The sequence below is a fragment of the Oncorhynchus mykiss genome, chromosome 12 (assembly GCF_057628025.1).
Source record: "Oncorhynchus mykiss isolate SJ-2025 chromosome 12, ASM5762802v1, whole genome shotgun sequence".
In the NCBI taxonomy this organism is placed as follows: domain Eukaryota; kingdom Metazoa; phylum Chordata; class Actinopteri; order Salmoniformes; family Salmonidae; genus Oncorhynchus; species Oncorhynchus mykiss.
In genome coordinates, this window is record NC_143033.1 from 16,483,278 (window position 1) to 16,771,635 (window position 288,358).

Consider the following 288,358-nt stretch of genomic DNA (forward strand, 5'->3'; position numbering starts at 1 on the left):
AAGTGTCAACTATAAGCAAAATAAAGAGCTCTCATCCTTCTCTCAAAGTCTGAGCCGGTTACCATGGAGACAGATATCATTCCGTACTTGACGTTTCTCATAGAAAAGCCTGCTTTCACATTTTCATCTGCATCCATAGCGACACTTGATATTGTCCATGCTATTTGGAAAGCCCTAAGTATCCATAGCGACACCATCCAGGTTGTGTATGTGTGTGTGTGGATCAGAGTGATGAGTTTAGGCACAGAATACCTCAGATCATGTCCAACAGTGTCTGGTCAAGAGGTTAAGCACTAAAGCACCTCACATTCACTCATTCCATCACGTCCCCCCCAGAGCCATATATTTAGATGTAAATACATGACTCTGGGTCCTCTACTGATTGTTCAGTGAGTAAACCATTCAAACTAATCTGATCCTAATGAACAAATGTGAACAAAACATGACCTCATAGAATCACTCTATAGTACCAATCCCACACTACTCTGTTCTATCTTATACATTGGGTAAATCACAACTGGATACCTGTATCTATTTCTATTCTTCATAAGTGCCATGTGATTAAGCTAAGGTACAGGGTCAGAAAACTTATGCACATGGTTGCAATGTTTTATCCAGCTGACTTTATTGTTGGTCTCAGTTCATTAACCATTGATGTCTGAAATGTCCTTCACTTGCACATTGTGCTATTTCTGTGATCACTAAAAGACCTTGTCAAAATGATAGCCATTATCCCACAGAGATTCAATGGTCACACAACATCACATCAGCTGTGTGTGTTGTTGACCACCCAGAATGAGAAGAACTGTGTCAAGTGACACTACCATGGGTAGTTGATTTACTTTTGCTCAAGTGGAAAAGTTCCCAGATTTAAAAAGTTGAACTGAGCATATTACATATTTTTTAATAATCTATATCACTCTGTTGTATTTCACTGGCTATTCAATATGCTTCAATATGCTTCAATATGCTAACTTCACAATCACTCTTTTTTTAAATGCATAGATAGCAGACATATTTCATCTCATGACCCCCAAATAACATGTGTCCACCAACATTTCATTTTAAAACCATATGCTAGGTTAGGCTATTTTTGCTTTGACAAATTACAAGGAATATTTCGCTAGTAGCTATTTCTCCACTGTCTTTCTTCCTCGACTGGGATGGAAGACTCGGGCCAACTCTTTTCTCTGTATATATCAATGATGTCGCTCTTGCTGCGTGCGATTCCCTGATCCACCTCTACACAGACGTCACCATTCTGTATACCTCTGGCCCTTCCTTGGACACTGTGCTATCTAACCTCCAAACGAGCTTCAATGCCATACAACACTCCGTCCGTGGCCTCCAATTGCTCTTAAACGCTAGTAAAACCAAATGCATGCTTTTCAACCGTTCGCTGCCTGCACCCGCACGCCCGACTAGCATCACCACCCTGGATGGTTCCGACCTAGAATATGTGGACATCTATAAGTACCTAGGTGTCTGGCTACACTGTAAACTCTCCTATCAAACATCTCCAATCCAAAATCAAATCTAGAATCGGCTTTCTATTTCGCAACAAAGCCTCCTTCACTCACGTCGCCAAACTTACCCTAGTAAAATCGACTTTGGCGATGTCATCTACAAAATGGCTTCCAATACTCTACTCAGCAAACTGGATGCAGTTTATCACAGTGCCATCCGCTTTGTTACTAAAGCACCTTATACCACCCACCACTGCGACCTGTATGCTCTAGTTGGCTGGCCCTCGCTACATATTCGTCGCCAGACCCACTGGCTCCAGGTCATCTACAAGTCCATGCTAGGTAAAGCTCCGCCTTATCTTAGTTCACTGGTCACGATGGCAACACCCACCTGTAGCACGCGCTCCAGCAGGTGTATCTCACTGATCATCCCTAAAGCCAACACCTCATTTGTCCGCCTTTCCATCCAGTTCTCTACTGCCTGTGACTGGAACAAATTGCAAAAATCGTTGAAGTTGGAGACTTTTATCTCCCTCACCAACTTTAAACATCTGCTATCTGAGCAGCTAACTCAATCGCTGCAGCTGTACATAGTCCATCGGTAAATAGCCCACCCAATTTACCTACCTCATCCCCATACTGTTTTTATTTATTTACTTTTCTGCTCTTTTGCACACCAGTATCTCTACCTGCACATGACCATCTGATCATTTATCACTACAGTGTTAATCTGCTAAATTGTAATTATTCGCCTACCTCCTCATGCCTTTTGCACACAATGTATATAGACTCTTTTTTTCTTTTTTTTCTTTTTTTCTACTGTGTTATTGACTTGTTTATTGTTTACTCCATGTGTAACTCTGTGTTGTCTGTTCACACTGCTATGCTTTATCTTGGCCAGGTCGCAGTTGTAAATGAGAACTTGTTCTCAACAGCCTACCTGGTTAAATAAAGGTTAAATAAAAAAATAAAAAATAAAACATTTGAAGCAAACACAGTCATATTTAGTTTTTTTCAAAGATGCAGCCCTACTTGTGCGTCAAACGGCACGTCACACTGATAATGGCCATCCATGGAACTGTGGTATTGTTGTGGAAGATGCACTGTCTAGGCCTATGGAACGAGTTTGTGGGTATTCAGAATAAAATTGGCACATCAAATATAGGTAATGTAATTACATTTTATTCAAATATTCAACCCCTTATTATAACTTAAATATGATGGTGATGTAGGGCTATAGTGAGTAGCCTATTCCCACCTATTTTTCCGAATATGTGTACATGATAAGCATGCAAATTGAAAGCTGTTGAATTAAATAGTCCAAAAACTGATAAATGTTGATAAACTGTCAGCCATACATATCACTGTCTCGAGCGTCTTAACCATCTCCCTTTAAAAGCAATTCCAGTGATGGCTGGCAGAGATGCGCTCGTACACAGCCATAATCGATAGACGAATGCAGGTACCCTGCCTCCATGCACAAGCACTCTGTCGCGCAACTTGGTCTCAGAGAACGTTGTATTATTCTGTACGTAAATCCGAAGTTTATTAATTTGTGGATGTCCACCATCCATTTCGTATATGTTAAGAATTAAAATTGGTATGGTATGTTACGATTTGAAATTTGTCTGATATGTTACGAATTTGCAATACATATGTTCTGTTGTGAATTTCAATTTGAAATGGCTAATGTTAGCTAGGCTAGGGGTTAGGGTTAGGTTAAGGTTCGGGTTAGGAGAAAGGTTAAAGGGTTAAGGTTATGGGAAGGATTAACTAACATGCTAAGTAGTTGCAAAGTAGCAAACAAGTAGTAAGTAGGTGCAACATTTCTAATTAGTAAAACATCTAAAGTTGTTCATGATGAAATTCGAAGGCGTAACCTTTGGGTTGCTAGACGTTTGCATTATATGACCACCCAGCCACCCCAACCAACTACCCTCCTTTCGTTTGAAGTAAATGTCTTATTTAAACACACCAAACATAACATATCATATTTATTCGATTGTCCCGGATTTACATTCACTATGTTACGTCTAGTCTATGAGAACAGGCTGTGTCGCTACATCGCCACGCATTCTGACTCCACGGTGCTGTCTCTCTTATTTCGATCTCCATCAGTACTACGTATGAAGAAGAATCACCACGACAACGGTTTGCTCCTCAAAACATCTGGAGCACAACGTTTGACCATGCAGAGACAGTCGCTCTGCCCCTAAGAAAGAGACGAGAGAGGCAGCACCAGGACCGAGCACTTGACACCTTGCTTCACGGCATCGATATGCAGTAGTGTGATACCAATTCTGCGGAGACAGGGATTGCGCATTCGTGATCAACTGTAGTCTCATTCGTGGTGCCAAACTGATTCATTTGGCTATAGGGTGGGGGTGGGGGGTGGGAGGCGGGGGGATTCATAATATCCAGATTTGATCAATAGCCTACGGTACTGTGTGATATCGTTGGACCTGCGATGGGCTACAACGTATGGGGATATGGAATGGCTCGCTCGGGAATCTTTATCGTGTTGATGGGGTTGTGGAGGTTTAGCTCTGCTTGCCCTGCATCCTGCACTTGCAGCATCTCAAGGCTTGTTTGTATCGATCCTGACCCAGGGATCGAGGATTTCCCTATCCTTACGTTAGATGACATGGAAATGGACATCAACATCACCGATATGTAAGTAAAATGAATGGCTACACCATTGTAGACATGGTGAAGCCTACAATGAACTGCACAATAGTATAAATGTTAACGTTTTTAAGCACACCAATGTCAGATTGCTAAAACAAATACATAATAAAAGGGGTGTCTACTATGCCATGCAGGCTGTTAAACTCTCATGTTTCTCAGTTTTGTATGGGAACAACAAGCAACAACAAGCAAATATAATAGTGTGGGATAATTATCATGCAAAGGAGAGTTTTGTGCTTGTGACTGAGTGTGTGTGACTGTGTGTGTGAGCTTGCGTGTCGGGTGGTGTGGGTGCGCGCTGTTTGGAATATTTGAATTCGGGTATTTTCCTCTAGAAACCAGGCCCATGCAGTGATAGTGGAAATTATATTATGGAGGATTATGGCACGATGTCTGCCGTGGCCCCAAAATACAGGGACTGTGGGAAGAACGAAAAAAAACACGACGGAAAAATGTCAGATAATATTATGGACTCGAATCTATGTCGCCCCAACAAAATACCCAACGTAGCAATGGACTATGGAGTGGTTCTTGTCAATATCAAACAGGTACAGTGCCTTCAGAAAGTATTCAGACCCCTTGACTTTTTCCAAATTTTGTTACGTTACAGCCTTATTTGAAAATGAATTAAATATATGTTTTTCTTCAGAAATCTACACACAATACCCCATAATGACAAAGCAAAAACAGGTTTTTAGAAATGTATACACATTTATTAAAACGTATAATAGAAAGAAATACCTTATATGTATTCCGTCCCATTTCTATGAGACTTGAAATTGAGCTCAGGTGCATCCTGTTTCCATTGATAATTCTTTAGATGTTTCTACAACTTGATTGGAGCCCACCTGTAGTAAATGCAATTGATTGGGCATGATTTGGAAAGGCACACACCTGTCTATATAAGGTCCCACATTTGGCAGTGCATGTCAGAGCAAAAACCAAGCCATGAGGTCGAAGGAATTGTCCGCAGAGCGCTGAGACAGGATTGTGTCAAGGCACAGATCTGGGGAAGGGTACCAAACAATGTCTGCAGTATTGAAGGCCCCCAAGAACAGTGGCTTCATCATTCTCAAATGAAAGAAATTTGGAACCACCAAGACTCTTCCTAGAGCTAGCTGGCTGTCTGGCCAAACTGAGCAATTGGGGGAGAAGGGCCTTGGTCAGGGAGGTGACCAAGAACCCAATGGTCACTCTGACAGAGCTACAGAGTTCCTCTGTGGAGATGGGAGAACCTTCCAGAAGGTCAACCATCTCTGCAGCACTCCACCAATCAGGCCTTTATGGAAGAGTGGCCAGACAGAAGCCACTCATCAGTAAAAGGCACATGACAGCCTGCTTGGAGTTTGCCAAAAGGCACCTAAAGACTTTCAGGCCATGAGAAACAAGATTCTCAGCTCTAAGGAAACCAAGATTGAACTCTTTGGCCTGAATGCCAAGCATCACATCTGGAGGAAACCTGGTACCATTCCTACGTGATGCATGGTGGTGGCAGCATCATGCTGTGGGATGTTTTTCAGCAGCAGGAACTGGGAGATTAGTCAGGATCGAAGCAAAGATGAACGGAGCAAAGTACAGAGAGACCCTTGATGTAAACCTGCTCCAGAGTGCTCAGGACCTCAGACTGGGGCAAAGATTCACCTTCCAACAGGACAACGACCCAATGCACACAGCCAAGACAACCCAGGACGGGCTTCGGGACAATTCTCTGAATGTCCTTGAGTGGCCCAGCAATAGCCCGGCATTGAACCTGATCGAACATCTCTGGAGAGACCTGAAAATAGCTGTGCAGCGAGGCTCCCCATCCAACCTGACAGAGCTTGATAGGATCTGCAGATAAGAATGGGAGAAACTCCCCTAATACAGGTGTGCCAAGCTTGTAGTGTCATACCCAAGAAGACTCAAGGCTGTAATCACTGCCAACGATGCTTCAACAAAGTACAGAGTAAATGGTCTGAATACTTAAGTCATTTTTTTTTTTTTACATTACATTTATAAAAACATGTTTTTGCGTTTTCATTATGGGGTATTGTGTGTAGATGGACGAGGAAAAATGTCAAGGGGTCTGAATACTTTCCGATGGCAGTGTATGTAGCTCAAGGTCACAGTAGTATGTGTATAAGACAGTTTGCTTGCCATTTATTAAGCTTAGGCCACAATTTTTTTAATTGCCAGAGGTGCACGGGGTGAGGTCTGTGTAGAGAAGATAGTCTATAGTCCTTACCACTGAAAGTTGTTGGTGATAGTGAATTGTATCAGGCTTGTTATTGCAGCATATGTAGGCCTGTAGATTTGCCATATTTCAGTACAGTATGTCTAAACAATACATGTATATTCATGCTCATATCATTCTCAGAGTAAGATGTAGCCTAGTGTAGAGTACTGTAGATTAGTGTGCCTGTCACGTACATGGCTCCTAAACAAATCCAGATAGTGAGCAAACTATCGACACCAGCGTGCAGGTGCCAAACATCTAGACAGGGTGGTGTTTTATTTAACTGTCTTGTCCGAGACCCTGTCCACCTTCCTTACTTTAATCAAAGGAAAACCTTCATTGATGACGGTCTACTGGCATGTCACCTTGGCATACAAGGCATTCTCATTAAAGATTGAAAATGTAACATCTAGTTCATTCTAAACCACCATCACCCATCCAGGAGTTGTGTACTCTAGCATAAAGATGTATATATCATCTTAGCTGTTCTAGTCAGTAGATAAAGTATTTGGAGGAGTGTCTGAAGAGACACCAGTTTCTACCACTATCAAAACAGTTCAGAATCCTGTAAAACTGCCCAACGTGGGCATGATGGCCAAATACTCAGATATTTCCATATGTTTGAAAATACTATCCATCTATTGTCCCTGTATATCATCAGACACTAAATGCCTAAATATGGCTTGAGAAGTACTTGTTAAACCTTGGTGAAGGTCTATTGACCAACACGTTGGTTTACCATACATTGTGGACCATACAAGAATGTCAGTGTGTTGGAGTTTCTTTATGAAGAATTTTGAAAGGGAGTGCTATTTAAAATACTAATTTAGGGACAAGAACATGTGAATGTACTTTATTTGTAATAATACTAATTTGTTGTATTTCAATTTTACAGATACATTGCAAATCAAAATCGACTATTTGACATTAATGATAACAGCTTGAAGTACTACTCGAATCTCAGAAATCTGTAAGTATTAGTACTACTCAAATGTTAATGTCATTACCCAGACTATTAGCATGTTATGGAATATGTCATGGCCAAAAGTTTTGAGAATGACACAAATATGAATTTCCACAAAGTTTGCTGCTTCATACTATGGAATACTGAAGTATAATTACAAGCATGTCATAAGTGTCAAAGGCAAGGTGCTCCATCATGCTGGAAAAGGCATTGTCCGTCACCATGGTTGGGAGAAGTTGCTCTCGGGGGATGTATTGCTACCATTCTTTATTCATGGCTGTGTTCTTAGGCAAAATAGTGAGTGAGCCCACTCCCTTGGCTGAGAAGCAACCCCACACATGAATGGTCTCAGGATGCTTTACTGTTGGCTACTGATGGTAGCGCCCACCTTGTCTTCTCCGGACAAGCTTTTTTCCGGATGCCCCAAACAATCGAAAAGGAGATTCATCAGAGGAAATTACTTTACCTCAGTCCTCAACAGTCCAATCCCTGTACCTTTTGCAGAATATCAGTCTGTCCCTGATGTTTTTCCTGGAGAGAAGTGGCTTCTTTGCTGCCCTTCTTGACACCAGGCCATCCTCCAAAAGTCTACGCCTCACTGTGCGTGCAGATGCACTCACACCTGCCTGCTGCCATTCCTGAGCAAGCTCTGTACTGGTGGTGCCCCGATCCCACAGCTGAATCAACTTTAGGAGACAGTCCTGGCACTTGCTGGACTTTCTTGGGCGCCCTGAAGCCTTCTTCACAACAATTGAACCGCTCTCCTTGAAGTTCTTGATGATCCAATAAATGGTTGATTTAGGTGCAATCTTACTGGCAGCAATATCCTTGCCCATGAAGCCCTTTTTGTGCAAAGCAATGATGACGGCACGTGTTTCCTTGCAGGTAACCATGGCTGACAGAGGAAGAACAATGATTCCAAGCACCACCCTGTTTTTGAAGCTTCCAGTCTGTTATTCGAATTCAATCAGCATGACAGAGTGATCTCCAGCCTTGTCCTCATCAACTCTCACACCTGTGTTAACGAGAGAATCACTGGCATGATGTCAGCTGGTCCTTTTGTGGCAGGGCTGAAATGCAGTGGAAATGTTTTTTGGGGATTCAGTTAATTTTCATGGCAAAAGGGGACTTTGCAAATAATTGCAATTCATCTGATCACTCTTCATAACATTCTGGAGGATATGCAAATTGCCATCATACAAACGGAGGAGGTGGACTTTGTAAATTAATATTTGTGTCATTCTCAAACCTTTTAGCCACAAATGTAGAGTAGGTTATGCTGAACTTTGTTAATGTGTAACTGACTTTTAAAAAGTTCTCTCTTTCTAAATCTCCCTCTCTGAACCAGAACTGTGACAAATACGGGACTGACTTCTATCTCATCAGAAGCCTTTTTCAACAATACAAGACTTCAATATCTGTAAGTACTGTAGTCTTTGATTGATCCTCTGTTTGGTGTTTTTCTTCTCATCCTTCTCCTCACAGATATAGTTCATGTACTCTCAAAAAGAAAATCTAGGGGCCACAAGCCAGTCAAAAACAATTAAGCCAAGTTCATATTATAGGGAAGTAGATTTGTACTATTTACCTCACACTGAAGTCATGGCTTCTAGTTGTATGGTAATTTTGGTCCAAATCTGCATGGATTGGCATGATGATGTATAGTCGAAGGAGTTGGCTCAAGCACATAGCGATCTGGGACCAGGGCATGGTAAGGCTCATGGCTGGGTAACAGGACAACACGCTCAGCAAACAGTGAGGAACATTGTGTTTAACTGAGCTGTGTGATCACTGCCAATAGAGATCCTATTAAATTACTAGAGGAGCTACTGTATGTCATTAAACCAAAAAAGTTCCAGAATAGGGTGAAAATGGCAGCCATATTGGTCAGGAAGAAATCCAAACCAGTCTATTTGGAATGAATGGCAGTAGAGGCATAATCCTGATTTTACTTATGCAGGAAAGGAAAATAAAAGTAAGACATGATATATAAGAAATGGTGTAATATAATTATTGTCAACCTAAAAGTGTAATGTAATTATAAATGCAGTTTATATGGGTTATATACCAATTTTCTATATAGATAGCCTCTAAAAATATGTAAACAGGCCATAAATGTCTACATTTTTGTTTTCTTGGAAAGCTGAGTGCGATTATATGATGCAATGTCAGTACTTGTTGCATTTACAACTTGTCTAAATCAGATTTCAGCCTGTGTATGACTGTGGATTGACTGCATTGTTTGATTGGAATGTTGGCGTATTGGCAGTTAATTCATTAAAATGTATGGAATCGGCCTCCCGGGTGGCGCAATGGTTAAGGGCGCTGTACTGCAGCGCCAGCTGTGCCACCAGAGACTCTGGGTTCGCGCCCAGGCTCTGTCATAACCGGCCGCAACCGGGAGGTCCGTGGGGCGACGCACAATTGGCCTAGCGTGGTTAGGGAGGGTTTGGCCGGTAGGGAAATCCTTGTCTCATTGAGCACCAGCGACTCCTGTGGCGGGCCGGGCGCAGTGCGCGCTAACCAAGGTTGCCAGGTGCACGGTGCACCTCTGACACATTGGTGCAGCTGGCTTCCGGGTTGGATGGCGCTGTGTTAAAACCTGTTAGATCTACCCCCCCCTTTTTTGAAAATTCTGTTAAAAATCGCGCAACTTTTCAGCGTCCTGCTACTCATGCCAGGAATATAGTATATGCATATGATTAGTATGTGTGGATAGAAAACACTCTGAAGTTTATAAAACTGGTTAAATCACGGCTGTGACTATAACAGAGCGTGTGTTTCATTGAAAAACGCAAGAAAAACTGCTCTCTGAAAGCAAAAAATAATTTCCATAAGTCACTTCCACCAGTTGTTAAAGGACAACAGAATTTAATGGGAATTTGCCTGCACCGTCTACAAATTCCGCACGATGGCGCCATTGTACTAATTTTCAATCGAATTAATTGTTGGAAAATCCATCTGTCTGACCCCAAGTTCTCCAGTCTTCACCCGGATGCAGTTCAGAGAGAGATCAGATTGCATTGTTTTTGAAGTGAGGACCTATTGAAGAGACATCGCCCTGTAATCGTTTTGATAGATTATAAACGTTTACTAATACCTAAAGTTGGATTACAAAAGGATTTCGAAGTGTTTTGTGAAAGTTTATCGTCGACTTTTTTAATTTTAAAAAATTACGCAGCGTTTAAAAACGATGAATTTTTCTGAATGACACTACTTCTATACAAAGCTATTTTGGGTATATATGGACCGATTTAAACGAAAAAAAGACCCAATAGTGATGTTTATGGGGCATATAGGAGTGCCAAGAAAGAAGCTCGTCTAAGGTAATGAATGTTTTATATTTTATTTCTGCGTTTTGGGTAGCGCCGTCTATCGCAAAATCTGTTGTTTACGTGTCGAGCTGGCATTTTGGGGGGTGCATGCTATCAGATAATAGCTTCTGATGCTTTCGCCGAAAAGCATTTTAAAAATCTGACTTGCTGGCTAGGTTCACAACGAGTGTAGCTTTAATTTAATACCCTGCTTGTGAATTTTGATCAAGGTTTGAGTTTTAACGAGTACATTTAGCATTTAGCGTAGCGCATTTGCATTTCCAGGTGCCTACTTGGGACATGTGCGTCTCAAGTAGATTCAAGAAGTTAAGAAGCAGTGTGGCTTGGTTGGGTTGTGTATCGGAGGACGCATGACTTTCAACCTTCGTCTCTCCCGAGCCCGTACGGGAGTTGTAGCGATGAGACAACATACTACAACAATTGGGGAGAAAAAAAGGGGTAAAATAAAAAGAATAAAAAATGCATGGAATCATTGGGAACCCGAGTGGTGCGGTCTATGGCACTGTATCTCAGTGCAAGAGGCATCACCACAGTCCTTGGTTTGAATCCAGGCTGTATCACATCCGGCCGTGAGTCTCATAGGGCGGCGCACAATTGGCCCAGCGTTTTCCGGGTTTGACCGGGGTAGGCCGTCATTGTAAATAAGAATTTGTTTTTAACTGACTTGCCTGGTTAAATATATGTATCTTTTTTAATTCCTCTAAAAGGATCTGGCTACAGTGTGGATAAATTCTTAAAATTCATTATTTTACACAGGGGTTGGGGAACAGAAGCAAAAACCTGAAAATAAAGGAAGGAACAGAATCAGAAAAGGGAACGAAAGTGCTCTATACTGTTCCCGGAACAGAACCGTCATTTGAAAAGCATGGGAACCAGTTAATAACTTTATTTTATGTTCTGGGCATTTTTTTTCTTCAGTCCCACAAATAATGCAACAAGGCGCCCATGCCAAAGCCCTCATTCCGTCACACATAAACGTATTCCAGTATCTGCCTGCCAGCTGTACATCTTTGCATATATGTGTGTGTGTAGGCAACGTGCCCCTCTCCCTCTGAAGTATAGGCTACTGTAGCCTACTGATGGCATTACAAGCGTGATTAAGAAATTAGAGAGGGATTTTTAATTGGAGAAGAATGGATGAACCTTTTCAGTGCTAGTTGCGTATACTATAGTATTCACATTTCACATTGGATTAATTAACTACAAAAAGGTAAGACTTTAGAAGCTTTTAATTTAGAAGGTTTTTAATTCTGATGCCGCTCTACACACACAAGCATGTTCGCTAGCTAGCTAGCACTGGTCCAACTCTCAGAGGTTCAAAGGCATTCAATGTTCCTCCAAAGAAGCCACTCTTTCGTAGGTATAATACTGTGGCCCTCAATTCAGATAATGCATGTCATACCAAGATGGCCAGTATTTCAAGCCCCCCACCCCCCTGGAACAGTGGAATGGAACAAAAAAATAATGGTTCTGTTCAGAATGAAACTAATGGTAAATAGTTTTGGTTACAACCCCTTACACTATATCTTATCAAATCACTGGCAAACCACGGTTGACCAACTCCCTGACCAAAATGGCTGACCTTTATCCCATCATTAGAAGGTTCAAGTCCATTCTAGTATTCTAATTACTAAATCTATGTTACTGCCAATCAAGGGAATAATTCTAATCAGTAGGAGAGGCGTAAGAGAGGAAGGAGTCCTGTCCGCACAATGCAAAGATAATGGCTGGACCGTACTTTTTCCATGCATAGTTAAACTGTACAAGGTGCAACATTTGAAAGGTGATAGAGCAAATAAAGCAAGCGTTCCAACATCACATACTGTTTTGTTGTAACGACACACTGGTTATATAAATTGATTGTATTACAGTATTTATGTTTGACCTACATGAGTTGTTTCATTGTAACCTTTATGATGTATTACTTTGACTTGTAGGAATCTGAGAGACAATAACTTGTCAACACTGTCCTGGAGGACATTCATAAACTTAAACATGACATCTTTGTAAGTACCTATCTCTATTTACTATGTTATGGGACTTATGTTATAGATAAAATGCCAATAAATATGTGATAGGAAGTATTTGAGCGTACTGTGTGTGTGTGTGTGTGTTAATGCTCAGTTTTTCCCCCTCTAGTCCTCTCCTGTCTGGTAACCCTCTGGAGTGTGTATGTGAGAACATGTGGATCAAACTGAGGCTGCAAGAGGACATTGACAGTTCAGAAAGTCAACAGCTGAAATGCATAGACGACCTTGGAGTGAGGAGGGCCATCTCCAGATTAATTCTCCCTGAATGTGGTAATGCCAGAGAGAGAGAGAGAGAGAGAGAGAGAGAGAGAGAGAGAGAGAGAGAGAGAGAGAGAGAGAGAGAGAGAGAGAGAGAGAGAGAGAGAGAGAGAGAGAGAGAGAGAGAGAGAGAGAGAGAGAGAGAGAGAGAGAGAGAGAGAGAGAGAGAGAGAGAGAGAGAGAGAGAGAGAGAGAGAGAGAGAGAGAGAGAGAGAGAGAGAGAGAGAGAGAGAGAGAGAGAGAGAGAGAGAGAGAGAGAGAGAGAGAGAGAGAGAGAGAGAGAGAGAGAGAGAGAGAGAGAGAGAGAGAGAGAGAACTCTGGACCACCTATACTCCACACATGGAGACACATACAAAGCTCTCCCTCACCCTCCATTTGGCAAATCTGACCATAATTATATCCTCCTGATTCCTGCTTACATGCAAGATATAAATCAGGAAGCACCAGTGACTATGCTTGAGGCAAATAACACTGAAACATGCATGAGAGCACCAACTGTTCCAGAAGACTTTGTGATCACGTTCTGCGCAGCCGATGTGAGTAAGACATTTCAACAGGTCAACATTCACAAGGCCGCAGTGCCAGACGGATTACTAGGATGTGTACCGCGAGCATGCGCTGACCAACTGGCACGTGTCTTCACTGACATTTTCAACCTCTCCCTGGCCGAGTCTGTAATACCAACCTGTTTTAAGCAGACCAGCATAGTCCCTGTGCTCAAGAAGACTAAGGTAACCTGCCTAAATGACTACCAACCTGTAGTCTGTAGCCATGAAGTGCCTTGAAAGGCTGGTCATGGCTCACATCAACACCATCATCCTGGAAACCCTAGACCCACTCCAATTTGCATATCACCCCAACAGATCCACAGATGATGCAATCTCCATTGCACTCCACACTGCCCTTTCCCACCTGGACAAAAGGAATACCTACGTGAGAATGCTATTCATTGACTACAGCTCAGCGTTCAACACCATAGTGCCCTCAAAGCACATCAATAAGCTAATGACCCTGGGACTAAACACCTCCCTCTGCAACTGGATCCTGGACTTCCTAACGGGCCGCCCCCAGGTGGTAAGGGTAGGTAACAACCCATCCGCCACACTGATCCTCAACACGGGTGCCACTCAGGGGTGCGTGCTCAGTCGCCTCCTGTACTCCCTATTCACACATGACTGCACGGCCAGGCACGACTCCAACACCATCATTACATTTGCCGATGACACAACAGTGGTAGGCCTGATCACCAACAATGACGAGACAGCCTATAGGGAGGATGTCAGAGAGCTGGCCGGGTGATGCCAGGACAACAACCTCTCCCTCAACGTGATCAAGACAAAGGAGATGATTGTGGACTACAGGAAAAAGAGGACCGAGCATGCCCCCATTCTCATTGACGGGGCTGCATTGGAGCAGGTTGAGAGCTTCAAGTTCCTTGGTGTCCACATCGCCAACAAACTAACATGGTCCAAGCACACCAAGACAGTCGTGAAGAGGGCATGATGAAACCTCTTTCCCCTCAGGAGACTGAAAAGATTTGGCATGGGTCCTCAGATCCTCAAAAGGTTCTACAGCTGCACCATCGAGAGCATCCTGACTGGTTGCATCACTGCCTGGTATGGCAACTGCTCGGCCTCTGACCACAAGGCACTACAGAAGGTAGTGCTTACGGCCCAGTACATCACTGGGGCCAAGCTTCCTGCCATCCAGGACCTTTATACCAGGCGGTGTCAGAGGATGGCCCAAAAAATTGTCAAAGACTCCAGCCACCCTAGTCATAGACTGTCCTCTCTGCTGCCGCATGGAAAGCGGTACCGGAGCACCAAGTCTAGGTCCAAGAGGCTTCTAAACAGCTTCTACCCACAGGCCATAAGACTCCTGAACATCTAATCAAATGGCTACCCAGACTATTTGCAGTGCCACCCCCTCTTTACACCACTGCTACTCTCTGTTGTCATCTATGCGTAGTCACCTTAATAACTCTACCTATATGTACATACTACCTCAAATAACCGGTGCCCCCACACATTGACTCTGTATCGGTACCCACCTGTGTATAGTCTTGCTTTTGTTATTTCACTGCTGCTCTTTAATTACTTGTTACTTTAATTTCTTATTCTTATCTGTATTTTTTAAAACTGCATTGGTTAGGGGCTTGTAAGTAAGCATTTCACCTGTTGTATTCGGGCATGGGACTAATACATTTTGATTTGATTTGTACAGTAAAACAACGTTGTTAAAAGTACTGTTTACGTTTGTCTCACAGAGGCTCCCGCAGTGGAGGTCAGTCCCTCTATCGTCACAAAGACGGAGGGAAGTGATGTCACAGCAGTGTGCAGTGCAACAGGGTCTCCTGCCCCTGAGATCTCGTGGAATTTGGACACCATCTTCACCAGCTATGAGGTGAGATGATGTTCTTTGTTTTAGTATATTATGAAGGCACAATCCTCTGACTATTACTAGAGCTAGGATGATGAGGCCATGTTGGCATAGAATAACTCCACTCCTGGCTTTATATGTAACTGAACCACATAGCACTACATTTTATTCATTATTTTAAATGGAACTTGTCACAAGTTTTTACATTTCAATACATATATTATGAAAAGCAATATCTAATTGTTTTATAATAATAGCAGTACATTATTCCATACTTTTAGGTGTTTTAGAACTTACAGCATTTAAGATTTGAACTCCAGATTTTTCACTATGATCACAATGATATGTTAACTGTATTTACCATGTATTATATGTAACTATTAATAATACCACTAATTCTTGCGCTAATAATGATAAATGTATTTACAGGTCAATATCTTGGAGCTGGAAAGCAATCTGACACTGTCAGGTCTCTCGCCTTCGGACAACGGCAGAGTGATCACTTGCAATGTGGAGAACGTAGTCGGCCAAACCGAGGCTTACCTACAACTCAACATCCTCTGTAAGGACGTGTTCTGTTGTGTTGAGTACATGTGCCTTTTTCATTTACATTTTATTCTGGCACTGTGGTTGCAAAATGTTAAATGTCATTTTCACGGATGATTCTCCAGTGTTTTTTCCTGGATCGTCTGGTGACTCTGTGTCCTTACTGAAAATAATGTTTCTCACTTCTCCTTTAGTACTGTCCACTATCCCTCAACAATCTGATTGACTCTACATGTCTTCCTGTCACCTTGCCATACTCTTCTCCTCCTGTTCAGCTCCTGGTTGCCCTCAATGCCTTACCATACCATACCCTCCCTCCATCCCTCCCACGGCACTCCTCCAGACCTCCTTCCTCGTGTCTAGCACCCACTCCCAGTATCCTGTGACTATTCTTCCTTTCCTGTTCCTGTTGTCTCTGTCAGTTTGCCCCACTATCCTGGAGCTGCTGGAGCCATTGAGACTCCACCACTGGTGTATCCCTTTCAGTGTGACTGGGAACCCCAAGCCCGAGCTGCAATGGTACCACCAGGACCAGGAGCTCCATGAACAAGAGTATATCAAGACTGAGATCCACAAGAGCCTTGGAAGTGTTCACCACGGCTGCCTGCAGCTTGCCAACCCGACTCACATCCACAACGGGCAGTATACGCTGGTGGCCAGGAACGAGTTCGGGGAGGACCAGAAAGTAATTGATGCCCACTTCCTGCTCCCGCCAGACGAGGGCGACTATCCCTCAGGTCTCACTCCTGTTTCATTTATAGTTACTGCAATTCTATATAAGATGTTATATAATCGATATAAGCGGTTTTATACACTCTCAGAAAAAAAGAGCGCTATGTAGAACGATCTGTCCCCGTAGGACCTGAAAACGTTTTTCAGATAGAACAGATCAGTTTCCAGTCAGATAAAACCCTTTTTGGTTACAAATAGCATCCTTTCAAGGGTTTTATTTGGAACCGGATATTCTATGTGGAACCAAAATAGTTCTATACGACCTGAAGTCTCCTACGGGGACAAATGGTTCTACATGGCACTCTGTTTTTCTGAGAATATACTGTTTTCTGTATAGCATAGTATATGTAACGGATGTGTGTGAATAACACAGCAACTCTCCTTTTCACTTTTTTCAGAACAGCCATATTACCCTTGTAAGTATTTCTTTAGATGTTGAATTTTGCTAAGAATTATCATTCTAAAATTTGCTGTTACAGAGACATGTATGTATGCGTTTTTCTCTTGACATGACATTAAGTTTAAGAGTTTAGGGATAATGACAGATTGACGATTCCTGCCTTGTCATCATTTCAATGTCCTCTGTCCACTGCTCGTCCTGTGCTGTGGGATATCGTCACCATGCTGGTCCTTAGACACCACTGGTAGGTGCTTTAACTTTAAAATCCTGTGGTCAACATTACATGACGTAGCTAACACATCTTTAATACTGTACATACCCCAACCAGACAGTATTTTCAGCGTTTGAGAGGAAATTAGATTAGATTATGTACTTCAATGTAAATGTTTGTATGCTTAATGCTATTTTCATTCTGTATTAAATATGTATTTTTCTCTCAGACTCACCACTACCCCCAATAGACGACAGTGTTGCAGTAAGTTAACATACACGCCATAATTTGTCATGCATGGTTATTTATATACAGGACTATAATGTAGTGCACTGATATTGGCAGGTATTTTATGTTGTCGAATGGTGTTTTCCCAGGTGTACGTAGTGGTGGGAATCGCTGGTGTGGCATTAATTGTATGTGTTCTGATGGTGATCATTCTGAAATACGGAAGAAACTCTAATAAGTTTGGGATGAAGGGTAAGCTTTTCTCTTTAATCTCAGTTGAGTCGTTTTCCAGACCTGTATTAAGACTTGCAGGACTCAGTTGGATTCCCATTTAAATGATAATGAACATTGTGCACATTTCTACAGTATATTTAGTCCCACCACATTGCAGCTTAAGTTTTGCCACATAACAACATACATACATACAAACATTAAAAATACCTCTCACTCCTGTCATTATATTTCCTCCCACTGGGCTCCTCCACCTCCTCCTCAGGCTCCTCCTCCTCGGTCATCAGTAACGATGATGACTCTGCCAGTCCTCTTCATCACGTCTCAAACGGCAACAACACCCCGTCGTCCTCGGAGATGAGCCACGATGCGGTGATCATTGGAATGACAAAGATCCCTGTCATCGAGAACCCGCAGTATTTCCGCCAATCTGGCAGCATGCTGAAATCGGACACATGTGAGTTACCGTGCCGCCAAGGCCTGCTGGTGGCGTAACCTAGTCTTTTTCTGATAAATCCATGACAGGGACACTGTGACTGGACTGTCTTCTCCATCCACTTCCTGTCTGATGTTACCATGGCGATGACTTTGGTTGACCTCTTGCCGTGTGACCTGCAGTTAATGCTGTAGTATCAGACTGTACCGTAGAGAGGCTATCACTCAGTGGAGGCTGCTGAGGGGAGGACGGCTCATAATAATGGCTGGAATGGAGTCAATGGAATGGCATCAACCGTGATACCATTCCATTGACTCCATTGACATTCCAGCCATTATTATGAGCCTCCCCTGCTATCACTGGACATACATTCTGACCATAGATAGCTTTGGTAAACCCAGACAAACACATCTGACTTTTGCACTTGTTGTCCTGTGAGAAATGTAGTTCTGTTAATGGCTACCATAACGCCTACCATAATGGCTACCAAACTGGTCTGACAAGCGAACAGTACATCATTCTATTTTCGTCTGTGGATATCCTCTATACAGCAGTAGACTAGGGCTGTTGCTATAGCTTCAGTGTATGTAATGAGTAGGGCCAGGAGGTTTTCTTCACCTCTTGACCTGACTAATTATAACTAGGGCCAGGAGGTTTTCCTGGTCAGTTCACCCTTCTTAATAGGCCTTGTATGGGCCTTGGGCAGCAGATAGCCTAGAGCATTGGGCTAGTAACCGAGCCGACAAGAAGAAAGATATTTCAATGTGCTCTTGAGCAAGGCACCTTAACCCTTCTTTGCTCTAGGGGCGTCGAAATACTATGGCTTACCCTGTAAAACAAAACATTTCACTGCACCTATCCGGTGTATTTGACAAAACATCCTTTTTTTCATAGCCTAACTGTGTCTCTCTTTACATCCCAGTTGTCCAGCACATCAAGAGACACAACATTGTGCTGAAGCGTGAGCTGGGAGAGGGGGCCTTTGGGAAGGTGTTTCTGGCTGAGTGCTACAACCTGACTCCAGATCAGGACAAGATCCTGGTGGCTGTCAAGGTAAAGTACGGTCCTCCACGCAGTTATTTCAAACTATCAACATACACTTTACAAAAGTCAAATAATGAAACAATGGGTCTTTTGTTCTGGCTTTGATATAAAAATTGCAGTTTGTGCTTTTCATTGTGCATTGTTTTGGATAATAGTACCACAAACTAATATCTCTTTGGATTTAATTGAACTTTGTAGGAAGGAGACTTTGAAAAAAATCAACAATCGCAGCAATCAATTATGATAATTATGTGTCCATGCGTACCCATGCACGCACATCCCTGTCTTCATCAGACGTTGAAAGAGGCCAGCGAGAGCGGCCGTGCTGACTTCCACCGGGAGGCGGAGCTGCTGACCAACCTGCAGCACGAGCACATCGTCACCTTCTACGGCGTGTGTGTGGACAGCGACCCGCTCATCATGGTGTTCGAGTACATGAAGCACGGCGACCTCAACAAGTTCCTCAGGTACCGTCCTGTGTCCCGGTGTCTATTCTTCCTGTGTCTGTATTGAATAGAAAGAAATAAGACGTGTGCCAGTCAAAAGTTGGGACACACCTACTCATTCAAGGATTTTTCTTTATTTGGACTATTTTCTACATTGAAGAATAATGGTGAAGACATCAAAACTGTTAAATAACACATACGGAATCATGTAGTAACCAAAAAAAGAGTAAAATAAATCAAAATATATTTGAGATAAAGTAGCCACCCTTTGGCTTTTTTTATTTATTTTTTTATTTGACCTTTATTTAACCAGGTAGGCTAGTTGAGAACAAGTTCTCATTTAACACTGCGACCTGGCCAAGATAAAACAAAGCAGTGTGACACAGACAACAGAGTTACACATGGAATAAACAAACATACAGTCAATAATACAATAGAAAAACAGTCTATATACAGTATGTGCAAATGAGGTAGCATAAGGGAGGTAAGGCAATAAGGCACTATAGGCCATAGTGGCGAAATAATTACAATATCGCAATTAAACACTGAAGTGATAGATGTGCAGAAGATGAGTGTTCAAGTAGAGATACTGGGGTGCAAAGGAGCAAAATAAATAAAATAAATAACAGTATGAGGTAGTTGGATGGTCTATTTACAGATGGGCTATGTACGGCACAGTGATCTGGGAGCTGCTCTGACAGCTGGTGCTGAAAACTAGTGAGGGAGATATGAGTCTCCAAATTCAGTGATTTTTGCAGTTCGTTCCAGTCATTGGCAGCAGAGAACTGGAAGGAAAGGCGGCCCGAAGGAGGAATTCGCTTTGCGTGGACCAGTGAATTATACCTGGTGGAGTGCTTGCTACAGGTGGGTGCTGCTATGGTGACCAGTGAGCTGAGATTTGGCGGGGCTTTACCTAGCAACGACTTACAGATGACCTGGAGCCAGTGGGTTTGGCAACAAATATTTTATTTATTTACCTTTATTTAACTAGGCAAGTCAGTTAAGAACAAATTCTTATTTTCAATGACGGCCTAGGAACAGTGGGTTAACTGCCTGTTCAGGGGCAGAACGACAGATTTGTACCTTGTCAGCTCAGGGGTTTGAACTTGCAACCTTCCGGTTACTAGTCCAACGCTCTAACCACTAGCCTACTAGCTACCCTGCCGCCCCAGCGAGGGCGAGGGCCAGCCAACGAGAGCATACAGGTTGCAGTGGTGGGTAGTATATGGGGCTTTGGTGACAAAACGGATGGCACTGTGATAGACTGCATCCAATTTGCTGAGTAGAGTGTTGGAAGCTATTTTGTAAATAACATCGCCGATGTCAAGGATCGGTAGGATGGTCAGTTTTACAAGGGTATGTTTGGCAGCATGAGTGAAGGATGCTTTGTTGCGAAAGAGGAAGCCAATTCTAGATTTAACTTTGGATTGGAGATGCTTAATGTGAGTGTGGAAGGAGAGTTTACAGTCTAAACATACACCTAGGTATTTGTAGTTGTCCACGTATTCTAAGTCAGAACCGTCCAGAGTAGTGGTGCTGGACGGGCGGGCACGTGTGGGCCGTGATCGGTTGAAGAGCATGCATTTAGTTTTACTTGCATTTAAGAGCAGTTTGAGGCCACGGAAGGAGAGTTCTATGGCATTGAAGCCCGTCTGGAGGTTAGATAACAGTGTCCAAAGAAGGGCCAGAAGTATACAGAATGGTGTTGTCTGCGTAGAGGTGGATCAGAGAATCACCAGCAGCAAGAGCGACATCATTGATGTATACAGAGAAAAGTGTCGGCCTGAGGATTGAACCCTGTGGCACCCCCATAGAGACTGCAAGAGGCCCAGACAACAGGCCCTCTGATTTGACACACTGAGCTCAGTCTGAGAAGTAGTTGGTGAACCAGGCGAGGCAGTCATTTGAGAAACCAAGGCTGTTGAGTCTGCCGATAAGAATGTGGTGACTGACAGAGTCGAAAGCCTTGGCCAGGTCGATGAATACAGCTGCACATTATAGTCTCTTATCAATTGCGGTTATGATATTGTATACAGTATGTCGTGTCTTTGGCATCATTAAAGTGAAGACTGTTATTTTATCAACTCAATTCTCTGTAATTATTATTACGTGGTTAAACTAATCATGTAAATGTAATTAAAACTTCTTAGGGCTAGGGGGCAGTATTTTGACGTCCGGATGAAAAGCTTGCCCAAAGTAAACTGCCTGTTACTCAGGCCCAGAAGCTAGGATATGCGTATAATTGGTTGATATGGATAGAAAACACTCTAAAGTTTTGGAACTGTTAACCTCTCTGATCTCCCCATCCCGGATCCGGTATCAGGAATACAGACTCAAGCTCATTACCATAACGCAACGTTAACTATTCATGAAAATCGCAAATGAAATGAAATAAATATGCCATCTCTCAAGCTTAGCCTTTTGTAAACAACACTGTCATCTCAGATTTTCAAAATATGCTTCTCAACCATAGGAAAACAATAATTTGTGTAAAAGTAGCTAGCTAGCGTAGCATTTAGCGTTAGCATTAGCGTTAGCATCCAGCACGCAACATTTCAACAAAAACATAAAAGCCTTCAAATAAAATCATTTACCTTTGAAGAACTTCTGATGTTTTCAATGAGGATACTCTCAGTTAGATAGCAGATGCTCAGTTTTTCCAAAAAGATTCTTTGTGTATTAGAAATAGCTCCGTTTTATACATCACATTTGGCTACCAAAAAAACCCGAAAATTCAGTCCTCAAAACGCGAACTTTTTTCCAAATTAACTCCATAATATTGACTGAAAACATGGCAAACGTTGTTTAGAATCAATCCTCAAGGTGTTTTTCACATATCTCTTCATTGATATATCGTTCTTGGAAGCATGGTTTCTCCCCTCAATCAAATGGAAAAGTACAAGCAGCTGGCAATTGCGCACCGAATTCCACGCAGGACACCAGGCAGACACTTGGAAAATGTAGTCTCTTATGGTCAATCTTCCAATGATATGCCTACAAATACGTCACAATGCTGCTAACACCTTGGGGGAACGACAGAAAGTGTAGGCTCATTCCTTGCGCAATCACAGCCATATAAGGAGACAATGGAAAACAGAGCTTCAGAAATTCTGCTCATTTCCTGGTTGACGCATCATCTTGGTTTCGCCTGTAGAATGAGTTCTGGGGCACTTACAGACAATATCTTTGCAGATTCTGAAACGTCAGAGTGTTTTCTTTCAAAAACTGTCAAGAATATGCATAGTCGAGCATCTTTTCGTGACAAAATATCGCGCTTAAAACGGGAACGTTTTTTATCCAAAAATGAAATAGCGCCCCTAGAGATCAAAGAGGTTAATATAATGTCTATGAGTATAACAGAACTGATTTGTCAGGCGAAACCCAGAGGACAAACCATCCATGGGGGAAAAAATTTGAGGTCATAGGATTTCCCAATGGTTTTCTATGGGAAGCCCTATTTATGAGGAACCTGGTTGCAGTTCCTATGGCTTCCACTAGATGTCAACCGTCTTCAGAAATTGTTCAATGTTTTTCTTTTGAGAAATGAAGAAGTAGGGCTATTCATTCCATGTGTCACTCTGAAGGTCCCTACTATTTTGGTGCACATGAACAGGAACGTGCTTCACGTTGTTTTTAACCAGTATTAGAAACAGTTTATTCCATCTTAAGTTTTATCGATTATTTACATTTTCGGATACCTGAGGTTGGATTAGGAACGTTGTTTGAAATGTTTGGACCAAGTTTACAGGTAACTTATTAGATACTTTGTAGTCATGTTGGGCGAGTTGGAACCGGTGTATTTCTGAATGAAACGCGCCAAATAAATTGACATTTTGGGGATATAAAGAAGGAATTTATCTAACAAAACGACCATTCATTGTGTCACTGAGAGATTTGAGATTGCAAAAAGAAGATCTTCAAAGGTAAGGAATTTATTATATGGCTATTTCTGACATTTGTGTCTCACCTGCCTGGTTGAAAAATGATTTTCATGTGTTTGTATGCGGGGCGCTGTCCTCAGATAATCGCATGGTCTGCTTTTGCCGTAAAGCCTTTTTTTAAATCTGACACAGCGGCTGGATTAACAAGGAGTTAAGCTTTATTTTGATGTGTTACACATATATTTTCGTGAATGTTGAACATTGATATTCCTGTAGTTTGATATTCCTGTAGTTTCCTTGGGCACCAAGGAAAATCTTCAGATTACAACATTATAATTTCCTAATATAACTTTTCAGATATTTTAATATCTGATCAATTAGTCTTCTATCTAATGAATGAATTATTCTTTACCACACGTTAGTCTCATTCCAAATGTCGTAAGTTGTTGGTTATCTGCACGAATCCAGCCTTCAATATGAATCATCCATACATCAATTGTCTTAATCATTTATTTACTAACTAACTAAATCACAGAAATGCATAACAAACAACAATATATATGGTTACAAGGAAATGATAAGGGGAAGTGGGTATGGACTGAGAAGGCCGGGAAAGACAAGTGACACTACACAGTTGATAATTATAATAATTGAAACGCTAATCCTTTGCACATGAATGCTCTCTTATTCGGGAATAATTGCAATCAATATATATATTTACTCTCCGTGTGTTATCATGATCTCTGGAGGAATCGTCCGTCTTTCTGTTGGAAAGTTAATCTGAACTTCTCTTTGCATCCCTGGAGTCTTTCATGGTTAGAATGGATACTTCAGAGTCCCATTCAGAAATCTTCTTATAGAATAGATGTTTCGGCGGTTGTCAGTCTTCACGTTCAGTCAACATAAATTCTAGCTGCAGACTAGTAATTAGTATCGAAGATTTGCTTTTATTCTGTCGGTATCGATAGTCTCAGAGTTGAACCATTTCCACCAGTGTAGCCAATGCTCCACGTGGTTTGGTCAGGAATTCAACAACCAAGGAATGCATGGTCTCTACTCAAACCTTAGCCCTCTCGGTAATCGCGGTACGCTTGGTCTGAAGTAGGCTTCTCCAGGTGGGGTTTATATTTGGAACAGTAGAAGAGGGCTATCCCATGACGCCAGATCAATGTCTGTGCTCATGGGGCGGGCCATTGACTTAGTTAAATTTGAAAGGGAATTGGATTCTCTTTCATTAAACAGTTTAAAATCACATTACATCATTTCACAAATAGTTTCATCTTTACTCATTCATTTTATATAATAATTAGATGCAAATGTCATAACAGAGACTCTTGTATAAACATAATTATGGTAATGTGGCAGTATTGTCTCTCATGAGGTCACAAACATTAGACAAAATGGACCGGTCAAAGCTGGATTCTCCACTGACTGTTTACACATTCTCTAAAACATGGATATTGTTCAGTTCTCAAGTTCTGTGAGATAGAAGTTCCTTTGTTCTACTGTGAACCCTCTCTCTATACTGCATGGCCGAGGGGGAAGAGAGTCTCCTACAGGAATTTACGACCTGAGATAACAGAGCCTGGGTGTAGGGGGAAGAGAGAGGTGGTGAGAGAGAGAGAAAGAGTTGGTGCTTGCTATATCCAAAGAGGGCCACGTCATGACAGTTAGGACCGTGAGCGTGGCTGAGGTGCACCCATGACCAGCTCGGAAACCAGATTGCATAGCGGAGAAGGTACGGTGGGATTCAAAATCGTCTGTGATCTGTTTCTTAACTTGGCTTTCGAAGACCTTAGAAAGGCAGGGTAGGATAGATATAGCTCTGTAGCAGTTTAGTAGTAGTTTCTTTGCAGCAATACAACCATGAAGGCCTGAATCACGCAGTCCTCTCTGAATAGTTGATGTTGAGATGTGTCTGTTACTTGCACTCTGGAGCATTTATTTGGGCTGACATTTCTGAGGCTAGTAACTGTAATGAACTTGTCCTCTGCAGCAGTGGTAATTCTGGGTCTTTCTTTCCCATGGCGGTCCTCATGAGAGCCAATTTCATCATAGCTCTTGATGGTTTTTGCGACTGCTATCTTCTGTATACCATTTGTTTAACACTTTTCTTGGTTACTACATGATTCCATATGTGTTATTTCATACATTCATGTCTTTCCTTGTTATTTTACAATGTAGAAAATAGTAAAAGTAAAGAAATATCCTTGAATGAGTAGGTGTGTCCAAACATTTGACTGGTACTGCATGTTAGTTTGATGGTGATACTGTATTTGAATTAAAACTGGAGAACTCCATTTCAATGCAAGCGTATGAGTTTGCACTTATCCTTCGCTGTAGTCAGCTGTAGGTAACTATAGTTTGCATTGTGTCTGACCCACCTGTGTTGTGGTGCAGGTCCCATGGTCCTGACATGGTGCTGATGGCTGATGGGCAGCACAGCCTGATGGTGGAGCTGACCCAGTCCCAGATGCTGCACATCGCCCAGCAGATTGCTGCAGGCATGGTCTACCTGGCCTCCCAGCACTTTGTCCACAGAGACCTGGCCACACGCAACTGTCTAGTGGGAGAGAACCTGCTGGTCAAGATTGGGGACTTTGGAATGTCCAGGGACGTGTACAGTACCGACTACTACAGAGTGAGTCTCATACATACATACATACATGCATGCATGCATGCATACATACATACATACATACAAGCAGGACAGGAATACTCTCACATGTATAATTTAAATTTTGTTCTGGTTTTGGTTTGTAACAGCCATGCAGTTTCAACAATAGTTATTTTAACAAAAAAAATATATCTATTTTTAATGCCATTTAAATGCAAATTCTATAATCTGCATAAACATGCTGTTTCCATGGTTATAGGGGGCAACAGTGCAAATTGCACTGGCAGTTTTTTCCCTGAGCAAGGAGTTCATGGTTGACTTTGCGTTAACACTGCAATGCAAATTTAGCCGTGAATTCTACCTACACTATTTTAAGGCAAGTCTGTTTTTTTACTGTTCTTAAAATACCAAGATTTCATGAAAGCTCCTCCAGTATCTAACCCATTTCACATATTGTGAGGAAAAAATAATCTACCATAGCGGCTAGCCCAATCTGTTTCTGCTTTACCCAACTTTATTGTTGTTGTAATGCTGCACTGGGATTGGCTAGTTAAAGCACAAACCGATTGGGTGACCAGGCTAGCTGTTACTATCTAGTCTACACTAGAATAGTATAAACAGCCACTAGAGATTCTGGGTTTGAGTCCAGAATCTGTCGCAGCCGGCCGCGACAGGGAGACCCATGCCATGGGGCGGCGCACAATTGGCCCAGCGTCATCCGGGTTAGGGGAGTGTTTGGCCGGCAGGGTTGTCCTTGTCCCATCGCGCACTAGCAACTCCTGTGGCGGGCCGGGCGCAGTGCACGCTGACACGGTCAGAAGGTGCACAGTGTTTCCTCCGACATATTGGTACAGCTGGCTACCGGGTTAAGTGGGCATTGTGTCAAGAAGCAGTGCGGCTTGGTTGGGTTGTGGTTTGGAGGACACACGGCTCTCGACCTTCGCCTCTTCCGTGTCCATACTGGAGTTGCAGTGATGAGACACGACTGTAACTATCAATTGGATACCACGAAATTGTGGCGAAAAATGGGTAAAAGTAACAACAACAAAAAATTATAATAAAAAATTATAGTATGGACAACGCTACAGACCTTACAGACAGTAATGTTAAGCCAGTAATATGATTTGTTAGTTGCAGACATGTTCTGTCTCCCAGTCCTAGGGTCTATGTAGACAACAGTACCCTCTGCTGCTGACTAGCCCTCTCTGGGGAGAATCATTACAAAATGTAACTGAGACCCATCATCCCCCAACCAGATAGCAGCATATGAATAGGCCCACTCACTAATACACATATAGGAAGACCAAGAATGCAGCTGAACAGCACTTGGCTCAACACATGTAATAATTAGCCAGTTATTGTAAACCGACACATGTGATGTCAATATTAGCCATGGCAGAAGATTGTTAATACCATTACAGGCAAAAAATGAATTGTGCGAGTTGGGTTTAAATACATTTATTTTATTTTTATATATCACATCATGACATTGCATTCCACGAGAACTCTAGGCTCACACACAATATACATTTGTGTACATGTCATGTTAACCAAAGGCCTTATCGTGTAGGTTGGTTACTGACCTGACTGACTCAGTCCTTTCAGCTTCTTGTGGAGCTAAGTGACTCAACACCTATCCATTTAACCCTTTCTCGGGGGGGTAGCTTATTTTCTTCACTACAGTTTGTTCTAACCTTCATCTCCTTCCTTTGACCTTCTCTGTGGTTTTCCTGGATGGTTCCTGATGGATCCTTTGTATGTTTCCAGGTGGGGGGTCACACCATGCTGCCCATCCGGTGGATGCCTCCTGAGAGCATCATGTACCGGCGGTTCACCACGGAGAGCGACGTCTGGAGTCTGGGCGTGGTCCTCTGGGAGATCTTCACCTATGGGAAGCAGCCCTGGTACCAGCTCTCCAACAATGAGGTCAGTAGTCTCTTATGACAGACAGCAGCACTCAATGGGATTTGGTTCTGGGTTCTGAGATGACAAGGTCAGAGACAGAAGCTCAAACCTTTCCTAAAGTAGATTGACTACACTGGTAACATAGTTAGGGACTTGTGTTTTGGACAGTCATGTCACATGACCTGGATTTTAAACTCTTATTTAAAGCTTTTTCAACAAACTGTCCCCTTTTATTTTTTATGTCAGATCGTCCGGCACCATCCTCAGACAATTGCTTTAATTTGTGGTGTAATTTTTGGAAAATACTTAAAATAAAGGTTCAAATTGAGGTCATGTGACATGATAGCCCAAAACACAATACATCACTCTGCTGTTGTCTCTTTTTCTAATCTTAGTTACAGTAGGTCACATTTGTATTGTCCACATAGATTTGAAATGTATTATGAATATACAGTACCAGTCAAAAGTTTGGACGCAACTACTCATTCCAGGGTTTGTCTTTTATGTTTTACATTGTAGAATAATAACGAAGACATCAAAACTATAAAATAACATTTATGGAATCATGTAGTAACCCAAAAAATGTAAAACAAATCAAAATATATTTTATATTTGAGATTCTTCAAAGTAGCCACCCTTTGCCTTGATGACAGCTTTGCACACTCTTGGCATTCTCTCAACCAGCTTCATTAGGTAGTCAACTGGAATGCATTTCAATTAACAGGTGTGCCTTGTTAAAAGTTTAATTGTGGAAGTTCTTTCCTTAATGCGTTTAAGCCAATCAGTTGTGTTGTGACAAAGTAGGGGTGGTATACAGAAGATAGCCCTATTTGATAGAATACCATGTCCATATTTTGGCAAGAACAGCTCAAATAATCAAAGAGAAATTACAGTCCATCATTACTTTAAGACATGAAGGTCTGTCAATCCGGAACATTTCAAGAACTTTGAAAGTTTCTTCAAGTGCAGTCTGAAAAACCATCAAGCGCTATGATGAAACTGGCTTATGAGGACCGCCACAGGAAAGGAAGACCCAGAGTTACCTCTGCTGCAGAGGATAAGTTCATTAGTTAACAGTCTCTGAAATTGCAACCCAAATAAATGCTTCACAGAGTTCAAGTAACAGACACATCTCAACATCAACTGTTCAGAGAAGACCGCATGAATCAGGCCTTCATGGTCAAATTGCTTCAAAGAAACCACTACTAAAGGACACCAAAAATAAGAGACTTGCTTGGGCCAAGAAACATGGCCAATGGACATTAGACCATTGTAAATCTGTCCTTTGGTCTGAATTTGAGATTTTTATTTCCAACCACCTTGTCTTTGTGAGACGCAGAGTAGGTGAACAGATGATCTGCGCATGTGTAGTTCCCACCATGAAGCATGGAGGCGGAGGTGTGATGGTGTGGGTGTGCTTTGCTGGTGACACTGTCTGTGATTTATTTAGAATTCAAGGCACACTTAACCAGCATGGCTACCACAGCATTCTGCAGTGATACGCCATCCCATCTGGTTTGTGTCTAGTGGGACTATGATTAGTTTTTCAACAGGACAATGGCCCAAAACACACCTCCAGACTGTGTAAGGGCTATTTCACCAAGAAGGAGTGTGGTGGAGTGCTGCATCAGATGACCTGGCCTCCACAATCACCTGACCTCAACCTAATTGAGATGGTTTGGGATGAATTGGACCGCAGAGTGAAGGAAAAGCAGCCAACAAATGCTCAGCATATGTGGGAACCCCTTCAAGACTGTTGGAAAAGCATTCCTCTTGAAACTGGTTGAGAGAATGCCAAGATTGGGCAAAGCTGTCATCAAGGCGAAGGGTAGCTACTTTAGGACTTTATTGGTTACTACATGATTCCATATGTTAATTCATAGTTTTGATATATTCACTATTATTCTACAGTGTAGAAAATAGTAAAAATAAAGAAAAACCCTTGAATTAATAGGTGTGTTGAAACCTTTGACGGGTACATAGGGGTACATATCCCCTGTGGGGATAAATGCATTTCATTTGAATTAAATTGAAAAAGTACTGAGCAGTGGTAGTGACCCGTGGTGCTCCCCCTACAGGTGATTGAGTGCATCACCCAGGGGCGCGTGCTGCAGCGGCCGCGTTCTTGTCCAAAGGAGGTGTACGACCTGATGCTGGGCTGCTGGCAGAGAGAACCCTACATGAGACTGAACATCAAAGAGATCCACAGCCTGCTCCAGAATCTGTCCAAGGCCTCGCCTGTCTACCTGGATATTCTGGGCTGAGTGAGTCTGATCGGCTGTGTTTGTGTATGGGAGGGAATGAGGATGGAGTTGTGTGCGTACGAGCGAGCATACTGTTTGTATGGGTGCGAATAAGGGTGGAGTTTGTGTGTGTGAGCATACTGTGTGTGTGTGTATGGGTAGGATGTGTGTGTGTGTGTGTGTGTGTGTGTGTGTGTGAGACCATACTGTATGTGTGTATCTGGGTAGGATGAGTGTAGAGGTGTGTGTGTGAGCATACTGTATGTGTTTCTGTGTGCTGACTGTGCTTCTGCCTGCTCATCACATAGACAAAAGCCTTACATTTGATTGCCATTTCCTTTCCTTGTCCATTTGAAAATACTCTTAGGAACCGTTTCTCAAACCCAGATTAAAATATTCCTGGAGTAGGCCCAATTCTGGTTTAGTTAATCAAGAGCAAAAAATAGTATTTCATAAACATCAGTTAACCTTGAATTACATAGTCTTGGACTTTGACGGGGACTTTTTGAATAATAGTCAAAGAATAACTTAATAATGTCCATGAAACCAAATGATCAGTAATCTTTATTAAATTGTAATTTAGTCAAGGAGTAGGCCAAGGCCTCCCGGGTGGCGCAGTGGTTAAGGTCGCGCCAGCTGTGCCACCAGAGACTCTGGGTTTGCGCCCAGGCTCTGTCGCAACCGGCCGCGACCGGGAGGTCTGTGGGGCGACGCACAATTGGCCCAGCGTCGTCCAGGTTAGGGAGGGTTTGGCCGGTAGGGATATCCTTGACTCATCGCGCACCAGCGACTCCTGTGGCGGGCCAGGCGCAGTGCACGCTAACCAAGGTTGCCAGATGCACGGTGTTTCCTCCGACACATTGGTGCGGCTGGCTTCTGGGTTGGATGCGCGCTGTGTTAAGAAGCAGTGCGGCTTGGTTGGGTTATGTATCGGAGGACGCATGACTTTCAACCTTCGTCTCTCCCAAGCCCGTACGGGAGTTGTAGCGATGAGACAAGATAGTAGCTACTAATGTCACGGTCGTTCTCCTCTTCATCTGAAGAGGAGAGGCGAAAAGGATCTGAGGACCAATCCGCGGCGTGGTAAGTGTCCATGGTCAATATTTAATAAAGAAAGTAGTGAACACTGAAAACTATACAAAACCAGTAAACAAAATAACAACCGTGAAGCTAATCATATGGACTGTGCTGAAACAAGCCATCAACATAGACAATCACCCACAAACAAACAGTGCAACCCAGGCTACCTAAGTATGATTCTCAATCAGAGACAACTAATGACACCTGCCTCTGATTGAGAACCATACTAGGCCGAAAACATAGAAAAACAAACATAGACTGCCCACCCAACTCACGCCCTGACCATACTAAATAAATACAAAACAACGGAAATAAAGGTCAGAACGTGACAACTAAACAATTGGATACCACGAAATTCGGGAGAAAAGGGGGTCAAATTCCCCCCCCCCCCAAAAAAAGGAGTAGGCCAAATCTGGGTCAGCGAAACAGATCCTTAATGTACATTTTTTTATTGTACTGTGTTTGCTGTTGATAAACCAAGGGAAAATGACTGCATCTCAAAATCATCATGGACACGTGCCAACATGGATACAGCATTTCCTTGTTATTCCTAACATGAGGAACATCTCGTGTGGAGCGACATATAAAGTTGAGACGTGCAAAGAAAACTAAACCCATTGCAATGAAGTACCGCTTATATAGATGTCATGGACTATTTTTATGATGTGAGAACTTTCTAATTGATGTCAAGGGCTCTTGACTCTATTGTTTCCATGTTAAGTCATGTCTTTACATTTTGATTTGTGACTGGACTGTTGTCGTCATGGCCAACCAGAGCTGGCCATGAAGGGTACCTCTTAGGACTTATAATGACTTCATAACACATTCATAAGCAGTATGTAAGCATGTCATGAATGTTTTTCTCCATGTATTTATGAAATGTTAATGTACTGCAGCATGTAGGGTTATGAATGTTATGTTAAGTCTCTATGTATGTACCCTCAGTCCAGAGAGAATGAGAGCCATTCATCCACACAACCAACACTGTTAATCCCCTGAATGTTGATATCCATATGTGCATATTACGAAAACACATTAATCTTATTAAAATAAGCGTTTACCTTTTAAAAGACAATGGCATCTCTATGCCATATTTATGAATCTTTTTTTAATTTGTATTATTTTCTTTGTTTTTATTAATGTTTTCTGCTTGTGGTTCATTATCAGTGGTATTTTCTATCTGAATATATTTTGCTAGCTTCTTACATTGTCCATTGTCCATGTAGAAGGTGTTGGTGTTTTGAATGTGTTTAGAATGCACTACACATGTCAGTCTTAACTGCATAACTAAAGCACAGTGAAAAATATCCTAGTATAAAGTTGGAAGAGGGAGGAACTTTGAGTTGCCTCAACTCAAATCACAGCAGTATGGAAGTTGAGCATAGCATAACATTGTCCTTTTGTTTTGTCATTTGTGAAGAGCACATTCACCAGCAATGGCTGGTGATAGAGCATCCCCTTTAGAAAGAGCATCCCCTTTAGATAGAGCATCCCCTTTAGATAGAGCATCCCCTTTAGATAGAGCATCTCCTTTAGATAGAGCATCCCCTTTAGAAAGAGCATCCCCTTTAGATAGAGCATCCCCTTTAGATAGAGCATCCCCTTTAGATAGAGCATCCCCTTTAGAAAGAGCATCCCCTTTAGAAAGAGCATCCCCTTTAGATAGAGCATCCCCTTTAGATAGAGCATCCCCTTTAGATAGAGCATCCCCTTTAGAAAGAGCATCCCCTTTAGAAAGAGCATCCCCTTTAGATAGAGCATCCCCTTTAGATAGAGCATCCCCTTTAGAAAGAGCATCCCCTTTAGATAGAGCATCCCCTTTAGATAGAGCATCCCCTTTAGAAAGAGCATCCCCTTTAGATAGAGCATCCCCTTTAGATAGAGCATCCCCTTTAGATAGAGCATCCCCTTTAGATAGAGGATCCCCTTTAGATAGAGGATCCCCTTTAGATAGAGCATCCCCTTTAGATAGAGGATCCCCTTTAGATAGAGCATCCCCTTTAGATAGAGCATCCCCTTTAGATAGAGCATCCCCTTTAGATAGAGCATCCCCTTTAGATAGAGCATCCCCTTTAGATAGAGGATCCCCTTTAGATAGAGCATCCCCTTTAGAAAGAGCATCCCCTTTAGATAGAGCATCCCCTTTAGATAGAGCATCCCCTTTAGATAGAGCATCCCCTTTATCTTCCAACATATGATTCTTTTGGTGGCCCATAACTCTACTCCACTGTTTGTTTTGCATTTTCAGAGGCAACTTTACAAATGTTGTTGAGGTTGTTGTCGACATTGATAAAATGTTATAGTATATTGAAGCCGATAGGAAATGATGGATTTTGCCTTTTGAGGATATTTTATCTATGTCAGCTGTATTTGTGGGGAATTGACAGAGTATGGGCGCTGCTCTTAGTATGAGCCTTGAGTTAGAAAAGGTTTTCTGGTAGAATGCCCCTATTCAGCTATTTATGCACTTAAATTACTAATTTACTTGTTTCTATTTTGTATAGCATATTATTGCAACCAGGGTGTGATTCTGTGATCTTACATTGATTGATATACAGTATATCTCATATCCTATAACAGGATTTCCCACCTGTTGGCCAAATTCGGTCCGTGGGTGATTTTATTTGCCCCCCAAGTTTTTTGATAAAAAAATCATATACTTTTATTTTTGGACATAAAAATATAAAAACACCAGAAAAGCAGCCCCAATTGATTTTAATTTTGGAAATATGTTCCAAAGTATTACCACGCATAATAGAGATACATTTGATGTCGGAAGTTTCCATACACCTTAGCCAAATACATTTAAACTCAGTTTTTCACAATTCCTGACATTTAATCCTAGTAAAAATTCCCTGCCTTAGGTTAGTTAGTATCACCACTTTATTTTAAGAATGTGAAATGTCAGAATAGTAGTAGAGAGAATCATTTATTTCAGCTTTGATTTCTTTCATCACATTCCCAGTGGGTCAGAAGTTTACATACACTCAATTAGTATTTAGTAGCATTGCCTTTAAATTGTTTAACTTGGGTCAAACATCTCAGGTAGCCTTCCACAAGCTTCCCACAATATGTTGGGTGAATTTTGGCCAATTCCTCCTGACAGAGCTGGTGTAACTGAGTCAGGTTTGTAGGCCTCCTTGCTCGCACACGTCTTTTCAGTTCTGCCCACAATTTTCTATAGGATTGAGGTCAGGGCTTTGTGATGGCCACTCCAATACCTTGACTTTGTTGTCCTTAAGCCATTTTGCCACAACTTTGGAAATATGCTTGGCGTCATTGTCCATTTGGAAGACCCATTTGTGACCAAGCTTTAACTTCATGACTGATGTTGCCTCAATATATCCACATAATTTTCCTGCCTCATGATGCCATCTATTTTTTGAAGTGCACCAGTCCCTCCTTGACATGCCCTGACCTTAGAGATCCCTGTTTATTCTCTATATTTTAGTTAGGTGTGACTAGGGTGGGTACTCTAGTTTTTGTATATCTATGGGGTTTTTTCTTTGTTGGCCTAGTATGGTTCCCAATCAGAGGCAGCTGTCTATCGTTGTCTCTGATTGGGGATCATACCCTTTTTCCCACCTTCAGTTGTGGCATCTTTGTTTGGTTGCATGTATTTTTGCACGATTTTTTCGTTCGGTGTATTGTTTATTGTTTTTTTGCTGGTTCACATTTTAATAAAATATGATGAACTCAAATCACGCTGCGCCTTGGTCTACCCTTAACGACGAACGTTACAATCCCACATCAAAGCACCCCCACAACATGATGCTGCCACCCCCGTGCTTCATGGTTGGGATGGTGTTCTTCGGCTTGCTAGCCTCCCCCTTTTTCCTCCAAACATAACGATGGTCATTTTGGCCATACAGTTATATTTTTGTTTCATCAGACCAGAGGACATTTCTCCAAAAAGTATGATCTTTGTCCCCATGTGCAGTTGCCAACCGTAGTCTGACTTTTTTATGGCGGTTTTGGAGCAGTGGCTTCTTCTTTGCTGAGTGGCCTTTCAGGTTATGTTGATATAGGACTTGTTTTACCGTGGAATTAGATACTTTTGTACCTGTTTCCTCCAGCATCTTCGCAAGGTCCTTTGCTGTTGTTCTGGGATTGATTTGCACTTTTTGCACCAATCTCTAGGAGACAGAACGCGTCTCCTTCCTGAGCGGTATGACGGCTGCGTGGTCCCATGGTGTTTATACTTGCGTACTATTGTTTGTACAGATTAACATGGTACCTTCAGGCATTTGGAAATTGATCCCAAGGATGAACCAGACTTGTGGAGGTCTACAATTTTTTTCTTAGGTCTAGGCTGATTTCTTTTGATTTTCCCATGATGTCAAACAAAGAGGGACTGAGTTTGAAGGTTGGCCTTGAAATACATCCACAGGTACATCTACAATTGACTCAAATGATGTCAATTAGCCTATAGGAAGCGTCTAAAGCCATTACATAATTTTCTGGAATTTTCCACGCTGTTTAAAGGCACAGTCAACTTAGTGTACATTATGTAAACTTCTGACCCACTGGAATTGTGATACAGTGAATTATACGTGAAATAATCTGTTTGTCAACAATTGTTGGAAAAATTATTATTAAAATCACGCACAAAGTAGATGTTCTAACCAACTTGCCAAAACTATAGTTTGTTAACAAGAAATTTGTAGAATGGATGAAAACTATTTTTAAATGACTCCAACCTAAGTCAAATCAAATCAAAGTTTATTTGTCACGTGCACTGAATACAACAGGTTTAGTAGACCTTACAGTGAAATGCTTACTTACAGGCTCTAACCAATAGTGCAAAAAAGGTATTAGATGAACAATAGGTAGGTAAAGAAATAAAACAACAGTAAAAAGACAGGCTATATACAGTAGCCAGGCTATAAAAGTAGTGAGGCTACATACAGACACCGGTTAGTCAGGCTGATTGAGGTAGTATGTACATGTAGATATGGTTAAAGTGACTATGCATATATGATGAACAGAGAGTAGCAGTAGCGTAAAAGAGGGGGTGGTGGGTGGGACACAATGCAGATAGCCCGGTTAGCCAATGTGCGGGAGCACTGGTTGGTCGGCCCAATTGAGGTAGTATGTTCATGAATGTATCGTTAAAGTGACTATGCATATACGTATATATAAACTACCGACTTCAACTGTATGTGACCGTATACAAACGTAAGCAAGGTCTGGAGTTCATGCGGTCTATTTGTAGTCTACAAATTACTTATAACTATGTTCCGGGCCCCTGAGCATCCGCTCAAGGAAGACATCGGCCACAGCTGAATCTATACTGAACAAAAATATAGACGCAACATGCAACAATTTCAATGATTTTATTGAGTTACAGTTTATATAAGGAAATCAGTCAATTGAAATAAATAAATTAGGACCTAATCTATGAATTTCACATGACTGGGCAGGGGCACAGCCATGGATGGGCCCACCAATTTGGGAGCCAGGCCCACCCACTGGGGAGCCAGGCCCAGCCAACAAAAATAACATAATTCCAAACAGTCGATTTCTGAGTGGATAGACTATTGTAAGTATCTAAAGCCAGCTATATCTGAATCAGCCGTCTGAGTTCTCCAGAAAAGGGATTTATTACCAATAGAAATACTCCTCAGTTTCATCAGCTGTCTGGGTGGCTGGTCTCAGACGATCCCACAGGTGAAGAAGCCGGATGTGGAGGTTCTGGGCTGGCGTGGTTACACGTGGTGTGCGGTTGTGAGGCCGGTTGGATGTACTGCCAAATTCTCTAAAATTATGTTGGAGGTGGCTTACGGTAGAAATTAACATTAAATTATCTGGCAACAACTCTGGTGGACATTCCTGCAGTCAGCATACCAATTGCACACTCCCTCAAAACTTGAGACATCTGAGACAACTGCACATTTTAGAGTAGCCTTTTGTTGTCCTCAGCACAAGGTTCACCTGTGTAATGATCATGTCACACCTGCCAGGTTGATGGATTATCTTGACAAAGGATAAATGCTCACTAACAGGTATGTAAACAAATTTATGCACAAAATTTGAGCAAAATAAGCTTTGTGTGTGTATGGAAAATTTCTGGGATCTTTTATTTCAGCTCATGAAACATGGGACCAACACTTTACATGTTGCGTTTATATTTTTGTTCAGTGTAGTTGATGATCTTTGTCCTATAAGCTATTGCAGTGGTTAGGATCAGTTGTGAGAGTAGCTTAAGTCTGATCCCCCATGTTGTACAGTAGAGCTGTGAGGCCTCCTGAACAGGTCCTATCAAGGATGTGATGACTTGGTAACTCTGAGGCAGTATCTACCAATATATGATTACCTAAACAACTTCCTATTAACCAACATCTCCCCTGCTTTTGACTGAATCTTCATGTTGATCATGCATTCCCTATTATGACTGGTCAATATGGAAAAGGACCATTAATGTCACAGGGATCTGTGGTGTTTCAAATCAGATTTTTTCTGCAGTGATATCAATATCAATGTAAAATCTTTCCACTTTCTCTATCTCTATGCTGTCTTTACTGGAGTAGGCTAAGGCCAGGATTCAATCTGGACTGCGGAAGATCCACGTTGTAGCACAGTTTGCATTTAACGGTCATTTCCAATTGAGCCAACATCTGCAGTGTTTACTTTGAACGCGATCTCCATGGCGACACTAACATGTATTGCCGAAAAGGGGCTATCGGATAGAATCTCGGGCCGAACTCTTACTCATAAACGTGATCTCTACACTACTGTTTTATCAGTGATACTACATAAGATCCCAGTTCCCATAACCTTTGGCTTTTGATATGGAGATTATCCAGTGCATTAATGTTTGCTGTGGCAATAATGCTCTTTAGTGAGTCAGAAGTGCACACCCAAACTCCTGTGCGTTGAGCCACTGTCAATTCAATTGCTGTATTATCACCATCATCCCTGTTGCATTCTTTGCTTAACACCACAAAAACCTGCCTTCAGCTATGTTGGACTGTCTGCAACATAACACTGAAAAAGCGTACATATTTGTTTGGCGACCATGATCTGTCAATGGTCGGTTCTTTCTTGACCAGTTCCAGCTTTTTAGGCCATTCTCTATTATAGTCATGTGTGTCTGCTCTGAATATTCTGAATCGCCTGTAATCTGCATTCCATTTTGTACAGTTCGTATATTTGTCTAAATGAATAGTATGTTCTATAGTATATTCTGTTTCAAACAGGTACTTCATCAAAAAACGTGTGACAAAAATGTGTTATGGGCCACTGGCAATATGTAAATACAAATGTATTAGTGCTAAAAAAACAAATATAATTTATTTGTGCTTGTTCATATCAGTGAGAATACTATCACATTTTTTGGTGGAACTTTCGAACTCGAGAAGAGATTCCTTTAAAATGGTATTTTCTCTATGAAGAAGGAACTGATTCAGTCCTATATCCCAGCTCACCCTTCTTTCCTATCTGGTGGAAGGACCATAGAGGTTATGACTGACTGAGTGCCGCCTGTCTGTGAGAAGGCCATAACTTCTTGGTCACCTGGAACATCGAAGGACCAAATCCAGCGACCAGGTGAACCAATGGGGACCATCATCATTTCACCACCCAACCACTCGTCTATTTCTGGCCTATTGGTCTTCTTTCAGATGAATAACTGTGACTGCATCATGAATAATAGTATGTTATTTTGAATGTAATCTAGAAGGGATGGGACCTTTTTTTTGAATGTAATCTCTCGGGATGGGGGGGATTGCCACTGGTTATTTTGTAAATATGAAAAAGCATTTTTTTTTATCCCTGTGCAGATATGTTTTACTTGCTGGCTGAATGATGTCGAGTGAGAGTCAGAGTGTACACGGTCATACGTTTGTGAGTATGATGCCCCTGAACTGCGGTGTGTGTGTGTGTGTTTTTTTTTTCTCCCAGCAGATTGTGTCACTGCTTACGTAACATTCAATTCTATCAATCAAATCTTTGTGCATCATGCGAGTAACTTCTCTGCAGTTAATGGAATTGTTCCTTGTAACACTGTGCATTTAATAAAGGTGGTATGTCTTACAATAAGTTGTCTCCTTTCATAATGTCAGTTATAATTTACAATACCAATCTCATGCGTTATGATCCGTGAGGTTGTGTACATCTAAATAATTTATAGAACACCAAGCTGATTGAATTATCTGAGATATGGGTGTCTTTGTGCAGCTGTTCAATTGTTAGCAAGTTATGTGAAATTGTAAACCGGATATGCCAATAATATCTCATCAAATCAATTCACATGATATATTGCAAGTAGGCTACCGACCTGCAGCAGAATTCCATAGCACGCTCCCAATCTTGTACCCCAGTAGCCTCACCAGATCCATGCATCTCATAAATCACATTGATTTACTGCTCCTGCTCCACCATCAGGGCACACCATAGCAAAATGTTTTGGCAACAGAAAATGAGTTACTTGTTCAGATAGCTGTTATTTCCAGGGAGGTACTTTCTTACATTTTGTGCCTACTGAATATGACCCAACTCTCTATTCTGTCTGATAGACAGGCAGAGTATCTAAGCAGTGTTGATTGATACTTGATATGTGCACCCACCACTGCGTCTGGTGGCTATTTTAAAAGAGCCAGCCCTCGCAGTTTTATGAAAGGAATTCCAAGGTCAAAGTTGGGATCTAACAAACACAGTTAAGTGACAACGGCAGCTGGCCCGTAGCAAAGGTCCTGATACACAGTCAAATCAAAACTAGCAGTGTGAAGTGGTCCGTAGGACAATTCTTACATTTCCTCCCCAACTGGTTATTTGGTATTTTATTAGGATTTCTGGGGTCCACACAAAACATGAAACATAATACAGAATGACATAATACAGAACATCATTAGACAAGAATAGAACTACATACATTTTTAAAAGGCACATGTAGCCTGCATATACACACAAACTATCTAGGTCAAATAGAGGAGCATCGTTGTGCCGGTTTGCTTTCTGGTTTTGAAAAAAGGTTTGCTGTTTATTTGAGCAATATGAGATGGAAGGAAGCTCCATGCAATAATATAACACTGTACGCTTTCTTGAATTTGTTCTGGATTTGGGGACTATGAAAAGAGCCCTGGTGGCATAAGTGTGTGTCAGAGCTGTGTGTAAATTGACTATGTAAACAATTTGGGATTTTCAACACATTTCTTATAAAAAGAAGTGATGCAGTCAGTCTCTCCTCAACTCTTAGCCAAGAGAGACTGCCATGCATAGTTTTTATATCAGCCCTCTGATTACAATTAAGAGCAAAACACGCCGCTTTGTTCTAGGTTAAGATTTGGGGACCACAAATTCTTCTCTTAGTGCTTGGTCGATTTTATTAGGCACAAAATGGAGTGGTTCTCTATCTGAATTTACCCAATATAAAAAATGTAAAACCAAATTTTCCGTTGCAAAACATTTTGCTACAGTGTGCCCTAATGAGCATAACCTTTGTTGCAGTCATTTAGGCCAGGATTCGATCAGCAGTAACCTGTGTAAACTGACAAATAGTTTTTCATTGCTTTTTTAAAAAATCTTTAAAGCGTGTAGGAGGGTGAACTGTGATAGAGCTGTCAAATCAACACGCGGCTCCTGCATCGGATGCACGAGTAAAAATCCCATGCAGCAGTGTTACAAGTTTTTACACTGATTTTAATCTATTACTTCCTTAAAATGAATTACAATGTGTCATTTCCATATAGCTTACAATTCCTGTGGTTTGTGACAATGACCACCAGAGCTCACAGATTTGACAGCTCTAACACGGTTACACCACCAACACAACCCCACAGAAAAAGCTTATTGGTGGTTCCAAACTTCTTCCATTTAAGGATGGAGACCACTGTGTTCTTGGGGACCTTCAATGCTGCAGACATGTTTTTGTACCCTTCCCCAGAACTGTGCACAATCCTGCCTTGGCATTCTACAGTTAATTCCTTCAACCTCCTGACTTGGTTATTACTCTGACATGCACTGTCAACTGTGGCACCTTTATATAGACCGGTGTGTGCCTTTCCAAATAATTTTAGTTTATAGACACTAGGGCCTACTTGTTTCCATAGTGAGTGCAGTGTGTTGCTCACTGCTCAGTCATACTAGTAGTAAAAAGGTGCAGGCATTGATGTGCAGTGAGAGGTCAAAGTACACAGGGTCCATTGGTCTTTACAACCAGGGAAGTTGGTGCTGCACAATAGTATTTTGTTGAGCCTTGCTTTTGTAACCTTGTTTGGTACACACCCAGTTAAATAAAATAACTCCTTAAAAGGGATACTGCGAGATTCTGGAAATTAAGCAATTTTTCTACTTACCCAGAGTCAGGTGAAATTGTAAATACAATTGTAGGTACTGTTGAGTATGCTAATGTACCTGTAGACATCCAGTCATTGCTTAACTCTAGTTAGCATTGGCTCACAAAACTGCCTCTAACTTTCTTCATACTGCACGCAAAGACAAAAATGGTATCCACAAGTTCGCCTGACACGGGGGAACTAGAAAATGGCTTTATTCCCAGAATCTCACACTATCCCTTTATAGCCTAGCACATTGTGATACATATAACCTTTTACACTAGCAGATCCAAACCAAAACTGTACTGGATAAGGGTTGGATATTTTCTTCTCACATTGTCCTTTCCAGCAACTATGGTGGATGAGTAACCAGGCCAGCTCAGTTCAGCTCGGCTCAGTAGTGTGAAGAGCCCTATACAGTAGCCAAATAAGACACCACAAAGATCAAGAGGGAGGGGCTTGGTTTCATCAAAAGCTGTGCGCAGTTTATTGTATTCTAAATTTACATTAAAAATAAAAAAAAGTCTGCCCATATCCTAGAACCATTATGAAAGTTAACGCACAAATTCAATATACATCTCATTGTATTTTACAGAGGATAAGAGTATAGGCATGGAGGTGGTATGATTCATTACAAGGCTTAAAAGAATCAGAGAAACTCAAATAATAAATAGAAGGTGCTATCCTTAGCTGAGAAAAAATTATCATTCTTCAGTCGAACAAAAAACAATGCCTGCAATGTGGAAAGTCTCGCGCTCCCCTTCCTCAAAGAAAGTAATACAAATGAACTTAGGGAATCTGGGCCTACAGAAGCAGAGAGATGGAGAAGAGTAGAGTGCGATCGATGAGAATGGGAGACTAGTTCTTCTGTACAGGTGCATAAATTAGAAACTACATCTGGTGGTTACACACAGCTTCTCACTAGAACAATCAACAGCTAGGAAAAATGTCAGAGACAAGATCTTGTTTTTCTGCTCCTAGTATTGTATTATTTTATCTGCTAAGTGAATGCAGATGTCTCGAGTTTCTCTTGAGTTTTGCTGTTAGTGCAGCAAGTTGATGTTATAGTCAGACGATGTCACAAAGGAGGGAAGGACCAACCGGAGCTGAGAGATAAACACATTGCATTGTTTTCTTTTTAAAGCTACTGCAGATTCCAATATGTTGTTTTTCTATTTCAAACAAAAAAGTTTTAAAAAAGTTCCTAAATTATTCAGCATGTCAGTTTTTTTTGCAATATCACATTTTTCGGAAAAACTCAAATCATGTTTCAAGTAACCGTTTAAAATGGTTGGCGAGAGAAAGCGTCGGGATATTTTCTCTCTCCCTTTTTAATGATGAGGTCATTAAAAGTCATGCACGATGCAAAGAACCTCATGCAGTAGTTTATGGTTAACCATCCAAGCACTTTTTATTTGTTAAGTCATAAATACACACAGCAGCTTCACCATAGGGTGTCTGGTTCCTCTTCAGGTTTTGAATGTGGGGTATTTATAAGGAGATCATTTTGCATGAGAACAGGAAGAGAGATCTGCCACATCTACCTAATGCTTACCTGCTAAAGGAAAAAATTAGTTGTGTAGAACTGATTATCAACATTTGAGATATATATATATATATAATCTCTCGCTCACTTAGCGCTGTGCACTCATCCACTTGCACTTTCCCCAATCGCTCCCGCTCTCCTTTTTTATGGTTGTACACAAATGTAACAAAGGTGACAGACCTGAAATTACAATCACCAAAAAACAAACCCCAAAAGATCCTGCTGCCCGCCCGTCACTGGCAGTGGCAGCACAGAGGACAAAGTCTGCGTGGTGCTGGGATATCATCAAAGAGGAGGTGGTGGAGGCTCCTTAGAGCTCCTAGAGCTGCTGTTGTAACCGCCAGTACCGCTCTCCCTGAGGTTGAGGTTCTCCAGGGCCACGTCTAAAGGCATGATATCCACGCAGCCCATGGCCCCAAAGCTGGCAAAGTCTCGCCGCTCGTCCTCGTCCGAAGAGGAGCTCTCCTCGCGCATCAGCGTGCTCAACAGCAGCTCCTGGACAAACAGGCTGCGGTCGGCGCGCTCACCCTCCAGCGCCTGCCGCTCCGCCTCCGACATCTTGGGCTCATTCAAACTGTAGGAGGACAGAGAGGAGGATACCTGGTTAACACAGACCAGAGGGACTACATGAAGGAAATGGGAGAGACGGTTCAAGGTAGTGGGAGAAAAGACCTGGGTAGGCCTGTGGATGCTGAGAACAGATTGAGGTGGGAGACACCATGTAAAGGGGGTTGGGAGACACCATGTAAAGGGGGTTGGGAGACACCATGTAAAGGGGGTTGGGAGACACCATGTAAAGGGGGTTGGGAGTAGAGGCTGATTAATTAGGGCCGATTTCAAGTTTTCATAAATTCGGTAATCTGTATTTTTGGACACCGATTATGGCCGATTACATTGCATTCCGCGAGGAAAATGCGTGGCAGGCTTGACCACCTGTTACACGAGTGCAGCAAGGAGCCAAGGTAAGTTGCTAGCTGGCATTAAACGTATCTTATAAAAAACAATCAATCTTCACATAATCACTAGTTAACTACACATGGTTGATGATATTACCAGGTTGACTAGCTTGTCCTGCGTTGCATATAATCAATGCGGTGCCTGTTACTTTATTATGGAATCACAACCTATTTCGCCAAACGGGGGATGATTTAACGAAAGCGCATTCGCAAAAAAAAAATCACAATCGTTGCACAAATGTACCTAACCATAAGCATCAACACCTTTCTTAAAATCAATACACACAAGTATTACTTTTTTTAAACCTGCATATTTAGTTAAAATAAATTCATGTTAGCAGGCAATATTAACTAGAGAAATCACTTCTCTTGCGTTCATTGCACAGTCAGGGTATATGCAACAGTTTGGGCAGCCTGGCTCGTTTCGAACTAATTTGCCAGAATTTTACATAATTATGACATAACATTGAAGGTTGGGCAATGTAACAGCAATAACTTAGACTTAGGGTTGCCACCCGTTCAATAAAATATGGAACGGTTCCGTATTTCACTGAAAGAATAAACTTATTGTTTTCAAAATTATACTTTCCAGATTTGACCATATTAATGACCAATGGCTCGTATTTCTGTGTTTATTATAATTAAGTCTATGATTTGATAGAGCAGTCTGACAGAGGTGGTAGGCAGCAGCAGGATCGTAAGCATTCATTCAAACTTGACTGCGTTTGCCAGCAGCTCTTAGCAATGTTTGCTTCACAGCGTGATGCCTATCAACTCAAGCTTAACAACTCCTGAGATTAGGCTGGCAATACTAAAGTGCCTATTAGAACATCCAATAGTCAAAGGTATATGAAATAAAAATGGTAGAGAGAGAAATAGTTGACGCGTCATAATAACTACAACTTAAAACTTCTTAACGGGGAATATTGAACCACCAGCTTTCATATGTTCTCATGAGCAAGGAACTTAATTTTTTTTACATGGCACATATTGCACTTCTACTTTCTTCTCCAACACTGTGTTTTTGCATTATTTAAACCAAATTAAGCATGTTTTATTATTTATTTGAGACAAAATAGATTTTATTTATGTATTATATTAAGTTAAAATAAGTGTTCATTGATGTATTGTTGTAATTGTCATTATTACACAAACACACAGTCCGATTAAAATCGGTATCACCTTTTGGTCCTCCAATAATTGGTATCGGCGGTGAAAAATCATAATCAGTGGACCTCTAGTTGAGGTAAGGGTGTTGGGAGACGACACCGCGTAAGGGGGCTTGGGAGACGACACCGCTGTCATGACGTTCTGTTGGTGAGGTTTATGACCCCCATAAATACCTTTCCCCCTTTTCTCTCTCTATAGATTTGACTCTTGGAAAGACTTTGTTAACATAGAGAGAGTATAGTAACATCAAAAGGTTGGGAACGGAACAATATTTCTGTAATCCAACCAGTTGAAAGTATCTGTTGGTACTTAAATAATATGATGTCAGATCAGTTGTTGTCTGAAGCATTATTACTGACGATAGGACGACATAAACTGTATCTTGGAAAGTCTACACATTCTAGTTATCGGATTCACATGGAATTGTTGTGCAATTTAAATGTTTAAATATGAAACTCTTTGTGAAAATATTAAATGTAATTTTAGCTTCTAAAAGTAAAGTCTGCTCACTCAGTGGCCCCCGCCCAATTGAACAGACATTGGTTGTGAACTAGGAAACACGCCCTTCTCTCCACCACTACAAAAGCCCATTGACGAGAGTCAACCTGGTGTTCCCGATGACGTGAGGACTGCGGTCCATACATTTAAAAGGGCTAATATCAACTACAGAACTAAGCCAACCTCAGCGTGAGCTCTGGTTGCGAATAGTTGAAAGACTACAACCTAACGAAATTATCATTGTGTTCCCGATGACGTGAGGACTGATGTCCATACGTTTAGAAGAGCGAATTTCAACGTGGAAGTGACGATCGACACGCTGGAAGGATGAATTTTGACTACACCAGCCAGAATATAGCATGAGTTGAGTATGGCAACTTGGTATGAACATTGAACTCTTATTCACTAAAGAAGTGATACATCCTAGACGTTGAGTTATCAGCAGCAGCTGTAAACGTGGGCTAGGAAAGGACGGACAATCTCTTCAGAATGACAGGGTACTACAACAGATCCATTCTACCACACAACGATGTTACTACAACGTATCCGTTCTACCACAATACATATTCTTCCAAGGACAAGGGATATCTCAGCTGGGCAACCCAGCCTTCCATCTACCACTAATCTATCGAAGCGCAGCGCAGAGTAAATATTTAGTTTATTTTCCTTTTCCAAATGGGCAGCAATTTAGAATGCATTAGATTCTGTATTTACGATAGCATAGCTTCATGAGGTCCTATAGAGACCCAATCCGTTTCTCAGTCTTCTCGCGCTTTCATTCAAACTTAAGCCCCTTTCTTTGTGTAACCAGCCGTCATATCGGCTCCGTCCGCTAGGGACGTTTTCTTGTATGACATAATTAGTAATCAATGTATGATCCATCCTGTGTATATGTAATTCTGTGTGATTATTTAGGTATTTAGTAAATAAATAATTAAACCAAATTTTCTACTGCCTATTCAACTTGTTAGCCACGGTTTGTGACGATAACCAAGAATTTTACGATGTTCAGATGTGACTGCTATTGATATAAAAGATTCCCAGGTCTTTTAAGAGTTTATTCGGGAGACAACAGCTCTATAAATATTATTCCGTGGTGCCCAGATTTCCTAGTTAATTACATTTACATGATTAGTTTAAATCAGGTAATATTAATTACAGAGAAATTATTTTATAAAATATCATGTCATATCACTTAATCTGGCATAGCAAAGACACGACACCGAGTAGGTGTCGACCCACGACACTGCGGGGGGGTGGGAGATGACCCCCTACGACACCACGTAGGGGGGAGAAACAGGAGGATAAGGGAGGCCATGCCACAGGGAGTTGATAGGAACAACTTGGGTCCTGGGAGCTGTAACAATGTGGTAGAAGTCCAGAAGTCTGCAGAACATTGATCCATTTTTAAAAACACTAAGTAGAAGGCTCTGTCCACGAGTAGACAACTCACCGTGTGAGCAGGAACTGGGAGCTGTGGGAGGCCATGGGATTGCTCTCGGCCACGCCAACCGAGTTGGCGCTGGGAGGTGGGATGGTGGCACTGATGTTGCCGCCGGGGTTAGAGCGTCGTGTGGCGTTCCTGGCCGTCTCCAGCTGCTGGCGGGCCGCCTGGGCCTGCTGGCGCTCCAGCTGCAGCTGCATCTGTAGCTGCTGCAGCTGAGACGCAGACGGGCCCGACGAGTTGAGCTGGCCACCCGCCGAGCGCCGCACGCCCGACAGTTGAGACAATAGCTCTGTGGGGAGGGGAGATTAATGATTTTGAGATCATTTTGGTGACAGTCAAATGAACATTCTCCAGTATAGACACGCTGTTGGGAGACACCACACTACTGTAGGGGTGTCACAGTGCTTTGGACAAGAGACATTACACAGTGGTTATACTTCATTGGAGACAGGAGCCATTCAGTCTCATGGAGAGAGAATTTTACTTATTTTATGTCAAATGACTCCATGAGTAACCAAGTACATAGGAGCCACAAGAGGGGAGAAACTATAGAATCTCTAACCATTTCTATGAGGAAGACCCTGTTTGCAGTTATACTGACAGACAGACTGGTCAGACCAGGTGTACTGCTCACCTGCTATAGGGTCCATGGCTTCCCTGTTACTGGGGGAGTAAGAGGAACTCTGTGAGGAAGAGAGCCCCCCAGTGGAGCTGCTAGTAAAGTGCATGTTGGTCCTGCGTGCCCTAGGACCGCCCAGCCCACGACCGTGGTGGAACATCCGACGCACGTGCCGGACGCCACTGGACTCATCGTAAAACACAGTGGGTTAAGGAGTACAGACCAAGGGGCTCGCAAGTAACTGGAATAGTCACATCCACAGACGTGTATAGTTGTCGCATCCACAAAGGTAGGTAGGCACACACAAGCAGACCAAACACACACACACACACACGAGCTGCGTAAAAGGATATTAAGTCTCTAGGTGCTCTGTGTTCAAGTGTGAGATGAGCAGCAAAGTCGTCAGTCACGTGATTGGGGTCCCCGCCCGGCAACGCAGCACATATTGGACAGATCTGAAATGAAGCAGTAAGCACCCTCTGGATATATTCAACTGACCATTCACAAGGATCAGTTGTCAAATAATTATTTGAGAATTGCGTTAATGCTTCCATGAGCCCTGGAATCAAATTTGGATGTATGAGATGTCATTGGATGCAATGTTTCCCCTAGATTTTTAGAGGTGGTAAACACCAAAACATTGTATTGAAAGAAATGGAGGCCACATTTTTTCAGGCAGAATAGCAACAGAGCTAGACTGAGGGACCAGTCTGTCCTGTCTTAGTGATGCTAGATAAAACACTAGGATGATATCCCCCACTTACCACCTCTGTGGAAGTCTCTGCATGGTCTGAGGTGACATGCTCCTGTAGGGATGTCTCTGTGTAGCCCATTTTACCACAGTAAGGACAGGAAAAGCTCTGGGGCTGCTCTACTGAGAACGCCTCGCCGCCGTAATACAGGTCTGCAAAGCAAAACCATCCATCTTTAGAGTCACATTAATAATAATCGCCATAATACAACAAACCTCATATCGAATAATAATCACATTGAATTTGTTGAGCACATTTCACATGCTCAAAGCGCATAAGGTAGAAAACAAAAATACATTTCAAATTAATCATGCAAATACACTGAAAGCAAAAGGATCAACAAAAATCTAATTAATAATAACATTAAGTGCGAAGAGTTTTGCGGACCACATGACCTGACCAGGAAGAACAACAAGATAGCCCTGCTGGGCCACCTGACCAGGAAGAACTACAAGATAGCCCTGCTGGGCCACCTGACCAGGAAGAACTACAAGATAGCCCTGCTGGGTCACGTGGGCAGGAAAAAAAACTCCTGTCCCTTCTCATAATGTAACATGTTTAATCTACACTGCAGATGTCCTTACCAAAGTCTACCCTGGTTAATCTACACTGCAGATGTCCTTACCAAAGTCTACCCTGGTTAATCTACACTGCAGATGTCCTTACCAAAGTCTACCCTGGTTAATATACACTGCATGGCGTGCTCCGACGTGTGTCTCGTTGTGGTAGCTCCGCTCTCGTAGCACGATGCGCACAGGTCGTAGTCGTAGCAAATTAAACACTTGTACCGGCGCCCTCTGAAGTTCCCTTTTAAACACGCGTCACAGCTCACACCTGCAAAACAAGGGGGAGGATTCAATGTCAAAATGTACAGGCTAATAGCCCATTAAGGTAGTGCAGTAGGACACTGTGTGCAGACAGTCAGAAAGAGAGGCTGGATGACATTGGCACTAACCCACAAATGTGAATAGAGAGGAATTTTTCAAATCCACCGAACATCAATAGCAGGTCATTAATGAATGTCAGTGTGTGTGTGTGTGTGTGTGTGTGTGTGTGTGTGTGTGTGTGTGTGTGTGTGTGTGTGTGTACCTGGCTAGAACAGAATAATAGGGTCCCATCTTGTCCAGTTCTCATGCATTTGTACGTAATCATTTGCATTTGTTGTTGCAAATGCAAAACAGGCCTTTATATCACAGTGCAGTAAATTAAGCAGGCCTAAACAGCAGATGGACAGACGAGATGATCAGGAGAAAAGAAACAGAGTGTATAGACAGTGAAAATGAAAAGAAACACAAAACTGTCATCTAGCTGTCCCTTGGTGGTTTTTCTCGATCATATCACGTGGTGATTGCAGTGATACTGTACTGATACACATACTGTAGTTTCCTCCTTCCAAAAGGCACTATGTAAACTGCTATAACCAGCAGTTCAACTTTGTTAGTGCTGCTGAAATGAGACCATTTCACCGCTGTCATAAAGCCAAGGCATTTGACACGTCCCTCCTTAGGTAACAGACAAAGCAAGAATCAAAATTGTGAAACTGAAAAAGGTTAGGCTATGCTGCTTGCTGTTCATTGCTCACATTTAGGGTACGTTCGTAAATTCACTCTGGAGTGCCAGAGTAAACTCTGGGCATTCTTAAATTCAGAGAGTTGTCATATTGTCCAGTTTGTAAATTCAGAGCGGTTCGCTCTTGGAGTGCACAATGGATGCTCTGGCTGAGGAATAGGGTTGATCCGAGTGTTCCGACCTAACAATGGCAGTCAAGCACCCAAGCTAACTTGCTAAAGTTGGCTAGCTTGCCAGCTACTTCCAGACACAAATGAGAGAACACCTCACTGACAATTTTACTCGGCCTAGTTAGGCTGTTTTCATGTCATCTAGAGCAAGGGTTCCTCCAGACGAGAGCGCTCTGAAATCGGAGTAGGGCTCCCGAGTGGCGCAGCGGTCTAAGGCACTGCATCTCAGTGCTAGAGGCGTTACAACCTGGAATCGAACCAGGGTCTGTAGTATCACAACCGGCCGTGATTGGGACTCCCATAGGGCGGCGCACAATTGGCCCAGCATCGTCCTGGTTAGGCCGTCAATGTAAATAAGAATTTGTTCTTAACTGACTTGCCTATTTAAATAAAGGTTCAATAAAATAAAACATAGCCAGAATTAATTTACGAACGCACCCACAGTCAGACATTTCTGAGAACTTCTGTACTGATCTATCATTAAATTGTCTGGATTCTCCAAATTGAGAATTTGCCCTTGCTCTGTGATGACAACAGCCCTTGACTTCCCATTCTTGATGCCAATAAAGCACTAATGGAAAAAAATGACACCAAATCATTTAGTTACACCCCTTGCTACACTACTCAAATGGTTTTCAGATGCCTGGTGTCTGTCACACCTATGGGTGTCTATGCAATGCTTGTCTGGACTCTGGATAAAGGTGTGCTGCTTAGGCAAACATCCTATTTGGAACTGTATGTCATTTTGACATAGCTATGGAGGGACAGTGACTGAGAACACTGAGAACACCATACACTGACAGGCCTTCCTTCATAAGTGCACAAATCCTTAGTTAGCTAACGTTATAGGAGAAAAAATCCAGACCTGGCTATTCATCCAGACCTAATATGACGTAGTCCAACAAGTGAGTCCAGCAAGCCAGACAGATGTCGAAGTAGCTATCAAGTAGGTTGATGCCGGGTGTTCTCCAAAACCGTGCTCTAACAGGGTCAACTTAACTAGCTAGCTAACTTATACTAGTTAGTCGATTCACTCTGTTTGCAGTTAGCTAGCATACTCTACTGATCCAATGAGTTAGCTAATTAGCTAAAGAATGTAACCATAACACCGGTAGCTAGATAACGTTAATTAAGTGAAGGTAGAAGACGGGCGAACTAGTTAGTAAACTAGGTAGCAGCTAGCTAGCTGCCTGGTTAAGTTTGGGCCACTGTGATTGAGGCCTCAAACTACCTTGATGACAGTGCATTCAGTGACCAAACCCTTCTTGGGTGGCATGGAGTATTTCAGCACTTAGTCCAGTTAAATAACTTGTTAACTAAACTACCTACGAAAACAATGTGGCCATACCAACACACACCACGCATTCACCCTTCCTAAAAAAGGCCAGTCTGGAAACTTAACTACTAGGCTAACGACGTTGTCATTGAAGAAAGCTAGCTAGCCAACGTCCTAGCTATAGCAACTGGCAGTCGGACCATCACTTTAGCTAGCTACGTTAGATAGCAAGCTACCTAGCATTAGCTAACTCGCTAGAATAAGAAACGACCGCTCACTAGAAGTATTACTTCTTTGAAACATGACTGTTCATAAATACGGAGACTGTCGTTATCAAGAATCAGCCTGGTTCTACTCAGCAATCAGGAGGTTGAGAAAATTCATGGTGGCCGCCATCATGAGCCCTGTCCAATGCATTGCAATACAAAACATGGCAACCCACTGACCAACCCCAGGAAGCTAATGTTAGCTATGGACGTCTATTTTTCACTTACCCTCATGTCGGGACATCCTACAGACGATGACACAGCCCCCTCCTCGGCCTCCCTAGCACGGATCACGCAGAAAATATACAGCTTTTAAGAGATAAACCTGGGACGCGATTTCTATTTCGTATTTTCTCTTTAAGATGGATCCTGAGCTTACAGTTCTGTGCTTCCCCCTCCCTGGCTGTCACGAAGAAGTACTGAGACAGAGAATTCGCAGTCTGCTGAAGAAACACTAGGGGGTGCCCTTCACAATAATGTGGTTGTTCAACTGAAGAGAAGAGGGTAAAAAAAAAATCTGCCTATAGAATCCATTTTATGATTCAGCCACCTTTTGTATTCAAAAGGTGAGACAAGAAAACTATTTTCCCAATGCAATCCCTGACTAGTTTGATGTAAAAAAAAATATATATACATACAGTACCAGTAAAAAGTTTGGACACACCTACTCATTCAAGGGTTTTTCTTTATTTGTTTTAACTATTTTCTACATTGTAGAATAATAGTGAAGACATCAAAGTAGCCACCCTTTGCCTTGATGACAGCTTTGCACATTCTTGGCATTCTCTAAACCAGCTTTGCCTGGAATGCTTTTCCAACAGTCTTGAAGGAGTTCCCACATATACTGAGCACTTGTTGGCTGCTTTTCCCTCAATCTGCTGTCCAACTCATCCCAAACCATCTCAATTGGGTTGTCAGGTGATTGTGGAGGCCAGGTCATCTGATGCAGCACTCCATCACTCTCCTTCTTGGTCAAATAGCCCATACACAGCCTGAAGGTGTGTTTTGGGTCATTATCCTATTGAAAAACAAATGACAGTCCCACTTGGCGCAAACCAGATGGGATGGCATATCTCTGCAGAATGCTATGGTAGCCATACTGGTGAAGTGTGCCTTGAATTGTAAATAAATTACAGACAATGTCACCAGCAAAGCACCCCCACACCATCACATCTGACATCTCCTCCTCCATGCTTCACGGTGGGAACCACGTGTGCATAGATCATCCTTACTCCTACTTTTGGTTGGAACCAAAAATCTCAAATTTGGACTCATCAGACCAAAGGACAGATTTCCACCGGTCTAATGTCCATTGGTCGTGTTTCTTGGCCAAAACAAGTCTCTTCTTCTTATTGGTGTCCTTTAGTAGTGGTTCTTTGCAGAAATTCGACCTTGAGGCCATGATTGGGAGTCCCATAGGGCGGTGCACAATTGGCCCAGCGTCGTCCGGGTTTGGCCGATGTTTGGCCAGGGTAGGCCATTATTGTAAATAAGAATTTGTTCTGAACTGACTTGCCTAGTTAAATAAAGGTTCAATTTAAAAAAGGTCTGATTCACGCAGTCTCCTCTGAACAGTTGATATTGAGATCTGTCTGTTACTTGTATTTGTGTTAAATGTATTTGGGCTGGAATCTGAGGTGCAGTTAACTCTAATGAACTTATCCTGTGCAGCAGAGGTAACTCTGGGTCTTCCTTTCCTGTGGCGGTCCTCATGGGAGCAAGTTTCTTCATAGCGCTTGATGGTTTTTGCGACTGCACTTGAAGAAACTGTCAAAGTTCATGAAAAGTTCTGGATTGACTGAACTTCATGTCTTAAAGTAATGACGGACTGTCGCTTCTCTTTGCTTATTTCAAATCAAATCAAATTGTATTGGTCACATACGCATGGTTAGCAGATGTTAATGCGAGTGTAGTGAAATGCTTGTACTTCTAGTTCCGACTATGCAGTAAAATCTAACAAGTATTCTAACAAACAACACAACAACTACCTTATACCAAATAGGGCCATCTTCTGTATACCACCCCTACTTTGTCACAACACAACTGATTGGCTCAAACGCATTAAGAAGGAAAGAAATTCCACAAATTAACTTTTACCAAGGCACACCTGTTAATTGAAATGCATTCCAGGTGACAACCTCATGAATCTGTTTGAGAGAATGCCAAGAGTGCGCAAAGCTGTCATCAAGGCAAAGGGTAGCTACTTTGAAGAATCTCAAATAAACACTTTTTTGGTTACTACATGATTCCGTATGTGTTATTACATCGTTTTGATGTCTTCACTATTATTCTACAATGTAGACCTGACTGGGGCAAAGGTTCACCTTCCAACAGGACAACGACCCTAAGCACACAGCCAAGACAACTCATGAGTGGCTTTGGGAGAAGTCCCTGAATGTCCTTGAGTGGCCCAGCAAGAGCTATGACTTGAACCCCATCAAACATCTCTGGAGAGACCTGAAAATAGCTGTGCAGCAACGCTCCCCATCCAACCTCACAGAACTTGAAAGGATCTGCAGAGAAGAATGGGAGAAACTCCCCAAATACAGTTGTGCCAAAGCTTGTAGAATCATACCCAAGAAGACTGGAGGCTGTAATCACTGTCAAAGGTGCTTCAACAAAGTACTGAATTCAGGGTCTGAATACTTATGTATGTGATATTTCCATTTTTTCTAAAAACCTGTTTTTGCTTTGTAATTTTGGGGTATTGGGTGTAGATTGATGAGGGAAAAAACAGTTTAATCAATTTTAGAATAAGGCTGTAAACTAACATACTTTACAAAGGCACTGTACATCCCTGTTAGTGAGCATTTCTCATTTGCTAAGATAATCCATCCACCTGACAGTTGATTAAACAGCATGATCATGACACAAGTGCACTTTGTGCTGGAGACAATAAAAGGCCACTCTATAATTTACAGCTTTGTCACACAACACAATACCACAGATGTCCCACGTTTTGAGGGAGCGTGCAATATGCATGCCGAAAGCAGGAAAATGCACCAGAGTTGTTGCCAGAAAATTGAATGTTAATTTCTCTACCGTCAAATCAAATCAAAGTTTATTTGTCACGTGCACCGAATACAACAGGCGTAGGTAGACCTTACAGTGAAATGCTTACTTACAGCCTCTAACCAATAGTGCAAAAAAAGGTATTAGGTGAACAATAGGTAAGTAAAGAAATAAAAACAACAGTAAAAAGACAGTGAAAAACAGTAGCAAGGCTATATACAGTAGCAAGGCTATAAAAGTAGCAAGGCTACATACAGACACCGGTTAGTCAGGCTGATTGAGGTAGTATATATATTCATGTCATTTAGCAGATGCTCTTATCCAGAGCAATTTGCAGATGCAATTAGGGTAAAGCGGGCACATTGGCAGATTTGTCACCTAGTCGGCTCAGGGATTCAAATCAGCGACCTTTCGTTTACTGGCCCCACACGCTTAACCTCTAGGTGTAAGGAGTGGAGCAGATACGGAGAGTCAAACATTTAATAGGGAACAGACATAGAACAAGACAGGAATAGAGCCAGAACACGGGTAACACGGACATGTGACAATCCCGAAGCAGGGAACAGAGCTTGGGAACAGACATATAGTAATTGAGTCCAAGTGAGTCCAATGATCGCTGATGCGCGTGATGGGGGGAAGGCAGGTGTGCGTAATGATGGTGGCTTGAGTGCGTAATGCTGGAGATCCGAGCGCCAGGGGGAGGAAGAGCGGGAGCAGGCAATGACACTAGGCTACCTGCCTCCATCTATGTATGTACTATATATATATATATATATATATATATATATATATACTGTATATGTATATGTTTTGTATGCAAGGTGTATGTGAGTTTTCTGCTACAAGGAGTAGTGCCCCATTGCAGGATCCATGGATCGTGCCCAATGATCATCACTCCATCACTCTTTCTCCACCTCTGCCTCTTACATTGGTGGCAGCAGTGGGATGGCCTTTGAACGAGTTTACCGTTGGCATGGGCTTGGTTCAAATGGGAGGAAAGTTTGAGAGAGAGGGGTAATTCTGTAACATGGTGTATGTGAGAATACTACTGCCTATGCCCAGGATAGTGCTCTCACATTTGCACCACAGGATCCATAGATGCCCCTTACATTTCAATCTCTCTCCACACTAACCTGTTACATACATTATGCCATAGACATTGGTCAGTATAGGGGTATCTTCCAGTACTGAGCGATGGAGACCACCCCACCTAATTCATCTACAATGTAGCGGAAACACTGGAAATGGTAGGTCACTAAAATAATTAAAAACATTTGTATACAAGTTCAAAAAGTATATAAGCCGTCTGATATACAAAACTGCCCAAACATATGTAACTTCATATTGTTTATTTTTTTAAATACTGCAGTCCTTACCAAATCAATGTTAATGGTAACCATTTTAAGACAACATTTAATTATTTAATGTTTCCTTGAGCATATAAAAGGAATATCAAGTTAATGTCTGTAAAGCCTTAAGAGGCCTCTAATACTTCACTGTTTAACACAGATCACGTCCGTCATGTGGTGTCAGCCAACTATAGTGCATTTCTACAGAGAACCGCAGCAGTTCAATTCAACATTCCTACATGCATTATTATCCACACCATTCCTTTATTCTGAAGGCAAAAGCATGCTAAAATTCAATATACAGCCTTTTCTTTGTAGATTAAAAAAATCATTCCATAACACGGCATGTCAGTTAATGGGTTAATTAAGCAATAAGGCACGAGGGGGTGTGGTATATGGCCAATATACCACGGCTGAGGGCTGTTCTTATGCACGACACAACGCGCAGTGCCTGGATATAGCCCTTAGCCGTGGTATATTGGCCATATACCACAAACCCCCAAGGTTCCTTATTGCTATTATTAACTGGTTACCAATGTAATTACAGCAGTAAAAATAATGTTTTGTCATACCTGTGGTATACGGTCTGATATACCAATGTCAGCCAATCAGCATTCAGGGCTCGAACCACCCAGTTTATAATGAGAGATAAATATTTTCACTAAGATTACAGCCTCTTCAATTGCATATGACAGAGGTGGGATATTATCAAATAAAGCAGCAGCCTCAACCAATTTTTGGCACTGAATAGCTAAATCAAATCAAATTTTATCTATTCATCCATTTCCCTGCAAATGGTGTATTTGGCAATAAAAAAACTGGGGTGCCTTTTCAGTTGTACACAACATATTTTGTTATACAAAAGTGAAAAGTTCTTAATGCTAAAACAACTCTGCACTATGAAATAACCTTATGTTCCTTGAAAGTCAATTTGAATACAATCATTGTGCAAATAATTGATTTTAAAATGTTTCTAATCCATTTCTTAAGATATTAAATAGTTCTTACAAAGGGAGTGTAAAATCCAGTTAATAAGATACAATAATAAGGCATTCTCCTTAGAAGTTGTAATAAAGGTTACATTTATGACCGCCTGGAAAATGTGTCCAACCCGTTCACCAGATACTGTAGACTTACTCAACCAATATTGAAAATCAACCTAGATCCATTCTTCAGTCTATGTTCTGCCACCAAAGCAGCATGATGATTACCAGAACACATAATGACCTACTATCCTTATTCTGCCAATTGTTATGAATTAATTTACAAACTGGCAAATTAATACTGGGAACACTTGGAGGCCATTTTGCAGTTATAACATGGTATAATGGAAGCCATCCAATGAAGCTACTTGTGTGAGTTATGAAATGGGAATGTGCAGTAGTAAACTCTGATTTCACATGTACTTTAAATACTTGTAGGCATGTTGTTCCAATGTACCGAGTCAATATGGTTGTACATTGTTTAATAAATCAGTCACATGCAATAAAGCCAGGCAGAGTATCTCCAGTACAGAAGGTGAAACCACATAGCTCCTCTCAGCAATTTCACAGTCCAACAGGGTCACAACGACAGAGGAGCTCCACAGTTAGGATCCTTCCTGGATCTTTGACTGTGATTGGTCGTTCCGTGGCTGCTCCTCTTCTGCCTCTTTCTGATTGGCGGGGTTGTTGCAGTTGCTGTTCTTACTGTTGTCAGCATTGCCGTGACTGCTAGCGCTGCCCAATCGTGACGAAGCCACCACGGCCTTTACTGCAGCCTGTCAACGAACACACAAAACACAGTATATCATTCATTGACACGGTTTAGGATTCATGTGTAGGCCCACTCTGACTATGCTGATGAATCTAGGTATTATAGCAATCATGTAAACTCAGCAAAAAAAGAAACATCCCTTTTTCAGGACCCTGTCTTTCAAAGATAATTAGTAAAAATCCAAATAACTTCACAGATCTTCATTGTAAAGGGTTTAAACACTGCACCTGTGGAACGGTCGTTAAGACAAACAGGTTACTGACTGTAGGCATTAACGTCACAGTTATGAAAACTTAGGACACTAATGAGACCACATGTAACAACACCTGCACAGGATCGGTACATCCGAACATCACACCTGCAGGACAGGTACAGGATGGCAACAACAACTGCCCGAGTTACACCAGGAACGCACAATCCCTCCAACAGTGCTCCGACTGTCCACAATAGGCTGAGAGAGGCTGGGCTGAGGGCTTGTAAATTTAGGCCTGTAAGGCAGGTCCTCACCAGACATCACCGGCAACAACGTCACCTATGGGCACAAACCCACCGTCGCTGGACCAGACAGGACTGGCAAAAAGTTATCTTTACTGACGAGTTGCGGTTTTGTCTAACCAGGGGTGATGGTCAGATTCGTGTTGATCGTTGAAGGAGTGAGCGTTACACTGAGGCCTGTACTCTGGAGCAGGATCGATTTGGAGGTGTAGGGCCCGTCATGGTCTGGGGCGGTGTGTCACAGCATCATCGGACTGAGCTTGTTGCCATTGCAGGCAATCTCAACGCTGTGCATTACAGGGAAGACATCCTCCTCCCTTATGTGGTACCCTTCCTGCAGGCTCATCCTGACATGACCCTCCAGCATGACAATGCCACCAGCCATACTGCTCGTTCTGTGCGTGATTTCCTGCAAGACAGGAATGTCAATGTTCTGCCAAGGCCAGCGAAGAGCCCGGATCTCAATCCCATTGAGCACGTCTGGGACCTTTTGGATCGGAGGGTGAGGGCTAGGGCCATTCCCCCCAGAAATGTCCGGGAACTTGCAGGTGCCTTGGTGGAAGAGTGGGGTAACATCTCACAGCAAGAACGGGCAAATCTGGTGCAGTCCATGAGGAGGAGATGCACTGCATTACTTAATGCAGCTGGTGGCCACACCAGATACTGACTGTTACTTTTGATTTTGACCCCCCTCCCCCCCTTGGTTCAGGGACGCATTATTCAATTTCTGTTAGTCACATGTCTGTGGAACTTGTTCAGTTTATGTCTCAGTTGTTGAATCTTGTTATGTTCATACAAATATTTACACATGTTAAGTTTGCTGAAAATAAACGCAGTTGACAGCGAGAGGACGTTTCTTTTTTTGCTGAGTTTATGTTTGTCTATGCTTGCATTCAAAATACATTCAAAAGGATCTTGACACAACTACACAATCATGAGTTTAAAATGTCCTGTCATCAATAAATTAGACAAGGTACTACTTGCCCTCAATCACCGTACAAAATCCTATTGAGAAACGTTGTTTTGCATCTACCTTGAGTTTTCGGCGTGCATTGAACTCCTGCAGTTTCTTCTGAGCAGTGTCCATATGGGCTGAGTTAACTGCCTTCCCAGTCACCCAGGGGTGCTCCAGCGCTTGCAAGGTCGTCAGCCGTTTATTTGGATCCTGGACAATTAGCTTTCTCACCTACAGGACAGCAGTACGTAAGTAACTGGGTCACTGAGACTGAATTTATTATTTTCTTGGTTTCTGTCCACATAACAAGTCGGCCCAGTTCATAATGTGGAGATAAGTCAGAATGTACAGTAAGAGATGGATGATGGATGTCTTGTTTGCCCTGCATTTCTAGTTACCCTCCTTTTTTACATTATTTGATAATCAGATACACCAATATTTATTTTATTTAACTAGGCAAGTCAGTTAAGAACAAATTCTTATTTACTATGACTAGTCCAACGTTCTAACCACTAGGCTACCTGCCGCCCCCAACATGGACACACTCACACTGACATTTCACCTGGGAAACATTTCACCTGACCCAGTGGTACAATCACAGATGATCCATTATATTGACCGCTCTAACAATGAAAAGAAACGTCTTCAAAAATGGAAGGCAGTCAGGAGGAGGCAAGATCAAGTGGGACCATTCTAGCCAATGGCACAACTCTGATAGAAAGTGTTTTTTTCCCAAAGTTGCCGGGATGTCACGTCCTATTTATATCAGTAAACTCGTAAAAACCTAAGCATTACGAAACTTCTATTCGATCAAATAAGGCACTGCATCTCAGTGCTTAAGGCGTCACTACAGACACCCTGGTTCGAATCCAGGCTGTATCACAACCAGCCGTGATTGGGAGTCCCATAGGGTGGCGCACAATTGGCCCAGGGTCGTCCGGGTTAGGGTTTGGCCGGGCTAGGCAGTCATTGTAAATAAGACTTTGACTTGCCAAGTTAAATAAAGGTAACATTTTAAAAAACAAATACATTTAAATTCAACACTCATTAACCTCCATACAAAACTCATCTCTTGGTGAGCAAAAAAAGCACCACTTGCTGGAGAAGCCAGATTGTGGGTCCAGTTATTCAGCTTGTCACTTCCTGTCTTCTACAATGCAGCCAGCAGGTCTCCCACTGAACTAGGTTTTCATTCTCCACCAATTACTGATTTATCAATTATGCCTAAGTACCAGGGGAACATTTTTGCCAGCGTGACTGTGGTAACCTCAGGACCCCAGGGGTGTCTTAACTAAGAACCAAACAGAAACAAACGGAAGCAAGCGGAACAAAACTGGATGGGACCAACCTGAATTTGTCCAATAGAAACTCTAGTTTTCATTGAATAACATTTTGCAACAGACAAAAAGTTTTGCGACAGAATTGGCATCATGAATACACCCCTGGTAAAAGTCATTCAAACTCACCAGGTCCTTGGCGTTGAAGGACACATTGTCCCACCAGGGGGAGACAAACTCATATTCACAGTTGAGGATCCTCTTGAACATGTACTGGTCCCCTCTTTCATCGAAGAACGGTTCAAAGCCACATAGCCTTTCAGGGAGGATGAAATACGAGGCATACATCAACCACAGACAGCTCCTGTCTATTGATTCAATAGCTGGCTACAGTCTGACAGGATCTGATAGCCGCAGGGGCCTAAGCTACAACTCTATTAGAGGTGCAATCCTCCTTTCACTAAGGCTTTGTAGTCACACACTCTTATTTTCCCAGATTGATGTGCCTTTAAAATATGTTATTTTTACAGTTTAATATTCGTTAACTAGTAGGGAGTCTGTATACCAGCGATTCTTCTGAATGCTGTTGCTAGCAGTTACACTACCGTTTCCTGGTTTGCTGTATAATGGGGAACTCACAACCACATACTGAATCAAATATGTATACCAATCAGTATGTGAAAGAAACAAAATCACTCAGAAGCTATACAACAGGAATGCACCAACACCCTTGGTTCAGAAACCAAAATGGCCGAAAAATACAACATAAAAAGGGTCTGCAATTCCTCAAAGAAAGAACACAAAAATTATTGATGTATTCTTTTTTGCTGCTAACAAATGAACAAAACTGTTGTGTGTAAAAATAACCGATGTCTTTTAATGATGTGATTCAGGGTTCAAGTAAACTTTTGAGGGGCTGGTATCCCTTACAAGATATATGTGATAACTCCCACCGACCACACGTCAACCTCAGGTCCATAAGCACTTCCTCGCAGAATCTCTGGGGCTGGAGGGAGGGGAGGAAGGATAGATAGGGGGGAGATGAGAACAGGATGGAGGGTGGGAGGGAGGGAGGGGCAGCACAAGGGGGAAGGAGAGAGACAGTGGTGAAAACAGAGTAGGGAATTCTTACTCAGTAATTATTTATCCAAGGAAAAATGTACTATGTAGTATGTGGATAAACATTAAACAATATACACCCTGTCCTCATTGTAAACTTCTCTGCTCAAATCTTGGCAAGTTAAGCATGCAACCAAAACAAGAAACATCTGCTTGGTCTGAAATGGCAATCTCTAATCCTGTAGCTAGCAAATATTATGTTCCAAGTGAATGAAAAAGCCTCACAGTAATGGGTTACAACTTACCACAGTATCCTGGTGTACCACAAACAGTCTTCATTGTGACCTGATCATCAATGACCTTCGACAGACCAAAATCAGCTGCAAAATGAAAGAGACAGAGCTATATTAAAAATTATGCCTCTTTCTGGAAGTCCTAATATCTGGTATTTAGAATAAAATAGTAGAATAGAATACCGGTAGAATAGAAAATAGTAATAGATCATTCCAATAGAACATAATCGTTGGCATAGATTTCCTAACTATGTCTGATCAAGTCAGTTCTGTCTCTGATAGCACAACAGAGTCAATGGATGTTCTTTGGGATAATCGTAGTGAATCCCACAGGGTATTGAGTAAACCCACCAACCTATTTTGAGGGGAGCATCTGGTGCTGCGGTAGCGTATAGGAGGTTCTCAGGTTTCAGGTCTCGGTGCACCACGCCGTTCTCATGCAGGTACTGGATAAAGACAAAGACACAAGGCAACACCATAGCACCCAGGTGGCTGTATATGACTCCTACACACATCTTGTGCTATTGATTTGTCTGCTGGTGTGTATGGAGCTGGACTGTTTGAGGATTTTGGGATTCAGCACCGCCGAATGAATCGGTGCCCGCTCCCACAATTCATTTTCTACAGAGAACCATAATATTCCTGCTTTATAGTGCACTGTTGAAAATGGTCTATGGATAAACAAAATGCAAAGTTGAATTATCTTATCATTGCCAATTCTGAGCTGTGTATTACACTGTGTGTGTGTGTGTGTGTGTGTGTGTGTGTGTGTGTGTGTGTGTGTGTCAGTCACCAGATGCCAACCCAATTGAACACTGCTGGAGCAACACCTGAGTAAGCGTTTTCCACCACCAACAATTTGTTTTGGTGGAAGAATAAAGTCGAATCGCTCCAATAGAGTTCCAGAGACTTGTAGAATCTATGCCAAGCTATCTATGCCAAGCTATCTATTGAAGCTCTTCTGGCAGCTAACACCCTATTAACACACTTTATGTTGGAGTTTCCTTTATTTTGGCAGTTTCCTGTACACTGTGCTATGATACTGTGTTCTGGACATACGCATGATTTAAAGTGTGTTTTAAACTATTCTTGGGTTTAGCGAGTACATTCACCAGTGTTAACACAGTAACTCATCAAACAAGGCAATGTGGGACATAAAAGTCTACACAATTACAGAAAACAGCAGCACAAGGCAGCTAGCTTGATAAGCTGCCCATTGAAAAGACGAGGTGGGATTCAAGTGAGGGAAAGCAATATGTTCAAAGACTTTGTAGTGTCATGGATAAGGTATAGAGTATAGAGACCTACTCTACAGCTCACTGTCTTGATAATGACATCTGTTTGTAAAGCAACCTATTGTATAACTTATCTTCTGCACACTGTGGGTGGGTTAGTGGTTATGCAAATCCCTAGTTTCTTATGTAACATTAAGCTGTTAAAGAACCACATTCCATTCCACTGGAATGAAAATGCTAAGCATCAAGGTTAGTACGGAATGAGCTATCCTTATTATGCAACAAAACAGTCATATTTTCTCATTGGGAATGGCTAGGTTGAATAGACCTCGTTCACAGTGAATGAAGGCATCATTTTCTCCCCACACTATGTATTGTGACAACCCCTCGGTGTAATGGCTCTGTGATGTCAGAGGGGAGTTCTCCTCTCCTGCACAAAGCTCTATGGAGCTGACACAGATAAGGTGTCCTCTCTCATCTGACAAGTATAGTGTGGGATGGAGGGATGAAGAGAAGGCAGGAGGGAATACAGTAGCCCCCACCACACACACACATACCACCACAGATATCTCAGGTCTCCCACGGCTGCCATAGCACCACTCAAAATAAGATTTTCTGGCCAATAGGCCAACGACACAGCTCGGTGTTCTCATTGACAGTGGATCTCTTCTGCCAGAGAAAGTAAAGTACATGAGAGGTGGGCGAGGCGATGTATTTGGCCAGTGAGGAAAATATTACCTCTCAATCTTAAATCTCAACATCAAGAACCTTACCTAGCCTAATACCGCCTTTTACAGTAAACAACTTAACAAATCTAAAACGTGGTTCCAGATTCTCTGTGTTCAAAATAATAAACACATTGGGATACTAAGATAACACCAAATGAGAAGCCTATAATAAAGGACTCAAATCTGTCACTAACGGAGTGGGGATTTGAGTGTAGACGTGCCAGTGAGATTGGCCGGACATGAGGCGACCAAGATGCTCCACTGGGACGTTAGCTAGATATCCAGATGGCTTTGATCATGTAACAGACAGACTGCAGAACCTCTCCACCGTTTCCGAAGTGGCCGTGTACACTGTAAATACATCACTCCCAATCAACACGGAACAGAGACTTCCTCGACGCTTGCTCAACAAGACAAGGAAACTTAAAAAAGATCTGGAGGCTTCAGAAATCCAGTTTTTTTTCTCCTCAGTCAGCTCGTTGGGAAACCAGCAGCTGTTTCAGACTGCCTTTTCAAACAAGCCCTGAACTGATTTCAATAGACCGCTGTGTTGCAAACTGCCGCACGGGGCGATGTGTGGAGAGTTGGTGACTGAACAAGGGGGACTTCTTATAGAAATCCTTTGTTTACATGTTGCTTATAAGTGCATTTCACACTACTTTTGGATTATAATTGGATTTTAAGGCTCATGAATGTCCTGCTTAATAGAATGTTTGTGTTATCATCCCAAATCAACTGCATTATACTTTAAAAACACTTACAACTTCAACCAGTAAAATGGCTCTTTGGCTAGCCTATATCAATGAGCTAAGTTGTAGCATTCTAGCTAACAACTGCTGCATCCAATATAATCTTAGCAACTGTTCAAGCAAGAATCAAAACATCATTGTAAGCCTATGAGAACCCAAAACATGTATTCTGTTTAGAAGTAATAAAAACACATCTAGGCTATGTTGGAATGGGCACAGTTGGCGATGGATTTGTTACTGCCGCGCGCATGTGTGCGTGACGTCATTGTGTCGTGTACTGGAAAATCGTACCTTTATTTAACTAGACAAGTTTGTAAATAAGAAGTTGTTCTTAACTATGACAGCCTTCCGGGGAACTGTGGGTTAACTGCCTTGTTCAGTGGCAGAACGACAGATTTTTACCTTGTCAGCTCAGGGATTCGATCCAGTAACCTGGAAAGGGGTCTAGGTGTTAAAAAATCACTGTTTAACTATTTAATCTCCTTAGCAACAGCAATCAAACAGAGGATCATGGAATACACTAACATGGGAATGCCTGTTCAACAGGACTCCTAACATGACGAAGAAGACATATGCCTTGGTGCATGTTGATGAGATGTCAAAGATAGCTATGGTTATGTGATGACTCAATGAAATCCAGCATACTTGATCCATTTACACTGTTGGTCCAACAATGCTGGTTCAAATTATAGTAAATGTAGGATTTGATTATGGAAAAAGTATTCTATTGGTGCCATTTTGTTCTGTAAAATGTATAGACAAGGGGACAGGCTGAGTGAATGTGTGATGGTGCCGCCCAGCTATGCAGGTCAAAAGCATTACAGTATGTCAAGAGTTTGCAAGACATTTATTAGCCTACTTTCTGACAGGTGTCAGAGAAAGGAAGTCAACTTACTGCAACAGCTTCTAATACTTGAATGACAGCATCAGCAGCATCCCGCTCAGTGTAAAAGCCCTTCTCCACAACCCTGAGAGAAAAATGTGTTGTGATTGTTGCAACAGAGGAATGGTACAGAGTGTGTGTGGGTGCGTGTGACCATTAAGGCAGTTAACTAACCTTTCAAATAGCTCTCCTCCAGTCACAAGCTCCAAGACCAGACTGATCTCTGAAGGGGTCTCAAAGATCTCTTTTAGTTTGATCTGAAAGAAATAAAACAAAAGACATCAATTTAGCATCAATAAAAAACATAATAACAATCGTTAATTCTATGCAAGGACAGCACCAAAGTGTGTAGAACCCTTACAATGTTTGGGTGAGAGAGTCGAAGTAGAACACCTATCTCTGTCCTAACTATCTTCTTATCCACCTGCAGAAAAAAAACAGAAGTGGGTTAAGGAAGAAACATGTACCTGTTGTACTCTGGGTAAAAATATTACACTAAGAATATGATGAACATCCAGTAAGAACTCACTGTTTTCTTCAGTGTTTTCACTGCGTACGGCTTCAGTGTTCCCTTCTGTCGACATCTGCACACCACCGACGTCGCTCCCCTAAATGCAGAGGGAATACACAGTTAAGCTACAAGAACAACTGTCAAGTGGGTAGGGAGTAGCAACACATTGTGCACAACGCCCAAGATACTAACTCCTGGGAAATGGTGAATAGGCTTTGATGTAGTTCTTCTGTACTTCCATTATGGCTGGGTAGCCTACAGTGGCTACAATCTTAGAAAAAAAAGAGTTCCAAAAGGGTTCTTTGGCTGTCCCCATAGCAGAACCATTTTTGGTTCAAGGTAAAACCCTTTTGGGTTCCATGTAGAACTATCTGTGGAAAGGGTTCCACGTGGAACTGAAAAGGGTTGTACCTGGAACCAAAAATAGTTTTTCCAAGGGTTCTCCTATGGACAGCCGAAAAACCCGTTTAGGTTGTTTGAATTGTACTTCCATTATGGCTGGTTAGTACAATTGTCCAAAATAAACTAGGCAAATTCCAACACAATCCCATAGACCTATGCAGTACAACAGTAGTAGGCAGACATGGAGATTAGGCCTATATTCCTTCAGGTTTAAATATTGTCATGTGTTCAGTTGAAATGGGTCAGCAGTTCGTTCACCTTAGCCACTAGCTCTGGGAAATGAAAATCCCTGGGCCTCTCAGAGTAGGAGTGCCGATCTGGGATCTTTTTGGCCTTTTAGATCATAATGAATATGATTATATGGACAGGGGGGACCTGATCCTAGATAAGCACTCCAACCCTAAGACAAAGCTAACTAAGATCTACTTTAAATGTATTTAAACATAGTAGTTGTACAAGTAGTACTGTTAATTCTGAATATAATTCCCCTTTGCACATATCATATTTTACAGGTACAACCTGTAAAGTGCCAGAGGAGTTGATAATGAGAGTTTAAAGACAAGATTCCTTTAATGGGTCCAAGAATGCAAGAGGAATACACACTGTCCTGCAGTATGGATGTATATAAAAAGGTAGGCTAAATTCCAACGTGCAAATACATCTAATTTGGCTGCACAGCTTACAATTAGCAGGGAGAGGGAAGAGGCAGAAAGTGAGAGAGTGAGAGATAGGCAGCTTTTGTTTTCAGAGGAAAGCATCTGGGCTCTCAGGTGTCCAGACCCCAATATTCACCATTACTACAGAACACTCTCTCCCCCTCTCTCACACCTCCACTCTGCCTCTCCCTCTCCCACACATTCACTCTCTCTCCTTCTCCTGCCTCTCTCCCACACATTCTCTCTCTACTTCAATATACAGTGCATTCAGAAAGTATTCAGACCTCTGCCCTTTTCCCACATTTTGTTACTTTACAGCCTGGTTCTAAAATAGATGAAAGAAAATCTACACACCATAATGACAAAGCGAAAACAGGGTTTTGGAAATGTTTAAAAAAGTGTTAAAAATAAAAAACTGAAATACCTTATTTACATAAGAATTCAGATCCTTTGCTATGAGAATGGAAATTGAGCTCAGATACATCCTGTTTCCATTGATCATCCTTGAGATGTTTCTACAACCTGATTGGAGTCCACCTGTGGTAAATTCAATTGATTAGACATGATTTGGAAAGGCACACACCTGTCTATATAAGGTCCCATAGTTGACAGTGCATGTCAGAGCAAAAACTAAGCCTTGAGGTCGAAGGAATTGTCCGTAGAGCTCCGAGACATAATTGTGTAGATGAACAGATCCGGGAAAGGGTACAAAAACATTTCTTCAGCATTGAAGGTCCCCAAGAACACAGTGGCCTCCATTATTCTTAAATGGAAGAAGCCTTCATCATTCTTAAATGGTTGTCCTTCCTTCCTGAAGGACAACCATCTCTGCAGCACTCCACCAATCAGGCCTTTATGGTAGTGTGGCCAGACGGAAGTCTCTCCTCAGTAAAAGGCACATGGCAGCCCACATGGAGTTTGCCAAAAGGCACCTAAAGGACTCTCAGACCATGAGAAACAAGATTCTCTGGTCAGATGAAACCAAGATTGAACTGTTTGGCCTGAATGCCAAGCGTCACATCTGGAGGAAACCTGTGACCATCCCTACAGTGAAGCATGGTGGTGGCAGAATCATGCTGTGGGGATGTTTTTTAGTGGCAGGGACTGGGAGACGAGTCAGGGTTGAGGAAAAGATGAACAGAGTAAAGTACAGAGACCCTTTATGAAAACCTGCTCCAGTGTTCAGAACCTCAGACTGGGGTGAAGGTTCAACTTCCAACAGGACAACGACCTTAAGCACACAGCCAAGACAACGCAGGAGTGTCTTCAGGACAAGTCTCTGAATGTCCTTGAGTGGCCCAGCCAGAGTGTGGACTTGAACCCGATCGAACATCTCTGGAGAAACCTGACAATAGCTGTGCAGCGACGCTCCCCATCCAACCTGACAGAGCTTGAGAGAATCTGCAGAGAAGAATGGAAAAAACTCCCCAAATACAGTTGTGCCAAGCTTGTAGCGTCATACACAAGAATACTCAATGCTGTAATCGCTGCCGAAGGTGCTTCAACAAAGTACTGAGTAAAGGTTCTGAATACTTATGTAAATGTGATATTTCTTTATTTTTTATAAATTTGCTACATTTTCGAAAAAACAGCTTTTGCTTTGTCATTATGGGGCATTGTTCCACACCTTCTTTCTCTCTGTCTCTCTCTTCTCTTGTCTCTCTCAGCCAGTGGGGAATACCATCACGGCTGGTCCATGTGAACAGACATAAGGCAGGCATGACAGCCAGATCACAGCTTCAATCCAAGCAAAACATCCAAGAGTCTGAGGAGAAAAGCTAGACTTGGACTGTACTCTGTCATTGTGCAATGGAGCTCAGGGGCATAAGCTAGGCCTATCTGAGCAAATGACGCAAATCAAATAAACAATAATTGCGAAATATCATCAAATTGTTATCAGGCTGACTAGATGACGTCATCCTAGCGTACCATCCTCCCTCCTAGGATCCCTCCCTGAAACGTCTACAGTCCCTCATTTTGTTAAATCATTCAATGTTAATGTCGTACAGAACAGAGGGATCTATATTCATGTGTTTGCCCTGATTGTACCACTCCTTCCAAAAAAAAAGAACATTGAAATCTGATTTGACCTGAACAAAGGGACGTCTTGTGTTTTCATGCTTCTACACCTGCATTGCTTGCTGTTTGGGGTTTTAGGCTGGGTTTCTGTACAGCACTCTGAGATATCAGCTGATGTACGAAGGGCTATATAAATACATTTGATTATTGTATTATCATATCCTCCATTTTCCTTATATTATCGTCCGACAAAATATGTCTAAATGTCTGAGTCAGTTCTTGAATAAACAACCCATTTATTCCATTCATTTACTCATTCATTTTCATCAATGCATGCCTTAATCCACTTTATAAATCCACCTCCTAATTCAACTTCTTCCTGTATTGTTTCGGTCATCCTTATTTCATGATTTATTTAACATTGTGTTGAACCTTAGCAGATAAAAGCATTATTTCATCCTGAAGTCATTGTACAGACAGCAGATGAGTGAAGATGCTGGTTCGTTTAGCTTGGAAAGATGACACCCTGAGAATGAAGTTTTTTGTTGCTGTCAGTTCTAGTGCTAAGATGTACAGAGACTGGCAACAGAGATCTACACATCCAGTAAACTGAACAGAGATCTACATATCCACTAAACTGGACAGAGATCTACACATCCAGTAAACTGAACAGAGATCTACACATCCACTAAACTGGACAGAGATCTACACATCCAGTAAACTGGACAGAGATTTACATATCCACTAAACTGGACAGAGATCTACATATCCACTAAACTGGACAGAGATCTACATATCCACTAAACTGGACAGAGATCTACATATCCACTAAACTGGACAGAGATCTACATATCCACTAAACTGGACAGAGATCTACACATCCACTAAACTGGACAGAGATCTACATATCCACTAAACTGGACAGAGATCTACATATCCACTAAACTGGACAGAGATCTACATATCCACTAAACTGGACAGAGATCTACATATCCACTAAACTGGACAGAGATCTACATATCCACTAAACTGGACAGAGATCTACATATCCACTAAACTGGACAGAGATCTACATATCCACTAAACTGGACAGAGATCTACATATCCACTAAACTGGACAGAGATCTACACATCCAGTAAACTGGACAGAGATCTACATATCCACTAAACTGGACAGAGATCTACACATCCAGTAAACTGGACAGAGATCTACATATCCACTAAACTGGACAGAGATCTACACATCCAGTAAACTGGACAGAGATCTACATATCCACTAAACTGAACAGAGATCTACACATCCAGTAAACTGGACAGAGATCTACACATCCAGTAAACTGAACAGAGATCTACATATCCGGTAAACTGAACAGAGATCTACATATCCACTAAACTGGAAAGAGATCTACACATCCAATTGACTCAAATGGTGTCAATTAGCCTATCAGAAGCTTCTAAAGCCATGACATTCTGGAATTTTCCAAGTTGTTTAAAGGCACAGTCAATTTAGTGTATGTAAACTTCTGACCCACTGGAATTGTGATACAGTGACTAAAACGTGAAATAATCTGTCTGTAAACAATAGTTGGAAAAATTACCTGTGTCATGCACAAAGTAGATGTCCTAACCGACTTGCCAAAACTATAGTTTGTTAACAAGACGTTTTAATGATAGCGTTTTAATGACTCCAACCTAAGTGTATGTAAACTTCCGACTTCCACTGTAACTATCAGATTGTTCTTCTACATCATGGCCAGCGAGCTCCATCCCAGATCAGTGATGAGTTCCAGTAATCGACTAATGGATCATATTCATCATTCTGGAATGGCCATATCCATCCACAGTACCAAGATAACATCAGAATGGTTTATTGGGGGGAAATCTGCAAAAGTAAATCACACTGAAAGTAGGACATTTAGTAGCAATGAACAAGACAAACTCATATAGCTAATCCCATAAACAAATTTATACAGCAAATCCAATAAACAAGCTCAAATAGCTAATCCCATAAACAAAGTCATATAGCTAATCCCATAAACAAGTTTATATAGCTAAACCCATCAACAAACTCCAATTGCTAATCCCATGAACTCAAAATGCAACACTACTTTAGGTGGGACAATATTGCATTTAGGAGGGAATAAAACAAAACCCGACCCTAAGCAAAAGCAGTGACATTGATACATTGTGGGAGGCAACAAGTATGCCAAGGGAGACTAAATAAAAGTGGGCTCAATTGTTTGAAATGTGAATGTTTGTCATACTCCTTTATTTTAAGGCATCTTAATTTAATTCTCTACAAAAATCTTAATATGGTACAAATTAGATGAGTTAAGATAAAAACTGTCTATGAAGAGGATGACACAGACAAGAGGATTTTTATTTATTTAACCTTTAGTTAACTACGCACTAGGATAATAATAATAAAGCATCTGCAATCTGAATGGCATTATACAATCCCCCTGGAAACCACACTGACCTCACCCTCTTCAGTTAATAAGTGACAGGCAGAATCCACTCCCATTTATATCACCATTATGAAGTGAGACAAATGTCGGACAAGTGGAATATGATGACTGCAAATGTCACTCACAATTTAAGATAGACAACCTTATTTCAGATGCCCATTGTTTAAAATAAATGTCTCATTAATCTTTTACACAACTGATGGTTGTCGTCCTCACCAGGACTGTACAGGATTAGTGCCTGTCATGTGGCTTTACACAGCATGAATGAAAATAACAAATTAACTTCAATTTTAAAAAACGACTGGTTCTTTTCAATCATAGTTATTGGAATTTAACTCATGTAGAGCTTTTACAAAATGTATTTGTCGTAAAGTGCATTACAGCAAACAGTTTCTAAACCCCCATAAGAGATTTAGATTATTAATGCTACTCAACAATATGACTATGTAACTACAACTGTCGAAGTTACACCAACTGAATGAAACTCAAATAAACCCTCAAGCTTTTCTAAACCAGCAAAACAAGTAATCTGAATGAAGGCATATCTTTGCTGTTGCAGCTCATTGCTGCCTTCCTCACACAGCATTATGTAATCCCAGCAGAGATGCTGCTGCTCCTCTCAGGAGCAAGACGAGCTAAATTCATGCATTCAGCTGGGGCCACTGCCTGTCTGCTCAGACACAGAACCAAATAGCTTCCCTCTGGACTCCGATTGAGAATGCTCAAAGTCCAAAACTGTGTGTGATGGTTTAACTGGGGCTAGGAGTTATTCCAGACCACGTGAATTGAGCCTGGAAAAACTTGAGCCCTAGGTAGGTAGCCCATAATGATTCCTGATCAGAGTAAACACCTGGCCCTAGTGATGGTATAAGGGCTCTATGGTATTTGTCCCCATGTGCAGTTGCAAACCGTAGTCTGGCTTTTTTATGGAGGTTACGGAGCTGAGCGGCCTTTCAGGTTATGTCGATATAGGACTCATTTTACTGTGGATATAGATACTTTCGTACCTGTGTCCTCCAACATCTTCACAAGGTCCTTTGCTGTTGTTCTGGGATTGATTTGCACTTTTCACACCAAAGTACATTCATCTCTACGAGACGCGTCTCCTTTCTGAGAGGTATTGTAACGCTCGTCGTAGGTGGAAGAAGAGGAGGACCAATGCGCAGCGTGGTAAGTGTCCATATTGTTTTAATACGAATACTGAACAAAAACAATAAAACGACAAAACGAACAGTCCTGAACGGTGAAGCAAAACACATAACAGAAAATATAATCACCCACAACTCAAAGGTGAAAACAGGCTGCCTAAGTATGGTTCTCAATCAGGGACAACGATTGACAGCTGCCTCTGATTGAGAACCATACCAGGCCAAACACAGAAATACCAAATCATAGAAAAAAGAATATAGACTGCCCACCCAACTCACACCCTGACCATACTAAAACAAAGACATCACAAAGGAACTAAGGTCAGAACGTGACAGTACCCCTCCCCCCAAAGGTGCGGACTCCGGCCGCAAAATCTGAACCTATAGGGGAAGGTCTGATTGGCCGTCTGTGCGCGGTGGCGGCTCTGGCGCGGAACGTGGACCCCACTCCACCATAGTCTTTGCCCGCTTCTTTTCCCGCCTCAGTGGTGCCTTTAGAGCGGCGACCCTCGCCGCCGACCTCGGACTGGGGACCCTAGCAGCGGGCCCCGAGTGGACGGGAGATTCCGGCAGCGGCGGACAGGCGGGAGACTCCGGCAGCGCCAAAGTGAAGGGCGACTCCGACTGCGCCGGAGTGATGGGCGACTCCGACTGCGCCGGAGTGATGGGCGACTCCGACTGCGCCGGAGTGATGGGCGACTCCGACTGCGCCGGAGTGATGGGCGACTCCGACTGCGCCGGAGTGATGGGCGACTCCGACTGCGCCGGAGTGATGGGCGACTCCGACTGCGCCGGAGTGATGGGCGACTCCGACTGCGCCGGAGTGATGGGCGACTCAGACTGCGCCGGAGTGATGGGCGACTCAGACTGCGCCGGAGTGATGGGCGACTCAGACTGCGCCGGAGTGATGGGCGACTCAGACTGCGCCGGAGTGATGGGCGACTCCGACTGCGCCGGAGTGATGGGCGACTCCGACTGCGCCGGAGTGATGGGCGACTCTGGCAGTTCCTGACTGGCGGGCGGGCGGCTCTGGCAGCTCCTGACTGGCGGGCGGGCGGCTCTGGCAGCTCAGGACAGACGGGCGGGCGGCTCTGGCAGCTCAGGACAGACGGGCGACTCTGGCAGCTCAGGACAGACGGGCTCGGGCTTCCTTGACCGCCGTGCCAACTCTATTCTCCGGTATCCCTCCTCGCACTATTCCAGAGAATCCCAGGCGAGCTCCGGCACTCTCCCTGGGTCGACCAACAACCTTTCTATCTCGTCCCATGTTGTCACCTCCTCCAGATAGCGCTGCTCCTTACCACGCTGCTTGGTCCTTTGGTGGTGGGTGATTCTGTAACACTCGTTGTAGGTGGAAGAGGAGGACCAATGCACAGCGTGGTAAGTGTCCATATTGTTTTAATATGAATACTGAACAAAAAAATTAAAACGACAAAACGAACAGTCCTGAACAGTGAGGCAAAACACAGAACAGAAAATATAATCACCCACAACTCAAGGGTGAAAACAGGCTGCCTAAGTATGGTTCTCAATCAGGGACAATGATTGACAGCTGCCTCTGATTGAGGACCATACCAGGCCAAACACAGAAATACCAAATCATAGAAAAAAGAACATAGACTGCCCACCCAACTCACGCCCTGACCATACTAAAACAAAGACATCACAAAGGAACTAAGGTCAGAACGTGACAGGTATGACGGCTGCGTGGTCCCATGATGTTAATGCTTGCGTACTATTGTTTGTACAGATGAACGTGCTATCTTCAGGCGTTTGGAAATTGCTCCCAAGGATGAACCAGACTTGTGGAGGTCTACCATTTATTTTCTGAGGTCTTGGCTGAATTTTTTAGATTTTCCCATGATGTCAAGCAAAGAGGCCCTGAGTTTGAAGGTAGGCCTTGAAATACATCCACAGGCACACCTCTAATTGATTCAAATTATGTAAATTAGCCTATCAGAAGCTTCTAAAGCCATGACATTATTTTCTGGAATTTTCCAAGCTGTTTAAAGGCACAGTCAACTTAGTGTATGTAAACTTCTGACCCACTGGAATTGTGATACAATGAATTATAAGTGAAATAATCTGTCTGTAAACAATTGTTGGAAAATTACTTCTGTCATGCACAAAGTATTTGTCCTAACCGACTTGCCAAAACTATAGTTTGTTAACAAGAAATTTGTGGAGTGGTTGAAAATCGAGTTTTAATGACTCCAACCAAAGTGTATGTAAACTTCTGACTTCAACTGTATATGTTCAACATTGAACTCGCCAGCGCTAAGAGATATTTTGCCACTTGTCAAGCTTGCAGGCATATAGTTAGTCTGATCAAACACATCGGCCTCACCTTAGAAAGTGTAAGACCCCCTATAGTAACAATACGGTTTTTGGTACTGTTAACTCCTGTAATCTAAACCCATCTGAGCCAACAGGGATAGCCTATATTCAACTTTAAGTATAATGCAATGGGCTCTTTTTTCGGCTGGCGTTAAGGAGGCGCTAGTGTCACACGCACATTACTTTGCAATTTCGTCTCACCTGTGGGGAGAGGGGCATTCTTCTTACCAAACCACATGACCTCCAAAACAAAGGTCATGTGGTTTGGTAAGAAGAATGCCCCTCTCCCCACAGGTGTGATTACAACCTCTGATGGTTTAGAGCTTGAGGTAGTCACCTCATACAAGTATTTGGAAGTATGGCAAGACGGTACACTGTCCGTCTCTCAACACATATCAAAGCTGCAAGCTAAAGTTAAATCTAGACTTGGTTTCCTCTATCGTAATCGCTCCTCTTTCACCCCAGCTGCCAAACTTACCCTGATTCAGATGACCATCCTACCCATGCTAGATTACGGAGACTTAATTTATAGATCGGCAGGTAAGGATGCTCTCGAGCGGCTAGATGTTCTTTACCATTCGTCCATCAGATTTTCCACCAATGCTCCTTATAGGACACATCACATCACATCACTGCACTCTATACTCTTCTGTAAACTGGTCATCTCTGCATACCTGTCGCAAGACCCCCTGGTTGATGCTTGTTTATAAAACCTTCTTAGGCCTCACAACCCCCTATCTGAGATATCTACTGCAGCCTTCATCCTCCACATACAACACCCGTTCTGCCAGTCACATTCTGTTAACCTCTTAGAGCTCTAGGGGCGCTATTTCATTTTTGGATAAAAAACGTTCCCGTTTTAAGCGCGATATTTTGTCACGAAAAGATGCTCGACTATGCATATTCTTGACAGTTTTGGAAAGAAAACACTCTGAAGTTTCAGAATCTGCAAAGATTTTGTCTGTAAGTGCCCCAGAACTCATTCTACAGGCGAAACCAAGATGATGCATCACCCAGGAATTAGCAGAATTTCTGAAGCTCTGTTTTCCATTCTCTCCTTATATGGCTGTGATTGCGCAACGAATGAGCCTACACTTTCTGTCGTTCGCCCAAGGTCTTAGCAGCATTGTGACGTATTTGTAGGCATATCATTGGAAGATTGACCATAAGAGACTACATTTCCCAAGTGTCCGCCTGGTGTCCTGCGTCGAATTCGGTGCGCAATTGCCAGCTGCTTCCACTTTACCATTTGATTCAGGGGAGAAAGCATGTGTCCAAGAACGATGTATCAATGAAGAGATATGTGAAAAACACCTTGATGATTGATTCTAAACAACGTTTGCCATGTTTTCAGTCGATATTATGGAGTTAATTTGGAAAAAAGTTTGCGTTTTGAGGACTGAATTTATGGATTTTTTTTGGTGGCCAAATGTGATGTATAAAACAGAGCTATTTCTAATACACAAGGAATCTTTTTGGAAAAACTGAGCATCTGCTATCTAACTGAGAGTATCCTCATTGAAAACATCAGAAGTTCTTCAAAGGTAAATGATTTTATTTGAAGGCTTTTATGTTTTTGTTAATGTTGCGTGCTGGATGCTAACGCTAATGCTAACGCTAAATGCTAACGCGAAATGCTAACTCTAGCTAGCTACTTTTACACAAATTATTGTTTTCCTATGGTTGAGAAGCATATTTTGAAAATCTGAGATGACAGTGTTGTTTACAAAAGGCTAAGCTTGAGAGATGGCATATTTATTTCATTTCATTTGCGATTTTCATAAATAGTTAACGTTGTGTTATGCTAATGAGCTTGCTGATAGATTTACACAATCCTGGATACAGGGTTTTTTTCATAGCTAAACGTGACGCAGAAAACGGAGCGATTTGTCCTAAACAAATAATCTTTCAGGAAAAACTGAACATTTGCTATCTGAGAGTCTCCTCATTGAAAACATCTGAAGTTCTTCAAAGGTAAATGATTTTTTTGAATGCTTTTCTGTTTTTTTGTGTAAATGTTGCCAGCTGAATGTTAATGCTAAATGCTACGTTAGCCATCAATACTGTTACACAAATGCTTGTTTTGCAATGGTTGAGAAGCATATTTTGAAAATCTGAGATGACAGTGTTGTTAACAAAAGGCTAAGCTTGAGAGCTAGCATATTTATTTCATTTCATTTGCGATTTTCATGAATAGTTAACGTTGCGTTATGGTAATGAGCTTGAGTCTGTATTCACGAACCCGGATCCGGGATGGGGAGATCAGAAAGGTTAAAGGTCCCCAAAGCACACACATCCCTGGGGCGATCCTCTTTTCAGTCCGCTGCAGCTAGCGACTGGAACAAGCTGCAACAAACACTCAAACTGGACAGTTATCTCCATCTCTTCATTCAAAGACTCAATCATCAACACTCTTACTGACAGTTGTGGCTGCTTTGCGTGATGTATTGTTGTCTCTACCTTCTTGCCCTTTGTGCTGTTGTCTGTGCCAAATAATGTTTGCATCCTGTTTTATACTACTACCATGTTGTGCTGCTGCCATTTTGTGTTGCTACCATGCTGTGTTGTTGCTGCCATGCTGTGTTGTTGTCTTAGGTCTCTCTTGTCGTGATGTGTGTTCTGTCCTATATTTGTATTTATATTTATTTTTAATCCCAGCCTCTGTCCCCGCAGGAAGCCTTTTGCTTTTTGGTAGGCTGTCATTGTAAATAAGAATTTGTTCTTAACCTTTCTGATCTCCCCATCCCGGATCCGGGATCGTGAATACAGACTCAAGCTCATTACCATAATGCAACGTTAACTATTCATGAAAATCGCAAATGAAATGAAATAAATATGCTAGCTCTCAAGCTTAGCCTTTTGTTAACAACACTGTCATCTCAGATATTCAAAATATGCTTCTCAACCATTGCAAAACAAGCATTTGTGTAACAGTATTGATGGCTAACGTAGCATTTAGCGTAGCATTTAGCGTTAGCATTCAGCTGGCAACATTTACACAAAAAAACAGAAAAGCATTCAAATAAAATAATTTACCTTTGAAGAACTTCAGATGTTTTCAATGAGGAGACTCTCAGATAGCAAATGTTCAGTTTTTCCTGAAAGATTATTTGTTTAGGACAAATCGCTCCGTTTTCTGCGTCACGTTTAGCTACGAAAAAACCCCTGTATCCAGGATTGTGTAAATCTATCAGCAAGCTCATTAGCATAACACAACGTAAACTATTCATGAAAATGGCTAATGAAATGAAATGAATCTATTTGCTCTCAAGCTTAGCCTTTTGTTAATACTGTCATCTCAGATTTTCAAAATATGCTTTTGAACCATAGCTAAACAAGCATTTGTGTAAGAGTATTGATAGCCTAGCATTGCATTAAGCCTAGCATTCAGCATGCAACATTTTCCACAAAAAACCATAAAAGCATTCAAATAAAATAATTTACCTTTGAAGAACTTCAGATGTTTTCAATGAGGAGACTCTGTTAGATAGCAAATGTTCCGTTTTTACAACAAAAAAAAATATTGCGCTTAAAACGGGCACGTCTTTTTATCCAATAATGACACAGCGCCCCTATAGGTTCAAGAGGACTGACTTGCCTAGTTAAATAAAGGTTCAATAAAAATGTAAAAACTGGTGCACCAGCATTTTCCAGCCCTAACGCCAGGTTTGGCAACTTACAGGGGTGTGGAAATATTTGAGGCGTGTCCTTAAAAACATGATCCAAAGTGCTATTTTCAGGCAGCGCTTGTAGGGATATTTAAGAACAACCAAAAGCTGGTTTTAGGGGTAACATAGTTGGTTATGGCATGAATTTTGACAGTAGAAACAGCCTATTCAGCCGTGATGCACACTGCCCATATGCGCATGGAACAATATGTGATATGGGGCCTGTATATTTCGTATTTATAAACATAAAACACTCATGCTTCTTCCCCATTTAATTTTATTTGATTAAAAACCAAGCATAGTCTCCCCTACTCTCAATTAAGTCTGTTTTCTTTTTGTCCTGCCCAATGTAATCAAGTAGGCTAGTCAAGACTGTCAATAAAGGGTTTGGCTCCTGAGACCACTTGGAAATAAATCTTAATCACCAAAGCATTATTAAAATATCAAGTTTGAGAGGATTAAAACAGTGAGCTGACATTCCATTTGTATTTACTCTATGTATTGTAGGCAGGCCTACATTATTTTAGCAATGCTTGTAACATCTGCTTCCAACGCACACCCTCAATCATGTAGATCCACTGAACGCAGCTCACTCTCCAGATCCCAATCACCTGAATTCTAATCACCTGTTCACACACCTGTATGTCATTATCACACACTATTTAGTTCAGTTATTTGCACCCCATCACTGTGAGGTATTGTTTGTTTTGTGACACATTGCTTTCAGAGCGCTGAGTTTCCTGTGAATTACTCCTCCCATGTATGATAGTTTTTGCCTGCCTCACTAACGATGCCTATTCCCTGCCTGTACTTTAGCCTATCGGATGTCCTGTTATCTACCTATTGCCTGATCTCCCGGACGACGTTACTAGCCTTTTCCCTGCCTGTACTGTTACCCTTTTGGACCCCTGTGTATGACCTTCTGCCTGCCCCTGTGGTCCTTTGCAAATAAACACCTGCTGCACCCTGCGCTTGAAACCAGCTCTCTGTCTCCCCTGGTGTTCATTACAATGCGTTGGAGGTGCTTAAAACCCCCTACATGTGTCCATGCCACCATGAAAGGAAAGATGAGAACCTCGGTGAATATCGGTGAACCTTGTACTTAGAAGTTATTTTCCTGTAACAGTTTTACATATTTTTTAAAACCAAGCCCCCCGTAGGCTACCCTTACCCTAGGCCTACTATACCGAAGGCTGGTTCAACAGCAATGCATGTATCTTTTTTTTGTGCTGACGATTTTGTCATTACATTTTACATGTATTTATTGTTGTTGAAAAAACAAACAGCTTGTTTTTTGTTTCATATGATTAAAACCAAACTTATTAGAATCTTTCACTGTCCTGGTTTTATGGTGAGAATGTCTGTGGCACGCATGCAATGCAACTTCTAGAGAAGTGTGAATGCGATCTGTAAGACGGTTCCAATTTGTATATAAAACATGTTTGGGAGCAGTGTAACGGTGAGTGGACATTCTCCCTTTCTATTGGATCTTTGTTCAGCAACTGTGAAAAGTTTGGATGTCTGTAAAACATATTTAATTGTATATGCCCACAGGAAGAAATGATGGTACCTGTAAGTGTATTTAGACAGCCTATTTAAAATAAGTTTTTTTGTTAAGAATTTGATTAAAATTATTTGCTCTCTTTTTAGGCCTTATCAATAATGAATGAAATCTTGCTTATTGACATAGTTTGGCATGTCCATGCTCATCCATATTGTAATTTACAGTAGGCCTGGCCCCTATATCAGTGTGAATGTAATTTATAGTAGGCCTAGCCCCTAAATCAGTGTGAATGTAATTTACAGTAGGCCCAGCCCCTATATCAGTGTGAATGTAATTTACAGTAGGCCTGGCCCCTATATCAGTGTGAATGTAATTTACAGTAGGCCTGGCCCCTATATCAGTGTGAATGTAATTTACAGTAGGCCTAGCCCCTATATCAGTGTGAATGTAATTTACAGTAGGCCTAGCCCCTATATCAATGTGAATGTAATTTACAGAAGGCCTAGCCCCTATATCAGTGTGAATGTAATTTACAGTAGGCCTAGCCCCTATATCAGTGTGAATGTAATTTACAGTAGGCCTAGCCCCTATATCAGTGTGAATGTAATTTATAGTAGGCCTAGCCCCTAAATCAGTGTGAATGTAATTTACAGTAGGCCCAGTCCCTATATCAGTGTGAATGTAATTTACAGTAGGCCTAGCCCCTATATCAGTGTGAATGTAATTTACAGTAGGCCTAGCCCCTATATCAGTGTGAATGTAATTTACAGTAGGCCTAGCCCCTATATCAGTGTGAATGTAATTTACAGTAGGCCTAGCCCCTATATCAGTGTGAATGTAATTTACAGTAGGCCTAGCCCCTATATCAGTGTGAATGTAATTTACAGTAGGCCTAGCCCCTATATCAGTGTGAATGTAATTTACAGTAGGCCCAATCCCTATATCAGTGTGAATGTAATTTACAGTAGGCCTGGCCCCTATATCAGTGTGAATGTAATTTACAGTAGGCCTGGCCCCTATATCAGTGTGAATGTAATTTACAGTAGGCCTAGCCCCTATATCAGTGTGAATGTAATTTACAGTAGAACTAGGCCCTATATCAATGTGAATGTAATTTACAGTAGGCCTAGCCCCTATATCAGTGTGAATGTAATTTACAGTAGGCCTAGCCCCTATATCAGTGTGAATGTAATTTACAGTAGGCCTAGCCCCTATATCAGTGTGAATGTAATTTACAGTAGGCGTAGCCCCTATATCAGTGTGAATGTAATTTACAGTAGGCCTAGCCCCTATATCAGTGTGAATGTAATTTATAGTAGGCCCAGTCCCTATATCAATGTGAATGTAATTTACAGTAGGCCTAGCCCCTATATCAGTGTGAATGTAATTTACAGTAGGCCTAGCCCCTATATCAGTGTGAATGTAATTTACAGTAGGCCTAGCCCCTATATCAGTGTGAATGTCATTTACAGTAGGCCTAGCCCCTATATCAGTGTGAATGTCATTTACAGTAGGCCTAGCCCCTATATCAGTGTGAATGTAATTTACAGTAGGCCCAGTCCCTATATCAGTGTGAATGTAATTTACAGTAGGCCTAGACCCTATATCAGTGTGAATGTAATTTACAGTAGGCCTAGACCCTATATCAGTATGAATGTAATTTACAGTAGGCCTAGCCCCTATATCAGTGTGAATACTATTGAAGACATGCAATTACTTAGAACAATGTGGACTGCAGATGGTTCAAATTAACATATTTAGCAAAGATAGTCTATATTGTTAAACAGCTTACAGAAACAAAATAAAACAAACTATAAAGGACTAACATTGGAAATGGAGTTGATTCCAAGGCAATACATAAAAGACTGTAAAGGAACCACATATTTAGCCATGGAGCACTTTCTGATTGGCCAATGAGGGGCCAAGCCTCAACACACCCACAACTTGTTAATTCATCAAAGCTCAGCCCTTTCGCGCTGCCAGCAACTGCCCCGATAATTCTGATTGTGAAAATAGCTAAAAATATTTCTGACACTCCCCGAATCTATAGCGCTACTGCCAGCGCTTAAATTTACCATTGCGTTAGGTTTGTTAAAATATAGCCCTATATCACCTATTTCCTGTCAGATAAATTAATTACCAACTTTAATGAATTCTAACTCCACAGGGCACCATCTCTCTGCTCACAAAAGACAGCAGACGGCTTCATCCCATTTCGACAGCATGGGAAGCAACAGCAGCTCCATATGGGTCTTCTGTAGATGGCTCTAATTTCCCCTGATCCTATGCATTAGATTCCCTCTCTATTCCATATCCCTGATTAGGGCTCAGTGGCAGATCCTTAAGCACAGCTGTTGTCCAGATGCTATCAGACTGCCTTGTATAATACAATTCATTATGAATACGGAATGGGGCTCTTATAGATCCTGCAGCAGAGACAGAGACATATTATGCAGTGCAAGTGAACGATCAATAATGCACCTTTTGGTTTAGACTGTAGTCCTAAACCTCAAGCAGCACACCTCATATTACGATACTATTTGATAATATTGAATGTACTTCATTGAAACACAGCCTGCCCTATTGTATGTTTCTATATCTCACCCTCTCTCCGAAGGTTAGGGGTAAACAAAAGCAAATAAAATATCACACGCACCAAACCACATACTCTCAATATATGCTGTCACCAGACCACCAAAATGTATCTGTTATAATCTGCTATGAAATCATAAACATGTGCTGTTGCTGGTGTATCACAGTGTCATTGTCTAGAGACTGTTTCGGTAGTAGGTGACATCCACATTGCTCTTATGAAATCCACAGAGTATCTCAAATGAGGACAATATGTTAATTTGGCCACTATGACTCACAAGCAAAAGTGACGAGGGAATTATTTGTATCTATTGTTCATGCTTTGAAAGTGTTGACAGTTCTACAGCAAAGTGCTATGATGTTAAAGATTTTCCAAATGGACCATGGTCATAAATAACAATTATCGGTATAATAAAAATGGAAATGGACAGTATATATACAGTGCCTTCAGGAAGTATTCACACACCTTGACTTTTTCTACATTACAAAGTGGGATAAAAATACATTTTTTGTCAACGATCTAGACAAAATACTCTAATGTCAGTGGAAGGAAAATTATGACATTTGTAAAACATTTAAGAAAAATAAAACATATCTTGATTACATAAGTATTCAATCCCCTGAGTCAATATGTGTTAGAATCACCTTTGGCAGCTATTACAGCTGGGTGTCTTTCAAGTAAATCTCAAGGCCTTTTACACACCTGGTTTGTACAATATTTCCACATTATTCTTGAAAAGATTCTTCAAGCTCTGTTAGTTGTTGATCATTGCTAGACAGCCATTTGCAAGTCTTTCCATCGTTTGCCAAGCTGATTTAAGCTGACACTAGGCCCAGGAACATTAAATGTTGTCTTGGTAAGCAACTCCAGTGTGTATTTGGCCTAGTGTTCTAGGTTTGGTATTTGGTATTTTATTAGGATCCCCATTAGCTGTTGCGAAAGCAGAAGCTACTCTTCCTGGGGTCCACACAAAACATGAAATATGACATACTGTGGGGCAAACAAGTATTTAGTCAGCCACCAATTGTGCAAGTTCTCTAACTGACAATGATGGCCTGTAATTTTCATCATAGGTACACTTCAACTATGACAGACAAAATGAGAAAAAAAAATGCAGAAAATTACATTGTAGGATTTTTAATGAATTTATTTGCAAATTATGGTGGAAAATAAGTATTTGGTCAATAACAAAAGTTTATCTGAATACTTTGTTATATACCCTTTGTTGGCAATGACAGAGGTCAAATGTTTTCTGTAAGTCTTCACAAGGTTTTCACACACTGTTGCTGGTATTTTGGCCCATTCCTCCATGCAGATCTCCTCTAGAGCAGTGATGTTTTGGGGCTGTTGCTGGGCAACACGGACTTTCAACTCCCTCCAAAGATTTTCTATGGGGTTGAGATCTGGAGACTGTCTAGGCCACTCCAGGACCTTGAAATGCTTCTTACGAAGCCACTCCTTCGTTGCCCGGGCGGTGTGTTTGGGATCATTGTCATGCTGAAAGACCCAGCCATGTTTCATCTTCAATGCCCTTGCTGATGGAAGGAGGTTTTCACTCAAAATCTCATGATATATGGACCCATTCATTCTTTCCATTACACGGATCAGTCGTCCTGGTCCCTTTGCAGAAAAACAGCCCCAAAGCATGATGTTTCCACCCCCATGCTTCACAGTAGGTATGGTGTTCTTTGGATACAACTCAGCATTCTTTGTCCTCCAAACACGACAAGTTGAGTTTTTACCAAAAAGTTATATTTTGGTTTCATCTGACCATATGACATTCTCCCAATCTTCTTCTGGATCATCCAAATGCTCTCTAGCAAACTTCAGATGGGCCTGGACATGTACTGGCTTAAGCAGGGGGACACGTCTGGCACTGCAGGATTTGAGTCCCTGGGAGCGTAGTGTGTTACTGATGGTAGGCTTTGTTACTTTGGTCCCAGCTCTCTGCAGGTGATTCTAGGTGGTTCTGGGATTTTTGCTCACCGTTCTTGTGATCATTTTGACCCCACGGGGTGAGATCTTGCGTGGAGCCCCAGATCGAGGGAGATTATCAGTGGTCTTGTATGTCTTCCATTTCCTAATAATTGCTCCCACATTTGATTTCTTCAAACCAAGCTACTTATCTATTGCAGATTCAGTCTTCCCAGCCTGGTGCAGGTCTACAATTTTGTTTCTGGTGTCCTTTGACAGCTCTTTGGTCTTGGCCATAGTGGAGTTTGGAGTGTGACTGTTTGAGGTTGTGTACAGGTGTCTTTTATACTGATAACAAGTTCAAACAGGTGCCATTAATACAGGTAACGAGTGGAGGACAGAGGAGCTCTTAAAGAAGAAGTTACAGGTCTGTGAGAGTCAGAAATCTTGCTTGTTTGTAGGTGACCAAATACTTATTTTCCACCATAATTTGCAAATAAATTCCTAACAAATCCTACAATGTGATTATCTGGATTTTTTTCTCATTTTGTCTGTCATAGTTGAAGTGTACCTATGATGAAAATTAGAGGCCTCTCTCATCTTTTTAAGTGGGAAAACTTGCACAATTGGTGGCTGACTAAATACTTTTTTGCCCCACTGTAATACAGAACATGTATAGACAAGAACAGCTCAAGGACAGCTCTACATCAATTTTAAAAAGGCACACGTAGCCTACATATCAATGCATACACACAAACTATCTAAGTCAAATATGGGAGAGGCATTGTGAGGTGTTGCTTTATCTGTTTTTTTAACCAGGTTTGCTGTTCATTTGAGCAACATGAGATGGAAGGGAGTTTCATGCAATAATGGCTCTATATAATCCTGTACACTTTCTTGAAATTGTTCTAGATTTGGGGACTGTGAAAAGACCCCTGGTGGCATGTCTGGTGGGTGTGTGTGTCAGAGCTGTGTGTAAGTTGACTATGCAAAGAAATTGGGATTTTCAACACATTCATTTTTTTAATAAAAATAAGTGATGCAGTCAGTCTCCCCTCACCTCTTAGCCAAGAGAGACTGTCATGCATAGTATTTATATAAGCCCTCTAATTACAATGAAGAGCAAGATGTGCAGCTCTGTTCTGGGCCAGCTGCAGCTTAACTAGGTCTTTCCTTGCAGCACTCGACCACACAACTGGACAATAATCAAGATAAGAAAAAACTATAGCCTGCAGGACTTGCTTTCTGGAATGTGATGTCAAAAAAGCAGAGCATCTCTTTATTACGGACAGACCTCTCCCTATCTTTAAAACCATTGAATCTATATGTTTCGACCATGACAATGTACAATCTATGGTAACAGTAAGTAATTTAGTCTCCTCAACTTGATCAACAGCAGCACCATTCATTACCAGATTCATTTAAGGTCTAGAACTTAGGGAATGATTTGTACCAAATACAATGCTCTTAGTTTTAGTATATTACTGGCCACCCATTCCAAAACAGACTGCTACTCTTTGTGAAGGGTTTCAGTGACTTCATTAGCTGTGGTTGCTGATGTGTATATGGTTGAATCATTAGCATACATGGACACACATGCTTTGTTTAATGCCATTGGCAGGTCATTGGTAAAAATAGAAAAGAGTAGTGGGCCTAGAGAGCTGCCCTGCGGTACACCACACTTTACATGTTTGACATTAGAGAAGCTTCCATTAAAGAAAACCCTCTAAGTTCTATTAGATAGATAGCCTGAATCCACAATATGGCAGAGGTTGAAAAGCCAGGTTAAAGACTGCACAGAAAAATCATTGATCTTGGCTTCATAATACAGTTTATTCTTCTTTTTGTTGAGTTTAATCACACAATTTCTCCATTTGCAGTAAGTCAACCAGTCAGATCAAATTAATTATCTAAGTGAGTCTCAGAAATTGATCATACATGAATGTTATCTGATGTTAGTAAGTTATTGATTGTGTGAACCTTATTTTTAAGGCTACATATATTAATATGGGCTACCCTTTCCTGGGTAGCTTATCAGAGATAGACATAACATGGAAAAGAGAAAACATAGCAAGAAAAAAAGATATACATTCAGAAGTCCATTAATCAGTTGGTGTGTGTGTGTGTGCTGCGGGGTTGAAGCTGAAAACCCATATGCTTGGCTCTCTCATCCCTTCCAGGCTGGGATAAGTTATTTCCTGTCCAGAACAGCTACCTTGTCCTTGAACTTCAGGAACTTGACCACTATCGCCCTGGGCCTGACACCTGGGCCGGACAATGAGCCTGTCATAGTGGATGTAAGCCATGTCCCAACACGCTCTGGCAGCTTTCATGGCTGGGATAAGTTATTTCCTGTCCAGAACAGCTACCTTGTCCTTGAACTTCAGGAACTTGACCACTGGGCCTGTCACCTGGGCCGGTGGTGGGTTTTCCAGTTCTGAGGGCGCGCTCCATCACAATCTTCCTGTGATCCATCTTCAGTTTCTCCGAGATCATTTCCCTCACTTTATCCTCAGACTCCATCCAGGTCTCATGTGGAGACTCTGCAATTCCGTCCACAACCATGTTTTTTTGCCTTGATTGTCCCTCGAGATGATCAGATTTCTCTGTCATTGTTATCATGGATTCACATACAGAACTACGGTCCTCTCTCAATGAATTGCAGATTGCTGTCATCTTGTCGTCCTCCTGTTTAAACTCACCGAGCTGACCCAGTGAGAACTGCAAACTGTTCTTCAGGTTAGCTTAAAATATCCTTCAGCTGTGATAGACAGACAACACTGTCCTCAACGGTACTCCCACCGGCTTTGGTCTTTGTCATGTTAGCAATGTAGGCTACTCTGTTACCCTTCGCAGTTCCATACAACAACAAACAGCAGGGGTCTAGACAGCCACAAGCCCGGGACAATCCGCGGTCCCAGTTACAAAGGCTAACCGGTTCGCAGGCTGCGTACGAGCCCTGAAGAAAACCCTGCTAGCTTGATAGGCTGCTAGCTAGCAGCTAGGCTAGCTGCTATGCAAAACACACTCCTAAGACCCGGCCTTGGTTGGCAGGATCACGGGACAGATAGTAGCAGTCCCAGAAACTCATGCCAAGCGCATCACGGGATCCAAACTCAAAAAGGTAGCTAGCAACTAAGAAACTTTTCAAGAAACTTTCAAAACTTTCCAAAACAACAAACTGAGCTCTTCCTCATCCTGATGAAAGGTGCATTTGGTTATTGTCTCACAGTGTCTGTTGGAAAGCAGACAGAACCAAGTTTTCCTCTAGGATTTTGCCTGTACATAGCTCTTTTCCATTTCTTTTTATCCTAAAAAACACCCTAGTCCTCACAAATGACAATAACACCCATAACATGATGCAACCACCACAATGCTTGAAAATGTGAAGAGTGGTACTTACTGATGTGTTGGATTTGCCTCAAACATAACTATTTGTAATCAGGACATAAAGTTAATTTCTTTGCCATATTTTTACTTTAGTGCCTTATTGCAAACAGGATGCAAGTTTTGGAATATTGTTATTCTGTACAGGCTTCATTCTTTCCACTCTGTCACCAGAGGCCTAATGGTGAAATCCCTGACCAGTTTCCTTCCTCTCCGGCAACGGAGATAGGAAGGATGCCTGTGTCTTTGTAGTGACTGGGTGTATCGATACACCATCCAAAGTGTAATTAATAACTTCACCATGTTCAAAGGGATAGTCAATGTCTGCTTTTTTAAAATCATCTACCAATAGGTGCCCTTCTTTGTGAGGCATTGGAAAACCTCCCTGGTCATTGTGGTTAAATCTGTGTTTGGAATTCACTGCTCGACTGAGGGACCTTACAGATCATTGTATGTTTGGTGTACAGAGACGAGGTAGTCATTAAAAAATATTGTTAAACACTATTATTGCACACAGAGTGAGTCCAGGCAACTTATGTGACTTGTTAAGCACGTGTTTACTCCTGAACAGATTTAGGCTTGCCATAACAAAGGGGTTGAATACTTATTCACTCTCTTCTCATTTTTAATTAATTTGTACAAATGTCTAAAATCATAATTCCACGTTGACATTATGGGGTAATACATTTTAAATTCCCAATAACACAATAACATCTGGAAAAAGTCAAGGGGTGTGAATACTTTCTGAAGACACTGTATAAACATTACATACAGTTGAAGTCGGAAGTTCACATAACACTTAGGTTGGAGTCATTAAAACTTGTTATTCAACCACTCCACAAATTTCTTGTTATAGTTTTGGCAAGTCAGTTAGGACATCTACTTTGTGCATGACACAAGTAATTTTTCCAGCAATTGTTTACAGTCAGATTATTTAACTTATAATTCACTGTATCACAACTCCAGCTCCAAACGGGCGGCAGGATAGCCTAGTCAGAGTGTTGGACTAGTAACCGGAAGGTTGCAAGTTCAAATACCCGAGCTGACAAGGTACAAATCTGTCATTCTGCCCCTGAACAGGCAGTCAACCCACTAGGCTGTCATTGAAAATAAGAATGTGTTCTTAACTGACTTGCCTGGTAAAATAAGTGTGGCTTTAAACAGCTTGGAAAATTCCAGATCATGGCTTTAGAAGCTTCTGATAGACTAATTGACATAATTTGAGTCAATTTGATGTATTTCAAACTCAGTGTCATTCTGTCCCCTAAAGATGAATGTACTTTGGTGCGAAAAGTACAAATCAATCCAAGAACAACAGCAAAGGACCTTGTGAAGATGCTGGAGGAAACAGGTACAAAAGTATCTATATCAACAGTAAAACGAGTCCAATATCGACATAACCTGAAAGGCCACTGCTCCAAAACCGCCATAAAAAAAGCCAGTTTATGGGGACAAAAAAAAGCCAGTTTTTGGAGAAATGTCCTCTGGTCTGATGAAACAAAAATAGAACTGTTTGGCCATATGTTTGGAGGAAAAAGGTGGACGCTTGCAAGCCGAAGAACACCATCCCAACCGTGAAGCACGGGGGTGGCAACATCATGTTGTAGGGGTGCTTTGCTGCAGGAGGGACTGGTGCACTTAACAAAATAGATGGCATCATGATGATGGAAAATTATGTAGATTATATTAAAGCAACATCTCAAGACATCAGTCATGAAGTTAAGCTTGGTCGCAAATGGGTCTTCCAAATGGACAATGACCCCAAGCATACTTCCAAAGTTGAGGCAAAATGGCTTAAGGACAACAAAGTCAAGTTATTGGAGTGGCCATCACAGGGCCCTGACCTCAATTCTATAGACAATTTGTGGGCAGAACTGAAAAAGCATGTGTGAGCAAGGAGGCCTACAAACCTGACTCAGTTACACTAGCTGTCAGGAGGAATGGGCCAAAATTCACCCAATTTATTGTGGGAAGCTTGTGGAAGGCTACCCGAAACATTTGACCAAAGTTAAACCATTTAAAGGCAATGCTACCAAATACTAATTGAGTGTATGTAAACTTCTGACCCACATTCTTAAAATAAAGTGGTGATCCTAACTGACCTAAAACAGAAGTTTTACTAGGATTAAATGTCAGAAATTGTGAAAAATTTAGTTTAAATGTATTTGGCTAAGGCGTATGTAAACTTCCAACTTCAACTGTTCCTTTAATAACTTTTACAACTATTTGTCAATCCTTTAGATGACAATTACATGCATTGCTAGATTGTTGCTGTAGAATAATAGTTTCATTTAGCCAAAGCATCAGGGGATAAGCAGGAAATTGTGGTAACCCACTGCACTCTCTTTCTCCGGTGTGTATGTGTATGCGTGTGTGTGAGAGGGAGGGAGAGTCCGTGTGTAGATTACATTTCCATTGAAAACAGCAAAATAGAGGTAATGCATTAGATGCAATACCATTTACCATATCCTTCCATCACATGTTTACTAAGTAGCCCAATACATTTTTAGGACTATAGATTAGACCATAAAACACTAGCAGACAAACATGAGAACCCTGAGTACAGTACCCGTACAGAGATATGCTCACCGTCCCAATTCGGACTCCAACTCATAGTAGTCAGCCAGGGTCTCCTTCTTCGATCCATCTATCCAGTAGTCTGGAGCTGGGGATGCCCCTGCTCTGGACGAGGGTATAGTGACTTTACGCATCACCAGCTAGCAAGACGGATTAAAATATCTTGACAGCTCTTCTCCCCTGCTGCGATTCAATGCTTGACTCAGTTACAGTGGCGTGAAGAAAAGCGAGTTTGAAACCTTCCAAAACGAACCCGTATGGAAGAATATAAACATCAGTTACAATACTATTTGAAGGACTGGGTAACGTAGTGAATGAAATTGGTCCTAAATGCATATTATTGACAGCCACCAGCCCGCTTCGCTACCGTAATGCAAGTGTACTGGAAAGGCAAGTATACAGAGAGGAGTCTGCGTTTGAGGTTTCCACCGGGTCTTACTGTCGCCGCTCTAACATCCAAAAACATTGTAGTTATCTTTACCTGAGGTCACAATCAAGTACGTAATGTGTGTTACCATAATCATTGTGGTGCTTTTTATGACACATAAATACCATTTGAACTATGTAATTATACCGTAATTATTTCCACAAAAATGTGTATATTGAGGGCCAAAAAATAAATAATTAAATACAGATTTTACAGCCCTACAATAAACAGGAAATATTTTAATTGATCTTTTAAAGATAATTAATACTGACAAATAACAGAAATGCAATTGATGCTCAGTAAATAACACGTACCTTTCAATTATAACACTTTCATATTTGTCGAAGATGCAAGACATCTGAGTAAGATGTAGGTACAGTGCCTTCAGAAAGTATTCATACACCTAGACTTATTCCACGTTACAGCCTGAATATAAAATAGATTAATACAAATAAAAACATCTCACCCATCTACACACAATACCCCATAATGACAAAGTGAAAACATGTTTTTGAAATGTTTGCACGTTTATTGAAAATTAAATATAATCTAATTTACATAAGTATTCACACCCAAGTCAATACATGTTAAAATCACCTACAACTGTGAGTATTTCTGGGTAAGTCTCTAAGAGCTTTGCACATCTGGTTTGTTCAACATGTTCACATTATTATTTTAACACCCACCCGTAGCACGCGCTCCAGCAGGTGTATCTCACTGATCGTCCCTAAAGCCAACACCTCATTTGGCCGCCTTTAGTTCCAGTTCTCTGCTGCCTGTGACTGGAATGAATTGCAAAAATCGCTGAAGTTGGAGACTTTTATCTCCCTCACCAACTTCAAACATCTGCTATCTGAGCAGCTAACCGATCGCTGCAGCTGTAACATAGTCTATCGGTAAATAGCCCACCCAATTTTACCTACCTCATCCCCATACTGTTTATATTTATTTACTTTTCTGCTCTTTTGCACACCAATATCTCTACCTGTACATGACCATCTGATCATTTATCACTCCGGTGTTAATCTGCAAAATTGTAATTATCCGCCTACCTCCTCATGCCTTTTGCACACAATGTATATAGACTCTCTTTTTTTTCTACTGTGTTATTGACTTGTTAAGTGTTTACTCCATATGTAACTCTGTGTTGTCTGTTCACACTGCTATGCTTTATCTTGGCCAGGTCGCAGTTGCAAATGAGAACTTGTTCTCAACTAGCCTACCTGGTTAAATAAAGGTGAAATAAAAACAATTCTTCAATATGTCAAGTTGGTCAGAATCTGACAATTCTGTCAAGTTGGTTGTTGATCGTTGCTAGATAGTCATTTTCGAGTCTTGCCATAGATTTTCAAGCTGATTTAAGTCCAAACTGTAACTAGGCCACTCAGGAACATTTAATGTAGTCTTGGCAAGCAACTATTTTGCCTTGTGTTTTAGGTTATTGTCCTGCTGAAAGGTGAATTTGTCTGTCTTTTGGAAAGCAGACAGAACCAAGTTTTCTAGGATTTTGCCTGTGCTTAGCTCCATTGTTTATTTTCACCCTAAAAAAAAAACTCTGTAGTCCTTGCCGATAGCAAGCATACCCATAACATGATGCAGCCACCACCACGCTTGAAAAAAATGAAGAGTTGTAATCAGTGATGTGTTGGATTTGCCCCAAATAGAGGGCTTTGTATTCAAGGACAAAGTAGATTTCTTTGCCATTTTTTTTGCAGTTTTACTTTAGTGCCTAACTGCAAACAGGATGGATGTTTTGGAATATTGGCTTACATATTTTAACTCTGTCATTTTGGTTAGTATTGTGGAGTAACTACAATGTTGCTGATCCATCCTGTTTTCTCATATCACAGCAATTCAACTCTAACTGTTGTAAAGTCATCATTGGCGTCATCGTGAAATTCCTGAGCTGTTTCCTTCTTCTCGGGGAACTGAGTTAGGAAGGACACCTGTATCTTTGTAGTGACTGGGTGTATTGATACCACAGGAGGTTGGTGGTACCTTAATTGGGGAGAATGGGCTCATGGTAATGAGTGGAGCGGAATGGTATCAAATACATCAAACACAGTTCCCAGGTGTTTGATGCCATTCCATTTGCTCTGTTCCGGCCATTATTAATGAATGCTTTCTTCGTTTTTACCCATCTGCCAATAGGTGCCCTTCCTTGCAAGGCATTGGAAAACCCTGCTGGTCTTTGTGGTGGAACCGGTGTTTAAAATTCACTGCTCAACTGAGGGACCTTTCAGATAATTGTGTGTGGGGTTTATAAATTAGGTAGTCATTCAAAAAGTACCATTATTGCACACAGATAAATCAATGCAACTTGTTAATCACATTTTTACTCCTGAACATATTTAGGCTTGCCATAACAAAGTGCTTGAACACTTATTGGCTCAAGACATTTTAGCTTTTCATTTTGTATTAATTTGTAAAAATGTCTAAAAACATAATTCCACATTATGGGGTACTGTGTGTAGGGCAGTGACACAATGTTCAGGCTGTAACAAAACAACATGTGGAAAATGTAATGTAATATATAAAATATTTAACTGTTTTATCTTGATTACCATCGAAACACATTCAAATGAAGGGCTTGTCTAACCCTCTGTCCCAAGCCCAAACCATGCATAGTCATCCTCCAGGACTCCAGCAAAGCCTAGCTACAGAGGGGGACACACAGACACCATTTGATCCACTACCTGCTCTGTCGTTGTGAGACAAAAACTATAATCCCCAACAGGACTGTGAAAATATATTGATGTATCCGATTTGTCTATGGAGTACAGTACATGTACACATCTATTTTGTCCTCTGTATAATCCTCATTACTGTGCTGTGTACCATCGAGACAGCAGGGAACATCTTAAAATGTGGTAACTCATGCTGAACCAATGAACATCAAATTGTATTAGGGTAATAACATAAAGTGAAAACAATCTGGAGTAATACAATGATAACAATCATGATGTCTATTTTAAAAAAGGTAGTTACATCAGGTTTTGGTCAATCACGGTTTCATTGAACATCATATTTGTTAGACCATTACAAAAGCATTAGAGCATATAATATATAATATAAAATGTGGCCAACTTCTCTTGCATCAAGTGTGAAACTATAGTCCACAATGCTCTACAGAGATGTATACATAGATCGCTGTGAAAAACCAGATAAATAAAATAAAAATGAACGAGGGTTGTTTGGGAGAGGCACACTTCAACGCAGTGCACTCTTGGTGTATGACAGCAAACACAGGCTCTGATTGAAAAGTGTCTGCATGGATGTCCACATCTCCTCCAGTTTCTCAGATACTCTAGATGCCTCCTCCATGAATTCTGGTTCCTGGGTGATCAGTCTGAGATGCAGATAGAGAGAGAGGGAGAGAGAGAGAGCGAGAGAGAAACTATACGGAGCTGGTGAAGGAAACTCGGAAGTAAGACAAACCATACAGGAAATACACACGTTATGAACCTTTGAAACAAAGTGTGTCTGTGGTGCTGTGAAGTCAAAAACACATTGTTCATGTTCTGTAAAGATACCATTTGAATTCAGGTACTCAACAAAACTGGGCTTAGTTTAAGAGTGAAACAACAGAACTACATATCAAGTCAAACATGTTTTCTTAATAAAACATTTAATTGTATTTGACTTCTAGAGATGTGGTCATTGGTTTCGATTGAATTGTGTATCACATGATATATAAAACCTTTTTTTTTACAGTTCTGTACCGCTTTTCAATTTATTTCCAATGTTCTGACTCCATCTGCTGGTTGCAGATGTAAGTGGGTGACAGTCAATGCAACAGAAAATAGATTTCCCTCTTCCCCTAGTGACATCGTTGATATCATTTAACATTAAGCTGCTATTATTCCTGCTATAATTACTGCAGTAATAACATCATTGAACTCATGTGTAACAATAAAAACTCAACATGTCAATTAAATAATAACAGTGTTATAACACAGATAACAACAGCTTATTAACATAGCTACAGTGTTGTTGACTAGAATATTGATGAGGTTACCTTTAGGAAGAGTGCCAGGTAGGCCTGTGCCAGATCAAAGTCCCTCTTGGAGTTTAGCTTGCTGGCCACCATCTTCAGAAAGTCTTGTAAGACGGAGACATCTCCACCCATATCAGGGGCCAGACCTCGGAGCTCAGCATCAATACCAGACGGACCCATCTCTTTCAGCATCCCCCACAGGGCCATCATCTGGAGGAAACAATGAGGATGGATTATGACTCGTTGTATTTGTATTGACCTGAGGTATCAGCAGAGTTAAACTGTGCCAAAACATCCTCTAGTTACTAGACATGCTATTAATGTGACATCGGATTTAGCAGTAGGTTCAAGTATTGAGATTCTAAAATATATTCTTCAGTTTTTATGGCTTGCAAGACGTTTGATTGATTTTGTCATTAAAAAATAAATAAATACATATAAAGACACTGAATAAAGATTTTCTAAAACGTGACCAGGATTGCACAATAAAGTCGGGGACATATTTCCATTGTGTTCCCTATTTTGTTTTACATAAATACATTTACAATAACTAGGAGTAACTGCTAGCTAAGTGAGATTCAAACATACATTTGTTGCAGAGTGTGGCAGATTCTAGTTGTTGGAAGAAAGCGGACTTCTGTGCCAGGACTCCAAAACTCACAATCTTTGACTGTGGAAAAAGTAAACAAAATAAACATTATTGAACCCAAATAACATACAGTACTCAGATTTGCTACACACATAATATATTGTCTTAATTTTCTAACATCTGTGGCATTAGCTCACAGGCAAGGGAATAAAACAAATAATGCTAGAACCCATTTCTTGAATGCGAAATATCAGACATTTGAAAGCTCTAGTTGACCTTCATAATACCTCTGATGGCAGTAACTTTACAAGCACTAATTATGGTCAGTTTAGACTGAGAATAGTATCTAGTTATGGTAAGGGGTGAAATAAGTACAGCCAGTTATAATTGTAACAGTTTAGCAGATTTTTTTTTAAAAAAAAGACCAGTCTTTACATGGCTAAAAGAAAGGGAATATAACATATACTGTTTACAGGAAACTCACTCTACATCCTTGGATGAAGTTGCATGGAAAAAGGAATGGGGTGGTGAAATAATTTTCTGTCATGGACAAAGGAACTCAGATGGTGTAATGATATTAATTAACACAAATTTCAATCTGAATGTGCAAATAGTCAGGAATGATTTGCAAGGAAGGTGGATCCTTTCGAATATGAAAGCAGACAAAAAAGAGATTTGGCTCATTAATCTATATGTTCCAAACCAGGCTGATCCACACTTCTTCGAAACCATTTATACCAATTTATTGAACTTACAGACAAAAAATGATCTAATCATTATGGTAGGAGACTACAACACAGTGTTAAGTACCTCAATGGACCGTAAAGGTAATCACTCTACAAACTATCATACCCTTAAGGAAATCACAAATATTATGGACACATTAGAAATAGTGGATATTTGGAGACCAAAAATCCCGACCTAGTGAGCGATACATGGAGACTTAATCAAGCTAGTCGTCCCTCTTGCATCAAAGGTTAAAAAAGTTTTAATAGGAGACCGAATGTGATCGGATCATCTAATTGCATTCACATAACTCTTTTATAGATTTTCCACGTGGACGGGGATATTGGAAATTTAATCAAAGTTTACTGGAGGACAACTTATTTTTAACTAAGACAAAATAATTTATAACTGAATTTTTCCAGTATAGGTTCAGCAAATCCCCTTACTGTTTGGGATACCTTTAAATGCAAATTAATTACTTAAAAATCATACAATGTGATTTTCTGGATTTTTGTTTTAGATTCCGTCTCTCACAGTTGAAGTGTACCTATAATAAAAATTACAGACCTCTACATGCTTTCTAAGTCGGAAAACCTGCAAAATCGGCAGTGTTTCAAATACTTGTTCTCCCCACTATATATATATATATATATATATTTACATCTTTCTTCGCATATCTTTTATATATATTTTTTCTCTCTCCTAAAACTCAACTTCAAAACACTCCTGCAACCCGCATCACCAATTTAGAAAAAAAGTATTATTTACCTCAAATCTAAAATCCACAATAGAAGCTAGCCAGAAGCTAACCAGAAGCTAGCCTGAAGCTAACCAGAAGCTAGCCTGAAGCTAACCAGAAGCTAGCATGAAACTAACCAGAAGCTAGCATGAAGCTAGCCTGAAGCTAACCAGAAGCTAGCCTGAAGCTAACCAGAAGCTAGCCTGAAGCTAACCAGAAGCTAACCAGTTTACTAGCTAACGTTAGTATTCAGCTAACCACGGTTGGTGGTCATCAGCTATCCTTTAGCTCGAAAAGCTATCGGCAGTTTTGTACAACGCGACTCAGACCAGAGCATACCGGACCTATTTTTCTCTCCATATCCCCGGATTTCAACCGCAAGCTCTGGACATTTACACCTGGATCTCGCAGCTAGCTAGCTGCTATCCGTGTGACTATTGGCTTACGTCGATCCCGGAGCAAGCATAAATTATTTCGGAGCTAGCCAGCTGAAGAGTTCCATCAGCCACTCCTGGGCTACAATCACCTATCCGGACCCGTTTTACTGCCGATGCGTAGCCCCACCGGGCCTTCACAACTGGACTACCGACGTTGTCTGCCCAAGGGAGTTATCCAACTGGCCCCTCCGTCGCGACGTTACCTGAACGCCCATCTGCAGCCCGCTAATCGTTAGCTGTCTTATTGGCTGCTATCTGAATAGGTCTATCGGACAATTTTCTTGGGGTACTATAACTATATCTATTTTGCCAATTGGATTGGTCCCCTCTACCACACGGAACCCCACTAATCTACCGAAGGAAACGCACGAGGTGGCTAAAAACAGACCTCCATCCTCTGCCAGCTTGCTACCGATGACCCGTGACCCCAACCAACCTCACAACTCACTGGACCCTTATGATCACACTCGGCTAAGCATGCCTCTCCTTAATGTCAATATGCCTTCTCCATTGCTGTTCTGGTTAGTGTTTATTGGCTTATTTCACTGCTTCTAGCTTCTAGCCCTGCTCATTATACCGTATCCAACCTTTCAGTTCCACCACCCACACATTCGATGACATCACCTGGTTTCAATGATGTTTCTAGAGACAATATCTCTCTCATCATCACTCAATGCCTAGGTTTACCTCCACTGTATTCACATCCTACCATACACATTTGTCTGTACATTATACCTTACATTATAACTTCTACTTTTAAAAATCTGCCTCTCTAAAAACAAGTCTCTCACTGTTTCCACCTGCTATAGACCACCCTCTGCCCCCAGCTGTGCTCTGGACACCATATGTGAACTGATTACCCCCCATCTATCTTCAGAGCTCGTGCTGCTAGGCGACCTAAACTGGAACATGCTTAACACCCCAGCCATCCTACAATCTAAACTTGATGCCCTCAATCTCACACAAATTATCAATGAACCTACCAGGTACCACCCCAAATCCGTAAACACGGGCACCCTCATAGATATCATCCTAACCAACTTGCCCTCTAAATACACCTCTGCTGTTTTCAACCAAGATCTCAGCGATCACTGCCTCATTGCCTGCATCTGTTATGGGCCAGTGGTCAAACGACCTCCACTCATCACTGTCGAACGCTCCCTGAAACACTTCAGCGAGCAGGCCTTTCAAATCGACCTGGCCCGGGTATCCTGGAAGGATATTGACCTCATCCCGTCAGCAGAGGATGCCTGTTTTTTTTTTTAAATGCCTTCCTCACCATCTTAAATAAGCATGCGCCATTCAAGAAATGTAGAACCAGGAACAGATATAGCCCTTGGTTCTCTCCAGACCTGACAGCCCTTAACCAACACAAAAACATCCTATGGCCTTCTGCATTAGGATCGAACAGCCCCCGTGATATGCAACTTTTCAGGGGAGCTAGAAACCAATATACACAGGCAGTTAGAAAAGCCAAGGCTAGCTTTTTCAAACAGAAATTTGCTTCCTGCAACACAAACTCAAAAAAGTTCTGGGACACTAAAGTCCATGGAGATTAAGAACACCTCCTACCAGCTGCCCACTGCACTGAGGATAGGAAAGACTGTCCACTATAATTGAGAATTTCAATAAGCATTTTTCTACGGCTGGCCATGCTTTCCACCTGGCTACCCCTACCCCGGTCAACAGCACTGCACCCCCCACAGCAACTCGCCCAAGCCTTCCCCATTTCTCCTTCTCCCAAATTCAGTCAGCTGACGTTCTGAAAGATCTGCAAAATCTGGACCCCGACAAATCAGCCGGGCTAGACATTCTGGACCGTTTCTTTCTAAAGTTATCTGCCGAAATTGTTACAACCCCTATTACTTGCCTGCTCAACCTCTCTTTCATGTCGTCTGAGATTCCCAAAGATTGGAAAGCAGCTGCGTCTTCCCCCTCGTCAAAGGACACTCTTGACCCAAACTGCTACAGACCTATGTCTATCCTACCCTGCCTTTCTAAGGTCTTCGAAAGCCAAGTCAACAAACAGATTACCGACCATTTCGAATCCCACCATACTTTCTCTGCTATGCAATCTGGTTTCAGAGCTGGTCATGGGTGCACCTCAGCCACGCTCAAGGTCCTAAACGATATCTTAACCGCCATCAATAAGAAACAATACTGTGCAGCCATATTCATTGACCTGGCCAAGGCTTTCGACTCTGTCAATCACCACATCCTCATCGGCTGTAACGGTTTTCTTGGTGAGAAGGAGAGTCGGACCAAAATGCAGCGTGTAGATTGCGATCCATGTTTAATAAACAAACGAAACACGAATCTAAATACAAACACTACCAAAACAAGAAACGTAACAAAAACCGAAACAGCCTAAATTAGTGTAAACTAACACAGAGTAAGGACATCAAGACACTAAGGACAATCACCCACGACAAACTCAAAGAATATGGCTGCCTAAATATGGTTCCCAATCAGAGACAACGATAAACACCTGCCTCTGATTGAGAACCACTTCAGACAGCCATAGACTTAGCTAGAACACCCCACTAGCTACAATCCCCATACATACACACCACATACAAAAACCCATGCCACACCCTGGCCTGACCAAATAAATAAAGATAAACACAAAATACTTTGACCAGGGTGTGACATCGGCAGACTCAATAGCCTTGGTTTCTCAAATGTTTGCCTCGCCTGGTTCACCAACTACTTCTCTGATAGAGTTCAGTGTGTCAAATCGGAGGGTCTGTTGTCCAGGCTTCTGGCAGTGTCTATGGGGGTGCCACAGGGTTCAATTATTGGACCGACTCTCTTCTCTGTATACATCAATGATGTTGCTCTTGCTGCTGGTGAGTCTCTGATCCACCTCTACGCAGACGACACCATTCTGTATACTTCTGGCCCTTCTTTGGACACTGTGTTAACAACCCTCCAGACGAGCTTCAATGCCATACAACTCTTCTTCTGTGGCCTCCAATTGCTCTTAAATACAAATAAAACTAAATGCATGCTCTTCAACCGATCGCTGCCTGCACATGCCCGCCCGTCCAACATCACTACTCTGGACGGTTCTGACTTAGAATATGTGGACAACTACAAATACCTAGGTGTCTGGTTAGACTGTAAACTCTCCTTCCAGAATCACATCAAACATCTCCAATCCAAAGTTAAATCTAGAATTGGCTTCCAAACATACCCTCGTAAAACTGACCATCCTACCGATCCTCGACTTTTACAAAATAGTCTCCAATACCCTACTCAATAAATTGGATGCAGTCTATCACAGTGCCATCCGTTTTGTCACCAAAGCCCCATATACTACCCACCACTGCAACCTGTACGCTCTTGTTGGCTGGCCCTCGCTTCATACTCGTCGCCAAACCCACTGGCTCCAGGTCATCTACAAGTACAAGTAAGTTCCCCCTTATCTCAGCTCGCTGGTCAACATAGCAGCACCCACCTGTAGCACGCACTCCAGCAGGTATATCTCTCTGGTCACCCCCAAAATTCTTCCTTTGGCCACTTCTCCTTCCAGTTCTCTGCTGCCAATGACTGGAACGAACTACAAAAATCTCTGAAACTGGAAACACTTATCTCCCTCACTAGCTTTAAGCACTGAGTGTGTGTGAATGTGTGTATCCCACAACTGTTGCAAAGGAGTAAAAGATGTTAGGGACAATAGAGGATGATCCACAGCTATATATAATACAAATTGAGGTGAGGGCGATGGAAATGAATTTGGCAGTTAATCTACTTCAATTCGGTAAATGGCACTGTGTGCTCTTTTCAAAGGATGGATCCCAGTCGGTTATGGGTTATGGGATATAGGGGGTCGAGGGTGGTCTGCCGGGCATTGGGATGACAACCCAACTCGGGATGAGGAGGGCTTTTAGCGGGTGGAATAGTAGGGACCGATTGGAGGTTTACTTAGTAAAAATGCAAAGATCATGGTACAGCTATATAGACACTCAATCATCATGTTACTTTTTAATGGTACGTTTACAAACATATATTTTGATAAACAATAATTGAAAGTTGTGTCTCATTATGACAGGTGGTGAAATAAGTATAGCCAGTTACAATTGTAATGGCCTAGCAGATAATAAGAAAAGACCATCAGTATTTACCTGGCTAAAAGAGAAGGAATATATTATCTATTGTTTACAGGAAACCCATTCAACACTTTTAGATTAAGTTTTATGGAAAAAGAACTGGGGGGGGGGCGAAATATACTTCTCCCATGGGCAAAGAAATTCAAAAGGGGTGATGGTTTTAATTAACAATAATTTTGATCCAAATGTGCAAATTGTCCAAACAGATCCTCAAGATAGATTTTTAAATATTTTATTGGACAATAAACAGATATGGCTTATTAACCTATACGGTCCAAATAATGATGATCCAAGCTTCTTTGAAAATATATATAAGAATTGATCAACTCTACAAGCAACACTAGACCCTATTATTATGGTGGGAGATTTTAATACGGTCTTAAATACCTCTATGGACCGGAAAGGAAATCACACTACAAAACTATCACCCTCAGGCACTTAAGGAAATCATGAATGTCATGGATATATTGGAATTAGTGGATATATGGAGGCTTAAATACCCTGACCTAGTGAGATATACATGGCAGAGGCTTAATCAAGCTAGTCGCCTTGACTACTTTCTTATACCATTCTCTCTGGCACCAAAAGTTTAAAAAGTGTTGATAGGGGACAGAATGTGGTCGGATCATCACATAATTGGCATATATATTACTCTTACAAAATTACCACGTGGGCGAGGATATTGGAAATTTAATCAAAGCCTACTAGATGATAAATTGTTTAGAACTAGGACAGAAGAATTTATAACTGACTTTTTCAGACATAACATAGGTATAGCAGATCCCCTTATTGTATGGGACACTTTTAAATGTGCCTTTGGAGGCCATGCAATTCAGTACTCATCTATAAAACAAAAGCTATTTAGATCAAAAGAGTCCATATTAACAAAGGAAACTTGAAGGACAAACAGTACAGTTAGATAGCAATAAAAACTGTACCATAGAGGCACAGAATAAGTTAGAGGAAAAACAAAAAGAAATGGAGGAACTTATTCAAGAAAGATCCAGTGTAATATATTATAAAAATAAAGCGAACTGGATGGAATATGGGGGAAAATGCACCAAATTCTTTTTCAATCTTCATTATAGAAATGCTACCAATTTTTTTTTATTAAAACTTGTTACAAATGATGGAGTCACGCATGATTCACCAAATTATATTTTGAAAGAGGAAGTAAAGTTCTTTAAGAATATGTTTTCATTTCAGGCTCCTCCATCTCCACTAACTGAAACTTATTGTTTGGATTTTTTTCCTAATAATAATAATGTAAAATTAACATCTGTACAGAAAGAGTCATGTGAAGGCCAAATTACAGAGGAGGAACTTCTTGATGGAATTAAAGCCTTTAAGGCTGGGAAAACTCCAGGGCTGGATGGCATACCAGTGGAAGTATACAAAACTTTTTTTGATATACTCAGAGGACCTTTATTAGCATGTTTTAACCATTCCTATATAAATGGTAGATTATTGGACATGCAACAAGAAGGTCTGATATCATTATTACTGAAACAGGACCCAAGTGGTATATACTGCATAAAGATCCAGTCCATTTAAAAAATTGGAGGCCTCTTACACTTCAATGTTGTGATGCAAAAATTCTAGCAAAATGCTTGGCACATAGAATTGAAAAAGTATTGTCAGATAATATTCATCCTAATATAGTTTTTTACATGGACGATACATTGGAGATAATATAAGACAAGTACTGGAAACAATAGAAATATCTAGTGACCTGCTTTTTAAATTAAATGAACAAAAAATATTCAATTTGATTTGGAACGGCAAGCCAGATAAATTTAAAAGGGCCTATTTATATAACGAATATGAATTCGGTGGGCAGAAATGATTAAATATTAAAGCGTTAGACCTCTCACTAAAGGCATCAATCATGCAAAAGTTATACTTAAATCCAAACTGGTTCTCTAGTCAATTGGTACGAATGTCTCATCCTATATTCAGGAAGGGCCTTTTCCCCTTTATTCAGATAGGCGACTAGCTTGATTAAGCCTCCGCCATGTATATCTCACTAGGTCAGGGTATTTAAGCCTCCATATATCCACTAATTCCAATATATCCATGACATTCATGATTTCCTTAAGTGCCTGAGGGTGATAGTTTTGTAGTGTGATTTCCTTTCCGGTCCATAGAGGTATTTAATGCATAACATTGATCTAAAATCGACCCTAGAAATAGTACTGTTATGAGATCTGGAGAGATTGGGTCAGTCAATTACTAATATACTAATACTCTTAGTAAAAGTATTTATCTTCAACTCGCAATCTGTGGATTCTATTCAATTAGATAGATTGAAATTGTACGTTAAACATCACAGCATAGTTGCGTAGAAACCCAAAGTGGGTGGCCAGCAGAGATAGTTGGGATGGGCTGAAGGAAGCTGAGGGTTGTTATGTGGAATTGGAGACAAGTGGGAGTGGAGTTGCTGTGTGAGAGATAGAATGATGGTCAAAGATGATTATTTTTTATTTTTTTAAGTCAAAATAAAACATAATAAAAAGTACATTTGAATGACACTAAGTGGCAGTGTTTTTACAACTAATGCCGGTTTGCCTGAGGCTGATGCCGTGCAGGTGTTTGTGCACTCATAAACACACACTCTCATTCTAATAAACACATACAAACACATACAAGAACACACACATACATGTAATAGTGCCAGACATGCACACAAACAGACAGTTGTCCTTGATGTCCTTTGTTATACATTTATTATTACTTTTCTATTTTTTTTTTGCTGTTTTCTTCTGTCTTTTCCTTTGATCTCTTTAGCTCATTCTCTTGGTTGTCGGTGCATTGGGGGGTGGGGAATGGAATTCATTGTGGGTTTTTTTTCTTCCTGGGGGGGGGGGGGGGACTGTGGGAGGGGTCTCAAAAATATATATATATTTTTAAATTTTCCCTTTATTTAACTAGGCAAGTCAGTTAAGAACAAATTCTTATTTTCAATGACGGCCTAGGAACAGTGGGTTAACTGCCTTTTCAGGGGCAGAACAACAGATTTGTACCTTGTCAGCTCGGGGATTTAAACTTGCAACCTTCCGGTTACTAGTCCAACGGACAGCTATTGGGGAACTGTGGGGGGGAGTCTTGGGGGGATCGGGTTCACGTTTTTTGGCCTGGTGGTAGATCGGTCAACATGCCCTTGAGCAGGGCATTGACCCTGGATGCTTCTGTGTGTCACTCTGAATGGGAATCTGATGGATGACTGGTATGATGTAGTTGTTGAGTGGCTTCACCGCAAGTATATTGTATATTTTGAATATTCAATTTTAAAAAGAGCAAACAATCTTTCTTAAATTATACAGTGTTATAATATTTTATTTCCATACACAGTATTGTGATTTTTGGGTCTTCTCATATATTATGAAGAGATGACAACGGCATTACAGAACAATTGCTACACGTGATGTCTGTCATTGTGCATGTGTAAGGAGACGATGCCTTGGATTTAGCTCAGAAAGCTAAGACAGCCGTGAGTTGCACAGACAAACAGGGCTTAATACCCTGTCGGTGACACGTTTTTCTCCACAGACAACCACCAGTGTCAGAGGAGCAAGACAGTTATATTTTGTGGACCACCAGGTTTTGAAACCCAGTCAGTCACATGTTTTTCTCCACAGACAACCACCAGTGACATGCTCACCTTGATGATGTCGAGGTGGAGCAGGTTCTTCCAGCGAGAGTCGGGCAGCAGAGAGAGAGTGACCGGCTGCTGGTCCAGTTGCTCTGGCGACTCAGTCTATCACCTCAGAGTTGAGATCATCATCTTCCTCTCCATCTGTAGAAAAACTAAATGCAACCTAAAAATACAACCTGATACCATCAAATACCATGAAATATTGTTGAAGTTCTTGAGAGGTAATTTCAAAAATTGTGTTTGAATGTACTTTGGCACACTGATTATGGCACAGTATTGTTTTCCTCCATAAATATTGTGGTGGAACATTCTATTCAAGTGAGAGAGACTTGATAATTTCTTCAAACGATCATCTTTATTCAATATCGATTCAACGGTCTTGACTGTTGGGCCGAGAGCCTATCCTTTTACAGACCATGCTGTTCCTTATATACCTGATAGCAAGATTGCTCAGTCATATCTGGTTCAACCCCCGCCCCATATAGATTGGGGGCACCATAAGCCACTTTGGGTTCATCCTCTGGTCATCTGCCTCTGCTGTTGTCTCCCAGATGACAGGATAATTAGGAATACTGAGGCCTTTGTTCTGTTCCTCCATGCTGTCTCGGTGACACCCACCACATCTGATCTATGGAATGCCAGCTGAAGGTTTTTTTATCACCAAGCCATCGCTTAATCAGTTGCCAGCCCAAGCTCCATAAAGACTCCTCTCAGTTAACTCAGAAAGAAGAGAGAGAGTCCTAAGAACCTTACTCTATTAAATAAAACAACCATTTGGTGCATAAATATAACATCTTGTAATACTGCTACCACAATATCTAGTCAAAAGGACCGTAACAAGTACCTATAAAATCAAGGACACACTTCCTCCATATTGAATATCTTCCATGATCAATGCTTGAATAATTGGCTGAAACCACTGTTACATGTGCCAGGCCAGATGGTGTGGGGGCTTTCTGGCCCCTGTGCTGGGTACAGAGTAAGTGCTGTATGGGCTCACAGTGGCTGTTCAGTAGCTACCTTGGTTGGGACAGGTTCCTGGCAGCATGATCACAGTGGGCTCGTAGTCTGAAGGCAGAGGGCACAGTGATACCATACTGCACAGCGTGTTGTTGGACCTGGAAACACACAACATGGAATAGTCACTCATCATGGAATAATCAAGAATACTAGTAAATATTACTAACCTACTTGATTTTAATAACACTGAATTGTACTACTGAATACTACCAATAACTTCTCATTCTGCGACAGCATGTACTCCAACACATATCTTTTGAGATATCAAATTGACAATATTAACACTAATTTGAGTCGCATTTGTTCAAAAGACATACCTAATCAAGATGTTTCCTTTATCAGCTAATTCTTGTTTGCAGCTAAAATGAGTTTAGATCTGATTAGATGAGTGCCTATACGAGTGTGAACATTAAATCTGCCGGTTCCCTAATAATGACATAACCCGATAATGATTTTGACTCCCACACCCCATCTTTCCTTGATGTGGTGGTGACTTACCATAAGTATATCCCCAAGCTGTCGACATGGGAGGAGGCCAGAAAGTCCCCAGTTGGTGACATGGTGAGACTGACTGCAGCAGAATCGACCAAGAAGCAGTCCACCAGGCTAAGAAAAAAAAGAAGAGAAATCAAGTCAAATCAAATCAAAATCAAATCAAATTTATTTATATAGCCCTTCGTACATCAGCTGATATCTCAAAGTGCTGTACAGAAACCCAGCCTAAAACCCCAAACAGCAAGCAATGCAGGTGTAGAAGCACGGTGGCTAGGAAAAACTCCCTAGAAAGGCCAAAACCTAGGAAGAAACCTAGAGAGAAACCAGGCTATGTGGGGTGGCCAGTCCTCTTCTGGCTGTGCCAGAACAGGACATGGCCAAGATGTTCAAATGTTCATAAATGACCAGCATGGTCCAATAATAATAAGGCAGAACAGTTGAAACTGGAGCAGCAGCACGGCCAGGTGGACTGGGGACAGCAAGGAGTCATCATGTCAGGTAGTCCTGAGGCATGGTCCTAGGGCTCAGGTCCTCCGAGAGAGAGAAAGAAAGAGAGAAAGAGAGAATTAGAGAGAGCACACTTAAATTCACACAGGACACCGAATAGGACAGGAGAAGTACTCCAGATATAACAAACTGACCCTATCCCCCCGACACATAAACTACTTCAGCATAAATATTGGAGGCTGAGACAGGAGGGGTCAGGAGACACTGTGGCCCCATCCGAGGACACCCCCGGTCAGGGCCAAGCAGGAAGGATATAACCCCACCCACTTTGCCAAAGCACAGCCCCCACACCACTAGAGGGATATCTTCAACTACCAACTTACCATCCTGAGACAAGGCCGAGTATAGCCCAGAAAGATCTCCGCCACGGCAGAATCCAAGGGGGAAGGGGGGGGGGGCGCCAACCCAGATAGGATGATCACATCAGTGACTCAGTGCACCCCTCCCAGGGACGGTATGAGAGAGCCCCAGTAAGCCAGTGACTCAGCCCCTGTAATAGGGTTAGAGGCAGAGAATCCCAGTGGAAAGAGGGGAACCGGCCAGGCAGAGACAGCAAGGGCGGTTCGTTGCTCCAGAGCCTTTCCGTTCACCTTCCCACTCCTGGGCCAGACTACACTCAATCATATGACCCACTGAAGAGATGAGTCTTCAGTAAAGACTTAAAGGTTGAGACCGAGTTTGCGTCTCTGACATGGGTAGGCAGACCGTTCCATAAAAATGGAGCTCTATAGGAGAAAGCCCTGCCTCCAGCTGTTTGCTTAGAAATTCTAGGGACAATTCAATGACTGAAGGCTGAGAGGGAGTTTCCACTGGAAAGCACTTGACAGCGATTACATTAATTGATACACTCAATTTATGATAAAGTGAAACAAAGATGGCCTGAGAAATCTCATCCATCTCAGTTTGTGGGGAAAGGAAATGAGAAGGCAGGGCTGGTGATATCACTTTACATCAGTAAAGTGTAAGGGCCCGGTCCAGAAACAAACCCTAACCCTCTATCCTCAACCCTCTATCCTCAACCCTCTATCCTCAACCCTCTATCCTCAACCCCCTACCCCCAGTTAGGGACATGCTAAACTACTCCAGAAGTGACAGGAATGGTCTTACCAGCCGGAGGGGAGGTCCCATGTCCTGATGGTACAGTCCATGGCTGCCGCTATCAACTAGCGCCCGTCTGGGCTGAAAGCCTGAGGAGTATCATCAGACAAGAATAACAAATATTTGAGGTAGAGAGTGAGATCAAATCGAGAGAGACGTGCTAAACAGAGAAAGGGAGAGGGAAAGAGATGGTTCCAAAAAACTTGATGCACCATAGTGAACATACAGTGGGGCAAAAAAGTATTTAGTCAGCCACCAATTGTGCAAGTTCTCCCACATAAAAAGATGAGAGAGGCCTGTAATCATAGGTACACTTCAACAATGACAGACAAAATTATAAAAAAAAATCCAGAAAATCACATAGTAGGATTTTTAATGAATTTATTTGCAAATTATGTTGGAAAATAAGTATTTGGTCAATAACAAAAGTTTATCTCAATACTTTGTTATCCACCCTTTGTTGGCAATGACAAAGTACAAACATTTTCTGTAAGTTTTCACAAGGTTTTCACACACTGTTGCTGGTATTTTGGCCCATTTCTCCATGCAGATCATTGCATCATTGCATGGGATCATTGTCATGCTGAAAGACCCAGCCACGTTTCATCTTCAATGCCCTTGCTGATGGAGGGAGGTTTTCACTCAAAATCACATGATTCATGGCCCCATTCATTCTTTCCTTTACACGGATCAGTCGTCCTGGTCCCTTTGCAGAAAAACAGCCCCAAAGCATGATGTTTCCACCCCCATTCTTCACAGTAGGTATGGTGTTCTTTGGATGCAACTCAGCATTCTTTGTCCTCCAAACACGACAAGTTGAGTTTTTACCAAAAAGTTATATTTTGGTTTCATCTGACCATATGACATTCTCCCAATCTTCTTCTGGATCATCCAAATGCTCTCTAGCAAACTTCAGATGGGCCTGGACATGTACTGGCTTAAGCAGGGGGACACGTCTGGCACTGCAGGATTTGAGTCCCTAGCGGCGTAGTGCGTTACTGATGGTAGGCTTTGTTACTTTAGTCCCAGCTCTCTGCAGGTCATTCACTAGGTCCCCCCGTGTGGTTCTGGGATTTTTGCTCACCGTTCTTGTGATCATTTTGACCCCACGGGGTGAGATCTTGCGTGGAGCCCCAGATCGAAGGAGATTATCAGTGGTCTTGTATGTCTTCCATTTCCTAATAATTGCTCCCACAGTTGATTTCTTCAAACCAAGCTGCTTACCTATTGCAGATTCAGTCTTCCCAGCCTGGTGCAGATCTACAATTTTGTTTCTGGAGGTCCTTTGACAGCTCTTTGGTCTTGGCCATAGTGGAGTTTGGAGTGTGACTGTTTGAAGTTGTGGACAGGTATCTTTTATACTGATAACAAGTTCAAACAGGTGCCATTATTACAGGTAACGAATGGAGGACAGAGGAGCCTCTTAAAGAAGAAGTTACAGGTCTGTGAGAGCCAGAAATCTTGCTTGTTTGTAGGTGACCAAATACTTATTTTCCACCATAATTTGCAAATAAATTCATTAAAAATCCTACAATGTGATTGTCTGGATTTTTTTTTCCATTTTGTCTGTCATAGTCTCATATTTTTAAGTGGGAGAACTTGCACAATTGGTGGCTGACTAAATACTTTTTTGCCCCACTGTATATACACGGGACACGACAAGACGAGGACAAAGGACGTCTGACTGCTATGCCATCTTGGGGGCATGATAGAAAAGAAGCCTGGAATAGGAAGAGTGAAAGAGACTGGGTTGTGTGTCAGAAGTTAATGGTTCTCTGTGGGAAGACAGATAGATTTGGAATGTGTTGGGTACAGTGCCTTGCGAAAGTATTCGGCTCCCTTGAACTTTGCGACCTTTTGCCACATTTCAGGCTTCAAACATAAAGATATAAAACTGTATTTTTTTGTGAAGAATCAACAACAAGTGGGACACAATCATGAAGTGGAACGACATTTATTGGATATTTCAAACTTTTTTAACAAATCCAAAACTGAAAAATTGGGCGTGCAAAATTATTCAGCCCCTTTACTTTCAGTGCAGCAAACTCTCTCCAGAAGTTCAGTGAGGATCTCTGAATGATCCAATGTTGACCTAAATGACTAATGATGATAAATACAATCCACCTGTGTGTAATCAAGTCTCCGTATAAATGCACCTGCACTGTGATAGTCTCAGAGGTCCGTTAAAAGCGCAGAGAGCATCATGGAGAACAAGGAACACACCAGGCAGGTCCGAGATACTGTTGTGAAGAAGTTTAAAGCCGGATTTGGATACAAAAAGATTTCCAAAGCTTTAAACATCCCAAGGAGCACTGTGCAAGCGATATATTGAAATGGAAGGAGTATCAGACCACTGCAAATCTACCAAGACCTGGCTGTCCCTCTAAACTTTCAGCTCATACAAGGAGAAGACTGATCAGAGATGCAGCCAAGAGGTCCATGATCACTCTGGATGAACTGCAGAGATCTACAGCTGAGGTGGGAGACTCTGTCCATAGGACAGACAAAGTATATTGCACAAATCTGGCCTTTATGGAAGAGTGGCAAGAAGAAAGCAATTTCTTAAAGATATCCATAAAAAGTGTTGTTTAAAGTTTGCCACAAGCCACACCAAACATGTGGAAGAAGGTGCTCTGGTCAGATGAAACCAAAATTGAACTTTTTGGCAACAATGCAAAACGTTATGTTTGGCGTAAAAGCAACACAGCTGAACACACCATCCCCACTGTCAAACATGGTGGTGGCAGCATCATGGTTTGGGCCTGCTTTTCTTCAGCAGGGACAGGGAAGATGGTTAAAATTGATGGGAAGATGGATGGAGCCAAATACAGGACCATTCTGGAAGAAAAGCTGATGGAGTCTGCAAAAGACCTGAGACTGGGACGGAGATTTGTCTTCCAACAAGACAATGATCCAAAACATAAAGCAAAATCTACAATGGAATGGTTCAAAAATAAACATATCCAGGTGTTAGAATGGCCAAGTCAAAGTCCAGACCTGAATCCAATCGAGAATCTGTGGAAAGAACTGAAAACTGCCGTTCCCAAATGCTCTCCATCCAACCTCACTGAGCTCGAGCTGTTTTGCAAGGAGGAATGGGAAAAAATGTCAGTCTCTCGATGTGCAAAACTGATAGAGACATACCCCAAGCAACTTACAGCTGTAATCGCAGCAAAAGGTGGCACTACAAAGTATTAACTTAAAGGGGCTGAATAATTTTGCACGCCCAATTTTTCAGTTTTTGATTTGTTAAAAAAGTTTGAAATATCCAATAAATGTCGTTCCACTTCATGATTGTGTCCCACTTGTTGTTCATTCTTCACAAAAAAAAAAATACAGTTTTATATCTTTATGTTTGAAGCCTGATATGTGGCAAAAGGTTGCAAAGTTCAAGGTGTTACGGTGCGTGAATGAGGACCCAAAAGCGAATCAACTTAAACAGAGCTTCTTTAATTACCAAACATAGGTAGGCTCAGATGGACCGGCAGATTCCGACAGGACAGGACAAGGTTACAGCAAACATGACGACAGTCTGGTTCAGGCATGAATGACACAAACAAACAAGAATCCGACAAGGACAGGAGCAGAAACAGAGAGAGATATAGGGACCTAATCAGAGGGAAAAAGGGAACAGGTGGGGAACGGGGTGAATGGGTAGTTAGAGGAGACAAGGGACAGCTGGGGGAAAGCGGGGGAGAAAAGGTAACCTAACACGACCAGCAGAGGGAGACAGGGTGAAGGGAAAGGACAGAGACAAGACAACATGACAGTACATGACAGTACCCCCCCACTCACCGAGCGCCTCCTGGCGCACTCGAGGAGGAAACCTGGCGGCAACGGAGGAAATCATCAATCAGCGCACGGTCCAGCACGTCCCGAGAGGGAACCCAACTCCTCTCCTCAGGACCGTACCCCTCCCAGTCAACTAGGTACTGATGACCACGGCCCCGAGGACGCATGTCCAAGATTTTACGGACCCTGTAGATAGGTGCGCCCTCGACAAGGATGGGGGGGGGGGGGGGGGGAGACGAGCGGGGGCGCGAAGAACGGGCTTAACACAGGAGACATGGAAGACCGGGTGGACGCGACGAAGATATCGCGGAAGAAGAAGTCGCACTGCGACAGGATTAATGACCTGAGAGATACGGAATGGACCAATGAACCGCGGGGTCAACTTGCGAGAAGCCGTCTTAAGGGGAAGGTTCTGAGTGGAGAGCCAAACTCTCTGACCGCGACAATATCTAGGGCTCTTAGTTCTACGCTTATTAGCAGCTCTCACAGTCTGCGCCCTATAACGGCAAAGTGCAGACCTGACCCTCTTCCAGGTGCGCTCGCAACGTTGGACAAAAGCCTGAGCGGAGGGGACGCTGGACTCGGCGAACTGAGATGAGAACAACGGAGGCTGGTACCCGAGGCTACTCTGAAAAGGAGATAGCCCGGTCGCAGACGAAGGAAGCGAGTTGTGGGCGTATTCTGCCCAGGGGAGCTGTTCTGACCAAGACGCAGGGTTGCGAAAAGAAAGACTGCGTAAGATGCGACCAATAGTCTGATTGGCCCGTTCTGCTTGACCGTTAGACTGGGGGTGAAAGCCGGAAGAGAGACTGACGGAAGCCCCAATCAAACGGCAAAACTCCCTCCAAAATTGAGACGTGAATTGCGGACCTCTGTCCGAAACGACGTCTGACGGAAGGCCATGAATTCTGAAAACATTCTCGATGATGATTTGTGCCGTCTCTTTAGCAGAAGGAAGCTTAGCAAGGGGAATGAAATGAGCCGCCTTAGAGAACCTATCGACAACCGTAAGAATAACAGTCTTCCCCGCTGACGAAGGCAGTCCGGTGACAAAATCTAAGGCGATGTGAGACCACGGTCGAGAGGGAATAGGAAGCGGCCTGAGACGGCCGGCAGGAGGAGAGTTACCGGACTTAGTCTGCGCGCAGACCGAACAAGCAGCCACGAAACGACGCGTGTCATGCTCCCGGGTGGGCCACCAGAAACGCTGGCGAATGGAAGCAAGCGTACCCCGAACGCCAGGGTGGCCGGCTAACTTGGCAGAGTGAGCCCACTGAAGAACGGCCAGACGAGTAGGAACGGGAACGAAAAGAAGGTTCCTAGGACAAGCGCGCGGCGACGGAGTTTGAGTGAGTGCTTGCTTTACCTGCCTCTCAATTCCCCAGACAGTCAACCCGACAACACGCCCCTCAGGGAGAATCCCCTCGGGGTCAGTGGAGGCTACTGAAGAGACGAGACAAAGCATCAGGCTTGGTGTTCTTAGAGCCCGGACGATAAGAAATCACGAACTCGAAACGAGCGAAAAACAGCGCCCAACGCGCCTGACGCGCATTAAGTCGTTTGGCAGAACGGATGTACTCAAGGTTCCTATGGTCAGTCCAAACGACAAAAGGAACGGTCGCCCCCTCCAACCACTGTCGCCATTCGCCTAGGGCTAACCGGATGGCGAGCAGTTCGCGGTTACCCACATCATAGTTACGTTCCGACGGCGACAGGCGATGAGAAAAATACGCGCATGGGTGGACCTTGTCGTCAGAGAGGGAGCGCTGAGAAAGGATGGCTCCCACTCCCACCTCTGACGCGTCAACCTCGACAACGAACTGTCTAGAGACGTCAGGTGTAACAAGGATAGGAGCGGATGTAAAACGATTCTTGAGGAGATCAAAAGCTCCCTGGGCGGAAACGGACCACTTAAAGCACGTCTTGACAGAAGTAAGGGCTGTGAGAGGAGCTGCCACCTGACCGAAATTACGGATGAAACGACGATAGAAGTTCGCGAAGCCGAGAAAGCGCTGCAGCTCGACGCGTGACTTAGGGACGGGCCAATCAATGACAGCTTGGACCTTAGCGGGATCCATCTTAATGCCTTCAGCGGAAATAACAGAACCGAGAAATGTGACGGAGGAGGCATGAAAAGTGCACTTCTCAGCCTTCACAAAAAGACAATTCTCTAAAAGGCGCTGGAGGACACGTCGAACGTGCTGAACATGAATCTGGAGTGACGGTGAAAAAATCAGGATATCGTCAAGGTAAACGAAAACAAAGATGTTCAGCATGTCTCTCAGGACATCATTGACTAATGCCTGAAAGACAGCTGGAGCGTTAGCGAGGCCGAAAGGAAGAACCCGGTATTCAAAGTGCCCTAACGGAGTGTTAAACGCCGTCTTCCACTCGTCCCCCTCCCTGATGCGCACGAGATGGTAAGCGTTACGAAGGTCCAACTTAGTGAAAAACCTGGCTCCCTGCAGGATCTCGAAGGCTGAAGACATAAGAGGAAGCGGATAACGATTCTTCACTGTTATGTCATTCAGCCCTCGATAATCTATGCAGGGGCGCAGAGACCCGTCCTTCTTCTTGACAAAAAAAAACCCCGCTCCGGCGGGAGAGGAGGAGGGGACTATGGTACCGGCGTCAAGAGCTACAGACAAATAATCTTCGAGAGCCTTACGTTCGGGAGCCGACAGAGAGTATAGTCTACCCCGGGGGGGGTGGTTCCCGGAAGGAGATCAATACTACAATCATACGACCGGTGTGGAGGAAGAGAGGTGGCCCTGGACCGACTGAACACCGTGCGCAGATCGTGATATTCCTCCGGCACCCCTGTCAAATCACCAGGCTCCTCCTGTGAAGAAGAGACAGAGGAAACAGGAGGGATAGCAGACATTAAACATTTCACATGACAAGAGACGTTCCAGGAGAGGATAGAATTACTAGACCAATTAATGGAAGGATTATGACAAACTAGCCAGGGATGGCCCAAAACAACAGGTGTAAAAGGTGAACGAAAAATTAAAAAAGAAATGGTTTCACTATGATTACCAGAAACAGTGAGGGTTAAAGGTAGCGTCTCACGCTGAATCCTGGGGAGAGGACTACCATCCAGGGCGAACAAGGCCGTGGGCTCCTTTAACTGTCTGAGAGGAATGTCATGTTCCCGAGCCCAGGTCTCGTCCATAAAACAGCCCTCCGCCCCAGAGTCTATTAAGGCACTGCAGGAAGCTGACGAACCGGTCCAGCGTAGATGGACCGACAAGGTAGTGCAGGATCTTGAAGGAGAGACAGGAGTAGTAGCGCTCACCAGTAGCCCTCCGCTTACTGACGAGCTCTGGCCTTTTACTGGACATGAAGTGACAAAATGACCAGCGGAACCGCAATAGAGACAGAGGCGGTTGGTGATTCTCCGTTCCCTCTCCTCAGTCGAGATGCGGATACCTCCCAGCTGCATGGACTCAGCACCCGAGCCGGCAGAGGAAGATGGTAGTGATGCGGAGAGGGAGGCGACGGAGAGCGCGAGCTCCTTTCCACGAGCTCGGTGACGAAGATCAACCCGTCGCTCAATGCGAATAGCGAGTTCAATCAAGGAATCCACGCTGGAAGGAACCTCCCGGGAGAGAATCTCATCCTTTACCTCTGCGCGGAAACCCTCCAGAAGACGAGCGAGCAAGGCCGGCTCGTTCCAGCCACTGGAGACAGCAAGAGTGCGAAACTCAATAGAGTAGTCTGTTATGGATCGATTGCCTTGACATAGGGAAGACAGGGCCCTGGAAGCCTCCTCCCCAAAAACAGATCGATCAAAAACCCGTATCATCTCCTCCTTAAAGTCTTGATACTGGTTAGTACACTCAGCCCTTGCCTCCCAGATTGCCGTGCCCCACTCACGAGCCCGTCCAATAAGGAGAGATATGACGTAGGCGACACGAGCAGTGCTCCTGGAGTAAGTGTTGGGCTGGAGAGAAAACACAATATCACACTGGGTGAGGAACGAGCGGCATTCAGTGGGCTCCCCAGAGTAACACGGCGGGTTATTGATTCTGGGCTCCGGAGATTCGAAAGCCCTGGAAGTGGCCGGTGGATCGAGGCGGAGATGGTGAACCTGTTCTGTGAGGTTGGAGACTTGGGTGGCCAGGGTCTCAACGGCATGTCGAGCAGCAGACAATTCCTGCTTGTGTCTGCCTAGCATCGCTCCCTGGATCTCGACGGCTGAGTGGAGAGGATCCGAAGTCGCTGGGTCCATTCTTGGTCGGATTCTTCTGTTACGGTGCGTGAATGAGGACCCAAAAGCGAATCAACTTAAACAGAGCTTCTTTAATTACCAAACATAGGTAGGCTCAGATGGACCGGCAGATTCCGACAGGACAGGACAAGGTTACAGCAAACATGACGACAGTCTGGTTCAGGCATGAATGACACAAACAAACAAGAATCCGACAAGGACAGGAGCAGAAACAGAGAGAGATATAGGGACCTAATCAGAGGGAAAAAGGGAACAGGTGGGGAACGGGGTGAATGGGTAGTTAGAGGAGACAAGGGACAGCTGGGGGAAAGCGGGGGAGAAAAGGTAACCTAACACGACCAGCAGAGGGAGACAGGGTGAAGGGAAAGGACAGAGACAAGACAACATGACAGTACATGACACAAGGGGGCCGAATACTTTCGCAAGGCACTGTAGAAGGGAGTAGAGCAACGGTTGAGATAGGGGAGACAGATGGACATCTGTGGACTAGGGGAAGGAGTGTTTGAGGTCAGGAGGTGAGGTCAGATCCCCTTAAGGGAGTAAACAGGGTTTAGTATCTGGTTACCTTCTTTCTGTTGAACCATAAGATGTAAGGATCGGAGAGAGAAGGAGGAGTGTCCTAAAGTGGGATGTATATAACTGTGATGGTGAGAAATGTTTTGCTGTCTGAATACAGCTGTACAGAACCTTTGGGAAGAATTAAACTTTGTTAAAGCTTCTCTAGTGTCCGTGAGTTATTTACTCTGAAAAATAAAAACCTAACAGTAGAATCAATGTAATTCACTATCATCAAGACCAGATCTAGGATAAAGCCAGTGTGTAAGCTCAGCAAGCATATATATATATATCTACTATATTGATTTTATATACAGTACCAGTCAAAAGTACAAGGGTTTTTCTTTATTTTTTACTATGTTCTACAATGTAGAATAATAGTGAAGACATCAAAACTGCGAAATAACACATGGAATCATGTAGTAACCAAAAAAAGTGTTAAACAAATCAAAATATGTTATATTATAGATCCTTCAAAGTAGCCCCCCTTTGCCTTGATGACAGCTTTGCACACTTGGCATTCTCTCAACCAGCTTCACCTGGAATGCTTTTCCAACAGCCTTGGAGTTCCCACATATGCTGAGCACATCGGCTGCTTTTCCTTCACTCTGCGGTCCAATTCATCCCAAACCATCTCAATTGGGTTGAGGTCGGGTGATTGTGGAGGCCAGGTCATCTGATGCAGCACTCCATCACTCTCATTATTGGTCAAATAGCCTTTACACAGCCTGGAGGTGTGTTACGTCATTATCCTGTTGAAAAACAATTGATAGTTCCACTAAGTGCAAACCAGATGGGATGGAATATCGCTGCAGAATGCTGTGGTAGCAATGCTGGTTAAGTGTGCCTTGAATTCTAAAGAAATCACAGACAGTGTCACCAGCAAAGCACCCCCATACCATCACACTTCCTCCTCCATGCTTCACGGTGGGAACCAAGCATGCAGGGATCATCCGTTTAGCTACTCTACGTCTCACAAAGACATGGCGGTTGGAACCAAAAATCTCAAATTTGGACTCATCAGACCAAAGGACAGATTTCCACCGGTCTAATGTCCATTGCTCGTGTTCCTTGGCCCAGGCTTCTTTTACTAACTCAGTTGCCTGAGAGGAAGGAAACCACTCAGGAATTTCACCATGAGGCCAATGTTGACTAAAACAGTTACAGAGTTTAATGGCTGTGATAGTAGAAAACTGAGGATGGATCAACAATGTTGTAGTTACTCAACAATACTAACCTAAATGACAGAGTGAAAAGAAGCAAGCCTGTACAGAATAAAAATATTCCAAAACATGCATTCTGTTTACAAAAAGGCACTAAAGTAAAACTGCAAAAATGTGGCAAAGAAAATATCTTTATGTCCTGAATACAAAAAGTTATGTTTGGGGAAATCCAACACTCATCACTGAGTATCAATTCTTCCTATTTTCAAGGGTGGTGGTGGTTGCATCATGTTATGAGTATGCTTGTCATCGGCAAAGACTATGGAGTTTTTTAGGCTAAAAAGAAATGGAATAGAGCTAAGCACAGGCAAAATCCTAGAGGAAAACCTAGTTCAGTCTGCTTTCCAACAGACAAATTAATCTTTCACCAGGTCAATAACCTAAAACACAAGGCCAAATATACCCAAGTGGCCTATTTAGATTGGACTTAATTCGGCTTGAAAATCTATGGAAAAACTTGAAAATGGTTGTCTACAGTAGCAATGATCAACAACCAACTTGACAGAGCTTAAAGAATTTTTCATATAATAATGTGCAAATATTGTGCAATCCAGGTGTGCAAAGCTCTTAGAGACTTACCCAGGAAGACTCACATCTGTATGTAAGACTCACATCGCTGCCAAAAGGTGATTCTAACATGTATTGATTGACTCAGGGCTGTGAATACTTATGTAAATGAGATATTTCTGTATTTAATTTTCAATAAATGTGCAAACATTTCTAAAAACATGTTTTGTCATTATGGGGTATTGTGTGTGGATGGGTGAAAAAATATATATTGAGTAAATGTTGAATTCAGGCTGTAACACATAAAATGTGGAATAAGTCAAGGGGTATGAATACTTTCTGAAGGCATCTGAATGCTGGTTGGTTTAACACTGAATTTGAAGTTCAGTTGGAAACCAGCTACTTCTCGCTGCCGCCATCCTTTGCATTGGAGAACTCATTGTTCAAATACACAAAAGCAAAGAATATGTCCAACATTTATTTTCAGCAAGGTTCTCAAGCGATGAACAAATTATCTTATACACTTCCCTACTCTGAGCTCCGTAAGGTCCTAAAACATTTACAAAAGAGGCAGTTCAATCTTCTATAAACGCTAAACTCAATCACCCATTCTCATAAACCTGTTCATGTTCCTACTCTCACACTACATACTGTTCATAATGTACTGTTCATTTGTAATGTACTCTGTGAATACCAAAATGTGAACAACTTGATACTACATACCTACCAGTGGCATGTATTCATGGATGCCAAAGTAAGCCAGGCTTCCCAAAAAAACTGACCAATCATTTTTTATTTTTTTTCTTCTTTGGTCTCTTTTTTCTTTGGTCTGTGTTTCATAATGCTCTTCATAATGCTCTTTTTAATTCGCAAGAGGCTGAATGTACACATGACCAAAAGTATGTTCACACCTGCTTGTTGAACATCTCATTCCAAAATCATAGGCATTAATATGGAGTTGGTCCCCCCTTTGCTGCTATAACAGCCTCCACTTCTGGGAATGCTTTACACATAGATGTTGGAACATTGCTGCGGGGACTTGCTTCCATTCAGCCACAAAACCATTAGTGAGGTTGGGCACTGATGTTGGGCGATTAGGCCTGGCTCACAGTCAGCGTTACAATTCATCCCAAAGGTGTTCGATGGGGCTGAGGTCAGGTCTCTGTGCAGGCCAGTCAAGTTTTTACACACCGATCTCGACAAACCATTTCTGTATGGACCTCGCTTTGTGCACGGGCATTGTCTTGCTGAAACAGGAAAAGGCCTTCCCCAAACTGTTGCCACAAAGTCGGAGGCACAGAATCATCTAGAATGTCAGTGTATCCTGTTGCATTAAGATTTCCATTCACTGGAACCAAGGGGCCTAGCCTGAACCATGAAAAACAGCCCCAGACCATTATTCCTCCTCCACCAAACTTTAGTTGGCAATATGCATTGGGGCAGGTAGTGTTCTGCTGGCATTTGCCAAACCCAGATTCGTCCGTCGGACTGCCAGATGGTGAAGCGTGATTATCACTCCAGAGAATGCATTTCCGCTGCTCAAGAGTCCAATGGCGGCGAGCTTTACACAACTCCAGCCGACGCTTGGTATTGCACATGGTGAACTTACGCTTGTGTGCGGCTGCTCGGCCATGGAAACCCATTTCATGAAGCTCCTGACAAACAGTTATTGTGTTTCCAGAGGCCGTTTTGAACTCGGTAGAGAGAGATGCAACCGAGGACAGACCATTTTTACGTGCTATGTGCTTCAGCACTCGGCGGTCCCGTTCTGTGAGCTTGTGTGGGCTACCACTTCACTGCTGCTCCGTTGTTGCTCCTAGATGTTTCCACTTCACAATAACAGCACTTACAGTTGACCAGGGCAGCTCTAGAAGGGCAGAAATTTGACGAACTGACTTGTTGGAAAGGTGGCATCCTATGACGGTGTCACGTTGGAAGTCACTGAGCTCTTCAGTAAGGCCATTCTACTAATCCACTAATTTGAAGGTGTGTCCACATCCACTATACAAAAGTATCTCAAAGCAAATCGAGCGAACGAAACAGCACCCCTCTGTCTCTGTATGTGTAGGCCATCTATCTGATGCTGTCTGGTCCAAACGAGTATGACATTGTTGCCGCCCTTAGCATTGAATGCAAGGGAAGCCAACAAGCATTTGGCCTCCCTTGATAAAAGAAAAGTATAAAATAATAGCCAATCAGCGTTGAGCTAAACTGAGCGAGCTCAACTGTGAATGGTGCTCTCCGGGTTGTGATGAAAATAAGGTGTGGTTGAATTTATTCTGCCACTGTGTCTTCTTGTCTCGGCCTTTGGGCCTATATATCACTGTCGCAAGGCATATGAACTAACAGCTTACATAGCAACACATAGGTTGTAATATGGATTTTTTTCTGTCTTCTCCAGTGATTTTACCCACGCACAGCTACTGATACCTACAAACATACATTGTCACTCGTAAAGCAAATAATAATTGAAAGACTTTCTGTACATACATTTCTGGATAAATTGGCACAACCCATCCTCTGCTAGTGCTAACAAACACAAAAGCAACAAATTGGCACATTCATGCAATGTAGAAATTAGATTCTTTCAGATGAGATACACCAGAAAAATCGTGTGATTTGCAGAGAAGACTACCGACTGATAATTCACATAAATGACGCCAGGGTGAGTTAGTTTGACAGATGCAAGTTAAGTGTATTTCCTTCTATGACCATTGGGGATATTTATTGATTCCATGTTTCATAGTACATATTATTTATTATTCAGTGCTTTGTGACACAGTGGAAGTGCTGACAATTAGGGACACCATTCTCGGCAAAACACTCGAAATGTGCTTCTGGACAGAAAAAATAATCAAGCCATCTTTTGGTATTTTAGTTTTTTCGAAAATGACAACCTTTTCCAGAATGAGCACAACCCAGACTGGCATGAAAAAAAACAGGGTTTCAAAGGGGCAACCACCAAGTCAAACTAACATTTAGGAATATTTTGCATTGTTTTTCTTTAAGCGTTTTGCAGCAAGGTGGAATAGATCACCTTGGTGATCTGCAGTACGGCGGCGTGTAGCGAGTACTGCACCACGATGGAGCCGAAGCCTTTGTAGAATCCCAGGGCTCCCTCCTCTCGCCGGATCACATTTACACAGTCCCAGATGCCTTCATACTGCGTGTTGATGGGCAGGACCTCAAAGCCCAGGTCTGTGTTGTCGATGATGGTGCGCGTGCCCTGGATGTGGAGCCTGTGCATCACCATCTCCAGCGGATAGAGGAGGACATCGGCACACAGACTGGCCACAAAACTAGCCATGAGTTCTGGGAAGTAAGCATCCAGCATGGTCTGGACCGTCTCCGAGCCGTCCACGGGCTGCTTGGCCGGACTCTTCCGGCGCAGGAGGAAGAGAACCAGCCTCTGCACGGTGGAGCTCACCACATAGTGGAGGACCCCGTGGAGCACGGTGGGGAGCATGAGACCCCATAGTGGCAGCAGGCGCTTGCTGTGGGGGACGCCCATTCCCATGACCCGGCCCACACCCTCCTTCACACAGTCCAGGATTCCAGGGTTGTCCCGGATGATCTCACTCTGGGGACACACAAAAAGGGACACTATGGGTGTGGTGCATATTTCATGGTTAATACAGAATGATCTGAAATGATCTCTGCATGTGTGTTTGGATTGAAAAGACCAGCTCTGTGAAGGAATGGATACATTTACTGATTCTTTGATACTGTTAAAAGGTTGAGTTTCGCAAAAACATGAAGTCATATTTATCTTTATTAGACAATGGACGAACAATGATCTTCACACTCAAGATTATCTTTATGTTGTTGGGAAACTCACCCAAAGTCAGTTATAAAGTGAAGGGGAGTTATAGAAGATACAGATGGACAAGATAAGGACAGCCAAAATACAACAGACCACAAAGGGATCATCATCCATATATAGTAAGTATGAAGTATGGACACACTCACCTGCACAGTTTCAATGAGGCTTGCTGAGTAAAATGGCATGGCAACCACACAGGTCAAACTGTAAAAAGGAGATACACAATGACTGGTCATAAGATCAAAGCATTCTACTGAAATAAAGATATCAGCACCATCTGATAACAGCATCTACTAAATGTAAAGTCCCTTCTCTATTACCCTGCACACTTTTTTATACATATGAATATGCACTCTATAGTTATGCAATTAAATTATCACTTACCATACTGTTGCTTGTAAGTTACAGTATAAAAACCATTCATTATTTAGGAAAGAAAATAAATGTTATTACCCTTTCAGAGCCAAATGCCCAATAACTTGCTTGGGGTTCCATTTGTGGGAGAGTTCTCTGAGAACAAACAAACAAGCATAGTCAGTCCTCTATCCAAGGTACCAGGTAAGTAACAGTGTTCATTTATTTCAAACAAGGTGATTTAACATAATTCAGATTTTTAAGAATAAAAAAAGGTTGGTTTAAACTAGTTATTGTATTGTTTGAACACTTATTTTTGAAGTATACTCTATAGTTTGTTTCATGCCGTTTTTTTCCCATTCATTTAAAGCTGTTAGTGGTCTTCGATTTTGGTAATGGAACTTTGTGATCATCTCACTGGAACCCTTGGGAGCTGATAGATATGGCCTCTCTTGAGTATAATCACCTACTTCCAGCATGTTCTGGTAGTGGCTAGAGGCCACATTGTGAGTGGAAGTTTGACACCTAACGCCATTTAAAAGGATGACTTGCTATGGATGTTGTGCTCGATTTTTATCAACAGCAATACAAACATTTTATTTTTGTTTGTCGAAGTCTTGTCAAAGATATGGTGGGCGATCAGGCGAGGACTAAAGGCAATGACTAATATAAGCAATATTCCCATTGGCTAGTTTTCTTGTCTCAAATATCCTCCAACAGTAAACACATACCGTGGTAGTGGAGTGCATTCACTTATGATGCCTTCTGTTCCCAATGTGACTCCCTGTACCACAAAGGTGCTGCCCATTCCTTTCCATAAGGCCTTAGGACCCTGCAAGCAGACAATTCACAAAAATATACCGGCATTAAAACATGTTAGCCCAAAATCCACATTTTCAACATCTTTTGAACATTTTTTGTGGTGATATTTGTTAGGCCCATTTGTGAATGTTGGGTTTTGGGTTTGTGAAAAGCATTTACTACCTGACTCTTGGTGACATTATACATCACACTGATAGCAGTCAATGGGGACAGATGGTAGCACCTGGCGTGATAATTGACCTGGAAGCCACAAACAAACAGAATTAGGAATAATTGATTTATTATTACTACTTACTTCAACTTAGTTCATTAAATACTTACTTCAAGCACACTGGAGGTGAAACCGTAAGTAGCATTATAATGGGCAACTGTGGTACACCCATGAAGATGTATTTACTGTATTGTAGAAAGATTTGAGTCAACAGAGTACACCAAAGCCTAAGGATGGAACACATACAGACTCTGAACATGTGAATTCTGGCATATACTACATGGCTGACCGTAGGCTTACCTGGCACTGACGACGAAACACAATGCAAGGGTGAGCCAGGACATTTTCAGTAAAGAGACTGGAAGAAGAAGACATGGTGTGAACACAGTGCCTTCAGAAAGTATTCACACCCCTTGACTTTTTCCACATTTTGTTGTGTTACGACCTGATTTTAAAATGGATTCAATTGAGATTCAGCAGACATTGAATATCCCTTTGAACATGGTGAATTTATTAAATACACTTTGGATGGTGTATCAAAACACCCAGTCACTACAAAGATACAGGCATCCTTCCTAACTCAGTTGCCAGAGAGGAAGGAAACCGCTCAGGGATTTCACTATGAGGACAATGTTGACTTTATAACAGTCACAGCATTTAATGGCTGTGATAGGAAAAAATTGAGGATAGATCAACAACATTGTAGTTACTCCACAATACTAACACATTTTCATAAGTATTCACACCTGACTCAATATTTTGTAGAAGCACAGCATGCTCTGCAGCTTTTATAGCTGTGAGTCTTTCTGGGTAAGTCTCTAAGAGCTTTCCACACCTGGATTGTGAAACATTTTCCCATTATTCTTTTCAATAGTCTTTAAGCTCTGTTAAATTGGTTGTTGATCATTGCTAGACAAACATTTTCAGGTCTTGCATAGATTTGCAAGTAGATTTAAGTCAAAACTGTAACTCGGCCACAGGAATATTCACTGTCTTCTTGGTAAGCAATTCAGTGTAGATTTGGCCTTGTGTTTCAGGTTATTGTCCTGCTGAAAGGTGAATTCATCTCCCAGTGTCTGGTGGAAAGCAGATTGAACTGGGTTTTCCTCTAAGATTTTGCCTGTGCTTAGCTCCAGTCTGATTATTTTTTTAAACGGACAAACTCCCTAGTCCTTAACGATTACAAGCATACTCATAACATGATGCAGCCACCAGTATGCTTGAAAATATAGAGAATGGTACTCAGTATTGTGTTGTATTGGATTTGCCTCAATCATAACACTTTGTTTTCAGCCCAAAAAGTGAATTCCTTTTTGTAGTATTACTGTAGTGCCTTGTGCAAACAAGATGCATGTTTTGGAATATTTTTGTTCTGTACAGGTTCTCTTCTTTTCACTCTGTAAACGATATTTCTGTATTTTATTTTCAATAAATTAGCAAACATTTCTAAAAACATGTTTTTAATTTGTGATTATGGCATAATGTGTGTAGATGGATTAAATCCGATTGTTTTCACATGCATTTTGAATTCAGGCTGTAACAAAACAAATTGTGGAATAAGTTGAGGGTAATGAATACTTTCTGAAGGCACTGTACATTTGTTTTTGTATTTATTATGGATCCCCTTTAGCTGCTGCCAAAGCAGCATCTACCCTTCCTGGGGTCCAGCAAAATTAAGGCAGTTTATACAATTTAAAAAAAAATTACAATACATTCACATATTTCACAACACACTGTGTGCCCTCAGGCCCCTACTCCACCACTACCACATATCTACAGCACTAAATCCATGTGTATGTATAGTGTGTATGTTATCGTGTGTGTGTGTGTGTGTGTGTGTGTGTGTGTGTGTGTGTGTGTGTGTGTGTGTGTGTGTGTGTGTGTGTGTGTCTATCCCAATGTTTGTGTTGCTTCACTTTTCCATAAGGTGTTTGTTTTTTTTATCTGTTTTTTAAAATATAATTTTACTGCTTGCGTCAGTTCCATGTAGTCATTGCTCTATGTAGTACTGTGTGCCTCCCATTGTCTGTTCTGGACTTGGGGACTGTGAAGGGACCTCTTGTAGCATGTCTTGTGGGGTATGCATGGGTGTCCAAGTAGTTGTGTGTGCCACTACTGTGTGCCAGTAGTTTAGACAGACAGCTCAGTGCATTCAACATGTCATGTCAACATTCAATACCTCTCATAAATAAAAGTAGTGATGAAGTCAATCTCTCCTCCACTTTCAGCCAGGAGAGATTGACATGCATATGATTAATATTAGCTCGCTGTGTAGATCCAAGGGCCAGCCGTGCTGCCTTGTTCTGAGCCAATTGCAATTTTCCTAAGTCCTTTTTTGTGGCACCTGACCACACGACTGAACAGTAGTCAAGGTGCGACAAAACTAGGGCCTGTAGAACCTGCCTTGCTGATATTGATGTTAAGAAGGAAAAGCATCGCTTTATTATAGACAGACTTCTCCCCATCTTAGCTACTAATTTCCACATTATTTATTACAAGATTTAGTTGAGGTTTAGGGTTAAGTGAGTGTTTTGTTCCAAATACAATGCTTTTAGTTTTAGAAATATTTAGGGCTAACTTATTCCTTGCCACCCACTTTGAAACTAACTGCAGCTCTTTGTTGAGTGTTGCAGTCATTTCAGTCACTGTAGTAGCTGACGTGTATAGCGTTGAGTCATCCGCATACAAAGACACTCTGGCTTTACTCAAAGTCAGAGGCATGTCGTTAGTAAAAATTGAAAAAAGCAAGGGGCCTAAACAGCTACCCTGGGGAATTCCTGAGTCTAACTGGATTATATTTGAGAGGCTTCCATTAAAGAATACCCTCTGTGTTCTGTTAGACAAGTAACTCTTTATCCACAATATAGCAGGGGGTGTAAAGCCATAACACATACGTTTTTCCAGCAGCAGACTACGATCGATAATGTCAAAAGCACCACTGAAGACTAACAAGACAGCCCCCGCAATAATTTTATAATAAATTTCTCTCAGCCAACCATGCTCTGTACATACGGTGCATTCGGAATTATTAAGACCCCTAGACTTTTTCCACATTGTGTTACATTACAGCCTTATTTGAAAAATTATGACATATAAAAACAGAAATACCTTATTGACACAAGTATTCAGACGCTTTGTTATTAGACTGTAAATTGAGCTCAGGTGCATCCTGTTTCCATTGATCATCTTTGAGATGTTTATACAACCTGATTGGACTCCACCTGTGGTAAATTCAATTGATTGGACATGATTTGGAAAGGCACACCTGTCAGAGCAAAAACCAAGCCATGAGGTCAAAATAATTGTCCGTAGAGCTCCGAGACAGGATTGTGTCGAGGCACAGATCTTGCGAAGGGTACCAAAAAATGTCTGCAGCATTGATGGTCCCAATGACAAAGTGGCTTCAATAATTCTTAAATAGAATAAGTTTGGCACCACCATCTAGAGCTGGCCGCCTGGCCAAACTGAGAAATCGGGAGAGAAGGGCCTTGGTCAGGGAGCTCCAGAGTTCCTCTGTGGAGATGGGATAACCTCCCAGAAGGACAACCATCTGTGCAGCACTCCACCAATCAGGCCTTTATGGTAGAGTGGCCGGACGGAAACCACTCCTCAGTAAAAGGCACAGGACAACCCGCTTGGAGTTTGCCAAAAAGCAACTAATAGTCTCTCAGACCATGACAAACAAGATTCTCTGGTCAGATTCTCTGGCCTGAATTCCAAGCGTCACGTTTGTTGAAAACCTGGCACCATCCCTACGGTGAAGCATGGTGGTGGCAGAGAAGAATGCGAGAAACTCCCCAAATACAGGTGTGCCAAGCTTGTAGCATCATACACAAGAAGACTTGAGGCTGTAATCACTGCCAAAGGTGCTTCAACAAAGTACTGAGTAAAGGGTCTGAATACTTATGCAAATGTGATATTTCATTTTTTACATTTTATTTTATAAATTAGCAAACATTTCTAAATTTGCTTTGTCATTATGGGGTATTGTGTGTAGATAGATGAGCAGGATTTTTTTTTTAAATCCATTTTAGAATAAGCTTGTAACATAACAAAATGTGGAAAAAGTCAAGGGGTCTGAATACTTTCCGAATGCACTGTATTGGCTTACTGCTTTCCTTTTCCCAAACACTTTGACTGTATATATAATGTTTAATGACGGAAATGGTTTGTTTAATGTAAATGTTTACTTTCCTTTAGAAGTCAAGATGGATCATAGTCATCTCTTTACTACTAAACTACCACTGAATTACTGAAACATTGAATTACCTTGCAAGCCCGATACCAAATCCAGCAAATCTGTTCAACTGCTCTGAAAGAGAAAGAACATATACATGTGAATGAATATCTAACAGCAACATTTAATGGAAAACCTTATTTATTGTTATACATAAATAAGTCATAGTCATGCAAGTCACTCAATATGTTGAGCATCATAGGCTAAGTAGCTGAGAAATTAGACTCTTCGAAATGTGTTTATTGTCAACAAACAAGCAGAGCATCAAGTATAGTGCAAGGGTCACAGCCTCACTGGGGGAAGCACACGTATTAGTCGGAGGTGTAAAGTCACCAAGACACGCAAACCCTCCTCAAATGTTATTAGTCGTGTACACAGATTTGCAGGTGCAGCGAAATGCTTGTGTTTCTAGCTCCAACAGTGCAGTAATACTTAGCAATAAAATAAAAAACAATACACACAAAATTATCGGAAATATCAGAACGAGCAATGTTAGAGACTGGATGATATAAACATACACATACTACTGTTCAAAAGTTTGGGGTCACTTAGAAACGTCCTTCTCTTTGAAAGAAATGCAATTTTTTTGTCCAATAAAATAACATAAAATTGATCATAAATACAGTGTAGACATTGTTAATGCTGTAAATGACTATTGTAGCTGGAAACGGCAGATTTTTTTAATGTAATATCTACATAGGCCCATTATCAGCAACCATCACTCCTGTGTTCCAATGGCACGTTGTGTTAGCTAATCCAAGTTTATCATTTTAAAAGGCTAACGATTATTAGAAAACCCTTCTGCAATTATATTAGCACAGCTGAAAACTGTTGTTCTGATTAAAGAAGCAATAGAACTGGCCTTCTTTAGACTAGTTGAGTATCTGGAGCATCAGCATTTGTGGTTCGATTACAGGCTCAAAATGGGAAGAAACAAAGACCTTTCTTCTTTAACTCGTGAGGGTTCGATTACAGGCTCAACATGGCCAGAAACAAAGACCTTTCTTCTGAAACTCGTCAGTCTATTCTTCTTCTGAGAAATGAAGGCTATTCCATGCGAGAAATTGACAAGAAACTGAAGATCTGGTACAACGCTTTGTACTACTCCCTTCACAGAACACAGCAAACTGGCTCTAACCAGAATAGACAGAGGAGTGGGAAGCCCCGGTGCACAACTGAGCAAGAGGACAAGTACATTAGAGTGTCTAGTTTGAGAAACAGACGCCTCACAAGTCCTCAACTGGCAGCTTCATTAAATAGTACCTGCAAAACACCAGTCTCAACGTCAACAGTGAAGAGGCGACTCCGGGATGCTAGCCTTCTAGGCAGAGGTGCAAAGAAAAAGCCATATCTCAGACTGGCCATTAAAAAGAGTCTAAGGCATTGCATCACAGTGCTAGCTGTGCCACTAAAGATTCTGGGTTCGTACCCAGGCTCTCGTACCCAGGCAACCGGGAGGCCCATGGGGGGGGGGGGGGGGGGGGGGGGGGCGCACAATTGGCCCAGAGTTGTCCAGGTTAGGGAGTGTTTGGCCGGCAGGGATATCTTTGTCTCATCACGTACTAGCGACTCTTGTGGCGGGCCGGGCGCAGTGCACGCTGACCAGGTCGCCAGTGTTTCCTCCGACACATTGGTGCGGCTGGCTTCTGGGTTGGATGGGCATTGTGTCAAGAAGCAGTGTGGCTTGGTTGGGTAGTGTTTCGGAGGACGCATGGCTCTCAATCTTCGCCTCTCCCGAGTCTGTGCGGGAGTTGGATGGGCATTGTGTCAAGAAGCAGTGCGGCTTGGTTGGGTTGTGTTTCGGAGGACGCATGGCTCTCAATCTTTGCCTCTCCCGAGTCTGTGCGGGAGTTGGATGGGCATTGTGTCAAGAAGCAGTGCGGCTTGGTTGGGTTGTGTTTCGGAGGACGCATGGCTCTCAATCTTTGCCTCTCCCGAGTCTGTGCGGGAGTTGGATGGGCATTGTGTCAAGAAGCAGTGCGGCTTGGTTGGGTTGTGTTTCGGAGGACGCATGGCTCTCAATCTTTGCCTCTCCCGAGTCTGTGCGGGAGTTGGATGGGCATTGTGTCAAGAAGCAGTGCGGCTTGGTTGGGTTGTGTTTCGGAGGATGCATGGCTCTCAATCTTCGCCTCTCCCAAGTCTGTGCGGGAGTTCAAGCGATGAGACAAGACTGTAACTACTACCAATTGGATACCATGAAAAAGGGATGAAAAAAAATAATAAAAAGATAGGCAAAAGAACACGGACACTGGAAAGAGGAACTCTGCCTAGAAGGCCAGCATCCCGGAGTTGCCTCTTCACTGTTGACGTTGACCCAATCCACTGCAGACTTGTTGATGTGGATGGGGGAGTGCTCTCTCTGCTGTCTCCTGTAGTCCACAATCAGCTCTTTTGTTTTGTTGAGGGACAGGTTATTTTCCTTCTCCCTTTAGGCTGTCTCATCGTTGTCTTCATCACTGGAAGAGCATCTTGTGTCTCAACCGATGGTGGGCACAACAGAAAAACCTCATGATGTGAAATAGGGTCTAAGCGAACATGAAAACGTTTTTAATTTAGATAATTGGTGTTAATGGTTAAAGGTTTTTAAAGGTTTTTTTTTTGTAAGCTTTTAAATGACATCAAATTCAACTGTTTATATTTTCCATTGAAGAAGACATGGATGTCTCATGGTATGTTACGCAAAATGGGTCAATTTTGAGAACGTTTATCTCATTAATGTTTTGGCATTCATGTCCAAAAAGTCCCTATTTGACCACTTCTTCCACGGGCAAACATCAATGGAAAGTTTTGAATCAAAAAAGGAATACTGTCAAAAAGGAATTTAATTCAAGTGGATTTACCCTGTAGTGTGATTGACATCAATCAATGTTCACAAATGCACCTAAAAGCGCAAATAACCAGGAAAGCTACTTTATAATATACAGTATGACTCATCCGCCTACTTGAGAAATGCTCCTACTGTAGGTCTACACTACACTCCCTCTCTATCTGTAGGGTATTGTCTGAACCCCAAAATGGTGGTAGGTCTGCTCAAATGCCAAGTTTCTGTTTTTGTTATTTCATCATTGATGCTTTGAAAGGAAGTCCTGTCAATATTTAATTATTTACTTCTTGTAGGTAATTCTGGACTTGTTGTTATGAGTTGGTTGGATTCTATCAGCGCAATAGTACATGCAATCAAGAACAGTGCCTCATAAAACAGTTTAAAAACAGAGATCTAGGCTAGGCCTACAGTAGTTTGTGCTCTCTTCAGTGTTTGTGTACTTTAATGTCATTGAATCCCTATCCTGCACAGGAATCATTTATATGAATGGTAACTGATTGTAAACGTGGATTTCAGGGCGAAGTCAAAGAAAGTTAAACGTATTTTTGTGGTACCTAGACACGTAACGTTACGCTAAAGTTTAAGTATGTCGCATAAGTTACTGTCGGTAATGTAAAGTCCAAATTGTTGACACTGACTCTAATATTCTCAGGACTAGCTAGCTAGCTAGTTGAAAGTTGAGTGATTTCACATTCAAACACTCATGACACAGTGACGATTTCGTGTCGTAGTCATTGTTGTGAATGAAAATGGTCAGCGTTGCGGAAATGATGTCCCCTACCGGATGGAGGAGCTGTGGGCAGAGTATCTTCAGCACCAGGTGCTGCAGGGGCCGCCTCAAATTGGGGCGTGCGTTCACCAAAATGTAAATTTCGGCTACCTGGAATATCTGGCGGTGTTGTTACCCAATTCTGCAGGTCCACACTAGAAGAATTATTAAATGACCTTCCACTGTAGCCCCCACTGTAAGCAGGATCCTCAATACCTCTGTAACCTAAACCGTCAAAATTGTCCGGTCGCCGAGAAGTCATCCTGCACGAGAGCTAAATAGGAGTGACAGCTCCTTTGATATCACGACTAACGTTAGTCAAATAAATATGTGTAACTATACCACTTTTTAAATCTACGAGAAACACATTGAAAATTAAAATGAACCACAGTATTAACACCAATTTCGACCGCTAGCAAGCTAGCAACCCTAAATTACTTCGTTATATACGCTAGATAGCGAGCACAATAACAACACGAATGAACTGTCAGCTGATCATATCAGCGGCTCGTCAGAAACACTAAAAAGGTACATCCTGGTCATGGAATTTTGAAGTTTGTCAAAATAAAAGTTCCCCATGTAATAGTAGAACCATGTCAATAACCTGTATTTATTCATGATATATGAAATATAATTAGCTAAACATAAACAATGAATCTTATTTATTCATATTTAAGTGACATTTGCATTAAATGTCGGTTTTAAAACATGTTCCAAGGTCAAATGAAAGGCCACAATGTGAATCACTGTATATGGAATACATATTGGCTTATACAGCTAAATCTATTCTGGGTGCCACAGTAAAGGTGTTGTAGGGGATACTAAATAGGGTCTGTAGAATGTATATATGGTGTCATTTCATGGGGCTCTCAATAATACAGAGTATTTCATATACAGTGATTCATATTGTGGCCAATGGAATGGATGAAGTAAAAGGCCAGCAACACTCTGCATTACTCAAAGCCCCATGAAATAACACCACATATAGATTATACAAACCCTACTGAGTATTCCCAACAACACTTTTACATCGGCACATAGAAACATTTTTCTATATAAGACAATATGTAATTTATAGGCCTACAGTGCATTATTTCCATTTTATTTAACTAGGAAGTCAGTTAAGAACACATTTTTATTTACAATGATGGCCTACCCTGGACAATGCTAGGCCAGTTGTGTGGTTCCCTATGGAACTCACATTCAAAGCCAGATGTGATTCAGCCTGGAATTGAACCAGGGACTGTAGTGATGCCTCTTGCACTGAGTTACAGTGCCTTAGAATGCTGTGCCACTTGGGTGCCCTGCATTTGGACCAATGGAATGGGTGGAGTAGAAATGGCTACTGGGTAGATTCCAGTGCAAGATCAGTAGGGTCTCTAGAATATTATTTTCTTTACATTAATTTACTTAAGCTCCTGCCATTTCTCAATGTGCTCCACCTTATAATATAATCTTATATAAAGTAGTAATTATCTTTAGTTTAGATATTTCCCCGATGTAGTTATAATTTTGTAACGTTATTTTAGCATAATGCCCTATGGAAAGCTGCATGTTTTATTTATTTTGGATCATACACATACCGTGGTACTTTTATTTTGAAGACAAAATCAGAAAACCGAAAGTCTTAATGCTGCTCCCGGGACACTAACGTTGCTGCCGTGACGCTAATGCCGATCAACTGGAAGTTGTTTCCTTCTCTTCCGCATCCAAACTGTATTGTGGGACATGTTGTTTCTTTGTGTACTTATTTGACCTAGCCGCAGTGCGTCCATGGAAACAGCAAACAAACGAGACTTGTGTGCAAGAGATTAGGGTGAACAATCCATAGATGTTAAATGGAGGCGAGGGAAACAGGTGTCTATACAATTATGAAAGCTGCCAATGTGATAATTTTATATTTGTTGTGGAAATACAACACAGGGACACTCGAAGTCAATCTTAAATTAATAATTGTTTATTATCAGCTTGCTAGAGAGGTTCCAAAAAACTTGATGCACCATAGTGAACATACAGTGGGGCAAAAAAAGTATTTAGTCAGCCACCAATTGTGCAAGTTCTCCCACTTAAAAAGATGAGAGAGGCCTGTAATTTTCAACATAGGTACACTTCAAATATGACAGACAAAATGAGAAAAAAAATCCAGGAAATCACATTGTAGGATTTTTAATGAATTTATTTGCAAATTATGGTGGAAAATAAGTAACAACTTTTGTCAATAACAAAAGTTTATCTCAATACTTTGTTATCCACCCTTTGTTGGCAATGACAGAGGTCAAACATTTTCTGTAAGTCTTCACAAGGTTTTCACACACTGTTGCTGGTATTTTGGCCCATTCCTCCATGCAGATCTCCTCTAGAGCAGTGATGTTTTGGGGCTGTTGCTGGGCAACACGGACTTTCAACTCCCTCCAAAGATTTTCTATGGGGTTGAGATCTGGAGACTGGCTAGGCCACTCCAGGACCTTGAAATGCTTCTTACGAAGCCACTCCTTTGTTGCCCGGGCGGTGTGTTTGGGATCATTGTCATGCTGAAAGACCCAGCCATGTTTCATCTTCAATGCCCTTGCTGATGGAAGGAGATTTTCACTCAAAATCTCACAACACATGGCCCCATTCATTCTTTCCTTTACACGGATCAGTCGTCCTGGTCCCTTTGCAGAAAAACAGCCCCAAAGCATGATGTTTCCAACCCATGCTTCACAGTAGGTATGGTGTTCTTTGGATGCAACTCAGCATTCTTTGTCCTCCAAACACGACGAGTTGAGTTTTTACCAAAAAGTTATATTTTGGTTTCATCTGACCATATGACATTCTCCCAATCTTCTTCTGGATCATCCAAATGCTCTCTAGCAAACTTCAGACGGGCCTGGACATGTACTGGCTTAAGCAGGGGGACACGTCTGGCACTGCAGGATTTGAGTCCCTGGCGGCGTAGTGTATTACTGATGGTAGGCTTTGTTACTTTGGTCCCAGCTCTCTGCAGGTCATTCACTAGATCCCCCCCGTGTTGTTCTGGGATTTTTTGTGATCATTTTGACCCCACCGGGTGAGATCTTGCGTGGAGCCCCAGATCGAGGGAGATTATCAGTGGTCTTGTATGTCTTCCATTTCCTAATATTTCTCATTTTGTCTGTCATAGTTGAAGTGTACCTATGATGAAAATTACAGGCCTCTCTCATCTTTTTAAGTGGGAGAACTTGCACAATTGGTGGCTGACTAAATACTTTTTTGCCCCACTGTATGTCAGGAGCTCTATCGGGGCAGTCTTGTTAGTTCCCTCATATACAGACAAGTTATACTTGCAGTTATATAGCTTATTCATTCATAATTAATTCATCATTAACGTTTGCTTCATTCATGTGACCGACCAATACTGGGTCATGCATGTGACAGATCAATACCTCACGAGGCTTCTTCTCTCTAAGCTGTGACCTTGAAACTGAGATATCCTTTCTCTAAACAAGGTTTACGGTGAAGCAAGATGGTGGCAACATCCTGCTGTTGGGATGCTCCAGAGCTCTCAGGACCTCAGACTGGGACGAAGGTTCACAGAAAACGCAGTAGTTGCTTCAGGACAAATTCTGAATGTCCTTGAGTGGCCCAGACAGAGCCCGGACTTGAACCCAATCGTACATCTCTGGAGAGACCTGAAAATAGCTGTGCTGCAACGCTACCCATCCAACCTGACAGAGCTTGAGAGGATCTGCAGAGAAGAATGGGAGAAGCTCCCCAAATATAAGTGTGCCAAGCTTGTGTGGTGCCAAAGGTGCTTCAACAAGTACTGAGTAAAGAGTCTGAATACTTATGTAAATGTGATATTTCTGTAGATTTAAAAAAAATTTTTTTTTATACATTTGCAAAAATAATAAAACTATTTTTGCTTTGTCAAAATGGGGTATTGTGCGGGGATTGACATTGATTTTTTTGATGAAGATTTTTTTTATAATCAATTTTAGAATAAGGCTTTAACTAACAAAATGTGGAAAAGGTCAAGGGGTCTGAATACTTTCCGAATACACTGTATATGTGTGTACGGTACCTGTTATATATTGGGGGCAACTAGGATGTGCTTTTGTGTTATTGCTGTAAGAAGGAGTGAATTAGCTTGCACGCTCTAATTGTTACGGTCACGGTAATGCCCTGTTATTTCCATGCTAACAGATGAATCAAGAATATACAGACATTAACATGTGCTAATCTGCTTTCTTGTGTCTATAATCAGGTACTTACATGTATTGTATGTTGTTCTATTTTTGTTATTGTTATATTTGTTGGCCGCCATTGTAAAACAAGAATTTGTTCTTAACTGACTTGCCTAGTTAAAAAAAATAATAATTATCAGCCTCATAAAAGCTGATATTTCAAACACATAAAATATGCATCCAAGCCTAGCTGAAATATGATAAGGAACATGTTGGGTCATTTTCACAGCTCTCTTTCCTTACAATCGGTCAAACTGAAAAAAATCTTTCCCCTGATTTTTCTTATTTTTGTATTGTATTTTCTCACTGGTGCCTCCTGGTACTGCAAAAGAAGTAGAGATGACAGATACATCTTTACAATGTCAACAAGATTGAAGTACACTACATGACCAAAAGTATGTGGACACCTGCTCATCGAACATCTCATTCCAAAATCATGGGCATTAATATGGAGTTGTTCACCCCTTTGCTGCTATAACAGCCTCCACTCTTCTGGGAAGGCTTTCCACTAGAAGTTGTAACATTGCTGCGGGGACTTGCTTCCATTCAGCCAAAAAAGCATTAGTGAGTTCAGGCACTGATGTTGGGCGATTAGGCCTGGCTCACAGTTGGCGTTCCAATTAATCCCAAAGGTGTTTGATGGGGTTGAGGTCAGGGTTCTGTGCAGGCCAGTAAAGTTCTTCCACACCGTTCTCGACAAACCATTTCTGTATGGACCTCGCTTTGTGCACGGGGCATTGTCATGATGAAACAGGAAAGGGCCTTCCCCAAACTTTTGCCAAAAAGTTGGAACTACAGAAACGTCTAGAATGTCATTGTATGCTGTAGTGTTAAGATTTTCCTTCACTGGAACAAAGGGGCCTAGCCTGAACCATGGAAAACAGCCCCAGACCCTTATTCTTCCTCCACCAAACTTACAGTTGGCACTATGGTATCATTCTCCTGGCATCTGCCAAACCCAGATTTGTCCATCAGACTGCCAGATGGTGAAGTGTGATTCATCACTCCACAGAACATGTTTCCACTGCTCCAGAGTCCAATGGTGGCGAGCTTTACACCACTTCAGCCGACGCTTGGTATTGCGCATGGTGAACTTAGGTTTGTGTGCTGCTGCTCGGCCATGGAAACCCATTTCATGAAGCACCTAATGAACAGTACTTGTGCTGAAGTTGCTTCCAGAGGCAGTTTGGAACTTGGTAGTGAGTGTTGCGACCGAGGACAGACGATTTTTACTTGCTGTGCGCTTCAGCACTTGACGGTCCTGTTCTGTGAAGTCCCATTCTGTGAGCTTGTGTGACCTACCACTTCGTAAGTCTTTTTTTTTCTTTTTTTCTCCTAGACATTTCAACTTCACAATGACAGCACTTACAGTTGACCGGGCAGCTCTAGCTTGTCAGAAAATTGGCAAATTGACTTGGAAAAGGTGGCATCCTATGACGCTACCACGTTGATAGTCACTGAGCTCTTCAGTTCTACTGCCAATGTTTGTCTATGGAGCTTGCATGGCTGTGTGCTCCATTTTGTCAGCAATGGGTGTGGCTGAAATTGCATAATCCACTAATTTGAAGGAGTGTCCACATAGTTTTATATATATAGTGCATTAATTCTATTGATTTATGACATTCTGGTGAGCAAGGATTTATTTTGTATTCTAGGGCAACATATAATGACAGAAAAGAAGTTACATGTATCTAATTACACACAGTTGACTAACAAATCGAGAGCTTGGGGCTATAAGGTTCTCTGCCAAAATATGATTCTGAGATAATTGGCTTTAAAGACCCGAACACTCATTGGTTTAAATGGTGTCAGCGATTTTTATCTTGTATTCTTTTGAACTTATCAACATGGATTGGGTTATTTAGAGTACTATATTGGTAGAAACCATTGAACAGAACACGGCTATGTCAATAACACATTTTTGACAAAAATGCAGATAGAACCTTCTAGTCCCAAACTCTCGAAATAACCTACCAAAATGTTAGAAATTATAAACAAAACATATTTAAATTAGGCGACAACAAAAAATACTGCACCCTCTACCAAAAACGAGTTATGCTGTCTCTTACTGTATGTAGCCTGAAGCTGGTTAGGGTTGGGTGCGGGCCTCAGATTTTCACATTATCACATTGGCTATAGTCGATGGTTGCGCATGGGTTGTTAGCAATTCGGGTGAAAAAACAGCTGACCATATGTTCATTTCCCATTGAAAAACATTTTAAAACGTGCCCATATGATCATAATTCTGCCATCAATGTCCCGCTTTCCATCCCCAACCGTTTTCTTCTACTGTTCACAGAATTCCCAGCAGATGGTGACAAAATCTAATATGTGTGGCTATTTCACTGGACGCTAGGTTTGGGGTCAATTTCATTTAAAGTACAGTTGATTCAGAAAGTATACACTGAAATTCCAATTCTCTAATGCTTTTTAATTAGGAACATTTGGAATGGGAATTTCTTTTGCTTTCTAAATGGACTGGAATTGAAACGGAATTGACCCCAACCCTGCTGTACACCTCAAAGTAATCAGATGTTCCCTCAACAGCACAGAGCTGGACTGAAATGCATGGGAGAGGGAGACCACATTGAGCTTCCTCTGGCCTGTACAGAGCTGCTCTTGCTTGGTTTGTGCCATGGCAAAATTCTAAATTGTGGGTTATCAATGAGACCTTAATAGTGCCTATTATAAACCCTAATGGGCATAGCTGTTATTTTGGTCAACTTGGAAAGAGAGTGCACTTTGTACTGTAATGATTGGACCAAGCCCTGAGTTATTTACATGGTCAATAAATATTTAGGGCCTTGGTAATTATAATGATAATGAATAATATGGTTATGTCTTAGCTATTAACACATATCGTTTTTGAGTAAATCAAGACAAACACTGTGTTTTCTCTTTAGATTCCCTGGATTCCCTTCTGATGTCATTGGACAATGCCTCGGTATATACAGAACAGATTCCTGCCCTCTTTTACCTGGGAGAGCCAGTATTGCACTGGGTCTGTACTGATATGTCTCCAAAGCCCAATTTGAAAAGGCTCAAGGTAGACTGGGAAGAGGATACCTAGTCAGTTGCACAACAGAATGCATTCAACCAAAATCTTCATTTAACCCGACCCCTCTGAATCAGAGGGGACAGATATTGGGTCCTTTTTAGTACATATCAATGTGTGTGGAAAAATAACCTATGTACCAAGTTTACAGATTAGCCTACTTGTAAAACGGCAAGAACTTGAATTGTATTATGTGTCGTTCACCTTTGCAACTTCATAGTGATCCTGTAAGGCTCAGTTGGTAGAGCATGGCCCTTACACCACCAGGGTTGTGGGTTCAATTCTGGGGGCCGCCGATACACATGACTGTAGGTCATTTTGGATAAAAGCATCTTCTAAATAGTATTGGAATCTTTTGGCTGGGTTATTTCTTCTTCTCTCACATCTCTGGAAACATGAGTGGATACCAAAGAAGCAAATTCCATCTTCATGATTTTTTTTAAAGGCATTGTACTATATGTATAAAATAAACATTGTAATTTATTAAGTTTTTAACATGACTAATTGTTTTTTCTACTCAAAGAAACGGACCTCAATTTCAAACCGCATTGAAGAAAAATACATGTGTTCTTGGGTGTGTGTGTGCACGTACGTGCAACTAATGGGTGTAAATTGTGTTGTTGTTGAAAAACATTAAAAGACGTCTGTAAACTTCTGTTTCTCTTTTAGCTTTGTCTCAGTGTGAGTCATGCTAACAACCATATCCTAACATACTGGTCTCAGTGCACTTCATGTTACATCCAGGGTAGATTATTTGTGGACTGGGACCTTTTCAAGATGATTCAGCACCAGTAAGAGTTCCATGACTATTCTAACAAACCTAAAATATTTACTTCGGTCATGTGTTGATCAGTTTGTACGAGTGCACCAAGGTCATGGATTCACATACATACGAAAAAGCTATACACTAACTGGACTGTCAGTTGCTTTGGATAGGTGTCTGCTAAGTGGAATAATATGAATTCTTTCCCCAAAATGTATTTGGTTTATGATTAGTTTAACCTTATCATCAGCAAAGTGTATTCAAGTTCACTGAAGTTCACATCTGTAGCGTTGCACTATGCCACAATAACACATTACTTATCGAGGAGACTAATATAAGGGCATCATGCCATCTGTGCAGGTGTTTAATGTTTGAATATCCCGTAGCTACATCCTGATGCTTTCCCCATGTAATCTGTGTTGTGCTGTAGGCTCAGGCAGACTGTCAGGAGTATGACATGTACCAGGTGCCCTGGCATTGTCTTCCCAGTTGGTACTGCGTATAAAACGATGTCAGCCAGCAGTCCCAGGTGTAACACCACCTCTTCCTGCTGAGAGACGAGCTGTAAAAAGACGACTGGTTGGTTTGAGCTGTCTATTGTAGTCTTGTTCCTCAATATTTAAACTTTTTATTAGTGCAACACCATGACAGTGTAGGCTATATATTCGTTTCCAGAATCTGCCATACTACAGACTGTGACAAATTAGGACTTTCCTAACGACTTGATTCAGCTCTAATCTGGTAACCAGATCTGTTTGCGAATTAGCCAATGCTTTGTAAAGGGAAAGGCAGTTGTTGTGACAACACAGCGGTTGGATATTAAAAGTCAGACATCTCTTTTATTTGAGAGTAAGTTGACATTTGAGATAAGGCCCAGAGTACTTCTTGACCATGTGACATGACCAGGAAAACCTTAGACAACACACACTCAGTATGTACAATTTAGTACCTCTAGAACCCTGGGGGCGTCTCGGACTCTCTGGTCTGTTTCTTGGCTCAGGTGTTCCTGCAGAGCGATCCAGGCCACATTCCTTAGCCCTTCCTGCAACACGGCTCCGCTGAGCCCTCAGCATACTTACACCAAAGCCTGAACAGCACTGTAGCGCAGCTGCCAGGCGTCGGTGCCAGCTAGCGAAGGAACAGATGACACCAAACTCAGTGAAAACCCTGACAAACTGCAGACCAGGATAGGGAATTACTGCTTTAGATTAGACTTTTAGTGTAAATATAATGGCTAACCCAAGCTGTTGGAACATACTCTTACTTTAAACTGTAATGTCTGCAATGTAGAGTCATATAGGCCTAATATCTAAAGATGTTGAAAAATGAATTACCAAGACTAAAATAGATGTTGTTATATTTTTGCTAATTTCAATGTTTTCTTGGTTTCCCACTCCTTTTCTCCATGATTTACATGGATTGCCGTTTGCCATGAACCCTCGGATGCATCCCTTCCTGGAAAAGAGGATGACATACAGTACTTTTAGTGATAATGAAAGAAATGAAAAGAGAGAGAGAGACAAGTTAATTTAGTGTGTAGATTATATATGGGCCAGTTTTTGAGACACCCAGATGAAGCCTAAACTACAAAAACATGCTCAATTTAGAATCTCCAGTGAAAGTGATTTTCAGTCCAGAACTTGGCTTAATCTTGGTCTGGGTAACCAGCCCATAATATGTCTAGAAACCCATCCTGCTCTGTCTTTGGGTTGATGCAGAGACTCATAAACATCTGAAGGCACAGCAAGCAAGACTTTGCAGAACCAGAACCATTAGTCCCACAGTACAGTCCACCCCGAATTTAAAATAGATGTTAAAAATTAAATATACTAATTTAAGAATTAATAGATTTTTAAAAAATCATGTTGATTTGGATGACTAAGCAAGTCTTTATAACTTGAAACTGGTATAAAATAAACATGAATACTTTTAGGAACAATCATGCATCCGGAGCGATGTGTTTACATACGTACAGTTGAAGTCGAATGTTTACATACACTGTAGCCAAATACATTTAAACTCAGTTTTTCACAATTCCTGACATTTAATCCTAGTAAAAATTCCCTGTCTTAGGTTAGTTAGGATCAGCACTTTATTTGAAGTATGTGAAATGTCAGAATAATAGTAGAGAGAATTCTTTATTTCAGCTTTTGTTTCTTTCATCACATTCCCAGTGGGTCAGAAGTTTACATACACTCAATTAGTATTTGGTAGTGTTGCCTTTAAATAGTTTAACTTGGTCAAATGTTTCGGGTAGCCTTCCACAAGCTTCCCACAATAAGTTGGGTGAATTTTGGCCCATTCCTCCTGACAGAGCTGGTGTAACTGAGTCAGGTTTGTAGGCCTCCTTGCTCGTACACGCTTTTTCAGTTCTGCCCACAAATGTTCTATATGATTTAGGTCAGGGCTTTGTGATGGCCACTCCAATACCTTGACTTTGTTGTCCTTAAGCCATTTCGCCACAACTTTGGAAGTATGCTTGGGGTCATTGTCCATTTGGAAGACCCATTTGCCACCAAGCTTTAACTTCCTGACTGATGTCTTGAGCTGTTGCTTCAATATATCTACATAATTTCCCTGCCCCATGATGCAATCTATTTTGTGAAGTGCATAGGCCCTCCTGCAGCAAAGCATCCCCACAACATGATGCAAGCCTCCCCCTTTTTCCTCTAAACATAACGATGGTCATTACGGCCAAAAAGTTATATTTTTGTTTTATCAGACCAGAGGACTTTTATCCAAAAAGTGTGATCTTTGTCCCCATGTGTAGTTGCAAACTGTAGTCTGGATTTTTTTATGGCGGTTTTGGAGCAGTGGCTTCTTCCTTGCTGAGCGGCCTTCCAGGTTATGTCGATATAGGACTAGTTTTACTGTGGATATAGATACTTTTGTACCTGTTTCCCACCAAAGTACGTTCATTTCTAGGAGACAGATGCGGTATGACGGCTGCGTGGTCCCATGGTGTTTATACTTGTGTACTATTCTTTGTACAGATGAACGTGGTACCTTCAGGCATTTGGAAATTGCTCCCAAGGATAAACCAGACTTGTGGAGGTCTACAATTTTTTTTCAGAGGTCTTGGCTGATTTCTTTTGATTTTCCCATGATGTCAAGCAGAGGCACTGAGTTTGAAGATAGGCCTTGAAATACATCCAAATACACCTCCAATTAACTCAAATTATGTCAGGTAGCCTATCAGAAGCTTCTGAAGCATTGACATCATTTTCGGGAATTTTCCAAGCTGTTTAAAGGCACAGTCAACTTAGTGTATGTAAACTTCTGACCCACTGGAATTGTGATACAGTGAATTATAAGTTAAATAATCTGTCTGAAACAATTGTTGGAAAAATGACTTGTGTCATGCACAAAGTAGATGTCCTAACCAACTTGCCAAAACTATAGTTTGTTAAAAAGAAATTTGTGGAGTGATTGAAAAACAAGTTTTAATGACTCCAACCTAAATGTATGTAAACTTCCAATTTCAACTTTATGACTGTGCAATGACTGGCATGACAAGAGGAAAACTGATGATGCACTATCCAATTTTGAAATTGCACCTTGTGCAGCCTACTATTACAGCTGTTAAGATTAAGTTGAAAGCCAGACTGAGTTCCTTTTTGGGGGGAAATATTGTCTTGCATTCAACAAGTGCAAATGGTTTTATGCACTTTATTTAATCGACAAAACTAACTTGGATTTTATTATTTTTTATTCTCCCATTATATGACATTTACAGAAAGATAAACAATGACAACATTTTACTCTCAACAAGCAACATTGGTAGAAAGAGATTTGCGCATAACACCATACCCTAATGCTGAGTTTCAAAGACAGACAATAGAACAATTACAATTCTATACCAAGTAAAGTGTATTGTTTCTCAAATGTGCTTTTAATTTCAAATCCTCCTAGACCATCTTCTGTCTTGAAATGGACTTTTGTCACTCATAAAGGAGATAATACATTTTCCCCCATAATTTAATCAGATGTGATAAAACTATTAAACTAGCTTTGACATTCCCATTCACATTCAAACATTACGGAACAACCATTTCCACATTCATTTACATTGACACAAATAGACATTTAAAAAAAATTGCAACCAATGTCCCAAGAATTCTAATTCCTTACCATGACAGTGAAGGTGCAATTATTTGACCACCAGAATAGCTAGGCATTCTTCCGTATCACACATAAGATACACTCACCTAAAAACACCCCAGGAAATGTAAGGGAACATTTCCATCTCCTTGGAACTTCACAAACGTGTTCAAAACATTAATTAAAAAAACCCATGGCAACATGTTGAAGTGGATTTGAAAATGGCTCAGTCAAGGTACCAGTTTAAGGCATTCCATCTGTTAGCCAAGATCACAGGCAAGAACGGAACAAAACAAAAATAGTTGCGCAAATATGACAGGATTTGTGACCTTTGGCATGTGTCATATGCTTAAGCAAGCAGTCGTACGCTTTTGGCCATAGTAACAAAATGTGTCTCTAGAATGTAATGACTAACTATTGTAGATTTAGAGGATTCAACTCATTCAGATGCATGAGGAGAAAAGAGGGGATTGCTGCATATACGGTATCAATGGTGAGTTGGATCAGTTGCATAGTTTGATATCTAGGCTGTAGGCCCCAATTCAATCAATTGCAGATTATAATAAACCACGCTGAGTGGCGGTTTCCCGGACACAGATTAAGCCTAGTCCTGGACTAAAAAGCATGTTCAATGCCAAATTTCCATTGAAAGTGCTTTCTAATGCAGAACCTGGGTTTTTCCATATCTGGGAAACTGGCTTTGAAAGTTAACGCTACAGGTGTGTTTTTTTCACCAACATCCAATTAGGACATTTTCCCAGAGAGGAACAGCTTGTGGGGTGTGTCTGTTTTCACAGTAACACCTCAACACAGTGTGGACATTCCAAGTTAACCCGCGGTGCCGTTTTCCTGCAACTGATTAAAAGGCTTTATTATTGATACACCTTTGAACATTTCTTTATCAAAACATCTGACTGACTGGTGCGCTGTACCAAGAGTGGCATAGCTGTGTAAAACAACAAAAACGGGATAATTCACAACAATATGTATATGACGGTCACAATAACAGACCTTTCTCAATGAATGTGATGTCACATGTCAATTATATAACTATTTGCTGCAGTAATTTCGCATTGATAGTAAATTCTAACGTACATTTTTCTCCAAGGGGAACAACATATGTACATTGGGCTCATTATGAAATTGAGAAATAAGGCACATTTTTGCTCTTTGGAAAAATAAAAACTGCATCTCACTTGCAATGAAACATATAAAAAATATATATTTAGAATCAGTTGTTGTTCAAATCTTTTTTTCGGCATGCCAAGGACATTAAGCAATATTCACTATGATTGAAACCATACCTTGGTAAAACAAGACAAGGAATCACATTGTACAAAATCATATTAGTGGAAAAGGAAATGTGGACCTGTGGTCTTCTCAGTAGAGTGAGTTCAAGTGAAATTGCAACACAAACCTTCACAACACATACAGAACCTGAAACTGCAGGATAACTAGGGATACTGGATTCAAACGATATCATACTGCACTTTTAAAATGAAGCTTAATCAAGTTCCATTTCCTTCTCCTCCTTTCTTCCCCTCCTCCCTCCTTCCTAATCCTCCTCCCTCTCTCCTTCTTTCTCTCTTCCTCTTTCCCTCCTTCCGTCTGTTCCAAGGATGTACTATGTCCCTAGGCTTCTGCATAGCCTCGCTGACAATGTTTTTCGGCACAGGAACAGAGGCCAGATTTTGGGCATGTGCCGTGGCAGACTAGGCACTAGGCTCTCTGGCCAGCTGTCATGTCAGCTGCACGCGGTATGTGCTGATCTCCATTGGTTTCAGTCTGATTTCCTCTTTGCTCGACCCTCCCTCAGTCGTATGCATCAGAGTCAGGGACACTGGGATGATGCTCTGGAATCTCAGTTCTGAAAACAGCTTCTCCGTGTGGATCTGTGAGAGAACCAAACCAAACATGAACAGTGACGTTATATTCCCATTATAAAAGGAGTTGATGGTTTAATAAAAGTATTTAACGCCGGCTTTGATCATGATGAAAGATCCTACTATTTTAGAAGATATTAATAGGCTTGAGTATACTGAGCAAAAATATAAACGCAACATGCAAAACATTTCTAAGGTTTCACTGTGTTACAGTTCATATTAGGAAATCAGTTAATTGACATAAATTACCTAGGCCCTAATCTATGGTTTTCACATGAATTGGCATAGGCCCACCCACTGGGGAGCCAGGCCCTGCCAATCAGAATGAGTTTTTCAAAAGGGCTTTATTACAGACAGAAATACTCCTCAGTTTCATCAGCTGTCTGAGTGGCTGGCCTCAGACGATCCTGCAGGTGAAGAAGCCGGATTTGGAGGTCCTGGGCTGGATTGGTTACATGTGATCTGCGATTGTGAGGTTGATTGGACATACTGACAAATTCTCTAAAACAACGTTATTGTAGAGAAATGAACATTCAATTCTCTGGCAACAGTGGTGGACATTCCTGCAGTTAGCATGCCAATTGCACGCTCCCTCAAAACTTGAGACATTGTGGCATTGTGTTGAGTGACAAAACCTCACATTTTAGTGTGGCCTTTTATTGTCCTCAGCACAAGGTGCACCTCTGTAATGATCATGCTGTTTAATCAGCTTCTTGAAATGCCACACCTGTCAGATGGACAGATTATCTTGACAAAGGAGAAATGCTGACTAACAGGGATGTAAACAGATTGTGCACAACATTTGAGATAAATTATTTTTTTGCATATGGAACATTTCTGGGATCTTTTATTTCAGCTCATGAAACACTTCAAATGTTGAGTTAATTTTTTTTCAGTATATCTCTTCTCTCTCTTCAGTATATCATGTGCGTGTTTGTGTGCATGCATGCACGGGTGTCTCTCTGTGTGTTTATGCCTGTGCCTGTGTGCTCCTGTGTGTGTGTCAGCGTGTCGGCATGTGTGTGGCAGGTTTACCTTCCCCTGCGTGGTGGCACACAGTAGCCCTGTGTTCCTATTGGAGAAGGCGCAGTCAAAGCCTTTTCTGTGCAGAATCAAAGCCGCCTCGTCCGACGGACCACCCCCGTCCTCCTGTAGGACCAGTGACAAATTATTTAGTCCCCACAAAGACCCCAACTGTCGCCCCCCACCCCAGCCTCAACACTGGAGCAATTATAGAGACCACCCTTTCACAGGTCAGCTGCATTTCCACAGCCATGTTCGAGGAGCTGATTCTGAAACAGACCTGGGTTCACATACTATTCAAAAATTGACTGGCTTAATGGACCAATAGAGTAGTTTCAACACTGCAAACACTCCTATCTGGAACTCCATGAAGGCGAGAGCAAAGGCTTAAGGTATTTCAAAGATTTCAAATCGTATTTAAACCCAGGTCTGACTCTAAAACAGGGTAACTACTGTAGTTTACTAGCTGACAGCACAAGTCCAAGTCAATTTCATCCTCCCTCCAGAAATAGTGTTTCTTTTCCATCCACAGTCCCTGGCTGAGTAAATGGAGAGATGCCACAGTGCATACTAAGTGGGCTGGTAGTAGTGGCAGTGGTGTCATCATGTGAGTATTCGTGTAACTCCATACAAAGCCCTCGTCTCTAACACATTTCACGCTACCGTCTCCTCTTTTGATTTGTTCTCAGAGTCAAATTGGATGTCAGAGCGTGTTTTTACAATCGATAGTTGAGCAAATTGGTCAGCAGATTCCCCTTCTTAGCGGAACAATTAGCTCGATCTTTGACATGAGAGACAGCTCTATCATCAGAGTTAACGGGGCATGCGACAACAAAGTAGGAGATTATAGAAGATGTACAACACAGAGATGTAGTGTATTTACAGAGATGATATAAAGACAGTTAATGGAGGAGTGCTGAGTGTGTGTTTAGTCCTAACAAACAAGAGATGAAACCAGGTAGGTTTAAATCAATACAGCCAAGGTGGATCTTAATAAACAGCATGACTATGAAAACACAGCGGTAAAAGTCATCGCTTTCGAAAACTTGGTAACTCTTAGTCTTTCTATGAAGTTGCTCTGGTGTAGTAACCCTGTAACTACTCTAATAACAACGTTGTATTACAATATTATTACATACAGTAGCAAATGATCTGAGCGTTTTTTGTTACTAGCTACATAATTGGAACGGTTCATGTCTCAACTCCATGGATATGCAAATACAAAGCAATGATTAAATCACTACAAAACAACATGTAAATGCAATGTAATTAAAGCCTTACGACACATATATACGAGTAACAATGTAAAGCATAAGCTTGTTGTAAGGAAGTACTCCGTAGCATTACCTTGGACTGTATGCTGCGTAGATTGACCAAGTGGATGTCACAGGGCAGCGATGAGGCCAGCGGGGTGAAGGCGGACAAGGACAGGGACTGTGCCTCCGTGCTGACAGCCATGGAGATCAGAGGGTGGTTCAGGTACAACGACGACACGTGACTCAGCAGAGACGGGTAGCTGAGGGGTGAGGGTTTCTCCCCCTAGAAATATCAAAGCAGAGCCAGGGACATTAGGACAATACTCTGGGGAAAAAGAGACGAATGATCATAAAGTAATACATGACCATGTTTTAACCTGAATGTCTTAACACTACAAAAGATGAGAGCGTCATGTGAACGCAAAACAAATGTACTTTTTTTTTTACTCTGCCATTTTTAAAGTCATGTCCCCCCGTCCTTGACTTTTCCTAAATAAGTCTATATAACACTCTGTCATTGTTAAAATCTTAATATCGCTAACAAAATGTCATGTCAACATGTCATTTTTTCCCACTGCCCTCATTCCCCGTTACTAAGCCTGTGTAGCTGATGGCCCATCGAAACTACACCAAAAGTATTTCTAAATTCATTTCACACATATAATAATAGAGTTAGCCTAAAGACAAGATTAAATTGACAATAGTCTGATGGGTGACAATATTATCAATTGACAAATTGTAGATGAAGAGGTGGGCACAGCATGGAATTGACACAGAGGCAGGGAAACGGAGCGCCAAAAAGTCATTTTTTAAAATCCTACAGAGTCACACGCAAGTAAGATGTTTTGATTTATATCTAGTATCAGAAAGAGTGGATTCTGAAGTTTCTAAAACACTTACCTTTGTCAAATAACTCTCAAAATTCAAGAGGTGAGCTCTATTTCAAAGTATCACTTTTTCCAAGAATAACCACTGTTCCATTTGTTTACCACATGAGCAGCACAGCTCAGCCTACTAAGCAAAGACTGGTAATACAACTTAAAATATGTTATTCTGTTCTTTTGAAAAACATTTCCTTATTTGTATAATGTTTCTTAAGACCTGCCAAAACAAAATTCTAATGGTTTCTTTGTGATGGATTTGACTCTTGAATTTTGGTGTTTTAGTGTTTTTTCCATATAGCCGAAAGTAACATAACCTAATGAAAATGCCATTATGTTATTTGAAATAATTGTTATTTCATATTATAATGTTACTTAAGACCTTAATAAACACAATCAAATTACACTTTTTCCAATAGCATATATTTATATACATATACTCCAAAAAACGAGTCATTGGCTCAAAGGGGGGGGGGGGGGGGGGGTCCCCCGAGGCAAGGCTTTTCTAGTGTTAATCAAGTCTCCGTTATTGACCTTCAAAAGTCAGTGAACATCAGTAAACTACAGTAGAATTACAAACTACAGAGCTCAATCTCAAACTCCTGTTGAAAGTACCCCATCGGTCTTGGCCCTCTTCTCCAGGAGCAGGCGGAAAGTGCTGGGGGTAACTTTGTTGTCCAGGACACCCTGGCCCAGCCCGCGGTTATCATCCTGGTTCAGCCGACGATCCATAATCACCTCCAACTGGCCTGGAGGGGAAAAGATCAAAAGTTATCTTCAGAAATATTTCCATACCACGGTGTCTTCTGGTCACATAGGAGAAATTCATCAAAGTACAGAACGTTATGTCTTTTAAAGCTTGGCCAGAAACAGCATGATAGAAACTTTACTCATTTTAAATCGAGTCGTACTGTTTCTCCCTCTCTTTTCACATCCTGGTGCCGAAATAGCTGATGGCATTATGTACTGTATACACCACAGGAGGTTGGTGGCAGCTTAATTGGGGAGGACTGGCTCGTGTTAATGACTGGAGTGGAATGAGTGGAATGGTATCAAATACATCAAACATGTGGGTTCTATTTGTTTGATGCCGTTCCATTAGCTCCTTTCCAGACATTATTATGAGCCGTCCTCCCCTCAGCAGCCTCCACTGGTATACAGATGGCAAGCTTAGAATCGAGCAGGGATGTCATCTTTCCCGGAGAATTGAAGTACTGATGCCCTTCCAATAGACAACAGAAAACAAATCCACCGGCTTGCACTCACCACTCACAAGGCTGGCGGAGCCCAGAGACTGTGCAGTGAGCAGGGTCAGTCTGGTACCAGGGTCCTGGATGTAGGCCATGCTGGTCATGGGATAGAAGTTGGCTTGAAGGGGAAGCTTGGCCATGGTTCTTCTGGGCTGTATCTGCAGACAACATACCTAGCATGGTTACACAATACCCACGCTTTATACAGTGACGCTATGGACTGAAGTGCAATGAGCCTCGACGCGCAATGCGGGTACTTGAGAAACAAGAGTGCTATGACATAGCATCAGGAGTACTTCCTGACCATGTGACCTGACCAGGAAAAACTCAGAGCCCTAGACTTTAACGAGGACCCAGAATTTTTCTTGTAGGGGAAAAACTCCTGGCCCCAAGCATACTGAATCACCAGAGAACAGGTGTGTTGAGTGGGATCTTTATCTTAATTAAGCCGACCAGTTTGTTTTGACTACAATGGCTGCGGGAAGCTGTTCAAGTATGTTGTTGTTTTTAATTTGCGTTAAGCATTGAGTTGCGTTTCATCTCTGATGGCAGTAAATCCCTCTTAATCCCTGAAATCAAGGTCAGACTGCCAAAAATGCAAATAGAGATTGAGGGGGGGGGGGGGGGGGGGCTCTACGGCAGCGTATCTAATTGGCAAAGGCGCTCAAATACTGATCTGTCTGAAGATTCTCCCACAAACAAATTCAAATCGTTTCAGCTTTTGTTTACAATTCAAAACTTTATGTCATGACACAAAATGGAAGACGTCAAGGAAGTCCCTTCTGGGAACTTGGACAGCTAATATTTCCCCATTCAGCTAGTTCCAATGTCAAGCTAATGCTACAAAATAGCCATTTCTATCATAGTTAATTGCTAATCATGTCATAATTGACCAAGCACAAGCCAGTTCAGTAGCAAGAAACAGTATTTCTTGGGTTGGAATGTGTGACAGTAGCTGGTATACTGCAGAGCTCTGGGCTATAGCTAGTATACTGTACATGGTTCTGTTTTCTATGTTTCTTTGTGTAGCCGATGTGAAATTGCTAGCTAGTTAGCGGTGGTGCGCGCTAGTGGCGTTTCAATCGGTGACGTCACTTGCTCTGAGACCTTGAAGTAGTGGTTCCCCTTGCTCTTCAAGGGCCTTGACTTTTGTGGAGCGATGGGTAACGATGCTTAGAGGGTGACTGTTGTCTGTGTGCAGAGCGTCCCTGGTTCGCGCCCAGGTCGGGACGAGGGGATGGACGTAAAGTCTATACTGTTACATTGATGCTGTTGACCCGGATCACTGGTTGCTGCGGAAAGAGAAGGAGGTCAAAAGGGGGGTGAGTGTAGCCGATGTGAAATGGCTAGCTAGTTAGCGGTGGTGTGCGCTAGTGGCGTTTCAATCGGTGATGTCACTTGCTCTGAGACCTTGAAGTAGTGGTTCCCTTTGCTCTGCAAGGGCCGTGGCTTTTGTGGAGCGATGGGTAACGATGCTTTGAGGGTGACTGTTGACGTGTGCAGAGCGTCCCTGGTTCGCGCCCAGGTCGTGGCGAGGGGACGGATGTCAGTTTTATCTCCTGCCCTCTTTCAGATAACTTAAAAACATACTAAAGCACACGAGGAGCCATTTAACGTTAAAATGACACAATAATAAACTAATTGTACAGCTGTGAACGATTAACCTCTACACTTATCCTTCCGTGTGTACGAAACAAATGAACATTCTCTCATTGAACGGCACTGCCGTGCCTGAACAGAGAGAGTGGTAGTGAGAAAGAGAGAGAGTGAAAGAGAGAGAGAAACAGAGATCTGTGTCATACAGTAACAGTACCTGGAATCCATTGAGGTCTGTGAAGAATCGATCCTTGCTGTCCACATCTGATGCTAACCTCATTGCAATTTCATGGTTGAACTCCCTCCGTATATCTACCAAGTTACAGATCTCCACTGCCTGGCCCTCCACACCTAGAGAGAGAGAGAGAGAGAGAGAGGTAGAGGTAGAGGGAGAGGGAGAGGGAGAGGGAGAGGGAGAGAGAGAGAGAGAGAGAACGACAACTCAATCATAGAGCCTACACTGAACACCCGCTATGCTGTGGTGCTTACAGTATTACTCAGGCAGAGGTGCTGCTACACATTTCTCAGGGAAGATAAGTTATAGGAAAGGTCTGTGGTAAAAACATAGTCCGGATCTTTCTTTACTCACATTTTATAACTTTTTGGATTTTCGACCAAAATTATAGTGACAAATATTTTTTTTATCTGGGTTCCTATTCATGACTATGGGACATATTCAAAAGTTTCCTTTTTCTTTGGCCTGGCTTGAGGTATTTTTTATTTTGTATTTATTTTTAAACTTTATTTAACTAGGCAAGTCAGTTAAGAACAAATTCCTATTTACAATGACGGTATTAATGATAGTCTTATTACAGAAGGTCTCCTAGTACACAAAATTATTTTTTGGGGAATATATCTTACATTGTTTGATATCATTTTACATACCCAATTGAATTAATCCACCGGGCGAAAAAAAAAACTGTTGAACAAATTTGCCGCAGTTTTTCATACAATTATAATCAAAAATTGAGTCTGAACATTGAGCCATCAAATACAGTAATATGAGACCAACATAATGGTGTAACTCTAGTAATAAGTCCCGCAACCTTATCTCCTAAAAGCTGTATACTGTAGCTGTACCTCAGGTCAAAATAGGCAATGAAACCATTCTCTCTATCTTAAGTAAAATCAGCATGGGTGGGTCCAATTAAGGACTGTTTTTCTGTGAGATGACATGTGGACCCTCAGGGTCTCTGTCTCCTGGGTAGCATGACAGCAGCTTCCTCTTTCTCACCAAGCACGCAACCCAACATCACTCATTTTCTCTATGAAAGCAACCGTTCAATGGTATCGCACTGACTAAACCTCTTTCTCTCTCTCTGAGTGAATCTTCATGTAGCTCATCTACAGACAGATGAAAAGATGAATAGGGTTTTGGATCTTCTCCCACAGAGAAACATTTCAGGATCTTTTGCTATCTTAAGGTTCTGTTTTTCTATCTCTGATACATGTAGGCTACTCTCTACCTATCCAAGGTCCCATGCATGTATGTACTGCTTTTCAGTTGATTTTACAATCAGTGGTGTAAAGTACTTAATTAAGTAAAAATAATTTAAAGTACTACTTAAGTAGTTTTTGGGGGTATCTGTACTTTACTATTTATATTTTTGACAACTTTTACTTCACTACATTCGGAAAGAAAATAATGTACCTTTTACTCCATACATTTCCCCTGACACCCAAAAGTATTTGTTACATTTTGAAGGCTTAGCAGGAAAGGAAAATGGTCCAATTCACACACTTATCAAGAGAACATCAGTGGTCATCCCTACTGCCTCTGATCTGGCAGACTCACGAAACACAAATGCTTCGTTTGTAAATTATGTCTGAGTGTTGGAATGTCCCCCTACTATCGATACATTTTAAAAACAAGAAAATAGTGTCGTCTGGTTTGCTTAATATAAGTAATTTGAAATAATTTATACTTTTACTTACAATACTTAAGTATATTTAAAAACAAATAATTGTAGACTTTTACTCAAGTAATATTTTACTGGGTGACTTTCACTTTTACTCGAGTCATTTTCTATTAAGGTATCTTTACTTTTACTCAAGTATGAAAATTGGGTACTTTTCCCACCACTGTTTACAATTGTAGATGCATGCACGCACACACACAATTTCCATCCTTACCTTGAACGTTATACAGGCGTAGAGTGTGTGTCACGTGATCGAAGGTAGTGGTGATTTCAGAGAACACAGAACCTTTGGTTACCCGTATCACTGGAGACCGGGCGGGAGAGTACATCTGGAGGAGAACAGAAAATCAATGGGAATCAAATCACTCCTAACACCATGTCCCATCCATCCTCTGCCAATAATACCTCCTACAGAGAGCATGCTGGTAAGGGAGCACAAATAAGGGCGCGAAGAGAGAGCGGGAAACTGGGGGAGCAGAACAACTGTAAGAACTGAAGCCGTTATTCTTCGCAGGGTTTCAGTACAGCTACAATGAAACACGTTGACAAAGGAGCATCAATCACGTTTAATAAAGGTGTCAGATTACCTTGGCTTCCCCGTCGGGCAGGAACAAGTAGGCTCCGCTTTTATCTCGGTTGCTGGTTGTGCCGTACCATGCAAACTCCACCTTGATCTGGTGTTCTGAGCCGTTCTCTTTCAGCTTCAATCTCTGAGGGTGTCAGTCAGAAGACAGCGGGATTTAACAGTTACAGTGGGGCAAAAAAGTATTTAGTCAGCCACCAAATGTGCAAGTTCTCCCACTTAAAAAGATGAGAGAGTCCTGCAAATGTTCATCACAGGTACACTTCAACTATGACAGTCAAAATTAGAAAAAAAATCCAGAAAATCACATTGTAGGATTTTTTATGAATTTATTTGCAAATTATGGTGGAAAATAAGTATTTGGTCAATAACAAAAGTTTATCTCAATACTTTGTTATATATCCTTTGTTGGCAATGACAGAGGTCAAACGTTTTCTGTAAGTCTTCACAAGGATTTCACACACTGTTGCTGGTATTTTGGCCCATTCCTCCATGCAGATCTCCTCTAGAGCAGTGATGTTTTGGGGCTGTTGCTGGGCAACACGGACTTTCAACTCCCTCCAAAGATTTTCTATGGGGTTGAGATCTGGAGACTGGCTAGGCCACTCCAGGACCTTGAAATGCTTCTTACGAAGCCACTCCTTTGTTGCCCGGGCGGTGTGTTTGGGATCATTGTCATGCTGAAAGACCCAGCCAAGTTTAATCTTCAATGCCCTTGCTAATGGAAGGAGGTTTTCACTCAAAATCTCACGATACATTGCCCCATTCATTCTTTCCTTTACACGGATCAGTCGTCCTGGTCCCTTTGCAGAAAAACAGCCCCAAAGCATGATGTTTCCACCCCCATGCTTCACAGTAGGTATGGTGTTCTTTGGATGCAACAGCATTCTTTGTCCTCCAAACACGACGAGTTGAGTTTTTACCAAAAAGTTATATTTTGGTTTCATCTGACCATATGACATTCTTCCAATCTTCTTCTGGATCATCCAAATGCTCTCTAGCAAACTTCAGACGGGCCTGGACATGTACTGGCTTAAGCAGGGGGACACTTCTGGCACTGCAGGATTTGAGTCCCTGGCGGCGTAGTGTGTTACTGATGGTAGGCTTTGTTACTTTGGTCCCAGCTCTCTGCACACTAGGTCCCCCTGTGTGGTTCTGGGATTTTTGCTCACCGTTCTTGTGATCATTTTGACCCCACGTGGTGAGATCTTGCGTGGAGCCCCAGATCGAGGGAAATTTGTCAGTGGTCTTGTATGTCTTCCATTTCCTAATAATTGCTCCCACAGTTGATTTCTTCAAACCAAGCTGCTTACTTATTGCAGATTCAGTCTTCCCAGCATGGAACAGGTCTACAATTTTGTTTCTGGTGTCCTTTGACAGCTCTTTGGTCTTGGCCATAGTGGAGTTTGGAGTGTGACTGTTTGAGGTTGTGGACAGGTGTCTTTTATACCAATAACAAGTTCAAACAGGTGCCATTAATACAGGTAACGAGTGGAGGACAGAGGAGCCTCTTAAAGAAGAAGTTACAGGTCTGTGAGAGCCAGAAATCTTGCTTGTTTGTAGGTGACCAAATACTTATTTTCCACCATAATTTGCAAATAAATTCATTAAAAATACTACAATGTGATTTTCTGGATTTTTTTTCAAATTTTGTCTGTCATAGTTGAAGTGTACCTATGATGAAAATTACAGGCCTCTCTCATCTTTTTAAGTGGGAGAACTTGCACAATTGGTGGCTGACTAAATACTTTTTTGGCCCACTGTACATCATCACCATTACACTGACAGTTTGGCATCAATGATGAGAGCGAACAGAGCTACCGGTATAATAATAAGACACCTTCTGTATCGTGTGTTGTTGTAGCTGAGCTGATTTGATGAACAATGTGATGAGTACTCATGCCTGAGACCGGAAGGCTCGTATGACATCCCACAACTAATGCCTAGGCTTTAGCTCAGAGGAATAATGTAGTCTTGTGTCACACAGACAACCCTGGTTTGATACCCGGTCAGCCCCATTGACAGTCTAGAAGTGTGATATATTCCAGGGTCACAGTCACTATACGCTTTATGACTCTGGTTCAATGCCCTGTTGTGTAGTGCTATGCTTTACTATGTATGCTATGCTGTGTTGTGCAGTGCTATGCATTACCGTAATACTAATGCTGACCCTGTAAAACAGCACATTTCACTGCACCTATCTGGTGTATGTGACAATAAAACATCTGTGATCTGAACTATGCTGTGCTCTGCTGTGCTGTGCTATGCTGTGCTAAGCTTTGCTATCAGGGCATAAAATGTACTTTTTGGTCCACCAACCACTGTGGTAGGTAGTTTTAAAAATCTACAAGCCACTCAGATTTTTTACCAACCAAAATATTTTTCCCCTGCTAAAATTACACCAACAAAACACACAAAAAATCATATGAGCATGCGTTGTAATGTTTCTAAAACAAGAAATGTATTACTAGTAAGAAGTAATGTGGTATATTATTTCAGAATTTTTTTTGTGACCTGTGTCTTTTAACCAAAATATCACAGATGAGACAAAAAGTTTCAAGGTTACCGCGGCAGCGTGTCTGGAGTCATGTTTGTGTCTGTGAGATTGAGTTTGACTAGTAGAAGCATTGTCTTATTTTATCTAACAGTTGAAACTCAAACATCGAAAAAACGACCTAGCTTGTGAACAAGTCCATGTAAATAGCCAAGAAATACAAGGACAAAGTCTCACTTCAGTAAACTTTAGTTTCACGTAAGTTAGACCGACTTGTATGCCTGTGTGCAGCACTTCTAAAAATAAATCTTTCACTTAGCTCTTCACGTGTGCACAGCCCCAAGCCAGGCAGTGTTGCAGCACAAGATAAACTATATGGGATTTGTAGTTCTTTGACTTTATGCGATTAATTTAGCAGTTATAAAACAAAACTGCAGAAATACTTTGAAAACAGCAACTGCAGCATTTATTTTACTATAAATGTGATCATGCTTTATATTCACAAATGCGAGTGAAATGCTTGCACTGTGGAGCCCTGGCCACTCGCCAACATGGCTGGTGAAATGAACGTCTTACCCACTGATGCCAAAATCTAGCCGGATTTGGCAGGTGTTGGGTGTTCATTTTAGGCCCTGTTTGCTATGCTGTGCTGTGCTAAGCTGTGCTAAGCTTTGCTATGCTGTGCTGTGCATGGCTTACCTCCATCAGGCCGGTGGTGGGGGAGCTCCAGATCTGGATGTGGGGGTTGTGGATGCTGAGGGGGGTGGAGGCGTCCTGGGGGATGTTGACGGTGAAGTGCTTCATGTTGACGGATAGTTCGCCGCCTTGCCTGAGGAAAACATACTCTGCCGTCTCCGCCCCGCCGCTCACAGCCGTACTCAACTGGTACAGCCCAAGACCCAGCGCTGGCACCTGAGCTACGAAGGACAACTGCCCGGGAGAGAAAACACCAATACATGAGATAAAGTGAAAAGAAAGCATAAACAGAAAACGTCTCTGTTTCACCACAAAATGGTAATACATTGGTGATCAATCTCTATTCCAAACTAAAAAGACCACAGCTTTGGGTTTCTGCATCCATACACAGACTTGTCTGATACTGCCAGACACTACCTGCCTGATACTCCCTGACACTACTTGATACTACTTGCCTGATACTCCCTGACACTACTTGATACTACCGGCCTGATACTCCCTGACACTACTTGACACTACCTGCCTGATACTCCCTGACTCTACTTGACACTAGCTGCCTGATACTCCCTGACACTACCTGATACTACCATCCTGATACTGCCTGACACTACCTGACACTACCTGATACTGCCTGACACTACCTGCCTGACACTGCCTGACACTACCTGATACTGCCTGACATTACCTGACACTAGCTGATACTGCCTGAAATTACCTGATACTACCCGATACTGCCTGATACTGCCTGACACTACCTGATACTGCCTGACACTACCTGCCTGATACTACCTGACACTGCCTGATACTACCTGATACTACCCAATACGGCCTGATACTGACTGATACTGCCTGACACTGTCTGATACTGCCTGATACTACCTGATACTGACTGATACTGCCACACTACCTGCCTGACACTGCCTGACACTACCTGATACTGCCTGATACTGACTGATACTGCCTGACACTACCTGCCTGATACTGACTGATACTGACCGATACTGACTGACACTACCTGATACTGCCTGATACGGACTGATACTACCTGATACTGTCTGATACTACCTGATACTGCCTCAAATAACCTGATACTGCCCGATACTACCTGATACTAATGTTGAACAGTATACTGGTACCACGTTAATATCACAATGCCAAAACGTCATGATACTTATGATACCAACATTTTAGAATACCGTAGTACAGTTTCATATGATACTACCAACTTTTTCAGCCCTACCGATCTAAAGAACCTGCTGGCGCCTGTTATAAAATATTTATAAAGTCGGTTTGGTTTAGAAATTCAGTTGAATTGAAGCATCAGCTACTAGTCTCTTGAATTCACAGGTCCAATCATATCCACTTCACTTTCATGCGCATATCACATGTGTCAGCTGTAATCATCAAGCCTCATCCCCTACCAGCCCTCACTCACCTGCTTCTCTCTGCGTCCCCTGCCAGGCCTCACTCACCTGCTTCTCTCTGCGTCCCCTGCCAGCACTCACTCACCTGCTTCTCTCGACGTCCCCTACCAGCTCTCATGCACCTGCTTCTCTCTGCGTTCCCTGCCAGCCCTCACTCACCTGCTTCTCTCTGCGTCCCCTGCCAGCCCTCACTCACCTGCTTCTCTATGCGTCCCCTGCCAGTCCTCACTCACCTGCATCTCCTACCAGTCCTCACTCACCTGCTTCTCTCTGCATCTCCTACCAGTCCTCACTCACCTGCTTCTCTCTGCATCTCCTACCAGTCCTCACTCACCTGCTTCTCTATGCATCTCCTACCAGTTCTCACTCACCTGCTTCTCTCTGCATCTCCTACCAGTCCTCACTCACCTGCTTCTCTCTGCATCTCCTACCAGTCCTCACTCACCTGCTTCTCTCTACATCTCCTACCAGTTCTCACTCACCTGCTTCTCTCCATCTGCTCTTCATGCGCGTCTATTCCTCCGTCAGTTTTAAAAATATATAATTTAGCCGTGATAGCGAGCATGGATGCAAACCCAGATCCTGATGAGTCTTTTTACATTTGTACACTTGTTAAATTGGAGCAGCGTGCAAAGTGAGCAATGTTGTTGATACATTGTTACAACCAAGAGCACTGACTAGTCTGAGAAGACTTTGCAAGTTCACTGCCATGCAGCCTCTGAGTGTCAGGCATGCTTGCAGCTTTACAGCAAATAAATCAGCTTGTCTCTAGCCTAAACAGTTAAAACAATATGACCATGTTTTTATTTTATTTATTTTTTAACTAGGCAAGTCATTTAAGAACAAATTCTTATTTACAACGACGGCCAACCAAAAGGCATCTTGCGGGGACGGGGGATGGGATTAAAAATATAAATAAATGAAATAAAAATATAGGACAAAACACCCATCACGACAAGAGAGACAACACAACACTACATAAAGAGAGACCTAAGACAACAACATAGCATGGCAGCAACACATGACAACACAGCATGGCAGCAACACAACATGACAACAACATGGTAGCAACACAACATGGTAGCAGCACTAAACAGGGTACATACATTATTGGGCACAGACAACAGCACAAAGGGCATGAAGGTGTAGACAACAATATAGCACACAAAGCACCATATTACCAGAGATGCCTTTTTTCTTTCTATTGGGATTCACGCGCATTTGATATCATTTCACAAACCATGTCGCAGTCTGTTTTAAACTAATCCCAGGTCGCTAATTATTGGTTTGATAACAAACAACGTTGTTCAGCTAACAATCTGGTAAATTGACAGTAGGTCTAGGCAAATTTTATAGGCACAGGAAGAAAGGAAAAGGGTCTGCTATTCATCTAATGTAAAACTAAACTACATCATCAATTTATTTATTTCTGGTGCTCCTTAAATACTGTTTGGTGCTTAACGTTTAAAAGTTGGGATCAGTGTGTGTATGTATATTTGTGGGAGAGAGAGAGAGAGAGTGGTGTGTGTGTGTGTGTGTGTGTGTGTGTGTGTGTGTGTGTGTGTGTGTATGTGTGTGTGTGTGTGTGTGTGTATGTGTGTGTGTGTGTGTGTGTGTGTGTGTGTGTGTGTGTGTGTGTGTGTGTGTGTGTGTGTGTGTGCGTGTGTGTGTGTGTGTGTGTGTGTGTGTGGGAGGGAGCGTGAGTGAGTGAATGTGTCTGTTAACTTCCATTCCTGCACTCAAATCACAGGTAAGTTAAATTCAATGTGCTGTATTGAGTAGAAGTTGTGAATTTCCGTGACAAGCATCCGGGAAGGGGCGAACAGGATGCTAGGTTACTGATTTTTTCCCCACCGTGGTATCCTAATGATAGCCGGCATCGTGATACTTGGCCTGGTATCAGATCGTTTGTAAATGTTGGTATCGTGACAAGCCTACCTGATACGCTTGATAATACCTGATACTGCGTGATAATACCTGATACTGCGTGATAATACCTGATACCGCTTGATAATACCTGATACTAACTGCCTTACTACCTGATACTGCCAGATATTGTCAGATACTGCCTGATATTACCTGATACTGCTTGAAAAGGCTTGATACTACCTGAAACTGCCTGAAACGTACTGCCTGATATGACCTGATACTGCATGATACTGCCTGCCTCACTACTTGATACTGCCAGATACTGCCTGATAATACCTGATACTGCCTGATATTACCTGATACTGCCTGATACTGCGTGATAATACCTGATACTGCCTGCCTGACATTACCTGATACTGCTTGACACTACCTAATACTACCTGATATTGCCTGATACTACCTGATACTGCCTGATACTGCCTGATATGACCTGATACTGTGTGATAATACCTGATACAGCCTACATTACTACCTGATACTGCCAGATACTGCCTGATACTGCAAGATACTACCTGATTCTGCCTGATATTACCTGATACTGCTTGATACTTACTACCTGATACTAGGTGATAATACCTGATACTGCCTGCCTGATATTACCTGATACTGCTTTATAGGCCTTGATACTACCTGAAACTGCATGATACTGCCTGATATGACCTGATACTGCCTGCCTTACTACCTGGTACTGCCAGATACAGCCAGATAATACCTGATACTGCCTGATATTAGCTGATACTGCTTGATACTACCTGATACTGCATGTTAATACTTCATAATGCCTGCCTGACATTACCTGATACTGCCTGACATTACCTGATACTGCCTGATATTACCTGATACTGACTGATACTACCTGATACTACCTGACATTACCTGATACTGCCTGATATTACCTGATACTGCCTGACATTACCTGATACTGCCTGACATTACCTGATACTGCCTGATACTACCTGATACTGCCTGATACTACCTGATACTGCCTGACATTACCTGATACTGCCTGATACTACCTGATACTGCCTGACATTACCTGATACTGCCTGATATTACCTGATACTGCCTGATACTACCTGATACTGCCTGACATTACCTGATACTGCCTGATACTACCTGATACTGCCTGACATTACCTGATACTGCCTGACATTACCTGATACTGCCTGATACTACCTGATACTGCCTGATACTACCTGATACTGCCTGACATTACCTGATACTGCCTGATATTACCTGATACTGCCTGACATTACCTGATACTGCCTGACATTACCTGATACTGCCTGACATTACCTGATACTGCCTGATACTACCTGATACTGCCTGACATTACCTGATACTGCCTGACATTACCTGATACTGCCTGACATTACCTGATACTGCCTGACATTACCTGATACTGCCTGACATTACCTGATACTGCCTGATACTACCTGATACTGCCTGATACTACCTGATACTGCCTGACATTACCTGATACTGCCTGATACTACCTGATACTGCCTGATACTACCTGATACTACCTGATACTCATATTATCATTCATGAATGTATCTGAATTTGAAGCTTAATAAAAAACAATTGATGCAGGGAATTAACCTGGATAAATAAAGGATATACAAAAATAATTGATAACAAAACAATGTAACAGACACTCATACCTGGAAGGCCTCTGTGGAAGCTGTGGTGGAGTCGTCCCAGACCGCGCTAACCTGAGCGGGGACGGGGTGACCGTGGTCTGTGATCACACACACGTGGGGCGTGTTCACGTACACGGTCACCACTGACGTGCGGTCCTGCTCCGTGGGGTTGTAGACGACCACAGACCTGGGGGAAAAAGATCTGTTGGTACAAGCTGCTAATGTTTTGATCTGATAAGTCTGAAAGTACAGACACATATCCAGACAAAACTGATCAACCTGACCAGACTATAACTTCCTATACTTTTCTAAGACATATTTGGAATGTGGGGTCATAAGGGGCCATAATATCAGCCAGAATGTTGTGAGGGAAAAGGGAGTAATATTTTTACAGCGACATACCTAGGCTGTGAGCTGATTTTCAGAACGTTTTTTTGAGGCAGGGCATCTTGAGAAGGCTGGATGTCATCCTGAGAGAAATTTGCATGAGATTGAGTTGATTTGCAAAATAACACATCTGGTGTAGCTACACCAACACACAGTCCACAGACTATTTTCAATTCTTTGAGACACATTTGAAAAATGTATTTAATTTTGTTGTTGTGGTATTGGCTCCCGCTTTTGGGAATTGAGAAGCTATTTAAGCGTCTAAGGCTCATTCACTTCCCAATACAAATTTCATTAGGTTGGGGTGAGTGAGATTCATATCAAGCATATTTTCAGCTGCTGTAGCAAAACAACGAAGTGGAAGAGGTTACATTTCTCTGAAAATTGATGTTGACTTCCTGCCGGGGCAATTTGCATATTAAAATCCTGATGTTGTGCCTGCTGGAGGGATTTTGTCGAAGGTAGAGTATGGTAAATAAACACTTCAAAAGGTAGCTACTGCATGCCCTTCACTCCCTGTACCACCACCATCAACCATCACCCTTTGAAAATCACTCTACTAATCTGAAAATGTTGCTATGCACAACCAACACCCTTGTTTCAACCCCCAAAATTAAAACACAGAAATGTACTCACCATTTGAAGAAAGGCTTTTGACGGATTGTGACTGTATGCACTTTTGTCCTTTAACACCAGCCAGTGTGCGGAGTTGACAATCACTTGGTTCAAATTCAAAATGGAATGAAACAACCTGAGAAGAGAGAATTGTTTTTAGTAAATGCCCAGAGGAAAGCAGTCAAAGCTCCGAGTCAAATAGTGTTTCACTTTCATTCAACCAATGTCTACGTCCCAACGCTGAATACAGTATAATCACTAAACCATGTCAGTGCAATCCCTTTAACTCATGATTAATCAGTGTGTCCATGTCTACACTGCATCTCTCCCAATCAAATAAGACAATGAAAACAAATAAAAGTCATAAACCAGAGTGACACCTGGTACCGTAGTCGATCACTACCATGTCCTTGCCGGTGCCTGTGATGGCGTCATGATGCTGGAACAGGCCCAGGTTCCTCCTGGCTTCAGTGAGCAGTCTGTTGTTCTCCACAGCTGGGAAATCATTCAGCTTCCCAAACCTCTGAATATTAGCCAGGGTCAGGGAGTAAAGGATCTCAGCTGCCCTGAAGGACAGACAAAGGGAATAGTTATTTTCTTCACATGAGTTTTCCTTTCCATGGCACCAAGACAAAGACAGACATGGGTTGTGTCTGAAATGTTTTAAACGGTGAGATGCCATGTCATTTGAATCTGAATTTGACCAATAACAAAAAATAAAAAATACTGTTGCAAAACATTGTGCAGTCCTGAACACGACCCATGTTCACTAATTGACAAATAGTTGTTGATATAGGGGTTCATCACGGACCAAGAGATAAGTAAAGCATTCCAAATTGACTACAGTTGGAAATCTCCAGTATTTGTTTGCAATCAGAGTCTCAGCTTGTGTTATTGAACCCATTTAACCCCCGAGCTACAGCAATGAAAAATGAGCTGCTCGGCTCACAAAATAGAGATTTTCCCATTATCCCTAAAGTATCAAGGAAAACAGCTGGCAGATGAGGCTTTTCTTAAACTGCTCCAGCCTTGTGAAACTAACTGTTAGTTGTTATCAGGGAATCAGAGACAACCAGTGTTACAAGTTCTAATTCTGAGATTGTTTCATCCCAGTGGAAGCCCTGCCACTTGTTTATAGAGCTGAGGGATGGAACTGAGAGAATCAATGTAAGCACTCTTAAAGTCATAGGCCAGTTTTTTACTGCTGTGTAACTTGTTTACTGCTTTTTCTCTCGATATTTGATTGTGCATCTTGATCACCGTACTATGTCCTATGTGTCTAACTGTGTCCATCTAGATTGTTCTAGATTGACAATGGCAGAGCAACACCTCTTGTTTGTGGTAGATCTCTAATAAAATCACGTTTTAACACGAACACCAAAATATTTGATCAATCTAAGGACAATCATGTACCTATCTCTAAGTCTTTGAACAAGAACAGGACTGGGGAGCCCTAGGATTTCAATGCACTGACTGCATCTTGAGAGCTTGTCACATAAAACAATAGACTGAGGCTACTGACCCAAACATACCATGTAAAAAGCCAATAGTGCTGCCTCCTTTCACAGAGAAAGACATATTTACAGAACAAGACAATGACTTTGAAGGGAACAACTCTTTAAGAGCATTGAGGAGGAGAGCAGGCAGACCTACATCTATACACATACTGTGCACAGTCTTGTTTGCAGTTTGAAAGCAGTCACCGGTTGAGTACTAAGACTAATTTAACGAATTTACCCATTTCCCTTCCTATATTTAGACACCATCAAATGCAAATACAGTCATGTGTTTGAAGACAATGCACGAATCCATCCATACAGTATATGTTGGTATACTGAATCTAACATAAACTCCTTTCTGTTATGAAGTTCAAGCATAAGAATAGACGCTTAGACAATCTTGAGACCTCAGCAGGACAGAACAGATTCAAAGTTCAAATGGACTTAAACTCTTTCTCTGCTGAAACTTTTCTCACGTGTTATTTCCCTGCTGGAACTTTTCTCACTTGGTATTTCTCTGCTCTGGGCAATGGTGTGTGAGATGCTATGTGTATGTGGAGGGTCTGGAGGTTGGTCTGTAATGAGGGCTTTGTCTGTGGGGGCTCACAGGGAGATAGACAGTCTGTGGTGGCGAGGGAGAGACCCCAGTGTTGAGGCCCCAGAACCCTGCCTGTGCTGCTGGTTAAAGGCTTTGTAGACAGTGGGACCCAGGGCAGGAGAGGAGACACTCATTACTGCTCTACTACTGAGTCTGATCAAACACAATGCTGCACACACACACACACACGCACGCAGACAGACAGACAGACAGACAGACAGACAGACAGACAGACAGACAGACAGACAGACAGACAGACCTCTTATCCACAGTCATCTCTGTGTGCTTAGTTCCTGCACTGACCACCTTGACTGTCTCACACCAGGGATCCAGTAAGATTATGCCTTTATCTGAACAGTCAAAACAAAGGAAATCAATACCTGCTGAGAATACAGGTGTAAACACCGTGACTGAGGGTCTTTACCCCGTATCAGTAGAGAGTAGCAAAACTCTTGGCCAGAAGTTTGGGTACCTGGTACTTTTAGTTATAGTAGAAACACTTGACTAGAAGATACCAGGAAGACTAGCGGTTGCCAAGGTGTCAGTTCACAGGGATCCAAATAAAGAATACTGTAACCCAATCAAAGACATGATGAAACTAATCCACTGTGCATTAAACAGATAATTGTTATTTTTACATTTGAAGCAACTGAGATAGACCATAAATGAACCTTGAATAATAACCACATCTCCAACTGGGCCTGATTAGAAAGGCTTGGTTAAAATAATAGGATTGTTAAAAACGTTCATTTACATTTTTTATGAAATGTTTCTCATCAACTACTCTTGCGTATTGATGAATGTTGAAGTATCAATCCAATAAAATATTCAAGTTTGGTCTTCTCACTCCAAAGTGTTTTAGACAGTTGATGAAGAAAGAAATGAAAGCCAATCTAATGGTCCACCATCTAATAACCTCAAACACTGACCAGACAGACTTGACTTTAATGGCTTTTAAGTTAGCACTAGCCTTTATCCTTCAGTCACGGGAGAGAGAAGATCTCCCCTGGGTCATTGCCTTTGATCCAGTCTGTTTCTTTGTTTAGTAAAGGTTTCTGTAGCATGTTATTGTTTATGTGGTGGAGGAGTTAGCCCCATGCACAACCCCCAACCTGCAGGGCCAGAAACTGCTTGGTCTGCCTCCTACCCTTCAACCTGTCTGGCTTGGTTGCACCTGCTGGGGGTTTAACCCCCTCCGGCAAGGTGACAGTAGTATTGGGGGGGGGGGGGATGTTAGTTACATATCGCAACATTATTTTGGACTATATTTTATCGATACTTTGACTCCAAGTATCGATTTGTAAGATAGTGTTAGCTAGGTAGCGTTAGCTAGGGCTAGTCGGCTGTACCCGTGCCAAAACACAGTTATTTTTCATCCTACACCTTGTTCTTCTACACACACAAAAATTAAGCAATTAAAGCAATTGTTAATTCACATTTGCATTTGTTTCATTCACTCATTAGCATATACAGTGCTGTCAGAAAGTAATCACAACCCATTACTTTTCCCACATTTTGTTGTGTTACAAAGTGGGATTATAATGGATGGAATTATTTATTTATTTTTTAAATACAACAATCTATACAATCCTGTGTAATGTCATATTGGAAGAAAAATGTCACCTTTTTTTTAATTAAAGGAAAATAAAACACTAATATATTTTTATTAGATAAGTATTCATCCCACATGTTAGAATCACCTTTATCAGCAATTACAGCAGTGAGTCTTTCTGGGTAAGTCTCTAAGAGTTTTGCAAACCTATATTGTACAATATTTGCACATTATTATGAAAAAAATATTTAGCCATTTTCAAGTCTTGCTATAGATTTTCAAGCCGATTTTAAGTCAAAACTGTAACTAGGCTACTCAAGAACAATCAATGTGTTCTTGGTAAGTAACTCAAGTGTATATTTGGCCTTGTGTTTTAGGTTATTGTCCTACTTAAAGGTGAATTTGTCTTCCAGTGCCTGTGCTTAGCCTTATTCCTTTTTCTTTTCATCCTAAAAAACTCCATAGTCCTTGCTGATGACAAGCATACTCATAACATGATGCAGCCACCATCATGCTTGATAAAATGAAGAGTGGTACTCAGTGATGTGTTGTGTTGGAATTGCCATAAAAAAGGGATTGAATACTTATTGACTCAAGACATTTCAGCTTTTCATGTTTTATTAATTACAAAAAAATAATAATTTAAAAACATAATTCCACTTTGACATCGTACGTCGAGATCAGTGACACAGCATCAAAATGTAATCAATTTTAAATTCAGGCTGTAACACAACAAAATGTGGAAAGTGTTCCACATGGATGCTGGCCCATGTTCCATGTTAGCTCCATTGCTTCACATAGTTGTGTCAAGTTGGCTGGATTTCCTTTGGGTGGTGGATCACGCTTGATAGACACAGGAAACTGTGAAAAACACAGCAGCGTTGCAGTTCTTGACGCACACAAACCGGTGTGCCTGGCACCTACTACCATACCCCATTCAAAGGCACTTAAATATTTTGTCTTGCTCATTCACCCTCTGAATGGCACACATACACAATCCATGTCTAAATTGTCTCAAGGCTTAAACATCCTTCTTTAACCTGTCTCCTCTTCTTCATCTACACTGATTTATGACATTTACATAAGTATTCAGACCCTTTACTCGGTACTTGGTTGAAGCACCTTTGGCAGTGATTACAGCCTCAAGTCTTCTTGGGTATGACGCCACAAGCTTGGCACACCTGTATTTGGGGAGTTTCTCCCATTCTTCTCTACAGATCCTCTCAAGCTCTGTCAGGTAGGATGGGGAGCATCGCTGCAGAGTTGCAAAGAAAAAGCCATATCTCAGATTGGCCAATAAAAAGAAAAGATGAAGATGGGCAAAAGAACACAGACACTGGACATAGGAACTCTGGCTAGAAGGCCAGCATCCTGGAGTCACCTCTTCACTGTTGACGTTGAGACTGGTATTTTGTGGGTACTATTTAATGAAGCTGCCTGTTGAGGACTTGTGATGCGTCTGTTTCTCAAACTAGACACTCTAATGTACTTGTCCTCTTGCTCAGTTGTGCACTGGAGCCTCCCACTTTCTATTCTGGTTAGAGCCAGTTTGCGCTGTTCTGTGAAGGGAGTAGTACACAGCGTTATACGAGATCTTCAGTTTCCTGGCAATTTGTCGCATGGAATAGCCTTAATTTCTCAGAACAAGAATAGACTGACGAGTTTCAGAAGAAAGTTCTTTGTTTCTGGACATTTTGAGCCTGTAATTGAACCCACAAATGCTGACGCTCCAGATACTCAACTTGTCTAAAGAAGGCCAGATTTATGGATTCTTTAATCAGAACAGTTTTCAGCTGTGCTAACATAATTGCAAAAGGGTTTTCTAATGATCAATTAGCCTTTTAAAATTATAAACTTGGATTAGCTAACACAAAGTGCCATTGGAACACAGGAGTGATGGTTGCTGATAATGGGCAACATTAACAATTTCTACACTGTATATCTGATCTATTTTATTTTATGACTTCAATACAAAACCTTGGAGGCTCGTGGATCTCACTCCCTTCCATAGACTTAAACAGTAATTATGACAACTTCCGGAGGACGTTCTCCAGGCCTATCAGAGCTCTTGCAGCATGAACTGACATGTTGTCCACCCAATCAAAGGATCAGAGAATGAAACTAGTACTGAAAGCATAAGCTACAGCTAGCTATCACTGCAGTGCATAAAATGGGGTGAGTAGGTGACTCAAAGAGAGAGAAAGACAATAGCCGAACAGTTTTGAACTAATTATTTTATTCAAAAATTAAGGAGAAGCACGCGCGAGAGAGAGAGAGCTAGCTATATTTCGTATTTTTTTTCATTTTCACTTATTTACCTAGCAAATGCAGCTAGAGAGTTTAGCCTACTCCAACAGAGAGATATTTAATGTTACCTAGCTGGCTATGGCTATCCAACACTGGAACTATTCCAAGTCAAGGTAAGCTCTTGGTTTGATGAATTTATTGCCACCGGGGCCCGCTGGTGAAACTGCTAAACTGCTTTCTAACAGTACACTGTACAGCATGATTGCAGCGGCTTTACGAACACTTTAGTTCGGGTAGCTATGTTGACTTGACGTTAGCTAATATGGTTACCACGATGTAGGCTGTGTGTAGCGGTTAGTGTTTATGACATGAAGATTTGGCTTGGAAAGGTTTTTTCGCCTGGTTACAGACAACTGACATGTTGTGCACTGAAGTCCACAAGCGAAAGGAAAAGGTGAGAGGAGGAGAACGCGTAGATGCGAGAAGGAATTATCCAACGATCAAAAGGATCATGCTGTTTGAATGTGGCTGCTATGAACTGTCTTTGCGTATGATCAGGGGTGTATTCATTCCGCTGATTCTGTTGTTTTTTAAAAATCTTAAATGGAAGCAAATGGAACAAAACGGGGATAAACATACCTGAATTTGTCCAAAAGAAACTCTCATTTGCAACTGTTAGACTAATGATTACACCCTAGATCAGCTAGATGCAGGTAAGATTGTGCAAGGCAGTATTGATTGTGTCAATGTCTTGTCACATTTCTCTCGACCTGTGCACCAACACTACATGGCCTAAAGTATGTAGGACCCCCGTTAAAATTTGTGAATTCGGCTATTTCAGTCACATCCATGGCTGACAGGTGTATAAAATCAAGCACACAGCTATGTAATCTTCATTGACAAACATTGGCAGTAGAATGGCCCGTACTGAAGAGCTCAGTGACTTTGAACGTGGCACCGTCATAGGATGTTATTGTGTTATTGCTGTTATTGTGAAGTGAAAATGTCTAGGAGCAACAACGGAATGGGACCGACAAGTGCTGAAGCTACCTGCCCAAATGCATTGTGCCAACTGTAAAGTTTGGTGGAGAACGAAAAATGGTCTGGGGCTGTTTTTTCATGGTTCTGGCTAGACGCTACAGCATACAATGATATTCTAGACAATTCTGAGCTTTCAACTTTATGGCAACAGTTTGGGGAAGGCTCTATCCTGTTTCAGCATGGCAATGCCCCCTGCACAAATTGAGGTCAATACAGAAAATGTTTGTCAAGATCGGGTATGAAAGAACTTGACTGGCCTGCACAGAGCCCTGACCTCAACCCCATCGAACACCATTGGAATGAGTTTAAACGCCAACTGCGAGCCAGGCCTAATCAGCTAACATCAGTGCCCAATCTCACTAATGCTCTAGCGCAGTGGTTCCCAAACTTGTTATAGTCCCGTAACCTTTCAAACATTCAACGTCCGGGGCCTCCCGGGTGGCGCAGTGGTTAAGGGTGCTGTACTGCAGCGCCAGCTGTGCCATCATAGTCCCTGGGTTCGCGCCCAGGCTCTGTCGTAACCGGCCGTGACCGGGAGGTCCGTGGGGCGACGCGCAATTGGCCTACCGTCGCCCGGGTTAGGGAGGGCTTGGTCGGTAGGGGTGTCCTTGTCTCATCGCGTACCAGCGACTCCTGTGGCGGGCTGGGCGCAGTGTGCGCTAATCAAGGTGGCCAGGTGCACGGTGTTTCCTCCGGCGCTTTGGTGCGGCTGGCTTCCGGGTTGGATGCACGCTGTGTTAAGAAGCAGTGCGGCTTGGTTGGGTTGTGTATCAGAGGACGCATGACTTTCAACCTTCGTCTCTCCCGAGCCCGTACGGGAGTTGTAGCGATGAGACAAGATAGTAGCTACTACAACAATTGGATACCATGAAATTGGGGAGAAAAAGGGGTAAAAATTCTAAATAAATAAATAAAAAAACATTCAACGTCCCGCTGCATACCCCTCCAGTACCAGGGTCACCGCACTCTCAAATGCTGTTTTTTGCCATCAATGTAAGCCTGCCACACACACACTATACAATACATGTATTAAACATAAGAATGAGTGTGAGTTTTTGTCAGAACCCAGCTCGTGGGAAGTGACAAAGAGCTCTTATAGTACAGGGCACACATAATAATATAATAATTATCAATAATTTTGCTCTTTATTCAGCCATCTTACAAATATAACTTTTAAAATGGTGAATTAATGAGAAGGATGTGCTTGACAAGATGCACATAACTCTACAATGTTGGGTTGTATTGGCGAGAGTCTCAGTCTTAAATCATTTTCCACACACGGTCTGTATTTAGTTTTCATGCTAGTGAGGGCCGAGAAACCACTCTCACATAGGTACGTGGTTGCAAAGGGCATCAGTGTCTTAACAGCGTGATTTGCCAAGGCAAGAAACTCTGAGCGCAGCCCAATCCAGAAATCTGGCAGTGGCTTCTGATTATATTCCATTTTCACAGAACCGCTTGTTGCAATTTTGATGAGGCTCTCTTGTTAAGTGGACTGGAGGCAGGGCATGAAAGGGATAACGAATCCAGTTGTTTGTGTCATCCGTTTTGGGAAAGTACCTGCGTAATTGCGCACCTAACTCACTCAAGTGCTTTGCTATATCACATTTGACATTGTTCGTAAACTTGAGTTCATTTGCACACAAAATACAATGATGGAAAGACCTGTGTGTTGTCCTTAATAATGTAGACAGAGAAGAGCTCCAACTTCTTAATCATAGCCTCAATTTTGTCTCGCACATTGAATATAGTTGTGGAGAGTCCCTGTAATCCTAGATTCAGATCATTCAGGCGAGAAAAATATCACCCAGATAGGCCAGTTGTGTGAGAAACTCGTCATCATGCCAGCGGTCAGACAAGTGAAAATGATGGTCAGTAAAGAAAACTTTAAGCTCGTCTCTCAAAAAAAGGGGCAATACTTTGCCCCTTGATAACCAGTGCATTTCTGTATGTTGTAAAAGCGTTACATGGCCCATATCATTGCATAGTGCATAAAATACATGAGAGTTCAGGGGCCTTGCATTAACAAAGTTAACCATTTTCACGGTAGTGTCCAACACGTCTTTCGACCTGTGAGGCATTCTCTTGGCTTCTAGGTTAGACTACTGCAATGCTCTACTTTCCGACTACTACACTGGCTTCCTGTTAAGGCAAGGGCTGATTTCAGATTCTCAGCCTCCAGTATTTATGCTGCAGTAGTTTATGTGTCGGGGGGCTAGGGTCAGTTTGTTATATCTGGAGTACTTCTCCTGTCCTATTCGGTGTCCTGTGTGAATTTAAGTGTGCTCTCTCTAATTCTCTCTTTCTCTCTTTCTTTCTCTCTCTCGGAGGACCTGAGCCCTAGGACCATGCCTCAGGACTACCTGACATGATGACTCCTTGCTGTCCCCAGTCCACCTGGCCGTGCTGCTGCTCCAGTTTCAACTGTTCTGCCTTATTATTATTGGACCATGCTGGTCATTTATGAACATTTGAACATCTTGGCCATGTTCTGTTATAATCTCCACCCGGAACAGCCAGAAGAGGACTGGCCACCCCACATAGCCTGGTTCCTCTCTAGGTTTCTTCCTAGGTTTTGGCCTTTCTAGGGAGTTTTTCCTAGCCACCGTGCTACTACACATGCATTGCTTGCTGTTTGGGGTTTTAGGCTGGGTTTCTGTACAGCACTTTGAGATATCAGCTGATGTACGAAGGGCTATATAAATACATTTGATTTGATTTGATTTGGCAGCAAGAGCCTCTCGGTGGATGCTGCAGTGTATTCAAGTGGAGTCGGGAGCAACTGCTTGCACGCGCGTTACCACTCCAATATGTCTCCCTGTCATGGCTTTTGCTCCATCAGTACAGATACCAACACATCTAACCACCAAAGTCCATTTGATGTCGCAAAGCTGTCCAGTACTTTAAAAATATCCTCTCATGTTGTCCTGGTTTTCAGTGGTTTGCAGAAGAGGAGGTCTTCCTTAATTAACCCATAAACGTAATGGGCATATACCAGGAGCTGTGCCAGCCCGCCACGTCTGTTTACTCATCCAGCTGTAACAGACATATACCAGGAGCTGTGCCAGGCCCGCCACGTCTGTTGACTCATCCAGCTGTAACAGACATATACCAGGAGCTGTGCCAGGCCCGCCACGTCTGTTGACTCATCCAGCTGTAACAGACATATACCAGGAGCTGTGCCAGGCCCGCCACGTCTGTTGACTCATCCAGCTGTAACAGACATATACCAGGAGCTGTGCCAGGCCCGCCACGTCTGTTGACTCATCCAGCTGTAACAGACATATACCAGGAGCTGTGCCAGCCCGCCACGTCTGTTGACTCATCCAGCTGTAACAGACATATACCAGGAGCTGTGCCAGGCCCACCACATCTGTTGACTCATCCAGCTGTAACAGACATATACCAGGAGCTGTGCCAGGCCCGCCACGTCTGTTGACTCATCCAGCTGTAACAGACATATACCAGGAGCTGTGCCAGCCCGCCACGTCTGTTGACTCATCCAGCTGTAACAGACATATACCAGGAGCTGTGCCAGGCCCGCCACGTCTGTTGACTCATCCAGCTGTAACAGACATATACCAGGAGCTGTGCCAGGCCCGCCACGTCTGTTGACTCATCCAGCTGTAACAGACATATACCAGGAGCTGTGCCAGGCCCGCCACGTCTGTTGACTCATCCAGCTGTAACAGACATATACCAGGAGCTGTGCCAGCCCGCCACGTCTGTTGACTCATCCAGCTGTAACAGACATATACCAGGAGCTGTGCCAGGCCCGCCACATCTGTTGACTCATCCAGCTGTAACAGACATATACCAGGAGCTGTGCCAGGCCCGCCATGTCCTTTGACTCATCCAGCTGTAACACATAGAATTCACTGGCTTGTATACGAAACAGTACTTGTTTCAAATCATCTCTTGGCACTGACACGACGTGAAACAGTGATTTTTTTTTTTTAAACCCATTTTCATGGTATCCAATTGATAGTTACAGTCGTGTCTCATCACTGCAACTCCCGTACAGACTGAGGAGAGGCGAAGGTCGAGAGCCGTGTGTCCTCTGAAACACAACCTAACCAAGCCACACAATGCCCAATTAACCCGGAAGCCAGCTGCACCAATGTGTGACCATGTCAGCGTGCCCCCGGCCCGCCACAGAAGTTGCTAGTGTGCGATGGGACAAGGACATCCCTGCCGGCCAAACCCTCCCCTAACCTGGACGACGCTGGGTCAATTGTGCGACGCCCCATGGGTCTCCCGGTCGCAGTCGGCTGCGACAGAGCCTGGACATGAACTCAGAATCTCTAGTGGCACAGCTAGCACTGCGATGCAGTGGCTTAGACAACTGGGTCACTCGGGAGGCTGAAACAGTGTTGTTTGATGAAGGCATTGTCTGTAACGTTTTTTGGGCCTTTTCTCGCAGCATTGTCCCAGCCATATCCGCGGCAGCAGGAAGATTGAAGTCCTCCACAATAGTATGATGCTTGCCTGTCCTAGCCACTTGGTAGCTCATCATGTAAGATGCTTCTAGCCCCTTCTTATTAATGGTATCTGTTGCTTTCATGCATGTCTTACTACTCAAAAGTCGTCTTAATTCTCGCTCAAAAAACTCCTGTGGCTTATTTTTCAAATTGGCATGTTTTGTTTCTAAATGTCTACGCAAAAGTGAAGGTTTCATTGAGTTGTGCTTTTGCACATATAACACACTGTGGCTGAGGAAAGGCACTATTACCTATATAAGTGAATGACAAATCAATGTAGTTCTCATCTTATTTGCGCCTCTTCGATGGTCCAACGTCCCTGTCTGTTGTTCAGTGCTTTCCCAGGTAAGGGGGCAGTAGCTCTTCGGCTGCATTAGATTCACAACTGTCACTGTCTATGCTAGCTGGGTTAAAGACAAATGTAGAATTACTGATGCTAGCATGGGATGTGCTCGTGGAAGCAGAACAACTTGTGTCGTCGACAGGTGCAGGTGTCATACTGCTGGTAGTAGCCGTACTACTGACGCAGTTTGGACACGGGCCTTACTTTTTTTAACCATTTATACATTTTAGAGCAAGCGGAATTCACAGCAGCTACGTTTGGCTACATACGGACCGTTAGTGGAATTCCCGTGAGAGAGTAACAGTTAATGTGATTGGATATTAATTATTTGACTAGGCTACCTGTATTTGACATAGTGTTGTTATTTCGTTGAACACTAGACGGTTCAATTTTATTTTTGGCAGTGAAACGAGGCTACTCAGGCGAGAGAAAAAAACTCACCCAAATGTATAACCCCGTTGGAAAATATCAATGGACTGTTTGAAAATGTGAAGATTACAAATATTTGGCATACCCCCGACGGCATTGTGCGTACCCCCAGTTTGGGAATACCTGCTCTAGTGGAAAGCCTTCCCAGAAGAATGGAGGTTGCTATAGCACTAAAGGAGGGACCAACTCCGTATTAATTTCCATGACTTTCTAATGAGATGGTTGACAAGCAAGTGTCCACATACTTTTGGTCATGTAGTGTATGTACTGTCATTCGTAAGCTAGGTTGGAGCAACTTCATGAGTATCATGAGGTACCCTAAACATATCAACGTTACATTGAGCTTGGTGAATGGAATATGAATGACAGTCATTATAATTTTTTCAAATGTTTTTTTTTATATTTAACCTTTATTTAACTATGCAAGTCAGTTAAGAACAAATTCTTATTTACAATGACGTCCTACCCCGGCCAAACCCGGGCGATGCTGAACCAAATGTGCGCCGCCCTATGGGACTCCCAATCATGGCCGGATGTGATACAGCCTGGACCATCCAATTTGCGGTAACAGAAATAAGGCCATGCTCATAAAAAAAGTGTCCTCCCTTATCTTAAACAACATACACTACTGGTCAAAAGTTTTAGAACACCTACTTGTTCAAGAGTTTTTCTTTATTTTTACTATGTTCTACATTGTAAAATAATAGTGAAGACATCACAACTATGAAATAATACATATGGAATCATGTAGTAACCAAAAAAAGTGTAATATTAATCTATGTTGCTTGGCCTATTGTTTGGCCAATTGACAGCTAAATTGGAATTCCCTCGTAGGTAAAGGTGTCCCGCCGCTGACCACCGGTAAAGAGGCACTAGCGTGACCGGGGTCTATGGCCGATTTACGAAGAGCATTGAAGTAATCAAGCAACATAGATTATTTATTTATCTAGACTAGAGTTGTTGCTGGGAAAGAGCCAAACAACAAGGCTTGGTCTATCTAGAACTAAAGTATGCTAATATATATGTTTATATGCCATATATACAGTTGAAGTCGGAAGTTTATATACACCTTAGCCAAAGACAGTAAAAAGTCCCTGTCTTAGGTCAGTTAGGATCACCACTTTATTTCTAGAATGTGACATGTCAGAATAATAGTAGAGAGAATGACTTATTTTTTTTTATTTCTTTCAGCTCATGGGTCTTTGGCTAAGGTGTATGTAAACTTCCGACTTCAACTGTATATATGGCATATACACATATATATTAGCATACTTTAGTTCTAGATAGACCAAGCCTTGTGGTTTGGCTGTTTCCCAGCAACAACTCTAGTCTAGATAAGTAAATAATCCATGTTGCCTGGTCTATTGTTTGGCCAATTGACAGCTGAATTGGAATTCCCTGGTGTACCCTGCAACCTTAACCAGACAAGCAATCTGGTGCTTAAGGTGATTCACTTTTCTATGTTGAAACTGTACTCATTGTAACAAAAGAAATGTCATCTGTGTTGGCTGATTACTGAAATGTAAAAATAAGTTGCAAATAGGAAAATGAGAAATAAGAAATAAAGAAGGACAAATAAGTTGCAGAAAAGAAACTGCATGTGCTTCTACCTGAGGTGTGACTCCAGCACGCGGTCTAGGCGTTTGTAGAAGGGTCGGGAGGTGAAGTAGCCGCTCCAGTAATGGTCATCTCGGTCTGCGTAGGTAAAGAAGTCGCCGCTGACCACCGGTAAAGAGGCACTAGCGTGACCGGGGTCTATGGCCGATTTACGAAGAGCGTTGAAGTAATCCGTGATGGTGCCGAACTGAGCCTAGAACAGAATATGTCAGTTGGAATATAAAGCAGGTTTATGATAGAGTACCTGAGAGGCAAACTGAAAATAGATCTATCAATGCTGCAGGGTAGTTTACTTTTCTGCTTTATTGAGAGCAGTGTACCATTGCAATAGCTGGACACACACAAAAAAATCAAGAAGGGCAGGAATTAGGGAGCCAACGAAACACACCATTACACTATCGGGCATCAGTCATTCCAATTATGCACTGCATCAAAACCTTACACCCAAGTCACAAGTCAGACCTTGACGTGTAGTTCTGGATGAGAGTTCATGTAGTCAAAGAGCATCTGGTAGTTCTGGAACTGCTGGTCCCACTCCAAGGCCTCTGCATAGCGGAAGTCGTCCCCTAGGGGGACCATCACCACCTTGGTTCGGAACAGCTTGGACTTCTTCCTGTACTGGTCCAGCAGCATCTGAACCCTTGGGATTTGGGGAAAAAGAGTTGACTACTACAACGGAGTCACAATTTTTCATGACATATTAAGCTGTAATTGTCAACAAAAATGCATATGTGTGTGTGTGTGTGTGTGTGTGTGTGTGTGTGTGTGTGTGTGTGTGTGTGTGTGTGTGTGGAAAGGAGTTGCTTGTGTATTTCCATATATTACTTTTTAGACATTCAATGCCTCCCAATTCTCTAGTCCAACCCTTGTCCATCTGCCGCTATCTGTTAGGGCCATGTTGTGCAATCAGACACCAAGGGAACACTGGGTGCAAACAAGTTCCTCTTGGATTTGCTACTGAATCAGAAAGTCCACTTATCATCAGAGCCTTCTGTTAGAAAAACAGACGCCATCTGAAATTCCTATTACCACAACAGATTATCCTACAGTGGCGTCAATGTCTTATCTTGTTCACACAACGTGTTTGATCCTTGTCTATAACACCATCACACTGAGGACACCATAACACCATCAACATGGAGACACCATAACACCATCAACATGGAGAGAATGTGGACTGTCTGTCTACCACATAAACCAGTGTTTGTAAAAAATATTCTGTACCAGGGAGAGGAAAGCCTTTTTTTTTACTGTGAGCCTCAAGCCAAAGACAATTTCCTGCCTCAAGTAAATCCAATGGGACACTAAAGATTTTGTAATTTGAATGTTGTATTTCACAGCCAAGTCCAGTGGTTATAGATAATTATTATTATAATAATAATACAGTATATCATTCTCAATCCATTTCTATGTAATTGGTCACCTCTGTTGTACGTTTCCATCCGTGATTGGCTGAGGGGGGACCCTCCAGGGACAGCTGACCCGCCCACCAGGAAGTCTTTTGAAGTCAAACTGGCAGCAGATCTTGGGGTCGGGACCACACGTGTGGGGAACATCATAACTGTAGAAGGGCATCATGTGGCATAGAATGTCCGTGCTGGAGGCTGGGTCTGTACACAGATAGAACATGAAATACAACATTCTGATATTTCTTAATTTCTTTCCTTTTCTTTTTTGGATGTGTGTATTGTTTTGTATTGTTCGGTATTACTGCACTGTTGGAGCTAGAAACATAAGCATTTTGCTGCACCTGCGTTAACAATATTTATATGCGACAAATGCAATTTGACTTGATTTGAAATAGAATAAAATAGAATATTAAAATAGAACATAAAATATATGTATTTTTTCTTACAGGTACTTCATGTGTGGTACTTGCATTTGACAGTGCAAAGACAACATTTCAGAACATGGACTGTAAACATATAGCTAGCATGTAATTGCATTTCTATCTCAAAGAGACTGGCCATGTCATGCATGCGCTTTTCAAAAGTACTAACATTTATACTTTGTTAGAATTAAAACTCATGCCTAGTCGATGACAATGATATTAAATAACTTTGGTGGATATAATCTGATCTGGCATTGAACTGATGACTAATTGGCGAGAGAGATTAAATCCTATTTGTCCAGCAGTGGGAGGGGCCCACTTCCTGTCATCTCCCACATGGCACATTTCTAGCCATGCTCTCTATTATTCCACAGGATGTCTGTCTCTCAAAACAAGACCACAGAGAGGCGTTTCCAACCACTACAGCAATGTCAGTTTTCCATGACATGTATTGGACCCCTGCATATTATATTGAATAGAGGGAATCAGGGTTGGGGTCAATTCCATTTAAATTCTAGTCAATTCAGAAAGTAAACCAAATTCCAATTCCAAGTGTTCCTCATTGAAAAGTATTGGAAGAGAACTGGAATTGGAATCGTTGTACTTCCTGAATTGACTGGAAATTAAATGGAATTGATCCTACCCTGAAGGGAATATAGAGGGTGACGAGCATACAGACGACAGTGTCCAGAACGCTTCTATAATATAGCATATTTTAGTGCTATTTGACCAGTATAGTGAGTATGCTAGGTAAAACAACATTCTCAGACTGTTTTTCAACTATTCATTCAACTTTAATTTCATTCAAGTCTTTCAACTTAAAACCCACAAGACTTTTACTCATGTAGATAATATATTTCAAAACATTGTCCAGAGTCTAAGTTATATAATTAGAGTGTGTATCCCCTTTGGCCATACTGGGAGAACTGCACCACATTGCCAAACAAACAGTACACATTTTTCATCAAGAAGTACTCAACACAACTCTATAATACTGAGGATAACATGAAACCATACGAACAGAACATAACCTGATCTGATCTTTCATCATTCTCTGCTATTAAATAATCATAACAGTATTTGATCATTTTCATGACGTAAATAACAACTTGTACAGACAGACGCTCTCTTTGGCATTGTAGACTATTTAGGCGTCTGTCTACCTAGTGAAAAGCATGAATGAGTACTACATCATTTGGCTTAGAGGTTTGAGTAATCACCCGTTTAGATGCATCATAGCTGCATGAAACCACTAACTAACTAATGCCTGTTCTATTACCAACTGCTCCCTGTCACACACATACACACACGCACACACACACACACACACACACACACACACACACACACACACACACACACACACACACACACACACACACACACACACACACACACACACACAGCAGATGGTTCATGGCCAATGTGAATCAGACCTTTGACCTCCAAACTCTCCATCCCTCTAGTCATGAGGCTGTGGTCTACATTCTTCTTACAAATCACCAAGCTCATCACCAGACCAAGGTTCAAACTGTTTGTTTTCTTTCAAGCTGGCCTGGAGCAATGGAACCAACGGAATTGTCGCAAAAGTGCAAACCCGCCCATCTGGCACGCCTGTCAGGCTCAATCAAATGCAAATAGAAAGGAATCCAGCACATTTGAACCCAGGTCTGTTCATTGCATGATGTACCAGCCAGACATGTTTAAGCCATGCAGACCTCAGTCCATACAAAGAGAATCCCTTCTACCACAGATGCTATAAGATGAGACCAAAGAGAAAGGAGCATGCCTTCATATGACACTTCTGTAAGGTAGGTAGCCTGGCGGTTAGAGCGTTGGGCCAGTAACCAAAAGGTCGCTAGTTCGAATCCTCGAGCCGACTAGGTGAAATATCTGTTGACGTGCCCTTGTGCAAGGCACTTAACCCTAATTGCTCCAGGGTCACTGTTAATAATGGCTAAACCAGGCTGTGACCCCACTCTCTGAGCATGTCTCAGGGGGAATTGGGATATGCATAAAAAATCAAATACACACTTGTACATGTGTTAAATTGGACTAATAAAAGCACCCACATAATTATTTATGGACATGAGAAATCCCCCTGCTTATGGTCTGAGCGGCTCAATACTGTAGGCAGCAGATGCTGCTGTCGCTTATCCGAGTGCTGTTAGTTACACAAGCTGACTGCCCAGAGTTCAACACACGGCATCAAACCATCCATAGCATCTGTCACACCAAATATGTACAGGAATTGGAAGGATTTGTTTTCTACTGACTACATGAGTATGTACTAGTCACTCTGAGGTCATGTTATTTTGTTTCTGTCCATAGACTTGCAGTAGAACTAGGACTTTGTATATGCTAAATGCTTAATTTAATGGCTAAGATAGTACCTGAACCACTGAGAACAGAGGCGTGAGGACTGGATCTCCTGCATGTTGAATGCTACAGTAGTGTAAACACTGAGCTGTGTTTCCCCTACAATTGTATAAGTGGGGCAGGACCCCTTACCTTCTAGCTAGGGGAAACACAGACTCTGGAAGAGCACCCTGGGAGAGCCACAGGGCTACATTTAGTCTGGTTACTTGCCCCAGTTCTGTCTCCAGAAGAACTCCAGGGTCTTCTGACTGGCAAAGTGTTTCTTGACGGAGTAGTGCACCCTCTGGATGAGCATGTTGGCCAGGCCAGCCTGTTTCAACAGGTACGCCTGGGTAGGGGAGTGGCCAAACGGATCCACAGCCCAGCCCGTCTGGGGTTTCACTCCTAACAGGGGAGAATAGAGGGAGAATTCAGGTTCATGCAGAGGAGGTTGGCAACAGTCCTCCTTTTTTGAGGAAAAATTATAAACAATAAAAAACTATGAAACATTACATAAAAATCCTTGAAATAAACATTGGTTACACAGGTCAACCATTAGCATAATTAAAAGGTTGTCTGAACTCTGAATCAACACATTTGCATCAGTCATCCTCCATAACTTTTTAAGTCACCAGCTGCCACTGGGTTCATCTGTTCATACCTTGTCATGCTACCCTGTCGTGCTGCTGCTCCAGTTTCAACTGTTTTGCCTGCGGCTATGGAACCCTGACCTGTTCACTGGACGTGCTACCCTGTCCCGGACCTGCTGTTCACGACACTCTCTCTCTCTCTATCGCATCTGCTTTCTCAACCTCTGAATGCTCGGCTATGAAAAGCCAACTGTCATTTACTCCCGAGGTGCTAACCTGTTGCACAATCTACAACTACTGCGATTATTATTTGACCCTGCTGGTCATCTATGAACGTTTGAACATCTTGAAGAACGATTAATGGCCACGTACTCTTATAATCTCCACCCAGCACAGCCAGAAAGAGGTCTGGCCACCCTTCAGAGCATGGTTCCTTTCTAGGTTTCTTCCTAGGTTCCTGCCTTTCTAAGGAGTTTTTCTGCATTGCTTGCTGTTTGGGGGTTTTGGCTGGGATTCTGTATAAGCACTTGGTGACATTGGCTGATGTAAAAAGGGCATTACAAATACATTTTTTTGACATATAAATCAAAAGATAAAATCTCTGATGGTTAAAGTGTGCTAATCATTTTCTTTGAATCATGCAAAATAACCAATATGTTGTGCTTGCCAACAAATGTCCTTTGTATGATCTCTTTCCAGATAACTAACTCCTGGTATTTTATGCACTCACCCACATTTCTCTCCAACCATTGGTGTCCCTCCAATAGCTGGTCAATTAATGCAAAGTAATGCGAGTTGGCTTCATCAGGCATCACCCAGCCTCCCGTTGTGATCTCCAACTGGCCTTGCTCAAACAGACTAAACAACATAGAGGAAAATTATCATTCAGGCTCTAAGACAATCAGCTCAGTCAATTACCATTTCATAGCTCAAAGCCAAAAGAAAGAAAAAAAGGTTATACAAAAACCATGCAGCTTTATCAATTTATGAGCTTATTTTTCAATTCAAAATTGTAGGTTGAATGCATATTAATTGTAAAAAAATATATAGTAATTGTAAAATACCAGATTACAAAATGGATGTTATATGGTCAGGGGCCTGCAAAATTCTAGTAACTTGTCCAAATTCCTCAGTTTTCCAGAAATCCTGGTTGGAAGATTCCTGGAATTCCAAGGGAATCAACAGGAATACTAGGAAACCTCAAACCAGGATTTCTGGAAAACCGGGGAATTTTGGGAGAGTTTCCGGAATTTTGCCACCCTAAAAATAAGACTTTCTAAAGGTGTAATAGATCTTAGGGTGTGTTTGTAAGAGTGCGTTCTGGGGGTTCATAAATTCAGAGCGTTGTCACTGTAGCATAGAGGCCTGATTGGTGGAGTGCTACAGAGACGGTTGTCCTTCTGGAAGGTTCTCTAATCTCCACAGAGGAACTGTCCGTTTGTAAATCTCAGAGCGTTCATAGCACACACTGGACACTCTGGCCGAGGAGTAGGGTTGATTCGAGTGTTGTGACCTCACAACGTGAGTCAGGCACCCAAGCTAACTGACTAAAGTTGGCTAGCTTGCTAGCTACTTCCAAACACAAATGAGAGAACAACAATTTAATAATGCTTTTTTTGCAGATGTTTACTGACACCGGTCATATTCAGAAGAGGGTTGCGCGTTTGTAAATTGATCAGTTATTCTGTGCTCTGGCTCACTCAGACGAGAGTGCTCTGAAATCGGTGTAGATAGCCAGAGTGAATTTACGAACACACCCTTAGTTGCAAGAGACATCACCTCGTGTGTGGCTAAGAAAAAAAATCTGGGCCCTACTTATTGCGACAACAAGAACCATCTTCTCCTCTGTAGCTGTTGAATTGTCTTACTCCTAAGTCCAAAGAGTAAAATCAACAACCTCGGGAGTTACTCCCATCTCTCTTTAGGACAGGAAACCTTGCTATGATTGCGATTCAGCATCTTTTCTCTGTTCGCCGAGCATATTTCAATTGCAGACTTCCCTAACGTGTCCCTGGCAAGCCCCTTAAATAAGAGCATGGATAAGAAAAACAATGGACAACAACTCAGCAATTTTCGTAATAACAAGTTGAAATTGCTCTTTATTTTCTCTCCACGGAAATGTGATATTTCTTTGGCATCATTCAATCACCAGAAGGTTTCCTTCATTGTTCTACGATCGGACTGGTGGAAGTGGTGTGTCGTGTAGGTCTGTCCTGGTGTTGAAGAGTTGGAGTGGTGAAAGCAGGTGCCATCTTCACTGAGCAGATAGCAACACCGCATCCTAACGAGGACAGATGGACAAGTCCCTTCAACAAACCAAAACACGCCGCTCAAAAACATGTTCCTTTCCAATTCTAAAAGTTCTAAAGAATTAATGAGGTCGTTCGTTCCAATTTCTCGAGCGATGCTTCTCCGTGTACTGTAACAGGGAACATTTTATCATTAAGCGCCAGACCTTCAATTTGCTGACATAAAATAAAACATGCAAGAAAATAAGTTATTACATAAGCAATAACACTCAACAAAAAAATAGTAAACACAGAATATTCTCAACAAAAAAAATGGATCTGGTTTGCTTAGAACTCCCTGCGCATCAAATCAATAGTGAATATATATTTGTGTTAGATCTCTCTCCATTCTTCACCTTAAGGCTATTTGCTTGTGCTCCTAATTGGAATTCTAACCTGCAGCTGAACTGTTTATTGCATTTCATACACAGTTTGTGTATCCCCCAAGGCTAGCTGCTGAACCCTACCCGTCAGTAGCTCGTTGTGAGCATGGCCAATGCACACAGCATTTACACACAACATTTGTGACACCCTGCTTCTTGCTTTTGGGGCTGTTTTCTGAAGTAGAGAACCCTCTGAATCCCCCTCCATGTCACTTCCAGAGAAACCCCTGACTGGCAACCATTACATTCCCAAGGGGACAAATCAAATCCAATTTTATTGGTCACATACACATGGTTAGCAGATGTTAATGCGAGTGTAGCGAAATGCTTGTGCTTCTAGTTCCAACCATGCAGTAATGTCTAACAAGTAATCTAACAATTTCACAACAACTACCTTTTACACACAAAAATAAAGGAAGGAATAAGAATATGTACATATAAATATATGGATGAGCGATGGCCGAACGGCATAGGCAAGATGCAGTAGATGGTATAGAGTGCAGTATATACATATGAGATGAGTAATGTAGGGTATGTAAACATTATAAAAAGTGGCACTGTTTAAAGTGACTAGTGATACATTTATTACATCCTATTTTTTATTATTAAAGTGGCTAAAGAGACTGAGGCAGATTGAGCGAGAACATGTGTTTACCTATGTGCTCGTGTTAACCTATATGCCTCTCACAAACAAAATTGATTTGATGACCTCAAGACCATAGTCAGTTTGGCTGGTTAAGGCAATTCAAACCAATGTACTCCTGTTACCAGGCAGAGGAATATTTTTTTTACTGTAAACTAGGATTTATTTTAAAAGTTATGTGAAAAATTACGAAAATCCCTTACGTTCCCTTACGCCTTCACTAGGCTTGGGCAATATACCGTTTATACCGTATACCGGGGTATTTCCCCTTGCCGCAGCTGCAGGAGTGCATGCTATGCCACTGCTTATAACTATACACTGAGTGTACAAACCATTAGGGACACCTGCTCTTTCCATGACATAGACATGACATAGACTGACCAGGTGAATACAGGTGAAAGTTGTGATCCCTTATTGATGTCACCTGTTAAATCCACTTCAATCAGTATAGATGAAGGAGAGGAGACAGGTTAAATCCACTTCAATCAGTGTAGATGAAGGGGAGGAGACAGGTTAAATCCACTTCAATCAGTGTAGATGAAGGGGAGGAGAGAGGTTAAATCCACTTCAATCAGTGTAGATGAAGGGGAGGAGACAGGTTAAATCCACTTCAATCAGTGTAGATGAAGGGGAGGAGAGAGGTTAAATCCACTTCAATCAGTGTAGATGAAGGGGAGGAGACAGGTTAAATCCACTTCAATCAGTGTAGATGAAGGGGAGGAGACAGGTTAAATCCACTTCAATCAGTGTAGATGAAGGGGAGGAGACAGGTTAAATCCACTTCAATTATAGTAGATGAAGGGGAGGAGACAGGTTAAATCCACTTCAATCAGTGTAGATGAAGGGGAGGAGAGAGGTTAAATCCACTTCAATCAGTGTAGATGAAGGGGAGGAGACAGGTTAAATCCACTTCAATCAGTGTAGATGAAGGGGAGGAGAGAGGTTAAATCCACTTCAGTCAGTGTAGATGAAGGGGAGGAGACAGGTTAAATCCACTTCAATCAGTGTAGATGAAGGGGAGGAGACAGGTTAAATCCACTTCAATTATAGTAGATGAAGGGGAGGAGACAGGTTAAAGAAGGATTTTTCAGCTTCGAGACAATTGAGACATGGATTGTGTATGTGTGCCATTCAGAGGGTGAATGGGCAAGACCACAGATTGAAGTGCCTTTGAATGGGATATTGTAGTAGGTGCGAGGCTCTGATTTGAGTGTGTCAAGAACTGCAATGCTGATTGGTTTTTCACACTCAAGTTTCCCGTGTATCAACAATGGTCCACCACCCAAATGACAACCATCTAACGTGACACAACTGTGGGAAGCACTGGGGTCAACATGAGCCAGCATCCCTGTGGAAAGCTTTCCACACCTTGTAGTCCATGCCCTGATGAATTGAGGCTGTTCTGAGGGGGAAAGGGCTGCAAAGCAATATTAGGACGGTGTTCCTACAATTTTGTACACTCAGTGCAAGTTCATTTTAAGAAATCTAAATCTAAGTGTCAAATAAATCATACCCGGCTCAGGGCTCCAGCTATGCATTTGGTTTGCTAACTTGCTAGCTAAGTGTCTAGATGTCAAGATCAAGCTTCTTGGTTAAAGCAGAGACATTCAATCCCTTCCTGGATCAAGATCCCTGTTGCCTAATTTGTTTTGTGCGTCAAAAAATAGTGCTTCTTGCGTGCACTTCCGGTAATAGCGTATACCCCGGTATGGTCCAGAAATGGTATGACGGTATGAACATCTGAATACTACCCAACCCTAGTTATAACATATATTATATATTATATTATATTATATTATATTATTTTGTTAAAATGACTTTGATTTGACCAGTTTTGGTCCAGTGGGTCACTTCTAATTTCATTTCATTTCATTTTTTAGAAACCCTATAAAACCGCTGGCCCTAAGCAAGGCATAACCTTGCTTTAATTAAAATGGGAATATCAGAGGAGCATCGGAATCTTATTGTAAATCCACTGAGGAATTAGATTCCACGTTTACAGAGCCAAGCTATATCAACAACACAATAACATAAACCAGAAGTGATTTGCTGCTCATATTGATTTCAGTATCACCTTGAAGCTAGAATGACAGACAGACAGACAGACAGACAGACAGAGAGACAGACAGACAGACAGACAGACAGACAGACAGACAGACAGACAGACAGACAGACAGACAGACAGACAGACTACCTCTTGACAGCGTCTCTCTTCTGGTTGTCGATGTTGTCCCACCACTTGGAGAAGTATGAGATCTCGGACCAGATCATTTTCCTGCGGCTGTCCTCATGGAGTTTCACTACTATGTTGTTCAGGATGTGCTGGGTCTGGTCCCGGTAGTAGTCGTCAAACGTCTTCAGCCATCCTGAGAGCGTACAAAGTGGTAGAGCATACATTACAACTGTAGGCTATCTGTCTGTGTGTGTGTCTGCCATAGAGTCAATAAACTGAGTCAATAGAGCCATCATAATCAGGTGAATGAGCAGAACATGTGGTTCAATCAATTTGCCACATCCATTGATTTAACAAAAAAATGTCATCATATTTCCAATGAAAATCAATGCATTCAAAAAAGTATTTCCACTGCAAGATAAAATAGGATAAATAATTCAGTAGAAGGCACACAGACATGAGTGCTTTTAAACTGTGCAAGGGCGTGAGTATTGTCTTTAGCTACTGTATACAACTCTAAGGGAGAACCAGCCCAGTTAAACCAGAAAGCCAGCTTGGGTTACTGAAGAATTACCCAATCTCAGGCACAAAGAATAGGCTGGCCTTGGCTGTAACTGGACTTCAGATGCTGCTTCTGTGCTTACACGTGATGTGACAAACGCCCAGCACTGACTGCTCTTAGTGCCTACACTAACGCCTTAGTCTCTGGAATGTCTAGTGAGGGACTACGCATTTAAGTCACACTGCAAACACAGCATTAAAAGGCTGTGTTTCTGTGCAAAATTTACTTTTGAGGAAATTTTTAAAAACAGGCTTCTGATGCGTCTGATCAATTGTTTTCTTTTTCTGATATATATACACAGTAGCAGTACATATTTACACATTTTTGTATTTTCTACATTGTAGAATAATAGCGAAGACATCAAAACTATAAAATAACACATGGAAACATGCACTAGCCAAAAAGGGGTTAAACAAATTAAAAAGTAAGATTATTCAAAGTAGCCACACTTTGCCTTATTGACAGCTTCAAATCAAATCAAATCAAATTGTATTTGTCACATGCGCAGAATACAACAGGTGTAGTAGACCTTACAGTGAATTGTTTACTTACAAGCTCTTAAACCAACAATGCGGTTTTAAGAAAAATACGTGTTGAGTAAAAAATAAATACGTTTAAAAAAAGATCAATAAACGAGCAGCAGTAATAGTTAAAGAGCAGCAGTAACGAGGCTATATACAGGGGGAACCAGTACAGAGTCAATGTGGAGGCTATATACAGGAGGAACCAGTACAGAGTCAATGTGGAGGCTATATACAGGGGGAACCAGTACAGAGTCAATGTGGAGGCTATATACAGGGGGAACCAGTACAGAGTCAATGTGGAGGCTATATACAGGGGGAACCAGTACAGAGTCAATGTGGAGGCTATATACAGGGGGAACCAGTACAGAGTCAATGTGGAGGCTATATACAGGGGGAACCAGTACAGAATCAATGTGGAGGCTATTTACAGGGGGTTCTGGTACAGAGTCAATGTGGAGGCTATATACAGGGGGTTCTGGTACAGAGTCAATGTGGAGGCTATATACAGGGGGTTCTGGTACAGAGTCAATGCGGAGGCTATATACAGGGGGTTCTGGTACAGAGACAATGTGGAGGTTATATACAGGTGGAACCAGTACAGAGTCAATGTGGAGGCTATATACAGGGGGAACCAGTACAGAGTCAATGTGGAGGCTATATACAGGAGGAACCAGTACAGAGTCAATGTGGAGGCTATATACAGGGGGAACCAGTACAGAGTCAATGTGGAGGCTATATACAGGGGGAACCAGTACAGAGTCAATGTGGAGGCTATATACAGGGGGAACCAGTACAGAGTCAATGTGGAGGCTATATACAGGGGGAACCAGTACAGAGTCAATGTGGAGGCTATATACAGGGGGAACTAGTACAGAATCAATGTGGAGGCTATTTACAGGGGGTTCTGGTACAGAGTCAATGTGGAGGCTATATACAGGGGGTTCTGGTACAGAGTCAATGTGGAGGCTATATACAGGGGGTTCTGGTACAGAGTCAATGCGGAGGCTATATACAGGGGGTTCTGGTACAGAGACAATGTGGAGGTTATATACAGGTGGAACCAGTACAGAGTCAATGTGGAGGCTATATACAGGGGGAACCAGTACAGAGTCAATGTGGAGGCTATATACAGGGGTACCGGTACAGAGTCAATGTGGAGGCTATATACAGGGGGTTCCGGTACAGAGTCAATGTGGAGGCTATTTACAGGGGGAACTAGTACAGAGTCAATGTGGAGGCTATATACAGGGGGAACCAGTACAGAGGTGTGTGGGTGCTTTGCTGGTGACAATGTCAGTGATTTATTTAGAATTCAAGGCACACTTAACCAGCATGGCTACCACAGCATTCCGCAGCAATACACAATCCCATCTGGTTTGCGCATATCATTTGTTTTTCAACAGGACAAAGACCGAAAACACACCTCCAGGCTATGTAAGGGCTATTTGACCAATGAGAGTGATAGTGCTGCATCAGATGACCTGGCCTCCACAATCACCCGACCTCATTCCAATTGAGATGGTTTGGGATGAGTTGGACTGCAGAGTGGATGAAAAGCATACAACAAGTGCTTAGCATAGGTGGGAACTCCTTCAAGGCTGTTGGAAAAGCATTCCTCATGAAGCTGGTTGAGAGAATGCCAAGAGTGTGCAAAGCTGTCATCAAGGCAAAGGGTGGCTTCTTTGATTTGCTTTGATGTCTTCACTATTATTCTACAATGTAGTAAGTAGTAAAAATAAAGAAAAACCCTTGAATGAGTTGGTGTGTCTAAACTTTTGACTGGTACTGTAATTATTGTTTCTAAAGGTAACAGGACAAGACTTTCATCAATTGCTCTATGTCATCTTGTCAATAAATATCAGGCCATTTGAATGAAAGGAAGCAGAAAGCCCTCTTTTATAATGAAAGGTCAAACACACTGATGGTCAAAACCGATAGGATAGGTCTCTTTCTCCATTGTTACAGTAGTGGTGCCACCCCACACACATCTTCATGTTGTATAATTAAGCAACACGTCTATGCCACATTATAAACTGGGTGGTTTGAGCCCTGAATGCTGATTGGCTAACAGCCATGGTATATCAGGGTATGACAAAGCTGTTATTTTTACTGCTCTAATTACATTAGTAACCAGGTTATAATGGCAATAAGGCACCTGGTGCCATATTGTGGTATATAGTCTGACATACCACGGCTGTCAGCCAATCAGCATTCAGGGTTCTAACCACCCAGTTTATATTGTGGTATAGACGGGTTGGTTGTTTAGCAACAACACAGACATGTGCACAACTATGGTGCAAAACAGACTGGGTTGGCTAAGATTGTTGACAACATGTAAACTATATTTAGTCTGCAATACTTATTGAAAACATAAATACATTTGCACAATGAGCACCTGTTGTCTCTCAAATACATTGTTACAGTTGTTGGTTAGCTAGGTAGCGAATTGTAGCCATATTAGCATAGACGTGACATCAATCAAACCTCCTCAAAACAAGAAATGAGTCACCTACGATTCCCCACATGGCAGCTTCTTGTCATTGTTGGTAGCTATCTGGCCATCCAGAATCACAACACACAGCCTTTTGCCCCATTGAAGCGCATGCATCGTTTTCGTGACGTTGTCAGTTGACCCGTCTATAATGCTTGTTATGCTTTATGTTATGTGCTGTGGTATAATGCTTGTTCCCTTCACAAACCAGGAAACACAATTAACCCAGGAAGGAGCGAAATATGAATCCTGACACTGCTGTGGAGTGGCCCACGCCTTGCTTCCTGTCTGCACAAGGTGTGACTGCATTAAGTAGAGAAAACAAAGCATTAAAGAAGTCACAGAACAATGTCCAGTGTTTCCAGGTTAGCTTTAAGGGACAATATACTCCAAAATAAACATTTTGCAACTGTTTTCAAACTTCTAAAGTAGTCTTGTGTCAAGATAAATACATGTCCCACGCCATCGATTGTGAAGAACTACAACCTGATTTTGGAGTGTAATGTCCGTTTAATGCTCAGAAGTAGTGCACTGCTTACCAGGATCATTGTGTGAGTGGGGCACAACAAAGACTTGCAGTGGCTCGCTGTCCCATTCATTCTCCTGGTAGGTGATATCAAAGCCTTGTTTCCACACTCCCCCATCATGGTTGTCAAAGGTCAGGAGGTCATACACATCTAGCAACTGAAAAATAAACAAAAAAAACCAAATAGTGGGATATTCTTGAGGTAAACAGGGCCACGCCTGGCTCAGTTGGTAGAGCATGGCACTTGCAACGCCAGGGTTGTGGATTCGATGATCACTTTGGATAAGAGCACTTGCTAAATAAATGACTGAAATGTCTGGTTTGCAGCAAAGCCTTACTTTATTAGGCTATGTACTCTTGAATTTGTTCAAGGAAGTTTCATGTATTTGATTCAGTTTTGTGTTTAATTTAAGTCACCGTGGCAGTTAAGTGCCTAATCCACCACAGAGAAAAGAAAGAAAGCAGTGAATCTGTTCCTGAAAATATGTGTACGATAACAGTCATATCTGTGACATCAGCAGGTCAGAAGAATGCAAGTGAGAGATAGAAATTCTGCTGCAAACTGAGACCGCTTGGTGTTTCTTTGGGACTCACACTAACTTAAATGTCTCTTTGTCTTTTGGCCAAATAAAATGATGGAATGAATGGAATGTGATACAGAGAGGACAAGATTAAATAATGTCTGTCTGCTCTGTGGTACGAGAGCCACTGAAAGCCATGATTTTAATAACAGGAATACAAATCATAGAAATGAGCTTGTTATCATGATTGATGTCAAGAACAAATATGATAAGATATATTGTATATCAGGGTTCCCCAACTGGCAGTTGGCCAAATGTGATTTTATTTATTTGTCTTTTGAGCAAAAAATATTCATAAACAAATGTATAATTTTTTTGTAATTTTATATATATATATATATATATATATATATATATATATATATATTCATTATTTTGTATTATTATTTTGGGGAATTTTCATTGATAGACATAAAAGACTGTAAAAACACCAGGAAATGAGCTCCAAGCGATTTTAATTGAAGAAATCTGTTCCCAAGTATTCCCACCCATAATAGAGAGACACGTGATCATATATAAATGTAAGCAAATTTGAAATGATTATGTTTAAGTCAAACATTATATCTGTTTGGGCTTCTTGCGGTCAATTTGCAGTCTACAAATGATTTGTAACTATATTCCAGCCCCCCGACCATCCTCTCATGAAAAAATCAGCCCGCGGCTGAATCTAGTTGATGAGCCCTGATGTATATACAGACATATGGTGTCTCATTTTGTCTATTTAAGCACAGGAGTGAAAGGTTTCTTTCGGATCTGTGACATTCTTGTGTATAGAGTGACTTAACTGTAACTAAAGGTATTAACTCTTCCTAAAGAAACCTGTCTTTCAAGTCAAACTGCAGTCCCCTCTTACGTTTCCCACATATACAACCAGAAACATTTCCGATGAGCTGGCATTCAATACCTCACCTGACTTGATGGACAACCTGGAAAGGAAAAGGATAGTCCAACCAGACCAGATAATATAACCAAACCTTTTCAAATGACACCTGTTTGAATTCATTCGAGCTGTATACTAATGCATTGTGCTCATAATATTAATTGGAAAAATATTCAACAACATATTCTTGGCACATAGTGTAATGCTAGTGTAATAGTAGTGTAATGGTTTTAACATTTGTCCTTCATTTCAACACCATAACCACGACACATTGCAATAAGTATCGTCCCCATGGCTATTACAAGGCTTCATATTTCACACTGATGGTGGGAGCAATTCAGCATGGAAGGTTGGCATCATGGTAATGACATCATTATGGTGTCTCTTTATATAATGATGTATCTTATTAAAAGAGGTGAAATTCAGAGTTCAATAAAAATAAACACTGGCAGTTAACTGTGTGCATGGAGGTTTGTTTACTTCAAACTTTCCCTGGAGTATGTTGAACAGATACGATCGCAGTTCAACCCTGCAACAATGTTGCTACACGAATACCTGAACTGTTTGTTTCTCATTGTATCCACCTTATAAAACTCTTACCTGCACCCCATCTGCTGGCTTGGAGAACTCCCTTGTCGCAAACTGACAGTCTTGTGAGTCAATAGGGAGGACCAGTGGAGGCGAAGCCAGCAGTTCTAGATAGGGCCCTTGGCTCATGTTCCCGCCGTCAAGACCCCCACGGCCATCCTTGACCGACTCCTTCAGATTGATCACAGAGTCCCTGATGTTGGCTATGATCTCATTGTTCTCTGACAGTAGTCTCTCCAAGCGGTCAATCTTATCCTGCAGGATGGACAACTGGCCCTGATGAACGAGAAGGAGGGACAGGGGAGAACAAGTTTACTGGCTTTATACAATACAGTATGCATATAATTATGCAATGAATGTTTATAAATGAGCTATAATGAGCCTATTAATATTAACCTTTATAAATGTAACATTATTGTTGGGTTACCAAAATGAGGACCTATGTCATCCACGGCGACAAATACAAAGAGTATATAGGGTTATTTTTTAAGACTTAAATGACAGGAAGTGGAAATGACTACTATATAGAAAACAAGTGGACAGTCACCTTCTTGTTACACAAACATTACCACTTTTACCAGTTTTCACTTGGTCTCAGAGATCTCAGACCTAGGGCAACAGCACTGGGTGTATAACAGGTGTATAATAATATCGGTGTATACTGGAACATTGTTAATATTGTGGGAGGCAACCCGTATGCTTAGGAAGACTCGTTTTCACTCATTCAGGAATGGAATTATGCAACACACAACCCGGCCCACGATAAGATCTCAATATGCATTTTTTGTGTGTGTGTGTTCATTGGAACCATATCTGTTGCAAGACAATGACTCTATCATGTAACACAACGATAGTATGTAGCCTACTGTACAGGCTACAGTTGAAAATGTGTTTACATTGTCTTGAACCTTGGATAGGCCTACAATGTAACGTTATAACATTGTAGGCTAATTAGGAAGCCTACAGCAGCCAATCAACGCCAGTTCTCTATGTGATTGCCTACACAACATAGATATGATATTGAGGAAATGGGCTACTTTACAAAGTCATTGATATTTGTTCAACCATGTAAAAACAACGTTGCATTCAAGTTATACGCTACGATCTTATACATGCATGTCTGATCTAGATTGCAAAACGCGAGAAAATAAGTAGTTTATCTGAATCAAACAGCCAACGAAATGGAAAAACTTACATTTTGCAATTTATCCCCACCGTTGTTTGGACTTTTTGTATGGTCTAATTGCAGGTGATCCAGCATCAGGTACAATGAGAAGATAACAACACAGAATATGGCACTTCCAAAAACAGTGAATTGCCGACTGAGCTTCATCATAATTTACAATCGAAACTGCCAGGTGAATCGAAGCTGATCACATTGACTGACCGCAATGTAACCTATAGTTATGTAGATCACCCTCAGGGAATGATCGATGTCTTGACTCTGCGGTGAGGATCAGAAAAATCTAATGCTATTCCCCCCCAAAATAGTTATTCATTCTTCTTTAGTGTGTTAGGACGGAACTAACATAATTGTCCACATTCACTCCTTCTATGAACAACAAGCTTTAAAAAGCTGGGTATGTCACCCAAAGGTAGCTTGAATCATGGCTGGAACAAGATACTGCGTCCCAGTCGCGAAGTTTCACTGCGAAATAGTTGTGATTCAGTAGATCGTGTTGGCCAGTGCCGACAACCCCGTCTCATTCCTGCATTTGTTTTCTGTTCAAATGAAGTAAGGAAGTGAAAAACATAGGTGTGAACGTGCGCCGCCTACCGACTCACAACTTTTTTCATTTGGGACGCACAGGTAAAGTGGGGGATGAGTTTTTAGACCAGAGCGAGCACAACGCGTATGGAACGTTTCCAAATCCATAGGTTTGCATTCATTGCCCTTCCTAGTTCCTATCATATTCAGCTATTGCATCTTCCAGAAATCCGTCTCCACTCCAATCATTCATTGGTGTAGCGAAAAGTTGGCCATTAACTCCAGAAAGCACTCATTTAGACACCTTGTGAAAACAGCTGCATGGACATGTTCAGCACCCGGTCCTGATGTTAACGGCTTTCCAAATGCCAGCTTCACTACTACATGATCTCGTTCATATTTTCAACATTTGGAATTCAAAAAGAGAGAAAGTGTTCCAGATGTGACACCATAACATTGGAAAAATCAGGAGCGTTTGTGGAAATGAACAAGCTCCATGCACCGACAAATATTAATTCCTTACTCCCTCATGATTGTAATATTAGAGGCAAACAAGTTGAAAACGCCACAAATTTAAGTCAGCAATTATGGATTGAGAAAAGCGAAGGCGCAATTAATATTTTCTTAGCATTACCAGTTTCCTTTGTGAACGTAATCTTACAATTGAGAAGCGTCTCCCTTCATTCTCCAGGCCACAGTCAGTAGCAGTAGGGTAGAGGAGAACCGAAACTTGTATACGCCTACTCTGACATCATTTTGTGACGAAAAATATGGCATAATTTGTATAAAATCTAACAGGTAAAAAATATATATGAATGGGTTAATTTGGAGAGTTAATTATCTGTTTATCTCTATTAGGCTTAATAAAGTAATAATAATAGTAATACTAATAATAATAACACGAAATACTTGTTTTTGATAAACTTTTGTAATTGTATCATCAAGGTCAAGTCATCTACATTTGGCAGAATTAATTTACTCGTTTAAAGATTTGCCTCATTAATCATTATCTTGCTGCAAATGTTCTTCAATATAAATGTTTCTTCTAATATTTTCTCTGGTGGAGAAAGCTTCAAAGATCCCCATCCCTTGCTTGGAACTCAAGCTGATTTAGGAACCAATTTCTATGAAGCCTCTTTAGCCTGGTGTGCAGGGCCAGTTCTAGACATAAGTGACATAAGCGTCCGATTAGGGGCCCTGGCCGATATGCGGCGACATATCCCAAAAAACCAACAATTATTATTATTACTTTTTTTAAATGTAGGACCTTAGTCGGGGTCTCAACTTAATATTAACAGTAAGAATAGCAGAATACACCTGGTGCAATTACGAAATTTGGTTGTGCGTCAGCACTTTTTCTCTTGTTATTTCAGTCACTGACACTCACTCAGTTAGCCATGTCAGTTAACAATTTATAGATTGGTAGTTAGTCTAGCCAGCTATCTAAGCTTGTAGTAATCAAGGCCGAATACCGATTGGGCATGCATGGCAGGTGCCCAGGGGCCATGACCTTTAGGGGGCCCACAATGATTTTGTTAGTCATTCTCACTCAGATATCATATGGCATAAGTCATTACAAAATGCGTAGGATTGCAGGAGATTAGCTGTAAAACTGCAGAAATTATCTCCACCCCATAGCAAAAATAAATCGGCAGAATTGCAGGATATTTGCTGTAAAACTGCAAAAAAATTTATCTCTAATGAAGTCATGAAGCATTGTGAACTAAAGAGGGACACCAGACTCACCTAGCAGCAGGCTGTTCCTGAGGAGGAGTAGCAGCCAGCATAGAGGCTGTCAAAGAGTTCTGGCCTTGGAGCTTGCCTGGTAGGGGTTGAAAGGTAAACCCAGCCACCAGCTGCCCAGTTATGCGAGCCTACCAGAAGAGCTAGATTCCTTCTATGCTCACTTCCAGGCAAGCAACACTGAACCATGTATGAGAGCACCAGCTGTTCCGGACGACTGTGAGCTTACACGCTCCGTAGCTGATGTGAGTAAGACCTTCAAACAGGTTAACATTCACTCGGCCTCAGGGCCAGACGGATTACCAGGAAGTGTACTCCGAGCTTGCGCAAACCAGCTGGAAAGTGTCCTCACAGACATTTTCAAACTCTCCCTGACCAAGTCTGTAATACCTATATGTTCCAAGCAGACCACCATAGTCCCTGTGCCCAAGATAACCTGCCTAAATGACTATCACCCTGTAGCACTCACATCTGTAGCCATGAAATGCTTCGAAAGGCGGGTGATGGCTCACATCAACAGTATCATCCCAGACACTCCAGATCCACTCCAATTCATACCGGCCCAACAGATCCACAGTTGACGCTATCTTTATTGCACTCCACACTGCCCTTTCCCACCTGGAAAGGATTCCCTTTGGCTGGGTTTCCCGTTGTAATCCATGATAGTTTGCACGCCCTGCCACATCCGACGACCGTCAGCGCCCTTATGGTAGGATTTGATCTTTGCCCTGTATTCATGTTTTGCCTGTTTGATGGTTCATTATTTCTTATGTCTCCGGATTAGTATTCCGCTCCTGGAAAGCGACAGCTCTAGCCTTTAACTCAGTGCAGATGTTGCCTGTAATCCATGGCTTCTGGTTGGGATATGTAATTATGGTCACTGCAGGGACAATGTCGTCGATGCAGTTATTAATGAACCTGTGTGTCACGTTCTGACCTTTATTTCCTTTGTTTTGTCATTATTTAGTATGGTCAGGGCGTGAGTTGGGGTGGGCAGTCTATGTTTGTTTTTCTATGATTTTGGGGATTTCTATGTTTCGGCCTAGTATGGTTCTCAATCAGAGGCAGGTGTCATTAGTTGTCTCTGATTGAGAATCATACTTAGGTAGCCTGGGTTTCACTGTTTGTTTGTGGGTGATTGTCTATGTTAGTTGCTTGTGTCAGCACAGTTCTTAGGATAGCTTCACGGTCGTTATTTGTGTATTTGGTTTTGTACAGTTTACTTCGTGTTTTTATTTTGTCATCATCAATTAAATGATGCATTCACACCACACTGCGGTTTGGTCCTCTCCTTCCCAGGAAGAAAGCCGTGACACCGTGACTAATGTGGTAAACTCCTCAATGGTATCGGATGAATCTCCGAACATATTCCAGTTTGTGCTAACAAAACAGTCCTATAGCTTAGCATCTGCTTCATCAGACCAAATTCGTATTGGTACTTACTTTTTTAGTTTTTGCTTGTAACAATGAATCAGGGGGATATAATTCTGATTTAGATTTGCCAAATGGAGGGTGAGGTAGCGCTTTGCATGCGTGGAAGTAAAGATGGTAGGAACACCTAGGTGGGGATGCTGTTCATTGACTACAGCTCATCGTTCAAGACCATAGTGCCCCCAAGAGCATCACTATACTAAGAACCCTGGGACTAAACACCTCCCTCTGCTACTGGATCTTGAACTTCCAGGTGGTAAGGGTGGGCAACACCTACCCCTTAAGGGTGTGTGCTTAGTCTCCTCCTGTACGCCCTGTTCACCCACGTCTACCCGGATAAAGCACTAGATAAACTTCAGTTAGTGCTAAATACGGCTGCTAGAATCCTGACTAGAACCCAAAAATGTTATAATATTACTCCAGTGCTAGCCTCCCTACACTGGCTTCCTGTTGAGGAAAGGGATGATTTCAAGGTCTTACTGCTAACCTACAAAGCATTACATGGGCTTGCTCCTACCTATCTTTCCGATTTGGTCCTGCCGTACATACTGTACCTACAGTATGCCGTGGTGGAGATCTTTGTGGGCTATACTCGGCTTTGTCTCAGGATGGTAAGTTGGTGGTTGAAGATATCCCTCTAGTGGTGTGGGCGCTGTGCTTTGGCAAAGTGGGTGGGGTTATATCCTGCCTGTTTGGCCCTGTCTGGGGGTATCATCGGATGGGGCCACAGTGTCTCCTGGCCCCTCCTGTCTCAGCCTCCAGTAGGTTATGTGTCGGGGGGCTAGGAACAGTCTGTTATATCTGGAGTACTTCTCCTGTCTTATCCGGTGTCCTGTGTGAATTTAAGTATGCTCTCTCTAATTCTCTCTTTCTTTCTCTCTCTCGGAGGACCTGAGCCCTTGGACCATGCCTCAGGACTACCTGGCATGATGACTCCTTGCTGTCGCCAGTCCACCTGGCCGTGCTGCTGCTCCAGTTTCAACTGTTCTGCCTGCGGCTATGGAACCCTGACCTGCTCACTGGACGTGCTACCTGTCCCAGACCTGCTGTTTTCAACTCTCTAGAGACAGCAGGAGCGGTAGAGATACTCTTAATGATCGGCTATGAAAAGCCAACTGACATTTACTCCTGAGGTGCTGACTTGTTGCACCCTCGACAACTACTGTGATTATTATTATTTGACCATGCTGGTCATTTATGAACATTTGAACATCTTGGCCATGTTCTGTTATAATCTCCACCTGGCACAGCCAGAAGAGGACTGGCCACCCCTCATAGCCTGGTTCCTCTCTAGGTTTCTTCCTAGGTTTTGGCCTTTCTAGGGAGTTTTTCCTAGCCACCGTGCTTCTACACCTGCATTGCTTCCTAGCCACCGTGCTTCTAATGTGACTATCCCTGATGCTTCTCCCTATTTTTCCCCTTCCCCGCTACAAAGTTTCTCCCTACAGGCAGTCACTGAGTCCGAGGTGCTAAAGGAGCTCCTGAAACTTGACCCCCCAAAAAACATCTGGGTCAGATGGTTTAGACCCTTTCTTCTTTAAGGTTGCTGCCCCTATCATCGCCAAGCCAAACTCTGACCTTTTTAAGGCAGCTACGGTTCGTCCTTTATTTAAAGGAGGAGTTCAAGCTGATCCTAACTGTTATAGGCCCTGTTTTTCAAAAGTGTTGGAAAAACTAGTCAGTAATCAACGGACTGGCTTTCTTGATGTCTGTAGTATTCTCTTTGTTATTAAATCTGGATTCCGCTCAGGCTATGGATGTGTCACTTCAGCCTTAAAGGTCCTCAATGATGTCACCATTGCCCTTGATTCTAAGCATGTTGTTCTCCTCTTTTTATTGACTTGTTCAAAGCTTTTCATATGGTAGGCCATTCCATTCTTGTGGGCTGGCTAAGGAGTATTGGTGTCTCTGAGGGGTATTGGTCCTGGTTTGCTAATTACCTTTCTCAAAGAGTGCAGTGTATAAAGTCAGAAAATCTGCTGTCTCAGCCACTGCCTGTCACCAAGGGATTACCCCAAGGCTCAATCCTAGGCCCCACGCTCTTCTCAATTTACACCAACAACATAGCTCAGGCAGTAGGATTCTCTCTCATCCATTTAAATGCAGATGATACAGTCGTATACTCAGCTGGCCCCTCCACAGATTTTGTGTTAAATGCTCTACAACAAAGCTTTCTTAGTGTCCAACAAGCTTTCTCTACCCTTAACCTTGTTCTGAACACCTCCAAAACAAAGGTCACTTGGTTTGGTAAGAAGAATGCCCCTCTCCCCACAGGTGTGATTACTGCCTCTGAGGGTTTAGAGCTTGATGTAGTCACCTCATACAAGTACTTGGGAGTATGGCTAGATGGTACACTGCCCTTCGCTCAGGTTTCCTCTATCATATTCACTCCTCTTTCACCCTAGCTGCCAAACTAACCCTGATTCAGATGACCATCCTACCCATGCTAGATTATGGAGACGTAATTTATAGATCAGCAGGTAAGGGTGCTCTCGAGGTGTCCTGCTCGTCTCTCTTATTATAGTAGACGCACGGTTTAAATCCCCTCTACAGGATCGGTGGGTCCCCCGCGGGACAGTTGAGATAATGTAATGTGATTAGATATCCCTCTAGTGGTGTGGGGGCTGTGCTTTGGCAAAGTGGGTGGGGTTATATCCTTCCTGTTTGGCCCTGTCCGGGGGTGTCCTCGGAGTGGGCCACAGTGTCTCCTGACCCCTCCTGTCTCAGCCTCCAGTATTTATGCTGCAGTAGTTTATGTGTCGGGGGGCTAGGGTCAGTTTGTTATATCTGGAGTACTTCTCCTGTCCTATTCGGTGTCCTGTGTGAATCTAAGTGTGCGTTCTCTAATTCTCTCCTTCTCTCTTTCTCTCTCTCGGAGGACCTGAGCCCTAGGACCATGCCCCAGGACTACCTGACATGATGACTCCTTGCTGTCCCCAGTCCACCTGGCTGTGCTGCTGCTCCAGTTTCAACTGTTCTGCCTTATTATTATTCGACCATGCTGATCATTTATGAACATTTGAACATCTTGGCCATGTTCTGTTATAATCTCCACCCGGCACAGCCAGAAGAGGACTGGCCATCCCACATATGCTCTCTCTAATTCTCTCTTTCTTTCTCTCTCTCGGAGGACCTGAGCCCTAGGACCATGCCCCAGGAATACCTGACATGATGACTCCTTGCTGTCCCCAGTCCACCTGACTGTGCTGCTGCTCCAGTTTCAACTATTCTGCCTTATTATTATTCGACCATGCTGGTCATTTATGAACATTTGAACATCTTGACCATGTTTTGTTATAATCTCCACCCGGCACAGCCAGAAGAGGACTGGCCACCCCACATAGCCTGGTTCCTCTCTAGGTTTCTTCCTAGGTTTTGGCCTTTCTAGGGAGTTTTTCCTAGCCACCATGCTTCTTCACCTGCATTGCTTGCTGTTTGGGGTTTTAGGCTGGGTTTCTATACAGCACTTTGAGATATCAGCTGATGTACGAAGGGCTATATAAATAAATTTGATTTGATTTTGATTTGATTAGCATGAGGGTGTAAGTAACAAAAACATTTCCCAGGACATATTTCCCAGGACATCTGATGTTGGTAGAAAGCTTAAATTCTTGTTAATCTACCTGTACTGTCCAATTTGCAGTAGCTATTACAGTGAAAGAATACCATGCTATTGTTTGAGGAGAGTGCACAGTTATGAACTTGAACATGTATTAATAAACCAATTAGGCACATTTGGGCAGTCTTGATACAAAATGTTAAACAGAAATACAATTGTTCATTGGATCAGTCTAAAAGTTTGCACGTACACTGGTTACATCTAGTGGCCAAACTCTAAATTGCGCCTGGGCTAGAATAATATTTGTTTTTGTTTTTATGCTCTTTTGCACACCAGTATTTCTACTTGCACGTCCTCATCTGCACATGTTTCACTCCAGTGTAAATTGCTCAATTGTAATTACTTCGCCACTACTGGCCTATTTATTGCCTTACCTCCTTACTTAATTTGCACACACTGCATACAGATTTGTATATTGTGTTATTGACTGTGTGTTTGTTTATTCCATGTGTAACTCTCTGTTGTTGTTTTTGTTGCACTGCTTTGCTTTATCTTGGCCAGGTTGCAGTTGTAAATTAAAACTTGTTCTCAACTGGCCTACCTGGTTAAATAAAGGTAAATAAAAAATTTAAAAATACATTATGGCCTTTCTCTTTCATTTCTAAGATGATGGTACAAAAAAATGCAAAAAAGCACATGTTTTTTTCTTTGTATTATATTTTACAAGATCTAATGAGTTATATTACCCTACATTCATTTCACATTTCCACAAACTTCAAAGTGTTCCCTTTCAAATGGTATCAAGAATATGCATATCCCTGCTTTAGGTCCTGAGCTACAGGCTGTTAGATTTGGGTATGTAATTTTAGGCGAAAATTGAAAAAAGGGGGCGGATCCCTAAGAGGCTATCGATTGCCAGTGCTGTTTTGGAAACTGATTGGACAAATCCTATCATATGACACTAAGTTTGCCGATGACGTTAGCTTACTCTTTTTTTTCGCAGTTTCGGACGGAGAGAAAGCCTGGGGGACAGGTAATACAGAGATCACTTTGAATAATGGCTGTCGCTATAGGTTAAAAGAAACAAGCAATATTGGGACCGGTAATGTTTGATTAATAACAAGTGGACCGTTTTGTCCCTTGGCGTTTGGAAATTGCTAGCTAACTGGACGAGGAAGAAGCTCTTTTGACAAGCTAGCCAGCATAACACGATACCGTTAGCTTGCTAACGTTAGGCCAAGGCCAAGGGTTTTTTTCGTGTACTAAACACGAATCTCATTTTCTGAAAATACACCCTATTAATCTGTCAACTAGCAGCCACATAACCAGCTGACTAGATTGACTTCTGTTATCGTAAACTAGCTATTTGTCTTGGGTGCTGTGCAATTTATCTAGCTAGCGAATGACGTCAGTAAAACAACTTTGCAACCAAGCTAGCTAGACAACAATGGCAAGCCGGTTTCAATAATTATGTAGTTAGCTACGCTATTGCTTATTCCGTTTCATTGCTGTCTAGTTTGCTTAAATGTAACAAAGTGTTTGTTTGCTATTAGCTTGCTATCAAGCTAGCTTGTAAAATAATTGTATCAACAAAATTGGTGTCCTTTACAGTCTTGTGACATGCAGGAGACCAGGTTCGAACTAAGTCAGTCACCAAGAGGTCATGGCTAGAAGGGATCTAGTTCTTGTCACATTAACGTCAGATTTGACTTTTTGTATCAGGTTAGGCCAATTAACGCTGCAGTTTAGGATAATTCATGTAGCAGGTTGGGATAAATAAACCGTCACAAGAGCAAGATTAAATAGGGAGTGGAAAGGCTATCAGTAGAAGGGTTATGACAGGGCATTTCAACTATATTCTTATGGGGGGGGGGGGCTTCTAACTCAGCCTGTGATCATCATAGAGGGGAACATAAGGCACGCCAATCCGCCAGAGAGTCTTAGCATTCAAGAATGGTGTCATAATAGCTAGAGCCAAATTTATTGGTAGGAAATAAATTAAACATGCCACATTGGCTTCAAAAACGGCCAGAAGTTTGTTTACCACAGTGAGTGTTTGATTCTCTGTTCTCCAGGATGTTGTCTCTGGTTTTGAATCTACATTTTATGAGCTGCATTTTAAAAGTGAATATGAATTCATCTGAGATGTTTATATATGAAACTTTGATAATTTCAAGTTTATCAGTTGTAAACTTGATACAGACGATGAATGCAACATCTACCATATTGAAATCAAATATCAATATTGAACGGATTGAATTTTAAAATGAAATGCAATATTTATTCAATTCAGTTTCAAATCATGGAATGAAAGTTACATTTCTGAATTCCATGATTCAATTTGTGCATTACATATTCAAAAATATTCAATTCATTATCCTAATACAAATAAAGAAATATGGCATTCAAATGCAATTTTTGTTGCCACTGAAATCACTTCATATAGGCCTATCATTTGTTGGGATAATTTAACTGTTAGTACTGAATTTGGTAGTATAAAACCTTCTCCCCTTTCATGTCAATTTTGGTCACATCTGTAGCTAGTTGAACAATTGTTTTAGCAAGTTCATGAATGTTTACTTTGCTTTCATGTCATGTTAATCCTATTTGTTGTTTTGCTTTTATTTGCTAACTTTTCCAGACTGTTTTTAAGTGTAAAGAAGGCCTCCACTAATGTTATGGTTTGCAGCAGTGTTTCTTGTATCTGGATCAAAGCTATAAAACATTTTTAAAAAAATGCAGGTATTCTCACACTAACTCTTTTTAGACAAATAGGTATATTTTGACAATATGGACTATATCTAGATTCTGAATGTTTCTTATTTATTCAACATAAATACATATGTATCTCAAAAGTACCACATTTGATTTAGCTTATTTGTTAGACATATTTGTGACAATATACTCTTCAAACACGTCAAATTTCCAGAGTGAGCTCTCTGGCCCTTTTAATGATATGATATATGATATGATACATAGAAATGAGGTCATTAACCAATCACAGCCCTCCTTTAGGATTAAACATTCAACAAATTACCAGCAGAAGGGAGTCCCCTTTGAATCCATTTTCCAATTCACTGTGTTGGTGGTGCTTATAAAATGTATCAAATCTTCAGAATTAGTAGTGAGCCCACTGGAAATCTGATGTACTTGTAGAGTATATTGTTCCAAACAATGTCTTCAAATGAACAAAATCAAAAAGGATACTTTTGAGATGTTTTATTTAACTAGGCAAGTCCGTTAGGAACAAATTCTTATTTACAATGACTGACTACACCGGCCAAACTCTGATGCTGGCCAATTGTGCACCGCCCTAAGGGACTCCCAATTACTGCCGGTTGTGATACAACCTGGATATTAACATTCATATTTTTTATGTTGAATGAATACATGTCATGTGAAATTCTATTTCAGAATTTAGACATACTCCATATGTTAGAGCACACTATAAATATTATGAACCAAGATGTCTGCATCATCATGTACAGTTCACAGATCATAGGGTCTTACAGGAGGCATGTATACATTGCATTCGGAAAGTATTCAGGCCTCTTGACTTTTTCAATGTTTTGTAATGTTACAGCCTTGCTCTAAAATTGATTGTTGTTTTTCCTCCTCATCAATGTACAAACACTACCCTATAATGACAAAGCAAAACACAGGTTTTTAGACATTTTTGCAAATGTGTACTTTTTTAATTTTTTTTTACTGAGATCACATTTACATAAGTATTCAGACCCTTTACTCAGTAATTTGTTGAAGCACCTTTGGCAGCGATTACAGCCTTGAGTCTTCTTGGGTATGACGCTATCAGCTTGGCACACCTGTATTTGGGGAGTTTCTCCCATTCTTCTCTGCAGATCCTCTCAAGCTCTGTCAGGTTGGATGGGGAGTGTCGCTGCACAGCTATTTTCAGGTCTCTCCAGAGATGTTCGATCAAATTCAAGTCCAGGCTCTGGCTGGGCCACTCAAGGACATTCAGAGACTTGTCCAGAAGCCACTCCTGCGTTGCCTTGGCTGTGTGCCTAGTGTCGTCCTGTTGGAAGGGGAACCTTCGCCCCAGTCTGAGGTCCTGATCTCTCTGGATGAGGTTTTCATCAAGGATGTTCGATGCAGACAAGAAACAGGGTTTACGTGAAATGTTACATACACCGCTGGACAAGATGGAAACAGACACATTGACAGTGCACACCGAGGAAGAGAAGCCATGGACAGACAGCTGAAACGTCACTGCTTGACATGTATGATGAAATCCTGGTTGAGAATGAAACAAATGAACAATGAAACAGCACAGCAAGTAAAAGAAATAGGTTTTGATTATGTTTTACTGGTAATGGGGTCATACGTGAATGCCAACAACTTTTTGATCTCTCTCTCTCTGTGTGTGTGTGTAACCGTTTATTTAACTAGGGAAGTCCGTTAAGAACCATTTTTTTTTATTTACAATGACGGCCTACCCTGGTCAAACCCAGACAACACTGGGCCAATTGTGTGCCGCCGCCGCCCTATGGGACTCCCAATCACGGATTCGAACCAGGGACTGTAGTGAAGCCTCTTGCACTGAGATGTAGTGCCTTAGACCTCTGTGTCTTAACTATTTAACTACTAGAGTGCTTAAAAGGACACAAAAATGTAAATATTGGTATCAGGTTTTTTGGCAAGGAAAATATCGGTATTGGACAAGAATGTTATCGGTGCATCACTACTGTCAGAGTGACAATTGGGCACCTGGTCACTTCCTTGACCAAGGCCCTTCTCCCCCGGTTACTCAGTTTGGCCAGGTGGCCAGCTCTAGGAAGAGTGTTGGTGGTTCCAAACTTCTTCCATTTAAGAATGATGGAGGCCACTGTGTTCTTGGGAACCTTCAATGCTGCAGAAATGTTTTGGTACCCTTCCCCAGATCTGTGCCTCCTGTCTTGGAGCTCTACGGACAATTCCTTTGACCTCATGGCTTGGTTTTTGCTCTGACATGCACTGTCAACTGTGGGACCTTTTATATAGACAGGTGTGTGCCTTTCCAAATCATGTCCAATCAATTAAATTTACCACAGGTGGACTCCAATCGAGTTGTAGAAACATCTCAGGGATGATCAATGGAAACAGGATGCACCTGAGCTCAATTTCGATTCTCATAGCAAAGGGTCTGAATACTTATGTAAATAAGGTATTTCTGTTTATTTTCACTTTGTCATTATGGGGTATTGTGTGAAGATTGAAGGGGGGATACATTTTTTTGAATAAGGCTGTAACATAACAATGTGGTAAAAGGGAAGGGGTTGTTAATACTTAGCGACTGTACTCTAGGGCTGAAGTCACTTTCATCAGGATCTAAAAAAAAAGATGTTTGCAATGCAAATGTAGAAAGCATGTTTAACATTCTTCCTTTCAATTAAGTTTCTACGTGAGAATTGCCAGAATAATCTGAGGTACCAAAAATATTTTTGGCTTTGCTGGCATCGAATCAACCAGTAGGTTTAATCGAACCTGAAAGTAGACCATCAGTCACTCTTTGAAACACAAGGCTCCAAATTAAAAGTTGCAATGTTGTTATTTTCTCTCTGTAGTGATGGGTCAGGAAGCTGGCAAACCAGCCTGGCCCAAACCACCTGGTGGACATCAGACAATCACAGGAAGGCGATACGGCAGGAGGCATGCATACGTTAGCTTCCGTCCAACCTCTGCCAAGCACAGGAACCCAGCCAGCGTGGAGGATTGGCCCGATACGGAAATGGACGGTGTCCGTAGAGCGCATTCCATATGTACGTTCACGGTGCAGTAGATAAATACGACTAAGTCCCATTTGCAGTGTATTGAATAGCTGAGGAACAAGCTTGTAGGCTATTTGAGTCAGGCCTATATTTCTACATGATATCAAGGTCAACAAATCAATTGAAGTTATGTTTATTATTTCTTTGACATCATGGCAGACCACTAAGCAACTCCTGTAGTGAGCAGCAGCATGTGAGTAAGTGCTGCACCCACTGCACCGGGGCAGGTTTGGATCCATTTATCCTGTGACATGGAATTCAGTGTGAGCAGCTAAGCCTATAAACCCCAATCTGCTCCATAAATGGTGGCTGGCTGGAGCTGCTGCATGCTATGTCAGTATTTAGCAAGTATAATAGTTGTGTATTGGCAAGTCATGGTAATAGTAGATGTTTTAGCTGTAACTAAATGCCTTTCTCCTTTCTAGCTTCAAAAGGAAACATCTCCTCGATGCTTCACGCCATCTTTCCTGTCTCATCGAATTCGGTTCACCCAGAGGTGAAAATCAAATCTGGCAAAGATCCTCCCCACAAGAAACAGTCAACTTCTAGGCAGTCATCGGAAGCCCACTCCATCCACTACAAAAAGAGTGACCAACCTGTAGCCTCAGACCAGGACCAAAATGGTGTCTCGAAGAAAAGTGCAGAAGCTAGTGCATGGCCTATCCCCGAGGACGAGGACAGCAACCCTTCTAATTCCAGCATATTGAGCATTGTAAATATTGATGCTTACGAGCCGGACAGTAGTGGCGGCGAGGAGGAGGGGGGACAAGGTTCCGACGCATCTCACGGTCTCCAGAAAAGACTGGATGACATGATCTTCGAGCTGGGTAAAGAGTTTGACTATCTCAGCGGTTTGCACTCGTATTTGTACACACAATCTAGTGAAGGGACGACAGACTGTTCCCTCAGAGACACTGAGTCAGTGAAAGATTCTAGAACAGATCCTAGATCAGATTCTAACACAGAAGAAATCCCTCCTGAGTGGAATATATCAGAACACAACAGAACAGATCACCTGGAAATCAGCACTGAGTTCCGAACACCAGAGGACCTAGCAACTGTTGGCCCCAAAGGTCCTGCTGAGCTGGGGAACGACGACCAGAGGGGGACCCAGTCAGAGATGGTGGTTAGGCCCAAAATTCGTAAGCAGACTAGTGAAACACACCTGGAGAAGTGGAAGAGTTCTCATGGCGAGGAGGCACACTGTGGCTCAGCACAACAGGCCAGCAAGACCAAGTGTGTGTCCGCACCACCATTCTTCCTGACACAAACGGAAAGGCCAAACCAGGAGTTTCTCTTTGATTACCCTCCGACTGATTCATATGGGCTTAGCCCTATCGAGAGGAGGGGTGAATATGGAGAAGCTTGTAGCAAATTTATTTCTGATGATGAAAAGGACATCTGGGAAGAGCTGGAGGACTTCAATGAGACGGGTGTTCCTTTCATGAAGGCAGAGGAAAGGTTTAATATACCTTTATTGTCATTTTTACATATCACCCTTTTATTGCTCTTAGATTGTAATAAAATAGTACAAGACCGTGTGTGTGTGTGTGTATATATATATATATATATATATATATATATATATATATATATATATATATATATATATATATATATATATATATATATATAAAAAAAAAAATGGTCAGTGGGATATATATGTAATGGTCAGTGTGATCTAATCATAAGTGTCAGATTTCTGTGATAGGAAAATATCAGTTTAACATTCCACTATAGTTTATCTGCATTTGGAATTATACATAAATGTTAGACAAGGCATTTTCTAGGTATCTGATGATCATTGACTTTGCAACTCACAATCCTATTGTTGCCTTTCTGTGAAAGTGTGTACACGAAGCTGTCTGTTGTCCTGATAGTGTCAATTGAGGGTTGAGGAAGCGGAGGTTGCTAGCGAAGCGCTTGTGTTTTTACTGCTGAGACCTCTGCTAAGCAGATTAGGTGGGGGTGCTTACTAGGTGGACTGACGCATGTGTGTGTTGTGTGTCTGTAGCTCGGAGTGCAGCGAGGGGGAGTGGTCAGCCTTGTGGACGTCGGACTCTGGCCTGGAGAAGGAGCGTGGCTCCAGTCAGGAGAGCTGGGTGACGCTACCCGGCCTAGACGAACTGCACAGCAGCGGTCTTGAGGACGTCCCCGAGCTCAGCCTGCCCCCTGAGTAAGCAGCAAAATACGGGTCACTCCTGATAACTGCAACATAATACAGCGTTATACGGTCACTTATGATAAATGCTATCAATGGCTTGGGAGTGGCCTAAATGCATGTACTAATCTAGAGTAATGCAGATATGAGTAGTTAAATGAGGAAGTATTGAAATTGGGACTGGGGGACCAGTGCATTTAACTTACGTATATATAATGTATACTATATATTCTATAGTGTATAATGTCATTGGTAAGCACAGCCAACCCTCAGACACCTCCATGTGTTAATGCTGTGATGTGGAACCAAGGTGTGGGCTGGAATAACGATTAAGTGGCACAGCAGCACAGTCTCCAAGCAAGGTCTTACATTAATAAATTAAATCAGTTGAGGTAGGCTGAATCATTTCCATGGATAATGATTTGATGATTAACTAGCTAAGATATGCCAACTACTGTACATGTATATCATTTGATCAAATCAAATGTTATTGGTCGCATACATATTTAGGAGATGTTATTGCGGGTGTAGCGAAATGCTTGTTCTTAACTCCAGGAGTGCAGTAATATCTAACAATACACAGAAATAAATACCTGTCTGCATAGCCTACATTTCCAGTGCATACTATTTTTGATTCTCATTTGCAAGATGAAAAGTTGGTCATGTCCATTTAGGGCGGCACAAAATGGAAATGATTGTTTCTTATTGGACAAGTCTCTCCCTGTTTGTCAGTTTTCTTCAGTCTGGTGCCCAATGAGATCAACCCGTGTGTGTGTGTGCGCGCTGTGCAGGGAGCCGACCCCTCTGGAGGAGGGAGAGATACCGTGGTTGATGTACAACGAGGAGACGGGCAGCAGTAGTGACGAAGACCCAGATGGCATGAGTCACTTTGTCCACCCAGGCCTCTTCATCCTGGATGGGAACAACAACCTGGAGGATGACTCCAGCTTGAGCGAGGACCTGGACGCTGAGTGGAGGTGGGGAACAATTTGGAGTTTTAACTCCAAATTGTGAGAGATAGATGGATAGATTTCTATTGTGATTTTGTGTTCATTTTCTGGAGGTGTGTATAATGTTTGACGTTTTACTCCTGTAATGTACTTTGATGAGTTGACATTTGCAACGTGGTAGATGTATGCAGGGCCAGGAGGTTTCCTGACCAGGAATAACGTTATCTGAAAAATAATACTTTTTTTGCTTCATCTTAGGTTGCTAGATGACTTTGGAGAGGGCTTTGGGATGGCCCAGGCTATCTCCTATGTGGATCCTCAGCTCCTCACATACATGGCTCTTGAAGAGCGTCTGGCCCAAGCTATGGAGGTAAGGCTAAAACCCTAGACTCTTACTATGACACGAGTCACTCTAATCAAGTCCACATGACACATAAGTGCAGACAGAAAGGTCTTAGGATCATATTTGTTCACCATTCCATCTCTAAACGTTTTTGCTTCAAGTGTGCTTTTCAAGATTGTGCCATCCTATGTTCACACATTGAGCTCCTGCTCATCTGACCTGGAGTTTATGATGCTAAACTACCGCCCCCTCCCACTATATGCAGAGGAATTTCACGTGTGGTATCACAGCTGTGTACATATCGCCACAAGCAAACACCAAGGTGGCACTCAGCGAACTGTACAAGATCATTAACCAGCAAGACTTGGGTGACTTGAACCTAGCTCGCCTAAAGCAAATTTTCCCAAAATATTACCAACCTGTATCCTTCCCCACAAAAGGATCCGCTGTGCTTGACCATGTATACACAAACATCCGCGATGCGTACAAAGCCTTCCACCGCCCCACTTCGGCCAATCAGATCACGTCTCTCGGTTCCTACTCCCTGCCTACAAGCAGCAACTCGAGGGAGCCACCAACACAGATAATAGTGAGGTGCTGGACAGAGGAGGCAGACTCAATGCTGCAGGATTGTTTAGAGAATACTGAATGGAATATGTTCAAAGATTCGTCAACCCAGGACTCATCCATCAACATTGAGGAATACACATTGTCAGTCATAGGCTTTATTAGGAAGTGTGTTGATGATGTACCCATACTCAAACCAAAAACCCTGGATGAACGGAGGTATCCGTACAATGCTGAGAGCCTGTACTGCAGCATTCAATGTCAGCAGAGCGAACTCCGACTTAGGAAGGCAAAAAGACAGACTCAATCTTGAATTGATGTACGTCCAATCACTCACATTGCACGTGGCAAGGACTACAGACTATCAAAGACTACAAAGGTAAATCCAGCTGTGCGGTACCCACTGACACCTCACTCCCCAATGCACTTAACACATTCTATATGCTTGCTTCAAGGCAGACAATACAGAGCCATCCAGGAAGATTCTCGCTGCTCTGGGTGACCAGGTGCTTCTACTCTCCGAGGCTGACGTGAGAAACTCAAGTGTGAAGAATCACAGCCGCCGGCTCAGGCATCTTTGGCTGCATCTTCTGAGTGTGTGCTGACCAGCTGGCGGGCGTCTTTTCGGACATCTTCAAACTGTCCCTGGCCTAGGCTGTAGTGTCCACCTGCTTTAAGGAGACCATCGTCCCAGTGCCAAAGAAAAACACTCGTCACGCTAACCTCTGTCATCATGAAGTGCTTCAAGAGGCTGGTCATGGCCCACATCAAAGCCAGCATGCCAGGCACACTGGACCCACTCCAATTTTCCTACAGCTCCCACAGATCCACGGAAGATGGCAGTAACACATTCTGGAGGAAAGGAACAACTACATGAGTGCTGTTTTATTGACAATAGTTCAGCATTCAACACTATTGTTCCCTCCAAGCTCGACACCAAACTCAGAGCCCTGGGTCTCGACACTACCCTTTGCAACTGGATCCTGGACTTCCTGATGGACAGACCACAGGCTGTGAGAATTGGCAACAACTCCTCCTCAGCCCTCTGCTGCACTCCGTTTACCTACGACTGCATGAACTTTGCCCCTCACCAACTCTATCACGCTTGCTGACGACACCACGGTTGTAGGCCTGATAACCAACAACGATGAGTCAGCCTATAGGGAGGTGGTAAGTGAACTGGCATTGTGGAGTCATGAGAACAACCTCTCCCTCAACGTCAGCAAAACCAAATAATTTATTGTTGACTTAAGGAAACAGAGGGAACATTGCCCAATCCACATCAATGGGACTGTAGTAGAGAGATACAAGTTTTAAATTCCTCGGCGTCCACATCACAAGGACTTGTCATGGACCAACAACAGTGTCTCTACTTCCTAAGGCGGTCCTTTCCAAATACTACCGCTGCACCATCGAGAGCATCCTGACCGGTCGCATCATTGCTTGGTACAGGAATTGCTCCATCCCAGCCATGAGCTTGTTTACTCCTTTACCGTCTGGCAGACGGTATCTGAGCATGAGTCTGATACCAATGGGCTCAAAAACTGTTTCTATCTATAAGCCATGTGACTGCTGAACACATGAACTGGACTGACCACCTGCTCTGATTCTCCCCACCTTAGCACACATCACAACTGCTGCTACCAGACGTATTATATTGCTGGTGTAAATATTGTACTATAAATTGTGCCTTCCTGTATAATACTTATCCTAGAATATATTTTATTTTTCTTATTGTTGTTGCATTGTCCAGAAGGAACCTGCAAGTGAGCATTTCGTTGGACGATGTATACCATGCATATCCCGTACATACTACTAATAACTTGTTGCTGTCTTGTACCCATTCTTAACAATGTTTACCTACCTACACTTTAATTACATTGTACCCATCCATGTAAATACATAGGGACGTTGGCACCTGATGTTGTTGTGGTTCACAGGCAGCTCTAGCCCACCTGGAGTCCCTGGCCATTGATGTGGAGCAGGCCCACCCTCCGGCTACAGAACAGATTATAGAGTGTCTGCCTCAGATCACCATATTGGAGGACCCCACTGGTAAGTTCACATTGCTAGAAGACCACAGTGGTAGGACCCAACAGACTAGCCCTTCCCTCTGCTTCCTTTGAATTGGCTGTGTGCAATTTCCCATTTTAGCGTTGGCAACAAGAGACTCCGTCATTCTGGGTGTAAGAGGTGAAATACTGCTTAATGTGCAATACCTTCAAGGATGCCATCAATGTCATAATTCACAATACTCTTTGAAAAAGATCAAGCAAACCCATATTTGCAGTGGTGGAAGGAGTAAGATGAGTTATTTTAATGTTGACATGTGCTAGCTAGTGTAAATGGCCTAGCTAATGCAGTGGTTAATACCAACATGGAGTGCCTTTTGTATCAGGATCAAAAGACATATAATTAGTGGGACTGTCCACTCTGTAAATCCCCACCCTCAGTCTTGCACTAATTTTTACTATTAGCCGGCTGGACCGGCAATCCAGTCCAGACTGACACTAAAGGAAACCAGCTGCTAATATATAGACTCAGAGCACTGTGCTCATTAGTCTGCATGAAATTGATCATAAAGACATCTGCAGGCTGTTTGTCTCAACACATCGATGCATTCCATATGTAAATATTCTGCTGTTACTGATCCAATGTTGATTAAGAAAGGCGATGTGGTGTCAGGATAAGAAATAACTCGCCGTGCGTAAAGCAATGCATTGTATGAATGATGGGCACATAATGTAAATGTGTCCAGTGTCTCGTCAAGTTTGACACGCCGTGTGTCCCCGGGAATAAATTGCGGTAAGCAGGTGTCGAGATGGCCGCCATTTGTCATGCCGTGTCGGAGCGAGCGGTTCCATCTGTGTGCTTGTGGATCGAGTGAATGGAGCCTGATGGAATGTAAACGTGTGGGGCTGTGAATACAGAACAGAGTGGATGAGGCCGGGGCTGCAGAACATGTAGTGACAAATGGCCCAACGCCACTCTCGGACATTATGATTAGTTCTTCTTGTGCGCCTCTCTTTATCCTTGTCTTTCTCTCGCCTTTTTCCTTTCCCTCTCTAGGTCAGGAACATTGCTGTGCCATCTGCTGTGGTGAGTACGTCAAAGACGAGATTGCAACCCAGCTGCCGTGCCACCACATGTTCCACAAGATCTGCGTGACTCTCTGGCTCCAAAAGGTATGTGTGACTGACTGAGGGCCTCTGTGTGTGGAGAATAACTTATTGTGAAGCCCATTCAGACTCTCCTTCCTAAAGCCTTTATGTACATGGCCTGTACTACACATAATCATGTAATTTAAGTGATGAGGGTGGTGGCATCAGCCTATATTCAGTCTAGCTCCTGGTCTGTGTCAATGTATTTTGAGTGATGATATGGAAATGTTTATACTGACTGTTATGGTATCTTTTCTCTCTAGTCTGGGACTTGCCCTGTCTGTCGTCACATACTGTCGCCTGTTGTCATGGAGACCACTGCTAACACCTCATTTGTGTCGGATCAGGACATCCCACCGTCCAATCACAGCGCAGCCGGAATGCGGTGAATCCACTGGTTACCAATCAGCAGCCAGAAAAGAGGCCTGTAACGCTTCAATGAAAAATAATTCTTATTACTTTTTCTTTCATTGTCGCTCTCTGCAATGTAACTCTATGAATGATATTGAATTAGTTCTGCACATGTAAACAAGTTCAAGATCTATGTCTGAGAGACAGTTCAGGCTTATTTTCTGAGAAAATATTATCTGTATAATGTCAAGTCTTTGTTACGAATGTATGTTTTAATGAAGGATATAAAATTAGGAAATTGCAATCTTTGTTTATCCTAGATTTTCGTTAAAGCATTTAAGATTTTACTTGCACATTTTTTTTAATACAGATGAAAGCATTGCTTATGTCCCTCACATTGTACTAACTTCAAAATCATTTTGGTTCCCATGTTCAATAAAGGCTGTAGTGTGGGTAAGTCTTGAACTATCAAAACCAATAACTTCCTTACGAAGAGTTTGTATACTTCCACTGTAGAAGCCATTCAGATAGTTGTTTCCACAAGAGATTTAGCATACCACCTTTATTTCTCACAATGTAAGCGGATCATCAAATATGTATTCTGAATAAGGATTTCAAAGATATGGTGTATATTAATTTCTCCACCTTCCTAAATCAGAAATAACGTGATCTGTTGAATTCAAAGAGCCAAGAATGTTTTTTTTTTTATTGAAAGTACAAAGTATAAACAATGACAGGACATGATTGTGAAAGCTAAATCTAACAAGGGACATACAGGTGTGTAATAGCAAACACATTCAAGGACATTTTTCGATTACAACTACACTAGCTACAGTAATTCTTATGACATAGTATGGGCTAACTATAACAATGTGATACTCATTCAAATCCAGTGCATTGTTCACTTGTTACTTTAGATATGGTCTTTATTCATAGGGAAGCATGTTGGGCTAAACACAACAGTACTATTGTGTCTGTGTCTTTTTAACATGGCCAAAAGTGCAATCAAAATAAGGTCTGTGGCAATAAATATCCCAGCTCTTTAAATTAGTCTGACACACACATCAAATAACAATATGCTTTAGGAAAGGAGCTCAGTAATGCACATACAGTGCATTTGGAAAGTATTCAGACCCCTTGACTTTTCCCACGTTTGTTACGTTACAGCTTTTCATCAATCTACACACAATACCCCATAATGACAAGGCAAAAACAGGTTTTTAGAAATATTTGCTCATTTATAAACTTTACATAAGTGTTCAGTACTTTGTTGAAGCACCTTTAGGAGCGACTACAGCCTTGAGTGTCGCGACAAGCTTGGCACACCTGTATTTGGGGAGTATCTCCCATTTTTCTCAAGCTCTGTCAGGTTGGATGGGGAGCATTTCTGCACAGCTATTTTCAGGAGAGATGTTTGATCAGGTTCAAGTCCGGGCTCTGGCTGGGCCACTCAAGGACATTCAGAGACTTGTTCTGAAGCCACTCCTGCGTTGTCTTGGCTATGTGCTTAGGGTCGTTGTTCTGTTGGAAGGTGAACCTTCGGCCCAGTCTGAGTTACTGAGCACTCTGGAGCATGTTTTCATCAAGGATCGCTCCGTTCACCTTTCCCTCGATCCTGACTAGTCTCCCAGTCCCTGCCGGCTGAAAAACATCCCCACAGCATGATACTGGCACCACTATGCTTCACCGTAGGGATCGTGCCAGGTTTCCTCCAGACGTGACATTTGGCATTCAGACCAAAAGGTTCAATCTTGGTTTCATCAGACCAGAGACTCGTGTTTCTCATGGTCTAAGAATATTTTAGGTGCCTTTTGGCAAACTCCAAGCGGGCTGTCATGTGCTTTTTACTGAGGAGTGGCTTCCATCTGGCCACTACCATGAAGCCTTGACTTGTGGAGTGCTACAGAGATGGTTGCACTTCTGGAAGGTTCTCCCATCTCCACAGAGGGACTCTGGAGCTCTGTCAGAGTGACCATCGGGTTCTTTATCACCTCCCTGACCAAGGCCCTTCTCTGATGGCTCAGTTTGACCGGGAGGCCAGCTCTAGGAAGAGTGGTGGTGGTTCCAAACTTCTCCCATTTAAGAATGATGGAGGCCACTGTGTTCTTGGGAACCTTTAATGCTGCAGATATATTTTGGTACTCTTCCCCAGATCTGTGCCTCAACACAATCCTGTCTCTGAGCTCTACGGACAACTCCTTCGACTTCATGGCTTGGTTTTTGCTCTGTCAACTGTGGGACCTTATATACGGTTGTGTGCCTTTCCAAGTCATGTCCAATCAATTGAATTGACCACAGGTGGACCCCAAGTTGTAGAGTAATCAAGGATCATCAATGGAAACAGGATGCACCTGAGCTCAATTTCAAGTCTCATAACAAAGGATCTGAATACTTATGTAATGTTTATAATTGGCAAGAAAAATGTAAAAACCTGTTTTCGCTTTGTTAATATGGGTTATTGTGTGTAGATTGCTGAGATTTATTTAACCCATTATACAATGTCAAAAGTCAAGGGGTCTGAATACTTTGAAGCGACTGCACCTTGAAATGCTGTGAAGCTGGCCTTGGAGTACATACCAGAATGCTAATGTTAATGCAGCACAATACTTTCACATTGAATTGTGAAGCTTAAATACACTTTCACTCAAAAACAAATGAGTGACAAACTGAAAGACAATTCCATTCAACACAAGTGTAATAATGGTCTGTATCATATATTGGCCAGTAATGTAGAGCATTATTTTTCAACTACTCATGGAGAAATCTAGACTTGGTCACTTTGCATGAGAAGAATACAAATATATATTTTTTTAAACTATAGAACAAATTCTATAAAAAGAAAATACTGGCAAATATTTTAATACACTAACAGGAGACAAATTAATATAAAATACTCATGATACTATTTAAGTGTCTCAAATAAATAAGAGTTACTGAAAAAAGTGTTAAACAGAAATATCTTGTGCTCATCAACCAGTAGTTAAGATGTAAGCTCCCTTCGCCTATTCATTCTACATCTTTCTCTTGCTAGGTTGTCTGGAATACAAAACATTTTAAATATCAGGAGGTAATTTGACTGGAGAAATTAAGAAAAAAACTGTTACTCCTGTCAATGAACCAAAGTCTGTCTCAAATGACACCCTATTCGCCATATTAGTGCACTACCTTTGGCATATTAGTGCACTATATAGGGTGTAATTTGTGACACAGTAAGATGAGGATACAGGATAGATGAGCAGGAGACATTGTATAATAGATAGGAAAGAGGATTTTTCCAAAAATCTTTTATACATATACTAAAAATGTACAAACAATCCATGCAGATTCAGAAGCAAAACAGACAATGTTTTCTTTATCGAATACATCATTGGAAGAAACACTTCCAATAGAGATACACACAAAATGTGACCTACATTTGCATAAAATAAAAGTTATAGCATCTACAAGTATTTACAAAATACAGGGGGAATGTTTTTTGAAAGACAAGAGTTCCATCATTCTAATAGGAGTGAAACTGATGGATGGATGTGACGTGTTACTTCACAGAAGATGCTTTTGAAGACACGCTTGGGCTGTCAGCACAAATGGCAAGGAGCTTGGTTGACATAGAAACAACATGGCACCCTCAGAGAAATGACATCATACAGGAGTGGCTGGAATAGCGAATATACTATATTAGGGAACGGAGAATTACCTTGCCAGGAAAACTGTAGACCATAGGTATAGACTAGGCCCCAGAGTTCTCTCTTGGTCATGTCGCATGGTCAGATACAACTCCTGGCCCTAAGTATACTTAATGAAAACAAGTTCACTGTTCATTGCTAATCACTGTTCAATTGTCTATCAACAATTTAGAACAGTAGTTTTATTTAACAAAAATTGAAGTAAAAAAATACCACAAAAATGAATGCATGAAAAATGGAGCTCCTTAAACTGTTTTAGACTGTTTTTGACAGAAAATGCTAAATTCACATTTCAAGTCAGATAGTAAAGTTATGGTACATTCTAATTGTCAAATTATGAGTATTGAGCTTGTAACAGAGACTAAAATGTAGAAAATAGTCAGCATTCTGGAGGGTCTGAAACATTTAAGAATTATAAGTAAAATTATATTAATTCTAAATAAATGGCCTTACTGCAATATTTCTACATCACAAAGCCCAAACAATTATAGGAAAAGGGTGTCACAAATTGCACTTATCCTTGTATGTTAAACTCAAAGGTTTTCTACATTAAATAGCGGGCATGAAGAGAATACTTTAGGAAATCTTTGGACAGAAATGATTGACAGATCTCAAATCAAACTGTCACATCACAATAAGACTTTAGAGGAAGAAGAAAATAGGTCTTGCTGAATGTGGAAAAGTCAAGCTCGGGACAAAAACAGGACACTATACCCTTAGGTATAAACTGTTACGTCCTTGGGTAGGAACTGGTTCTCAAACCCCATCTGTCTCTACGGAGCGCCAGACTCCTTGGCATTTTCAAGTCATATTACTCATCTAACCTTAACAGGACCAAACTCAGGGCCCTAAAAAAAACTAGAAATTGTGACATTTCTCATTATCGTGGCTATGCCCGAGTGATGACCAATAGCAAAACGACAGAAGTCATATGTGCAATGGAGCATGATGAATTGTATCTATTGTACACATGTTTGTGTGGTTATGTCTCAAAACACCTTTAGTTGCAGAGGTTCAGTAAGAGAAAGGAACAGAAATAAAGGAACACCAGGTTTAAAAAATAATAATACTGTCATATTTTGACAATGATCCAAGCTAAGCAGAGATCTCTCTCCTTGATAATGGCTCAAAACAGTTGCCTAGGCAAATAACACAGTGATTTTGTGACAAAGTATACACCGTGAGTACAATCACGACAAGTAGCATCAAGGCTGTAACGTTCTGTGGTGTTTCTCTCAGGTTGTAAGGGGGTCATGACCTGGTCCACCTTCCCCTACCAGGTTGCTATTTCTTCTTGATCGAGGCCAGTTCTTTCTGAAGGTCTGCAAACTTTGGCCGATTTTCAGGTTTGTACTCCCAGCACTTCTGCATGACTTTGTAAATCTCCTCAGGGCACTTTGTTGGACAGGACATTCTGTAATCTAAGATGGGGGGAAAGACAGACAGAGGGAAAATGACATTTAATTTCCTAGGATGGATCGAGGCAGTATATTCAGGGGTATAAGTTTAGAGAAAAAAATGACCATCCAACGCAGTTCTCTTCATGACTTCTTGTAGTTCAAGTAATTGTCTCTATAGGGCCAACTCCAATGCAAAAGAACAGACAGACAGACAACCCCCTTAAAGTAATCCTTTGAGTTCCCTCATCCAGACGAACAGTTCTTGTGCTGACGTTACTTCCACAGGCAGTTTGGAACTCGGTAGTGAGTGTTGCAACCGAGGACAGACGATTTTTACGCGCTAGGTGATCCCGTTCTGTTTCCACTTCACAATAACAGCACTTACAGTTGACTAGGGCAGCTCTAGCAGGGCAGAAAATTTACAAACTGACATGTTGCAAAGGTGAGCTCCTCAGTAAGGCCATTCGACTGTCAATGTCTGTCTATGGAGATTGCATGGCTGTGTGCTCAATTTGATACACCTGTCAGCAACGGGTGTGGCTGAAATAGCATAATCCACAAATTTTGGCTGTGTAGCGTTGTGCCGTCTTATATCATTAGCAAGACCCTCACAACAGGAAAAATCGTAAGGTACAATCTGTTGATGACTGAGGGAGGGTTCACTTATGAATTATCTTGTCAAGAGGTAAAAAAAAATACTGGAGAACAGACACCTCTGTCTACTGGCCTGACAATAAGCAACAGAGGAGTTGGCTAAAGCACAAACAGATCCGGCTACCAGGCTAATAGAGATATTCTGGCAAATTAGGGAGATCAACACAACACTGAATCCTTGGAGGGATGTCTTCTTACCTTTCTCCACTTGCTCTCTGGCCTGCTGGTTGGTCATCCCTGGGTAAGGACACACTCCTAGACTAAACGTTTCCCATAGGAGGATGCCAAAACTCCACACATCACTCTCCGAGCTGTATCTCCCTGGAACAACGACCAAACACAACCCCACTGTCTCAGCCATCAAGTATTGAAGAAGAAATGCTGTGTTATCAAGAAGAATTGATCATACCTCCTGCAGAGCTACAAATCAAGAACATTGTTATTGAGTTATTTCTGTTAACCTTTGATAAAGAAATTGGTGAAAAAGAAAGGCCCTCCAGTTTACCATAATTCAAAGCCTCTGGAGCCGTCCACTTGATGGGGATCTGTTTGAGGCCAGACGACGAGTAGATCCCATCGTCCTCTTGTCTTGACATCCCAAAGTCGCTGATCTTCAGCAGGTTGCTCTCTCCCACCAGACAATTCCTAGCCGCCAGATCCCTAAAGGGAGACCTTTGACCTTTATTTATTTAACCAGGCAAGTCAGTTAAGAACTAATTCTTATTTTCAATGACGGCCTAGGAACTGCCTGTTCAGCGGAAGAACGACAGTTTGTACCTTGTCAGCTCGGGGGTTTGAACTTGCAACCTTTCGGTTACTAGTCCAACACTCTAACCACTAGGCTACCCTGCCGCCCCAATAATAATAATATAATTCCACTTCCACTCTCCCTCCATCCTCCTCCAACAAATGTTTACTTGTGAATGCGCCGAATACAAATGTGTAGACCTCACAGTGAAATGTTTACTTACATGCCTTTAACCAACAACGCAGTTTTAAGAAAAATAAGTGTTAAGTAAAAAATACAAGTTACAAATAATTCAAGAGCAGCAGTAAAATAACAATAGCGAGGCTATATACAGGGGGTACCGGTAGGGAGTCAATGTGCGGGGGCACCGGTTAGTCGAGGTAATTGAGGTAATATGTAGATGTAGGTAGAGTTAAATTTAGTGGTAGAGAGAGAGACTGTTTATGACAGATGCTAGCCATATTGGCCGACAGGAATACTCATCATGGACATTAACATTTTCATATTAGCAATATGCCATGAAATAAATGACTGAAATAGTAGGCAATCAGGACACCTAAAACCAACCACATTTGTAACAGATGGGGAGCTCCACTACCACTGTCCATGTTAAGGTCACCATACTGTCTGTAATCTGATCATGTGAACATTTCTACTTTGCAGAGAGAAAAGTAATCCACCAGATTTGGTTGGCCCTGCTGCAGGTGGCTGGGATGACCCGGTACAATGTGTGTGTGTGTGTACACTACAGGGTTGTGTGTAAGTATGTGAAAATGTATATGCGTGGGTGCGACGTCCATGTGTACACACTCGCAGGACAGATTGCGCCCTGCATCCCTCCCATTTCAATTTCATAGCCCTCATCTGCAGCCCCTCTGTGAGAAGAGGCCTACAGCTACGCCTGTATTTTTCAAAGCGCTTCTCCTGTCATTTCTGCTGACTGCCGGCACCGAGCCACAGAGTTGGGCTAAATTAGGCTGTCACTCAGGGAGACTGGCCCCGGTGAGATAAGTAAGAGCAATGCACCGGAGATGATTTGATAGCCCCGCTGTGCTGAGATAAATGTAAGACTGATTGCAGCAGCAGCTGCAGCACCTCTCTCTCTCTCTTCTTGCAACTGTCTGGATTGCTGGAGAAACTAGTTTTGACCTGAAAACACAATCTCAAATTGGCCAGGATAGAGCGATATGGCTCAGGGCTTGGTGTGTTACCATCAAAGGTGACAGTGTTGTAAACTGCATTAAGCAGAGAGAGATACATGTTGTCCTCTCACATATCTTACTTTAGGGGGCCTACTGGCATTACAGAGGGGAAGACATTTCATGGGGTTTAAATTCAGTTAGATTTGTAAATCAAATCTAATTTTATTTGTCACATACAACAGGTGTAGACCTTACAGTGAAATGCTTACTTACAAGTCCCTAACCAACAATGCACTTAAGAAAAAATAAAACTTAATGATTTACTAAAATAAACTGAATAATATTTTTTTTTTGATATATATACAGTGCCTTGCGAAAGTATTCGCCCCCCTTGAACTTTGTGACCTTTTGCCACATTTCAGGCTTCAAACATAAAGATATAAAACTGTATTTTTTTGTGAAGAATAAACAACAAGTGGGACACAATCATGAAGTGGAACGACATTTATTGGATATTTCAAACTTTTTTAACAAATCAAAAACTGAAAAATTGGGCGTGCAAAATTATTCAGACCCTTTACTTTCAGTGCAGCAAACTCTCTCCAGAAGTTCAGTGAGAATCTCTGAATGATCCAATGTTAACCTAAATGACTAATGATGATAAATACAATCCACCTGTGTGTAATCAAGTCTCCGTTTAAATGCACCTGCACTGTGATAGTCTCAGAGGTCCGTTAAAAGCGCAGAGAGCATCATGAAGAACAAGGAACACACCAGGCAGGTCCGAGATACTGTTGTGAATAAGTTTAAAGACGGATTTGGATACAAAAAGATTTCCCAAGCTTTAAACATCCCAAGGAGCACTGTGCAAGCGATAATATTGAAATGGAAGGAGTATCAGACCACTGCAAATCTACCAAGACCTGGCCGTCCCTCTAAACTTTCAGCTCATACAAGGAGAAGACTGATCAGAGATGCAGCCAAGAGGCCCATGATCACTCTGGATGAACTGCAGAGATCTACAGCTGAGGTGGGAGACTCTGTCCATAGGACAACAATCAGTCGTATATTGCACAAATCTGGCCTTTATGGAAGAGTGGCAAGAAAGCCATTTCTTAAAGATATCCATAAAAAGTGTTGTTTAAAGTTTGCCACAAGCCACCTGGAAGACACACCAAACATGTGGAAGAAGGTGCTCTGGTCAGATGAAACCAAAATTGAACTTTTTGGCAACAATGCAAAACGTTATGTTTGGCGTAAAAGCAACACAGCTGAACACACCATCCCCACTGTCAAACATGGTGGTGGCAGCATCATGGTTTGGGCCTGCTTTTCTTCAGCAGGGACAGGGAAGATGGTTAAAATTGATGGGAAGATGGATGGAGCCAAATACAGGACCATTCTGGAAGAAAAGCTGATGGAGTCTGCAAAAGACCTGAGACTGGGACGGAGATTTGTCTTCCAACAAGACAATGATCCAAAACATAATGCAAAATCTACAATGGAATGGTTCAAAAATAAACATATCCAGGTGTTAGAATGGCCAAGTCAAAGTCCAGACCTGAATCCAATTGAGAATCTGTGGAAAGAACTGAAAACTGCTGTTCACAAATGCTCTCCATCCAACTTCACTGAGCTCGAGCTGTTTTGCAAGGAGGAATGGGAAAAAATGTCAGTCTCTCGATGTGCAAAACTGATAGACATACCCCAAGCAACTTACAGCTGTAATCGCAGCAAAAGGTGGCGCTACAAAGTATTAACTTAAGGGGGCTGAATAATTTTGCACGCCCAATTTTTCAGTTTTTGATTTGTTAAAAAAGTTTGAAATATCCAATAAATGTCGTTCCACTTCATGATTGTGTCCCACTTTGTTGTTGATTCTTCACAAAAAAAGACAGTTTTATATCTTTATGTTTGAAGCCTGAAATGTGGCAAAAGGTCGCAAAGTTCAAGGGGGCCGAATACTTTCGCAAGGCACTGTAGATAGATAGATAGATAGATAGATATATATATATATATATATATATATATATATATATATTAAAGAGCAATAAAAAAATAACAGTAGCGAGGCTATATACAGGGGGTACCGGTACAGAGTCAATGTGCGGGGGCAGTCAAGGGAATTGAGGTAAGATGTACATGTAGGTAGAGGTAAAGTGACAAAATGCATAGATAATAAACAGAGAGTAGCAGCAGCATAAAATGGGGGTGGGGGGACAATGCAAATTGTCCGGGTTGCCATTTGATTGGATGTTTAAGAGTCTTATGGCTTGGTGGTAGAAGCTGTTAAGAAGCCTTTTGGATCTAGACACTTGGCGCTCCGGTACCGCTTGCCGTGCAGTAGCAGAGAGAACAGTCTGACTAGGGTGGCTGGAGTTTTTGACAATTTTTAGGGCCTTCCTCTGACACCGCCTGGTATAAAGGTCCTGGATGGCAGGAAGCTTGGACCCAGTGATGTACTGGGCCGAAGTCACTACCCTCTGTAGTGCCTTGCGGTCGGAGGCCGAGCAGTTGCCATACCAGGCAGTGATGCAACCAGTCAGGATGCTCTCAATGGCGCAGCTGTAGAACCTTTTGTGGATCTGAGGACCCATGCCAAATCTTTTCAGTCTCCTGAGGGGGAATAGGAGTTGTCGTGCCCTCTTCACAACTGTCTTGGTGTGTTTGGACCATTCTAGTTTGTTGGTGATGTGGACACCAAGGAACTTGAAGCTCTCAACCTGCTCCACTACAGCCCTGTTGATGAGAATGGGGGCGTGCTTGGTCCTCCTTTTCCTGTAGTTCACAATCATCTCCTTTGTCTTGATCACGTTGAGGGAGCGGTTGTTATCCTGGCACCAGACTGCCAGGTATCTGACCTCCTCCCTTCAGGCCGTCTCATCTTTGTCGGTGATCAGGCCTACTGTTGTGTCATCGGTAAACTTAAATGATGGTGTTGGAGTCGTGCTTGGCCATGCAGTCATGGGTAAACAGGAGAGGACTGAGCACGCACCCCTAAGGGGCCCCCGGTGTTGAGGATCAGCGTGGCAGATGTGTTGTATTCATTGATCTGGCCAAGGCTTTTGACTCTGTCAATCACCACATCCTCATCGGCAGACTCGACAGCCTTGGTTTCTCAAATGATTGCCTCGCCTGGTTCACCAACTACTTCTCTGGTAGAGTTCAGTGTGTCAAATCGGAGGGTCTGTTGTCCGGACCTCTGGCAGTCTCTATGGGGGTGCCACAGGGTTCAATTCTTGGACCGACTCTCTTCTCTGTATACATAAATGATGTCGCTCTTGCTGCTGATGAGTCTCTGATCCACCTCTACGCAGACGACACCATTCTGTATATTTCTGGCCCTTCTTTGGACACTGTGTTAACAACCTTCCAGGCAAGCTCCAATTGCTCTTAAATACAAGTAAAACTAAATGCATGCTCTTCAACCGATCGCTGCCTGCACCTGCCCTCCTGTCCAACATCACTACTCTGGACGGTTCTGACTTAGAATACGTGGACAACTACAAAAACCTAGGTGTCTGGTTAGACTGTAAACTCAGGTGGGTGATATACCAGCAGGTATATCTCTCTGGTCACCCCCAAAACCAATTCTTTCTTTGGCCGCCTCTCCTTCCAGTTCTCTGCTGCCAATGACTGGAACGAACTACAAAAATCTCTGAAACTGGAAACACTTATCTCCCTCACTAGCTTTAAGCACCAGCTGTCAGAGCAGCTCACAGATTACTGCACCTGTACATAGCCCATCTATAATTTAGCCCTAACAACTACCTCTTCCCCATTTTATTTATTTTGCTCCTTTGCACCCCATTATTTTTATTTCTACTTTGCACATTCTTCCACTGCAAATCTACCATTCCAGTGTTTTACTTGCTATATTGTATTTACTTTGCCACCATGGCATTTTTCCCCTTTACCTCCCTTATCTCACCTCACCTCATTTGCTCACATCGTATATAGACTTGTTTCTACTGTATTATTGACTGTATGTTTGATTACTCCATGTGTAACTCTGTGTCGTATGTGTCGAACTGCTTTGCTTTATCTTGGCCAGGTCGCAATTGTAAATGAGAACTTGTTCTCAACTTGCCTACCTGGTTAAATAAAGGTGAAAAAAAAAAATAAAAAATGACCAGCCTAGTAGACTTCATGCTAGGTTAAGAACAGTTTCATGTATGAAGTCGAGTATCATATATAGAAGTAAAAATAAGAACTTAACTGAAATTCTATTCAAAGCATGAGCAATCTCTTGAACAATAGACAGATAGGGCTATTTGTTGGAATTAGGGCTGTATATCGTATTTTACTACATACCAGTCTTAATGCATGGACTGGTTTAGGCTTTTACTTTACCATCTATAAGGGTATTTCAGTGTTTAATTTGTTAAATGTGATATGCAACTCTTGCCATGTGTAATGTCCGTTTTAATATTTTACTCCGTTTGCTACTTGAGTCTTCTCTTCTACCCGTGCTCCTGCTTCCCACACCAAGCCCTGCCCCGTCACTCAGGGAGAGCATGTGGTTGCTCAACCATGGAGTCACGAGCTCTTTCTTACCATTCACTCTGCATGTTCAGATTGGTGACAACAGTGCTGATTTCCACAAGCTTTCTATAGTTACATTATTAGTTTGTGTACCTTACTGTCTGCAAACTACCGTCTGCTAGTTTGTCTTTTCTTAGCAAGTTGTGCCTTGTGGATAAAATCAATTGTGTTAGCCACTAATGCTAATTGTTCATTAGCTGGCTTGCTAGCTAGCTTGCTAAATGTACTTCAGCAAACGTAGCTAGCTAATATAGCATGGTAGACAGATATTTCACCGGATGTGTATGTATCCGCTTAGCGTTTCCACGAAGCCAAGTGTCAGGCAGTGGCAGAAGCTGGACCAAGATGGATTTCGATTAAACATTTGATCTCAACACAGTTCTGTTCCCAAAACTAGAATCTGTTACGAACAGAGTGGACTAAGTTGTCAACTTTACCCTTTGCTAAAGTTTAGAAGGAGTGCATGGCTAATTGAGTTGCACACGCGTTCTTCAGAGTAGGCGTTCCCTAAAATAAATATGCAAATGTTTGCTACGCTGAGCCAATCGGATCTTGCAAGTTCGTGCTTGGTTCTGCCCAGCTCCTTGCTTGTTCTGCCCACTATGACTCATGTGTTCCCATTTGAAACAACGGGCTGTGGTCTATCTTGGTTTAGTTATCAAACTTTGGTACCAGTGCTGGTGTAGGTCTAGACAAGCATGTTGTTTGTGCACCGGCATCGTCTAAATCAGAGAGGAATAGAGTTCGCCAGCTTTTAGTCCAAAAACCCGGAAATAAGTTTCTTCTGGTTCATTCAGCCATCCCTATGGGCAAAGAATAGGTCTGAAGAATAAGGTCTGAGGTTAACACAGGATTAGGAGTTCTTATACCTTTTGTTCTATGAGATAATATCAGTCAGTTAACATGACATTTATGAATTATGAAGCATTGGTGTGCTTTTTTGAGAACATAAATGCTTCAAAATTCACATAAATTGACATTAGCTGATGAAGATGAACTCATAGAACAAAATGTATATCTCATAAGCCTGTGTTTACCACTAGAGGTGTGACAAAGGGACAATTTTGCTTAACGTTTAAATTGCAATTTCTAACATCGGGTTTTTCTTTAACACGATAACACATTCAGCTGACTCTTCGAAAAATTCCACATCAATTTACAATGCAGAATAACAGTCCTATTAAATATGTATGACCGCTAGACTGAACACACACTTGCAGCCTTAGTGAAGAGACAGAGCAGGCAAGCCAGAGTAAAGGAGAGAGGCAGAAGAAGGCAGAAGCGTACTCATATGTTTTGGTAATCTGCATCTCGCAACGTCTTGTTTTACTACATGCCTTGCAAATACATACAAGTAGTCTCTTCCTCTCTGGTTTAATTTGAATTACACAACTTCCCCAGGTCTTTATAGCCTATTGGCTATAACAATAAAATAATGTTTTGTGATAACTGAACTGTGATTTTAATTAAGTGAAGAAAAAACAACATTGTTTTCAGTTAGGGATTTTTCTTAACACTAAGGATCCCAACTTTGTTTAAACGTTTTAGCGTTCACACCCCTATTTATTCAAAAACCTTCCAAAAACTCCATTAATTTCCCCATAGGCTTTGACCAACGAGCCATGGTTGAGTTAGGGCCTACAAAAAGATGCCAATACTATTTCTCTCTATAAGCGAAGCATGAATATGTTAGGACAGAAAGTCCCCTGGAGTCCTCATGAGGACAGAAAGTCCCCTGGAAACACTTTGGTTCCTTCCCTCTCAATAATTAATCCCTGGTTTATTAATTCGTTCTCATGTCAAACAACAACGTATTCAAGGTGCTGCCCACTATATTCCAACTATAAAACTAACTAGGCCTAGATTTTTGCCCATTTCATGCCTAACGGATGTGAAACGGCTAGCTTAGTTAGCGGTGGTGCGCGCTAAATAGCGTTTCAATCGGTGACGTCACCGATTGAAACGCTATTCAGCGCGCACCACCGCTAACTAAGCTAGCCGTTTCACATCCGTTACACTTGCGTGGCAACGTGTGGAAATTATAACAAAAGTGCAGGAAATGCAGAAATGGATGAAAACACTGAAAATGATTTTTGTTTAAAGTTGGATTGAACTGTATATGGAGAATGAAGAAAGCCCCATTGAAATCACTTACAATTGCTGTGTTGCCACCCTAGGGTTATAAACTACTTCAAGTATATTTAGAACTTTTAATATTCAAAAATATAAAATACCATCACAAATTTGAACGAATGTCGCCTATCCCTAGTTGGAATACTCTATGGAGAATAATAAACATACAATATTCCAGATTGATGTTGACAACGCTAAAACAGGCGAAGATCTCCATACCTGTGGATACAGTTTTTGAGCTCGAGGTAAGCCATTCCTGCAGCAGCATCTAAAGAAAACTTCACCAGCTGTTTGATCTTCAGGTCTTCTTTCTTCTTCCGTAAAAACGACAAGAAGTCCCCTCCTTCAAATAGGATATAAAATGTATATTCACATTTGTAAGTGTTGTAAACACAATTTACTTTGGAAATTGCACACTAATAACGAGTCCTAAAAAGTTATGCTACTGGACTTACCTGAGACTAGCTCCATCACAATGTAAATAGGTTGTCGTTGTGTGCAGACGCCTATCAGCTTCACAATGTTTGCGTGGTCATATTGCTTGAGGATCCTGAAGAAACAAGAAAGTACCAGTATGAGATAATTACATACCTGTCAAATCTCTAAACACCAGATTAAAAGCGTGTGAAGTGAAATAATGTTTGATTTTATTTTTATTTATCCGTTATTTTACCAGGTAAATTGACTGAGAACACGTTCTCATTTACAGCAACAATCTGGGGAATAGTTACAGGGGAGAGGAGGGGGTGAATGAGCCAATTGTAAACTGGGGATTATTAGGTGACCGTGATGGTTTGAGGGTCAGATTGGGAATTTAGCCAGGACACCGGGGTGAACACCCCTACTCTTATGATAAGTGCCATGGAATCTTTAATGACCTCAGAGAGTCAGGACACCTGTTTAACGTCCCATCAAAGACGGCACCCTACACAGGGTAGTGTCCCCAATCACTGCCCTGGGGCATTGGGATATTTTTTTTTAGACCAGAGGACACCACTTCCAGCAGCATCTGGTCTCCCATCCAGGGACTGACCAGGACCAACCCTGCTTAGCTTTAGAAGCAAGCCAGCAGTGGTATGCAGGCTGGTGTGCTGCTGAGATGAGTGAACAGACGTTTCAAGGTACTCGATGGGACCTGCAATTGATTGACAGCAGACATTTTCATCTTCTGATAGGAACTGGGACATGTGATCCTCTCACCTGGCTTGACATGAACTAGGACATTCGGCGCATGTGACAAATAAAACTGTGATTTTGTCGTCTAACCTGGCTTCTGATAGGAACTTAATCTTCAGCTCCTGTGGAAGATCCTCTTTACATGTTTTGACTGCCACAGGAGTCTTGTCCCGCAATGTTCCTTTGAATACCTCACCAAAGTTGCCCTAAGAACAAAGAAAAACAGAGATACAGTAACAGAAGTTGGTTTAATCAAACATATATTGACATCAATGATGATGAATGTCAAAACTAATCCAAGATAATATCTGTCCTACAGATGTGGTGAAAATGAAAAGGATATCTAAAATCACTCACTTTGCCAAGAAGCTCTCCAAGAGTAACATCCTCATGGTTGAGTATCCATTTTTTATCCTACAAAAGATAGAACAAAACATAGGCAATTGTAAACACAAGACACAGAACATCCACAAACAGTACAATGAAATCCATACAAAAGCTACTGTGTAACATTGGAGCACCGACCGACTACTTTATATTCAGAATTACTATAATCTGAGGCACAATTACAAAAAAAAAAAAATTAACCACAAAAAACCTTGGTGCCTCAAAAACATCAGAGAAGCCTTTCCATCTTTGGCCCAGCTCAACATAACATTCCAATGTCTCATCCAATAACACAATGATCAAATCCAAATCGCATTCTTCCAAGAGTGAGGTGGTGCCTAATGGTCAAATTTCACCGCTTTGCCATGAAGTGCTTGAAGAAAGACCATTTAAAAACACGTATTATTCCTAGGCTTCAGCAGATCCATTACAGTAGTAATGACAACAACCATTAGCCCCGTGTTGGTGATGGCTGAGGCAATTAAAACACCATTATGTTCATCACCAGCGGGCTAGCTGAGGAGGACTCGAGGTCTTCTCTATGATTAAACCTGGCTATTGACAGTGTTGGCCTATTCTTGCAACACAGAGCGGATATTAAAAAGACATTTGCACTATTATACATGAGAAATGTGTCCTGAAAAACACCATACAGGTCTGGAAACCAGGAGTTAATACTGTCAATTAGGCAGGGGGCCTCACGATACGATATTATCAAGTCACTTCGGTGCCGATGCGATATGTATTGCGATACAATACTGTGATTTTATTGCGATTCGACGTACCAATCACATCACTCACCATATGTCTGCTGCTGAGGGATGAGAGCCATGAGAAAACAAGTTTTGATCAGTAATGGGAAAAAAAGTGTTGAAAGCAAATTGGATCCTTATTTAAAAAGAATATGGAGAACATACTGGAGTTCTGGTGCAGGTACAGCCAACTAGCGCAAAAATTATATTGTGATATTGTCAAAACGATACAGGTTGTCAAAAATAATAAATCGGATATTTTACTGTACATATTTTTCCCCCATCACTACCATCGTCAATGGGTAAAATAGCAAGGTGTCTTCTGGAGCACAGAATGATCACTGTCCTTCCAAAGAGAACAACCTGGTATTGTAACTGGTATTGTAACTGGTATTGTAACTGTCTGAGAAGCTCTATTCTAATACATTTGAGATTTTTTTTAATGTTTGATTTAAAAAAAGAAAAAAAAGAAGAGTGTAGTTAGAACTTCCAACAAAAAGTTGTTCAACTGTGATCACAGCACTTCACTGATTCAAACTAAAATATTTAGTTGATGTCAAAAGGGCTTATTCCTGGCCATCTATTAGCTTCCTGCCACAAACACCACAAGATAATGTACAACCTAAGCATATTGATGAGTTTCACAGTGTGATTAAAGGCCTCCATGACAGCTTGATGGCTTTGGCAATAATTACATTCCCACCCCTGTTGTGAGACCACTCATTGACTTTAGATCTGAATCACAGGGTGTATGAACAAAGATAGGAGAGGAAATATGTTTTACCTTGATGACTGGGTTTAAAAGCACCACCCCAGACTTCTTGGTAATAACTTGCTTTGAAGTGTAATGGTGTTCAATTAACTGAGGAATGGTCGGGAAGCCAGTGCCTTCAAAACGATACTGGTTCTGTGGACAAAGAGGAGGCAGAGAGCATGGGATTGATTCATTACAAAGTTGAGTTGGAAGCTTTTCGAATCATCATCTTTTGTGTTACGGAAACAACTTTACAAGCAATTACTATTAGCCGTCATCTGAACAAATTCAATTAAAAAGGCATCAACCATAGAATTTATGAATTTTGTCTTGCTGCTTTTTGTTCTATGTTGCTCTGTCTGTATGCTACGACTTGCTTGTCCTATGTTGCTCTGTCTGTATGCTACGTCTTACTTGTCCTATGTTGCTATTATCTATATTGTAATTGTTTTTAATAACCTGCCCAGGGACTGCGGTTGAAAATTAGCCGGCTGGCTAAAACCGGCACTTTTACTGAAACGTTGATTAATGTGCACTGTCCCTGTAAAAATAAAATAAACTCAACTCAATTCCTTGCCAATTAATTTCTGTTTCCACCAAGGTGCCTGTGATCTCTCGTCTCTGTGTCTTAGTAACAGACACAAAGCAACCATTGGCTGACGCACATCACATCAAATATACCTGACTACACCTTTATATTTCGTCTCGTTTACTGCTGAAACCTAGTGGCTCTGCAGTGAGACAAACACCTAGCCTGGTCTCAGATCAGTTTGTGCCATCATGTCAATTCCTTGTCATGCCAAACATGACTCAAACAAATATTGGACCAGGCTAAGAAACGCCTTTAGTTTATTCAGAACTGAACAAGTAGAACTCACGTCTGCAAACTGGATGATGAAGTGTCTCCGCTGTCCCTCTGAGAAGACAGACAGGACGTACTCGCCAGGCTTGCCATGGCTCTCCCGGACCAGGAAGTCTCCCTGCTCTTTGAGCAGCTCCTGGGCCTCGGTCCTGGGGATGGCCCCGTGGTACCACTCCTGGTCCCCCAGGGGCTTCTCACTAGTTGGGATCACGTCGAAAAACTGCTGGATACGCACAATGGAATGATATGACATGATATTATATGATGATGATTTGAAAATGAAAGTTAGGGATCAATCATCAATTCCTGTTCAATTGCTAGTCAAGAGAGCTATAAGATCTGTCACTCCACTCAGATCAAACAGGCATAATTTGGATGCAATATGTATGATACACATTAGAATATTTTGAAGATAAATACACAACGCAGAGGATGAGAGTACTAGAATTAATGGTCAATAGGGAATTGTAAATAGGAGTTGGGTTTCAGTTCAACAGCTGTTTAGAATCTGTGGAATGTCACTCCTGAACTCAGAGCTACGTGTACCACGTTGTCATTGGTCTGTACATTGAGTTGGGAGCAGGATACTGGTTATTTGGCCATTGGCCCAGTGGTACTGCAAGGACTTCTGATTGGTCAACCCCAGGCTAGGGTGAGGGGTTATAAATGGCATCCTGTTCCTTTGTTCTGTGGAGAAATGCTGCGGACAGAGGAGACTGAACATCTACCTCCCAGCATATCATCTTGATTTGTCCTTCTCAAATAAACCCATTTTTCTCCCCTGATTTGTTTTGGGGTCTGTGTTAATGAAGAACATCAATTGCTAACACACAGGATAGTTTCCACACTCACTACACAAGAACACAATACTTTTAAAACCTGTTTTTTTAACAGACTTCAGAACTTACCGATGATGAGCCAAGGACTGATTTGGGAGAGCGGAGGATGCCGGCTAAGGAATGACGTAAGGTGTCAAACTTTGATGTCCTGTCTTTGCCTTTGTCCTGAAAATACAGACATATGGTTGAAAATCTGTTGAGAATAAACAGTTGAGCAAGCCGAATACAGTATACTATGGTGTATAGAGGTTTAAAGCTATGACAATGTGCTTACACTGCCCTCCTCTGCTCATCCAACTCTCTGCAGAGAGAGCTAGAGTTGAAAGGAGGCTCAACAGCACCACCATATCATCTACCACATACTGCAGTCAACAAAATGCTTTTTATCTTACAATCATACACTGCCCCATTCAAAGCCAAATATCTCAAACGGTGGTGAAACATGTTTCCCATTTCACTGAAATGAATGAACCAGTGGAAAACTGGTATGCAACGTTTATCAGTGTTTTTCTTCTGAGCTGGTTTATAACGACACCATCTGCAACATAACTGACACAGAGATACATCTATTTTTAGATTGACATTTCAGTGACATTTGATGAAAGTTTTTTTAAAGTTTTAATGAAAGTTCAAAGATTCAGCACAACAGCGTCCTTTAGATTTAAAAAACAACTGATTTGCCTGAATGAGTATGTTCATGGAGACAGCAGAAGACAAAAACATTCTGGCCTTTAACTATACAATGAATAGTAAGCAGTAAACTGACACAGTACCAGTATGTGTAAGTGTATAGAAGTAAATATCAGCCGCAAAAGTATCTAGGGCTAACAAAATCATCAAGCTACATTTTTAATCAACAAACCCTATTCAGTATCTCTGAAAAGGTCAGAGACAAAGAAAGAGGAGTTCATAGTAGGACAGTCTGAGTGGAAAGTGCTGCATTCCTTCTGATTACAAAGGAAGTAATATCCCTGAATCCACACTGATGTCCTCCGTTTCACCATGGTTCACAATCACATATCAGATTGGATTCCGACTTGACAAGTAAGTCCTTCCTATTCAAAAACCAACAACGGTCAACTCCACAACAATAACCACTCACTCACCATGGAGTTGACGGAGCGCGCGTCGTCCTCGTAGTTAACCATGGGGGGAGGCTCCTTGCCCTCGTTCTCCTGCATCTTGTGGTCGAGCAGGTCCTTCTGGGCGCCCAGCTTGGCTTCTGTGCAGCGTAACAATTGGACCGTTTGCCTCAGCTCCTCCAGAGACTGCTTCTGACTGAGCAGCAGCACTGCACTGATGGAGGGAGAGATGGAAAGAGAGAATGAGTGTGGTGTGAGAGACAGGGAGAGAGAAGCGGAGAGATGGAGAGAGACAATGTGAGAGAGTGAAAAGATAGAGAGATTGAGAGAGAGGGAAAGAGAGAGAGAGAGAGAGAAAGAGGTCAGGCTCTGGCACTAGTCTGAAATCAAACAGTATTACAACTACTTAATCCACCTCTCGGAACAAGGATGTGGAAAATGATTTTCTAGTTTGCGTTCCACCAGAGGGATATATAGCCTACAGTGAACCGCTGAGCTGTTTCTCAAAACAGTTTAGTCAAACACACAACAAACATTGCTGTGGAAGCAGAGGTCCGTTTTTAAAAGTGACACTTGCCACAGAAGGGATAAAACCTAAAGGCACAAAAAACAACTTCTCAACTGTCCTAATCAAATGACCATCACTTTATTAATGTTTTGAAAAAGAGAACTTCAGACAGGATAAAAACTAGCCTAGGCCATACAACCAGTCCTCATCCTTAATCACACCTGTAGCTGAGACTTCACATGGGGATGACTGGACAGGCCTGATAATATCATCGTATTTTACAGGGGATAATCCAGCAGACCCTGAAATTTGTGCTGAGCCCTGTGCTACAGACATAGCTCTGTCTATTGTACCCTGTCCGCCTCAATGAACCTTCACATCATTCATGCTCCTAGAGTTAGATCATGGCCAATCGGGCTTCTTAGAAACAACGGTCTCTGTTATTGTTTAATGGCACGTGTACAACTGAAAGCCATAAGATTGAGGAAAACATCTAACACATGCTATGGGAGATGCTTATCGAGAATGAAATAATCATTAGAGCTGTATTGTTATGGTAGCAACGTACTCTGACTTCTTTTCACATGTTTTGGTGGACTCATCAAGCTTGTTTTCCAAGTCTTGCATGAGATCCTCCTTGGTGCGTAGGCTCTGCTGAGTGAGGCCCAGCTCATCTGATGTGGATTTCAGCCTGGGGAAGGAGATACAGTGGATTAAAGTGTATCTGACCTTTGACACAATCAGTCAGCCAACAGAGGCACAAACTCTATCCTTAGTCAATAGGAGATGCTGTACGGCTGGATTCCTCGCACCCTCCTCTCACCTTTTCAAAACGTCAGAGAACGAGACAAGGTTAATGAGGGCAATACTCTCCTCCCATCATACATTTTCTACTCACATCGCTTGTAAACTGTCTGCAGTCAAATTGTTCCATAGGATCTCGTTTGCTTGAAGATTCTCGGTTTCCTCCAACAGTGAAAGATCAAATTCTACATTTGGTTCTTTGGTTTCTGGAGACCTGGAAGATGATGATACTTCATGTTAACCAAAATTAGAAATTGAATAAAGTACTGTTATTGAAGCATAAAAAGTTAACATTTCAAAGGCCTTGAACTAAAAGCCTACCTGTGAACCTCAATGAAGTGTTCATACTCTGATACAGGATCAATTTGGTCGATGGAGGTGTGGATTTCTTTGTGGACTTTCACTATTTCATCAGTTAAGAGACTGGTGATTTCACTGTATTCCTCCAAAATCCCCTTCCTGAAAATGACAGAAGTCAGATTTATTTATTTATTTTTTTAAATGCATAAATCGAGGTTAAAATTGAGGTAAGCGTATGCTCTGTATATGAAAGGTTTAAAAACACACATTTGCGTGACTCGAGGATCACACAGATGGACAGCTCTAAGAGTTTATGAACAGGGATAGACACGTTGTCATTCTAAAACTCATTGTATTTCTCACTCAACAGAAATATAATTTCAGTGGAGGAACTCCGAATTGTTCTCCTGTTAACATCTGTCTAAGACTTTAAAAAGTTGTGATTAAAAACAGCTTAAGCAGGACATTCTGAACAAGAGTGTGCCCCCGCCTCCTAGTAATCCTACGATCCCTATGAAATTATGGGATTAAGCCTCAGCTGGGATCTAATCCCATGCGACAACAAGAAGAACCCTTGCAAATAGTTATTAATTTACGTATTACAATTTCCAAAGAATGTTTACGTCGCCTGACTTGTTAGGGCGTCACAGATCTGATGACTCATAACCTGCAGTGTGCTGCTGGACGTCTGGGATGGACACTGCAGAGAAGGAACACTGCACACAGTGGCATACGCACCCAAGTGTGTTCAACATTTCAACCCTTAGACCATCATCAGGGTTCAACCTAAGGGTCGAGACGTAACGAAACAAAGCACAATCTACTTGTTCATCTACTTTAACCTTCAAGATATTCTCAAACTCATTGAATTAATCTTTACGTAGTGTATCCCTTGTTAATCTCTGCCGGAGCCACACACACACACTCACAGTGCACTGATCATCTCCTCCTGCATCTTCTGCAGGGAGTCGAGCAGAAGGGGCAGCGTGGTGTCGTGGTAGTGCTCCTGGTGGAGCTGGGCACTCCGCACCGCCAGCACGTACTGGTTGTGGAGGTTGTGAAGCTTCATGGTGGCCTTGTCGTAACGCTCCCTCGCCTTCTCTGGCTCCTTGCCTGAAAACAAACCCAACAAGTGCTGTACTGCTGGTTTGTCTGGAGGGGGTTTAATATGGGTGTGCCTCATCATCCGCCTCCCAAGATATGTCGGTCATATGAACTCCCTCTGCAGGGTTTGGTGATTAATGTATTGATGCACTTCAGCTGGTCTCAAATAAGACTTCATACATTTCCTCCAAGATCAACTGCACTACTATGAATCATTACATTAAACGTATATTTTTCTGTAAATAATTAGGAGAAATTCTTACCTTTCACCATTGCGTCTCTGTATTTTTCTTTGGCACTGTGGGCATCCTTTGTTAATTGTCTGTAGGTGCCTTTTAACTTTTCTAGGTCGCTTTTTGTCACCTAGGAGAGATCATATCGGAAGCATCATCACATCCTCTAGTACAGTGGTCCCCGTACCCCTTCAAAACAATCAACCTCCAGCTGTACCCCCTCTAGCACCAGGGTCAGCGCACTCTCAAATGTTGTTTTTTGCCATCATTGTAAGCCTGCCACACACACACACACTATACAATACATTTATTAAACATAGAATGAGTGAGTTTTTGTAACAACCTGGCTCGTGGGTAATGACAAAGAGCTCTTATAGGACAGGCCACAAATAATAATAATCATGTGTATATAACTTGCAAATAAATTCATAAAAAAATCCTACAATGTGTTTTCTGGATTTTTCTCATTTTGCCTGTCATAGTTGAAGTGATGATGAGGCACACCCATATTAAACCCCCACCTATGATGAACATTATAGGCCTCTCTCTTCTTTTTAAGTGGGAGAACTTGCACAATTGGTGGCTGACTAAATACTTTTTTGCCCCACACATTACACACACACACGGCAGGGTAGCCTAGTGGTTAGAGCGTTGGTCTAGTAACCGGAAGGTTAAAATCCCCAAGCTGACAAGGTCTGCTCCTGAACAGGCAGTTAACCCACTGTTCCTAGGCCGTCATTGTAAATAAGAATTTGTTCTTAACTGACTTGCCTAGTTAAATAAAGGGGGGAAAAAAACTATATGTGTGTGTGTGTGTATATATATATATATATATATATATATATATATATATATATATATACACATATACACACACACATATATGTAGACAGGAAGCCAGCCTCCCTACACTGGCTTCCTGTCAAGGCAAGGGCTGATTTCAAGGTTTTACTGCTAACCTACAAAGGCCTTGCTCCTACCTATCTCTCTGATTTGGTCCTGCCGTACATACCTACACGTACCCTACGGTCACAAGACACAGGCCTCCTAATTGTCCCTAGAATTTCTAAGCAAACAGCTGGAGGCAGGGCTTTCTTCTATAGAGCTCCATTTTTATGGAATGGTCTGCCTACCCATGTAAGAGACACAAACTTGGTCTCAACCTTTAAGTCTTTACTGAAGACTCATCTCTTCAGTGGGTCATATGATTGAGTGCAGTCTGGCCCAGGAGTGGGAAGGTGAACAGAAAGGCTCTGGAGCAACGAACCGCCCTTGCTGTCTCTGCCTGGCCGGTTCCCCTCTTTCCACTGGGATTCTCTGCCTCTAACCCTGTTACAGGGGCTGAGTCACTGGCTTACTGGGGCTCTATCATACCGTCCCTGGGAGGGGTGCGTCACTTGAGTGGGTTGAGTCACTGATGTGATCTTCCTGTCTGGGTTTGCGCCCCCCCCCTTGGGTTGTGCCGTGGCGGAGATCTTTGTTGGCGATACTCAGCCTTGTCTCAGGATGGTAAGTTGGTGGTTGAAGATATCCCTCTAGTGGTGTGGGGGCTGTGCTTTGGCAAAGTGGGTGGGGTTATATCCTTCCTGTTTGGCCCTGTGCGGGGGTATCCTCGGATGGGGCCACAGTGTCTCCTGGCCCCTCCTGTCTCAGCCTCCAGTAGGTTATGTGTCGGGGCTGAGTCACTGGCTTACTGGGGCTCTATCATACCGTCCCTGGGAGGGGTGCGTCACTTGAGTGGGTTGAGTCACTGATGTGATCTTCCTGTCTGGGTTTGTAGACCTGCGCCAGGCTGGGAAGACTGAATCTGCAATAGGTAAGCAGCTTGGTTTGAAGAAATCAAATGTGGGAGCAATTATTAGGAAATGGAAGACATACAAGACCACTGATAATCTCCCTCGATCTGGGGCTCCACGCAAGATCTCACCCCGTTGGGTCAAAATTATCACAAGAACGGTGAGCAAAAATCCCAGAACCACACGGGGGGACCTAGTGAATGACCTGCAGAGAGCTGGGACCAAAGTAACAAAGCCTACCATCAGTAACACACTACGCCGCCAGGGACACAAATCCTGCTGTGCCAGACGTATCCCCCTGCTTAAGCCAGTACATGTCCAGGCCCGTCTGAAGTTTGCTAGAGAGCATTTGGATGATCCAGAAGAAGATTGGGATAATGTCATTTGGTCAGATGAAACCAAAATATAACTTTTTGGTAAAAACTCAACTCGTCGTGTTTGGAGGACAAAGAATGCTGAGTTGCATCCAAAGAACACCATACCTACTGTGAAGCATGGGGGTGGAAACATCATGCTTTGGGGCTGTATTTCTGCAAAGGGACCAGGACGACTGATCCGTGTAAAGGAAAGAATGAATGGGGTCATGTATCATGAGATTTTGAGTGAAAACCTACTTCCATCAGCAAGGGCATTGAAGATGAAACGTGGCTGGGTCTTTCAGCATGACAATGATCCCAAACACACCGCCCGGGCAACGAAGGAGTGGCTTCGTAAGAAGCATTTCAAGGTCCTGGAGTGGCCTAGCCAGTCTCCAGATCTCAACCCCATAGAAAATCTTTGAAGGGAGTTGAAAGTCTGTGTTGCCCAGCAACAGCCCCAAAACATCACTGCTCTAGAGGAGATCTGCATGGAGCAATGGGCCAAAATACCAGCAACAGTGTGTGAAAACCTTGTGAAGACTTACAGAAAACATTTGACCTCTGTCATTGCCAACAATGGGTATATAACAAAGTATTGAGATAAACTTTTGTTATTGACCAAATTTTCTCATTTTGTCTGTCATAGTTGAAGTGTACCTATGATGAAAATTACAGGCCTCTCATCTTTTTAAGTGGGAGAACTTGCACAATTGGTGGCTGACTAAATACTTTTTTGCCCCACTGTATGTATGTATGTATGTATGTATGTATGTATGTATGTATGTATGTATGTATTTACACACACACACACACACACACACACACACATACATATATACACACACACAAATATTTTGTGTGTATATATGTGAATTACATTTTTATTTGGCGTATCCCAGTTTGGAAAGATCTGGTCTAGTCAAGGAAAACAAACCTGTCCTGATCTAACTGCAGGATTAGCATTTTAGCACCACACGTGTGAAACACCCTGTCAACAATGCCCCATATCACCACAAATAAAGTCAATATACAGGAAAGACAATGTTTAAAGCAGGAGTAGGCTTAATGTGTGTGTGAGTGTGTTTGTGTGTATACAGTACCTTGTTCATCTCGGACTCGATCTGTGTGTGGATGCTCTGGTAGCTCTTCTTAACCTGCTGCTTGTCTTTGATCATCATAGTGAGTCTGTGCAGAGGACCAGAGTTCAGCTCCTCCGCGTGACACTTCATGATCTGACTCAGCTGTTCTGTCTGCTGGACCATGTGGGCCCAAGACTGGAGAGATGGGAGAGGAAGAAAAGAGAAAGATAGAAGAGAGGGTGGGGGAGCGGATTGAGAGAGAGAGGGAGCGGATTGAGAGAGAGGTAGCGAGAGAGCGAGAGGTAGCGAGAGAGAGAGAAAGCAAGAGAGAGGTGGCGCGAGAGAGAGAGAGAGGTAGCGAGAGAGAGGTAGCGAGAGAGAGAAAGAGGTAGCGAGAGAGAGAAAGAGGTAGCGAGAGAGAGAAAGAGGTAGCGAGAGAGAGAAAGAGGTAGCGAGAGAGAGAGAGGTAGCGAGAGAGAGAGAGGTAGCGAGAGAGAGAGAGGTAGCGAGAGAGAGGTAGCGAGAGAGAGAGAGAGAGGTAGCGAGAGAGAGAGAGAGAGAGGTAGCGAGAGAGAGAGAGAGAGGTAGCGAGAGAGAGAGAGAGAGCGAGAGGTAGCGAGAGAGAGCGAGAGATAGCGAGAGAGAGCGAGAGATAGCAAGAGAGAGGTGGCGCGAGAGAGAGAGAGAGGTAGCGAGAGAGAGAAAGAGGTAGCGAGAGAGAGAAAGAGGTAGCGAGAGAGAGAGAGAGAGGTAGCGAGAGAGAGAGAGAGGTAGCGAGAGAGAGAGAGAGAGGTAGCGAGAGAGAGAGAGAGAGGTAGCGAGAGAGAGGTAGCGAGAGAGAGAGCGAGAGGTAGCGAGAGAGAGCGAGAGATAGCAAGAGAGAGGTGGCGCGAGAGAGAGAGAGGTAGCGAGAGAGAGAGGTAGCGAGAGAGAGAGAGAGAGGTAGCGAGAGAGAGAGGTAGCGAGAGAGAGAGGTAGCGAGAGAGAGAGGTAGAGAGAGGTAGCGAGAGAGAGAGAGAGGTAGCGAGAGAGAGGTAGCGAGAGAGAGGTAGCGAGAGAGAGGTGGCGCGCGAGAGAGAGAGAGAGGTAGCGAGAGAGAGAAAGAGGTAGCGAGAGAAAGAGGTAGCGAGAGAGAGAGAGAGGTAGCGAGAGAGAGAGAGAGGTAGCGAGAGAGAGAGAGAGGTAGCGAGAGAGAGAGAGAGGTAGCGAGAGAGAGAGAGGTAGCGAGAGAGAGAGAGGTAGCGAGAGAGAGAGAGGTAGCGAGAGAGAGAGAGGTAGCGAGAGAGAGAGGTAGCGAGAGAGAGAGGTAGCGAGAGAGAGAGAGGGAGAGAGGTAGCGAGAGAGAGGTAGCGAGAGAGCGAGAGAGAGGTAGCGAGAGGTAGCGAGAGAGAGAGAGAGAGGTAGCGAGAGAGAGAGAGAGAGAGGTAGCGAGAGAGAGAGAGAGAGAGGTAGCGAGAGAGAGAGAGAGAGGTAGCGAGAGAGAGAGAGAGGTAGCGAGAGAGAGAGAGAGGTAGCGAGAGAGAGAGAGAGGTAGCGAGAGAGAGAGAGAGGTAGCGAGAGAGAGAGAGAGAGAGAGGTAGCGAGAGAGAGAGAGAGAGGTAGCGAGAGAGAGTTAGCGAGAGAGAGAGGTAGCGAGAGAGAGAGATAGCGAGAGAGAGAGAGAGGTAGCGAGAGAGAGAGAGAGGTAGCGAGAGAGAGAGAGAGGTAGCGAGAGAGAGAGAGAGAGGTAGCGAGAGAGAGAGAGAGAGAGAGAGAGAGGTAGCGAGAGAGAGAGAGAGAGGTAGCGAGAGAGAGAGAGAGGTAGCGAGAGAGAGAGGTAGCGAGAGAGAGAGAGAGGTAGCGAGAGAGAGAGAGAGGTAGCGAGAGAGAGAGAGAGGTAGCGAGAGAGAGAGAGAGGTAGCGAGAGAGAGAGAGAGAGGTAGCAAGAGAGAGGTAGCAAGAGAGAGAGGTAGCGAGAGAGAGGTAGCAAGAGAGAGAGAGAGAGGTAGCGAGAGAGGTAGCGAGAGAGAGAGAGAGGTAGCGAGAGAGAGGTAGCGAGAGAGAGAGGTAGCGAGAGAGAGAGAGAGAGAGGTAGCGAGAGAGAGAGAGAGAGAGAGGTAGCGAGAGAGAGAGAGAGGTAGCGAGAGAGAGAGAGAGAGAGGTAGCAAGAGAGAGAGGTAGCGAGAGAGAGAGGTAGCGAGAGAGAGGTAGCGAGAGAGAGAGAGAGGTAGCGAGAGAGAGAGGTAGCGAGAGAGAGAGAGGTAGCGAGAGAGAGAGAGAGGTAGCGAGAGAGAGAGAGAGGTAGCGAGAGAGAGAGAGAGGTAGCGAGAGAGAGAGAGAGGTAGCGAGAGAGAGAGAGGTAGCGAGAGAGAGAGAGAGAGAGGTAGCGCGAGAGAGAGAGAGGTAGCGCGAGAGAGGTAGCGAGAGAGAGGTAGCGAGAGGTAGCGAGAGAGAGAGGTAGCGAGAGAGAGAGAGAGGTAGCGAGAGAGCGAGAGAGGTAGCGAGAGAGCGAGAGAGAGGTAGCGAGAGAGCGAGAGAGAGGTAGCGAGAGGTAGCGAGAGAGAGGTAGCGAGAGGTAGCGAGAGAGAGGTAGCGAGAGGTAGCGAGAGAGAGGTAGCGAGAGGTAGCGAGAGAGAGGTAGCGAGAGAAAGAGAGAGAGGTAGCGAGAGAGAGAGAGAGAGGTAGCGAGAGAGAGAGAGAGAGAGGTAGCGAGAGAGAGAGAGAGAGAGAGAGAGGTAGCGAGAGAGAGAGAGAGAGAGGTAGCGAGAGAGAGAGAGAGAGAGAGAGAGGTAGCGAGAGAGAGAGAGAGAGAGAGGTAGCGAGAGAGAGAGAGAGAGAGAGAGGTAGCGAGAGAGAGAGAGAGGTAGCGAGGTAGCGAGAGAGAGAGAGAGGTAGCGAGAGAGAGAGAGAGAGAGAGAGAGAGAGGTAGCGAGAGAGAGAGAGAGAGGTAGCGAGAGAGAGAGAGAGAGAGAGAGAGAGAGAGAGAGAGAGGTAGCGAGAGAGAGAGAGAGGTAGCGAGAGAGAGAGAGAGAGAGGTAGAGAGAGAGAGGTAGCGAGAGAGAGAGAGAGAGAGGTAGAGAGAGAGAAAGAGAGAGGTAGCGAGAGAGAGAGAGAGAGAGGTAGAGAGAGAGAAAGAGAGAGGTAGAGAGAGAGAAAGAGAGAGGTAGCGAGAGAGAGAGAGAGACAGGCAGCGAGAGACAGAGAGAGAGGTAGCGAGAGAGAGAGAGAGGTAGCGCGAGAGAGAGAGAGGTAGCGCGAGAGAGGTAGCGAGAGAGAGAGGTAGCGAGAGGTAGAGAGAGAGAGAGGTAGCGAGAGAGAGAGGTAGCGAGAGAGAGGTAGCGAGAGAGAGGTAGCGAGAGAGAGAGAGAGGTAGCGAGAGAGAGAGAGAGGTAGCGAGAGAGAGAGAGAGGTAGCGAGAGAGAGAGAGAGAGGTAGCGAGAGAGAGAGAGAGGTAGCGAGAGAGAGAGAGAGGCAGCGAGAGAGAGGTAGCGAGAGAGCGAGAGAGAGGTAGTGAGAGAGAGCGAGAGGTAGCGAGAGAGAGGTAGCGAGAGAGAGGTAGCGAGAGAGAGGTAGCGAGAGAGAGGTAGCGAGAGAGAGGTAGCGAGAGAGAGGTAGCGAGAGAGAGAGGTAGCGAGAGAGAGAGAGGTAGCGAGAGAGAGAGAGAGAGAGAGAGAGAGAGAGAGAGAGAGAGAGAGAGAGGTAGCGAGAGAGAGAGAGAGAGAGAGAGGTAGCGAGAGAGAGAGAGAGAGAGAGAGGTAGCGAGAGAGAGAGGTAGCGAGAGAGAGAGGTAGCGAGAGAGAGAGAGGTAGCGAGAGAGAGAGAGGTAGCGAGAGAGAGAGAGGTAGCGAGAGAGAGAGAGGTAGCGAGAGAGAGAGAGGTAGCGAGAGAGAGAGAGAGGTAGCGAGAGAGAGAGAGAGAGGTAGCGAGAGAGAGAGAGAGGTAGCGCGAGAGAGAGAGGTAGCGCGAGAGAGAGAGGTAGCGCGAGAGAGAGAGGTAGCGCGAGAGAGAGAGAGGTAGCGCGAGAGAGAGGTAGCGCGAGAGAGAGAGGTAGCGCGAGAGAGGTAGCGAGAGAGAGAGGTAGCGAGAGGTAGAGAGAGAGAGGTAGCGAGAGAGAGAGGTAGCGAGAGAGAGAGGTAGCGAGAGAGAGAGGTAGCGAGAGAGAGAGAGAGGTAGCGAGAGAGAGAGAGAGGTAGCGAGAGAGAGAGAGGTAGCGAGAGAGAGAGAGAGGTAGCGAGAGAGAGAGAGAGGTAGCGAGAGAGAGAGAGGTAGCGAGAGAGAGAGGTAGCGAGAGAGAGAGGTAGCGAGAGAGAGAGGTAGCGAGAGAGAGAGGTAGCGAGAGAGAGAGGTAGCGAGAGAGAGAGAGGTAGCGAGAGAGAGAGAGAGGTAGCGAGCGAGAGAGAGGTAGCGAGAGAGAGAGAGAGATAGCGAGAGAGAGAGAGAGATAGCGAGAGAGAGAGAGGTAGCGAGAGAGAGAGGGGGAGAGATGGAGGGAGAGATTGAGGGAGTGAAAGAGGTTCAGCAAAGCACCATCTTCTATCTCACCTTAAAGACATTACTGATGTAGTCTGTGTTGACACTTGTGTCTGTACTGTACACATGAATATATCTGTATTTCTGAATTGATATGCGTTTGTGTTAACCTTGGAGACGTTGCTGATGTAGTCCATCTGGGAGCAGTTGTCGTGCTTGTCCACCTGCTGACTGATGTTGAGGAGGAGAGATGCGTACTCCTTGTCGCTCTTCACCCGTAGCGTCATGAAGCGCTTCACTGTCTCCAGCAGCTTCAGCTCCCAGTCCTGCAGCTTCAACAGCCCATCGTGGGAGTTCCCCAGGTCCCGTCCGAACCCCATCGTCCCTCTCCCCTTTTCCTCACGACACGCTATTTAGTCTCACACTTCACCGGGCCGGGAGGATGGATAGTCACCCTCAGTTCTGCATCTTTCCTGGAACGAGGCAAATCATTGGAGGCTGCTGAGGGGACGACGGCTCATAATAATGTCTGGAACGGAGTAAATGGAATGGTATCAAACATCTGGAAACCATGTGTTTGATACCATTCCACTTTTTCCACTTCAGCCATTACCACGAGCCCATCCTTCCAATTTAAGCTTCCACCAACCTCCTGTGAGGCACATACAGAAACTATAATAAATGTGTAAAACATTTTGCACAAATTACAGCAAATTGATAGCACCTGTCCTGGTCGACAAAGGCAAACTGCTTGTTGAATGTTGGTTAGTCATTAGTTGCAGACAGGTGGAAGGTTTTCTATGAATTAGCCTAAATAAAAGGAACTCCTTTGATTAGCCTAACCCTTTATAGACTTGCATCAGAAGGTTGTTGCAGAGGCAGAGTTTTCTGAAATAAAGACGCACAATGGAGGAAGGGGAGGGCGACCAGCTTAGTTTAGGAAGTGGGTGGGCCAACAGTGAAGAGGCCAAAAGAAAATCGTAACAAATTAATGTAGGCTACCTAACCTCACCATCCCTCATCTCAGGTAACTATTTATAGGCCTACCACAGTAAGACATTGAAACAAAGTCAATAGAGACCAGAAACGGTAGCTACAGTACAACAACAGGAAGTAGGCTAGTCTAATGTGAGATAGGGACGTAAGCCTTCAGAGACAAGGCAGATTATAAAAAAGACAGACAATCACTCTGCCTCTGCTACTACTAGACTGCCTATTTAATCTGGCTTTAAACCTCGGGGGGAAAGCTTATTATCTCCAAGTCAGATGCCTTCTGTTCTGCTCCAGTGTCTCACACTAAAGACTTTTAACGTGCTGATAAATAAAGTAGACTCCAAGAACATCTTCAAACTTGAACTACCAGTTTTGGAAGTTAAATAGTGGGGTAAACACCATTTGTCAAAGATGCACTAACGCCCCAGAGACTAGAAAAATGTGCCTTTCTATTGGGAATGTTGTTGTGTATATCCCAGTCAGATCACACATGCCATCCCCATATGCCATCGCCTAATTGGAAGGGAACGTCTTCAAATAGTGTGCCTTGATCTAATATATGAAAACTCTTAATAGAACCCCTTATGAGAATGGAGCGGCTAGAATTCAGAGTAGTATAACCTAAAAAGAAAAGCCTATAACCTAATCTGAAACAGCCTTATTCGGCAAGTAGACAAACCTGTGTCATAAATGGGTCATAGCATGAACACTAGGACAAGTACAACAGAGGCTACTAAAGCCAACACAAAACGTCCTCCACAATCAGAAAACATTTTTAGTTCTGTATTCTCAAAATTATAACAGTACAGAAGATCATGTGAATTGTATTTAGGCTGTCTGTGCAAAATCAAGTGGTATAAGTGTCAATGACATGGCAGATGTGTTCACAGTCAAATATTCATTTATTAATTCACTGCCAAAGGAATTTAAAAGATGTCATTTTACCATCCACGAGTCACAGGCTATAAAAGAAGATGAGGGAAATGACTCCACTGTACAGTGTGAGCACTGAGACAGAGTGTATAGCTAATGTCTCTGGTTTATTCCAAAACCAGTTCAAAGTTCAAAATGCAATTACAGAAGCTGGATCAGATACAAATCTTTCACAGTTGAAATAATAAACATAACCTCAAAAATGATAACAAACCCTATTAAACTGACACAGTAGACTACTAAAAGTCTACTAGATAAACAGGGACAGTGCTTTGTAACCTTTGTAACAATAGCAATGCAATTTTGTAAAACTTGATCACCTGTCCCTCACATTACTGTGAACACTTACATTCCCTTTAATGGTGGCTTTGAACACTTACTTGTAGCCAAAAAGAACACCACACAGAGCGTTTTCTAGAACACCCACTTTAAGTCAGATAAGATAGAGGGATCATCTTCAGGAGCACACCAGGCTAGTGTTCAAGTGATCAGTGACCTACGTAACTGCCACCAACAAGCATCATGAGAAGAAGGCTGAAAGGAAACCACAACGTGATTATAATCAGAAAGACGTAGGCCTATTCAAGTCACGAGACACACTGAGTAGCCTACAATACGGAAATGCTTAGGGGCGGCTACCTATTCTCAAACATCTTAGGCTAGGCCTATATGACAAAAATTAAAAACTGGATAGTGAGTCATTGCACTTCTAAAAGCACAAGAAAGAAGATTGACGCGGACCATCTCAGATTGTTCAGAAACCGTTTCTGTAGTTAGAAACAGATTAGCATTACTGCAACATTATTTTGTTGAAATATAATTTGTTCTCTAAGAAATTAAGCAAATTGATTGCACCCATTTGGCCATTGTAATTTATAGGATTCATATAATATTCAAGAATTGTAGTACCGAACATCTGATTTGGACTAAACTTTTTTCTAACAATGAGTAAGACATGAGGAGTTCAAAGAAGTGGTCAAAAGCCATCCACTGACCTCCCACACCAATAATGAGTATATATTCTCAGTTCTTTATGTTAGACAATTAGTATGGCGCTGCAGTTTGGAGTATTGTCTCTTCATCCTATATAATGTATTCTCAGTGTATTTGGTGATGTTTTTTTTTTATTGTTCAGAGAAATTAGTCATTGAAGTTGTTTGGTTTCAATTAGCTTAATTTCTAAGAGATCATTTCAGCAAAATAAAGTTGCAGGAATGATCATCTTATCTGTTTCTAACTACAGAAATGATTTCAGAACAATCTGAGATGGTGGTTGTCACAGCTTGCTGAAATGACATGGAACAACCCTGGTTGTTTTGTTTTTTCATGTGAATTTTTGCAAGCTGTAGATCTAACTGTGAGCAGCCAGGTTTAGCTCAAAAAACTAAAGACAGAAAATAAGTGTCAGTAACTGACAGATATTGAGACAAAATGTCATGAGTGGGTCACACTTCATTTATGAAAACTATAGGCTATGGGACGGCAGCTAGCTAAGTGCACAGACACAATACATGCAACAATAAATACTTCCCCCAAGCTAACCACTGTAGCTAGTATTGACATTATAATTAAAATCACAATGGATTAGTTTCCATAAAACAGATGCCTGTGTTAGCTGCCAAGTTAGTGCCGTATCCTTAGCTAGCTATGTTGTGCAAGCTTGCGAATATGCTAATGTTAACTAGCTAGCTAAACATTTGGCTATTGGCTGGCACTGGCAGTATGGGATTATGGAGAGTGAATTACATTGTTTCTTCATCATCTTGCTAGGTAGTTATCTAGCTGTGGCCATCTGGCTAGTATCAATAAGTGCTTTCTACAAAATAGCAACATTAGCGTAGCTAGCTAACATTGGAATTTAGACCATAATTAGGGGATCTACCAGGAGCCAATCTTTTCTTGAGAGGATGGTCAGGGGGGTGGAACATAATTACAAATAATTTGTAGACTGCAAATTGGCCGCAAGATGCCCAAACATATAATATTTGACCCAAACAATAATTTCAAACCTGGCTTACACTTGTATATGATCACGTGTCTCTCTATTATGTGTGGGAATTTCCAAAATTAGAATCATTTGGAGCTACTTTCCTGGTGTTTTCACAGTCATGTCCAACAATTTAATTTTATTTACCCAAAAAATGATATATCTAAAACTCAAAATGTTGGACACACCTACTCATTCAAGAGTTTCTTTATTTTTTACTATTTTCTACATTGTAGAATAATAGTGAAGACATCAAAACTATGAAATAACTACATATGGAATCATGTAGAAAGCAAAAAAATAAAGTGTTAAACAAATCAAAATATATTTTAAATTACGCAATGTAGCCACCCTTTGCCTTGATGACGGCTTTGCACACTCGTGGCATTCTCTCAACCAGCTTCATGAGGAATGCTTTTCCGACAGTCTTGAAGGAGTTCCCACATGTGCTGAGCACTTGTTGGCTGCTTTTCCTTCCCTCTGTGGTCAAACTCATCCCCAACCATCTCAATTGGCTTAAGGTCAGGTGACTGTGGAGGCCAGGTCATCTGATGCAGCACTCCATCACTATCCTTCTTGGTCAAATAGCCCTTACACAGCCTGTGTTGGGTCATTGTCCTGTTGAAAAACAAACCAGATGGGATGGCGTATCGCTGCAGAATGCTGTGGTAGCCACGCTGGTTAAGTGTGCCTCGAATTCTAAATAAATCACTGACAGTGTCACCAGAAAAGCACCCCCACAACATCACACCTCTATGCTTCACGGTGAGAACCACACATGCAGAGATCATCCGTTCACCTACTCTGTGTTTCACAAAGACATCTCAAATTTGGACTCATCAAACCAAAGGACAGATTTCTACCGGTCTAATGTCCATTACTCGTGTTTCTTGGACCAAGCAAGTCTCTTCTTATTGGTGTCCTTTAGTAGTGGTTTCTTTGGAGCAATTTGATCTATGAAGGCCTTATTCACACAGTCTCCTCTGAACAGTTGATGTTGAGATGTGTCTGTTACTTGAACTCTGTGAAGCATTTATTTGGGCAGAAATTTCTGAGACTGGTAACTCTAATCCTCTGGTAACTTATCCTCTGCAGCAGAGGTAACTTTGGGTCTTCCTTTCCTGTGGCGGTCCTCATGAGAGCCAGTTTCATCACAGCGCTTGATGGTTTTTGTGACTGCACTTGAAGAAACTTTAAAAGTTATTGAACATTTCCGGATTGACTGACCTTCATGTCTTAAAGTAATGGACTGTCGTTTCTCTTTGCTTATTTGAGCTATTCTTGGTATTTTACCAAATAGGGCTACCTTCTGTATACCACCCCTACCTTGTCACTACACAACTGACTGGCTCAAACGCATTAAGAAGAAAAAAAATCCACAAATTAACTTTGGGGCGGCAGGTGGTTAGTGCGTTGGGCCAGTTGGTTGCTGGATCAAATCCCTGAGTCGACAAGGTAATAATCTGTCGTTCTGCACCTGAACAAGGCAGTTAACTTGAGATAATACCAAGAGTGTGCAAAACAGTCATCAAGGCAAAGGGTGGCAACTTTGAAGATATTCAAATATTTGTTTAACACTTTTTTGGTTACTACATAATTCCATATGTGGTATTTCATAGTTTTGATGTCTTCACTATTATTCTATAACGTAGAAAATTGTAAAAAATAAATAAAAACCCTTGTATTAGTAGGTGTCTCCAAACCTTTGACTGGTACTATATACCTTGGGGAGAACAAGTATTTGACACACTGACGATTCTGCAGGTTTTCCCACTTACAAAGCATGTAGAGAGAGGTCTGTAATTTTTATCATAGGTACACTTCAACTGTGAGAGACAGAGTCTAAAACAAAAATCCAGAAAATCACATTGTAGGATTTTTTATGAATTTATTTGTAAATTATGGTGGAAAATAAGTATTTGGTCACCTACAAACAAGCAAGATTTCTGGCTCTCACAGACCTGTAACTTCTTCTTTAAGAGGCTCCTCTGTCCTCCACTCGTTACCTGTATTAATGGCAGGCCTCTCATCTTTTTAAGTGGGAGAACTTGCACAATTGGTGGCTGACTAAATACTTTTTTTGCCCCACTGTAAGTATTTGATACATCAGAAAATCAGAACTTAATATTTAGTACAGAAACCTTTGTTTGCAATTACAGAGATCAAACGTTTCCTGTAGTTCTTGACCAGGTTTGCACACAGTGCAGCAGGGATTTTGGCCCACTCCTCCATACAGACCTTCTCCAGATCCTTCAGGTTTCGGGGCTGTCGCTGGGCAATACGGACTTTCAGCTCCCTCCAAAGATTTTCTATTGGGTTCAGGTCTGGAGACTGGCTAGGCCACTCCAGGACCTTGAGATGCTTCTAACGGAGCAACTCCTTAGTTGCCCTGGCTGTGTGTTTCGGGTCGTTGTCATGCAGGAAGACCCAGCCACAACCCATCTTCAATGCTCTTACTGAGGGATGGAGGTTGTTGGCCAAGATCTCACAATACATGGCCCTATCCATCCTCCCCTCAATACAGTGCAGTCATCCTGTCCCCTTTGCAAAAAAGCATCCCCAAAGAATGATGTTTCCACCTCCATGCTTCACGGTTGGGATGGTGTTCTTGGGGTTGTACTCATCCTTCTTCTTCCTCCAAACACGGCGAGTGGAGTTTAGACCAAAAAGCTAAATTTTTTGTCTCATCAGACCACATGATCTTCTCCCATTCCTCCTCTGGATCATCCAGATGGTCATTGGCAAACTTCAGACGGGCCTGGACATGCGCTGGCTTGAGCAGGGGGACCTTAATCCATGACGGCAGGATCTTAATCCATGACGGCATAGTGTGTTACTAATGGTTTTCTTTGAGACTGTGGTCCCAGCTCTCTTCAGGTCATTGACCAGGTCCTGCCGTGTAGTTCTGGGCTGATCCCTCACCTTCCTCATGATCATTGATGCCCCACGAGGTGAGATCTTGCATGGAGCCCCAGACCGAGGGTGATTGACCGTCATCTTGAACTTCTTCCATTTTCTAATAATTGCGCCAACAGTTGTTGCCTTCTCACCAAGCTGCTTGCCTATTGTCCTTTAGCCCATCCCAGCCTTGTGCAGGTCTACAATTTTATCCCTGATGTCCTTACACAGCTCTCTGGTCTTGTCCATTGTGGAGAGGTTGGAGTCTGTTTGATTGAGTGTGTGGACAGGTGTATTTTATACAGGTAACGAGTTCAAACAGGTGCAGTTAATACAGGTAATGAGTGGAGAACAGGAGGGCTTCTTAAAGAAAAACTAACAGGTCTGTGAGAGCCGGAATTCTTACTGGTTGGTAGGTGATCAAATACTTATGTCATGCAATAAAATGCAAATTAATTACTTACAAATCATACAATGTGATTTTCTGGAATTTTGTTTTAGATTCCGTCTCTCACAGTTGAAATGTACCTATGATAAAAATTACAGACCTCTACATGCTTTGTACTTCGGAAAACCTGCAAAATCGGCAGTGTATCAAATACTTGTTATCCCCACTGTATATATTGGGGGGGGGGGGGGGGGATAAAACCACCTGCGGCCCATTTGGTGTGTCTGAGCTATGAAAGCCTTCACCTTTTTTATTTGACCTTTAATTAACTAGGCAAGTCAGTTAAGAACACATTCTTATTTACAATGATGGCCTACCAAAAGGCCTCCTGTAGGGACAGGGGCTGGAATTAAAAATACAAATAAAAAATTACAATTACAGGACAAAAACACATCACAACACTACATAAAGAGAGACCTAAGACAACATATCATGGCAGCAACTTTTCCCTGACACAAAATGGTTGAAGGGATGGTGGACCTTCAAACATTTCACATGGAAGGGGTTCCTCCACTATCAGGCAGGTACGGATCAATACTTAAAACTATAAGGCCTAGAAAGACAACATTGAAAAGTAAGGCTTGCATAACATAGTGAGTCACCCACAATAAAGAAATAGCCTCTGACTGGCCGCCTAGTGAAAGTGCAAGAAGAGAGTTATTTTTGATCAGACTTGTTGTGTCATGAATCTGATCACTTTTGACCAGTGTTTTCTAAAAGTACATATAGTAGTTAGTCAAATAGAAAAAGTAGCCAGCCGCCCTCAGGGCCCAAATTGTTTGCAGAAGAAGCTACATTTTGGTGGCCTCTGGTACATTCTAATGCCTTGATTTCATCTGAAATACACAGCTAAATGATTGAATATTAGAAAAATGTGTTGTGGTATTGTGTAGAAAGACACGACTTTTCCATTTTAATTACTGAAAATGTATATATTCAGTTTATTTTTGTTTTGGATACTGTCTAGGTCTATATGATCAGGACTACTTTCTAAATAAGAGAACATTAAACCCCTCTTCTCTTGAGATTAAAGTTTGATTTACAGTTTTACTGCAAGATATGAATTACCACAATGATGTTTGTTCTTAAAATTACGTATATTATTAAAACAGAAAAATTAAGTAAATAACCCACATTATCTTTAAAAATAAAATGTATGGTTTTGATTTTCCTGATTTCCGTTTCCTCAGTTTTTCGCTCCAGAAAACCCCCAACACTTTTTTAATAGAAAAACAAAATTGGATGTTCTAAGTCCACAACAATGCTTTAACCACATCAGGAGACCACTTTTGAGGTCTGGGAAAAATCAGATCAATTTTGATTTTGGGATGTAAATTACCCTTAATTTAAGTGTGCAACTAGCAAGAGGCTGTTGTTTAGCAGTGTTTTGATGGTAGAGTTTGCAAAACAAATACCCACTGGATTGATGAAAATAATCATGATATCATTCTGCCAGGTAAGCTTAGGCTACTTTGTATCAACATTTAATTGAGAAGGTTTTTGGGAAAACCTTTCCATCTACCAGAAGACCGTTTTCATTAGCATCATCGCTAATGGCTACACAAAGTGGTAGACATGTGCACTACGCACACACACTTGTTGCTTCTTCAGAAAGTTGCAGGAAATATACATCCCTGAGGCACTCTGTTCATGTCTTATGATAAATTAAAACATTTGCCCAATTTTTCTATACATTTAGTTGATTTCCTGCTAAGGTCAGTAAATGTTTGAATATTGTTGAATTCCATTTTAATGCCTGGATTCCATGAGGGCACTAATTGTCATATTTGGACCAGAATGAGGCTCTTCACTACCTACTATTCATGCAGTGATGATTCATCATCTTCATCAAATGGTTTTCAGAATTCATCTGCAGATAAATCGGCAAAAATCCTACCAGTAGCAAACGCAAATTAGGGAGCCAAATAAACAACTCTCTCACCGATGCGATTCGGAAGGCTACACTGACTGACAATACGAGTCATTGTCTGGAATTCTAGGAAAGTAAACCTGTCAAAGGGATATAGGATATGGACTTTATTCAGTCAGTTCGACAACTTTTATAAACTAATCAACACTTGCTGTTCAATTGTCAATCAACTCACAGTAAATAGCCTACTACGCGCCACGACTCCGCATGCCTGGCTATGTGAAACACTCAAAAAAATAATTAATGTGTCAGAAAACAATAATTAGGCTAAGTCGTAGATTGACTCATCGTTAACACTTACACTACATGGGACATGCAAATTCACAAGCATCATGCTTACTCTCCCTCCTCCGTGTAAAGAAATACAACTGCAACCAGAGATATGTACGGTACCTTCGGAAAGTATTCAGACCCTTTGACTTTTTCCACATTTTGTTAGGTTACAGCCTTATTCTGAAATGTATTACATTTATTTTTTCCTCAATCTACACACAATACCCCATAATGACAAAGCAAAAAATGTAAAAAAAACATTTACATAAGTATTCAGACCGTTTACTCAATAATTTGTTGAAGCACCTTTGGTAGCGATTACAGCCTCGAGTCTTCATGGGTATGATGTTAAAAGCTTTGCACATCTGTATTTGGGGAGTTTCTCTTATACTTCTCTGCAGATCCTCTCAAGCTCTGTCAGGTTGGACAGGGAACGTTGCTGCAAAGCTATTTTCATCTCTCCAGAGATGTTTGATCGGGTTCAAGTCCGGGCTCTGGCTGGGCCACTCAAGGACATTCAGACTTGTCCCGAAGCCACTCCTGCATTGTCTTGGCTGTGTGCTTAGGGTCGTTGTCCTGCTGGACGGTGAACTTTCACCCCAGTCTGAGGTCCTGAGCAGGTTGTCATCAGGGATCTCTCTGTACTTCGCTCCGTTCATCTTTGCCTTGATCCTGACTAGTCTCCCAGTCCCTGCCCCTGAAAAACATCCCCACAGCATGATTCTGCCACCACGCTTCACCATAGGGACGGTGCCAGGTTTCCTCCAGACGTGATGCTTGGCATTCTGACATGCACTGTCAACTTTGGGACCTTACATACACAGGTGTGTGCCTTTCCAAATCATATGCAATCAATTTAATTTACCACAGGTGGACTCCACAATCAAGTTGTAGAAACATCTCAAGGATGATCAATGGAAACAGGATGCACCCGAGCTCAATTTCGAGTCTCAGAGCAAAGGGTCTGAATACTTATAAAAAATTGTAAACAGAAATACCTTATTTACATAAGTGTTCAAACATTTCAAAAAACTTGTTTTCGCTCTGTCATTATGGGGTATTGTGTGTAGATTGTTATGGACTTTTTATTTTATTTAATCCATTTTATTATAACGCTGTAATGTAACAAAATGTGAAAAAAGTCAAGGGGTCTGAATACTTTCCTAAGGCACTCTTATATAATGACAGAATGCTCATGTCTCTGCCGTATTAATAGGAGTCAATGTCCCAAAGGCGGGAAGGTAGGTGACATGCTTAGGTCCAAAATAAGTCCATAGAAACAAATTTGGCAGACATTGGACAGATTTTGGAAAGAGTGAAACGTCTCACTTTGCCTCTCTGCTGCATCTCCCTGTAAATCACTTGCTTTGTGACTTACAGGCACCTATCCTATCAATAGATCGCTAAAACCTAAAACATTCATATCGTTCATTCTAGCGAGAGAGGGCTCGACGGACTAACTTTTACATCAAAAGTTGCCTAATTAAAGTTGCAATATGCAGAAACCGCTCCTTCATTTTCTGGTTGTTCAAATTCTAATAGTTTGCGACAAAAACGAGCAATGTATAATGTAGAGCGGCATTTAGCGCCATCTACATCGCTCTTAAATATCATTTCAATAAACAAAAAGTGTTTTCACCTTGTGTACAAAACCAAAAGTAAAAGATGCAAAAACTAAACTAAAGAATGGGAAGCATAGAACTAGAGCATATAGAATAGATCTACCAATTATTTTAGACTTGCTTTAAACGAGAATGGCAGATCTATAACTCACATATCCACGTGAATTTGGTTGGGTCGCCCAAAAAGTTGCTTTAATATGAAATGGAAAATGTAACTGGCTGAAAATGAGTCTGTAACCGGCTGATTAGCCGAGAGACGGCGCTAATGGAAAACACTGCTTTGACCTGACAGTGTCTCGTGACACAACAACCAACCTTGGGTACAATAAAGACATTCAGCCAGTAGCCTACATTTTATAAGCCCACAGCTGTAGAAAACTTGTCAAACAACAAGTCAATGACTTGAAGATGAACAGCGATCTCAATTTCAGTAAATTGGTGGCCACAATGCCATTCTTCACATCTGGGTCTCCTTCTCTAACGTGTGCCACAAATTGTGAGTCAACCCGTGTAGTTGAAGTTGTACACAGGAGTATGACAGTGAAATGTCTTCTTAATGTGATGTTGTTATAATCCTCTTTCTCACCAGCAATAACACAATTAGGGTGGGTGGGTGATGGGCTGGCGGAGGGTACCATCAGTGGGAGTTAGCTAAACTCAACAAGGATTTGCTGCGCGCTACAGAACAGCGGTGGTGGTACTGCTGCTTGAATACCCCATCTGAGTGAGCAGTCTAGCAAAGGAATGTCCTCCTCATTCGGTTCACTGCTGTGACATGAAAAGGTCATGGAACACAAGGCTGACAGACAAACAGTGTCCTGATTATTTTCTAGACTTTATTTCATATCTAGCGTATGTTTGTAGCTTAATGTAGGTAGTAAGTATATGCAAACACTGTTAGGCTACGCTATTTGTTAGCAAAATGCAATCTGTTAGCTATGATGGGAGAGAGAATATTGGACACATCTGGCTAAGTGTGACAAGGGGTTTTGTAAAGTCCAGTTGGCTGGCTGTGAGAAGGTTTTCTGTAGCTGCATCCGTTTCATCCGCCCATTTCGTGGCAATCCACGATACAGTACTTTACAGCACAGCAACTGTTTCTCAATAACACTGGCTATAATGTCAACAAGTTGTCATAGATGTCAAAACCATTGATGGAATACAATAACAATCACAATGAACTGTTTGCAAACTGACAACATAATTTGCACTTTCACCTAAGATGGCCATTGAATACATGCCTACATGTTTCCCATCCTGAGGAAAGTTGTTGTGCATCAAAGGCATTAGAACAGAACATGCGCCAAAGCTCCTAATGTGGATGTGCCTCTTCTGACCAAACACGGTCCAGTAGCTAGCTAGCATGAGTAGGCTAAGCATCTAAATATCTGAACATAATCTGATTCACATTGTCAAGCTAACTAACTAGCAAACTATCTTAGCATTAGCAGTTAGCTTGCTAGCTAGCTAACGCTACCCACATTTAGGGTGAAAACTGTTAACTATGTGACAACAAAAATTTAATAAATAGGGTCTGCTTTATTATAAAATGTTCCTATAACAATATCATGGGGAAATTAAAGGGAGGGGCGGTGTTTGTATTAGCTATTACCTTGCTGGCTAAACCGATAGGTAAAGTTAGCTATTCCTGCTAATTTCGGTTGTCTGGACATTTTTTTTCTCCAGGAAAAAAATCCTTAACCATTGCTCGAAAGTGTTTGTTCTCTAGCAAATATATATCAAATCTACAGGATCCCATTCAAATAGACAGTTGATACAATCAATGACAGACTGCACTCACTTTATTATGATAGTTTCTTTTCCTCCTGTTATTTCTCCTTGTCTCCTGATTTCTTGGTATTCCTCTTTTCTTTTGCTCGGCTGCCGGAGCTGGGATTCGGGAGGGGTTTCCGCTCTGGCTCTGTACGGGTCTGGTCTACCATAGGGCTATGACGTGTGTGTGTGTGTAAAATACGGTGTGTTTTAGAACGAGATCAATTTATGACTAAATTGTATGGCGGCATTTGTACAGGTAGCCTAGTGGTTAAGGGCGGTGGGCCAGTAACCGAAAGGTCGCTGGTTCGAATTCCTGAGCTGACTAGGTAAAAAAAAATCTGTCGATGTGTCTATGAGCAAGAAACTTAACCCTACTTGCTCCTGTAAATCGCTCTGGATAAGAGAGTCTGCTAAATGACTAAAATGTACAGTTGGGAGGCCTACTGTAAAGAATTCTTATCAATCATAATTGACAAGGAACAAACCAAGAGTCAATTAACCTATTACTTGGTGAGAGTCTATCAATTATAGCTAATAACCTTATGTTACCACTTTCAGTTGGAATAGACTACAGTAGTAATTTTGCCCAATACATACACTATAAATAAGCCCCCAAGGGTTCCAAAACTGGGTTGGGACTGGGACCATATACACCACCGTTCAAAAGTTTGAGGTCACTTAAAAAGAAAATTACATTTTTTGTCCATTTAAAATAACATCAAATTGATCACAAATACAGTGTAGACATTGTTAATGTTATAAATGACAATTGTAGCTGGAAACTGAAGATTTTTTTAGGAAAAATCTACATACATGTACAGAGGCCCATTATCAGCAACCATCACTCCTGTGTTCTAATGGCACGTTGTGTTAGCTAATCCAAGTTTATCATTTTAAAAGGCTAATTGCTAATTAGAAAACCCTTTTGCAATTATGTTGGCACAGCTGAAAACTGTTGTTCTGATTAAAGAAGCAATAAAACTGCAATAACACTAGTTGAGTATCTGAAGCATCAGCATTTGTGGGATTGATTACAGGCTCAAAATGGCCAGAAACAAATAACTTTATTCTGAAACTCGTCAGTCTATTCTTGTTTTGAGAAATGAAGGCGAGAAATTGCCAAGAAACTGAAGATCTCATACAACACTGTGTACTACTCCCTTCACAGAAGAGAGCAAACTGGCTCTAATCAAAATATAAAGAAAAGTGGGAGGCCCCGGTGCACAACTGAGCAAGAGGACAAGTACATTACAGTGTCTAGTTTGAGAAACAGACGCCTCACAAGTCCTCAACTGCAGCTTCCTTAAATAGTACCCGCAAAACACCAGTCTCAACGTCAACAGTGAAGAGGTGACTCCGGGATGCTGGCCTTTTAGGCAGAGTTGCAAAAAGCCATATCTCAGACTGGCCAATAAAAATAAATATGGGCAAAAGAACACAGACACTGGACAGAGGAAGATTGGAAAAAAGGTGTTATGGACAGACTAATCTAAGTTTGAGATGTTCGGATCACAAAGAACATTCGTGAGACGCAGAAAAAAATAAAAGATGCTGGAGGAGTGCTTGATGCCATCTGTCAAGCATGGTGGAGGCAATCTGGTGGTCTGGGGGTGCTTTGGTGATGGTAAAGTGGGAGATTTGTACAGGGTAAAAGGGGTCTTGAAGAAGGAAGACTATCACTCCACTTTGCAACGCCATGACGCACCCTGTGGACGACGCTTAATTGGAGCCAATTTCCTCCTACAACAGGACAATGACCCAAAGCACAGCTCCAAACTATGCATGAACTATTTAGGGAAGAAGCAGTCAGCTGGTATTCTGTCTATAATGGAGTGGCAGCACAGCCACCAGATCTCAACCCTACTGCGCTGTTGTGGGAGCCACTTGACCGTATGGTACGTAAGTGCCCATCAAGCCAATCCAACTTGTGGGAGGTGCTTCAGGAAGCATGGGGTGAAATCTCTTCAGATTACCTCAACAAATTGATAACTAGAATGCCAAAGGTCTGTAAGGCTGTAATTGCTGCAAATGGAGGATTCTTTGGCGAAAGGACACAACTATTCAATAAAAAAAACATTATTTATAACCTCGTGTCACGCCCTGGTCTTAGTATTTTGTGTTTTCTTTATTATTTTGGTCAGGCCAGGGTGTGACATGGGTTATTTATGTGGTGTGTTTTGTCTTGGGGTTTTTGTAGGTTATGGGATTGTGGTGTAGTATAGTTGTCTAGTTAAGTCTGGTTGCCTGGAGTGGTTCTCAATCAGAGGCAGGTGTTTATCGTTGTCTCTGATTGGGAACCATATTTAGGCAGCCATATTCTTTGAGTGTTTGGTGGGTGATTGTTCCTGTCTCTGTTTGCACTAGATAAGGCTGGTTAGGGTTTTCACGGTACGGGTCGTATCGTCTTTATTAAAGATGTATGAAGATAGCCATGCTGCATTTTGGTCCGATCCCTGCTACACCTCCTTCAGAGGAAAAATAATACCTTAACACCTTGTCAACGTCTTGACTATATTTCCTATTTTGTAACTTATTTCATGTATGTTTTCATGGAAAACAAGGACATTTCTAAGTGATCCCAAACTTTTGAACGGTAGTTTATATATATTTATGTTACGTTTTTTTTATTTTTCTAAGTCTACAGAACAGAGCATCCACCAAAGGATTTACCAACTCATATTGTTGTATGGTATTAATCCTTTCCATGTTTTCTGGCAAGGTGATCGTCAGAGCCTGTGACCGTGACAAAGACAGCAAGGCCCGGAGGTGAGAAGTTTTGAAAATAATACTTCATGAGTCTGTCTTTATGTTACACCACCCCAGGTCAGATATTATTCAAACAATGTGTTGTGCAGTTTAACATCTGTCACTCTCCTCGCCCCGAACCAGGGACCCTCTGCACACATAGACAACAACCACCCTTGAAGCATCGTTACCCATCGCTCCACAAAAGCAACGGCCCTTGCAGAGCAAGGGAAGCAACTACCTTAAGGTCTCAGAGCGAGTAACATCACCAATTGAAACGTGCACCACACTAACGAACATGTGGTGTCAACAGTATAAACCACACTGTTCGTTCACAGTTTAGATTTCTGTGTACTCCTTTTAGAAATGCTCATTTGTAGCCTATTCACATGCATACTTTAAAAAAAAACGTTATTTAACTAGGTAAGTCAGTTAAGAACAAGTTCTTCTTTCAATGATGGCCTAAGAACAGTGGGTTAACTGCCTTGTTCAGGGGCAGAACAACAGATTTTTACTTGGGGGTTCGAACTTACAACCTTTCGGTTACTATTCCAAAGCACTAACCACTAGGCTACCTGCCGCCCCATGAATGTACACAATGTGAAGAAACCCTATTTATTAAACTAAAAACATTCTAAAGCAAGTCAAGTAAAACATTGTTGGAACAATGTTGTTATGTAGTGGGAGGCTGCTCTGCTATAAAACGGCACCTGCTGCTATAGCCTGAACAGCCGCTAGTGGTCACTATTTACCCCAATAAACAGGTCGACCTCTAGCCACTGTTCAGGCTATTTGATGCTTTCACGACAACTAGGAACCCTGGAAAAAATGAGGTCAAATCATGACGTCAGTGATCTTCAGGTTGGAAAGTTGGCGCTCTAGAAAGATCCCTGAGTTTCCGTCTTGGAATCTGAGTTGGATGACCGTTCAAAACGACGTTTCCCAATCAAAGCTCGTTTTTTTTTCAAGTTCTCAGTTGTCTGGGAACTGGAAACTCGGAAATCTCCGACTTCCCAGTTCCCAGTTGTTTTGAACGCGGCAACTGCTGCTACTGATTCGCTAAGGAAACATGATTAATGTATTACACAATCTGTTAAACTCTGTGACTACACTGCCTGTTGCTATTTTCCATGTTTCCCATAGAGATCCTGGTGAAAAACAACAGGGAGAAATACACAATCACAGCAGTAGCCTGAACAGTCGCTAGTGGTCACTATTTACCTGTATTATCAAAAACGTTATGGAGAATGCGGCTCACAGTCACAGACTGAAAGAATGACTAAGATTGTAAAATGATATGAAAACAGCCTCACCTGGAGGATGCATCATTTTATTGCAGCTTGAAAAAACACCAGTGGTGCTCCGACCAGGAAACAAAGGTATCCATTCCCATTGGTAGAGATCTGATCTCTGATAACTTCATTACTTCCTAATAGACATAACTTTCTTTGTTTGGAGATAGAAGCTGTTTATCAGTCTCTTGTTCCCAGCTTTGATGCACCTGTACTGTCTCCACCTTCTAGATGGTAGCAGGGTGAACAGGCAGTGCCTAAGGGGACAACACATGTATTCAGCCCCCTGAGGTTGAAGAGGCACTGTTGCACCTTCTTCACCACACCGTCTGTGTGAAGAGACCATTTTAGGTCATCAGTGATGTGCATGCAGAGGAACTTGAGGAAAACATATTTTCTTTGCTGCAGTGTTTATCCATTCACTTACAGCCTGAAGTGTTTTTTTCTAGCCAGCACGTCGTACCATGCATAACATAAAGCTTGTGTAATGTCAATCATATTTCCTCGACCTAATGCACTTCTAACTACAGAAATTATGCTGTAGCAACACAGGCCGCCAAATTCTAATCTTTTGCCAAATGATTGGTCTTTTGACTATTCAGATCAGATCTTTTGCCAATAATTGGGCAAAAGATCAGAATTGAGCTGCCTGTGTAAACACAGCCTTGCCCCTGACACAAGGAACATGCTCATCACCAGCAGATGAACACAATAAGTCCAGTTCTGCCCAGTGACAGGTAAAAAAAAAAACCCACCTGAAACTTTTTAAATACCTGGGCAGAATGATTTACATCATCACTGTAAATCAAACATTTCCAGTTTGTAAAGGTCGACCATGGAAGTGTGTTTGACATGCTCTCACTGGTCACTGCACATTTCAATTACCTTGAGTCCATTCTATAGGGTTGTGTTGGTCTGGATCTCTATTTTTCAGTCAAATTTCCTATCTAATGATTTCTTTCTTTAGTATTTCTGTCTACGTTTGCAGCTACAGTGTCATTCTCTTTCTTTTCAAAGATCGAGATTACCATCCCACTGTGCACACACTGGTTGAAACAATGTTGTTTCCACGTCAGAACCAATGTGGAATATACATTGAATTGACTTCTGTGCCCAGTGGGATTTTATTTTGTGAGGGAAGGGTAGAAGGAATTCTTGCTTCAACAATAGGGTGTGACGCAATTGTGAGTAATGACAAAGCAGTTTAGGGAAACAACATTGCTATAGAAAGACTGATAAGTTAGTATTTGTAGAGGTGTGTCACTGATAACAGTTCACATTGAGTTCAGGGTCAAATTGTAAAAGTGCATACACCCTTATGTTATACTAGGGGAATTGTGTTTCCCTAGTAGTGAGGACTTGTGAAGACCAGAATCAACATCCTCTGCATAAGCAAAACAGTTGCTTTGTGAGAAGGTGTTGAAGTTCACAGTTGGCCGTTATGTAAGTGACTACTGAAAAGTACCAGTGGCCTGGCTTTGGCTCCAAGTGAGAGCTGGTCCACTGGGGCCATGACCCAGTGAAACACGGGTGCTGGCCTAAATAGATGGAAACAGACAAGTCTGAGACTTGGGGAAAACACTGGGGTAAATGCTGTATGGAAATGCTCCATTATCACAGGACCTTAATTAAGACCTTTGAGGATTTCCAAATGACACACCCAATGTTCGAGAACCCTGTTCCATATTTAATAGTGCTAAAGTAAATGACTATTAATTATAACTATAAGGAAGTAAACAACATAATTTGACCTGTGTTAGTGTCACACAAAGGTGTGCAGCGCATATGGACTAAACCCTGTTATCAAATTAATGTCCAAATAAAGCTGTATAGATACACACAAAGTTTATCTCTCTCTTCTGGACAGGATCCAAATGTACGTACACACACAATAATAAAAAAAAATCTAATTTTTATTAATTTTTATTTTTTATTTCACCTTTATTTAACCAGCTAGGCCAGTTGAGAACAAGTTCTCATTTGCAACTGCGACCTGGCCAAGATATAGCAAAGCAGTGTGACACAGACAACAACACAGAGTTACAAATGAAGTAAACAATAAACAAGCCAATAACACAGTAGAAAAAAATAAAGTCTATATACAGTGTGTGCAGAAGACATGAGGTTGGCAATAAATAGGCCATAGAAGCGAATAATTACAATTTTGCAGATTAACACTGGAGTGACAAATGATCAGATGATGATGTACAAGTAGAGATACTGGTATGCCAAAGAGCAGAAAAGTAAATAAAATAAAAACAGTATGGGGATGAGGTAGGTAGATTTGGTGGGCTATTTACAGATGGACTATGTACAGCTGCAGTGATCGGTTAGCTGCTCAGATAGTTGATGTTTGAAGTTGGTGAGGGAAATAAAAGTCTCCAACTTCAGTGATTTTTGCAATTCGTTCCAGTCAAATCAAATCAAATCAAATTTTATTTGTCACATACACATGGTTAGCAGATGTTAATGCGAGTGTAGCGAAATGCTTGTCACTGGCAGCAGAGAACTGGAAGGAAAGGCAGCCAAATGAGGTGTTGGCTTTGGGGATGATAAGTGAGATATATAGTGGGGCAAGAAAGTATTTAGTCAGCCACCAATTGTGCAAGTTCTCCCACTTAAAAAGATGAGGCCTGTAATTTTCATAGGTACACTTCAACTATGACAGACAAAATGAGAAAAAAAAATCCAGAAAATCACATTGTAGGATTTTTAATGAATTTATTTACAAACTATGGTGGAAAATAAGTATTTGGTCAATAACAAAAGTTTCTCAATACTTTGTTATATACCCTTTGTTGGCAATGACAGAGGTCAAATGTTTTCTGTAAGTCTTCACAAGGTTTCACACACTGTTGCTGGTATTTTGGCCCATTCCTCCATGCAGATCTCCTCTAGAGCAGTGATGTTTGGAGACTGGCTAGGCCACTCCAGGACCTTGAAATGCTTCTTACGAAGCCACTCCTTCGTTGCCCGGGCGGTGTGTTTGGGATCATTGTCATGCTGAAAGACCCAGCCACGTTTCATCTTCAATGCCCTTGCTAATGGAAGGAGGTTTTCACTCAAAATCTCACGATACATGGCCCCATTCATTCTTTCCTTTACACGGATCAGTCGTCCTGGTCCCTTTGCAGAAAAACAGCCCCAAAGCATGATGTTTCCACCCCCATGCTTCACCGTAGGTATGGTGTTCTTTGGATGCAACTCAGCATTCTTTGTCCTTCAAACACGACGAGTTGAGTTTTTACCAAAAAGTTATATTTTGGTTTCATCTGACCATTTGACATTCTCCCAATCTTCTTCTGGATCATCCAAATGCTCTCTAGCAAACTTCAGACGGGCCTGGACATGTACTGGCTTAAGCAGGGGGACACGTATGGCACTGCAGGATTTGTGTCCCTGGCGGCGTAGTGTGTTACTGATGGTAGGCTTTGTTACTTTGGTCCCAGCTCTCTGCAGGTCATTCACTAGGTCCCCCCGTGTGGTTCTGGGATTTTTGCTCACCGTTCTTGTGATCATTTTGACCCCACGGGGTGAGATCTTGCGTGGAGCCCCAGATCGAGGGAGATTATCAGTGGTCTTGTATGTCTTCCATTTCTTATAATTGCTCCCACAGTTGATTTCTTCAAACCAAGCTGCTTACCTATTGCCGATTCAGTCTTCCCAGCCTGGTGCAGGTCTACAATTTTGTTTCTGGTGTCCTTTGACAGCTCTTTGGTCTTGGCCATAGTGGAGTTTGGAGTGTGACTGCTTGAGGTTGTGGACAGGTGTCTTTTATACTGATAACAAGTTCAAACAGGTGCCATTAATACAGGTAACAAGTGGAGGACAGAGGAGCCTCTTAAATGAGAAGTTACAGGTCTGTGAGAGCCAGAAATCTTGCTTGTTTGTAGGTGACCAAATACTTATTTTCCACCATAATTTGCAAATAAATTCATTTGAAATCCTACAATGTGATTTTCTGGATTTTTTTTTTCTCATTTTGTCTGTCATAGTTGAAGTGTACCTATGATGAAAATTACAGGCCTCTCTCATCTTTTTAAGTGGGAGAACTTGCACAATTGGTGGCTGACTAACTACTTTTTTGCCCCACTGTACCTGCTGGAACGTGTGCTACGGGTGGGTGTTATCGTGACCAGTGAACTGAGATAAGGCGGAGCTTTACCTAGCATAGACTTATAGATGACCTGGAGCAAGTGGGTCTGGCGACGAATATGTAGCGAGGGCCAGCCGACTAGAGCATACAGGTCGCAGTGGTGGGTGGTATAAGGGTATTTGGTAACAAAACGGATGGCTCTGTGATAGACTGCATCCAGTTTGCTGAGTAGAGTGTTGGAAGCTATTTTGTAGATGACATCGCCAAAGTCGAGGATCGGTAGGAAAGTCAGTTTTACGAGGGTAAGTTTGGCGGCGTGAGGGAAGGAGGCTTTGTTGCGAAATAGAAAGCCGATTCTAGATTTGATTTTGGATTGGAGATGTTTAATATGAGTCTGGAAGGAGAGTTTACAGTCTAGCCAGACACCTAGCTATTTATAGTGTCCACATATTCTAGGTCGGAACCGTAGCTCATGACTCGCCTTATTTATATTACAGCATATTGGATCACTGTCTTTCATATTCCATTCACCCAGCTCAATGTAACATCGATAGGTTTAGGTCACTACATGATACTCAAATTTTCCCTATAGCCATGAGGTTGTTACAGAGAAAAGTTTGAGTAATTAAGGTGACAGACAATGACACATTTTAAATGTTTAAAATGTAACTAGGCAAGTTAAGAACAAATTCTTATTTACAATGACGGCCTACACCAGCCAAACCTGGACGACGCTGGGCCAATTGTGCGCCACCCTATGGGACTCCCAATCACGTCCGGTTGTAATACAGCATGGAATCAAACCAGAGTGTCTGTAATGACGCCTCAAGCACTGAGATGCAGTGCCTTAGACCGCTGCGCCATTCAATACCGCCTTGCACACTTGCCTGCATCTAGCTGATCTAGGGTGCAGTAGCGGTTCGTGGGTAAAATCACTGGGAAGGCAGGGAAGAAAATAGCCCTATTACAACCTGTGTGTTGTGATAATTGCGTTGTTTGCTATATAACCTGTTAGTTCATATGCCTTGCGACCATGATATATAGGTCTAAAGGCCGAGACAGTAAAAAGACAGTGGCAGAATAAATTAAACCACATCTTTGTTTCATCACAAAACCGGAGAGCAACCACTGTCCAGTGAAGTCCACAAAGCATATTGCATGTAACAACCAGTTAGTTACATGACCTACAGCATGGTCAAGCAAGTTAATGTTTCCGTCATTTTCGGCCCACTGGCCAACTATTAATTTAGAACCACAGAGAGTTACCGCAAGTCGCAAAGAAAACAGAAGTTGCTATTTCAGCATCATTTCAACTTCAACATTTCAACATCATCAAATCAACCATGCGTAGTCTAATACAGTGACAACTGAAATATACCTAAAACAATTTAGTCCAATCAATGTAAGCTAAATATGTGGCTGTCCATGGTTCTGATTTGTGTGTGTGTGTGTGTGTGTGTGTGTGTGCGTTGACTCACCCTATTTGTAGAGTGCCATCCACCTCTCTTTCATGTCAAGGAAACTGTCGATCGCTCTGTCATACAATGCACACTTTTATTTTTTGTTCTCCAAGGCTACCTGACTAAAATGCTTGCTCGTTAGTCTAACTTCCTTTCATGGGCAACGTTAGCTAGTTTACTTTAGCCTTCTACATCTAGCTACATATTGAACTTCCATCCTCTCAGGTCAGGGACACATTTAATTAATAGTTTGATCAGAATCTCAGTTATACAGGTAATCATTGGCCAGTATGGAGAATAAAAGTAAAACCACAAGTCCAAATCCCTATCTCCATCCATGGCTAATTTAGGAAAGCCCCAATTTTAGCTAGCTAGCAACCGGAGGACAACAATTGAAGTTCTTTCTGCCAATTACATATACTCTTGATGTGATGTGATGCCAAATCCAAACTGGCTTCCCTTGACACTTTGTTTTTGGTGTGCCAGGACCATTCACACTTGACCTCACTTAGTTTAGCTCAACGCTGATTGGCTATTGTTTTATACTTTTTTTTTTAATCAAGAGAGGCCAAATACTCGCTGGCTTCCCTTGCATTCAATGCTACAGGGCGGCAACTATGTCATACTCTTTTGGATCAGACAGCATCAGATAGATGGCCTACACATACAGAGACAGAGGGGTGCTGTTTCGCTAGCTTGGATGTTTTCTCCAGTGAGATATATTCAGCCTCTTGCAAATTGAAGGAAAATAATGAAACAGAGAGATGAATGCTACATTGTTTGCTATGTTTTTTGTTTTGTCAATTTTTGGGGGAAATCCATGAATACACACCCCTGCTAGCGTGTAATCATTAGTCCAAAAAGTTGCAAACAAGAGTTTCCATTGGACAAATACAGATATGTTTATCCCTGTTTCGTTCCGTTTGCTTGTTTTTAAGAAATGTTTTCAACAGAATCAGCGGAATGAACACACCCCTTATCACCTGCAAACACAGTTAACTTTCACAGCAGCCACATACAAACAGCATGATAATTTTGCTCGTTGCATACTGTAATTCCTTCTCACATTTACACACTCTTCCCCTTGTACATTTTCCCTTCACTTGTAAACTTTAGTGCACAACCCAACAGTTGTCTGTGACCAGGTGACAAAAGCTTTCAAAGTAAAACCTTCCATACCTGCTAACACAGCCTACATCATTGTCACCATATTAGCAAATGCCATAGTCAAAACAGCTACTAGAACTAACGAATGAGTAAAACCGCTACAATCATGCAGTACGGTGTACAGAAAGCAGTTTAGTAGTCAAAACGACGGGCCCCGTTGGCAATAAATTAATTAAACCAAAAGCTTATATTGACATGGAAGAGTTCCAGTGTTGGATAGCCATAGCCAGCTAGCTAACGTAACATCCCTCTCTGAGCCAGGTGTTTCAGTACACTAAACTACCTAGCTGCATTCGTTAGCTAAGTGAAAAAGATACAACGAAATATAGCTAGCTCTCTGTCTCCCTCTCGTTTGATTAAATTAATTTGTTAAATTGTTCAACTATTTTCTTTCGCTCTCTCTTTGACTCAACTACTCAGCAAATGTTATGCACTGCAGTGCTTGCTAGCTGTAGCATATGCTTTCAGTTCTAGATTAATTATCTAATCTTTTGATTGGGTGGACAACATGTCAGTTCATCCTGCAAGAGCTCTGATAGGTTGGAGGATGTCCTCCGGAAGTTGTCATTATTACTGTGTAAGTCTATGGAAGGAGAACCATGGGCTTCCTAGGTTTTGTATTGACGTCAATGTACCCAGAGGAGGCAGAAACTACCTGTCCTCAGGCTACACCATGGTCCTACCCCAGAGAATGCTGTTGAGGCTAATGAAGACCTTTTATTGCAAATCAGTATGTTTGAATCAATAATTTGGTCATTTGAATATATTTAGCAGTTTTATTGAAAACCTTTTTTAATGTTCCACTATTTTATTTTTCTGAAATTCACTGGAGGAGGATGGTTCTCTCCTCCGAGGAGCCTCCACTGCTTCACACTAAGATAAAGAAGTTACAGAATCATATCTCACAAGTCAGGATCTGTCATTTCATCATTCAGAAAGCCGAATGTCACCCAGAACTTCCATATGAAACTAAAGTGAATAATTGCACATCTCATCTCTGTCCCATCCAACTACCTTATCGCCACACTGTATTTATTTATTTATCTTGCTCCTTTGCACCCCAATATCTCTACTGGCACATTCATATATACATATTTTTATATATACACATATTCTGCATATCTACCATTCCAATGTTTAATTGCTATATTGTAATTACTTCGCCACCATGGCCTATTTATTGCCTTTACCTTCCTTATCCTACCTCAGTTGCACATACTGTATATAGACTTTTTCTACTGTATTATTGATTGTATGTTGGTTTATTCCATGTGTAAGTCTGTGTTATATGTGTCAAACTGCTTTGCTTTATCTTGGCCAGGTCACAGTTGCAAATGAGAACTTGTTCTCAACTAGCCTACCTGGTTTTAAAAAAGTGAGATTCTCTGTTGCTCATTGATTGTCCTGGACACTGACCTAAGGTCAGTTTTGTGCTTTTCCTGCAATGTTTAAATTAAGGATTTCTTACAAGCTAAACTGTTCATAGATCTGCATCTAAGGACAACTTCTACCCTACCTGGAGCATCCTCACATGCAGTACAAACAGGGGCTGTGTCCTTCCCATAAACAGGTTATAGCCTACACGTGCTGGCAAAACAAAAGAGCCTCTGTATGTATGTTTACATTAGTCCAGATACTGCAGCACATACTGTAAATACAGAGGGCAGAGATCATATTTGCATATCAATCTCGTGGCTCAGCATGGGTTCACCCTGTTGTGCACACAGTCCAGGTGGTGAATACAGAAGGAAAAAGAAGCTCCCGCACACTCGTCCATTGTGTTTGTTCCACAACATTCAGATAGACAGGGTCACTTCAACTCTGGCTCTCAGTATAGAGAAATCAGGCTCTCTCAGAAACTGGACAGTTTGCATGAAAACAAATTTAGTCCAACCTTTAAAGCCTGAAAAACATGTTTTTAGAGAAGCATGTCAGTAGCTAGATATCCATCCAATTGGTGACAGATTTTCATGCGAATATTCTAAAATCTGCATAAAAACATTATCCGCATTCTCCCACCAGAGATGTGTTTTCATTAAATTGACTTGTTGCAGATAAAAGGCTGTGCGTGATGATTATTTTTCTGATACCCATCCGCTGGTGTTATAGAGAATACCAGTGGATGGGTATGGTAATACTTTATTTTTCTGATACCCATCCGCTGGTGTTATAGAGAATACCAGTGGATGGGTATGGTAATACTTTATTTTTCTGATACACATCAGCTGGTGGAAAAGAGAAATTAATTCAAACATAAAATATGAATAAAATGTCAACCTGGACCAATGAATATGACACAAAACAATGTGCATATAAAAGCCAATACTAAGATGTCATATTGAGAAAGTGACTGCAAATGCCCGGCAAGGCTGGTAGCCAAGCTGTTAATAACCGAAAGGTCACTGGTTCGAATCCCTGAGCCGACTAGGTAAAAAATCTGTTGTGTTCTTGAGCAAGGCACTTAACCGTAAATGCTTATGAATAAGAGTGTTTCCTAAATGACAGACATTTTAAATATAAGGCAACTCTGCCATTTCCAGATACAGTAAACGTCAGGGTTGGGGTCAATTCCATTTCAGGAAGTTAACAGAAATTCCTTTTCAAATTTTCGTTATTGCTTCAACTACTCCGTTATAGGGGTTTTAACGAGACATCGCTTGACATTTAAAGAGAAATTACAGAGCCAAACAGTAAGTTATTTCTGCTGAATGACAAAGCAAAAACTGCTAATTTATAAAAATGAAGAATGACATTTACATAAGTATTCAGACCCTGCACTCAGTACTTTGTTGAAGCACCTTTGGCAGTGATTATAGCCTCCAGTCTTCTTGGGTATGACACGACAAGCTTGGCACATCTGTATTTGGGCAGTTTCTCCCATTCTTCTCTGCAGATCCTCAAGCTCTGTCAGGTTGGATGGGGAGCGTCGCTGCACAACTATTTTCAGGTCTCTCCAGATGTTTGATCGGGTTCAAGTCCACACTCTGGCTGGACCACTCAAGGACATTCAGAGACTTGTCCCAAAGCCACTACTCTGTTGTCTTGGCTGTGTGCTTAGGGTCGTTGTCCTGTTGGAAGGTGACCCTTCACCCCAGTCTGAGGTCCTGAGCTCTCTGGAGAAGGTTTTCATCATGGATCTCTCTGTACTTTGGTCCGTTCATCTTTCCCTCGATCCTGACTTGCACTTGAGCTCAATTTCGAGTTTCATAGCAAAGGGTCTGAATACATATGTAAATAAATGTATTTCTGCTTTTTAATACAATCAAAAAACCTATTTTTGCTTTGTTATTATCTAGTATTATATGTAGATCGATGAGGAACATGTATTATTTAATTAGTTTTAGAATAAGGCTGTAACGTAACACAATGTGGTAAAAGGAAAGGGGTCTGAATACTTTCCGAAGTTGATCAGGCTGTGGCCTGTGAAGTGCTGTCCCACTCATCTTCAATGGCTATGCGAAGTTGCTGGATATTGGTGGGAACTGGAAGATGCTGTTGTACACGTCGATCCAGAGCATCCCCAACATACTCAATGGGTGACATGTCTGGTGATTATGTAGGCCATGGAAGAACTTTATTATTTATTCATTTATTTATCCGTTATTTTACCAGGTAAGTTGACTGAGAACACATTCTCATTTACAGCATCGACCTGGGGAATAGTTGCAGGGGAGAGGGGGATGAATGAGCCAATGAATGAGCCAACTGGGACATGTTCAGCTTCCAGAAATTGTGTACAGATCCTTGTGACATACTGTAGGACTGTGCATTATCACGCTGAAACATGAGGTGATGGCCCGAAAATGCAGAGGTGTGGACTTGAGTCCGTGAAATATGATGACTTGCAACTCGACATTGACTTTAACACCAATGACTCGTGACTTGAGTCTTATGACTCGACCTGACTTGATACCCCCCAAGCCCAAATATTTAAAATTATGCTATTAAAAAAGTGTGCAGTGCATCAACTCTTCATTTAACAGATTACAGTTTGAATCGGACAGCAGCCAATCAAATTGTGCCAGCTGAGAAAAAGTTGTGCGTGGCAGTGCAGAGGAATGTCGGTGGGTGAATTCAGATGGAGCCCTTGGAAAGATGATACCCAAAATAATTATTTCTGGATATAAAGACGACTCTGTATCAACAAAAAAACGGATTGCAACTTGCAAAACATGCGGGAAGAAAATTACAGATGGAGGCGCAACAATTTCCAACTTTGTTCGACATTTGAAGCTGCACAAAGAACGGTAAGAAGTGGCTAATATAGCAGACAGCTATATATTTTATTACTTTACTAGTGTATCATGTAGGCAACGTAACGTTAAATCAATGAGCCTCCACACAGTCAGTCAGTGCGGGAACACGATCATTGCATCCAAGATTGAGCTACAACTGGCTAGGCAGTTGGTAGCCTAAATCCTGCCTGATGTTACTGCTGTTCCTAAAACCATTGGCATACGTTAGCCTACTGTAACCACACAAAGGAGAGAGAGTGTGTGTGTGTGTTAAGGTTGGGCGATTGTGTACAAGCCTACATTGCCTGAGTGCGCTCCTCGATAGTCGATCACTTTCTCATGGCTACCCATGTATTTCCATGGAAATATAACACTGATTTGGAAAGTAATAAATATATAGATATTTTAAAAGCGTTCATGATTTGTGTAAATGTTATATACTATTACTCTTGTTAAAAATATGAAATGGTATTACATTTGGTGAAGAGCACATTATGACTCAAAGTTTAGGACTTGAGACTTGACTTGACTTGATACTTGACGGTCTTGACTTGGGACTTGAGTGCTAAGACTTGACTGACTTGTGACTTGTAAAACAAAGACTTGGTACCACCTCTGCGAAAATGGACCTCAGGATCTCGTCACGGTATCTCTGTTCATTCAAATTGCAATCAATAAAATGAAATTGTGTTCGATGTCTGTAGCTTATGCCTGCCCATACCATGACCCCACCACCACCATGGCGCACTCTGTTCACAACGCTGACATTAGCAAACAGCTCACCCAAACAACGCCATGTGCGTTATCTGCCATCTGCCCGGTACAGTTGAAACCGGGATTCATCCGTGAAGAGCACACTTCTCCAGCGTGCCAGTGGCCATCAAAGGTGAGCATTTTCCCACTGAAGTCAGTTACAATGCAAAACTGTATTCAAGTGAAGACCCTGGGGAGGACGACGAGCTTCCCTGAGATGATTTCTGACAGTTTGTGCAGAAATTCTTCACTTGTGCAAACCCACAGTTTCATCAGCTGTCCAGGTGGCTGGTCTCAATTCTCTGATAACAGCTCTGGTATACATTCCTGCCGTCAGCATGCCAAATGCACACTCCCGTAAAACTTGAGACATCTCTGGCATTGTGTTGTGTGACAAACTGCACATTTTAGAGTGGCCATTTATGTTCCAGCACAAGGTTCACCTGTGTAACGATCATGCTGTTTAATCAGATTTGATATTGCACATCTGTCAGGTGGGTGGATTATCTTGGCAAAGGAGAAATGCTCACTAACAGGGATGCAAACAAATTAGAGAGAAATAAGCCTTTTTTGCGCATGGAACATTTCTGGGATCTTTTGTTTCAGCTCATGAAAAATGGGACCAAAACTTTACATGTAACGTTTATATTTTTGTTCAGTGTACGGTATATATACTGTTGAAGTCGTAAGTTTACATACACACAGGTTGGAGTCATTAAAACTAGTTTTTCAACCACTCCACAAATGTCTTGTTAACAAACAATAGTTTTAGCAAGTCGGTTAGGAGATAATTTTTAAAGAAGTATTGTATCACAATTCCAGTGGGTCAGAAGTTTTCTGGTAAATTCCAGAAAATGATGTCATGGCTTTAGAAGCTTCTGATAGGCTAATTGACATCATTTGAGTCAATTGGAGGTGTACCTGTGGATGTATTTCAAGGCCCACCTTCAAACTCAGTGCCTCTTTGCTTGACATCATGGAAAAATCTGAATAAATCAGCCAAGACCTCAGAAAAAAAATTGTAGACCTCCACAAGTCTGGTTCATCCTTGGGAGCAATTTCCAAACGCCTGAAGGTACCACGTTCATCTGTACAAACAATAGTACGCAAGTATAAACACCATGGGACCACGCAGCAATCATACCGCTCTGGAATGAGACGCGTTCTGTCTTCTAGAGATGAACGTACTTTGGTGCGAAAAGTACAAATCAATCTCAGAACACCAAAGGACCATGTAAAGATGCTGGAGGAAACAAGTACAAAAGTATCTATATTCACAGTAAAACGAGTCCAAGATCAACATAACCTGAGCAAGGAAGAAGCCACTGCTCCAAAACCGGCATAAAAATGCCAGACTATGGTTTGCAACTGCACATGGGGACAAAGATTGTACTTTTTGGAGAAATATCCTCTGGTCTGACGAAACAAAAAATAGAACTGTTTGGCCATAATGACCATCGTTATGTTTGGAGAAAAAAAGGGGGGAGGCTTGCAAGCTGAAGAACACCATCCCAACCATGAAGCACGGGGTGGCAGCATCATGTTGTGGGGGTGAATTGCTGCAGGAGGGACTGGTGCACTTCACAAAATAGATGGCATCATGAAGGAGGAAAATTATGTGGATATATTGAAGCAACATCTCAAGACATCAGGGAGACATCAGGGAGTTAAAGCTATTTCGCAAATGGGTCTTCCAAATGGATAATGACCGCAAGCATACTTCCAAATTTGTGGCAAAATGGCTTAAGGACAACCAAGTCAAGGTATTGGAGTGGCCACCACAAAGCCCTGACCTCAATTCTATAGAATATTTGTGGGCAGAACTGAAAAAGCGTGTGTGAGCAAGGAGGCCTACAAACCTGACTCAGTATTGTGGGCAGCTTGTGGAAGGCTACCCGAAACGTTTGACCCAAGTTAAATCATTTCAAGGCAATGCTACCAAATACTAATTGAGTGTATGTAAACTTCTGACCCACTGGGAATGTCATGAAATAAATAAAATCTGAAATAAATCACTCTACTATTATTCTGACATTTCACATTCTTAAAATAAAGTGGTGATCTTAACTGACCTAAGACAGGGAATTTACTAGGATTAAATGTCAGGAATTGTGAAAAACTGAGTTTAAATGTATTTGGCTAAGGTGTATGTAAACTTTTGACTTCAACTGTATATACAATGTCAGTCAGCTCCAGTTACATATTTACAATGTGCAGGGATACTGGAGAGATAGAGGTAGATATGTATAGGGTTAAGGTGACGAGGCATCAGGATATACTATAAACAGAGTAGCAGCAACGTATATTATGATTGTTTGTGAGTGGCTGTGTGTAGAGTTAGTATCAATGTATTATGTGTGGGAGCAAATGATGAAATTATTGTTTGTGTGTGTGTTGGAGTGTCAGTGTTAATGAGTTTGTAGGGCCCTGTGAGTGTGCATAGAGACAGTGCAAAGATAAGGGTCAACTCAGTCTGGGTACCCATTTTGTTAGCTAAATAGTTAGCTATTTAGCAGTATTATGGCTTGGGGATAGAAGCTGTCCAGGAGCCTGTTGGTGCCAGATGCACCGCTACCGTGTATCGACCCCGTTTCCTCTGCTGGGGTGGTATGTAAATTGGAGTGGGTTTAGGGTGGGTCTAGGGTGTCTGGGATGATGGAGTTGATGTGTGCCATAACCAGCCTCTCAAAGCACTTCATGATTACAGATGTGAGTGCTACATGGTGGTAGTCATTGTGGCATGAAGCCTTAGAGTTCTTAGGAACAGGAATGATGGTGGTCATTTTAAAATGACTGTGCTCCCAAGTGGCACAGCGGTCTAAGGCACTGCATCTCAGTGCAAGAAGCATTGCTACAGTCCCTGGTTCGAATCCAGGCTGTATCACATCTGGCCGTGATTGGGAGTCCAATAGGACGGAAAACAATTGGTCCAGCGTCGTCCGGGGTAGGCCGTGATTTTAAATAAGAATTTGTTCTTAACTGACTTGCCTAGTTAAATAAAAAAACATGAGGATGCCTAGGAAAGTAGAGGTTGAAATGACTGAATATGCCTGCGCTCTGAGAACACGCCCTGGAATACCGTCGGGCCCGCGGCCTTGCGACCTGATTAAAGACCTTTCTCACGTCGGCCTCGGAGAGTGAGATCACCCAGTCCTCTGGGTTGGTGATGGCCCTCACACCCGGCACAATGTTATTATTGTCGAAGCGTGCATAAAATGCATTGAGTTCATCTGGTAGAGAGGCATCATTGGGCAGATCATGGTTGGGTCTTCCTTTGTAATCCATAACGGACTACCACATGCTGCGGACGTCGGAGCCTGTGTAATATAATTCCTAAATTGTCCTTTTGCTCGTTTGATGACTCTGCAGAGGTAATAGTGGGACTTCTTGTACTTGTTCCTGTCCTCAACGTAGCCTCAGGGTTGTTTGAGATAGCCCTGTGTGCGGTAGCACTGACCTTTAGTTTAGGGCCAACCTCTGTGTTAATCCAGGGTTTTTGATTGAAAGCAGCAAACCTTCACTGTGAGGACAACGTTGCGGTACAATTCCAAATGAAGCCGGTGACAGTGTTATCGGCAGAGTCTCAAAACATATTCCAATCAGTGCCAGAAAAGCAGTTCTGTAGCATAATCTATTATTCTGGTGACCATTTCTCAACGGAGCGAGTCACAGATACTTCCTGTTTGAGCTTCTGCTTTTAAACAGGAAGCAGGAGTAAGGAGTCATGATCTGATTTGCCGAATGGCGGCTGAGGGACGGCCTTGTATGCTTGCTTGTGGATAGAATAACAGTTGTCTAGGACTTTATCGCACCTAGTCGGGAAGGAGATGTGCTGATGGAAGTTGGGCATCAAGAGTCTTAATGATGTGGAATTAAAATAGCCGGCAACTAGAAAAGCAGCCTCTGGATGTACATTTTCCTGCTGGTTTGTACAGATTGTTAAGTGCTAGCTTGTTATTTTTCTTGTCCTGAGGTGGAATTTATACAACAGTCACAATTCCAGCTGAAAACTCCCTTGGGAGGTAGAAGGGTTGACATTTGACCATCAGGTATTCCAAGACTGGTGAATAATGGGTCGACACTTCCACCGCTTGAGTCAGCACACCAGTTGTTATTGATGAAGAGGGAAACCCCTCCCCCTCTCAATTTCCCTGACGCCACTGTCCTGGAATTACAAAAAGATCCCAGGGCAGATGAGTCGAAGTTGAAGCCGGAATTGAGATAACTACTGATCTGATGTTCAAAAGTTCTTGTCGGTTGTAAGAAATGATAACGGAAACATTTTGTGAAAATAAAGTAAAAAAACGCCATCTTATGTAGTTACTAAAACAGCTCTACCTATTGATTGGTACAAGCTATTCCTGATCTGAATTCAGATTTACATGGCAGAGAAGTAGACCATGACATCATATTGTCATGACGTGGCCCTCTTTGGGTATAGCTAGTGGCTTCCCCCTCTCTCTCTCTCCTACACCCAGGTTCTGTTATCTCAGGTCGTAAATTCCTGGAGGAGACTCTCTCCTCCTGGCTATGAAGTATATAGAGAGAGAGAGTTTCACAGTAGAACAAAGGAACTTCTTCTACATCACAGAACTTGAGAACTGAACAATATCCATGTTTTGGAGAATGTGTAAATGGTCTTCGTGTTTGTGACCCCATGAAAGACAATACAGCCACATTACCTGACCTCTGTTTATACAGGTGCCTCTGTTATGAGGTTTGCGTCTAATTGTTGTATAAAATGAATGAATAAAGATTAAACTATTTGTGAAATGGTGTAATGTGATGTTAAACTGTTAATGTGAGAGAATTGTATTCCCTTTAAAAGTTTAACTAAGTTATTGGCCCGCTCCCATGAGCACAGACATGATCTGGCTCATGGGACAGCCCTTTTCTGTTACGAATAAAACCTCCTCCTGAAGAAATCCTCTTCAGACCACGCGTACCTCAATGGACACGGAGGGGGCACAGGTTGAGTTCAGACCACAAAAACCTCAGTATAGGCTAAGGTTGTAATGGTTGTTGAATTCCTAACCATACCATGTGGAGCATTGGCTACACGGTGGGAAATGGTTAAACTCTGAGACTATTGATCCCGGCAGAATAAGAGCAAATCTGTCTACAGCTAGAAATGATGTCAACCTGGGATGAGAAGACCGACAACCGCCGAAACATCTATAAAATATTTCTGAATGGTACTCTGAAGTATCCATTCTCACCATAAGACTTCAGGAAAGCAGAGGCGCTCAGATGAACTTTCCAACAGAAGGACTGACGATTCCAACAGAGATAACGACGACACACTGGGCGTAAATATATATTGATTGCAATTATTCCCAAATGAGTGAGTGTTCATGTGCAATAGATTAGCATTTCAATTAATATAATTATCAACTGTGTAGTGACTTTGTCTTTCCCGCCCTTCAGTCCACACCCACTTCCCTTTGTCCACCAAACCGTCATATCGGCTTAGCCCACTAGTGTACCTCCCCTATCATTTCCTTGTAACCAGATCTGTGATTGTTTATGCATTTCTGTGATTATTTAGTTAGTAAATAAATGATTAAGACAATTGATATATGGACGATTCTTAGTAAAGGCTGGGTGCAGATAACCAACATTTTATGACGTTTGGAATGAGACTAACGTGAGGTGAAGAATAATTCATTAAAAGACTATTTGATCCAATAAAATATCTGAGAAGTTATATTAGGAAAATTATAATTTTGTAATCTGAAGATTTTCCTTGGTGCCCTGACTTCCTAGTTAATTACATTTACATGATTAGTTTAATCACGTAATAATAATTACAGAGAATTGATTTGATAAAATAAGTCTTCACTTTAATGATGCCAGACAACAATATGCTGTAAGTTTTTAAAAAAGGCGGTCCTTCTCAACCTTTTGCGTTGGCAAGAGAAGAAGCAAAGAGTTGTTTTGTTGACAGATTTTCACATGCTGTTCCTAACTGAAGTGTTGTACATCCATTGACAAAAACACACCGATATAAAACCATTCAATGGAAGCAACTATGTCCATGTGTGTGTGGTTGTAACAATTAAAAAAGGGACATTTCTAAAAAATGCAACTTCATATTCATCATTTCCAGCACCAGTCCAACATCAACAACATATGTGAAAATGGCACGTTTCTATGTTTTGTAGTAAAACAGATAGAAAGATAAGTGTTTCCAATTAAATCATCAACCAATTAGTAGGCAACTAGTAAGCAATGCATACTCACAATTGGTGGTGCGCATCGTGTGATTTTGACCAATCATTTTTACTACAAATCATAGAATCGCATAATTTTACATACAGTGGGGCAAAAAAGTATTTAGTCAGCCACCAATTGTGCAAGTTCTCCCACTTAATGAGATAAGGCCTGTAATTTTCATCATAGGTCACTTCAACTATGACAGACAAAATGAGAAGAAAAAAAAATCCAGAAAATCACATTGTAGGATTTTTTATTAATTTATTTGCAAATTATGGTGGAAAATAAGTATTTGGTCACCTACAAACAAGCAAGATTTCTGGCTCTCACAGACCTGTAACTTCTCATTTAAGAGGCTCCTCTGTCCTCCACTTGTTACCTGTATTAATGGCACCTGTTTGAACTTGTTATCAGTATAAAAGCACCTGTCCACAACTACTAACTATTAGCTGATAATGACAACAGTAGCTGTTGTAATGCAAAGTTGTAGGGTGGTTGGTAACTGTGGACATCAGTTTTTTAAAATATATGTTCTATTTCACCTTTATTTCACTAGGCAGGTGGATCCACGTCTGGTGTTGGGCAGAAGCCCTAGCTCATGCAGAACAGGAGCAGAGTTAAAGGGAACAGGGTAGGAGACAGACGTAAACAATCAAACACACAGGTTACACTTTACTGTGAGAAAATGTGATGATTAGTGCAGTGTTATAAATGGGATATGTACTTAAACACTTTTGGAAGGTATAGCCTACCTTATATCAAATCTGATTTGTCCCATACACATGGTTAGCAGATGTTAATGCGAGTGTAGCGAAATGCTTGTCCGTCTAGTTCTGACAATGCAGTAATAACCAACGAGTAATATAACCTAACAATTTCACAACCTTATACACACACACACGCGCGTGTGTGTGTGTAAAGGGATAAAGAATATGTACATAAAGTTATGAAGGAGTGATGGTACAGGATAGGCAAGATGCAGTAGATGGTATCGAGTATAGTATATACATATGAGATGAGTAATGTAGGGTATGTAAACATTATATTAAGTGGCATTGTTTAAAGTGGCTAGTGATTCATTTTTTACATCAATTTCCATCAATTCCCATTATTAAAGTGAGCTGGAGTTGAGTCAGTGTGTTGGCAGCAGCCACTCAATGTTAGTGGTGGCTGTTTAACAGTCTGATGGCCTTGAGAAAGAAGCTGTTTTTCAGTCTCTCGGTCCCTGCTTTGATGCACCTGTACTGACCTCGCCTTCTGGATGATAGCGGGTCCCCCGCCGACTCAGAGCATCAGTCTGATCCAAACTCACTGGTTCTGGTGGACGGGATACCTCCTGGGGGGAAGGTGTTGAAGATGTTCACCATAGCCTTGGGAGGTGGCCTCGCTAATCTCGTCCTTGATGGGTATCATACAAAACGAAAATCTATTTTTGGTTCCAAGCACTCTTTTAAAAAGAGTTACAAAAGGGAATTTAGAGTTAAGCACGTACTCTTCCTTTACTGACCTTAATGGGTACTGCCTCCACCCAATTTGTAAAGTGATCAGTTGCCATCAGACACCAGCTGTTACCATTCCTGGATTTCGTGAAGGGTTCAATGAGGTCCACCCCTAACATTTAAAGCGTTAGGGGTAAAAATAAAGTAATCTCTGTCATACAGTACGCAGATTTTCATATTCGTAAGGATACCGACTGACACACAATAATATTGAACTCTGCTGTAGTGTCAACGGTGGGTGTAGCTGGTGCATGGAAGTCAGGCGCAGGAGAGCAGAAATGAATGGACAAAGCACTTTACTTAGGCAATCATAATACAGAACGCAACCGCATCACCAAACAAATGCCCAAGGAACAAGTGAGGCAGCACAAAGTACAAAACCCAAGTAAAGTACCAGCTGCCACAAAGCACGGGCATAAAACAAAACCGGGCGCAAACCAGCCGGAAGCGTGCCAACCTTGACAAAATAAACAATACTCCACACAGACATGGAGGGAACAGAGTGTCACGCCCTGGCCTTAGTATTCTGTGTTTTCTTTATTATGTTGGTTAGGCCAGGGTGTGACATGGGTGATTTATGTGTTTTGTTTAGGGGTTTTGTAGTCTATGGGGTTGTGTTCAGTTGAGTGTTCTAGGTAAGTCTATGGTTGCCTGGAGTGGTTCTCAATCAGAGGCAGGTGTTTATCGTCATCTCTGATTGGGAACCATATTTAGGCAGCCATATTCTTTAGGTATCTTGTGGGTGATTGTTCCTGTCTCTGTGTTTTGCACCAGTTAGGACTGTTTCGGTTTTTCCACGTTTTCTTATTTTGTATAGTGTTCACGTTTTCATCTTTCATTAAAGATGTTTATAAATAACCACGCTGCATTTTGGTCCTCCTCTCCTTCCCAGGAAGAAAACCGTTACAGAATCACCCACCACAACAGGACCAAGCGGTGTGGTGACAAGCAGCGGCAGCAGGAGCAGCACAAGGAGGAATGGACATGGGATGATGTGTTGGACGGCAAGGGTTGCTACACTTGGGAGGAGATCCTGGCGGGAAAGGATCGCCTCCCATGGGAACAGGTGGAGGCAGCTAGGAGAGCAGAGGCAGCCGGAGAGAGGAGCCGGCGATACGAGGGAACACGGCTGGCAAGGAAGCCCGAGAGTCAGCCCCAAAAATGTATTGGGCGGAGGCACACAGGAAGTATGGTGAAGCCAGGTAGGAGACCTGCGGCAACTTCCTGTGCTTACCGGGGGGCTAGAGAGACCGGGCAGGCACCGTGTTATGCTGTGGAGCGCACAGTGTCCCCAGTGCGGGTGCATCGGTTCGGTTCGGTTTATCCAGTACCACCTCCAAGCATCAGCCCTCCGGTGGCAGCTCCCCGCACTCGCCCTGAGGTGCGTGTCCTCGGCCCAGTACCACCAGTGCCGGCACCACGCACCAGGCCTACAGTGCGCCGCGCCTGTCCGGCGCCGCCAGAGCTTCCGCCCCTCAGTCCAGAGACGCCGGAGTCTCCCGTCCCTCAGTCCAGGCTCTGGACGGACGGAGGGGAGACTCCGGCGGCTCTGGACGGACGGAGGGGAGACTCCGGCGGCTCTGGACGGACGGAGGGGAGACTCCGGCGGCTCTGGACGGACGGAGGGGAGACTCCGGCGGCTCTGGACGGACGTACGGGAGACTCCGGCGGCTCTGGACGGACGTACGGGAGACTCCGGCGGCTCTGGACGGACGTACGGGAGACTCCGGCGGCTCTGGACAGTGACATGTGGTTATCAAATAAAATGTATGTCTCACATACACATGGTTAGCAGATGTTAATACAAGTGTAGCGAAATGCTTGTGCTTCTAGTTCCCACCATGCAGTAATATCTAACAAGTAATATAACCTAACATTTCACAATAATTACCTTATACACAAGTGTAAAGGAATGAATACGAATATGTACATAAAAATATATAAATGAGTGATGGCCGAACGGCATAGGCAAGATGCAGTAGATGGTATAGCGTACAGTATATACATATGAGATGAGTAATGTAGGGTATGTAAACATTATATAAAGTGGCTAGTCATAAATTGATTACATCAATTCTTCCATTATTAAAGTGGCTAGAGTTGAGTCAGTATGTTGGCAGCAGCCACTCAATGTTAGTGATGGCTGTTTAACAGTCTGATGGCCTTGCGATAGAAGCTGTTTTTCAGTCTCTCGGTCCCCGCTTTGATGCACCTGTACTGACCTCGCCTTCTGAATGATAGTGGGGTGAACAGGCAGTGGTTCGGGTGGTTGTTGTCCTTGATGATCTTTTTGGCCTTCCTGTGACATCGGGTGGTGTAGGTGTCCTGGAGGTTAGGTAGTTTGCACCCGGTGATGCGTTGTGCAGACCTCACTACCCTCTGGAAAGACTTCCGGTTATGGGCGGAGCAGCTGCCGTACCAGGCGGTGATACTGCCCGACAGGATGCTCTCGATTGTGCGTCTGTAAAAGTTTGAGAGCGTTTTTGGCGACAAGCCAAATTTCTTCAGCCTCCTGAGGTTGTCCGTGATGTGTACACACGCTGTCTGTGTGGGTGGACCTATTCCGTTTGTCCGTGATGTGTACGCCGAGGAACTTAAAATGTACTTCCCTCGCCACTACTGTCCCCGTCGATGTGGATAGGGGGGTGCTCCCTCTGCTGTTTCCTGAAGTCCACTATCATCTCCTTTGTTTTGTTGACATTGTGTGTGAGGTTATTTTCCTGACACCACACTCCGAGGGCCCTCACCTCCTCCCTGTAGGCCGTCTCGTCGTTGTTGGTAATCAAGCCTACCATTGCAGCGTTGTTTGCAAACTTGATGATTGAGTTGGAGGCGTGCATGGCCACGCAGTCGTGGGTGAACAGGGAGTACAGGAGAGGGCTGAGAACGCACCCTTGTGGGGAACCAGTGTTGAGGATCAGCGGGGTGGAGATGTTACGTACCCTCACCACCTGGGTCTAGGGTGGAGGTGATATGGTCCTTGACTAGTCTCTTAAAGCACTTCATGATGACGAAAGTTAGTGCTACAGGGCCGTAGTCATTTAGCTCAGTTACCTTAGCTTTCTTGGGAACAGGAACAATGGTGGCCCTCTTGAAGCATGTGGGGACAGCAGACTGGGATAAGGATTGATTGAATATGTCTGTAAACACACTAGAGGTCGACCGATTAAGCGGAATTGCCGATTTAATTAGTGTCGACTTCAAGTTTTCATAACAATCGGAAATCAGTATTTTTGGACACCGATTTGGCCTGATTTTTTTCTTTAACACACCTTTATTTAACCAGGCAAGTCAGTTAAGAACACGTTCTTATTTTCAATGACGGCCTAGGAATGGTGGGTTAACTGCCTTGTTCAGGGGCAGAACAGATTTTTACCTGGTCAGCTCTGGGATTCAATCTTGCAACCTTACAGTTAACTAGTCCAACGCTCTAACCACCTGCCTCATTGCACTCCACGAGGAGCCTGCCTGTTACGCAAATGCAGTACGAAGCCAAGGTAAGTTGCTAGCTAGCATTAAACTGTTTTTTATAAGATAAAATCAATCATAATCACTAGTTAAACTAGTAGTATCATCAACCATGTGTAGTTATCTAGCGTGTCCTACGTTGCATATAATCCATGCAACGCAGGGGGACGATTTAACAAAAGCGCATTTGCGAAAGAAGCACAATCGTTGCACGACTGTACCTAACCATAAACACCCATGCCTTTCTTAAAGTCAATACACAGAAGTATATATTTTTAAACCTGCATATTTAGCTAAAAGAAATCCAGGTTAGCAGGCAATATTAACCAGGTGAAAAATTGTCACTTCTCTTGCGTTCATTGCATGCAAAGTCAGGGTATATGCGATAATAATCAACGTTTTGATTCAACGTTTCAACGTTTCCGGATTCGACCATATTAATGACCAAAGGCTTCTATTTCTGTGTGTTATGTTATAATTAAGTCTATGATTTGATATTTGACAGAGCAGTCCGACTGAGCGGTGGTAGGCAGTAGCAGGCTCGTAAGCCTTCATTCAAACAGCATTTTTGTGCGTTTTGTCAGCAGCTCTTCACTGTGCATTCAAGCATTGCGCTGTTTATGACTTCAAGCCTATCAGGGTTGCACGCCAATAGGGTGCGCGCCAATAGCGTTTCAAACACCACTCGCTCTGAGACTTGGAGTAGTTGTTCCCCTTGCTCTGCATGGGTAACGCTGCTTCGAGGGTGGCTGTTGTCGATGTGTTCCTCGTTCGAGCCCAGGTAGGAGCGAGGAGAGGGACAGAAGCTATACTGTTACACTGGCAATACTAAAGTGCCTATAAGAACATTGAATAGTCAAAGGTATATGGAATACAAATGGTATAGAGAGAAAGTCCTATAAATACTATATTAACTACAACCTAAAACTTCTTACCTGGGAATATTGAAGTCTCATGTTAAAAGGAACCACCAGCTTTCATATGTTCTCATGTTCTGAGCAAGGAACATAAACGTTAGCTTTTTTTCATGGCACATATTGCACTTTTACTTTCTTCTCCAACACTTTGTTTTTGCATTATTTAAACCAAATTGAACATGTTTCATTATTTATTTGAGGCTAAATGGATTTTTATTGATGTATTAAGTTAAAATAAGTGTTCATTCAGTATTGTTGTAATTGTCATTATTACAAATAAAATAAAAATCGTCCAATTAATCGGTATAGGCTTTTTTTGGTCCTCCAATAATCGATGTCGGCGTTGAAAAATCATTATCGGTCGACCTCTAAAACACACCAACCAGCTGGTCTGCGCATGCTCTGAGGACACGGCCGGGGATGCAAGGCTGCAGGCCCATATGGCGAGGGTTAACACGCTTAAATGTTTTACTCACGTTGGCTACAGTGAAGGAGAGCCCGCAGGTTTTGTTAGCGGGCCATGTCAGTGTCACTGTATTGTCCTCAAAGCAAGCAATATACACGACTGTGATTTTGATCGAAGATAATTATCTTGGTAGATAATGAGGTCGGCATTTGATTGCGATGAATTCTCAGTCAGGTGAACAAAAGGACTTGAGTTCCTGTAGGTTGTTATGATCACACCACATCTCGTTAATCATAAAGAAACCATTACAAAACAACTTATCAGGGAAAAATTTGAATTGGGACACTTACCGATCATGTGCCATGGTGAAACAACTGTTGTTTCACCATGAGCAACGAACCGCCCTTGCTGTCTCTGCCTGGCCGGTTCCCCTCTTTCCACTGGGATTCTCTGCCTCTAACCCCATTACAGGGGCTGAGTCACTGGCTTACTGGGGCTCTCTCATGCCGTCCCTGGAGGGGGTGCGTCACCTGAGTGGGTTGATTCACTGATGTGGTCATCCTGTCTGGGTTGCCCCCCCCCCCCCCCTTGGGTTGTGCCGTGGCGGAGGTCTTTGTGGGCTATACTCAGCCTTGTCTCAGGATGGTAAGTTGGTGGTTGAAGATATCCCTCTAGTGGTGTGGGGGCTGTGCTTTGGCAAAGTGGGTGGGGTTATATCCTTCCTGTTTGGCCCTGTCCAGGGGTGTCCTCGGATGGGGCCACAGTGTCTCCTGACCCCT

General features: G+C 42.2%; 7 protein-coding genes and 2 long non-coding RNA genes across 18 annotated transcripts; 2 read left to right on the forward strand and 7 right to left on the reverse strand.

Annotated features, from left to right (window-relative positions):
- Nucleotides 1-3,514: 3,514 nt before the first annotated feature.
- Nucleotides 3,515-32,406, forward strand: LOC110537044 (BDNF/NT-3 growth factors receptor). Its single transcript, XM_036937025.2, has 18 exons — nt 3,515-4,139; nt 7,265-7,339; nt 8,682-8,753; nt 12,606-12,674; nt 12,808-12,968; nt 15,224-15,360; nt 15,766-15,898; nt 16,305-16,619; nt 17,013-17,030; nt 17,250-17,258; nt 17,455-17,489; nt 17,603-17,705; nt 17,950-18,141; nt 19,043-19,173; nt 19,459-19,631; nt 25,892-26,132; nt 27,876-28,034; nt 30,092-32,406. Exons 1-18 carry the CDS (start codon nt 3,934-3,936, stop codon nt 30,275-30,277), a joined length of 2,415 nt encoding a protein of 804 aa, XP_036792920.1. The 5' UTR covers nt 3,515-3,933; the 3' UTR covers nt 30,278-32,406.
- Nucleotides 19,330-39,874, reverse strand: LOC110537046 (uncharacterized). Its single transcript, XR_002475558.3, has 3 exons — nt 39,615-39,874; nt 25,876-26,054; nt 19,330-19,668 (listed from the first exon to the last, which is right to left on the reverse strand). It is a non-coding gene; the product is annotated as an uncharacterized LOC110537046 (long non-coding RNA).
- A 2,195-nt stretch (nt 39,875-42,069) lies between these two features.
- LOC110537047 (E3 ubiquitin-protein ligase KCMF1) lies at nt 42,070-52,351 on the reverse strand. Of its 2 annotated transcripts, XM_021622762.3 has the most exons (8): nt 51,892-52,065; nt 49,688-49,813; nt 49,265-49,432; nt 48,611-48,750; nt 48,200-48,301; nt 47,862-48,039; nt 47,234-47,516; nt 42,070-43,730 (listed from the first exon to the last, which is right to left on the reverse strand). In XM_021622762.3, exons 3-8 carry the CDS (start codon nt 49,293-49,295, stop codon nt 43,442-43,444), a joined length of 1,023 nt encoding a protein of 340 aa, XP_021478437.3. In that variant the 5' UTR covers nt 49,296-49,432; nt 49,688-49,813; nt 51,892-52,065; the 3' UTR covers nt 42,070-43,441. The 2 variants fall into 2 exon arrangements, with proteins under 2 accessions (XP_021478437.3, XP_021478435.3); XM_021622760.3 differs by lacking the exons at nt 49,688-49,813; nt 51,892-52,065 and adding an exon at nt 52,108-52,351.
- A 3,874-nt stretch (nt 52,352-56,225) lies between these two features.
- LOC110537048 (calcium/calmodulin-dependent protein kinase type IV) lies at nt 56,226-91,322 on the reverse strand. The gene is made up of 11 exons (XM_021622763.3): nt 90,866-91,322; nt 66,199-66,277; nt 66,031-66,093; nt 65,844-65,926; nt 65,682-65,754; nt 62,430-62,520; nt 62,087-62,161; nt 61,653-61,728; nt 60,912-61,038; nt 59,524-59,676; nt 56,226-57,999 (listed from the first exon to the last, which is right to left on the reverse strand). The coding sequence occupies exons 1-11, from the start codon at nt 90,985-90,987 to the stop codon at nt 57,829-57,831; spliced, it is 1,113 nt and encodes a 370-aa protein (XP_021478438.1). The 5' UTR covers nt 90,988-91,322; the 3' UTR covers nt 56,226-57,828.
- Nucleotides 91,323-95,364: 4,042 nt separating this feature from the next.
- Nucleotides 95,365-105,635, reverse strand: LOC110539118 (uncharacterized). The gene is made up of 3 exons (XR_002475864.3): nt 105,542-105,635; nt 95,866-95,947; nt 95,365-95,487 (listed from the first exon to the last, which is right to left on the reverse strand). It is a non-coding gene; the product is annotated as an uncharacterized LOC110539118 (long non-coding RNA).
- A 16,029-nt stretch (nt 105,636-121,664) lies between these two features.
- Nucleotides 121,665-132,529, reverse strand: LOC110537049 (mitochondrial outer membrane protein SLC25A46). 2 transcript variants are annotated; one of them, XM_021622764.3, is made up of 8 exons: nt 132,019-132,529; nt 128,446-128,488; nt 124,477-124,534; nt 124,128-124,205; nt 123,875-123,975; nt 123,243-123,299; nt 122,936-122,993; nt 121,665-122,546 (listed from the first exon to the last, which is right to left on the reverse strand). In XM_021622764.3, the coding sequence occupies exons 1-8, from the start codon at nt 132,266-132,268 to the stop codon at nt 121,971-121,973; spliced, it is 1,221 nt and encodes a 406-aa protein (XP_021478439.2). In that variant the 5' UTR covers nt 132,269-132,529; the 3' UTR covers nt 121,665-121,970. The 2 variants fall into 2 exon arrangements, with proteins under 2 accessions (XP_021478439.2, XP_090047966.1); XM_090191840.1 differs by having other exon boundaries at nt 132,118-132,525.
- Nucleotides 132,530-143,720: 11,191 nt separating this feature from the next.
- On the reverse strand, nt 143,721-196,356 carry LOC110536799 (alpha-mannosidase 2). 3 transcript variants are annotated; one of them, XM_036937026.2, is made up of 22 exons: nt 195,130-196,356; nt 193,947-194,210; nt 191,899-192,043; nt 187,804-187,975; nt 183,026-183,153; nt 181,937-182,110; nt 178,940-179,126; nt 177,979-178,156; nt 177,510-177,709; nt 164,090-164,275; nt 163,731-163,845; nt 163,110-163,177; nt 162,729-162,894; nt 157,715-157,945; nt 154,526-154,648; nt 154,153-154,267; nt 152,237-152,370; nt 150,440-150,581; nt 149,789-149,922; nt 148,384-148,575; nt 147,049-147,162; nt 143,721-146,022 (listed from the first exon to the last, which is right to left on the reverse strand). In XM_036937026.2, the coding sequence occupies exons 1-22, from the start codon at nt 195,268-195,270 to the stop codon at nt 145,870-145,872; spliced, it is 3,462 nt and encodes a 1,153-aa protein (XP_036792921.2). In that variant the 5' UTR covers nt 195,271-196,356; the 3' UTR covers nt 143,721-145,869. The 3 variants fall into 3 exon arrangements, with proteins under 3 accessions (XP_036792921.2, XP_090047919.1, XP_090047920.1); XM_090191793.1 differs by lacking the exons at nt 191,899-192,043; nt 193,947-194,210; nt 195,130-196,356 and adding an exon at nt 191,382-191,647; XM_090191794.1 differs by lacking the exons at nt 187,804-187,975; nt 191,899-192,043; nt 193,947-194,210; nt 195,130-196,356 and having other exon boundaries at nt 183,030-183,119.
- Nucleotides 196,357-203,313: 6,957 nt separating this feature from the next.
- Nucleotides 203,314-216,133, forward strand: LOC110537050 (E3 ubiquitin-protein ligase Praja-2). 3 transcript variants are annotated; one of them, XM_090191847.1, is made up of 10 exons: nt 203,357-203,408; nt 207,940-208,134; nt 208,303-208,476; nt 208,569-209,604; nt 210,158-210,319; nt 211,096-211,281; nt 211,513-211,624; nt 214,105-214,219; nt 215,234-215,349; nt 215,589-216,133. In XM_090191847.1, the coding sequence occupies exons 3-10, from the start codon at nt 208,446-208,448 to the stop codon at nt 215,712-215,714; spliced, it is 1,884 nt and encodes a 627-aa protein (XP_090047973.1). In that variant the 5' UTR covers nt 203,357-203,408; nt 207,940-208,134; nt 208,303-208,445; the 3' UTR covers nt 215,715-216,133. The 3 variants fall into 3 exon arrangements, with proteins under 3 accessions (XP_021478440.2, XP_090047973.1, XP_090047974.1); XM_090191848.1 differs by having other exon boundaries at nt 203,362-203,408; nt 208,303-208,340; XM_021622765.3 differs by lacking the exon at nt 208,303-208,476 and having other exon boundaries at nt 203,314-203,408.
- A 229-nt stretch (nt 216,134-216,362) lies between these two features.
- LOC110537052 (tyrosine-protein kinase Fer) lies at nt 216,363-259,546 on the reverse strand. 4 transcript variants are annotated; one of them, XM_021622770.3, is made up of 19 exons: nt 259,351-259,546; nt 246,636-246,938; nt 242,038-242,211; nt 238,813-238,912; nt 238,375-238,558; nt 237,467-237,604; nt 237,240-237,359; nt 236,910-237,032; nt 235,858-236,047; nt 234,821-234,916; nt 233,929-234,135; nt 233,081-233,203; nt 231,515-231,571; nt 231,248-231,363; nt 230,437-230,531; nt 230,201-230,324; nt 221,919-222,073; nt 221,612-221,734; nt 216,363-220,780 (listed from the first exon to the last, which is right to left on the reverse strand). In XM_021622770.3, the coding sequence occupies exons 2-19, from the start codon at nt 246,843-246,845 to the stop codon at nt 220,644-220,646; spliced, it is 2,472 nt and encodes an 823-aa protein (XP_021478445.1). In that variant the 5' UTR covers nt 246,846-246,938; nt 259,351-259,546; the 3' UTR covers nt 216,363-220,643. The 4 variants fall into 4 exon arrangements, with proteins under 4 accessions (XP_021478445.1, XP_036792925.1, XP_090047972.1 ...); XM_036937030.2 differs by having other exon boundaries at nt 233,929-234,132; nt 259,351-259,544; XM_090191846.1 differs by having other exon boundaries at nt 233,929-234,132; nt 246,636-246,994; nt 259,351-259,482.
- Between the last annotated feature and the right edge of the window lie 28,812 nt (nt 259,547-288,358).

Excerpts from the sequence above, each read along its gene's own strand:
- LOC110536799 (XM_036937026.2), bottom strand. The coding sequence starts at position 195,270 with ATGATGAAGCTCAGTCGGCAATTCACTGTTTTTGGAAGTGCCATATTC. Across the intron at positions 194,211-195,129 it reads GTGGGGATAAATTGCAAAAT|GGCCAGTTGTCCATCCTGCA; the intron begins GTAAGTTTTTCC and ends CTCGTTCATCAG. Across the intron at positions 146,023-147,048 it reads GTGCCACCACGCAGGGGAAG|ATCCACACGGAGAAGCTGTT; the intron begins GTAAACCTGCCA and ends GTTCTCTCACAG.
- LOC110537049 (XM_021622764.3), bottom strand. The coding sequence starts at position 132,268 with ATGACTTCTCGGCGACCGGACAATTTTGACGGTTTAGGTTACAGAGGT. Across the intron at positions 123,300-123,874 it reads GAATGCACTCCACTACCACG|AGAACTCTCCCACAAATGGA; the intron begins GTATGTGTTTAC and ends GTTTGTTCTCAG. Across the intron at positions 122,994-123,242 it reads GGGCATTTGGCTCTGAAAGG|TTTGACCTGTGTGGTTGCCA; the intron begins GTAATAACATTT and ends TCCTTTTTACAG.
- LOC110537044 (XM_036937025.2), top strand. The coding sequence starts at position 3,934 with ATGGGCTACAACGTATGGGGATATGGAATGGCTCGCTCGGGAATCTTT. Across the intron at positions 4,140-7,264 it reads GACATCAACATCACCGATAT|ATACATTGCAAATCAAAATC; the intron begins GTAAGTAAAATG and ends TCAATTTTACAG. Across the intron at positions 12,675-12,807 it reads AACTTAAACATGACATCTTT|TCCTCTCCTGTCTGGTAACC; the intron begins GTAAGTACCTAT and ends TTCCCCCTCTAG.
- LOC110537050 (XM_021622765.3), top strand. The coding sequence starts at position 207,942 with ATGGGTCAGGAAGCTGGCAAACCAGCCTGGCCCAAACCACCTGGTGGA. Across the intron at positions 208,135-208,568 it reads CCGTAGAGCGCATTCCATAT|CTTCAAAAGGAAACATCTCC; the intron begins GTACGTTCACGG and ends TCTCCTTTCTAG. Across the intron at positions 210,320-211,095 it reads GAGCTCAGCCTGCCCCCTGA|GGAGCCGACCCCTCTGGAGG; the intron begins GTAAGCAGCAAA and ends CGCGCTGTGCAG.
- LOC110537047 (XM_021622760.3), bottom strand. Across the intron at positions 47,517-47,861 it reads AGCCATGGACCCTATAGCAG|AGCTATTGTCTCAACTGTCG; the intron begins GTGAGCAGTACA and ends CCCTCCCCACAG. Across the intron at positions 43,731-47,233 it reads TCCCAGTTCCTGCTCACACG|TTTGAATGAGCCCAAGATGT; the intron begins GTGAGTTGTCTA and ends GTCCTCCTACAG.
- LOC110537048 (XM_021622763.3), bottom strand. The coding sequence starts at position 90,987 with ATGCGTAAAGTCACTATACCCTCGTCCAGAGCAGGGGCATCCCCAGCT. Across the intron at positions 62,521-65,681 it reads AAGTATTAGAAGCTGTTGCA|TACCTGCATGAGAACGGCGT; the intron begins GTAAGTTGACTT and ends GTCTTTATCCAG. Across the intron at positions 59,677-60,911 it reads CCTTCAACGCCAAGGACCTG|GTGAGAAAGCTAATTGTCCA; the intron begins GTGAGTTTGAAT and ends GCTGTCCTGTAG.
- LOC110537052 (XM_021622770.3), bottom strand. The coding sequence starts at position 246,845 with ATGGGGTTCGGACGGGACCTGGGGAACTCCCACGATGGGCTGTTGAAG. Across the intron at positions 237,605-238,374 it reads GAGGAGATGATCAGTGCACT|GAAGGGGATTTTGGAGGAAT; the intron begins GTGAGTGTGTGT and ends TGTCATTTTCAG. Across the intron at positions 230,325-230,436 it reads TGTGATGGAGCTAGTCTCAG|GAGGGGACTTCTTGTCGTTT; the intron begins GTAAGTCCAGTA and ends TCCTATTTGAAG.